General features: G+C 38.2%; 2 protein-coding genes and 1 long non-coding RNA gene across 7 annotated transcripts; 1 reads left to right on the top strand and 2 right to left on the bottom strand.

The window, feature by feature from the left end:
• Positions 1–48,973: 48,973 nt before the first annotated feature.
• On the bottom strand, positions 48,974–76,753 carry Paip2 (polyA-binding protein interacting protein 2). 2 transcript variants are annotated; one of them, XM_067124119.1, is made up of 5 exons: positions 76,600–76,753; positions 66,888–67,121; positions 55,957–56,108; positions 54,619–54,694; positions 48,974–51,706 (listed from the first exon to the last, which is right to left on the bottom strand). In XM_067124119.1, exons 2-5 carry the CDS (start codon positions 67,107–67,109, stop codon positions 51,596–51,598), a joined length of 561 nt encoding a protein of 186 aa, XP_066980220.1. In that variant the 5' UTR covers positions 67,110–67,121; positions 76,600–76,753; the 3' UTR covers positions 48,974–51,595. The 2 variants fall into 2 exon arrangements, with proteins under 2 accessions (XP_066980220.1, XP_066980221.1); XM_067124120.1 differs by having other exon boundaries at positions 66,969–67,121.
• Positions 76,754–81,074: 4,321 nt separating this feature from the next.
• Positions 81,075–129,300, top strand: LOC136850534 (uncharacterized). 3 transcript variants are annotated; one of them, XR_010856636.1, is made up of 5 exons: positions 81,075–81,423; positions 93,424–93,686; positions 97,802–97,932; positions 126,926–127,083; positions 127,494–129,300. It is a non-coding gene; the product is annotated as an uncharacterized lncRNA (long non-coding RNA). The 3 variants fall into 3 exon arrangements; XR_010856635.1 differs by lacking the exon at positions 81,075–81,423 and having other exon boundaries at positions 93,233–93,686; XR_010856637.1 differs by lacking the exons at positions 81,075–81,423; positions 126,926–127,083; positions 127,494–129,300 and adding an exon at positions 112,193–122,199 and having other exon boundaries at positions 93,233–93,686.
• sp3 (spermathreecae) lies at positions 116,943–274,034 on the bottom strand. 2 transcript variants are annotated; one of them, XM_067124118.1, is made up of 21 exons: positions 273,824–274,025; positions 259,794–259,874; positions 248,383–248,551; positions 242,823–242,967; positions 234,306–234,542; positions 230,293–230,409; positions 227,971–228,132; positions 223,087–223,159; positions 218,050–218,242; positions 217,634–217,799; positions 202,722–202,883; positions 197,342–197,412; positions 180,720–180,941; positions 153,653–153,711; positions 153,262–153,436; positions 147,362–147,433; positions 146,764–146,850; positions 146,360–146,514; positions 134,680–134,859; positions 127,453–127,574; positions 116,943–126,651 (listed from the first exon to the last, which is right to left on the bottom strand). In XM_067124118.1, the coding sequence occupies exons 1-21, from the start codon at positions 273,918–273,920 to the stop codon at positions 125,899–125,901; spliced, it is 3,498 nt and encodes a 1,165-aa protein (XP_066980219.1). In that variant the 5' UTR covers positions 273,921–274,025; the 3' UTR covers positions 116,943–125,898. The 2 variants fall into 2 exon arrangements, with proteins under 2 accessions (XP_066980219.1, XP_066980218.1); XM_067124117.1 differs by lacking the exon at positions 180,720–180,941 and having other exon boundaries at positions 273,824–274,034.
• Positions 274,035–275,490: the final 1,456 nt, after the last annotated feature.

Below are 275,490 nucleotides of genomic sequence, written 5' to 3'. Positions count from 1 at the left end.
CCACTAGACTTGTGTCATAGTTCGGTTGCTCTTGGTATGGAGTGTAAATATACTTCCATGACTAATAAGAACTAGAAATAAATAATAAAAGCAACTTAAACTTGACATTTCAGTCCAGATTCCAACAAGTATAAGTCTGAAGGTCAAACACTCTTGATTTGAGGCGAGTTTTTTCTTAATATTTGACGAGTTTTATTTTTAGCGATTGTTTCATTCCTTTTACTTTAAACGTACGAAGGCTAAAGGGGCTTAACTTTACTAATGTATTTAATGTAAAGGAAAGTAACGTCGGAAACTGCTGTTTGCTATCATTATGAAGAACGCATCAGAGTGCAGCTTTTGAAGTTTTGTTTTATAACTGTCCGTCTTCTTACAGAACTCTGATCTTGCCACGGTTTTTACCGGCGCTGTAAGACTCGAGATTATCATGTTCCTTGGAAACTTGTCTCTCCTCAGGAGATATTTTTGTTCTTTTATTCGGCCATCCCTTGAATGGTGTTCCAGGTATTCAGCGGCATACACAAATCGCAACTATTTTGTGACAGAGGTTTCATTTCTATTTTATCATTTCAAATCTTCGTATGAATATCTGGCACCGATATTCGATGAATTGATTACGCATGTTTTATCAACTGTTATCAGTGAGTCTGATCATCCTTTGGCTTTAGATCTTCCCAGGCCATACGATGCACCACGTGCCCTAGATGTGCAGTTAATTCTAATGAGACTTGTTGTCTAGTCTTTCATGAGACTCAGAACCGGACAGTTTCCTGAATGTTTTTTGTGCCAGCTGTGACCAAATGATGGAATGACCTTCTAGTCATCAAAAGTGGCCTTGGATGAGAAGTGTTTAAATGTTAGCATGTACCATTTAAATCTATATCATTCTGAATGCTCAAAAATCCATGTTGGGAATCTTTTCTCGAGCTGAATTGCATAAATTGTGTACTGTATAATTATGACCTGCCCCAGAACATTAAAAAAAAAAAAACAGGTAATTACTGAGTGAGTTGGGACCCTTGAAACAATTTGATGTACATGACAAAGATTATATTAAGTCTTAACAATATGTTTTTAAGGCAAGATAACTTATATTATACTACATTATTACTTCAGTTCATAAGTGTATTTTTTTTTTTTTTTTTGCAAAGGTCTGACGTGTAATTAATGTACAAAAACCAATCAAGTAGAGACAAAAACAGAACTAGCTGGTTTTGCCTCTCTATCTATTCTTCTGCAGCCCTACATTTTTTTTTTCAAAATGAACAGCATGACCCTAGAATGCAGATTTAGCAACAACAAAAAAAAGTAAAAATTGCGCCGAAGATAGAGTTTTCTGCACAGCATGTAATGCTGTATGAAACTCTCATCCACGGCCCATAAAACATTCAGCATCTATAGCGGTGCCAGGCTCACGATCATGGCTAACTTTAATCTTAAATAAAATAAAAACTACCGAGGAGGCTAGAGGGCTGCAATTTGGTATGTTTGATGACTGGAGGGTGGATGATCAACATGCCAATTCGCAGCCCTCTAGCCTCAGTAGTTTTTAAGATCTGAGGGCGGACAGAAAAGTGCGGACGGACAGACAAAGCTGGCACAAAAGTTTTCTTTTCAGAAAACTAAAACCACACGCTCATATGGAATACCTTCCACGATTTTGATTTCACAAAAAAAAAATCCCATTTTTACTTGAAGATTATGCGTAATAGAAACTTGAAATTTCAGTTTTTACATATGAGAACATGTTCGTTTAATCTATTTAAAAACTGCATAAAACTCAGGCCACCAACTCTGGTTACTACCTTGATAGTGTCAGTGAGGACGCCTGTACACCGCGAAAAGAAAAACGGAGTATATTTCTTTTTCGCTAATTAGACGTTAGAGAAGGGTTTCTTGGTAATATTTAGGACAACCTAGATTATTAGCAGTGTCTCTACTTTAAATAAACTCATCCTCTACGTACTTAAAGAAGAGTACAGCTAATTTATATCTCTAGAAAGGCCTGAGTAAAAATGTGCAGATTCTAAGTTATTTGCCTGTGTAAATCTTAAGGAAGGGACTCGTGACTAAAATAAGCCTCGTGGTCAAAACTTCCTTAGGAATGAGCAGAACTTCGTTCATAGGCCTATAACAAACCATATGAGGCGACCAAATTGACGGGAGGAGCCCCGTCTGAAAATAAAATCCATATTTTTGACAACAGTGGGGACCATTGGCACTCAGTTTCCAGTATTCAGCCCTTTAAATTAAATAAGTTCAGTATTGGAACTGGTTGGTGGTCATGGTGATTCTCAGGAATCTCTGGTGTCAGACAAGGAATCCATTAAGCTGCTGTTAACGGTCATTCTGGTAGATAATCGATTACTAATCATTACTGTTTGTACTAGTGACAAATCTCTCTCTCTCTCTCTCTCTCTCTCTCTCTCTCTCTCTCTCTCTCTCTCTCTCTCTATATATATATATATATATATATATATATATATATATATATATATGTGTGTGTGTGTGTGTGTGTGTGTGTGTGTGTTTATCACACCAGAATGACATTTTTATACACAAACATTAAACTACAAATGTCATTTAACATCTGATTCGCTCAACCTCGGAAAATACTTAAGGAGAATTATAATTGATATATATATATATATATATATATATATATATATATATATATATATATATATATATATATATATATATATATATATATATATACTGTATCTATAATGTATATTTGTCACCAGTACAGACAATAGGACATTATAATTACAGATACACAGATATGAAGCCACATATACCCCTTAATATAGAATTCAATTGACCTTGGGAACGACTTACCGTTCACGAAGAGAGAATTATACATTTTATATATATATATATATGTGTGTGTGTGCATCTCACCTGAAAAGAATCCGAACAAAGGCCTTTTGGCTTTGGTATGCAGGAGACAGGGACCAATAATTCATTCCGTTATCAAGAGAGATATAAGTTGGTATCAACTCCGCCGTATTTATTCCTGTCGAATTCAGGTTCTGTACTTAGAACAGATATCAATCGAACTCCAACATGATAGTTGATTGCTAGATTTGTAACGCGTGACTGTTTATGACAGACTTATCACTAATACACAAGAGAATTTCTAAATACGAATGTTACGGCACCAGTAACTCTTATTCTTTTAATTTTCCGAGGCAATTTTGAGAATGGAGATTACAGAGCTGCTACTTTGTACAGATGTCATTCCCCCCATTCCCCTTCCCTGGGCGTTACCACGTATTTTAATGTGGAGGGAGAGAGGGTGCTGTTGCTGAATGAGACTAAATCCTGAGAAGTGCTAAGATTTTACAGTACATTGATCTGCGCAAGGATTGGTCTAGTAGAATGATCGGAAGGTCCACGTGTAGCTGTCAGAAAATGACGCAAGCAAAGCAAAGTGCAAAGTTGTCGTTATTATTGCTGACAGAGAGTTTGATCACGCCGGACAGATAAGAAACCTCTGAGCAGCCGTATTTCTCAACCTTGAGCGATCTTGGCCGGGTTTTCGAGGTCATACATTTATCTCTGTGCCTCAGCACCAAAATTTTAACATAAGAGAGTTTGTTGTTGTATCTCCTACAGGAAAACTTTGTGAAATAAATTAGAGATTAAATTACTGGTATTCTAGAAGAACCCAGCAACTTCATGAAGAACAGTTAAGCAAAGATTGCTTTTTATTTTTCTTACGTCCCAAAGTCAGTAGTAATAACATTTGGGAAAACGTCGAAACATTCTCTGACAGAAATGATTCTGATGTATTCCTAATTGTCTACAGTAGCGTTTCATTCGCCTATAAAAATTAGGTTGACAAGAAGTAGAGAATTCAATAATAATGTCTTCTCCGGTATTTTAAATTTACAGTGTGGTATTTGCAAAGCATACCAAATGATATCAAAAAAGCTTTGATAAATGGTGTTCTTTTTCACATAGATTTTGTGTGTGTGCAGTATCTATACTAATTTCAGTGCGTAATTGCCAGGAATATGAGTTAAAATGAGACGTGCTCGTATAGAATCTACCACAGCGGCCTAGCCGTTGGCGTTCCCAGAGAGCCTCTTCAAACATGACTAATCCACGATACCGTCGAGTGACAATGTAATCTGATTGAATAAAACGATTTAAATCAAAGATGACTTTCGAACTGCAAGAAAACATAAAGATAAATGACGCACTTGCGGTTAGAGGCGATCGTTTCAAAGACAAAGGTGCTTCGCCTGAGAGCGTGTTTTGTTTCAGTATGCTTGCACGAGTAAGTTGTTTAACCACAGATTAAGGAGATACAAACAGGCAGATTGGAGATGGAGGCCCAGTAATTACCTTATCATGCCCCACCTTCCATCTTGAGTGGATTTTGGGTATTTTCCATCGCCAGTATCAGATTTTCTCTTTTTTATTTTATGATTCTTACTCTTCTCGAGCTCTTATCGGTCTAACCGGTCGACAGTCGCATGGGAACATTTATGATTTCATACAACTTCTGAAGGGTTGTAAATACTCCACATGATAACATATCGAGAGGTGCAGGTTTCTCAAAATAAACATGGAGAAATATTTCACTTGCTCTAATAGTTTTTGACAGCGAGTTTGCCTGGTTCTCTGTAAAAAAAAAAAAAAAAAGCTTAATACGAAATTACTTTGTGGCATTCAGTTCAGTTTACAAAGGAAAAATGTCGTAGATTTGAGTCAAAATAAAATCATGACACCATAATAGCCAAAAAAAAGCAGAGTTCATTCTTCGTTGATTTTATTCTTTAGCTACATATGTACACGCATGATATAGACGGGGTATAGATGTATATCATACATTAAAACAGCACTTCCTAACACTAAGCAATTAAGGGTTTTCAGAGAGCCAAGAGTCTTTTCAACTCTGATGCGGGTACATGCGCAATGCTGCTTCCGTGAAATTGTGAAGAACCGCCGTTATAGTCAGCCATGACTCACGAGGTCCGGGCAAAGTAAAAACCGTCGTTTTGTTATGATGCTTGCTTTGCAAGGCTAAAGGTCAGCCATCCAAAGGCAAGAGCTTTTCAACGCCAGTATTAAGTCTAGGGCTGTAAAACGGAGAAGTGACAGGTGCTGTAAATGTCAGTCAGCGAAAACAATAAACCATACCTGTCATCCTCAGGGAAAGTTATTATTATTATTATTATTATTATTATTATTATTATTATTATTATTATTATTATTATTATTATTATACGCCGAGCTTGCAACCCTAGATGAAAAGGCAGAATAAGATAAATAGCAAATTAAAATCAATAAGATAAGCGACATAAAAACAGTGAGACGAGATCCATATATCACCCGTCTCAACAAGAAAACTTGGAATTTCTGAAGTTCCATCAATTCAAGCTCATTTCACAATTTGTTCACTGGAGAAAATATAACCTCCAGAAAACTGTTCGGTATTGAACCTCAAATAGGATCAGCAAAACTGTTAAAATTAACTGCATGCCTCGTAGTGTTGGGTGCATGGTGTAATCTAGACAGAGATGAACGTAATAGATCCCATTTTTTAAACATGCCAGTCTGCAGTTGAAGGCCAAATAAGGGGAAAATACAAGTCTTGAAAGATTTTTTGTGCAGTTGAACAAGAAATGCTCCGGATAGCTTCTCAAAGATGAATATCCAGTCAAGAATAGCACCTAGTATTTCAATTAAGTTACTTTCAGTCGAAGAGATGCTGTCTACGACAAGGCGTGGGTGGGGAAGACCCAGTGTCCTAGACTTCTGAACCATCACACTCTGAGAATTGTTGGGGTTTTTACCACATCCTCTGTAACGTACACCACGTACTAATTTTAGCTAAATTTCTGATAAGAGATGCAGTAACCATGCGCCTATACTCGTGAGACGGCATCGAAGCAAAAGAAATGGCATCATCTGCATGAGGTACAAACTTGTTTAATTTTAACAGTTAATTTTGTGCATATAATACAGGAAGTAAGAGCCAGAATCACTACTCTGAAGAGCACCGGAGATTACATTGCTGTAGTTACTGTGGTAGCGATCAACAACTAGCCTTTGTCATATATTAGCTGGAATTCAATAACTGTAAGACTAGGATAAGGTCCACCAGTTTCCATTGCGGCACCAGCGTCATTCAAGCACTGAGGACAAATCGAATCAATTTTCCCATCAGAGACTATTTGATCAGTTAAAGGCAGTTTATTTTCATAGAATTTTGTCCCTTATCATAATTTTTTTTTTATAAAAACATTCTCTTACAGAGCTATTGATATAAAGATGAATAGGCTCTGAGGCAAACCAGTAACAACCACTCTCGCGCAGTTACTAGGTGGAAAAGAATTACCATTTTTTCCCCCTTCCTTCTGGCATTAATATTCTGGGGCGTTTGAGAACCAAGAGAGAAGAATGCATATCCTCTGACACAGTATAGTGCCAATACTCAGCCTTTTTTCCTTCCGCGTTGCGTCCTCGAAGTTCTCAGGCTTTCAGTATTCACTCTGGAAAATCCTCCTCCATTCTGTATACAGTGATATTATATATATCATATGACACAAATAACTAAAAAGACTAGTAAAGGTTTAATTGCTACTTGGGCTATGCTTCTAGATGCAGACCGCAATTCATGCGTGCGTTCTTTGTTTGCACGAATTCCTCGCCGAGTACACACTGCCTAACAACAGCTGTTTCGTTTCTTTGTTTCTTGTCCAGCCTGTCCCTTCGAACTATGACACCTCATTTTCAAATGTCCCCTCAAACTCGATTTCGAAGTTGATGCAACTACGTGCTACTTAGTTTTACTGAAATGAAAAGACCAGAACTGAGATGCATAAATACAAGGTCTAGAGTTGCATTAATCCATTCTGTGCGTGTTCGCGCGCGCGTTAGCCCGTTGGTCTACCAATTTCAGCTAGACTGTCGCCTTTGCCGTGATATCTAGGGACAGACTCATGTGAAGGAGAAAAAAATCTCACGAGCGTGGTGAGAGTTCGCTTTGTAGGTGGTTTTTTTTTTATCAGCGATCTTAAGGATTTCCCACCACGTATCGCTGCGGTGAGCGATATATCGGTGTCAGGAAGGTCGTTTGATAAGGCAGCGTGATTTTGTCATGATTGACTTTCTTCTCTTTTTTAGGTCATGTTGGAAATCTGTACTTGACAATAAGGGTTTGTTCCACTTCACTAGACTGCTTGTCCCACTTTTTTGTGCCAATGTTTTTATTTTAATCTAAATAAAAGTAAACTCCTTCTTCCCTTTTCCATTATGAGATATGAAGCGAGACTGTCGTTTGAAAAAAAAAATCACTAAATAGTTTTTTGACCCTAAGGGATGAATTGTAAATGAAACAGTGTTCGGATGGAGAGTAAAAATTATAATTTTAATGTTTAATATTTCTGTTGAGTCCTCTTTTTATTATTATTATTATTATTATTATTATTATTATTATTGTGAGAGTTCGGCGCAATCGAGTTTTCTGTACAGCTTATAATCAAGGCCACCGAAAATAGATCTATCTTTCGGTGGTCTCGGTATAATGCTGTATGAGCAGCGGCCTACGAATCTTTAACCACGGCCCGGTGGTGGCCTGTCCTATATCGTTACCAGGTGCACGGTGCTTAACCTTAAATAAAATAAAAACTACTGAGGCTAGAGGGCTGCAATATGGTATGTTTGATGATTGGAGGGTGGATGGTCAACATGCCAATTTGCAGCCCTCTAGCCTTGGTAGTTTTTAAGATCTGAAGGCGGACAGAAAAAGTAGCCATCTCAATAGTTTTCCTTTACAGATAACGAAAAAAGGGCCTATCTATACTAACGTTTTAGTTGGTACCAAAGTGTTCCCGTGGCTGATTATGTCGTATATATATTTATATATCCCCTTTCTGCTAATTTCACTCAGGCTTATATCTGCCTTCTTTCTCCTGCTGCTAAAATAATAATAATAATAATAATAATAATAATAATAATAATAATAATTGATAAGTATCAAGACCTGAAAATCGAAATAAGAAGGATATGGAATATGCCAGTGGAAATTGTACCCATAATCATAGGAACACTAGGCACGATCCCAAGATTCCCGAAAAGGAACCTGGGAAAACTAGATGCCGAAGTAGCTCCAGGACTCATGCAGAAGAGTGTGCTACTAGAAACAGCGCACATAGTGAGAAAAATGATGGACTTCTAAGGAGGCAGGATGCAACCCGGACGCCACCCCCGCCCACCCCGACACTATAAAAACCACCCAGTCGAATAGGAAGACTGTGATAGACCAAAAAAATTAATATAATAATAATAATAATAATAATAATAATAATAATAATAATAATAATAATTACGGACCATTTCAGAACTAATGAAGCTATTATGATAACACTACAGATATTTTTTACAGATATCAACTCTGAACGGAAATCAGACCAAACTTCGGAAGAGATTGTTGGGAGAAGCGCTACAGAGACATCATGGCTGGCGCTTTGGGATTTCCGTTTCTTCATCAAATGGTGGTCCTTGTGTTCCCACGTTCGAAGCTCTAACTTCGAGAAATGAAAGTAAGGAATTATAACTGAATCACGCCACCTTCGGCGACACTGCGTTACTACAAGCGCCAAGCAAAGATAGCTGATGCCAATTTGGTCCACCGCAGATGGTTCCTGCAGGTTCTTGGTTCCGAAGCGGCCACTCCACAAACACAGTTGCGGGCACACTACTCCAGTGGTTCTGTAAGTAAGATTCCCTCCCAGGTTTAAAAAATAATGGAAAAAAAGAGAAGGGGTGTTTTTATTCTTTTGGGGATAAGTTATTGAGATACTTGATACTACGTCTTGGATACTAGATCTTGAATGCGTTGTTGAATGCCAGAGAGTGCACAGCTTAGGTCCCGTTCAACAGTCAGCCTGTTTCTGAATTTGGTCTTGAGAGCAACGAGCGTGGAAAATGCAGCTTCACAAAGATACATGGATCCGAACATACTTGGTAGGACGAGTCCAACTAGAGTAGTAGACTATAGGAAACTAGAGCATTTTTTTTCATAATCTTCTGAATATTAGTTCCTCACTCTTGTTAAGAGAATAACGAATATAATTAGGGAATTTTTTGTTTTTCCCTAGGGCTCGCTGGCGCTCCCCACCCCGGGAAATTGGTGAAGTCCCTCCCAGGTTAAGAACCACTGCGCTACACATTCGTGTGAGATGCAGAGCTTTTGACTTGAAACAGTTTATACCCTTTCTCCTTCGCGTGAGGCCGACTAATTCCTTCAAGTTTCCTCTTCAAGGAATTATTGTAATGTTTCTCGGCTGTATGGTAAATTCTATTCGCAGCACGGCGAGACTCAACAAAAATAGTGGCATTTTCACGCTCCAGTCCTCTGCTGCTTCCCTTGTCCCAAAAGACTAGACGCAGAAAAGCGTATTTCGCGCCTTGTGTAACCTAACCACCGTACAGTCGCCCTTTGTCCAACCCTCTTTCGGGTGGTGTAAACAACCTAAATAGTGGAGAGATAAGGAGCACTTCATCGCGGCGATGAGGCAGCTATTTTTTTGAGATCCGACGCTAAAGAGTGACAGATCGGCGACAATTCACGATAACCCCTGGCGACGCATGAAGCCACAACTATCAAAGTGCTTGATAAGTGTTGAGCCCCAGCCAGGACACACCTCACTTCAGAGGCAAAATGAAAGTTTTTTTTTTTTTTTTTGCCATGTATTGTTTTGTTAGTACTATTTGCCCGTGATTATTTAAGTCCAAGTCACTAAGGGATTTTGTTATGCATTCTCTGAACTGCTGATCATTTCCTTTCATTTTTTATCTGTCCTGCGCGGGATTCACAAGTCATAGGAATCGTCTCAAAGAAAAGCCATTATTTACTAAATGTATCAGTTTCATTACAATGCCATTATTTGGTAAAACCCTTCATCTGACACTGAGCCGTGCAATAAAGATATGCACTGGGTTATGGCCGCCCCCCCCCCCACAAAATATTCCGTTTCCAGACTGTTGTTGACTTGGAGACAGGTGACGTCAAGGGAGACGATAGTCTCACCTAGGTGGCACGATGATAATTGGCTGAGCATGCGCAGTTCGAAACCCGTTATCTCGCCTGCTAGATAAAAAGGCGTTGCGGACCAGAAAGCTCTTCTATTGCCATCTCATGCAGTCAAGGGGAAAGGTACAAGCCATTCTTTGCACCTTGTCGTTTGTCTCCATCGCTGATTGTTCTGTTTATTCCTGCTTTTCACTAGTATTAGTTTAGCTAAGCGTCGCCGTTACGAGAAAGGAAACATGGAAGAAAGCCAAGTGTCTTCTTGGATGAAGCGGAGGTGGCTGCGCATCGCGTGCTTCTTCGGAATTCTGTGGATGTTGGCGGGCGTGTCCTTGATCGCCCTCTTCATCCTGCAGAAGAACCTGATGGCAGTCGTCCTGACGTCCTTGATATTCTGCGTCGTGGGCCAGCTGTCCTACTGGTACTGCCGCGTGAGGGTCCTTCAGGAGCACCGCCGTCAGGTAGAGGTCTTTTCCGTTGTTTGTCATTTCCCTTTACGTTAACGCACATTTCCAAATGTTTTTGCAGAGGGTTTGATGATGATGATGATGAGGATGATGATGACGAGGAAGGTGATTGCGGAGGGCAAAGTCTTGTTGTTGGACAGGAGGACTAAATGAGCCGCACTCTGGGGGGGGCGTGCCAACGAATGGCTGTTTGTGGCAGGACACTGAGAGACAGAGCCAGTTCAGCCAACGCCCCGTCAAAAAGAGAGACACACCTAAGGCGTAGCCTCTTTGAACCTGTCCTGTCAGCCGTCGACTGCCGAATCATCCTCCGCCTCCTCTATACAGTCACCAACCTGTCTAAAAATCAAAAACAAAAACAAAAAGTCATCACCTGCCTCAAATGACAAAGCCATCACCTGCTTTACTGAACCCCCTATAGTATAAGGTCTCATATCGTTCCTAGATTTTTCTTATATCAGTTTCCTTTTTTGTGTTTATTTTTTGTGTGTGTGTTTTTCAGTTCTTTTATTCTGGATTTGTGCATACACATTAACGAATCACAGCACATTTATGCATACACACATATATTATATATCTGCGTAAACATAACACCCACTTTTTACCAGACACGAATGTAATTGTAATAACCACATTGTCATCTTGACTTCGCGAACTCTTCTTCCTTTGGATACGCGTGTCACTGCAACTTTGCCTCGTTCTGGTTTCCCGGACGCGAGTTCGAGTCTTGGCGGGAGTCAGACTGTCTTCATTTGCATTTTAGGCCTCATAGTATCAAGCGTATCCAAAGTGAGAAGAAATCGAAAAGTTAAGAAGGCGTTTTGGTTATTTCAGTTACGCACACATATATATGATGTATATACATACACATGTATATATCTACTACACATACATATATGTAGATATATACATTGTACATACATATATATGTAAATATATACATATGATTATATACTGATTGAACATAATACAAAACATGATTATTGACCTAGCTCTCAAGTATCACACTGATTATTTATACATATATATGTATATACATATGTATAAATATATGTATATATTCATAAAGGCAATGCCACGAAGGAAAGAGAAACGACGGAGTGGTGCTAGGCCTTTCGACTTGTTGTCCTTTACTCAGCAGACAATAAGTCAAAAGGCCCAACACCACTCTGTAGTTTCTCTCTCCTTCGTGGCATTGCCTTTATTTATATATCCATCACGTTCCATATTTTCGTGATTCAGTTATACACAGCGCACATATATATGTGTATAACTGAACCACGAAAATATGGAACGTGATGAATATATAAACGAAGACAAAATCCACGAAGGATTGCAACACTCAATTGTTTCTCTTTCCTTCGTGGATTTTGTCATTATAGATATATATATATATATATATATATATATATATATATATATATATATATATATATATATATATATATATATATATATATATATATATGCTGCACTAATTTTCGTAGCTTAAGTAGTTCATTCATATTGAATGTCTATCATTACATATCATACCATATATATTTTTACCGTATAGATTATACAGTATATATAACAATGAGAATTAACTTGCAAAATAAAGTTCTTAAAAACCACTGTTGTTTCTGGTGAAAATATTTCCAGAAATAAAATAGAAAGTATTTTATAACTGCTGGAAATTTTGATTTATGAATCTGCGTAAAAGTGGCCAGAATGACTGATTCATTGAGAAATAGCTTGGCACAGTGAGAGAGGTGTATAGATTGCCATTAACAGTTTAGTGAGAGTTAATTTAATGGAAACTTTAGCCGGTGAGAGTGCTGTTCAGTAAATATCTAATTTCCTTTCGTCAGTAATCTTCAAAAGTGACGACACGCTTTATATTCACTTCGTCGTAACTTACATTGTCAGTCATGTTCGAATCGTTGGTCCATCATTTCTACATTAACTGTGCACGAATTCCTATATTCAGTTAAAATCGCTAAAAAAAAATTCTCCGCTTTAAAAGAACAAAAACTTTTGCCATATCTTATGCTTATGATAACTTTTTTTCTGTGAACCTAAAACCGTTTTGACTGTGTGTACAAACTTCTTTCCATAAACGTCGAGTGTTTTAGAAGTTCACGTTGGAAATGGTGATTATGAGAAGAAGTCAGTTCGGACCAAGTCTTGACGTTCTATTTTGGCGTTATTTCTAGTCAAGTGCTTGTTCAATTTGTTTTATCTGCCCTTGATCGTAGGTTTTTTATACTGTTGGAAATGGTGATTATGAGAAGAAATCAGTTCGGACCAAGTCTCGACGTTCTATTTTGGCGTTATTTCTAGTCAAGTGCTTGTTCAATATGTTTTATCTGCGCTTGATTGTAGGTTTTTTTGTACCTTTACATGACCGTGATATGAGCAAGTGTCCAACGTGGCGTGAAGTAGAAAAAATTAAGTGCAGTAAACTTATTGGCTGATTAGATTACGAACTTTAACACATGCACGTTGAGGGTAAAGTATCACAACGGATTACGGCGCTGACAGCGGATGATTTACAGGCTGAAGGGTTTCAAGCGGGTGATTTACAGCGAGTTGAGCGCTGCTTTTGTGAGCAATGATCTCACCCCGACTAAGGTTGAAGGCTGCGGGCGAGGGTCTCCGGTTGCCAGATTCGCTTTTTGCTGGCTGGGTGAAGCAGTTGTCACCCGAGGGAGAGTAGTAAAATTGGGTGTATTTTGTTATGTTTTCAGTTGTGTGCTTGCACTGATGTGTGGGCATGCAGATGAGTTGGCATGTATAAGGTTGGTTGGTTGTTTGTGAGAGAGGCACCATTAGATGAATGCAGCTATACGGGCCAGTTTCGTTTGAAAGTAATTTCGCATGCGTTGGAGAGAAACATGCAGTCAAGATTATATATATATATTTGTGGTATCATAGACGTTTGTCAAGATCGTGTTCGTATAAACCAACGCTGCCATATGTATGTATATATATATATATATATATATATATATATATATATATATATATATATATATATATATATATATATATATATATATATATATGTCTGTGTATGTGAATTTTTGTCACAAACTGTGAATTTTTTTATTTTTCATATTCATAGATTAAGCCACAAATGTCATTTAAATGTCAGTTCACTGTACCTCGGGAATAACTCACACCCAAGAGGAATTATAATTGATAGGTGCTTCGTCACCAATGGGATTCGGACTACCGCCGGGTTGGGAGACAAAGCACTTATCGATTATAATTCCCCTTGGCTGCGAGTTATTCCCGAGGTATGGTGAACTGGATATTAAATAACATCTCTGGCTTAATATTTGTGTGTGTGTATATATATATATATATATATATATATATATATATATATATATATATATATATATATATATATATATATATTTATATTTATATACTGTACGTGTGTGTGTGTGTGAATGTATGTTTTCATTCGGAATCTCTTCTCACAAGACCAGTGACAGTCACCTACTGACTCTTGTAGGATTCCTGAAAATAAAACTATAACTTTGTCGTCGCTCTGCGAGATGGGAAAAATCATCACACGGTTTTCACAGGGGGGTCGCACCCCCATCTACCCTTCTCTTCAAGTTGCAAACAACAGATATGTAAGGGAGGTATAAAGTCTTAACGGTTCGGAATGTGTCATGGGAGAGAAGAAATGCATCACGGATTTGTTTAAGAGGGAGAAAAGTTGGATATGTGGCATTTATCGAAATGGTGTCCAGTACTGGGTGGAGAGAAAGTGATTATTACTGGCGTGGCTGAGAGATGTGAAATGTGTTTGTTAGTCTAATGAATAAGCGGATGGAATGAAGAGAAAATGTACAATGGCAAGCCTTGCAGATTGTAAGTCATGGGTGGGGTACGAAGGGTAATAAGTGTATAATAGTTTATTCATCTAAAGTGAGGAAACTCAGTGACACGAAAGTAAAAGACTGGGTGTACAATATAGGAATGAGAATGTCAATGGATGTATCTGGGGTTACTAATGCAGGACAAGAGAGAATGGGTAGCGCTTGCTGAGGCGCGAAGTTAATAGACTACAATTGTGTTAGTTCAAGAAGTATGTGAATAAGATTGAATGTATCAAAAGAATGACTTGTGAATATAAACGTTAGAGCGAAGAGATATGTTTGGAGGAATTTAGAATCTGGTTGTGTTTAGCAACGAAGAAAGTGTGGTTGTGTTGGTCAATTTGAATGCAATAAGGAAATATGTCTGGCATTTTGCAGGTTTGGAGTGATTAGACTGAGTGAGGGAGTTGAATCGTGCGGGCATGTTCTGAAAGCAGCTTGTGTAATACGTAGGCTTCTTGATTTTGAACAATGCATAGTCGGCAGGTGGTAGACTGCATATGAAGAGGCAAGGGTTAACAGAAATCTGCGCATTACTCGTATGAAATGCAACTGGAAACCAAAGCTATGGTTAGTGTGAGAGGAAAACTTGCATGTGACTGTAAAAGTAATGTAGGTAAGGGAGTTTGACGAGAAAGAAGAGAGAATAACTAGAGTCTAAGAAAACATTAATAAGGATTATGCAAGAATCCTAGTGGAGTCATTGGACCAGCAATGGCTTCTTGAAGATGAGATGCAGAAACGGGAGAATCAAAGCAGTGAGAGTTTAGTGAAGGTAAAAACGAAGTTTGTTTGATGTGCAGTTGCAGAACACGAGGTTATGCATAGGGAAACAAAGGTACGAATAAGCTAATCAAAGAATCAGAGAAGGGTGAGTGAGTATTCTAGGGAACCAAGAAGTTGTACCGAAGGGGAGTCAATGCAGAGAATAGGGTTAATAAGCAGATTAATCTTAGAATAGAAGTAGAAATGGAGACAATGATGTCTAAAGAGAATTCAGTCCTGTGACAATTGAGTGTAAGGGAGATGTTGCCGTCTATTGGTGATATTGCAACAAGGTGAAGGGCCAGGGATTGCAAGGTAGGTCTGAATAAGGGAAATGGAATGGGTGACAAAATCATTGCTTCTTTGCATTACGGATAAGGTGGCAAAGGTCAAGATAACCTAGTATAGGCCTACCTCGGAAGGTGTGAGGTAGGATTTTTTTTTTTTTTTTTAAATAAGAACTGTCCAGAAGACTTTATTAGGAAATTCAGCGTGGGTGTAGGCAATAACAAAGGCATGTTGACAGTGTGCGTGTTAGGAAGTAATTGTTGGATGTTTGAAAATAAAAGGAGCGTTCTCTCCGGGATTTACGTGGATCTAGACAAAAGTTCTTTACGGAATGATAGAGTGGAAAATATTATCATTATTTTATGTCTGCCGTCGTTGTTGCTTTTTTCGTAACAAGCATAACTTCTTCTTCAGGAAAAAGCCAAGAGAGCTGGAAGCAACTTTTCAAGTTCCAACAGATAAAGATAACTTTGAAGGATATTGAAAAATACCACAGATAATGGGAAAAAACATATCTTTATTCCAGATAACAAAATGACGTCAGTCCATACACATTAAATCATAAATATAAAATACTTTATGTAACCAATGCAACATAGTAATTCACTATATGTACTATATATATATATATATATATATATATATATATGCTTCAAAAATCACAGTAGATGCACGTGACTTCAGTGTATAAGCGAATCCCACAGGAAAATGACAGGCAGAAGTTCAGTACCAAGCGCTTTCACGTTTATTAACGCATCGTCTGGGCACAAATGAGGCACAAATGCAAAGAAGGTTACAAAGCAAACAAAAAGAACAAGAATACCAGATGGTCAGTTGCCAAAGGGTAATAAACAGAAAGATAATCCGGGATCGAGCTGTCAAACAACAAGAGATACGGAAGTTTAGGCTTACAAAATCCGTATCTCTTGCTGTTTGGTCTATGGTTCCAGTTTGTGACAGCTCGATCCCGGATTATCTTTCTGTTTAATGCCCTTTGGCAAATGACCATCTGGCATTCTTGTTCTTTTTGTTTGCTTTGTAACCTTCTTTGTACCTGTGTCTCATTTGTGCCCAGACGATGCGTCAATAAATGTGAAAGCGCTTGGTACTGAACCTCTGCCTGTCATTTTCCTGTGGGATTCACTTATACACTATATAAATATATAAATTATATATATATATATATATATATATATATATATATATATATATATATATATATATATATATATATATATATATATATATATATATATATATATATACAGGATCAAAAGAGTGAACGACATGGCAGAAATTTTCCTAGAGTTTGAGTCTTAACTGGCTGGTTTACAGAACAAGAAATCTGGTTGTGCTAGTAATCTGAATGCAGATAAAAAATGGAGTTCCTGAAGTGACAGGGAAAAGATTTTATTGAAAAGTGTTCTTGGAGGTTTTGATTGTTGAATAATATGTTGATATTTTGTTACATCAGAGCACAGGAGTCTTAAGAGCCAGTTAATATATATGTTCCAGAAAGACTGTGAAACCAGGGATTTCACGAATTCCCAGACATTTTCAGGGAACTCGCGAAGTCACCAATTCACTCAGGAACATTTGATCCCCGAGGGGCTAGTACTAAACACGGCGAAACAGTGATTCATCTGCACTGTTTCGCCATGTTTAGTACTAGCCCCTTGAGAATCAAATGTCCCTAAGTGAGCTGGTCATTTCACGAATTCCCTGAAAATGTGACATTATACACTTTGGGAGGATGCGTGGCCGAAGTGTATTTGATTATCCGTTTGAAATGAAAGAGGAATGCTTCAAAAGGTGGTAACAAAAGCAATCAAGGTGAGGAGCTTGATAAGAGAGAAGTGAGAGAACCATATGAAAACACGAATGAAATATTGAGATTAAGGTAAAGTCACTGAAGTATACATGATTCCAAAGTAAGCTAAGTACAGGTGCACGCGAAGAAGCAACAAAATTAGCAAAGGGTGGGCCGAGAAATAAGAAGATTTGTGACGGTAAAAATGAGAATTCTGGAGGAGCCGTTGCATAATAAAGTAAACTGTAGTTTGCTGATATTAAAGGATAAGACAATAAAAAAGAGAGTGAGTTAGAGAAAGAAAGGAAGTTATGATCATTCAGGAGGCAGGTCGTTTTGGGAGAAATATTGTTTGAATGAAGTGAATGCGGAGAGAAATTTGAATGAGCAAGTAGACATAAGATGGGAGGGTAGGCCTACTGTCTCAGGAGTTGTTGAGTGTCGGGGATAGAGGTGAGGTACACCTGGATGACGCATGCGCGGAAGTGATTGTGCTTTCAGTTTGAGAAAGCTTCTAGAAATGAATTTGAGGAAGCAAAAAGGCAGCTAAAAGAGACAGACTGGAAATTCGCCATGAGTAGGCGAATAAGAAAGAGTACCGCTGTATAAGGAGAATGTTGATAACACTGAGTGTAATATCGTTACAGGGGCTTAACATTTATCAAGTACGCCTGGGGGGATGGTAACATTTACACTGAAAAAGCAAGATTTACAAGAAATTTACAGGGGCAGTCAGTCTGTGTGTTGAGAAACAGAAGAGGGTTTGAGAACCAAGCGTTTGTTACGGAAAAGTTGCCTGAGAATCGTTAGTAGTATGTGGCCTACATGAAAAAAAAAAAGGCTTACTGTAAAAATTATACAAATGTACAATGGGACTTGCTGAGGAATTGTGGTGTAGAAGGTAATTTGAGTGAGCAACTAGATACTAAGAAGAATACGAAGTTTTTCAGTGTCTACAAACGTGGGAGTGACTGGTTAGGTATAAAACTGGGCTTAAGAACATGGCTGTTTAATAATATTGGGGATTGGAAAACTGAAGAATTTAAAGAAAAGAAAGTAGATTTAAGTAAAATGTTGCGTGCAAGAAAATATAGGCAAAACTGAAATGTAGAGTAAATTATGTCTGTCAGTGATACAGTGTTAGGCGGTAGGAAAAAGAAGCTACAGGTACTGTAAAAATAATTTCTAAGTGTCTGGAAGATGGAAATTTAAAAGTTTGTTAGCAAGAATGAAGTAATAAGAGTTAAACAGGATAAGGAGGAAATGAGGTCCTAGTGGGGCAGACAGGAAGGGAGAAGGATCTCTGTTAAAGAAGAAGAGGTATATCTATGAAAGATAAAGCTGGAATGACTGTATGAATTAGTTGTTTAATCGACCCTCCTTTACAGCAGTGAAGTGTGGATGTTGAATGTGAACGAGGCGAAAAAATATATAAACCATTGAGATGAACTATTTGTACAATTTATGCTGGGAGAGAAGGGTTGAAATGGTGAGAATTATAGGACTATAGTATATAGGACATGCAGTAGAAAAATAGCCCAGATGTAAAATCATGTCAGAGCACTTTGAGGTGATTGGGTCACGTGGAGAGAATGGAGGAGATATTTTGATAAGAAGTGCGTATAATTTGGAAGTTTTCAAAGGTGAGAGAAAAAGAATTAGCTGGATGGGGTGGAATTGGTTGTATCTATTTCATTTCTCTTTATCTTTATCTGTGTAGGTGATACTTTGTAACACCTACACAGAAAGTAACAAAAGTATGTCAGCACTCCTTACACATCCTGTACCATTCACCTCTAGTGTTCGGCCTTGTTCCCGTTCTCCTTGGATGCCACACCCCTTTCCATTCGAAGACCTATTCCACCACATCCAGCTCGTTCTTCTTCTACCTCCTCCTTCCCAGTGGACTCTGAAAGTGCTACCCCATTCCCGTGCTTAAAAATACTAAAGTGATGAAAATTAAATGCATATTTTAAGCCTTCACATCTCATTCATTTACCTTATTTCATAAAGCTAAAACAAAAACAACAGCAGCAGAGTCGATAAATCGCTTGAAAATCTAGAATTATGCCAGACCAGACCTGCTCAGAGGATGCCAGAATGCCGCCCGGGGCGGATCGCCCTCCGCGCCCCCTCCCGCCCTTGGTTACGCCACTGCTTCTTCCTCCTCTGAAAACTTCTTAATTATACGCCCTTCTTATCAAAATACCTCCTCCATTCTCTCCACGTGACCCAGTCACCTCAAAGTGCTCTGATATGATTTTACATCTGGGTTTTTTCCTCCTGCGTAATCTATATACTATAGCTCTGTAATTCTCACCATTTCAACCCTTCTCTGTCAACATAAATTGTACAAATAGTTCAACTCAATCGTTTATATATATATATATATATATATATATATATATATATATATATATATATATATGTATATTACTAAAACCCAGGACCTCATTCAAACTGGATGGCATCTAATGGAGTGTTTATTCACTAAAAGTTACAAGCTTTTCCTTTGTAACTTTTCTGAACAAACGCTCCATTAGATACCATCCAGTTTGAATGAGGTCCTATAGTAATTCTACTAGTGCACAGAACAATTGTGTATGTGAAAGTTAAAGGATTAATATATATATATATATATATATATATATATATATATATATATATATATATATATATATATATACACACACACACACATATATACGCACTCGTGTGTGTAAGCAAAGTTCCACAAGGAAGAAATAGAACTCAACGTACATTCGTACCAGTGTCTTGTGTTCACACATCATCAACGGGACTGGCACACGGTAGAAGGGATCCACAGTATAAATGCTAAGGTAAAACTCAGCGCCGCACAAAGGAACTAGAAACAGCTAAACCTGAGAACATCAGGAAAAGCAAGGAAATTCCCCAAGCCAGACGGTTTGTGTTCCAAATGAAAAGCCTTGTATTCGTAGGACGAGCAAAACTTAGTTGTTTTTCAAGGAAAATTGTCAAGCACAATTTGTGCTGCCATTCGGACCCTACAAACTACACTTTAAAAATCTTTCGAGATCTGTAGATCCTAGGCTGATATTCATACCACAAATGGGTTTAGGTAAATGGTACTAGGTTCCAACAATTTAATCTATACAAGCGTCTGAGCGAAATTAGGAACATAAGCAATAAACTGAAATAACAGACAGGAATTTTTTTTTTCGAATAATCGCGTATTCAAAAAAAAAAAACTGTCTACCGAAGTATTGTCACTCTGTTTCTCGGAGTTGAACAAAAACCGAATCAAGTTTTTTTTTTTTTTTTGAGGAATTGAATAAAAAGCGATCAATTTTACCATCTGTCCGGTTATCAAGAAAGATTCATTCATCGATTTAAGGAAACACGTCGCGAATAACGAAAATTTTCTTTGAAAGTCCGAAGCGGAAGCAAGAGCGAATAATCCATATGAAAAACAGACCGAATCAACACTTCAATGCAAGCATGTGATAAGCTAGGATTATAGGATACTTATCTTTGATAATGAGATTTTTTCCCTGGTGGAAGGGCGTTGAACCTGCATTATCAGATAAGAAAAGCATTCACTGTTGCAAACGGCAATTGATTTTTTGCATACGACAACCGTCAATAAATAGATAAATAAATATGTAAATAAACAAAAGACTTGACGAGCGTTCATCAAGGGGAGAATCTGTCGCCATCAGATAATTTCTGGATAAGATAGCCACCCCTTCTTCTCTGCGCGACATTTTCTGTTTACATGAAAATATGACAAGGAAGAATGGAAGAGAAACCATAATTATTGGGAAAGGTGATAATAGCTTTCATGTTGCCTAAATAGAATGTTTTACCCTTATTTTCTACCGGGAATTACTAGTCTGCAATCACAGAAGTTCAGATAATTTCTGGATAAGATAGCCACCCCTTCTTCTCTGCGCGACATTTTCTGTTTACATGAAAATATGGCAAGGAAGAATGGAAGAGAAACCATAATTATTGAGAAAGGTGATAATAGCTTTCATGTTGCCTAAATAGAATGTTTTACCCTTATTTTCTACCGGGAATTACCAGTCTGCAATCACAGAAGTTAAGAACTCGCAGGGTCAGAAGAAGGGAAAGCAGTGAAACGAACAAGGCCGAGCCTTGACAATAGCCTACAGATTGCTATTCATCCCTCGTTGTCATGCGATATTAGCAATGATAACACCGTAAGGAACACAGGAGTTGAAGAAGCTGCGTTGGAACATTAGAACCATTCTGCAGAGTGCTATTAATTTTAAAATATGATAGAAGCGAAGCAAATGCAAAGAGAAATGTAGCAGATACGAAGTGAGAAGGCAATGCGCAAAAAGTACCAACTCTGCGGCAACAACAAGGAAGTCTACAGAGAAAGACTGTGATATGCTTTTGTTATCACCCTGGCAGAGCTCAAAAGTTTCAAGATGTTAACACGCACGATTATTTTCAAAAGCACTCAGTCGACATCTAGATAACACTTCTTACTTAGACACTATCTGAGGATCGTCACAAGAGTCAGGTTAAGAAATTAAAATTTTGTATATCTACAGTATGTTATCTTTCAGGGAAGAGTTAGATAAATAAGGAAAACATATCAGAAAATCCCGTTTGGTAAATAAAAATGAGGGCACCACGCTCGAGACAGTCAAGTGTTTTGAGTTAGACTCATTTTCTTTTTGTTTTTATGGAACTGGACACACTGATGTACCCAGACATCAGGCTGTGTGCGAGACAGATCACATGCACAGGTGCTGATGTGGTACTTCAGTGCTGTGGAGAAAAGAAATCAGAATTGCTGTTTCATGAAAACGTGAAGTTAAGTATTACTTTTGGTAATTATATACTTTGTTCGAAAACTCTGGTAAGATCTCTGGTAAATGCTTCGTCATACAAGCACACACTCAATATATATGTCTTGTAATTACCACAGTGGTCCCGTGGATGTATATAATAAGTCCTCGCGTGAAAATAAAAGGAAATGGTACCAAGACTTTCAACTTTTATTCCAAAGTCATCTTCACGGTACTAAACAGAGTTAAGAAAATAACATACAAGAAAACAACATGGGTTACATATAACAATAAAATGCGTCAACAAGCTGTTTAAGTATGTAAACAACATTCTCAAAAAGCAAAAAACATACTTAGTGGAAATATGTAGTTACTACAAATACCAGTACAAAACCATCTCTGTTTGTAAAAAACCTAACAGCTTGTTTTACTCTTGCATCCTTAAGAATAAAGCTTTTTAACAATCCGTCCATCTTAAAAAGACCTTCGCTCAAATTCATATCACCAAAAGAACTAGTGAGGCACCCTTCGACCAACAATCTGTCATGCAACGAGGAACTCTTAAAAACAACTCTAGTTGAATTCCAATCTACTGGGTGTTCAAAGTCTCTTGCGTGACAAAAAAATTACGCTTGAACTGGTAGCATAAATATGATGTACGGGTTGCAACCAGCTCACGTAAGAGACTGAACACCCAATAGATTGGAATTCAGCTAGAGTTGTTTTTAAGAGTTCCTCATTGCATGACAGATTGTTGGTCGAAGGATGCCTCACAAGTTCTTTCAGTAATATGGATTTGAGCGAAGGTCTTTTTAAGATGGACGAATTGTTAAAAAGCTTTATTCTTAAGGTTGCAAGAGTAAAACAAGCTGCTATAAGGTTTTTTTACAAACAGATGGTTTTCTGCTGGTATTCGTAGTAATTACATATTTCCACTAAGTTTGTTTTTTTTTTGTTTTTGTTTTTTGAAGAATGTTGTTTACATACTTAAACAGCTTGTTGACATATTTTATTGTTACCTATGACTCATATTGCTTTCTTGAATGTTATTTTCTTAACTCTGTTTAGTACCCTGAATATGACTTTCTAATAAAAGTTGAAAGTCTTGGTACCATTTCCTTTTATTTTCACGTGAGGGCTTATTATATCATTATATATATGTATGTGTGCGCTCGCGCGGGCTGGCACGCACTGAGAGAGAGTAAAATTGTGTATGTTAAAAATGAAGTGTGTTATGAAATCTAGGTAAGAGAATGACTGGTCGGATGCAGAAATAAATCTTTGTGATTGGAGCAATGCGAAATATCAAATAGAGGACGTGATAAATATAATCAGAGTTTTGAGAGAAGACAAAGAAAAGGACGTGAACGGAGTGTGGAGCGGCTAATGTCTGCGCATGATGGCGTTGATTGGGGATAGTGAAGAGAAGCTGTAGTGACTAGTGAAAGATGTTGGAAGTGTTTGTAACAGGAGAATGAGTGCGAGCGAAAGGAAGGTTATGAGGGGTCAGTGAAACCCACGAAAGATTTGCAAGAGAAGGATGTCAAGGATGACAAAGTTGGAATGTATGAAAGGGTTGTTGAGCAACTTCTTTTAGGGAAATTAAGACTGGGTGGTCCGTGTGAATAAAAGAAGAAAACGTTTAAGCTTTATAGGTGAATCGACTGTGTGGTGTATACAGTATAAGAATAACATAAATGGTGAAAAATTGTGGAGAGATGAAGATATTTATGATAGTTAACATAGTAGAAAACAAGATCACTGTGTTTTGAGGTGGTTTAGTCATGTGGAGAGAATGAAGGGCGATTATTTTAGAGGTAGGAAGATCTAGAAAGTGTTATACTGGTTATGGCAAAAGCACTGGAATGAAAATGCACAAATATATAGACTGTGATCATGACAAATATGAATGTACACCTTGTGTGAGTGAGTGCGACATGCTGCTCTGATATGAGCCCTCTGCATTAGTTGATGAAGTAGTTAACGATATAGAAGGTTCATCATTCCTGAACCAACAGTTAAAAGATTAACTGTGGCAATGGCTACCGCCGTGGCGCCTTGTTTTCAGCCGGAACTATCCCTTCAAAGCTGAAGTGGTTTTGATGACATCTGCTCGCCATTGTTGACCGGGAGAAATGAGTAAACTAGCTGACATGTTTATTGTTTATAACCAGCATATAAGAACTATATGCTGGCAAGAAATAACAAAAGCAGAGTAGACTTAACTATCATTTATTAGAGTGATTTTGGAAATTTAATGAATCGTGAGCAAACAAAATAGAAAAAAACTTTTGTTGAAAGTCCGTAATTTTGAGAATTATGAACGAGTAACACCCGCCTTCTAGATTTAGCTGGCCGTATGCCAAGCAGTCAATTAGCTTGTCTAAAGCGAAGCAAAACCTGCTTAGCCTCTATGTCAGGAGACGAATCCCAGTCATTCAAATATAGGAAAGACGGCAGACGCAGGATGGACACGGAGTTTAAGTAATAGACAATATATCTGGGGACATTATGTTTCTGTTTGAAAGTAAATGGAACTGTCTATCAGGTGCACAACGAAATAACAGGTAGGATCACAAGTTTAAGAGAGCAAGAGGAATTAATTTTTAAAACTTTCAAACTTTTATAACAACAAACCCTCTTACACTCTGTCATTTATGAATGTACATATTTATAAAAGAAAGTGGTTCAAAACTAACAAGAGTTATTGAACAACCAGTTCTATACAGCAAGAATTAATCGATTGATGCTGGAGGGAAGCACCCGACTCGCGGTAGCCAGGCTCCAGAGAAATGTCACAGCGTAAAATAGTCAACTGGAATCCTAATCCTTCAATAGAGGGACAGTACTTTTGTCGAGGCAGGCTCATATTAGGAATTGTATGTAAAGCTAATTTCATATTTCCTCTAAAAAAACAGAGTTCCTTGTTCAAAGAGTCATTATTATTATCATATTATATTTATTTTGGCCAGTTCACACGTTTTATATTCCTCTTTTTTTCCTGATTATTATTATTATTATTATTATTATTATTATTATTATTATTATTATTATTATTATTATTATTATTATTATTATTATTCAGGAGATGAACCATAGTCATCTGGGAAAGGCCCACCAAAGCGGCCACTGGCTTGAAATTTAAGCTTCCAACGAATATTAAGGTGTTCATTCGACGGAAGTAACAGAAGGTAATAGGGACTACAGAAAGAGAAGATTACTCATTCTTAGGATGCCAGAACTTTAAACCAGTTCCTTAGTAATAAGTTGTTGACAGATGAATTAAGTAAATATGTATGTGCTGAAGCGAACGAACAAAATTAACCGATGCTATACAAAGCTATTTGGTTTGGCTCAAGAATATTGGTGTTGTATCTCACTCCATCCTGTTATGACAACGAGAGAGACAAAACTCACGTGAGAAACAAAACTGGATGAATTTCAGGACATCGTTAAACTGGATTGAGATATTTTCGCTTTCGATACCAAAAGCACAGATAACTTCACATTGAAAAATAACGACGAACACAGTACACACACACATATATATATATATATATATATATATATATATATATATATTATGTATGTATACATGTATATACATATTTAATATAAATATTTATATATATACATATATATGCATACATATATATAGGCCTATATAGAAGCTAATCAGGCAACTTGAATACAGTACGTGACAGCCGAGTCGGGTAAAAATATTGAATTAGTAATATTGTATCAGTCTATGTAAATATAGTATTTTTCAAATGAACGAAGACGATAATTAAAAATCAACGAATACGTACATACACACACACACACACACACGCAGAACCGAAACCAGAGAGAGAGAGAGAGAGAGAGAGAGAGAGAGAGAGAGAGAGAGAGAGAGAGAGAGAGAGAGAGAGCAGTAATAAGAAAGAAGGCTCTGGTGCTGATGCATCAGCGGAAATCCCTCGAGAGAAGCAGATTGCAGGAATGGAACCTCTGCACCTGAATTAAGGCGGAAAATTGTAAGCGTCGGGAAAAACCATGAGCACGAAAATAAATTCAGCGCGAAAATAAGAGGAAGCAAAATACTGTCTGCAGTTTGGCGAGACAGAGAAAGATAGCAATTCATGGGAATGAATCGTGGCCTAATATTTTTAAAAGGGATGGGACACTAAAAGAAAAAACAGTTCATGAGGAATGTTTATTTATTTCTTTATTTTGTTGATAAATATTGATGTCTTTATTTTGGCGAAACGGAACTTATCTTGGCGTCGTTCAGTAACACCGTGCCGATAAATGTGTCCTGGATGCGTTTCTTTCGTTTATTATTTCATAATCCTTGAAATTCTGGATTTCCTTTCTCAGTTTGAGTGAGAGGTTCACATTCACCCATTAACTGAAGAAAAATTCGCATAAGTGTGGCGAAAGCATTAAGACGCTGCAGTCATGAGTCTAATTTATAAAATACGTTTATCATTATTTTCATTTTTATTTTAATTACTATACTCTTTCATTATTTCTTTATCTTTTTCTTTATATTACTTCTATTTTGATGAGCTTGAGCCATGACGATGATTTAAGGCGGTCAAAGTCGTACTTGACCGGAATGAGCATGGCTAATGTTAAGGAGTTTCTCCACAAAATGTCGATAATGCCACTGTTTTCCAGAAAGGTGTTTTGCTCAGAAATTCCACGTCTCTGAAATCATTTAAGGTTTCTAAACTGCGGACATGTAATTTGCATGACGTGTCATGTTCATTAAACTCTCATGCGTTCATGATTTCATTGCCTTGATGTTCTCTCTCTCTCTCTCTCTCTCTCTCTCTCTCTCTCTCTCTCTCTCTCTCTCTCTCTCTCTCTCTCTCTCTCTTCCCAAGTATCTTGAGTTGGGTTCCTTAATGTGACCTAGTTTTTAGTTCAAGATTAGCTTAAGGACAATGTTAATGTTGCTCATCATTTTTCTTAATTAATTAATTTCTTCTCACTGTCCCTAAAGAGTTATTTAGCATTTAATGTTTTCTCTCAAGCAGCAGTTTTAATCTACAATTTTAGACTGTAGGCTAAGTTGCTTAATGAGATGATACTGGACAGAATGCCCTTCATATCAATCGCCATTTTGAAGAATAAACTATGATAGCCATTCATTCATAGTCTTGAAATCAACATAACCTTGAGAATGGCAGTATCTTCTTTCCAGTATCGTCAGCTAAACTGAATGTTGCTGTTCAGTTTCTTTGAGCATAAGATTATGTTTTCCTTAGAAATCGCTGACCTTCTTCCTGAATTGCACTGAGAACCTCCTCTTCTCCTCAACAGGTGAGAACTGCCCTAATAGCAAGAGCCCTGGAAAATGCTGCCACAAGCTACAACCCAGAGAATGACAAGCCTCCAAGTTACGAGGAGGTCATGAAGGCTGACCCCCCTCCACCTCTGTACTACGAGGTCATAAGAGAATGTCTTGGTCGCACTCGACTCATCTCGGCATCTGTGCCTTCATCGCCTACGCCTTCGCTCAAATCCACTACTGGAACAAAGAAGACCTCGAAGAACAGCAAAGGGAACAGCGTTGCCCCCGTCCATCGATCAAACAGCGTAAGCTGTGCTCTTGAAAGAAACGACGGCTCTAATGCCTCTGTGTGTTTGCCCATCTCCAAAATCAAAATGTTTGTCAGTACAAACAACGACAGAAGCACAGAAAGAGACCAGACTAGATCTTCTGTTTCCAGGGGTCGAGTCGAATTCAACACTGTTGACCCTCTAAGTACCATCAGATTACCAATAACAAAAAATAGGCCTAAGCCTTTATGTTCAGTGGCTATCCACCGAGAAGTCAGTTAAAGTCTTCTCGAGAATCGTAACAGTTAAACGCGGTTGTCGCTCTTCGTTTGTCTTGCCGTCCCCGTGTAAATTAATAATTTCTCATTGTGATATTCCCACAGATCTCTGCATTAGTTCACACACTTGCAAACTTCGACCCTGTACCAAAGTGTGCAGTGTTGGCCAAAGTTGATGATGCAAAATAGTTCCATTAAGCTGAATGGCATCAAAACATCATATCTGAGGTGCATTACCAGCAATGAGAAACTTACGGTAATCTACACATTAGCAAGAAAAATAATTGAAAAAGAAAAAAAAATGTAATTGTTAACGTTCTGACAACATTTCTAGAAGTAAATGGCTAATGATGGTTCGCGAGAGCGTAGGGAGTAAAAGGTAGTACTGCCTAGGAAGCTTGTTTAATCAAAGGGATGTGATCCCTTATACAAATTAAGTCTTCTTAGTCTTAAAAGAAGGGAGAATTGCGAGGCATCAGACATCACTTATATTTAGAAGTATTCATTACATTAAAAAAATGATGTCTTCACAGTTCACCAAACAATTTGGCTCTTTTGAGCTGTAATGTATACTCTGGTTTTACAGAGTTGCCAAAGATAGCATTAAGGTATTAGTTTTGTATATATTTACTCGTTAATTGTTATGTATCATCGTCCTGATTCCTTCAATAAAGTGTTGAAAATTAACTTAATGTCTCTCTCTCCTTAACATATAATTCAATATCTACACCATAAAGGTATAGCAAGTCCTATATTGCAGATAAACAATGCACGCTGTAGTCGATGTTAAATGAGCTGTACAGTCCTCTAATAGAATGAAAAATGGCATAAGTTTTATCAGGTAGTTTTCGTTACTTGAGTGAAGTGTCTGAGCTAACTTCCTCTTGCTAGCCGTCGCGTTTAGTTGCGGTTCACTGCAACTTATAGTTCCAAGGCTTGGATCCACATAGGTTTTGTTCCATGACTTTTTTGCACACACTTTACATTCCTTTACTTGCACACACACACACATACACACACACACACACACACACACACACACACATATATATATATATATATATATATATATATATATATATATATATATATATATATATATATATATATATATATACGCAGACAGTAGATAGATAGATATAATTTCCATCACGGGAATAACAATGTGTTATGAAGTACAAATAGTATTTTGGTATGAGAAAAGTGAAACAACAAAATTTGAGATTTTTCACCTATATTTTAAGGCATTTTAACGATGAAATAGATAAATGATCAGGAATATAGGCAAGAAACTGAAATATCCTGACTCTATTAGACAATGCATCAAATTAGACATTTTAAAATGTTAAAAAAAAAAAATTGGTAACACAAAAATCCTGCTTGTACAGTACCCCAACGTAATGATCATTTCAGAGATATTCACACACGCTTTAGAATTGTGGAGACAATGTAGCTTTGAAGAAAAATGAAACAATGAAACGAACCTGTAAAGAATTTGCCCGAAAGGATGAGTTTACTAGATTCCATGTAATTCTTGTGATAACTTTTAATTGGTCAAACTGCAAAAAGCTTCAGAAGAGAGAACAGAACATCATAAAGATGTATGAGAAATGCACAGGTGAAAAGTAGAATTTTTGTACATGTTAGTGAAAGCAATCATGCAATCAACTGGGCAGTAGCGAAAAAGATAGTTCATTCTAATAATGCACTGAAAAGAAACACCATTGAGTCTAGTTTTATAAACGAAAAATTTCAGCAAGAAAATGTGCATTAGTCATGGCATGTATAAACTTGATCCGTTAATCTCACAAGAAATATGCAGAAAGTTTAATTATAAGGAAGGTACTTGGAAGACGGAGAAAAGGGAAACGAATTCCAGATTCCTGATTCATTTGGAAAGCAAGAAACTCGAGACAATAATTGCCTTACCGCTCTAGTAATGTGAATATGCAGATATGATGTATGGTTTTTGCAATAGTTCAGTTAACCAGTTTCTAGATTACAAGGTAGTGAACTCCACTGTTTTATATAAAAAAATTAAATTGGCGATTAGGCCAGTGCGTTAATAAAATACCTCCAAACCAAATGTATTCTTTAGATACTGAACAAAGGAGAAAACATGCATGCGTCATCGAAACCTCCCTTTCCGTCAATGGTATTCACCGGACACCAATAAAAAAAAAAAAATAGGTCTAATGGAACCTCCCTTCCATCAAAGATAGGCCTACTCATTACACACCAGTCAAAGATTTCAAAAGTATTATTAAAATATCTCCTTCTAGATCAGTAAAAAGCTTTCGTCTCCAACAAATGAAAAAAATTAATATATATATATATATATATATATATATATATATATATATAGATATAGATATAGAGAGAGATATATATATAGAGATATAGAGAGTATGCGCTGTTCGTCCTCAAAGGAGTTACGCTGTTACCCTCTCATGGTCCCCCCCAACCATGGCTCCATAAGACAGACCAACCAATTACAGAGAATTCTCTTATAGTTTGTCCAACCAATTCCAAAGAATACTCTTTCTATAGTTGGTTCAACCAATTCCAAAGACTTCTCTTATAGTTAGTCTTGGCCAAAATATTGCTTGTTGTCACAGTGACAGAATATAAACGACTCAGGTACTACTTCACAGCTCCAACAGTACAAGTCGTCCATCTTGTCAGTGTTCCCTATTCCCCTATCGAGTCCGCCGGTTGTACGCCGAAAATCGTGGTCGACTACGCATTTTCCACCTTAAGGTGTTTCCTCATTACACCAGTCAAGCTAAGTACTTAGTTTTAAGACCCAGTGAAAAGTTTTAAAATTTTACCGGCCGGACTTATATATTTGTCTAAATGGAAGCCAGCCTTGTAGGCCTCTTGCAAGGCCAAGAGTTAGAAGTAGAACGCTAGGCTACGCTGTAATTGCCCTGGTGTTTTTTCTTGTTTAACGTGAGAATCAGCATTATTAGGGCAATAATATTAGACAGCTCTGTCATTGAAACTTATCACGCAATGCCCTTTTTAACATTGACAGACAATTTGAAGTTACCGAAAGGTTAAGCTCTTGTTTAGGAAACATGGACGTGATCGTCGACTCGTACTTCCCAATCGTGCTTGACTTACGATCCTTGGTGTTTACCAAGGACCAGTATTTCCTTTGTAGTATTTTATAATCAAACAATGGTTTTTGTGATACTGAAAATTTCCCATTTATCCTTAATATCTTTAAACATACTCTTCAATGTTAAAATATGTTCTTGCGGATCTACTTCCAACGGGTATTACTCCGCTGGTGGTGACGTCACTGGTATTGGGAACATCGTCGTGACATTTGTATTTTTCCCAAGGAAATGCAAAAGTACTTTTCCGTAATGGTGGGCTATGCCAAACGATTTAAAATCGTAGTGATACTGATTATTTATATTTTCGGTACGATAATTACAACAGTAATTATTGATTTTATATATGTACGTACATAACGTAGCCTACATAACCATTACTTGGTGCTAGGGAATAGACCGGTAATCAAAGATTACGAAATGTGTAGAAATATACAGTATAGATATCCATCTAATTTTGTCCTAATTGAGTTGAGAGGCATTTGTGAGTAAGTCATTAGAGACAGTGTTATTCTTTCACTTGGGGGCCCTTATACGTCTTCAAAATAAGGCGCTTCATATATTTTATAATTGTCCTTCAGTGATTTCTCGTCAGTATCGTAGCTCCTGCAGAATAAGAGAGGCTTTAGTTCTTTTTTAAATTTGATTTCTTCTTGTGTGATCTTCACTTCAGGCGGTATTTTGTTGCATAGTCTTGGTGCGCAGTGTAGCCTACAAATGCTCTCTCGACTGACTTACAGTTTGTTCCAAGTTATATGCTTCACTTGCATGTCTGATTACAATATTCATTTCGGGTCTGAAGAAGCTTAAGCACTTTCTCAGATATGTTGGTTCACCATATTTTAGTGCTTTAAAGACTGTAAGAAGTATTTTATATTTTGTTCTAGCTTTTACTGGGAGTGTTGCGTTTACGTCCACCATTTTGGCAAATATAGAAATGGGAGGATCAACTTAAACTCATGTTTTCCCGGTGAGCGCCTTTATTCTCAACTCTATTTACAAGACTCGCCACAAGATGGCAGCGCATGAAACAATAACAATAGGGACCTTCAATATAAAAGGTATCAATAATATAAAACACCATTTCCAACAAAGTAAATGAGTATAATATCTTTAAACATACTCTTCAAGTAAAATAATTAATTTGAGTTTACATCTCAACATCCCCCCTTAAACTTAAATTAATTCGCCTCTAACAATGGCAAACTTTTTCTTAGACAAGGCTTTGTAAACATATCAGCAATATTTTAATCTGAAGGTACATAAACAAGATCTGCAATTTTACTTTCAATTTGAGATCTTATAAAATGATACTTGATATCAATATGCGTAGATCTTTGGTGGTGGACAGGATTCTTAGCTAATGCAATAGCTCTCTTATTGTCAACATTCAGAATAATAGTTTCACGATTACAATTTATTATATCAGCATGTAATTGTCCCAAAAAATTTCCTTCCTGCATAGCATGGGTTATAACTACATATTCAGCTTCACAAGTGGACAAAGATACTACCTTTTGTTTCTTTGTCTTCCATGGAATTAATGGTCCACCTTCACATAGTTTAAAACAATATCCTGTAATACTTCATTTATCCTCAAATGCACCCCAATCTGAATCACAGTAACCAGCTAAACATAATGGGTCATCTGACTTCTTAAAAGTTGAAAAATAATGCAAAGTACCCTTGAAATACTTCAAAACATGCCTTGTTAAAGTTAAATGTGCAATAGTAGGGTTAGACATATGTTGGGACAACTTAGTAACAACATAACTCAAATCAGGTCTAGTACCAGTCATACTGTAGATTAAGCTACCAACAATCTCCCTATACAATTTAGGGTTAGCTAATTCTTTGGAATCACTAGAAATTAACTTGTTTATGCTTAAATCACGAGGGATTGCTTTGGGGTTAGATTCATTCATTCTGAATTTCTCAAGAATTTTCTGCAGAATTTCCTTTGGTTCATAAAATAGTCCCCCCTGAATCAATAATAAATTCAGTTCCTAAAATATATGAGATTCTCCCAATATCTTTCATCTTAAACGTATTTTTGAGAGATTCCTTTAAGACATGAAGTACATTACCATTATTAGCAGCAGTTATCCAATCATTAACCCATATTAATATCATAGTTATGTCATTGCCTTCATACTTTGTATTAAAACATGCATCAGCAGCAGATTGCTTAAACTTACGACAAACAAGAAATCTGTGTAACAGATTATTCCAATTTCTTCCACATTGTTTTAGTCCATACAAAGATTTGTTCAGTTTGTAAACTAAATGTTCACCTTTTTCATTGGTTTCCCTGAACCCTTCTGGTTGTTCAAGATATATTTCACAGTCTGTATCAGCATTTTAATAGGCAGTTTTCACATCCATTTGGTGGACTTCCATATCTTTTTGCACTGCTACTTGCATCATCATCCTTGTTGTAGTATGGCGTGCGGTCGGTGAGAGTCTCTTCATAATCCACACCTTTCACTTGAGAATATCCTTTTGCCACATATCTTGCTTTAAACCTCTCCGTGTCATTTGGTTCATGCATCACTGCATACACCCATTTTCCTCCAACAACTGTCTGTCCTTCTGGAAGTTTTGTCAACTTTAAAGTGTCATTTTCTTCCAAGGATCTCATTTCTTCTTCCATAGCCTGCTTCCAATAATGCGATTCTGGAGATTCGAGAGCCTCTGTGTATGTAGTTGGAACGTTAGCAACACGGTAGCAATAATCAATGGAACATTGTAGTAATCTTTCTTGTAATCCATCTAACTCATAGTCTTCTAAATGCCTGGGCCTATTTTGTTGCCTCTGTGGATATCTTCTCTCCTCTTGTTCCTTTTTATCTTCTTTCTTCTTTTTATCTTGTTCATTCTCATCTTCATCTTGAAAGTTTCCTCTTTCTTCATCTTTATTCTTATGCTTGGACGTCTCATTGTCTTCATACGCTGGATAAGGATGTACATACTCTTCTACATATTCTTGCTGACATCATCTTTTGGAAATTCTTCACTAAACTTCACACATCTCACCCTCTTTACATCATCTTGCTCCGGGAAGTACACTAAATAGGCTGGACTCTCTGTATCATGGCCTACAAAAATTCCTCCTCTAGAACGTGCATCTAATTTCTTCTTGTCCTGCTCATAAGCATAACAGACACTTCCAAAGATATGCATGTCCTTTACATTTGGCTTTTGTCCCGTCATGACTTCAAATGGCGTCTTCTTCGTCCTTGGATTGTAGCACCTGTTCTGGATGTATGCCTTCATCTTCACAGCATAGGTCCATAATATCTTAGGTAACTTGCTTTCCAACAATAAACATCTCGACATATAGAAGATTGTTCTCCAGGAGCGTTCCACAGTACCATGCTGATGTGGAGAGTAAGGTGCTGAAAATTCTTGCCTGATACGGTTCTTCCTCGTGAGGGTTCGAGACTCTTCAGAAGTAAATTCTGTTCCATTATCTGTCCTCATTCGCTTCACTGAGCGGGTGGGTTCTGTTCTCAGCTAGCACTGTGCTGGCCGCGAGTTCGAATCTCTGACCGGCCAATGAAGAATAAGAGGAATTTATTGCTGGGGATAGAAATACATTTCTCGGTATAATGTGTTTCAGATTCCACAATAAGCTGTAGGTCCCGTGTCTAGGTAACCAGTTGGTTCTTAGCCACGTAAAATACATGTAATCCATCGGGTCAGCCTTAGGAGAGCTGTTAATCAGCTCAGTGGTCTGGTTAAACTAAGGTATACTTACTTTACTTCACAGACATGTCCTATTCGCACAAAAGCTTGCGCAATGCCGTAATTGTAGTAATTGCGAATTAATATTTTAATACCTTACTACTATTTTATGGATATGACCCATTGATCATATGGACATGTACTTGTATCCACAAAGGTCAGGAGATGTCCGGGCGAGTGGCGTTTTCCAACGAACTGCTTACTTTTCCTTAGACCCATTCTGATTCCAAATATCCTAAGATATGTCACTGCAGAAGAAGTTATTGAGTGGGCTATAGCAGAATTCCCAGTAGAGAAACGATGGATGGAAATCTTTCAGCACTTTGTCAACCATTATGTTCCATGAGCTAATGTGAAACTCATAGCAGAATTTGTCTTCCAGGGATAAATGCTCCCACTGAAAGAGTCTTTGCTCTGATTGGCAACATGTGGAAACCAGATAAATCGCAAATCAAAGTCAATAAATTGAAACATATGCTGGTTGTCGAATGCAATTTCAGTGATATGTTTTTAAGAAATACCCTGATGTCCTGAGAGCTATCTACTCATATCAGAAATATTAGTGTGTTATGATTATGAAATTATTATGTAATTATTACTAGTCACTTGATCCTTCATATTTCTGACATACGTTGGTTGTGCCAGTTTCTTTTCATTTTTGATTCATTTTAACATGTCAATTGTTAGTAGTCAGTTACTCACTGACAAGCAGTTTTTCCTTTTATGAACATTGAAAAAGTGGCATGGTTAATCTCAGACTCAGAGAGTATTAATAAATTACTCACAAAACACTTTTGGCACTCTTCTACCTTCACCTGTGATTCCAGATTAATGCAAAGTAAGGAAAGAGTGTCCTTCAGTCAATTTTCACGTACCGATTTTGGCTTCGGAAGCCCCCCCACAACCCCTCGGGTCCTAGGCTACCCCTAGAAAAATCTGGACTCTGTAAGGTAGCTAACTCTAGGTAGTTTTATTTTTATTAAACACTTGTTCCTTTTATCACTACTGGGCTATTGTCGTGCAGGACTTACACATTACCTGTGCCACAGTGAATTGTGCAGTCTGTTTTTTGCCTGCGGCAATGGCTCATAACTACCTGCCATGAGCCAGCCCTGAAGGAGTAAAGGAGAATTTGGTTGATGGCTGGACATGTGTGAAATAAGCCACATGCCTTTGGCAGCACGTTTAAATGATGAAAGAGCTCATTTTTAAGCTGTTTTTTTGAGTTATGGGTTTCAGTATGAGCATGGAAGAAGGAGACTACTGTACATTGTTCAGGCAGAACTGTGGCAATGTTTCCATCCTTCTCTGAGCAGAATCACATTTGGGCCAATACTCCAAAAGCAGTGGAGTCTAGGAAACTCCCACTTCTACTCCTCCGATGGAGACGAAGTCTCCCTCCTTGGGAGAGAAGTCACCGATACCTGACGTGAAGTGGATATAGCCACTGAATTTCCCTTCTGAATCAGGAAGATCTAGGGAGCAGCCTTCTGCTTTACATGAGACAGATACTTCAAATGAGAATCTTGCCTTTCCCATGCAGCAATCTTGTATTGAGGGGACCCGGATAGGGTCCACCTAATAGATATAGAGGGGAGAGATTGGACAGGGGATCACATTTCACAAGGAAGTAGCATATTTTCATTCATGAAAGTCTTTATAACTGTGTTGAAACAACCCAAAACTAGTAAACGTGTTAGACCACAGTCAACTTGCAGTCAACTACATGCCTGCTTTTTGAGCTAATAAAATAATGACTGTTGTAATAAGGTTTTTATTAAAGCCTATATGACATTAAATTCATATAGCCTAATAAATTAATGTGTAGGATTACCGTCAATCCATATAACCTTGGTTAAGTCTGACAATTTTCCCCACTACTAGTACAGTACTACAATGTACATAGTATCATGAGGCCTGCTGCAGTTTTAAGTGTTAACAGAGTGTTATAATGTTATTTAACAGTGTTATCAATAAGATCTCAAACCTCCTGGTATGCAGAACACTTAAAGGTAGTATTCTTCAATTTTACCAATATCAAATTCATACTATTATTAACCTTAGCTTAGCAAAGGTAGCTTAACTCTGGCATAACCTTCAGGAATGCTGATTTTTCTGTCTATCCCTCTCCACAGACTATGAAATACAGCTCAAGTCTTGGCAAGCTATGAAAGCCTAAGTTGTTCTTACAGTTTAGCCTAACTTAGGCTGTACAATGTAAATAAGCATGATGAATTATAGGTCAGTATGACTGTGACATGTTACAAAGCTTTATATATGTACCTCCTAGTAACAATTGCACTTGAAGCTGTACAAATAGCTTCTATATCATGGTTCAAATGCTTTGATCTGGTTCTGTACAGTATGTACAGTGTACTCTCCCCAAAATCACAACTGTATGAATATGAATTAATGCAGATTGTAAATAAACAGTTTCTCTTATAAGTCCTAGGAGTAGTCTTGTAGGTTCAAATATGCCTTAAAAATGTCTGCAGGTCAGTGTAGGATAGTCATGGCTGAATTTTATGCTAGGCTCTACCTAATTAAAGAGCTTCCAGTGCCTTTCAGAGCAATGTTTGCTGCAGTAGCCAAAACACCCATGTAGACCCTATTGGGAGCACTCTGCAACTTTCTGGAGTGTCACATTAAGGCTTGAAAGGAAGCATGAGCGGGCTCCAACATTTCACTACCTAGTGTAACCTCCCTATTGCTTTCTTCCCATATCAGTTGGGACCCTTTTTGAAGTCTGTTGTCACACAACTCACTGAATGAGCCCGCCAACAGAATTGCACAGTATACACTGTACTGTACTTGAAAAAGGGGAATCTGGAAAACTGTACTCCCCAGAGTTTCCTCCTCTTAGCCAAAGAAAGCTTAGTTTGAATCAGAGCCGCACAAACCTCCAGTCACTACTAAAGGACCCCTCTCCAACAACAGAAGAAAGGACAACGATAGCATCAGCACCCCTTTCAAAGCAAACAAGACACTCCTACCAGGGGAAAGAAAAATAAACTCTTGGACTGTGTATTACAAGGAAGGGAAGAGGTGGAACCCCATAGGACTTGCATGGTTGCAGCTTCTACAGCGTAACATGCAGTGGAAATCGTCCCCTTTTGGGGCAGTATAATTTTCAGTGAGCTAAGGTAGAGATGGTCTCCCCCTCCTCTAAAGCAGGTTTTTCCAAGAACCAGACTCCCTTTTAAAAGGGGGCCCATAGAGAAAGTTGGCTTTATTTGCCATCACTCTTCAGCTTCCCCCAAGAAGCATTCCTCTGAACAAAGGGTTATCTTTGACCCGTCAAATTTGAATAAACATAGTTTGCAAAAATTGTTATATGTATATACTTGTAACTGTTTTATGGGAGCTCAGGAGTGAAGAATTTTAACTGGTGGCCTACATAGATGATTGGTTAATCTGGAGAGTCACCAGAGAAGAGTGCTGACGAAACCTGAGAGTGGTAGTCGACAGACTCCAGTCAAAAGGTTTCTTAATAGGAACAAGTCCCACCTTGCATCCAGCAGTTTTTTTTTTAATGCTGTGACTTTGTTGGGGGCTACTCTTTGCAGCCAGCTGTCTCTTCCAAAACACTCAAACCGGAATAAGGAAGGATATAGAAGATTCCTTGCACAGGTCAGCTTTTCCAGATGACAGTTGGAACGAAGTCTGGGTCGGTCCACAGTTTTGGGTCCGTGGTAGATCTGATCCTGAGATTGTGACTGTAAGATTTAATGGAGTCTGGTACCCCTCAGGTTTGAGACCAAGAGTCTCATATATTGTTATATATTTCTTTGGACTAATTTTGTAGAATTTTCCACTTTTTGTAAAATTTATTGGACCTGATAAATAGGAAAAGATATCATAACTGGGCTTGGGCTTATATCCAAAGCTAAATAGTGGGAACTGTGGTAGGACCATCAACTACCCGATAATGTTCGGACCTGAGAGATATCAGATTGATATTTCAAGGGCAGAACTATTCTTCAGGGCTGGGTCACGGGTTCCAGGGGGTGTCTGGTTCTGGAGATAGGACTCAGCATTATATCCAGTTTGCCCGTAATATGATTAGGGTGGGGATGATTGTCTTCTTGTAACACTCTCGGTCCTAGCAAGTGGGTTTGGCTTACACTTGGGCCACTCTAATTATGTTGTGCCATCCCCTGTGGGGTAGGGTAGGGGGCGAACATTTGGGAGTTTGTTCTCACCTGTGCCATTGGTAGAAGAATAAACGCCATGAAAGGCAGATGATGTCTTGTTAAGGTTTTTGGGTTTAATTTTTTTATGTGCAGCATATGTTTTAATCTGTATGATAAGTAAAATCAAAGAGTCATGTATATACCCCTGGATCCTTTAATGGTACTGACTCGGCACAGTTGACGACCGCTGAAACCTCCTCTTGACATCTTTTGTCTAGAAAAAATAAAATAAATTCTTAGTGTAATTACTCTGGAACCTATGCTCCAGTACAGAGCAAACCAAAAAAAGTAAATAGTGTCTTGACCCAACCTCGACTCACTTCGACTCCCTATTTGGGTGTGGAAGTTGGCCAAGGTTTCTTACCTTGGAAACAGAATGGAAAATTTCAGCCCTAAAGTTAGAAATTACATATTAAACAGACATTCAACGGCAGAAATGTCGTTTAGACTGATAAAAGATGTGGCTTACATATACAATACAGAATTGAAAATGCTACAAGAAAGAACAGGGATGTCTATAAAAGGGGTTAAATTAGAACTGAAAGTGAGAGGAATTGAAGATCCTGCTAAGAAACTTACTGTACATATGCCTCGATAACAAGAACTAATAATGAAACAAAAATACATACAGATAGAAGTAACAAAATGCAGCAAAATAAATCTCAAGAAGGAATTAATGCTTTACAGAAAAAACTAAAATGATAAGGAATCAAGAAACAGGTACAAAGGATGTGGGTAACATTTTATCAAATTCATTTGAAATGTTAATGCAGATATGAACACAAGATGATACTACTACAGAAGTAACAGAGGAAAGTCGTGATGGACTGGAAATTAAAGGTAAAAAGAGACTTTTACACAAGTGACTTACCAAGCAATTATGTAGCTACAAGCTTCCTACCATGGCAGTCCAAAAATTCGGATACCGCGGTGGCGCTACCATCGCTAGTTTAGGTGACAGGGACCCGCCCACCATTGGGACCGACAGGTACAACTCAGCGGGAAACATCAATTCGTTTTCTGCTGGCTCCCGATCAACATCAGTGGTTTTGTGCAGTCCCTTTTCATCATCCTTTGGGTTTTTGTTCCAGTTTTGGTGAAGTATTCTTTTTTTGTGTGGCTTTGTTTTGTTAATTATTCTGTTACCTTTGGTTAACACAATTTCTAATAATTTAGTATGTCAGCTGTAGTTCTTCTAATGTTTGGTACTGCACCGAAGGTTGCAAAACTAGATTAGTTTTAAGTATGATTCTCATGCTAAGTGTCAAATGTAGGAGGCAGGAGTGTAGTAAAGATGTTACTCGCTCAGAGTGTCAGGATTGGGATGATCAACAGTGGAAGGTTTTTAAATCTCATTCAGAAAAGCTTGATAGAGATAGGAGAAGGAAGGCGGCTCTTAGAGCTGAAAATAGAGCTAGTTTAGAGGCTATTCCTTTGCCTTCTATGTCTCCCATCCTTAGCCCTCCTGCTGTCTTACCACATACTCCTTTACCAAGTTCCCATGGTTCTGATATCAACATCATTGCCAGTCTCGAATCTAGGTTCGATAGGAATTTTGAGTTTTTGGCCAACACGGTCATGGAATTAGGTATGTCTTTTAAAGCTTTTGTTGATAAAGCCTCAAGTGTTCCCAGTGCAAGTATAGACGAAGGTCCCCGTCCCATTCCCCTGCACTGGGAAGAAGACGTACTGAAGGTCAAAGGAAGGCTGGTAGGATTTCCCCACAGGCAGTCGTCCCCTCCGTCGAGCCTGTTGCCCAGTCCCAATCTGCAACAGAGCACCATTGGAAAGGCGCCTCTTTCAGTGCTTGTCATCTGAAGTCAGATTCAGACTGTTCTTCACCTGAGGGAAGGTGACGGCGGCGCCGCTCTTCTGCCTCTAGGCCTTTAAAGAGGCACTCTGCCATGGTAGACATCTCTGCTCCTCTTGTCAAGAGGTTTAAGGAGGTCAGTTTGAGTCCCGAACCCTCCTGCAGTTTCGCTGTTCCGCCTCCTTCAGCACTTCATCGTCAGTCGACTTGGGATAGTCTGGAGTCTCTCGGACCTGTAGATTTACCTGTTTTGTCACTTAAGTGCCTGTCTCCTCAGTCTAAGCACTCCCTTGTTCCTGAGCACTTGGCGCCAGCTGCGCCGCCTCAGGCTTCCACGCCAGCTGCTCCGTCTCAGGCTTTCATGCCAGCTGTGCCACCTCAGGCTTCCACGCCAGCTCATTCAGCGCCAACTGTTGACCGCTCGGCGCCAACATCTCGTCCACATTCATCAGCCCAAGAAGATTCTTCTTTGCCCCCAATTTGTCACCAACTAGACCAACTTGACTGGTCGGTGGGAGCACTAGCAAGGAAGATTAAGGACTGTTCAGTCCTGGCAGAGGACTTTGCTTCTGACTGGTTGAAACAAGGCAGTTAGGGATGGCTCAGCAGAATTAGCCTCACTGTATGCAATGGGCTCTCTGAAAAGTGAGAGCTGTGGTGCTCTTTCACTGCAAAAGGAGTTTCCATGATTCAGGAGTTGGTCCTCTTGTTTTCTCCTCTTGATAAGACCTACCTCTTCCCTCAAGACACCATTAAAGAGATGTTGTCGTCTTTACAGAAGAAATCAACTCATGATTTGCTGGCTCAATACACGAAGCGCCCTAAGGTGGCTCCTGTGGTAGTGCCTAAGTCTCTCTCTCCGTTGCAACCCCAGCCCTGTCGAGGAGGACAAGCCAGACCCCAGTCTAGACCACATTCCAATCTACGTCCCCCCCCTCGAGTTCTTCAAGAAGTCGTCTGTCAAACCGACTGCTAAGTGAGAACTGTCCTTTGCCCCGATAGGTGCCAGGTTGCACTGATTTTGGGAGGAATGGAGTCACAGAGGATCAGAACCCTGGGTAGTGCAAGTATTGAAGAGGCTACTCAATTCCTTTCAAAGAAAAACTGCCTTTATCCAAGTCACCAATCACCTTGATGGCTTACTCGGCAGGGTCCGAGAAGTTTTTGGCCCTTGCTCAAGAAGTCGAGTCCCTTCTCTGCAAGGGAGCAGTGGAGGAAGTAGTGGACCAGTCATCAGAGTGGTTCTGCAATGGGTTTTTCATAGTCCCCAAGTCATTGGGGGGCTGGGGACCCATACTGGATGTCAGCACCCTAAATTTGTTCATGGTGAAGATGATAAAGTTTCACATGGAAATGAACCGATCTGTCATGTCCTCTCTACATCAGGAGTGACTGGATGGCCACCCTGGACATGCAGGACGCCTATTTTCACGTTCCCATCCATCTGGACTAAGGGAAGTTCCTGAGGCTCATTTTTCGTGGAAAAGTTCTCCAGTTTCAGGGGCTGTGCTTCAGCCTTGCCACAGCCCCACAAGTCTTCACTTGAATCCTCGCTCATCTTGGCAAGTGGCTTCACCTTCTCGGGATCAATGTATCCCTCTATTTGGATGAATGGATTCTCTGCTCTCCATCGGAGGAACAATGCGTGAAGGACTTGAAAAGCACTCTCTGCCTAACACAGGAGTAAGACATTTTGATCAATTCTCAAAAATCTCAGATGACTCCGACTCAAAGAATTCTCTCTTTGGGAATGACTCTGGACTCTTGAGCTTTACAGGTTTTTCTCCACCCCACAAGAGTCGAGTCCTGTCTCCAAACTGTCTGAGAGTTTCTCAGTCTCACGACCTGCTCAGCTCTTCAATGGATGAGCCTCCTGGGCACCTTGGCCTCAGTGGAACAGTTCTTGAAGTTGGGCAGGCTTCACAGGCCTCTCCAATTTTACCTGAAGGCAAATTGGTGCAGGAAGACTCAGTCGGACTCAGTCGTCTTCCTGTCACTATGGAGATCAGGGAGAATCTTCGTTGGTGGTTGTCAGGGGAAAAGCTTCAGGAAGGAATTTCTCTCCTCCCTCTGAACCGCAATCTAGAATTCTATTCTGAGCTTCAGACGTAGGTTGGAGAGCTCTGCTACGGAGTCAGAAGGCCTCCGGGACCTGGACATTGGATCAGAAGTTGCTACACATAAGTGTCAAGGAATTAAAAGCTATTCACCTGGGTCTTCAGGCCTTCTCTCCGCTAGTCTCAGGCAAAATCGCAGCAATCTACGCTGACAACACTACAGCGCTTTGTAGGTCCGCAAGAAGGGAGGCACCCACTCCTTCACTCTCTGCGAGGCAGCGAAAGACCTCCTTCTCTGGGCGGAGCAGAATCAAGTCGAGCTTCTCCCTCGCTTCGTTGAAGGAAAAATGAATGTCCTGGCAGACAAGTTGAGCCGCGGTTACCAGGTACTGCCGAAAGAGTGGACCCTAGACTCCAAAGTCTGCTTAGATCTTTGGAAGCTTTGGGGCAAGCCTTCAATAGATCTCTTCGCAGTGTGGAGGAACCACCACCTTCCTCTCTTTTGCTCCCCAGTCCTGGACCCTCTTGCATAGGCAACGGACACCATGCTCTTGGACTGGACAGGTCTCGACATTTATGCCTTTCCTCCCCTCGGGTTGATCAGAGAGGTGCTGAACAAGTTCACGTCACATCAAAATGTCTCATTGACACTCTTCGCACCATTCTGGCTGAGAATGGAAGGGTTTCCGAACCTGCTGCAACTGCTTGTGGATTTTCCAAGGCTCCTTCCACAAAAACATTCGCTGCTGAGACAGCCCCACTTCCTCAGGTGCCATCAAGGATTGTCTGCTGTGGCCTTGATAGGATTCAGACTGTCAGGAGCCTTGTCAGAGCGAAAGGTTTCTCGCGAAGGGCTGCAGAAGCTATTGCTAGATGTCAACGACGAGCTTCTTTTAACAGGCTCTACCAGTCTAAGTGGACAGTTTTCAGAAGATGGTGCGGACAGAATAACATCTCTTCAGAAACCTTTGTGAGCCAGATAGCAGACTTCTTACTCCTCATGAGGACCTCAAGGAAGTTGTTGCCCTCTACGATTAAGGAATACAGATCAATGCTTAGCTCAGTGTTCAAGCATAGAGGCCTTAACCTGTCCGCGAATCAGGATCTTAGCGACCTCATCAGATCCTTCGAAACTTTCAAGTTAGAGAGGCCAGGTGCAGTCTCCTGAAACTTGGATGTCGTATTGAAGTGGCTCTCAAGCTCCTCCTTTAAACCACTATGTTCAACTTCTTTCAAGTCTCTCACCAAGAAGACTCTCTCTCTCTTGGTTTCCTCGCCAAGGATGAGGATGTTTGCCATCCCTGGCCCTGCTCATTCGTCATTAAAAGCTTGATGGACGTTCTCGGGCCAGAGGAAGAGGAGAGACTTTTTTTGTCCTGAAAGGGCCTCACGGCACTACCTCCTTAGGACTGAAAAGATCAGGGGACCCTCGAACAACCTCTGGTGCTCCGTGAGGAACCTTTCATGCCCGCTTTGAAAAAACGCTCTTTTTTCCTGAGAAGTCTGATTTCAGAAGCTCACTTTCCTTGCATTTCGGCACAGTGTGTCCTTGTCGTCTATTCTGCAGTCAACATTCTGGAGGTTTAAGTCAGTTTTTGTGTCGCACTACCTTAAGGATGTCGAAATAGTGTTCGAGGAGAACCTTAATAAGTTAGGGCCTTTATCCGTGGCTGGCATGGTGTTGGGGGAGGCTATCTGTCTCTCTACCGTCTCCTCGCCTTGCTGTAAGGTTGTTGAGTTTAAGGGAGACTTGGAGGTACTGTGTACCTGGAGTACCCGCCCATTTTTAATGGTTGGGGTTGTGGTTTTTAATTTTGGTGGTGGGTGACAGCGCTGTTTTTTATTCTGGTCTATGCCAGAGCAAGGGTACTGTTTTGTCTTTGCCATTCATTGGTGAACTTCCATGGCTGCAAAATACCCACTCAGTAGGGGCCATACTGCCATGCCCTCTATAGGTTAAGATGAGCGCCGACTGAGGCAGTAATCACCTGCAGCAGCTCTCGTACCAGGTAAGGTGCAACAAGCATTTCCAATGCTAGCAACCTTTCTAGTTTAAAATCATTATCTTTATTAATGTTTTGGATGGGAATACAGTATGTCCATGTAGCCTTCCACCTCTCAATGTGGAGTCAGTTATGTAATTACTTGGTAAGTCACTTATATAAAAATGACATTTTTATGATAAAATAAAGTTTTATACATACTTAGCAAGCAATTACATAATCGGAAACCTCCCTCCACCCCAAAGATGGACATCAGGGCTCAAACGAATTGATGTTTCCCGCTGAGTTGTACCTGTCAGTCCCGATAGTGGACGGGTCCCTGTCACCTACGCTAGCGATGGTAGCGCCAGCACGAAATTTGAATTTTTGGACTGCCGTGGTAGGAAGCTTGTAGCTATGCAATTGCTTGGTAGGTATATATAAAACTTTATCATAAAAATGTCATCTTTAGAGAGAACACCACCCAAAATGAAAAACCAGCCATTATCAGAGCAACGTCAGTTAAACCAAAGACAAAGGATATAAAGAAAGAACAAAAACAAGCCAAGAATATACTTTTATCTCCTAAAATAGTAGTAAAACCAATGGATGCAGACATCCAAAACACTGAAGAAGTAGAATAGAACCATACCATAGATAAAATTGATTATGTCAAGGGAGAGGAGATTACTCCATCACCAATAATTGGTACAAGCACAAATGAAACAAGAAATGGACATGAAAACACACGTGGATGTAATGATTGTTTTGTTGAATTGTGCAATGATAACAAAAATATAACAAAAGATGGTTTAGCAAACATCATAAGAAATTTTATGAAATATAGAAAAAAAGAAACCACGGATTTAATTACCCATGAGAAAGGTTGCAAGTGCGTTGAGCACTTAGTATATTATAAAGTAAAACAGATGAAAGCCATGAGTAAATTATTAGAAAAATCTTAGTTGATAATACATGAAAGATACTAAAACTCTACCACTATAACACAATATTTTCAATAGCTATATTATACAATGGAAAGTAAATGGTCTACAGACCAGATTACACCTGGGAGAAATACAAAGATTATTAAAAGAATACGAACCAGTGATATTATGTTTACAACATGTCAGCAAAACAATATCAGCAATAGGTAGATATGCCGTAGCATTTACATCTGGAGAGGAAGAAGGAAATTTAGGTACTGCCATGTATGTACATAGCAAAGTGTATTATGACAAAGTACCTGTAAACTTTACTGACCTGCAGATAACAAGTATTAGAATACGAATGAAAAATGAAAATTATGTAATTTATAATTTATACAACCAACCTAATAAAAATTACGACGTTGATAAACTTAATTATTTAACAATGCCAAAGAACCTACTTTAATAGTAGGCGATTTTAATGTCCTCAACCCAATGCGGGACTGTAATTGTACAAACTCAAATAGAGCAGGAAGTAAAATAGAAGAGTTCATAGATTCAAACATGTGCTGTATAAATAACAAAATCAGGGCATATTTTTCAAAAATGACATTTTTATGATAAAATGATGTTTCATTATACTTACCAAAACACTGTAAAAGCTTTTATCTCTTTAAAATCGACACGTCCGAGATATAAATTTTCAAACTTTGTTTGGAACGCTGATACAATTGGCGGGAGACCCAACCCCACCGGATGTCGGTGGGGGTAGCGTGGCAGGAGACATACCCATAAACCCAGGTCAGTTTCATTCTCGGTATACACAATTAGTGAAAACCTGAGATAACGTCTCCCCCTGCGGGGAGGAGGAGGCCTTTACGTTACAGTCATAGTACAATAGACAGCTTGGATTGAAATACAGTTGATGACTTGCACACCAGTGAGCATTTCCCAATATTAATTTCATTATTACAAAATAATCCCGCCCAAGCATATCCCTCAGTATAACATATCTAGCGAATTGGGAACTACTGTATATGAATTCCACACTAGGCATATCCCACTATTTGAGTATGTACAAGATCATAATGAAACAAATAGATTTCTTGTTGATTTCATTAAAAATTCTGCCGATAAAGCAGTACCAAAATCAAAATCTCGTCCAACAAAACACAAAGTCCCATGGTGGTCTGAGAAGCTAACAGAATTTAATAAAAATAAAACACCAAATTGGAGGATGGTTAGATCATTTGAATAGAAAGTTTAGGAAAATAAATAAAACATTACTGATATTAGAAGAAAATTGACAAAAACTGACTGTATTATTTTTAGAAATTGATACATTAAAACCTCTATATAACAAAATATCAGCAAAATTTAAAAGAGAAGTAATTCAAGGAAGAATCATTTCATAAAGGAAATATGTATCAGATCTCTCAAATAATACTCCGACACAAAAAATATGGGAAAAATTCAGGAAAATAAATGGTACCCATGCAGGATTCATTTATGTAACTTACTTGGTAAGTTACTTATATGAAAATGAGTTAGGACCCTCCTGTCCTGAGCTCTTTATATTCTGTTACTGTGCCAACAAGCACTACGAGTATTCTGGCCAATACCAACTATAAGAGATTTCTTTGTAATTGGGTGATTGGTTGGTCTGTTTTATGGGTACCATTTATTTTCTTGAATTTTTCCCATATTTTTTGTGTCGGAGTATTATTAGAGAGATCTGATACATATTTCCTTTATGAAATGATTCTTCCTTGAATTACTTCTCTTTTAAATTTTGCTGATATTTTGTTATATAGAGGTTTTAATGTATCAATTTCTAAAAATAATATAGTCAGTTTTCTTATGTCTAAAACCTGTTATGTACAGTAGTTCCTTGGCTTCCGGCAGGGATCTGTTCCAGTGCCTTGCCATAAGTTCGCACCTATGGCACCGTAACTTGATGTTGCATCAAGTTACAGAGCCGTAAGCACTGTTAACCTTATGCCTATTCTTGCCGTTAGTGCAGTTAACAGCACTTCTGGTGGTGTAACTTGATGTTGCATCAAGTTACAGTGCCGTAAACGCTGTTAACTTGATGCCTATTCTTGACGTTAGTGCAATCAACGGCGCCGTAACTTGATGCAACATTCAGCGTGTAAGATCAAATCCGTGGTGAACAGTCGGTGACGACTGTGTATGTACAGTATATATATATATATATATATATATATATATATATATATATATATATATATATATATATATATGTGTGTGTGTGTGTGTGTGTGTGTGTGTGTGTGTGTGTGTGTGTGTACACAGGTATACATATATATATACAGTAAATGTGTATAATAATTACTGTAGGTTATTTAGTTAAGAGCAATAAAATAGGGATGATTTAAAGAAGTCAGGTCCACGTACATTTTCTCCATTTACCCCAACTGAAACTAGGGGTATGGATTGGAAGATGGAATGGGGGACTGCATGTGAGAGCAATATCAATGTCTAGATACCTAGTATACTTTGAAACCCATCAAGATTCAAGCCTATCATTTATTTTCTGTCAGTAACTGTTACATGTCTAGTGGTGTTCTTAATTTTACTGTCCTTAATTTTCACCATTGATATCTAATACTCAAGTATTTTTACAGTCCTTAATTATCACCATTGATATCTAATACTTAAGTATTTCGAAAAAGTATGAAAAAGAATTTGCATTTTGAAATGTATACATAGTTATTTCAAAAAAGTATGAAAAAGAATTTGCATTTTGAAATGTATACATAGTATCTTCATGGCCCCTTTCAAAAGTTAAGTTTATGGTCTTTCTATCTTGCTTTCCTGTGCTTACTTTTGATTTATTCAGCACTAATGGATTTGAAATGTAGCATGACAATATAAACATTAGGTTCACTATATAAAACCACTGAAGATTGAAATAATGAGCATCAAACTCTAAAATATGATTTAAAAATTTATTTTGCTATCACACAGCAATACCAGTGAGATAAAAGGAAAACGTGAACTATGAAAGCTTACTGAACAAAAAAAAAAAAAATTCTGGTTCAAACAAATTGTCATTTATGTTCCCTACTTATTTGTAGGAGTTTGGAGTCATAAGAAAATGCTGGAGATACCAAAAATATCTTACCATGAAACAATATTGACAGTTAACAGAGGTATTAAGAGATATCCATCAAACCAGTGGCTTTAAGACTATAAAGGCTTTGGAGAAAAAAAACAATGGATTTTAAATATTCTATTCCAGATGATAATTTACAAAATGTCAGTACAGTATGAATGACAATATAATTATACAAGAGGTAAAATAGATTTTGATTTGAGAAAGATGCAGCAAACAGCAGCCAAGGCAACTTTTTTTTGGGAAAGATTTAATGAATTAGATTGTTAGCAATGCACGAAAGAAAAAACTTGCGCTGTGAAAAGAATGAAGACATGCACCTTGATGAAAAGGCAGCAATCATACAATACAATCACCATTACTTTTGCATCTTGCATCTTTTAACCAGTACTGTGAGGAGAGGGAGACCTTGAGAGATGGAGCATGTATAAGGTGTACAATCAAATCCTCATGAAGTCATCTCGAAAACAGAAACTAAAAGTATTACTGTCTTTCCAAGAAAGATTCAACATCTATACATAATACCAACCTATCTTTTGGTAAAGAAAGACATCAATACTTGGCAAGTTTTTTTTTATCCCAATTATGGTGGAACTAAGACTCATCCTCGTATAAAACCATAATACCTACAGGTATGATGAATTTCGGGAGCACCCTTTCTAGCTTCATTACATAATTATCAAGAAACCCATTTTTTTTTTTTTTTTTATTATACCCAGTGCCTATAATGTAGGCTAAGTCCAGTATTCAGTGTAAGTGAAAATGAAGCCATAACACTATTTACTACAAACAAGTGATCTCTAAAACATCAAGACTTCAGATACACCCAGAAAATTCCCAAAATTTAAAAACAATGATAGACTCTTTATGCTTTACACGAAAAATTATCAGGCACTAATATTAATAGCGTTAGTCCATATTCCAACAAAAATGGTAATCTGGCTTTATATCTGGAAGTTACAACAACTGTATCATGGATATGTGGTAACCATGAACAACAAACATTTGCTACCAAACAAGATTACCACATCTCTCAGGTTAACAACAGCTTATCACAAGAAGTGACAAAATTTTAAAGAGGCAGTTTTGCAAAGTGAAAGGGCACAGTCATTTTCACTTTTTCTACACTTGAAAGGTTAAATGATATCTTTTTATGTGTGCCACTCCTAAAAAACATCAGTATAATATTCCTGCCTTCAAAAGAAGACACATTCATGATTAAGATTAAAAAATGATTTAGATTAAAAAAGCTTTTGTTTTCACAAGTTAGTATATTTTCCGTTAAACAAATAAACCGTTACAAATGTTTGTGATTTTTAGTGTGGCTTCTTCAGTTAACCTTTGATCCAATATCCTCAGTTGAGAGGTGCCTCATACTCGGTTGGCAAGTAGAAGCCATACATTATTTCAACAGAGTACTTTACTCCAATTCACACGTACGCTGCTTTGAATGATGTGCTTAGTTTAATTATTAAAATCTAGACAGTTAAAAAACTTTAAAATAGAGCAAGACAGAACAGTCTTCTTTATACTATTAAATTCCTCTTTTCTCTAAAATAATACAGTACTTTACTGTATTGCAATTACTTCATCTCTGCTGAAACAGTTTTGGATTAAAGTCTGAATTTTATTTGAAAAAATAAATGACCTATTGAATTACCATAGTTCCTTAAATGTGTTCATAAATTTTAAATGAGCATAACAAAATTTTTACAAAAATCTAACTTCTCTCCCACTGAACTCCAAGAGAGTAGAATCAGTCACATAAATAGACAGAGGGATAGTGAAATGACTGTGAAATATCCACAACCTGTACATTTGAACTTTACACAACCACACAACTGACGAGTCCATTTATACAAGTGAATGTTCCAAGGGCAAGTAATGTAATATCACACATGCTCACAGTTCACAGTTTGAATGTGAATGGCAGCAAATAAAAAACTTAAGGGCTTTAAGATTCAATCATATATGTTTCCTGAGGTGATATCTTTTTGAATTCAAAAAGAATCTAGGAAACCTGATTATTCTAGCATTGCTATCTCTTTGACAAAAAATTAAAAAGCCTTAGTAGCAATTTGCACACTGGGTGAAATCTAATTATATGTTCATGGCAATAATTTACCAAAGCCCCAATTTGAATATCTATGAATATGAACTAAAAACAAACAAGCTACCTACATTAATTTTTTTTTTTCAATAATTTCCTCTATACCATTATTTTTTTTTTCAATAATTTCCTTTAAACCATCATTTTTTTTTTTCAATAATTTCCTCTAAACCACATGTACCAACAGTTAGTCCTATAAACTACCACCATGAACTTGGCAGATTTGCTACAGCAAAAGTTCCTTCCTAAGTTTTTAGAATTACCCTCAAAATTAGCTTGAAAACATCAGTTACTGTATTGCCTTTAAAATTCATATTTACATAAACTTTAAGTAAAATCATTTGCTTAATCATGCAAAGGTTCAGGATACAAACTACTCTAAGAAAATACCAAACCTTTCTTCAGATTCTCTATACAGTACTTGATAACTGCCAATCTACACCTATTAGGGTAGTTAACATTTAAGCAATCAATTTTAAACAAACTTCACTGAGGGTAATTCAGTACTACTGTCCCTAGGAACACTGATACTAAAGCAATTTATATATAACTTTAAAAATCTGCTTTACAGCAGTTTCCTGTTCAGAAAAGAAAAAAATATTTCACAATCGAACTCATGAACTTTCCTCTTCAGAATTCACTTTAGGGATAAGATCTGGTGGGTTTGATGATCCACTCGTGCTCTGTGCTGGAACAAATTCTGCAGCATATGGATTCAGTGTGCTCTGGAAATACAAAAAGTAGGATCATTTGTTAAATATTTACTGATGAACCTTTAGGCGTACTTCTTGAAGCTACAGATGTAGATATGTGTTTGTTGAATGGATAAACCATTGCCGTACACTTCGAGTTCTAAGCGAGTGACCGTAAACAGTTATAAAAAGAAAAATGAACCTCCTACCACACAAGGTGAGAAATCCCTCTCAAGTGCAGTAACAAATCTCTTTTATTCCCAATTCAGTATTCCATTTCAGTCCTCTTAGGGCACTGCTCTTAATATGATCTCTGCCCTTTGCATGCACTTTCTTCCTCTTTCCCACCTCAATTGTGTTTCTAAATGCTTCCTTACAGTTGATCTGCTTCCACTATGTGCTAATATTTGTCATTTTTATGCTCTTTCTGAGGAATTTTTGTCACTACTCTTACCTTGTATCACATGCTGTTTACTGCTTCCTCATTGCTACTTTCCTTACAATGTGCTTCCAAAGTACATTTTTGCTATTACTGTATACCTCAACACTTGGATGCAAAGAGCATACAAAACTTTAACGAACATATTCTTTCTATGCAATTAATGCTACATAAAGAAAAAGATGATTACTTACCATTTTTAGATATTACACCATCTGTGAACCTTTCAGTGTAGACTGTACATTATACAGCACCAATTTTAACTCATAATATTATAAACATTTTTCAGGAGGGACAGGATATCAAATAACAGAATTAGAGAAGTAACGGGGGTGCAACCGGTCGATGAGTATGTTAGATTCTCGCGCTGGAAGTGACTAGGCCCTGTGTATAGAAGACAGGGAATAGTATGAGATACACTGGGGTGGGTTGCCCTTGGTAGAAGAGGTAGAGGTAGGCCAAAGGAGACGTTGTCCTCACTGAGGCAGGAAGCAGGAGAAGAGTGTTGGGGAGATACTGAGGAGTTAGCCCAGGACAGAATGTGGGGGCGTGAGTTCGTCGAGGCCCTATGCATCCCCGTGGGTGCCACAGGAAATGATTGATTGACTGACTGATTTTTCAGGGCGTCTTAATTTAAAAATTAGAATTCTCCCCCATGTTTCTACACTAAATACTTCTATAGTATACAGAAGCTTCATCAACAGCACTTGAAAACCCACATACACTGCACCAGTTGCCTCCATCCTCTACACAGACTAGTGCTTCCTGGTTATTTTACCCCAACCTTTACTGCATCTCCTTCACATCTAACCAGCCCTTCTGGATCTTTCTATAGTCATCCTTCGTGACAGTTCTTTTCCTAACTAACCTTTTCACCAACCTACTTTCCTCCATGCTTTCCGCATGACTAAACCCTCTCCAAACACACCGTTACATCTTTCGAACCATTATAGTATTTTCACCACTTCTATGGCTCTTCATATTCATCCTCTTGTTCACTGTTGCATGACCATCTTTTGTCATGCAAGTGTATTTTACTATAGCAATCTCCCTTTTTTCATCACAAACCCTGTAACTTCGCTATTACAACTCCTACCCTCGTATTCAAACCCTGCTGGCTTTGTAACCCAAACCATAAATTTTGCATACTCATCTAACTCCTTCTACATCTACCTTTTATTTAAATTAATTTTTCATCTATCTAATATGTTATTCTCATCTCCTTATACAATTTCCTTGTGCAATCTACTACGTAGTACATTTTAAGGTCACATTCTAAATCTTTCCTTCAACTAAAATAATCTATTTTCAATATTTCAAAACATTTTTCTTATCATCCATTGACTTGGTGTTAAATAATTAGACAAACTTTTCCTCATCATTTCCTTAGAGACCATACATTTCCAACAATCTAGCGCCTATCAGAATACATTTCCACACGGTTTTCGTGACTTATTCACTCTTAAGAACTCCATACCTACCAAAATATGTCATTTCTGTCTCTTTCACCCTTTGCTCACAGATCACTAACCATAACTACCCTCTCACTGTTCAAGTTAAACATAGATTCAGGTTCCTCCAAAGATTCTCTTACACTTTCATTTATTCCCAGTCCTTGAAAGTGGTGATTTTTACGATAAAATCAATATTTTAGGTGCTTTCCCTCTTTCATTTGCATTATCTGCAACTACTTGGCAGGTAGTAGCAGATAAAGCAAATGACAGACGACAAGTTTCACCTCAAAAATAGTGATTTTTGTGATAAATTTTTTTTTTTTTTTTTTTTTCAGATACCCTCTTATCATTTGTTTTATCTGCAACTACGCACAAAGTAGTCGCAGACAGAGCAAATGAGAGAGGGCAAGTTTCACCTTAAAAATAAACATTTTCTATCGCAATTTTCCTCCTGCCACATTCAACCGTATACATTTAATCCTCTTTTGCCCGTCCTCACAGTCTTCCTGATATCTCGAGTGCTGCCTCTTCCCTAGCTTTGCATCTCTCAACCAACCCATACACATCCCCTCAGTCTTTTACGGTCCTGTAAACCTTGTCATTTCACTCCTGTCTCACTAAATGCCATAATATAATACAGTGTATACAGTACATTCCTCTTCTGCATCATGGGTGGATATCCACAACACCAGGACTAAAATACTGCACTTTCTTTTGGAATTTCTTGCACTGAAAGGTACAGGGTTAGGAGCTACAAACACAATGACTGTATCCATTTGTTATTGCAGTTCATGGACAGCTCTAAGCATGCCGTTATTTTTATTTCTATGCATCCTAGAGTGTCAAGCGTGAATGCTGCTGGTCGCTGGAGACTTGGAGAAACCTCCAGCCACCAGGGAGTCCACAACCATAAACTAGATGCTCCTTTGTCTTAGACCATGGAGCATTTGTATCCTTGACTACTGACTCTTCCTAGTGCAGTAATACTACTCCCCTTGCTACCCAACACAATAATCATTATTAATTGAAATTTTAGCATAAAAGAAACTCACTTTGGCTGCCATATCCTCAGACACTCCCATCTTTTGCATTTCTGACTCCAATTCTGCTGTTGCATTGTTTCTCCTCCTGTTCAGTGGTGAAAAGATAATTGACATCCAAGGATTCAGTCTCATGAAACAATGCATCATACCTATCAATTTTGTATTAAATCCCTTAGTGTGTTGTAAAATGAAAAAGAAATATTTACAGAAATGTTCAAATTAACACAAGATATTCAGTATGTCACAGTACATTCTGCCTCTCAAATGTATTATTTCTAGTTCTTCATAAATATTATATAAACTTTAACATCAGCATCAGCACATTTTAAAAACTGTATGGTTGGCTTCGAGTTTTTCTTCTTCTAGAAGGTCAAACAGAGTTATAAGCTACAACTTCAAATACCTTTGGTGACTGGAAGTTAAAATAAAAAAGGTTCAAAGGTTTTTCTTTAGCTATAAAAATTAGAAATGGCATGAGATAAGAACTCATGACTAAATTTTTCTTATAATGTCTACTACAAATGGTGTCAGTGATTCTCAACTTCACCAGCTTCTTGAAAAACATTTTGGTCATATTTCCAAAATATTACAAAATTATCTGATCGGTGTATATTATGAAGTAATGCCTAGATTGAAAATGAAAGCTTCACTATGTAAGTGTATACAGGCAGTCCTCAGTTATCGGCGGGATTCCATTTCTGAGAGTGTGATGATAACTGAAAATCACCATTAACCGAAAATTGGCAGTTTTCGGCACTTTTTCGGCGATTTTCGGGGGTTATTGGCACCGAAAAGCACTGATTTTCGGTTATCAGTGCCTCTGTTAGGTATGTATCAGCGCCAATACCTGATTATCGGCGCCGATAAGCGGAAATCGGCGATTTTTGGCGCCGAAAATTGCCGATTTTCGTCACTAGACAAGTGCCACAAAACCAGATCACTGTTAACCGAGCCTGCCGTTAACCGGGGACTGCCTGTATTTCTTTAGAACTCTGAAAAACTTTTCAAGTGCAGATAATTGGTATGTTGTAATAAATGTACAACAACAAGAAAATAATTAGCTGTACTATGTATACAAATTAAAAAAAAAAAGCATATACAATTTTTACAACATTGAAATACCTGTACAAACAGAAGTTTGCCAAAAAATACAAAAATTTCATGTGACAACAAAAATCTGGAAAAAGCATACAATACTGATTTTATCTAAAAAAAAAAAAAAAAATAGAAAGTGAAAGTTGAATAGAGCGATGGAAAAGGTTTTAGCACTAACGCAAATAGTAAACAATAAACACGGCCACATGTCTCTTAACCTTATTTCCAAACTCACTGGATGAGTACACTTACTTCTCTTCAAGGTAATCTGAGTAGTAAACAGTATCGCGCTGCTCTTCCTCCTCCAGCATGCGCCTGAGGAACTCTTCCTCATCTTCCCTTAAACATCCATTGTTGGTCACTGTTGTCTGCTGCATCATGACCTGAGCCACCTCAGTAATGACCTGTTAATGAGTACAAGAAGTGAACTACCATAAGCATAAAATGTCATCATCACCGAGTTTCCAGACTCAAAAATGCAAACTTTGGGTTAACTGGTTAAGGAAATGAGGGTTTGGAAAAACACCTAATTTGGAAATATTATTGAGTGTAAACTTTCTCAGGTGCCGATTCTCAGGCTCCTTCCACAGTAACTTGACCTTACTCCCAGTGAGGCATTAGCAATTCTCCAGACTTCTGGCATAACGTATCAGTGCTCGTTTGGGTGTAATCGTAAGTAAAATATTTCACAGCCAAGAATAAATTGTAAAGTGCTGTACAGTATATCAAAACAATGGATAAAATGATGAAAAGATTAGGTTAAGTTTGGTGCTTTTAGGTGTATAGTACAGAGCTACATAATCAGACAAGATCAAGAGATGAATGCACATGTACTTGCATAAGCTCGTGCTTCATGTACAGTAACCTACAAGTTTTTTATTATGTTTTATTATATTTCTTAATGTTTGTTTATTTCTTCACATTTTACCTTGTTTAACCATTAGCCCATTACTTTTAATAAGCCCTTTTGTGTACCACAGAATTGGTATAGAAGCTTTAGTCTTTCTTAAAAAATCTTAAACACAGAAAGAAATTGGCAATCAGCCAGTAGTTGTTCACTGACTACTGTATTCTTAAGAAGAACTCAGATGTTTTACCTAAATGTAATCTTTCCCGAAGATTACTTTCATACATTTCACCTTTCACTGAATTTTGGTAAAATTTATGCCTACAGTATTTTTCTAGAACTGTATTAGGTTTACACTTATTTTCCTAGTATATATTCTGTAGGTGGCAGGCTGCTGGAAAATGGTGGGGTAGTTAGTATACTTTCTTAAAAGTTAACCTTTGTGTGCTAACTAGAAGTAAGGAATAAGTTTGCTTAGAGTCAAGCTCTTATAGTCAAGCTCTAAGTTTTGCTACAATTGCTTGTCTGTTTAATTGTTTCTATACTCTGGCCTGCTCTCTAAACATTTCTGCTTCTGCATCTTTCTTTGTTCAACAATCAAGGGTGCTGGTTTGGGAATTTTGGTAATCTAGACACATCTTCATTCCATTCATCGTACTGCCAAACATTCTCATCAGTTTATCAGTGACTTGTTTGGTAGCTCCTTTAGGTAAATTGCATGTTACTCTTGATGGTTCAAAATGGTTTCTTCTTTTCTTCTTAAGGGATCTTCTTACTTCTTCAGCTGTCATATTCCAAACTGGTCCCTCTTGTCAAGACAACATCCTCCACTTCATGTTCATTTACTTCACTATTTCTTCAGTATAATGCCTTCATTGTCTCATCATTTCCCATGACATCTATCTAATCAACTTTAATTTCTATGTTTTCATGGTTTAAGCAGTCTGTCCCTTGACATTTTCCTACCTTTCCTCATCTACTCTGCTCTCCCTAACATTTTCTTTCTTCCCTCTCCATACTGTGCCGACATTATGATTCCACTCATCTCTTCCTATCTACACCTGCCATCTACTCCCAGCCTACCGTCCCTTCTCTCCGTACAAGTCTTATCCTCTGCCAGAGCTTGAGGACTCTGCTCCTCTTTTCAATTGCCAATTTCACAACTAAATGTGTAATAGTCTATGATGTGCTAAGCATATCCCATTTGGTACAACATGGCAATTTTTATTTCTGACGTTATCGGTACTTCTCGTAATATCAATGACTTTCAAGTTTTTCCCTCGTAAAAATGAAATTTCATATACAGTATTAGACATATAAATATAATTATTTTGTACACAAAATATTTATAATGAAATGAAAGATATGTTTACCATACAGTTTAAGTTGTTAATCATACAGTATTAGCTAAGCCATTAAACTATATACAATATACATATAGGGGTAGTAGATTAAATATTTAAAATTAATAAAAAAAGTCATAATTCAACCCTAGTACAGTCAACACCCGGTACTCGCAGGGGATGCGTACCACTAACCCCTGCAAATAGCTAAAATCCGTGAATATTTAAAGCCTTCTAAAAATGCTTATAACTGCCTATTTTGAAAGTTCAAAACACCAAAAAACCCTCTAAAATTGCTTATACCTGAACATTTTAAGTTTCATCACAAAAAGTGCATTTAGTCATGAAAATGATATGAAAATACAGTAATCTATGAATATTTCTCTATGAAAAATACCGCAAATAGGTGAATTTTCAGCAAATAACGTGTATACAGTATATCTTCCATAGAGAAATCCGCGAATCCAGAACCGCTAACTAATAGGTGGGGGTCGACTGTACATATACTATAATTTTCACTGACAGCAGTTACCATACTTTTAACCCAAACATTCTTATGTTATCAAGCAAACATACTGTTCCTAATATCAGCATCTTTGCAAAGGACTTTAACAAATATGTTTCACATGTTCCTAATACAGTAATACTGTACTTGACCTTACTAACACTTACATTTAATGTAAAATAATGACTAAAATAGAGCACACCGTAAATAGGTTCATTAAAATAGAGCACACCGTAAATAGGTTCATTATACACCTGCACCCATCAAAAACTTCCTACTATTTGCCTCACCCAACGGAGGAAGGAGTTATGGATCCCCTTTTAGAAACCCCCCTTGCAAAACTGTGCAAGATAACTCTCACATGAAGCCAACAAATCTTCAATCGCTGTGACAGTCAGACAGATATTAAACCTCAACTTCATTCAATTTGCATTAAATGTGGGAATATAAAAAGCAGGAACGACAAAAAATTTCATATTCTTTTCCCTTCACACTCAAAGCTATAGATATGGCACGACTTGAATGCGTTTGTTTCTCTTTAACACCCTTATTCATACATCTGCTACGCTTACATCACGCAAACATTCCAATGTTCAAGTCTGTCAATCGCGAAAAGGAACTCTTCCCATTTACTATGCAGTTTGGTTTGGCAGAGATCACGATTCCAGCACTAGCAAATGACCCATTTCCTCATACTAATCATTCCTTTCAGCTCTTCATGATTCTGATGCTTTCAGTAAGTCAAAAGAGTGAATTTTAAAATTGGTAGGTGCTTTGCAGTCAGCAAGGTCATCTTTTAAATCCCTACGCTTATTTTGAACTGCATCTATTGCTGCCATCATTGTAATTAATATCCTTGTATTATTTAGTTGGCAAGTCAATAAGAACTTTGTCACCATAATGACGATGTTACCAAAAATTTTTGGCATAAAAAATTAAGAAGCCATAACAGTGCAGAAAAGGAAATCGTTTCCTTTAATGTGCCTATGCCTTAATTATGAACCTAAAAATTGCTTATTTGGCAAATGATCAAGTCTTCCCTCCACCATTACTGCTGGAGTATTTCCCAATCCTGTTTGAATTACAGACAACATAAACAGATTTAAAACTGGAATGAAACCAAGCTCTGCAGTGCTTTCAGAATTCAAATATTGAGACAAGCGCAAGTACAGTACAGCTGAAGCGAATTACATAAAGATTTCCATGTGGCTCCACAACAACAAATTTAAGGCTGAAATAAAAGAGGAGAGTTATCAACTGGGGAATTACTTCAAAACTGGAAATAGAAAGAGCCAACTCTTACGATAACTTGCGGAAAAATGTCATCACACATCCCACTCTGACAACTTGCGCATTCACATTTTTCAGGTCTTTTTATTCATTTCAGTTAACTCGCACCGAAGAAAAGGGAGGCACACAGACAGAAATACTGCCACTGTCAGGACAAGAACACTAAAATTATTTAACATAAACATATCATAATCCAGATCATTCACACCACCACATTTCTCAGCAAAAATCTTAAGCGCAGATTTTTCAAACATGAAAATAGCCTTCTCAGTTAGATAAGCATTTTTGAGATATACTGTACTGGTTAACTGTTGTATATTATGTTAGTTGGAAAAGTTACATACTCCATCATATGCACTTTTACTTAAAAGGAAATAGAATGGACAATGATCTACAAGAAAAAGTTTCTTAAAAGTTTTGCATTTGGCGGACAGAAACTACTGAAGTAAGAAACCATTACTTCATTGAGGGGCCAACTGACACAGAATTTACCAAGATGATCTTTCAATTTCAGGAAATAAGAGACATCCTCTAGTTTTTGCATAGCCACTGCTTTTGTTCACCTTCCTCAGAATTAAGTTTTGCTCTAGAATTAATGCACTTTCACACGGCTGAACTGAATAAAAGAGGTATCTCCACTGATGGCAAAAGTTTACACAGTATGTACAAGACCAAATTTGTTCTTTCAAAACATCTTGTATTTGCACAATGGTATGACACACTTCCTTCTGAGTAACTGCTTAGGTGGTAAAGTGACTGAAATAGATAAGAGTTCTCCAACTGGGATGATGCTTCTCATTTGATGTACTTCAACCAGTGAATTACATTTATGGTTTATTATAAGAGTGGCCTAAATGATGTTTATAAATAAGTGGTGAAATGTGTAGGAACAGAGTTGAAGAAGCTGGACAAGTGGGTGGCAAGACAAAAGGAGTGGTTGAAAGTAGAAGACACAAAGTACTGTATCTGGGGCCTAAACAGCACTGCAAAAAGACTTTAGTACCACTAAGAGTGTGCTGAGCAAGGCAAACTGTGGGCGGTAATTCATACAGGACCAGGAAGCTAAAGGAAATGTGAAAGTTAGTGTGTCTTGGCACAGCAATCTGGACAAGAATTTATACCCCAGAAAAGAAGGTAAGATGAAACAGTGTGAGTTGCTGAAAGTTATCAGAGTACCCCATAAAAGCTGAGCAATACAAGGTGCTGATTTATAATGAAATAACACAAGAGAGGCAACAGGGTATTAAGATCTCCAACACACTGACAATTTGTTCTGGTCAACTTTAGTGAGAACCAAGTCCTCTAATAAAACAGAAGTACTGCATAAGAAGTTTGGATTAACAAGCACTTCTCAATATGGCACTATAGCTTCAATATGGGTTTCTCAAATTTCAAAACCATTTGGGATCAAGAAATAAATTTCCTCGGCCTTCCCTCGCCAAGATTTTTCTAATTTCAAATGCTAGAATCTTGTTATGCAGAACAGCACTGAGGGATTGGATGCTGAAGAGAAACTGTGTCCCACAATGGGTAGGAACTCCATGAGCACCAAGCAATGTTCCTCCTAATCAGTACGAATCTAGTACAGTATTCTACCCAATACGGCTCTGCAAAGCTCGTCCAGATCGCTATGGTGCTGGTCACCTATGGGTGAATATCTGGCAACCATTATATGATCGTTGGCAGAAACCTTCAGTGCTTTACAAGGAGACAGGAAGGAAATTCAAGGGTGTTGGACTGCAATCAAAGTTCTGGTATACACTCAAAGCTTAAAGGAAGTGAGGCAAAGAAATTTACAGGCAGTCTTCTCACAGTGCAACCTACCAGAACATTCCTGATCCTGATCCCTACTTTTCACTCAAGTGATCTGACAGTTCAGAAAGCCATTTCTCAGGCAGGGCAAAATGTAAGCACATACCAAGGCTTAAGTTTCACAAAAAGAGCTTCTGTGGGTGTTGACTGAAAAGGAGACAACAAATTTTTAAAACAATTTGTAGTTTTCCTGGCTATATAGGTACACAATCTTTTATTATCTGAAATCCTTGGGGCTATGTGTTTCGGTTTTTGGAATTTTTCGGATTTTGGAATGGAGTCAAGATATGATGAAATATCACTACTGCAGCAAAAATATGTGTTTTTCCTTTTTTTTGTGTTTTTTCATTACAGTCATTTATTCATTATAGTTTATTATTATTTATATTATCATACTGTTAAATGGATCTGAGATAAATAATGGGACAATTAAGACCAAAAGTTCACTAACACATTTTATCTTCAACAAAAACATTCCGTTAAATTCATAATTACGTAATGAAAATAAATTGTAATTCGACTTATGAATTTTACCTTTAAGTAAGACTATAAAATACATTTCATTATGTCAATCTTGAAGAGGGTTGTTCTTTATTTTCATTATCATCATCAGTTTGTAGTCGTACAATTGAGGATGGTCTGGACAACATCCGCAAGTGATGACGCATCGCTACGACAGACTGTGTAGGATTTTTCATACCACTGTATTAAAGTTAAAATTACTGTTAAATTCTGATTCTCATACAGAAATAATTATATATACTGTACAGTAAAGCAAATTACTGAGTAATTTTTGCCATCAGCAGTCCAATAATCACGATCATGGCAACGTTTAAACTTGGCGCCAGACACAATTTGGGATCGATTTGGGATCGAAATATGTCTATAAACAGAACAAAAGTAGGGGGCTGTCATTGGCTAACAGCTCTCCATGGCAACCACCAGCCAATCAGGTTTTAGCTGTATTCTGTCTGAGAAAGAACGTCTTGCTCACGTGAAACTGATGATGACAAGTGCGTGTGTTTTGAATACTGCACGCAGTTTTCAATAGTGTACAGTAAGTATTTTACTAATTACATGAAGAATAGAATGAATTCCTTCTCATTACTTTGAGTGCAAAATTGTTAATTCAGAGATTCTTCAGCAACAAAAGAACTTTTTTCGTTTTGCTTCAGGAAATATTTATTTACGCTGCATTGACATACCTTCAAAACAAAATTCATCTCTTCAATCTCTTGAGGAATCTTAATCCATTTCTGTTTACCTGCTGGTCACTATTTATAGTCCACGCGACTGACAAAAATTCTTTTTTGTTTTTTGTCTTCCAAAGATGTTTATTACCTGTACTATACTACACATTTTTTCAAACATTATGAACACACACACACACACAAAAAGTGTGTGCAAATGTGCTAATACCCACTGGTTAAGGAGACTCAAATTAGCAGTACCTTTTCCTGAGAGAGAGAGAGAGAGAGAGATTATTTAGGACTCCAAGGCTTGGCAGATGTACAATTATTTTATTGTCTTGGGATTTGCTAAGGTCAATTCTTGGGATTTAGTTAGAAAATTAGTTTGAGTCACTGACTCTGCTTTGCTTGATTTACAGTACAGTATTTCCTTACAAGTTTAGTTAACTCTGAGTCTGTTTAGCCCACATATCACAAAAAGAGAATATTTTATCACTGTTGATATTTCATCTCTAATCACCGTAAAAATATTTGAAATCTGAATTTGTAGGTATAAGCAACACATTGTGCTGTTTATACCTTGAAATCTTGGTGGCATCAGCATCACCCAAAGCAAAGGAGTATATGCGTATGTCCCCTACACACACATTGCATTCATCTTTTGGGTTTAAAAAAAAAAATTACAGTACAAATATAAATGAGAATAGTGGAAAAAGTGAAGGAGTGTGTGTAAATCTTTAATCTTTAGGCTTCTTTGCAAGCAATACCTCAGTTGTTTCTCTCTCTCTCTCTCTCTCTACAGTATTTCTTCTTCCTTTTTTTTTTTTGCTTTGTTACAGTAGAGTACTGTACATATCCTTTAATAAAATGTGAAAAAAAAACAAGCTCTAGCAAGTCAGACGTCTACCTAGCCCTATTCACCCATCCAACACTGCATTCCCCACCCCCCACCCTCCCAGCCAAGGAAACTGCTTCCTACCTCCACCCACATTCCAAAACATCCCTTTTTCTGAGTAAGTTCCCATAGCACCCAGCCATCTTAACCTCCCCCCCCAACAACCTTGGAAACATTTCCAGGCCCCTCCCACCCCCCAACACCCTTTCTGAGTCTGCTTTTGAGTGTAAACAGTTTACCAACATTTTCCTGAGGCCGCGCAGCATTCTCAACTATCGGGGAGCAGTTTTTTCACGTTTTTTAAAATTTATATATCGTATATCTTTGGGTCCTGGTTCCTCCTCCGGGTGTGTTGGATAATGTCAAGGTCCAGATAATCGAAGAATGATTTTACAACATAAATTTATGCAATCACAGCCTGTACATATGAACAAAACCTGAAATGTAACCTAAGGAATAATTATATACAAAAAATTGCCTGAACAGGTAATACTGAGTACTACTGATGTCATGAGAGGTGACCACCAGGAAAAAATCTCAACACTAAAACAAAGCAAAAGAATATTAGAAAATACTACAATAATCACTACCAAATGCAGCTGACACTAGCATTACAAAAGTAGTCAGGAAAAATGAATGAGATCCCAAATTGATTATCCTTAAGAGCTGTAATAGGCAAATTCAGAAAAATAATTTGCAACTCTTAAAAATTTACGACCCTCAATAATAAGCCGACTTCCTGCTAACATATACCTGATTAATATTTAACACTAAACACATCCACATTAGTTAGTAGAGACCGAGCTGTCACTAACTGAAAACAACTAACTAGCTACCTGAAGCTAGTTAACTGGCAACACCAAAACAAATCAAAACCATATCTCCTGAATAACACAATTAACCAATAACAATATAACTGACCACCCGCTGGCCCTCAGATATTTACTGACAACTTTTGACCCGCGGCCATTCACTCCCTTTGTTGAACACAGACTTAAGTCCAGAAAAATATTTCACTGTATGTGCTCTACCAAGAAATGACACAAGAAAAGGGAACAAACTGTTGTGAACTATCAAGAACAGAATATGTAAATTAAATTGGATCTTCATTTTTATCTACTGTGTAAATGAGAATCAGGCATTGTGACAGACCCTTTACTCACAATGAAGCATCATAAGCTTCATGTACCTTTCTTTAAATCTTCAGCTGAAAACACTTATGGGCACAGTCAACAGACCATAAACCCAAGTGGACTCCAAAGGGATATCAGCCCACAGAGGAATGACAATTGCACTAGGAAAACTATTCCACATTTTAGTTGTAGCCAAGATAAAACTCCTAGCAAACTGAGTATGTACTGCAGTATTAATCCTAATGCGAGAAAAGACTCACTGTTTGCAGCAGCAGCCTGCCTAGTGCTGTGAGCAAAAACACCTAGGTCAGGTAAGGAAGAGCGCTGAGAATGTTTGTCATAGCATTTTATGCAATGAACATAATGAACTCACTTTATGTCTATGCCACCATAATGGTCAAGGCCCTAGAGCAAAATTTTTACCTGAAGGCCAACTGAATACAACTTAGGCTCTGGAAAGCATGGAGGCACACCAAGGACTCACCACACTGCTCACAAAAACTTGAGCCAACAGTTCTGCCTTCCGTTTAGGGCAATGCACAGCATTTCCATCAGCCTCTACAAGGAGAGACATGCTTGAATCATCAACTCCAGAGTGATGACTTGAGGGTAGACCACCACTTATGGTCATCACCACTGGAGAGCAAGATCTTCAAACCATCATGATAAGCTCTTTCAGCTCTCTCACAGAACACCTGCGCTTGACTTCTAAGTTTAATTAAATTATGCCAAAAGTATGATCAACTGTTCCTCCATAAATGATAAACTTCTTGTCTATCATGGTAGGCAAGCATACATGCAGCATTAAACCATGGATTGTCTTTAAGATGAAACCTGAGGATTTTAGAAGGAATTCTCCTCTCAATAATAGTCTTAAGGTGATTATTTAAAATCTCAATAATATTTGGACTTTTATAAATATTGCTCAACACGAGCTCAGTAAGATCACAGTCAATACCATCCCAACTGGTCTAGGATTTCAAGTATAACTTCTTGAAAAGCTAACATCAGGGTCAACCAGATCCATCCACACATTAACCTTAATCAAACAATGATCAGATGAACCCACTGTCAAACCTACTCCACCAGAAAAAATCCCAATAACTCTGCAAATATAAGGTCAAGATGGTTGCCAGATTGGTGTGTGGGTTCAATTTATTAAATGCTCACACCCAAAAATAGCGGAGAAATCTAGAAACTTTAGGTGGTACACCTCCTGTGGTACACCTCCTGACAGAATATGCCCTTCAGACATCAGCAAATACTTTAACCCAAATGTTTCCTGTTGGACATCAGTCACCGGCAACAAGAAAAATGTTATCCTATTTGATAACAGAACTAAATTTCTTGCATATAATTTTGTTCCAATGTGGAATAAAAAGTGAGGAGAAATCTAGCCTAAAATTCTATGCATTTATATGAAAGTAATTTTCAGACTGCAGCATCCTTTCTTGTAAATTTTAATATAATATTATGGTAGAACAATTTTATTTTAACTGGTATGCTACCCAAAACAAAGCAAGCAACAAATAAAAACCATGGCTATTAAGAGTAAATCGATTAACAGGTTGTGGAATATAACAAGGAAAGGCCTTGAGCTTACACTAAAGAAAATTAAATAAAAACCCAACTGCTGATAATTTTAAATGTCACGGCAATTACCTGCACACAAAAATAACCACTGGACAGAAACTATACTCTGAGAAAAGTGGGATAAAAGAGTGAAGGTTATACATACACCATGTGAGGTAGGTCCCTGACCCTCCAGGAACTGCAAGATCATCTTGGTAAATTATTTATCAACTGATCAGTTCTCTACACTGAAGTAACAGGCTCCACCCAGCACATCAATGTGCTGCGAAAATGGGAAGAGGATTCAAAACTTTGGGTGAAATCTTTGTAAATAAAAAATCTCAAAGAAAAATACAAAAGTCTGGTAAGTAAAAGAGAAAACAGTTTGACGTAGTAGGTTAAAATTTACAATATGAAAGCCGGGGAGAAACCCAGACTTCTTTTTTCAAGCTCGTATCTTAATTCGTTTTGTTAACTTTTTCTTTGTGTGTAAAAATGCAGATAAAAGAGTTTGCTGACAGAAAAAGGCCACCACAAGAGTATCAGTATTTAGAGGCTGTTACTGATATCGATGAAAAAAAGAGAGGGCAACGCACAGCATATCCAAGTTCCTCTGGATGCAATGCCGTCTGGGGGACCTGGGGGGCAGATTCATGTTGAGAGTGTGTCGGCCTCACCTTATGGTCAAAAGCTTCGAGGTCCTCCTCGGCCATCCACATGAACTCTGAGAAGTCCGCTTCTGCGTTGGAATTCATGTTTTCACCTCCTGGATCACCGTTTGACTGACTTCTGCCAGGACTATTGTCAGGTAACCGCATGGACGGAATTGCCTGCAAACGAGAGAGAAGGGGTCTCTTTAAAATAAATAGTGCTGTACTGTACCAAATAACTATGCAAGAGCTGTAAAGTGAAAATAAACAAATGTCAAGTAAATTGTACATTGCCTAGACACTTCAACTTCACAACGTAAATCTACATTGATATTCTAGCTAACAGCAAGTAAAATATCTAACTGCTTCAAATTATTTCAATTATTATAGCAATATCTAAAAATGCTTCAGACTATTTCAGTTTCATACCACAACTTGCCATGTTTTTTAAAAATTCATAGTAGCTGATTAAAGGCAAAATTTATACACATTACTGCTGCATCTCGCTGCCAATGGAAGAAACTGATCTCACATCCTACATAAAATCCACTTAAATCAACTAAACAAACATCATGTAGAGTATCTATAAGACCTAACATAACACATCTAAAGTAAACTTACGGTATCTAAATAGAAAGTGCATCAATACTGACTCAAGGCATAAAAAATAACACAAGAACAATGATTCTGAAATATTCCTGATTCAAGATCTTCAATAGTACCTTAAGCTGGCTTATATAAAATTCAAAATCTCTTGGAAGCGTATTTGAGGTGATCTCATGATATCTAAAAGTACTTGGAAACTCCACCTGGAAGCCACAGGAATTTCAGATTTATTCTGGTAATTTTGGGGAAAACCATAAATTTCAACAGCAAATTAATATCTATAAAAAGTGTAGCACACTAGATTTAAGTGTGGGGGTGATAGATTCAGAGCAATATATATTCTTACTTTATATACTGGGATCAAAAGTATCTGATTAACCTTTAAAAATATACAAAAAGGTTTTTACTGATGGAAAGAACAAATAATATACCCTATACACTGAAGATCCCTTGAATAATGGCTGAGATATTTGAGTAAGATGATAAATTTTGTAAGCAATCCACTCACATTCTTTATATCCAGGTTCTGCAAATGCACAAACTTTGAGAACATTAAATATTAAACAACTTATCCTACATGCATAATTCTGAGGTCAAAGGAGGGAGATTAACTGTTGGCTGGATGGCCATTTCTGTGAACGTGCTTCAATGGACTTAGTGCTAGTTAGGAAGGACCTCGCTTTTCTGGTAATCTATATTTTACAATATAACTGCAAGCAGTACCTAGTGTTAGGATGCAGGATGTAAATGAGCAATTTGTTGAAAAAATTTTTGTTTTTAAATAACATCTGTTTCATATTAAATCCACCCTCTATTTACTCCACATCACAATTTAGGTGGGAGGAATGAGATGCTGATGAAACTCTCAGAATAACTGATCAGAAACCTGGGTGTGATGCCCTGCCTGCCTACATGGGTAGGGTAGAGGAGAATCCTTAGCCTTGGTAGACAACCCTTCCAAGAGACAGTTACTTTGAATACAAACCTTGTTCTCCAACCTTAGACTGTGCCATAGCCATTGTACCATGGCATTCCATGGTCTTGGGTTCGAGTTCTCTTGCTTGAGGGTCCAATCACGCATCTTTCCTCTTTTTTGTTCACTTTCCTGTTTTTACAAAAACTGTGTAGGATAGGCTGATGAGAAAGCAAAAGTTGCTTGGTGGATTACCTGGAAAGCACCTCCTTCTTTACCTAATCTTTTCCTTTTAGGCTTTTTATAATTCCTAAATCCATCCTCACTGCCCTCCCCAGTTGTTATGGCAAACCTGGTGGGTTTCTTATTTGACTTACAAGGTGTGCTAGCTTTCACCCTGTCGGGAGTTGCTTCCAGTGCTCTCTTCAATGACATATGATAAGGTACTTCTCTTCAATGACATATGATCAGGTTTACTTATACATACTTTCAATGAAACTTTTGTAGATAACATAAATACTGTAGTGATTGATTTTATTATGATTGTTCTCTTGATTTTTACTATGTTGCTGTTGTTATGAGACTATTTATTAGTTTTGCAACTAAATTTGTGTTGTTAATTTTTCTTCTTTTGGGGGACATTAAGCTGAACTGTGGGCCTACTATTCATTACTATAAGAAAAATTGCTTAGTACAGGCGGTCCCGGTTTACTGACGGGGTTCCGTTCTTTGAAAATCGTCGAAGTCGGAACATCGTCGAAAATCGTCAAAAATCATAAGAAAACCTTACTTTTAATGCTCTGGGTGCATTGAAAACGATGTAAACTGCATTATTATTGAGTTTTACATCAAAAAAACCTTCAAATTATGATTATTCTGCCATTTTGGGGCCATATTTCTTCCGTCGGATCATGGCGTTACGACGCGTCAGTAACCCCGAACATGCGTCGTAAAGCCAGGAAATAATTTCTGATGAATATATTTGAAAAGCGTCGTAACCTCGGATCGTCGTAAGCCGGAACCGTCGTAAACCGGGGACTGCCTGTACTGTAGTTTGCTCCAGTACTCTGGGCTTAGGGTCAGATTTTCTTGATCTCCAGAGTTGTGTCCGCAACTACGATTGAAGTTTTTATCCTTGTGCCTGTAACTACAATTTGTTTTTATCTGATACACTTGTAAATAGTATACACTTGTAAATAGTAACAAGGAAAAGGCTGAGTTTTTAACGTCAGGGTTTGATGGCCCTGACTTCGTCATCATAACATCCCACACGTGCAAGGTATGGCTGCATACGCTAAGTCCAGGCGACCTAATTATTGTCAGAAACAGTTGGAGTGTAGGTGCCCTGAAGTTCTTTGTTTTAAGATTTTCAGTAAAGTTCTAAGTTTACATATTTGCTGTTTACCACAATCCAAATATCAATGATTCTATATATGACTGTCTCTTGAAGAGGATTGGTATGGCTCAGTCACAGGATTCAGAAGCTTCATTTGTTATTTGTGGAGACTATAATGCAAAGCACAGTGAGTGGCTGAATTCAAATTCCACAGATCAACATGGCTGGTCTGCTTCTTGAGTTCTGTGTATCCTCTGATTTTCTCCAGGTAAATTAAGAACCCACACATATTTCTGGTAATAGATTAGACCTCATATTCACAGATGTTTCAGCTATTGTCAAGTCCAAGGTCTGTGAATATACATACACTTCTGATCATTGCACCATTGAGATGGACATATCTGTCAATCAGTATATTCCTAATGCCACCATTGGCAAAAAAGGTCTGGGTGAAATCTAGAGCCAATTGGGATCACATTATCGAAGTTTGTCAGGCACTTAATATTTCCGATGCTGTATTAGATCCTGATCCCAAGAAGAAGTTACATGAAATGCTGATGGCTATTTTAATAAGGAATGTCCCTAGAAAGACCATCAAATTCAGGAAAAATGACCAGCCATGGTCTGATGATACATGTAGACAAGCTTACCATGACAAACAGACCAAATTCAACACACGGAGATGAAGTCGTTCAAATGAAAATTACACTATTTTTTTGAGTCTCGCCATGTTGCAAATAGAACTTACCATACAGCTGAGAGAATTGACAATAATTCCTTGAAGAGGAAACTTGAAGGGATCACTCAGCCCCATCTGTGGTGGACCAAACTGGCATCGTCAAATTTTGGGTAAGACTCACCTTCCATTCCACCACTACTAACAGATGATGGAAGATTGGTTACTGGCCCAAGGGGAAAGGCTGAACTGCTTCATCGAGCTTTTGAAGCTAAGCAATCAGTTGAGGACGTCCATTTCCCTGATACTTGTCATCCTGAACATACTTACAAAATTTGCATTTAACTCCAGGGATCTAAGAAAATTCTTGATAATCTTGATAGCTGGGGTTGTCTCCCACGATTAGTAGATTCTATAGATTTTTATGTTGACATAGTATTTTTGCGAATGAGGGCAAGCTTAGTTATACAGTGCCTGTTCCCAAAGTGGCATATCTGCAGACTACAGTAACTACAGGCCACTTCCTATTCTCCCTGTGCTCTCCATAGTTGCTTAAAAACTTATTTTTAAGCTTCTATATAAGTATGTAATATATAAAGGATTGTTAACTGATGGTCAATATGTATATAGAAAGCAGTTAGGTACCTGCGATGCTCCTTTAGACTTATCATGCCATTTGGGAGAGAATCTTGATAAGGGTTTTGAGTGCAGAGTAATTCAAGATTTAGTAAATCATAAGGCACTTAATTTTATACACTTCTGAATCTTGGAGTGGGTGGATATGTTTTAGGATTATAGTACTTCATGATTTCCTTACAGGTAGGTAGCAGCTAGTTGCTGTTGATGGAATGTTTAGTGAACCAAGACCTATTGTGTCTGGAGTTCTGCAGGGTAGTGTTCTTGGTCCACTGTTATTTTTGGTGTATACAAGTGATATGGCTGTTGCCTGAAAAACATGATTGTTCAGTATGCCGATGATGCAACACTTGTGGGTAGGGTAAAGTCTCCACTTATGAGAAATGAAGCTACCCTATGTCTCAATTGGGACTTGGAACCAATCACGGATCAGTGAACGGTGTACTCAGTTGGGTATGAGGTTGGATGGGACTTTGCTGAATGAGTCTGGAGCTTTAACTATTCTAGGTGTAACTTTTGATTCACATCTTACTTTTGAGAAACATCTAATGAAAGTTTCAGCAAATGCCGCAAGAAAGTTAGGTACTGTTCGTAAGACCTCACATATTTATAACAATGATAAAATCAGTGCAACTTGTTTTAGGTCATTTGTGCTTCCTTTACTAGAATACTGTTCTCCAGTGTGGATGTCTACTTCTGCCTGAGAAATATCTCTTTTAGACAGAGATGTTCGTGGTGGTAGGTTTCTGTTTCCTAATACAGTTCAGTATTAGCGGTTGTGACTTGGAACATCAACGGATGGTCTCTCGTTTGTCACTTTTTCATAAGTTGTATTTTGATAGAAATCTTTCATATTCACAATTGATCCCTGATCCCCTTTTTCTGGCGAGAGCACCCAGATTCGCTGAACAGCAGCACCAATATGCAGTAAATGTGCTTCGCTGTCGAACTTTCAGTTCCAGAGGTCCTTTATTCTTCACACTGTTAGACTGTGGAACAGTCTCCCTGAGGATGTCATGCAATTGGAACTTCAAAAGTTTGAGCAAAGAGTGCTCATGCACAGTATGGTGCATGCCATGCAGTGGGAGAGCAGGTTTTTTGCTGCAGAAATGACATTTTTTTACACATCCTCTCCGAGGGTGTATAAAAGCCCTTCTGTCAAGGCAGAGGAGGAAGAAGCAGCTTGTCCGAGCGGTTCGAACAAAGTGAATTCTCTTGTCAGAAACAAGATTATTCACCTGATCGAGGACCATGGCAGTCCCGCTGGAACCCTGGGTTCCTTTTTTGGACCCCAGAAGGATTCAAGGCGCAAAGGATGATCCACAGGTGAGGCCGTGATCCCTTCCCCACGGTCGTTGCGCCGATGGATCAGGGCAATGACCTCTACAAAATTCCTCTGTATTTCGGGGGTGTCCAAATCCTGGGGGAGAGGACCCTCAAGTCCTTCCATGGTACAGTCCTTCTGATCTACTCTCCCAGCAGGAGGGAGAACCTTGGCAGACCCCTTGGATCCTTCCTGCACTATGCAGGCCAAACCTGAAGTGGAAAAAGTCTCCTCTCACTCCAGGGGAAAGTTTCCCCCGCAAAGGGCAAGGAGAGGCCCCCTAGAAGAGGTTGTCCTAAAAATTGCATTTCTTTCAGGGGTGTGGCTTAACTTTCCATGTGTACTGTAACTTCTTCCTGCCAACCCCAGGGCACACACGCTGGGGGAAAGCGGGCTTATGAGATTTATTACCTTCGTGAGTTTGCATTCCAAACACAAAGCAACCATACACAGAAAAAGAGAAAGATCCCTCTTTGACTTCGGGAAAATACAGCTCAACGGAAGTCAAGGCAGAGAGGAAGAAACTTCAGGTCTGCACCACACAATGGCCAAAAGGAAATTGGAATGTTTACATCCAGGCAGGCAGGACTCGTGCCTCCCAAACGGTAGTTACTGCCTAACCACCTTGTTTGAAAGTTTAGTGGCCGTTTCCAGCTGCACTCTAAGTAATTCCTAATGTAAAGGACTGATGGTTTGTATATCGTGTCGGAACAAATACCTGTATGGAACATTACTCACATGGGACCTAAAGTCCCCTCACAAACAGTCTTGGCCCTCATAATGTGTCATACTTGTTTTTTCTACATAATAAAATGACAAAAAAAAAAAAAAAAAAAAAAGCACCAAAGAAGAAGAAAAATCAAACTTAACAGACAGCCTAGCACAGAGTAAAGCACATCTGCACTTAGTGATGGCGATGAAAAAGTACTTGGTGATGGCAGCAAGTGAGGGGTATTCCTGACTTATCAGTTAGCCTAACTAATTTATTAACAAGTCTAACAACTGTCTCCAGCTGGCACTGAAGGGTACTCCTACATGCAAGGCGATACTTTGTATTTTCATGGGAACAACTACATAATACAAATTTGTGGGGATTTATGTAACTGTATAATTAGGTTACCAAATAATTTGTACAGCATAAGAAGTTATGGTACTAGGTAACCTTATATAACTGCAGTTGACCATGTAATTTGTGATTCTTTAAGTGAAGTTAAGTTGGGGATTGCCCTGGTCATGAAAAAAAACCGGTACAGGCAGTCCCCTAGTTATGACGGGTCTGGCTTACAATGTTCAGAGGTTATGACGCTTTTCAAATATATTCATCAGAAATTATTTCCCAGTTTATGACACATGTTCCGGGGTTATGACGCTTACGACACCAATCTGACAGAAGAAATATGGCTCCAACATGGCAGAATAATCAAAACTTGGTGGCTTTTTTTTATGAAAAACTCAATAGAAATGTAGTTTACATCGTTTTCAATACACCCAAAGCATTAAAAGTAAGGTTTTCTTAGGATTTTTGAAAATTTTTGACGATTTTTTGCCCTACGACACAGCGCAGGAATGGAACCCCGTCAGAAACCAGGGGCTGCCTGTACTGTACTTCAAGTTAGCATTATCATGGTCAGGTTAGAACTAGCTCAATTGGTTAGGATGTATTCCTCTAATTGTCCTTCTTACGCTTTAATTTTATAATTTTTGAGTGATTGTTACTCATCATATACATGAACTGTGGATTTATCCAGCAGCTCACAGTATTTAGTATTTTATCTTTTATCTTTCTGGTGCCATTCATGCATTTTTGGTTACCCCACCAATAAATACTGGTTTTCCTACGAGGTCTCCCATAATTGTCAGATATAAGTTACAGTGGGTTGGAAACAAAAATACAATATAGCTTGAACCAAAAATTATGGTAAAAATAGATAAAATAAAACAAACAGAACAATAAGTACGTAATTCACGTATCTGGCAAGGAACTGAAATACCACAAACAGTATTTAACAGTTTAAAACTGGTAAAATATGGTTTTTCTAGCCTAATAGTTCATGATTATAAAAGGTGATATACAGCCACCATCCTACTTACAAACATTCATGTTACAAGCATTCAGAGATATGAACAGACAGGGTCGTAAGTTAAAATTGTGTTCAGACGATACCCTTTGCCAACCGTAAGTTCAAATTTTGCTCTGCGTGACTACTTCTCTGCCTGGTAAGAATTTTTGCCGCACAATAAAGAAGAAACTGTTCCTTTAAACCCTTTTCTGACTATCCTGAGTATTCTCATGCATGACTACCATGTATTCTTCTGACAATCACGAGAATACTCATTCATAATCGTAAAATATTCCTACTTAATTCTATCTTCCCCATTAAACTTGTTCTTTGATGAATTCCCATTTTCTATATTTCCTCTCCCTATAGGAAATATTTAGTATGTATTTTAGTCAAAAGATGGCAGTGTGCCTTGATTGTTTTATGAACTTTCAATGTCAGATGTTGCTCCTGCAAAATTCTCTCAAAATTCATAACTCTCAAAGCATGGAAAAAATACTATATTTTGAATGTTACATGAATCTAAATTTTATTTTCTTCTTTTCACCTTTCCAACATCCCAAGTAATTCTTTTTAATACTGCATCATTTAAAAATAATGTGAAAATAGTATAATCTGCGACTCCTAAGTTAACTCAGGAATGTAAACATGACATACTTCAAAGCTTAATATCTTCCTAAGTTTTAATAATTTTTCAACAAAAATTATGCACCACATATTAAAAACCAGCTTACGAACAATTCAAGATACGAAAGGCCGTCCAGAACGTTACTCTTTCGTAAGTCGGGTAGTGACCGTACCTCTGGAGTCAGGTTAGGCAAGAGCCACCATCTCAGGCTGAATTACTACAATCATCGTTTTTCACGTTTTTTTTCTGTAAATAGAAAGAACCAGTTTCCCAGTATTGGCCCAGAATGTAAATATTTGTTAAACAGTCCGATCACACTTGCAACTGACAGAATGGAAATCTCTAGGGAAGAATGCCGACTATTTCCTATTCAAATAAAGCCCAGTGCAGAATTTCGATAGGCTGTTAAAGGGGCCTAGAACAGGCTAGGTTAATTAGTTATGTCCAGAGGAAGTTGTAAGGCCGTAAACAACCATTTGGCCACGGCAGAAATGGACATTTTGTCACAACCAACTCACGAATTCTAAGAAACCCCAAATTTAATTTAAAAAAAAAAAAAATCCTGGTGTTTAAAAAAAAGGTAAAGTTTTATAAGTTGCCAATAAGACTCCAGCCAGTCATTTTTGCATGAAAAACCCAAAATGCTAGGAAATGATAGGGCACTAAAAGAACCTAATAATACCAGCCTAAAGTCACCTAGGGGTGTTTACTGGTTACAATATTGCTGTATTAGCTATGGAGGGGGGGGGTTAAAATTTTACCTAAGGCTACAAGTTGTAATTTGATTAACTTTTTTATTTATCAATTGTGCATAGTGTTTATGGGGTTATACAATTTTGCCATATTAGCTATGGAGGGGGGGGTTAATATTCTACCTAAGGCTAAGATAATTTGATTAATTATTTATTTATCAATTGCACATAGTGTTTATGGGGTTCAAAAAACCGAGAATGAAGAGCTTTATAAAAATGTAGGTTACAATTTCACATCGTATATTGGCAACTTATAAACACCAAAAAAAAAAAAACCCTGTTTAAGATCACCGTAAGTATTTACCCTAAGCGACTTCCCCTGCGCGCAGCCAACCCAAAACCCAAATCAGTGCAGAGCGGGCCCAGGACCTGCGACTTTAGCAAAGAGCTTCGAAACGGCAGCCGAGCCAACGACCCACAGGAGTCTCGTCACTCCACGGTCCTTCTCCTCCTCCTCCTCCGCCTCGGAGGCAACAAACCAGAATGACGAGGTGACACCACCACATTACGTAAACAGCTGTTGTGGTGGCGGCGGCGGCGGCCTCTTCCTGGTCCACTCCGAAGGGGAAGCACTGAACACGAAAGTGAGAGGGAACACCACCACCTCTGACACACACCATCTTTCGCGACACACGAAGCCCGTCTCTTCGGCCCCACGGGTGCAACAACGTCCCCCAAAACAACCCCCGAGACCTGCGGGTCAACAACGAAACCCTCCATATCTCACTTGCTGTTGATCTGTCACACGAAGAACGACTTCTCACATCCAGACGTGGAGCTGTCAGTGCCTTCTGCTGTGCTGTGACTGCGAGTGACCCTGGGTAGTTGCTGTGACTGCTGTTGTTGTTGTTATTCTCTTTCTTCCAAGGAGGTCTGCGGCGCCACTGCCAAAGAGAGCCGACTTCCCCGGCCCGACTCGTTCGCGAGTGGTTGCGTAACGGGTCCGCCATTATTGAAAAGGGAATGTCACTATGTTTACAAATGTGATGTATCGCCCTCTGCCTTATATATATATATATATATATATATATATATATATATATATATATATATATATATATATATATATATATATATATATAGAGAGAGAGAGAGAGAGAGAGAGAGACAAATCATTTTCAAGCAAAAGAAAAATTCGGTTTTACAAACACCTTCTACAATTAAATGGGTATATAAAAGAATGAATGAAAGTATATATACACTTTAGGGCATAGAAATGTCATTAAATTTGGATTACATCTTTAGCTAAGGAACAGCTATCCAGTGTTAACAGGTACTTTCTTTGTGGTCTTATACTGTGTTCTCTTTACATTATTATTATATGTATATATATATATATATATATATATATATATATATATATATATATATATATATATATATATATATATATATATATATATATATGTGTGTAGACAAATTCTCTCTCTCTCTCTCTCTCTCTCTCTCTCTCTCTCTCTCTCTCTCTCTCTCTCTCTATATATATATATATATATATATATATATATATATATATATATATATATATATATATATATATATATATAGTATATAAAGATTAAGAAACCATGCTCTGATGGTTGGCAACGCTGCTTACAAGCATAAACAGGCTGAGAAAAGGTTATTGTAGTGGTGGCAGGCCATGATTGCCAGGTAGGGGTAGGCAGTTCTTTGACTTCTTGGGAGCTTTCACGACTGCTTTTTGCTTAAAAGCACAGTGTCACTTGACGTGTCATCACACGTCACTTTTTCATTGCTTTAAATTGGTTGCGACATATTACATCATCAGGTCACTGGTGTTTGGTACAAGGGGCATGGTGGGGAAGCAATCTTTTTTTTTTGTGTGTGTGTTATGAGCAGAAATGCACATGTCATTACATATTTTTATAGTGTTTTTGCTTTTGAATGGCCGATTAAATGTCATGATAAACAACACAACAATTTCCTTCTCCAACTGGCTACACTTGAACAGTGTCAGTGCACTATGTAACAAAGTGCTCATCTCTCCACTGTTCAGTTCTGTCTTAGTTCATGGTATTCATGCTTTGAATTGTTACTGTGTGATCATGTTTCATGATGCTTGCCGGTGTCTGCAGCATTACAGGTGCTGTTATGGCTGTGTGCCTTGTATGACCCTACCACCTCTTAAGAGGGGTAGGAAAGGTGCTGATCCTTCAAAAAAAGCTGGAAATCGTTGAGAGGATCGAGGCTGGTTGGTCAATGGTAAGTATAATGGAGGAGTGTGGCATTGCCTGGTCTACCCTGCACGATATCAATGATGTTAAGGAAAAGATGAAGAAATATGCTACAGACATCCAGACAAGGTAATGGTAGCACCCCATCATGAGGAATTTGAACAGTCAGCCTTGATCTGGTTTTGTAAGCAAAGGACTGCCGTTGTGACATTCACTGAGCTGAGCTGAAAGCTGCTGCAGTGAAGTTTACAGGTCTGTGTCGGGTTGCAGACTTTAAGGAGTCTGAAAGTTGGCTGTTTTGATTCAAGAGTCGACATGAGCTTTCCAACAAGAAAACTCATGGCAAAGTTTTGGTTGCTTCTGAAGAGAGAATAGAGGAATTTCAGCAGATGTTGAAAGAATCAATGAAAAAGAAAGGGCCCCCTTTTTTTAAGTCAAATCTACAATGCTGACAAAACCGGCCTATTCTATTACTCCTTGCCCACTAACATTTTGGCTGACAAGAAGGAAAAGAATTTATCTTGCCGAAAGCTTCTGAAGCAACGCGTGTCTGCTTTGCTATGGGCAAGTGCTTCTGGTGGTACTGTTACAAACCAGTGGTGGTTGGACATTCAAAGCAACCACGTGCCAAGCATGGGTTGATGGATAATCTCCCAGTGATTTGGTATCATCTTGGAAGCAAACCAAGCAAAGTTTGATTCACCTCCAAGATGATTTCCTATTGGTTCCGTAACCATTTTTATAAGGAAGTTGTTTGTCATCAGACACTGGGTAAAGGCTTTGCTTCTCATGGACAATACTCCTGTGCATCCTACCATTACCCAGTTAGTTGGTGACGAAGATCGTATTAGTTTCATTTCTTCCCCTCCTAGTATGAGTGAACTTGTTCAATCAATGGACCAAGGTAATATTGTTGCAATAAAACAGCTGTACTGGAGGAGGTGATGGTGGTGTTCAAGGACAAGGGGGAAAAGGAGTATGACTTGGATACGCAGGGGGAAACAGACTATGGAGAATCTTCAAAGGTACTCACTAAATTTCTACCATCTACAACTATGCAAGTGCTTGGAAGGACATCAGAGTACAGACCCTGGAGCGTGTCATTGAACCAAATCCAAAATGACAAGGCTTTGACATCGATGACTTTCATGAACAACTCACTAAGGGAGACACAGCATTCCCGAGGATGATACACAGGAGTGGTTGGACAATGTACTTGCTGCTGGTGGAATGGATCACAACCAGCACATTCATATAAACACACAAGGACTGTCTTCGAGATGCTTATCGAAATTATGGAGAATCCTATCACCTACTGTAACTCCTTCCCCAGGGAGTTGGAGTTTGCTGAATGTATTCAAGAAATGCGGCAGACAGTTATTGTAAAGCAGAATAATTGTTCTTATCGTCAGAGTAACGTTAACAGCTTCTTCTGACCTTTTGACTCACGTCTTACTTTTGACAGACGTTCATTTTTTATCTGAATTTTTAATTTTGTATGTTTTTCTATGGCATTATTAGTTGACTGCACTGTTTTTATTATTATTATTATTATTATTATTATTATTATTATTATTATTATTATTATTATTATTATTATTGTTATTATTCCCTGTGCTACTTCTTTCAGTGTTTTGATTAGCTATCATTCAATAAACATGTTAAATTTTGGTTGGGTCATTAAAACCCCTGAATTTAAATTTGCAGGTTTCGACCAAGATCAGTGCATTTTGGTTCAGAGGTGAACTTATCAGCACTGTGGACGTGAGTTTTCTGCCGTTTTTCAGTTGTAAAGTTTTAAGAACCTGTGGCCCTGATTTCCTCATTTTGTCCTGACATTCTGGTTTTTTGGGGCAGATTTTGGTAACTGAATTTTATTATCAATTCTGTTAACAAAGTACATCATTCTTCTACTGTGTATCATATATTTTTCAGATTTTCAATATTTTCCTAGTTTTTTCATGGATTTAACTTGTCTTTAGATTCTTCATAAACAGGTTAGGAGAATGTAGGCCACATTTCTGCTGTAGCTGTCACACATATTTCTACGACAGTATAATATTTAGAAGCAATACCAATACCAATTTCTGTTATTTCGTGGCGATTCTTTCTCATTTCAAAGCGCTGAATGTTCTGAGTCTAGGATTGTGATCACTGAAGTAATTACAATCATATATGAAGGCGACAAAATAAATATTGAATTGTCGTTGAGGGGGTGGGGTTTATAGAGCAAGAAATGGAAGTTGCAGGAGTAATAAACAAGACCAGGTTACACGGGATCATCGTCTCAGCTTGAGCTAAAAATATATTTGATAAAAAAAAATCAAGGGAAGAGGAGTTTGAAAAAATATATATAAAAATAAGAATTGTATTCTTTGCTGAAGCTTTGGTGACAGCAGAAAGTACAGAATGCAGACTATAACAGGTAAAAAGTGTGGATTATAGAAATCGATAAAGAAAAAAGTAACATTTTAATCTATTATACGAAAGAAAAACCAGAGCGCATACAAGGAATCAAAGCATTGCAAAATATAGAAATTAGGAACTAAACGATAAAGTCAATAATGCGGGGAGCAATTGCGAAAGGCATTGCAATTCCGTCCAGTATAAATAGTACCCTTAATAAAAAAAATGCTTAAAAAAGATAATCAGGAGCATACAAGAAAAGAAGGCAGATTGTGGCAAACATCTGCAAGTGGTACACCTGAATAAAAGACAGATAAATGAACTGACGAAGATGGAAGTAAAATCCAAATCTAGGCAGAGGATGATAAGTGGAAAGAAGAGATGGGAAGTAAGGTGAGTTTAGAAATATAAAAGAAATGAGGAATTAAAGTTGAGCTATTAATGTATACGACAATACTTTTGCATCCGCAATTTTTTTTTAGAGAAAAAACTGAGATGATGAAATTGAATATCGCAAATAGACTTGCAGAAAGAAGTGTTAGCTGTAATTTCTGTGAAAATGCAGAAGCTCTAATCGAATTTTCTTACTTTCTCAAGGGTACAAAGGAGAGAAACATTAAGTGGTTGAACTACAAGTTTACAACAGCCATGAAAAGAGGATACAAATTAAATAGTTGGATGTGTCTTAGTCTGTGAAAGCAGCAATTAAAATAAAAAGGTTGTCATACCAGATGTGGAGAAAAAGACAGAGGAAAATAAAAGAAGGAAACAGTGTATTCAAAACTGGAACAGCACCACGGAAACAACTGAGGCGCCATTACAAAGGCAAAGCCTCAACCGTGAACCTGAGCCTGAAGTTCCTGACGAGTAATATTACTTGTTGTTTGAAAGACAAAGTTATCGTGTGAAAGGTACTATTTGTTAAATACTATATTTGCTCTAAAACCACGGTAAGTTTTGTTACATTCACCTACAGCAAAATGAAGAATTGTGTACGTAGTTGACTTTTTCTTAGGCTAGTTACGTAATTTTCAAGACAAGTGTTAGAGGCCAAGTTCAGAACCTTCAGTGATTGTTCTTTTTCCAGTTTTTAGGTGAACAAATCGATAATTTGTTATGCTAGAACATCAAAATAGACGTGGACAGTTATTATTAACCTCATAACTCTAACCAACATGATTGGGGATCCTTTGGGAACACAGGGTTTTGGGTGGGGGAAGGAAAGTTGGGAGAAAGTCGGACCAGTGTTGTTATTATGGAATGGCTCCACGCAGGCGCAAGTCATTAGGGAGCCGTACGTTCAAGAAGGGATTGGCTGAGGAAACCCATTATAAAAGGAACTCTACTAACCTAACCGGTAAAATTTTACAAGTTGCCAATAAGACTCCAGCCAGCCATTTATGTACGAAGAACCATTTTGGGTTTTTGTGCAAAAATGACTAGGAAATGATAGGACACTAAAAGTAATTCTAAGCCGGCTATCCGCGGTGAGCTAGACTGTGGTAATTGGCGTTTTTCTATGTTATTTTACTTGCTTTACAAGAATTTAAAGTAATATTTTGTCGGCCGGCTGTAACTAAACTGTTAATTGACCTTTGAAGACTACATGACTTGAATTACCTAACGCGGGGTAGGTCTAAGCCGGCATTCCGCGCGCAAGCCCCCCTCACCTCCATAGCTAATACAGCAAAAATTGTAACCAGTAAACACCTCTAGGGTACATTATGTTGGTATTTTTAGGGGTGTTTCCTGGTTACAATTTTGTCGTATTAGCTATGGAGGGGTGGGGGGCTTGCCGCGGAATGCTGGCTTAGACCTACCTTGCGTTAGGCAATTCAAGTCGCGTAGTCTTCAAAGGTCAATGACAGCTAAGTTACAGCCCGCCGACAAAACATTACTTTAAATTCTTGTAAAGCAAGTAAAATAACATAGAAAAACGTCAATTGCCATAGTCTAGCTCACCGCGGACAGCCAGCCGGCTTAGAATTACCATATATCTTAACCTAGGGGTGGTAACTGGTTATAATTTTGCCCTATTAGCTATGGAGGGGGCAGGCCGGTATTCTTAGCTCATAAGTCATAATTAATTTTTTATTTATCATTTACACACAGTGGTTATGGGGTTCAGAGTAACGAGAATGAAGATCTCTTTTCAAAAATGTAGGCTACAGTGTCATAGTGTGTAATGGCAACTTATAAAATAATACCACCTGACCTAGCAGGCCATGTTACTTAGCTGGGGGCCTCTGCCCCCAGTGAAGGAAACTCCAGTTTTTACCGAAAGTTCCCCTATAACACTGCGCATGTGCGATATCATCCCAGGATGGCCAGCTACAATAACATATCAATTCTGAGGTTAATTACAGGTTAATTATAGTCGATGCCAATAAAAAAAAACTAAATTCTTGACAGGCAACCAAAATACTATAGAAAATGCCAATTTCCTAGGCAGTACCCCTTGCAGAGCTGTACTATTGTTCTACCATATAAATGAATGTATTTCCTCATTTCTCTCCTCACAAAACTATGCGCACACTCCTAGCCTAGATAGTGGGAGACATAATCAAGCCCATGGTAGCCGCTCTCACGTGGTGCACTGCCGGCATTACTAAATTGTGTTTGCAGCGTCCCTTTGACCTCTAGTGCACCCAACTTTTAATCTTTATTTCTTGGTGCAATTGCTGGGTTTTCTCCCAGTTCTAGTTTTTCATTCTTGTGCTACATCTTTTAGCAGCACATCTTTCTTCTAGTATCAACTGTATACTGTATCATATTTTTCAGATTTTCAATATTTTCCTAGTTTTTCACGCATTCAGCTTCTTGATAAACAAGCTTAGAGGAATGTACATTTCTGCTGTAGCTGTCACAGATATTTCTACTACAGGGACAAGAGGAAGTAAATAAATTCTCTGGTCCAGTGATCAGAGGGTCCATTACCTCATGAGGACAGGAGTGTCTGGAATGAATATGTCATCTTGGGGGCAAACTATAGGATACACTAAATGGACAAGGCAATGCAGTATTGGGGTCTGTCCAAGAAGGTACCACCAAAATGCTTGTCTAACTTAGTCCTCTGTGACTCGGACAGAGTAGGACCCAGAGTCCTTAATAAAATGGGAAGGTTCCTCTACTGAAGCAAAGGGAACAGCATATCAGCCTGACTTGTTATTGTTCAGTTGACTGAAGTAAAGCATACCCTGAGCCCATGGGTATGGGTATCAAGACCCAGAAATAAGTGCTAACTGAACAAATCCATCATCTCCCCGATGAGGCTTAGTTGTAGAACTAGGCTTGTCAGAAGCAACTGCTGATTAGTGACTGATCTTGAACACCAAAACAAAGTCCATGCAAATGTCCAAATGGGCTAAGACCATTATTGAGCATAGGGAACTGGCCATGGGTGCATTAAGCACCATGTTGAATGGTAACCAATCTGAACAGGCTGGAGATAGTACCAAGCTAAGGTAGACAGTCATGGACATTCTGAACCAGTTCTGAGGCGCTTTATTCTAGGCCCATGGGAAGTACAGGGTCCCCACCATCATCTTCTGGAGAAGCACAGTAAAGTGGGAGGGCTGACTTGAACTTTTTCCCGCAAGAAGTTTATGGTTAAAATTGAGTAATTGACCTTCATGCACAAGACCAGGACATCTGCCTTGTTCTTACAACTTACCTGATGATCCCATAACAAACATAGATATACAATGTTGCAAGAAGAAAAGGCAAAAAATCATAAAGCACACCCCCAGACCTGGCAAACTTTAAGGTTGGCCAGTTTAAGAAAACAACACATCAGCGAAAAGAGAAAGATATGCAAATGCAAAGATGCGAACAAAAAATTCTAAAAATTTTCTGTGCCTTCCACGGAAGTTGAAAGTGAATATCTTTCAAGTTACTGTTTCTCAAGGCCTATTGATCCTGGAGACGTTTAACAAAATGCTGTGTATGTGTTAGTGCTTGGCTCTCCCTTTACCACAAAAATATCATCCAACCAACCTCCAACCATTGCACCAGTGACCCTGGCACAAACAGTACCTGTTTTAAACTCTGTACTCTAGAACAATTGTATATACTTTATCCAGTACCAACTGAACCATTCCAGTGTTGATTCTGTAGAGATTCGGTGATTGCAGCCTTTTCCGAAGAGGAAGTTAATGTTGCATACATAACATGCAAAGACCTACCTGTGTCGCACACATAAACTCTGTACTCATGGACAACTGTCTATACTTTATCTGGTACCAGTCAAACTTCCAGTATTGATTTTGTTTTAGATTCTGTGATTGTAGCCTTCTCCGAAGAGGAAATTAATGTTGTACATAACATGCAAAGACCTGATACTGAATTCCATTTCACAGGAGCTTTCCACGAAAAACTTATCCTCTAACAAGAAAGTATCATATATCATTACGTAGCTAAGGAACTGCTTGGTACCCATCTGCCATGATGACTTTTATGCTTTGCCACCAAGGGGCCATGCTGACCTAAACCAGCCTACAATGTACAATATTGCAGCAAATGCCATGCAAATGGTAAAGTCACTCTCAGAGAAAACTGAGGATAAGAACACTATAAATGATGATCTTAACACTGGAGGCGATCAAAGGAATGCAGGGAACCCCCAAAAGACTATCAGCAGGCCACCAGAATCTTTAAAAATGGGCATCAGCTAATTCCTTGCCACCCACCGACAAGAGAGACGGGGAAGTGACATGAAGTCTGGTGGGGAACACCCTCCCTTCTACGGATGAAGCACCCACATCGCCCGTATACATGTCAGAGGGGGACAGATGAACCTCCAAACCTCCTTTCCTTCCCCAGTGCCTCAGGTGGAGGATAATATAAGTTCAGGCAAGAAACCAACTCCAGTATCTTCCAAATCAGACTCTCACCTGCAACTCTGTGGTTGATGATCGTGATGGGCTGACAGACACAAGCCAGCAGGAAAAGGGAGGAATCACCCGAGTGTCCAAAGGACTGAACCCCAATCCTCACAAAACCTGAGAAGAGATGTCATGTTGTTATTTGCTATGTTTGCTTCTCAGTGAAGCAAGGTGACATAGAGGAGTCGAGAGAGTTGAGTTTTTCATGGGCTCTGACCCTCTTATCTTCCATGACCTCTTATGCAAAATTAGACATTAAGTGGCTTACAGGACCATCTGCATATTTCAGTATCTTGATGTTCTTAAATGCAAGAATTTCTGTCCTAATATAAATTCTTAAGTTGTTCCTACACAATATGCAAACCGTAGGTCCTTTACAATAGGGATTACTTTCAGCGCAGCTGGAAATGGCCGTTTAACTTTAAACAAGGTGATGAAGTATGTAGTTAACTACCAACTATGGGTGGGAGTCCCGCCTACCCAGTCAGTATACACCCAGTTTGTTTTTGACTGTTGGCGAGGAAGGATATGCACTTTTCTCCTCTCTGCCTGCCACTTGACCTTGTTTACATTTTAGCGTATTGTTGATACTGTTTTGCTGATACATGATTATAACGTGCTATATATTCAAAGACAACTCCTTGTTTTACTCTTGAATTTATGCTTTCAGTATTCTGATATAGTGGTTCATACTGATATATGTAATCCCTATGACTTTATTAGCCAGTGATGTGTCAAACTGGTTTTATCGTTGCCAAAGCAATGAGCTTAAACTGGTTTTTTCACCGCACTTATGTTTTGCTCTATGACATGTTCTCTCAAGGAGAATTTTATTCCCTCACTGTACGAAGGAAGGTTTGTATGCTGAAATTTTCTTTGACATTTGTATTTTTTAGTGGTTTTCAGTTGTTGTAGAGCTTGAGTGCCTGGGAAGTAAGGGTTCTCTCGCTGGCAATACTTGCAGCATTTGCCCTGTATATTGCTGATTGCTCATTTTGATTCGTCTACAGGCGTGAAGCAACTGCTGTGATCAGGTTCCCACAGAATCTGTAGCTCAATTCGGTGACACAAAGAGAGAGAAAATCTGTGCTCAATTCAGTGAGAGAGAGAGAGAGAGAGAGAGAGAGAGAGAGTGTGTGTGTGTGTGTGCACTCAGTCCCCTTCACATTCCAGCATGGGAATGCTCTAAGTGTCCCGGGACAGCAATGGCATTGTGGTAGAAGTCGAAGAAGAGAATCGTTTCATCATTGTCATCTTTGCCTTCATTTACTTGGTGCTCTCACACATCTTTGGACTCAGGGACCATGTCGTGGGTCTCTCAGAGACCCTGCAACCCAGGAGCACCGGGTGCACAGGTCTCCTCAGATATGACACGTTGAAGAGGTAACCTGTGTCACCTATGCTAGTTCCAGAAGTTTTTTTCCCGGACTAGTTTGTACTGTACCTCCACCCGTGTTTCTTCGGACACTTGGGTAGAGAGAGCAACTGACGGTCGTTGTGTACGCGACTTGGGAGCTCGAGTGCGTGAACCTCCAAGAACTGTGTCACTCCAGGCACTTGGGCTTCTTCGAAACCTCGAGTTACCGTCACCAATACCGTGGAGTTACCTTCATGGACTGGTATGATCCTCCAGCTCAAGTTTCCTTGGACACTCGAGTAGAGAGAGCAACCAATGATCCATTCGCTCGTGACTCGGGAGCTCCAGGTGTGTGAGTCTCGAGCGGAACTCGCATCACCACTGGTACTCGGGTTTTCTTGAAACCCTGAGTTCCTTTAATAGTATCGTGGAGCTACCTCCACGGACTGATATAATCATTCTTCGGCTCGCAACACTTGGGTAGAAAAAGCAACCGATGATTGATCCGCTCGTGACTTGGGAGCTTTGGATGCCCGAGACTCAAGTGGGACTCGCGTCACCTCAGGTACTGGGGTTTTTTTGAAATCCGAAGCTACCCTTTACCAGTATACTGTATACCATGGAGCCACTCTGTGGACTGGTATGGAGCCTACCTCTGCTCGAGATTCCTTGAATTCTCAGGTAATAGAAGCAACTGTGCATGAAGATTCGTGATTCAGGAGCTTCAGGTGTGTGGTCTTCCAAGGAGACCTGCATCACCCCAGGTACTGTGCTTTGGTTTCTTAGAAACCCCGAGTCACCTTTACCAGCACAGTATTGTGGGTCACCCTCCACAGGCTGGTGTAGGCCCCTCTATCACTGACGAACCTCCACGACACTGATAAGGAGAGAGTGATTGCACAACATGCAAGTTCTGCCCCACCCCCTGCCAGTACTCTCCCAAGAACAGTACGTGACAAGCATCCCATAACGGTGCAGCTGACTTCTGAGTCCATGCACCTGGAGAAGCTATCAACAAGTTCCCCATACAGTCTTCTTTGCATATAAGAGTCCAAGGCCTCAAAGAAGACTGAAGCACATCTTGAATACATCCGGAGTTCATGCTCAAGAGTGCTCGGTTGCTCCCTGGGTCAGCCCTTGCCCGCGTTCGTGTGTACGAGCTGCTCACCTGGGGATAGCTTCTGCGCAAGTTTGCGTAAATAGCCCTCCTACCCATTCCTGTATAGGAACAGTGTCAGACTGATAATGGAATTCAATTCTTAAGTGGAACATGCCTTTCTCAAACATTTTCTGTCAAAACTTCAAAGGCATCATCGTATTGTAAGAGATGCTCCTATGGCCACATGACTTACTATCAGTGATTCAGTGCATGACAACTTAGGAGCCTTCTCGATCTCATTGACACAAGTTTCGGATCACATCATAGCTGGTCACCCAGAAAGCAGCTTATCTTTCCTGCGACACATCCTTAGATAACATATTGAAAATGATGACTTCTTGGAGTGACACACATCCTTAGATAACATATTGAAAATGATGACTTCTTGGAGTGACAGAGTGCTCGGTCTTCATCTGACTATAGAAGCCACTAAGATCCTAATTATTAATGTTTATGTCTTGGGAAATAACACAAATTTTGATCAATATTGCATGATCTTAGGTGAGTTACAGAGCATTATTCATAGTTCTGCTGCTTGTCGTATTTGTATAATTGGGGACTTTACTTCTCATCCCACAAGATAAAGAACTTACTTGCTTCTGTCAAAATCACTCTAGTCATTAGCGATGTTATGCTCCTTTCTCTCTTCTTATATGCATATGTTCAGAATAGATTGGAATCCATTACAACCTCATGGCTGGAACACCATCACATCTCAATGCCTTTGTGAATCAGGTGTGAACTGCAAAGTTTGCTACAATCTTGCAATGGCCTATGATCAGTACACATTCCCTTACAGATGTCATTCAATACCCCCATCCCTCCTCATCATGAACCCTCTAACTGAACGACTACCTCCTGTTAAGTCGGACTTTAAAAATCACCAGAAAGCTACGTCCTTTAGGATGGCCTCAGAAGCAAGGTTGCATTCAATAATTCAACCTGCTGATGTACTTTGCAACAACCCCCTGGCTGGAATGACCTGGTTAAAGATCTACAGTATACACATTCCAAAAAATGTTTCTACTGTGGAGGCAAAATGGTCGCTGAAGAGGACACTTTGCATGAGCACAGTTCATATTTGCACTTAAGCACTGTCGACCAAATAAAAAGCAGCTAAGAACAGTGTCATTGTCTAATTAATTAGGATCTGATGATTACAAGTACTGTATTCTCTTTTTTGCAATAACATTCAATCCCGTAATCCCAAGACCAAGAAACCATTGCAGAGAGTAGGGGAAGATGTTTGTGACGGGGCCATTGCAAGAATTGTCACAGCTATGCAGATGAATTTGCCATATACTGTACAATAAAACCATGTGGCTGCTTCTGAAATCACTTAAACATATTAAAGAACCACAGATATTTCTTGGAAATCATTGGCTGGAACTCGTTCATGTATTCCTGTATCTGGGTCACATCTTCATGAACAGTCTGAAAGATACAGGCAACACAGAACAGAGGTGACGTAAACTATGAGCAACTGGGACTGGCAACATGATGGTAGGGTGGTTTGCATTTTGTCACCGAGACACAAAACTGCTGCTTTTCCCATTGTATTGCTGTAGCATTCATGGGTGTTCCCTCTCAACAAACTGTGTACAGTATACAGTTTTGTATTTTACTTAACAGTATTGAAGTTCATCATCTGATGACATATCCCTCAGTTGGCAATTTAAGAGTAGTGCAGCAGATAAAATCATTTTTTCACTAAAATACTTCAGTTTGTGATACAAACATGAAATTTGGTACATATTTCTCCATAGGCCACTTTTTAAAATTTAATGGGTGCCCACTCAAAATTACAAAATGGCTGCCATTTTTCAAGATGGCCATTAGTCACAGTTTTAACATGTTACTCGTGTGTCTCTGGTCATGTTTTTATGCATTTGCTTTGGTTATGCATATTTTAGGCAGAGTCACCAAGCAAAAGTAAAATGTATTTCTATTAAAGATTTCATATAGCATATATAAAGAAAGATGGCATCCAATATGGCAGCCAAAAACCTTAAATAATCACATCTCAGGATCCAGTAATCTTGGAAAAATGTCTTCTTAGTCAATATAATAGTTTGCAAGTCTATACATAATTTAGGTGGCAGTTTTATCTTTAGTTTTAAAAGAGTGAATGTCAGCGCACAACCAGGGCATGGGGTTCAGTCTCAGCTAATCTTGTTTTGCTTACGCTGTACCTAGCTTTGCTTTAGTGTTGTTTAGTAGTGTCCCTCTATGAAACTGAGGCACAAATGAAAGAGGTTAGTGATGACTTTTTTCACCATGAGCAGACTCCACATGCCCAGCAGACATTCTTGGAAAGGGTCCAGAAATTATCTCAGGTCCTGCAAGACTTGGGAAACCCTTTCCAGGAAGACAGTGCAGATTTGTTTGCAATAGATTCCAAAGATGTACCTCATCCTAACTCAGCTGAGTTTGTTCATACTCACTTAGGGAAAGGAAAGTCCCAGTACAAGGAATTTGTGAAAGGCTTGGCTGGTAATCCAACCTCATTCTACGAGCCCATCAGGAAGAACAGGCTTGACGTCTTCTCTCAAAATAAGCCTGTTACAGAACCATCAAAATAGAACAGCTGAAAGAAGAATGTCAGCTTTTCTCCAAGCTATTCATTTCCTGTCAAAGCAGGGAATGCGGCCTGCAGGAATTCTTTAAGCACGAGGATTAGTTGTTCCCTGCATCTCTGAGTGAGGGTGGAAAGATTTACAGCTGTCAGAAGTCCCAACTCACCTCCATACTTGAGAAACACATCTCACTCCCAGACCAAAAGCCAGAGGCCAATGACATCATCATTGATGGCTCAGCTTTGGTCCATGCACTGCCACCCAAAAGATCTAAGACTTTTGCAGACTATGCAACCCTTGACTTTCTGCCAAGAATTAGTGCCTATACTAATGTGTACCAGTCAACACATATTGTCTTTGATGTGTATAGTTCATCAAGTATGAAAGCAGACACAAGGTCCAAAAGGGGAAATGGGGGAAAACGCAAGGTGACAGAAAAGAACACCATTCCTTCAAACTGGCAAAACTTCTTGAGGCACAATGACAACAAGTCAGAGATGTTTCACTTCCTAGTAGACAAGATTGCTCAGGTGTCTGCACCAAACCTGGTTATTGTGACCAAGGGAACCCAAGCGCTTAGCATTCACAAAGTGAGTCTACTTGCACTGGACAAATGTTCTCATGAGGAGGCAGACAGCCGCATCTTTGTCCATGCCAGATATGCTGCAGGACAGGGAAGCAAGTCTACCATGGTCAAAGCCAATGACACAGAGGTCCTTGTCATTGGCCTGAGTGTGTTCCCAGCTCTGCAAAGCATGGGTCTTCAGCAGCTGTGGCTCGCATTTGGCCAAGGACAGAGCCATCAATGGATTGGCATTCACAACCTGTACAACATTGTTGGGCAAAAGAAGGCCAAAGGCATGCTGTTCTTCCATGCATTTACAAGTTGGGATGCAGTCTCAGCTTTAGAAATAAATGAAAGAAAACAGCATGGCAGACATGGGGCATTTTTCCAGAGGCCTCTCCAATTTTTTCCAAACTCAGCAAGTACCTACCAACCAGTGAAGATGGTGATTTGAAGATGCTGGAGAAGGCTGTGGTCCTCATGTAGGACAGTTCTGTTGACAACTGTTGACAATGTGGATGAGGCCAGACTTGACTTTTTGCCAGAAAGCAGAGACCATATGAAGCCATCCCTCCAACCAGAGCAGCCCTGCTTCAACACACCAGACATTCAGCATATCAGGCAGGTTGTGTATGGGGTCAGGCAATTCTGCGCCAGCCAGAAGCACAGAGTCCAGCTGACTGGGGGTTGGGAAAAGACTGGCGAAGACTGGAAAGTCCTCTCGACCGCCAACTCCCCCATTGCAAAGAGTTGTGAACAGCTTGCAAAATGTGGCTGCAAGTCTGGTTGCCATGGCAGGTGCAAATGCTACAGGCTTGGGCTTACATGCACAGCTTTGTGTAGCTGTGAATGTGAGGTGTAATCATAATGTGAGGTGTAACTATAACGTTGAAAATGATGCTCCAGATACATCTGAATGAGAATCTCGTCACACTAAAGGGTTACACCATGCATCTTTAAAATCTTGTGTTCATTTCAGGCTTAAAAAAAGACATTGAGACAGTGCTCAAACATAAATAAGATACTTTGTTATCATACTCCAATATAGTCTTGTGCTTGTATAATTTACAGTAGCATTTTGGTGTCCCTTTCGAAGATCAATAAAAATACTAGAAACAGATTCTCTGGCCTCATAAATGTAGGCATAGATAAAAATTTCATGTCCCTATCTTTCTCTGTTGCAGAGTTATCAAGCAAAATGTACACCATCTTTATCACAATGGTAAATATAGTAGTAGGAGCTGTGGTGATATCTTCAGTTCACCCTTCTACCTAGGAAGACATTATTTGAATAATGATTGATGTATTTATTTCAGCAATGATTTACTCAAAGTGTCAGAAATCAAAACAGCTAGCGGCCATCTTGAAAAGTGGTAGCCATATTGAAATTTTGTGTGGACACCAAGATTTTTCAAAAGAGGTGGTTTAATTGAGTACTTGTGCCAAATTTCATGCTTGTATCACAAACTGAAGTATTTTTTACTTATCTGCTGCAGTGCAGCTTGGAAAAATGTACATAAATTTATAGGATAATAAAAGACATGAAAAAATGGAGCATTTGTACAATTTATGCCAGAATTCAAGTAGCCACAACAGAAAAGGAGTAATTTTATAGTATTATTGCATTTTTTTCTGTAGAGCACTGTAGTCTTTAAATGCATCTGTACACTAGTAACACATCCATGCCATGTAAATGTACACACCAACTATTCTGTGACTCCCCATATATCTTACTATATTGGTGCTGCTATCACATGTAGAAAAAAAAATTACTCTTGAATGCTCAAATGATACTGAAGAATGTGATCAAAATAATTAATGAATCAATTAACAAACACTAATGCACCTGAAGCATTCAGGAAAGGTTTTCTCCATGCACTTCCTGCGAGTGCAATAACCTGATGTCTATGATATTACTACAGTAATGATTGAATTTACTCAAGCTAGCTTAAATTTGCAACCTCATTTTTTATGAGTATACACCTATACATACAATGCTGAAGCACATACAGTATTTTGACCAATCCGTAAACCTGTTCCACATTCTGCACTAGTTTTAAACATCAGGCAAACTTTGTTCACCACTAGAAAATTATCAGTTTCTCTAATTACTCAAAATGGCTAAGATTCTTAAAATGTACTATGTAAAGCACATTGCTTATTGTGCTACAGATAATGATAAACTACGAATTCTTTTCAAAAGCATCACTAAACATATACATAACATGAGATTCTGGTAGAACTATAAAATCTGCAAACAAGTAGACTTCTTTTCATTGTTAATTTTCATTTTTTATATAAAGACAATCACCACCTGCCTGACAGTTGACTCACTAACTATTGTATATTCCACTCTACTGGAACTGTGGGCTATCTAAGCATACAAAACTAATTTCATCTTATATTTCAGAGAAGTTAATGATATGCATCATGAGACACAAATCAATCTGCATTCCTGGTGGTAGAAAGATTGCTTACGCAGAACCCTGGATATCTAACAGCTCTTTCTTGTTGATTGCCGCAACTTGCAGTATCGGATAATTGGTAATTAAAACATTCAAATTTCTACATTAGGAAGAAAATACAAGATAAACCACTGTTTTCTTCATCTGAAAAATAAGAGGCCCAACAAGGACATACAGAATAAAACACCTTGATAAACTTCAAAACACTGTACGTATAAAAGATCTGAGCTTCAGTTTTGTAAACAATTAAGGCTTGTATAAAATTATAGATTCCTCTCCCAAATTTAAATTGGGGAAATTAGTCAAATCACAAGAATGCATCAGAGTATAGCATAGATAGCTTATGCTTATTGAAAATATTTTTATTCCTTCACATAGTGATACCGTGCTCTGAAACTTCTGGTGAAAAATCCATGAGAGGACTATATACAAATCCATCTTACATAAAAAGGGTGAAAGTTTGAAATACATCTACTTGCTTTGGGAAAAATGTTGGTTCAAAATCTGCAATTTCTACTTCGATATCTTGGTTTTGCATCTAAATCTAAAGGATAGAGTGAAGTTTTGCTTGCTTTGTTAGATTTTGGATGTAAATCGATCTTTAAAACTTTGACACAGAAGTAGGAGAGCTTCTTGTTAATCAACAAGAGGAAGAAATTTGTATTGTTAAAAAGCATGACAGAAAATAATTACTGTATGCACTTATGAAATTTATTACAAAATGTGCACTTATTTTAAAACTTGATAGATCCAGTTAATATTTGAAAAAGCTTTAACATTTGCACATTACTGACACAAACTCAAACTTAAAACTCTTGACTTTTGTGCTATTTTTCACTGTAAAACCCGTTCAGTTTTATTTTTACTTAGGGAAGACAGGAAAGTTAGAGGGATGAAAAAACCCTGATGCAATCAGCATTCCACACAGGTATGTAAGGAATGGAAGTAAACTTCAAGTACTGTACCAAATATACTTGCAACACCAAAATTCTACTGAGCTCATTGCAAAGGATGACCATTTAGTTACCTAATTAATAGAAATAAGAATAACTTTCAGCATATGTCTTAGCATTGCCATATAAATTCAGGGATAAGGCAAGCACAGACAATCAAGAGAATATTTTCTAAATCATTAATATGCTTGACACAGTAACCTCAGATCAGCAAAAATTACTTTGATCAGTTCAGAGTGTGTGTATCTGTATAATGCAAAGGTTTACTGTTGGAATTAAACATAGTGAATGAGGACATATCCCAAACTGGAAAGTTAGTCAATAGTTACTATAAAAATACAACTGCTTCCCTATAAACACATTACTTTTAACATAGCCTATTTCAGTGTCATGCTGCATCCCAGACACATCATTCCACTGTAGAAAAAAAAAATTTGCTCTAGGTGGTTAGTACTTGCACACAAGGCCACTTGGGTCTCCAGTGGTTAATTGAGTCCCCTTTTTATGGGTTTGTCAACTAGTCAACAGCATGTAGAGACACAGGACATTTGGCACCATCCAGGGTTACATTCACACGACATCAGAGTTCATTCTCATCGCTCCTTGTTACTGTATTCTGTTTATTTCTCTTTCCCAATATGTTTGTTGTTTCTGTGATGGGGGGTCAAATAATTTCTTCTGTTTTATGTTTGTTTTTCATGTATTTTTGGTCTTACCAAAACATTTGGCTTACCAGTATCAGTCTTGTTTAGTTTTGTTGGTGAAGCACTATCTAGAGATCTTTTCAGAGTTTTATTACCAATTTCTTCTTTAACTATCTTCAGTCTCTTTGAGGTTTATAGAATCTTCACATAAATTTTTCTTTAAGATTTTTTTCAGAATTTTTAGTTTGTGTTTTAAAGTTTTTTCCTTGGAATTGTTAGTTGACTGCATTGCGTGCTTGTTCTCCATGTTACTTCTTCCAAATATACTGTAGCTGCTATTTTTACATTCATTTTTTTAGATTTTCATTGAAACCCCCTGCTTTCAGGTCTTATTTTGTTACTCCATGGTCATTTCCTCTTTTTTTCTTGGCAGTCACTTGTACATGGGGGTATGAACAAACTTTAGATGGTACATGTTAGTTTCGTCCCCAGTCATGAATCTGCGCAAATCAGCTATCAACTTTTCAACTAGAAGGAATGACCCCCAGGTTGTTGCAGTGTTATTCAAGGTTAGCTGTATGGTAGCAGACGCAGTCAGCAGACAAGACCTAATCCTACAGTTTGTGATAGTTCTGGCATGCTTCTTTTATGGATATTGTTGCGTGTCACACTTGAGAAACTTGTTCACATTTTTTGCCAGCATTAGCAGACCTAGAAGCCTAGAGGATCAGTGTGTTTATGCACTTCGGAACCTTTTCAGGTGTGGGAGACTTCAGTGTTTGCCTCTTTTGAAAGCCCATCCAGAATGTAAAGATACATATTGGGAGCCTATCTGAGACTGTTGGGATCACCTCTGGACCTGGTGATGTCCTGACAATCAGTTTTTATGTTCAAATATGATACAGTACTTTGTTTTTAGTGTGATAAAAAAATTTTACCTAGTCGATGCCTTTTTGTTTTGCCTTAGTCAACCAATTTGTTGCCAGAAGAGGACGTTGATCTTTACTCTCAGATTCAGTTTGGCCTTTTCTCAGAGGAGGTAATTCGGTTATCTGGAAGGCTTTATTCTAGCTATTCCTTAAGGAGCACTAATCAGATTCCTGTAGCCACCTGTTTATTTATCTTGCATGCTTCTTGTCCAATTTGAGAAGACATATTATTGGAAACTGAATTAGAGTTAAATTTCAAGCTTCAGCTATGCCCTTTAGGTGGGTAGTGCCAACAGTGCACCTCATGAAGTGCACTGTAGGCATTACTTAAGGTTCTTTGCAGCATTCTTTCAGCCCCTAGCTGCAACCCCTGTCATTCTTCAAACTGTACTCTGTTCATATCTTTCATCCATCTTTTTCCATCCTCCCTTAACAATTGTTTCTACTGCAACTGCGAGGTCTTCCTCCTGTTACACCATTAAACCTTTCTTTATTCTAAATTTCCCTTTCAATGCTGAATAACCTCATAGGTCCTAGTGCTCTGCCCTCGGTGTAAATTTTATATTCCAGTTCCACATAACTATGGTTCTTCTCGTTCCTTTTCCTCTTCCTCAACTTCTTTTGGCAAATTAAGGAAGACCAGTGGTCTTGTCAACCACCCAATACTATTTGGACCTGAAAGATATCAACATGCTAGTCATATACTGTAGATATTATTCGGGTTGAATCTTACTGTTAAAGTAAGCTTACATCTCCTCGCTGATAAGCGAGATGTAAGCTAACTTTAATAGTAGCTAAGTATCCAAATAATGTACAGTATTTTATTATGGAAATTTAGATTTTAGAGGTGGAATTAATCTTTGGAACAGCCCCGTGGATTTCAAGAGTGGGCTGGTTTCTGGGGATAGACTTTCATCTTGTCTACCAAGATGATTAGAATGGCAATGTTCCCAATCCCATCAAGTGAGCTGACCTACACTGAGCCACCCTAATCATGTTGGTGCCACCCCTCCAGGGTAGGGTAGGGAGTAGATATATGGGGGTCAACTCTAACTGCTGTCATTGGTGGTGGAATGAGTTTCAGGAATGACTAATGGTGTTTTTCCAAGGTTTACAGACAATCGTATATGTTTTTCTCTTTTTAGCAGTACTGTACAGTACCTGGCACAGGTAACTACTTCTAGTAATAATTTGACTATTATAATGGCCATTTCCTCAAAAGAAACACAGGACACCAGGGTGGAGTTAAAACTGGTGGAAATGGAACATTTGAAAAACTGATTTGTTGCGACAATTTACACAATTTGATACCTTTAAAGAATATGGACCAATGTAACTAATTAAGGTCAAAGTAACTGAAAAAAATGTTTTGAGCACCATTATTTCCATTTTCAGTAACTTATCTGGTAAGGAAGCCAGGGAGGCATGACTAATAGAAAGGATTTAAATTCCATTTCATTCTCAATCTTAAGCTGTAAGAATGTGTTTGATGAATAATGTGATTATATTCTTAAGCTAGTAAACAACTGCCAGTAGCTTCTTAAGTGAGAAACCATTTTTATCCATTACTAGATTATTAATTATCACAGTACGTATTACCTTCTAACCATCCTTAACATGGTACTTCTGAGTTATCAAACGGTTCCAATGTTAGTTCGTCAGACCAGACTTCCATAAATCAAACCAAATCAAAATTGCAGATGTAAACCAGAATCAGAGTTCTGTCTCCATCTGGGCTTTTTTGGCTGGCATTTTGAAGTTATGATGATTTTTTTTTTTTTTTTTTTTTTTTTTCAGCTCCAAGATCCAGTAGTTACTAGTTACTCGGGCAAGCATCCACTTTAGAGGATTCTCTTCTTAGCTGTTGCAACTTGGCTTCCTGTTGAGTGTTAAGTTTCCAAGGTCAACAACCATTGCTGTGCATACAGGTTAGTTCTCATACTGTTTAGCCTCTTACTGCCATACATTTATATTATTCCAGTTTTCAAACAACTCTTGATTCCCTGTTGCTTTTGGGCTTTTGGTTCCTTGCTTCTCTCCCAGAAGCTCCCTTTGTCTCTCAACAAGCTGTTAGTGCTGACCTGTATTCTCTACATATTGTGATTGGGTCATGTAGGCTATTCATCAAGATTTCATGTGTCATTTGAGTGTGATTAATTGAGAATAAGATGAAATTGCTTCAAGTGTGATGCTGTTACTGGTTCAGAGGTTACCATCATCTAAAAGTGCAGTCATGTCTTTCAGTTTATTGTTATCAGGTTCATATTTCAATAAAATCTGCCATTTATTAAAGATGGTAGTCTTTAGCGATGCTGTACTGTATAACCATTGACCAGGATGGTTCTGTTTATAATGCAGCTTTGGCTGCTTTATCATCATTCCCATTCATCTTGATGCCCATGTCGTGAGGGATCCAACATACCTCAGAATTGCTCAATGTTTGTGAAATGTAAATTTGATTTAATTAATTTGTTTTTGCAACATTGGGGATGTTGTGCCATGTAGGCTGGTCCTTATTGTATTCAGTAATCAATCAGTGATGATGATGATCAATTCAGTACCCCAGTCTTTAGAGTTTATTTCATTTCATTAAAAGTCATATTTGCTCTGTACAAGAGAATTTCTAGGACTGGTTTTGAAAGGCTTCCTTAGCAATTCTTTGGTCACTGAAAGTACACATTTCTGTGGTGGCAAATTTTTAGTAACCCCAGGTGTGAATTCATTTCACATATCTCTGCTATAAAAATAGAAACACTGTCTGGCAAAAAGAATGGATTTGCTTTATTTTATAACATGCAAATCATACAATTATTACAAAGGTTTGCAACCATTAGTAGAAATCGCTTAGTGTGGACTTAAGTCTTGTATGTTCTGTAAAGTGAGTGTTTAGGATGTTTAGGAGTACGAACAGATTTTTTTTTTTAAATACTGTAATACAAATGGGTAAAAGTTCAACCTTATAGGTAATACTGTACAAAGATGAGGCAATTAGAAACAAAGATGGTTCATGACTCACAACAAAAAGTGATTCACGTAACCACCAGGAATTGAGGGACCATGTTTCCATGCACTAACTTATCAGGGCATAATGCTCTTTTTTTTTCCTCTACAGTGGAATGAGATTTTTGTGATTTCATAAACTGCACAAAATGGGCAGTGTTAAAGTAATGGGTTTGAGCTAAAAAAAAACTTGCTGTTAAAAAAAGTTACATATTCATGTACACATCATAGAACTACTGTTTGACAAAGGTACCACAAAGGTTAGCTTCTAAGTCTATACTGTATACCTATAATACATATGTTAATGAGACTTGAATGGAATATAGGTTAGTTCTTTTCTACAAAAACTTTGTGAGGTTTGGGAAGCAGAACCAAGATAAAAACTAAAAATATCTTTGACACAAGAAATACACTCACTACATATGTACTGGTAATTAATGATTTAAAAAATATTGTTCTGGTAATTAATGATTTCAAAAATATTCCTGTAATATTTAAAAGTTAATTTCATAAAGGATTATACATAATCCAAAAGGTTTTCTTTATTGTAGAAATATTCTGAAAAAGAGAGAGAGAGAGAGAAAGAGAGAGAAATATGCTTGCTCATTTTTTCGCCAGTCAGGAAAATAATCTTACAAATATTTGAAAAACTTTAAAAAATCTAATGTTTGTAAATACAAATCCATTTTTATTATACTACACTGCCAAGAATGGTGTGACATTAGCTGAGAAATGTGTGATCAGTAGATGTTGTCTCGAGTCATTTTCTGTACGTCTCATACAAAAGTGAGCCATCTTACTTTGTCAGTTTTATTATTTGCTTAAGGAATCTGAAACAGTTGAGTGAAAAAATTAGAGGAAATGAGAGGAGAGCACTCCCTGTAAAGTAAGAGATGTATGTAGGCAACAAATAATTTCAAAATAATGCTCATTATGCCCACACCATAAATGACTACAAACCTCTAATATTACTTCAGGTCACTATTTAGGTGGAGCTCGGTGTACAGAGCCTAAGGTACCTCTGGCAAAAAGATGTAAATTTATTTAAACATTTGTTCTTTTATGTGTGGGCAACATGGTATTCTGTTATCAGGAAACCAGATACTTGTCAATTTGACAGTTAGTAAATGGTGATGCATATTCACATCAATCTGCAAGTTCATTCAGAAAACTCAGAAGTATCTGGCGAAACTGATTAGTTTTCCACCTCATCTTTGAGAAAATCTAACTGTTGAACACAGAGGATAATTATCTAGACTTAGCATCAAACACAGAAGATAACTAAGCCTGCGAGCCCTGGTTTTGGGAAGGGCGTAGGATTCTTCTGGTGAGTTATTCGTTGAGGACTAGAGATTCTAATCCTTTCGTTTTCTTAATAAGAAAACAAAAGGTTAAAAGGTTGAAGGGTACAATTATTCATGACTCACCAGTGAAGTGTTTTCTTGCTGTCAAGAAAACCACAGAAAAGTAAGGAGACTGTACTCACTTTCTGGATTGTGATCACAGCTTGCAGCTTGTGCAAATTCCTGTTACTGATGAAGATGCAAGGCTACAAGACAAAAGCAGTCCTTTGACAAGTTCTTCCAGTAATGCCTGTATAAGTTTTTGCATGGTTGCCAAAACTCAGTGAACTGGTAAGCCATATTCTTTCTCTGTTTTGATTTCAAAACTAAACAAAATTGTCTGGAATGCCAGTATATCATGAAGGTTCCTTATCTTTGGACAGTAAGATATTGCAAACTGCCTAGCAACTCTTCAAAATGAAGTGGGCAAGGAACAAGTCCGCTGTAGATATCCCTAGCGTTTACAAATTAAAGCTGAATTTCCAAAAGCAGTAAAATTTAAATTATTTGGGCTGAATCTTACCTACTAATAAAGTTAGTTTACATCTACACACTGATAGGCGAGTCAGCATTCAAGCAAAAGATCGAATGGCTGCCCGGATGACTGTCTAGTTCACCTGTTCTCCACCAGGTGTGTTTTGAATGTTTAAGCTCTTGTCAGAATTCTCCTCGCCACCATTGGGTATGTAGACACTTGTTGGTATTTTATGGCTTTTTGCTGCTATCACGGTACTGCACATTTACTTTTCCTGGGATGCCTTCATTGGAATCAAGGCTAAGAATGTCAAGTTCTGTAGGAATGATTACTGTGTTAGCAGAATGTTCATTTTTTAGGAGATACACACTGTTTACGCCTGCTTCAATGGTTTTAAGTTTGATCTTCAGAATGAATAGATGTGAGGAAGTAGGGATTTTTGAAGGACTTTTTACTTAAGTTTTTTATTATGGGAAGAGAAGGGAAGCAGTTAGATTGCGAAGCAATTTGTTAGGTCAGGTTATCACCCTGTCATTTCTCCCCCTTCTCCAGGTTCTTCTTCTGCAGTTATACATACTAAGTCTAGACTTTTCCTTTACTAATGCTTTTGTTAGTACTGAGGCTTTCTCTTTAGCTCTGCCTTCTGCTCCTCTTTCAGTTCAGGAAAAGCATATTGAGAATTTAGAATGTGAAGAGACGAACTAGAGCAGGACGTAAACCTTATTTTTGTCAATACAAGGTTTGTCTGAGTTGGTTAGGGAACTGCTCCGGGACCCCCCATTGTGTGATCATTTTTGCGTTCCCTCATAAGAGGTAAGGTGTCGGTGCCCTCGCCAGTCTGCAGCCCGAGCCTAGGACTGCCCTGCGACAGTTGCATTCTGAGGAAGAAGTCCGCTGCCAGGGAACTGGGTCGGTTCTCAGGGCAATGTGGTTCTGTGCTCTGTTAGCTGCCTCTCCGTTTTTCACATTCACAGTCTTGTACAATGCATTAGCCGAAAGATCGTTTTGGTAAACATTAATCTTTGCTATGTTTGCGACTTCTGCCATTGTTGGCACCTAGATGAAGTTGTTAGTACTGGTAGGACTAATTATATAGGTATAGACAGTTTTATAAGAAATAACATCTGTATCTAGTTTTACGTATTCTGATGCTGTGTCAACTCAGTTGATTCTTTAACCGTTCTCGTTATCTTTTACTCATTCTAAATCCTTGTCTGCTAGCCCATTCCTCTTTCTCATCGAAAAATGCACTTGTTCTTTCTTTGTCATGCCCTTTCGGCTGTCGGCAGATCTCTTACTTCTGCCTCTATTGATGTTTTTCTTTCTATATCTACCATGGTTACAGTATCTTCTGCTTTTTCCAAGCTAGATATTATTTTAACTACAAAGCTTTCTAAGGATGGGTCATGTGGAAATGCACTCAAGTTGACATACTTTCAGATGAGACGGGAGGATTGTTGTAACCCCCACCTCCCAACTTTCCTATTTTATTTTGGCGCCTAGTTTTCTTTCACTCAGCTGAGTCGCTTCAACTCCATTTTCCTAGCTATCAATGAAGCGTTTTCCTGTCTACCTTTCATCAAGTTGTGGATGTGATACAGGTGCTTGACTGCATCTCCTGTTGCCAAGAAGACAGCTGTCTCCTCCTGTTGCTGGAAGACAGCTGTCTCCTCCTATTGCTGGAAGACAGCTGTCTCCTCCTTTACCCCTGGCAGAAGAAGTGTTTGAATTGATCGGCGTTTGCTGGAGCATTGCACTTCGCTGTATCCTCATTTAGTTGAGGAAAGGGACCACATAGAGAATGGGTCTCGGTTGTCTTCCAGTATTTTGGCATCCTTAAAGTATTTGGAGAAAGAGAATCCAAGCTTTCTCCTTCGATTAGAGCAAGTTTCATAAGTTTTCTTGTACTCAGGCACACAAAGCTCCCTGTAGGTCTGCTGCTGGTTTTTTAGAAGGCTGCAGAGCATCGATTCTTGTGTTACAGGCGCTTAAATCATCTTCAGTAGAAGATTCGGTTTTCTTTCTCTTTCCTGTGAAGAGACGAACTCAAGACTGACAAGTGCTTTGGACATGCTGAATCAGAATCTCAGTGTAGATTGTTGAAGTTTTTATCTTTTATTGAACTTTGTACCACTTGACTTTTTCCTAACTCTATAAGGAACTGGAGATTGGCAACCATTGTTGGACACGTTGAGACTGAATGACTCTATGTGCCTGTTCCCATGCTTTTTGTTTTTGTGGACATGCAGGAGACATTTTTCTCATGCAAGTACATCCTCAGTCACCCAAGTTCCTTCAAGGTGTATTTACAGAAGAGATATTGCTGTTCAAGGTGCCTTGTTTGGGCTTGTGGACAGCTCCTCTATAAGTATTCACAGGGACTTTGTTGCCCGTAGGTGGATGGGGTCGATTTCTAGGAGCAAGAAATCTTTTCCTCTAATTCAACTGGTTCAAGTTGGCCAGCTCTTGACAGCATGCCAAAGGCCAAGGGTCTATTGCTTCACTTGGCTCATTCTCTGTGCAATATGATTTTCAGTCCACTTCCCTAACTCCTCCTCATTCTTATCTAGTGATGTGGGGATGATACTTGAATTTGCAGGCTTGTCTGTCAGAAGACAAATACTGTAGGCACTTGCTTCTTGAAGAATTTTATCCCTGAAGGAAGCTTCCTGAGTGGTAAGGGCTTTCTTTGATAAGAAGCATGGCCTCACTGGGATTTTGTCAGAAAAGTCAGGCTCAATTGGAGTACAGTCTCAACATAAGAGATTATGGCTTACAGCTAATGTTCACTAAACTTGTAAGTAATCCAGGACCATCATTGTCGCCAGGTTCTGTGGGAGGGATGCTGAACCAAGGTTTTGTTTCTTCCCCTCTGTTGTGTAACACGAAACAAAGAATTTTGTCTAGTGTCATTACACTTACATACAACACAGAATGGCCAACACTGAATCTGGCAAAGCTTACTAGATGTCAGGACAGTGGAAGACCATTGAAGATGCCTAGCAACGTTATCCCTGGTCAGGAACAAAGTCACAGTGGAAAGATTGCTTTTTTGAGTGAAGTGAACAACATGATATTGGTTTGATAATTCATTCTGTGGAAGGACATTGTTTTTGGCGATTGGGGGTTCAGAAGAACAAAACTACCTACAGAGTGGCCATTACATCTGCAAGTTCGAAAATTGCTGTGGGATTAGAGGAGCACTCAAATGTAGACTTATTAGCATGTAGATGAACAGGAACAACCAGTCAGTTACTACTCCTTTGAGGGCCCTTAGGCTTTAGCATTTGGTTGTTTCTTTAAGTTCGGCCTGATTCAGACTCGTAAGCCTTTCCCCTCTATCTACTATAAGGAAATATTGAGCAAATTTCATGTTCAAGAATTGCTCAGTGACTCCTGTAAAGCCCTAGTAGCCTCAGAGCAAATGATTTTCCAACTTTCTAACTCTCTTGGTAGATGTATCTCTTATTCTTCTGTTAAGGGGAAATTGACTCAGACTACAGAATTTCATGCACTTCCACTAATTTCTGCATCTCACACTTAACTGTTTGGAGATGCTTGACTGTCTCCTCCTAATAGGGGGTTTTCAAAGGTACCCTGGGTTCTATCCTTAATCAAGTGGAGAACAACTGTGGCCTTGTGTCAGAAGCTTAGAAGCAGCAATTTGTGTATTCTTAAGGGTGCCTTTCTAGAGGAATTTTCAGCACCTGGAACCTTGTAAACATCAAAGTTTCGCCGCTTTCTTGGATATAGTAAGACACTCTCGCTGTCTACTTTCAAGGTTATTGTTCCATACTTTTCTTGGTATTGTGTCATGTGTTATTGGATCTGGCTGCCGATCAGCATCTAAGGTTTTAAAATCAGTTGAGATGGGAGCTCCTTCAACTCAGTACTGTATCAATCTCCTCTTGATTTAGACGCAGGTCAAAAGTTTATCTACATATTCTTTTGAGCATCTGGAATGAGTTCCATTGAATTATTTAATATGAAAACTTCTTTTATTGAGTACTATCAGCAGTTAAAAAGAGTAAATTTATTGCAAGCACTCTCCTTAAGGCTGTTGTAAGGGAATACTATTTTACCTTTTGCATTGTAGCTGAGAATGAGATTAAGGCAAACTTTTCAGAGAACTGTAAGAATTCCATTTAACCTCTGGTGAGGAAGAAGAGGAAACAATTCTCTGTCATGGCAGGTTTATTAAAACTTACTTAGATAGTTAAGCCTGAAAGAGGCAGGTATCCTTTTATTTTCATTTTAGAACCTAGAACACATGTGTCAAAGGTTAAGCCTGGAGGAGGCAAAATTAACCTTTTGTTTTGTGGGTTTAGAAACCTAGAATGTCTTTGTCAAAGGTTAAGCATGGAGAAGGCAAAGTTAACATTTTGTTTTGTGGTTTTAGAAAATCTAGATGTCTTTGTCAAATGTTAAGCCTGGAAGAGACAAAGTTAACCTTTTGTTTTTTGGTTTTAGAAACCTAGAATGTCTTTGTCAAAGACATCTCTGTGACATATTTGATTGGGCTAGTGCATGAGAACTAGCTCCATACCATTTACTTTTATTGAAGGTAAATATTCACATTGTGAGAGCTGTCATACCTCATTTAGTTTGATGACAATTGTTGCATGACTAATTAGTTTCCAAAACTTTAAATTTGTTGCCATTTATATTTTTTATATTTTGGAGATTCACACCAAAAATATCTAAACTGTTAAGTGTTGCTCTACAGCCTGTACATATAATTTGGACCACATGGGCATTTCATCAAATATCCAAGGGCCAAACGAGTGCTCAATTGTTAGAGGTGCCAAAACTGCCAGTGAGTGTGTTGTTCCTTTTGACATGATCTGTTTTCATTTGTCATACAGTATCTTGATTATTATCTGGAGGCAGCTTCACATTGGTGTTCTCGACCTCGAGGCTACCTTCCTAGCTCTTCAGCAATTACAAGAGAGGGTGATGGGGCACTCCGTGGTGCTCATGTCAGACAACACCACGGTGGTGCCCTATGTAAACAAGCAAGGTGGGGGGGGGGGGCTGGTGTCACGCAAACTACACTCCCTGACAGTGCTCCTTCATCAATGGGCGATAGATTATTCAGTGGATATCTCTGCCAATATATCCAGGGCGGGAGGAATGTAGTGGCGGACAATCTGAGTTGTCGGAGTCAGGTCATAAGGACAGAGTGGTCTCCGTACCAGGACATTGCAAACAGGCTGTTTCATCTGTGGGGAAGACCCTTGATAGACCTGTTCGCAATGAGGTTCAACAGAAAACTAGAGGTCTTCTGTTCCATGGTTCCAGATCCATTTTGCCTAATCCATCAAGTTCTGAACAGGGTAATGACCTTTCAGAACCTCAGAATGACCCTAGTTGCTCCCATGTGGCCCCATGCAGAATGGTTCCCTGATCTCCTAACCCTGCTGTCAGGACCTCTGAGAGAAACTCCGCTGTGGCACAGTGACCTTCTGTGTCAATCCCACTTCCAGAGATTCCACCACTCAGTAGAGTCCCTATCTCTTCATGGCTGGAGACTATCAGTATCTACTGAAAGGCATAACAAAAGTGGGCAGTAACCTCTTCACATTAAACGGAAACCAGACAAGAAATAATGGATGGAAACTAGAACTGAAGAGATACAACACATCTCATTGTGGGAACTTCTTTACATACAAGGTATGTGACACATGGAATAAACTGCCACCAGAAGTTGTAAACAGCAACAGTGTGGAAGAGTTTAAATGAAAGCTAGACAAAATCATTAGAACACTGAATGAATAGTAAAACCTGCTCCTAGAGATAAGCGCGCACATGATGTCTCCTCGGATGAACTAACAAGTCTTCAAGACATCCTAATCCTTGTAACTCCTCTTGAGCAAGAGGCTTTTCTCACAGAGCAGCATCAGAGATCTCTGGCTGTCTCAGATCTTCCTCAGCCATGTACCAGGGCAAGTGGGCCGTTTACTGTGGCTGGTGTCATCAACGGGGTCTCTCTCCAATCAGAACTTCTTTTCAGCAGGTAGTAGACTTCGCAGTTTTACACATGAAGGATGTCGATCTTTCTTCTTCATGGGAGATCTCAATGCTTCTCAAGAGCTTTGAGCAGGCTTGTTCTCCAAAAGAGCTTAGACTGCCCAGTTGGGACCTGACTTTGGTACTGGGCATCCTCACCTGTGCCCCATTTGAGTCTCTACGTCGTGTGTCAGATAGGAACCTGATTCTCAAGATGGTTTTCCTGCTAGCCATGGCCTTCTTGAAGCTAGTTGGGGAACTCCATGGCCTATCTGATGAGGTCAAGCATACGAGGGGTTGGATGTCTGTAGCCTTCAAATTTTTCCCAGAATTCGTAGCTAAGACCCAAAGCCCCTCTTGTCATGATGACAGATTTGATTCCTTCTCAATTCTGTCTCTTAATGACTTTGTTGGTAACGATCCAGACAGATTGCTCCTTTGCCCTGTCAGAGCACTGCACTGCTACTTGAAAAGGACTCGCCATCTCTGACTGGGGTGCTGAAGACTTTTCCTTAGCACTGGCTGGAACAAGAAAGAAGTTTCCAAGAATATGATCTCCTTTTGGCTACGTGAGACTATCAGACAAGCCTATGGTTCGACTTCATGCTCCAATCCTAACACAGTGCATGCAAGAGCACATGATGTTAGGGGACTAGGCCCTTCTTTGGCATTTGAGAGAACTTGCCTGTTCAAAGGATTTTGAAGGCGGGCACATGGCTTCGCCAGACTACCTTCACTTCCTTCTATCTGTGGGACATTGTCCACAGGTTCTTGGACACTTTTCCCTTGGGTCTGGTGGTGGCTGCTTAAGAGGTTGTTTAACTCATCCAGTGCCCCTAGCGGGACAGTTTGTATCTTATCTAAGATGATGGTATGAAAGTGGGAATGAATGGGATGGCTGGTCTCTTTCAGTTTCCTTTCTTTTCTTCTCTATCCGGTGAGCGAAGAAATCATTCCATCATGTGCTGGATCAGGTCTGATGCAGGGGAGACTGCAGCCTTTTTGTTTTGAGTTTAGCATATTCCTACATGAATATAAAACTGGCAAAAGCAAGTCCCTCCTCTCTCTAGCTAGGGAAGAGAGGACTGATAGCAAACTATGGGTGGCTACGAAGGTTTATCTACAGATATAGTTCTTTAACTTCCTCTTACATTATCTCGCACATTGTACAGAATTCCAGAAGTCTGACTGTTAATTAATCACATTTTTATTATGTCAGAGGCTTTGGTTCCCTTCCATAGGCTTTTGTAAGCCAGGAAGAGTTACCAGGTGTGCTGAACCTCCAGTTGGTTCCAGACTTTCTTTCCTCCCTCCAAAAGTGAGTCTATCCATAAGTTAAGACCCAGGTTTGTTTGACATATGAACAAATGAAAAATTTTTTAATCAATTTGTATTTTTCATAGCTAACAAACCTGCAGTCTTAACTTATAGGGCCCACCTCTAGCCACCCCTCAGTGAAGTTTCCTGGGATGGAAGAAACTGATGTGTCATGCCTATCAGCCTACCTCATTGCCACCAATTCCTTTTTTGTTATTTTTACTAGTTTCCAGTGAGAGTATTTTTTCGATCATAATTTTGAAGAGTTTTTATAGCACTTCTGATGTTGCTGAAAAGTACAAATTTATGCAATGAAGTAGTATCTAATAATTTTAATACCAGATTCTATTACAGTACACATAATTCTGCTGTGAAAATACTGTAGAAGTCTTGTTAGGCAAGCAAAATTGGTATGTTTTGTTGGGTGATGTGGTTGTAAATCCCATGCCTGATGAAGATTTGGACCAATCAGTATATATTGCCCGAGTAACAACAAAGAAGCAGGCAATACATTTATCAAGGTTATTTAAACTTGCTGTGCAGATTTATAAACTAAAGAAGCCAAGCATGATACACTTGCCAGTTATTGGATCATATTGTCATTCATTCTCCAAAAGAATTGAACTCAGGTAATTTGTAAACCATTTTGGTAAGGAAGACACAAAGTGGTAAGCATAATGTTGTATGCCCCTTTAGTATGCAGTGTTTGAATCCACCAGAAACTTTGTCCTTTATATTATATATGTCTAAAACTCTAGTGAATGTTTTCTTTATGCAGCAAAGAGCTAAGCATAGTTATTCCTTACTTGTACTAAAAGACCTTTAAGGCTATGCTATATCAAAGTCAAACATCATTGATATGGTTAGCATAAGAGATGATGTACAGGAATATTTCACTTTCTATTTCCGGTATTTCCATGTTGCTCTCGAAGGTGCTTCACCTTCTTGACAATCAATCTGAGTCAGCAGCAGGTACAGTATATGAATTCTGTAGAGTCCTGTGTCACTTTGTTCTAAGAGAGTAATAATTAAGTTGATGCATTTCATTCAGCAATGCCTTGTCTAGTGTCAAGAAATATGTGAAACAGAATGCTGTACTTTTTGGCCAAATACTTCCACTATGTGCCCACTGTATATACTGTATAGAACCACTAAACACATCATAGTTGCTATTCATAGCTTGAGTGACAGTTAAGTTCCTGGTAATATTGATGATCATTTCTTAAGAACCAATTGTAAATGGGCTACGATCCTTTTCATGACTCTGTATCAGTGGACCTGAATGCTGATCTCGCCCCACAGGCATTCTGCCTCACTGGAACTCTTGAGTACAGTTCAAACGAGGCAAGCACAGATAGTACTCTGATAGGTATACAGTCCCTGCCAATAGGAATACACATCTAAAATGTTACTGCATGTTTTTGTGCAAAGGATAAGACCCATAATATTGTGCCTTTATATTAAGGTTTCCAAGTAGGCTAGACTTCTTGACTGTTAGCATATATTCTCGACCATATCCAGATTTATGCCTGCTTCCATCAGTGGCTTGTATTGCCTGTGAAAAATCTTATTTTAAAATGACCAAAATCTCAATCCTTTCCATTTGTGTCAAATACAAAAATACCAGACACATCAGTTCACTTTCAGATAAAAAACGAGATGGCTCAGCTAGCTTAGCCTATGTGCACACTGTACTCTTAGGGGTGAATGAAATGTAGTTTGCTTGTCTGCCAACTTATGATAATTCCAGTGATTCCCAAACCTTTGGAACTAATTATGATTACCATATATCTTTAACAATTTTCTTTTATTTTGCCTTCATTTGCTTTATTATTTAACTTTTTATTGCATTTTTCTAACAAATCACATTAAAAAGAATTTCAAGGAACTACTGGTTAGTTTGTGAAAACCACAGGTAATTTCTTCATTGGACTGGTGGTAGTGTGAAGGGTTCTAAAAGTACACTATTGTACTGTACTCTTTTTACTACTTTTGTCTACCAGTGCTGAGTGTTTCAGTCTCTTATTTCTTATTGTTATAATGATGATGTGATTATATTTTTCTTATAATGTCTAATGGCTAGTTGTTGTTTCAAATTAATTGACCAGTTGTTTTCATCTGCCCTTGGATATGCTCTAGTTCAACATATTCTTTCTGAAATTTATTTGTTTAGTGTTAATTTCTTGGGTAGCATTGTTCTAAATTTTAGCTTTACTCTTTATCCTTGGTAGATTTTGTCAGGGTTAATGAGTTCGTTAGCTGTTCATCTTTTTTCTAAACTTACTTCTGTCTATCAGTCAGCATCAGATGCAATCTTTCTGTAGATTTAATATGAATTGTTTTTCACTTTTGAGTTTTCATGGAAATATTGCTTTTCAATATATAGCATTGGTTTTATTTTTTACCGTAGCATAACTGCATTGTTACTGATACTGTACTTGAGTATGAAACACTGTTTTCAGAGAGCTTGTCCTATACAGTACTGTAAGTATGTTGTGATTGTTTTAACATTGTGTTTCTAAGTTTTACCATAACTTATGTTTCCAGTTGTTGAGAGCATAATTTTCTCTGTTGCTTTACATTGGTGATTTTTACTAGTAAAGTGCTTGTGAATTTCTTATGTGACAATTTGCTCACAGTTTTTTCCTTATAAGAGTATCCATCTCTCTTATTTTTGGTTGCTAAAAGTGCATTGTTTTATCAGGAAAGTTTCCAGTGCAATAAATTTTACTAGGAGGATGCATTTGACTGCCAAGCAAAGTTGGTTTTTTTTTTGGATGTTAAATGTTTTCTTTGGCTCCCTGTCTTCCTACAGTTCCTGCTTGATTAGTGATCATTATGACTGGGTGCCTGTGCTCCTGCTGCACCTTGCTGTTTGGCTGTCTTCAGTACCTTAGCCATTTGCTGGCTCCAGGTCCTCCTTCATCTCCCTCTTTGTCAGATATAAAACTGCACTGTTACAGAAGTACTTTATTTTTTATTTTCCCTGGCTTGTACTGCCAAGGAGTGACTATTTTCTATATTATGTTGTGCCTACTGTTCCAATTTCTTCCTGCTGGAGGGCAACCTATGCCAAGAGGCTTCTAGTGCAGTTGCTCTTTTCATCTAGTTGTCACTGCCAAGGTTCTGTCTGTGTTTTGTGCCTTCCTGGTGATTCTTCAGTAGTTTGTGGTTTTTTGGGAAAAAGTTCTTTTTGCATCTAATACCATTTGAGATTCCAATTACGTTAAATGTCGCTCACTGAAAATTTTTGCTTAACATTGTACCAAAAAGTTTAAATAAACTTCAAAATGACATTTAAAACCAGCATTGTACCATAAAACATAACTCACAGGAATAGAACAAAAACATTACTATGTCGATTATCAGTGTGTGATTTACCAAAGACAACCGTGAGAACCCCAAAATCAAAATGTGACAAGCTTTATTGCCTGCTCCTTTCACATTAGTGTCAGCACCCTTCTGCTTCCTGTTTCTTCCTGCCACCTTCCCAAGTAACTACATACCTTTTATATTTTATTGTTCTTCAATTAATTCTCATTTGCTCTTAGTGCCAGCCTTGTTCCTGTGGTTGGCAACAATTCTGCCTTGGCACTTGGTCATGGCAATTCTGATCCTGCTGATCACCATCTGAAATCTTCCTTGCACTGAGAAGTCTTTCATTACTTATCTTCAGCTGTGTGTATGTGTGTGCACCATTCCTCATCTTTCAACTTCCTCAGTAGTGGTTTTCCATTGAATTTTGATGTCGTATGCCATGTGTACACTCAGACATAAATTGACCCATTTGGACATGCAATTTGCCACCTGCCTGCTTGGAAGAGCTTCATACCGGCCTTGCCTGTTTTTTGTCTTTGGTGTGGTGATTAGGTTTATTGGAGAGGGAATATCCACAGATGTCATAACAATAATCCGTTATAGTAAGAGAAAAGTAGATGTGAATGTAATGGTGACCAGTCTTGAGAAGGGGAATCATCCTGAATGAAGAACCGAAGTCTCTCTTTCTGCCTCCTGCTGTAGTTTTTCATGCGTTTCCTGTTTCAGTCTGACTCCAGCCTCAAGTTCTTGGCATCAGCCATTGCCAGTAACAGCTGTACATTAGTACCAGCTTGTGCTTCTGTGCCACCCCACATCTACTGTCACCAGAAGCTCTGGCAACAGCCAAGAACTATCTCCAGCCAGCATTTGCACCAACAAATGCCAACATAGTGGCCATCATCGTCAGGAAGCACCAGTACCAGTAACCTCCAGCAATACCCAGGACCAGCACCAGACTTGAAAAACAGTTACAGCAAGAACACCAGTAACATATGAAGCAAGAGTACCAACAGCAGATGCATGGAAAGCCTCAGCAGTAAGTATATCATGATGAAGCATCTGCAGCAATAGCCAGCAATATGACAAAAGCAATAAAGAGGTATTCTTTTTTCTGAACCTGACAAAGTCAGTTGTAGCAAGAGCAGCAGCAACAACAGGTACTGGAGTGGCCGCTTCAGCAGCGTAAGAGTGCCTGCAAAAGTTACAACTGGAGCATAGCATGAATTTCAGCACATATCTTAGTCATGGACCTCCCTTAGTTTTACTAGTGGCACCACGTCTGCTTCCAGTTTGACATCTTCCAATTAATGGTCGGCTCCTGTTCTCACCCCAGTTATCTTTCGTACATACGGTTCATCTAGAATCCAGCTTCAGCTTCAGGATCATTTTGATCATCAACAATGAAGCAAGTTTCCCGAGGGAGAGGTATTGTACCAAGAAGAGGACCTGGTTGAACATTTCCTCTAATGCCAAGAAATCTTCAAACTCCTGCATTTAACCACACTTTCATGACCATCTCTCCAGTCATGATCTTCCAGTTAGGGTAGTGTGTTTCCTTGTGCAGTGCTTATGCATTCCTCTCCTTGCCTGTATCTCTACCACATACCTTCCATACTTATGCAGTATGGCTATGTACCAATGTTTAAAGTGCTTCGTGCTTGTCACTGATTCTGCCAACCCTCATCAGCCTTTGTTTACTCATGCCTAACTTGCTATCAAGATTGGGTTCATGACTTATGTCCAGTATTGTTTTAACCCCCATAAGCAACAGACCCTCCACATCATTCTTTTGGCAACAAGGGTTTTTCATCCTTTTTTTTTTTTTTTTTTTTTTTTTTTTTTAGTCACCAGGATTTGGCTCTGACTTAAGTGTTATTACTGTAGGATAATGTTGAATAAAATGTGCAAAAAGAATTAAGACTAATGTGAAATATCTCTAGAACATCTATCATTATGTACTGTTATTAAATTTTTTCTTGAGATAATGATATAAAACTAAAACAAAATGCAAGCATGGTCTATTACAGGAACAGCTGTTACTATGACACCACAGAAAATTATGGCAACCATACTAAAAACTAAAATGCGTTAATATCCAAGACATAGATCAGACCACAGAAGCCTTAATTTCAAAACAATTATGGGGGCCAAAAAACTACTCAATTAGCCATTTGGAATGGTGTAGTAATTAATAATAATACTAATAATAATAATAATAATTATTATTATTATTATATTAAGAATAATAATAATGATAATACCTGCATTAAAGAAGATAAAATGCACTTCACAAAAAGTATCTTGAAGGGGCATTACTCAAATGAGTGAAATTACGCATATGTGAAGATACCGGAAGGACAAGACTAGCCATTACGTACGGCACCATTTTCAAAGTTCAAATGAACACTTGGGATAACCACCGTGCTATCTGGATTTCCTCACCATAAGTATAAATACTATATAAGAATTTGAGCAAAAGGGAAGAAAGTTGCTCGATGTTAGGAAAAATACCCATGCTTGTTTAGAAGGGACTGACTCATAGTGACTATAGAAGAAAATTTGAGACCTTTATTCTTCTATTAATAATCCTTTCTCAGCTGACAGTGCACCATTACAGCAGTATAGTATAAGTACAAAACAATGTTTGTACACTGTTAAGACACATTTGACTGTTTTAAGGTGGAGACAAGAATATAAATACATCACTTTTATAAGTTAAAAGAGTGCAAAGTTCATCTTGAAGGCTTTTGGCATTCCTTTGCACCAGTATCATGGAAATTTGAAATTTCTATACTTTAAAATGAAAGAATTCACTGCATTTCATGGAAGTTTTCAACATCTGTACTTGCAAAAACAGAAATCATTCAACCCACTACAATACATTGTCACTATTTCTGAGCATATTGCAGTTTGCAAAAACTTATATGCAAATGTTTATGAAAGATGGGTAGATGAACAGTATTTGCTGGTTATAGTCCAGTTAATCTCGGGCATAAATGCCTTAAAACACACTCAACCAGGCCCAACATCCTTCATTTTTAATGTATTCCTGCACAATCACCATCAAAATGTCTCTTTGTATCATTAGTTCTTTGCAACTCTAGTGCACATTGCAAAAGCATTGAAGGGATGTGGCACAGGAACTCTCTAAGCATTATGGGGCATGTAAATACATGGGAAATGGGGGGGAACATCGTGGATGATTATTGATAAGGATATTGATGACAACAATGACTCATGTGATATCAGTGTGTTTCGAAAAACTAGGTTTGTGTTTCTTACACCACAAAAGCCACAGGGAATGAGGAAGTGCCATGGACCAATGCCACCTACAACAGAAATTATTTTGGAACACATCAATGCTAAGTGTATCTAGAAGCTAGTTCCATAAATTCTACACAATTGAAGCTGTTAATGTACATTATTATACAAGTACAAGGAAATCAGTAAAAATATATCGGTAAAATTTCAGTACAAACATTTGAAAGTAACTTGAACCAGAAAATGATTTTTAACATTGACATCAAACCAGTAAAGAAAATATATTGTTGTAATAAATATTACAATACCATAAGACTGCTGACAATTATATCCCCCACACTTCATGAACAAAGATCTATGCAAAAAACATTATTCCTGAAAAGCTCTTTGCAAGAAATTACTGTAATGCAATCTTGGCCAAACTATGAAATTTCTTTGTGCTCTAATCAAGGTTAGAAAACCTTTCTAAAATTAACTGACAGTCCAGTAATGTTTCCCTTTCAATATGGTCCTTTTCTTTTGGCCCCATATGCAGTGCTGTGAACATTCTGGCAAATTCTCTGTACATTCTGTTCTTACTTTACACACCTAAACATCCATTAGCCTGGGGATATACTAAATTGTGAAGTAAGTTGTGAGAAGGTAGTAAGAAAAGAAGTAGGAACAGCACATACGAAGTGGAAAGAGATTGCTACACTACTGTTGAACAAAAGTATTCCATTAGCAAATGGAGCAAAACTTTGTGGCAAGTGCTGAGGGGGCTAAACTACATGCAACAGAGGCATGGGCATGTACAATACAAAAGGAGATTTTGAACATTTGTAGCAAAAACATGCTAAAATTCAAGGCTGGGAAATATTGGGAAGATCGTATCCAAAGAAGAAAGTTGCTGAAAAACAGACTGAAATGTCAGGGCCTGAAATAATTTGGACACAAGAAGAAGATGAGAAGAACAATTAAGTCGGTATGGTACTATACTGTAGTAGATATTATGGAAAAGCCAAGACAAGGACCAACCAACAGTAAGGCCCAAAACCCACAAGGGAAGAGCATAGATGAAGACCTACCTCGGCCAGATGATTAAACACAGCAGTATAGATTAAACTCATTTCAAGTCTAACCCCATGAAAGGAAAATGACAAAAATATTAATGATGATGATAATTAAAATGTGATGAACTTTTCAGTTACAAGAGGAAATAAAAGTACCAAAGTAAGTGGGATAAGGCAAAGTGTACTGTTTCTGATGTCAGCATTAAATAGGTTTGACTGAAGAGATTATAAGCATAGGTGGCTTTCAATACATTTCCATGAAGTATAATGACAATGAAGTTAATTTATCACTGTAGTTTCTGCATAGGGTGACTCTCACTTGTATAACTAGTGCATCTCAATAAATGTCTTGTATTTCTCAGAATTTATCTCGGTGTAATCCAAGAGAGACCTTAAAAAGTTTTGCATATTTTCCAAGGTGAACAATTTACCCTCTGTGGGTGGAACCAGTCCATGGCCTACCAAAAATGTATTAAACGTTTGGATATTTTTCCTTACAGCTTTGAAAAAAAAATTTGCATGGACTCACAATACATACAGTATTTACATTTATACGATAATCTAGAGCTAAAGTTGCATTTGAAATATTAAATGCTGAGTGAATCATGGAAAAAATCAGCAATAACCACAAAATTTACCAATATGATGATCGTGGAAGACCTACAATAAATACTGTAACTTAAACAATCACTAAACACTATGGCTGACACTGCCCAAAATAAACATTTTCCCAATCAAAATTTTCAGTGATTCAGGATGGGGCATGGGGAAGGAAAAAAAAATATAATTCAGTGGAGAGTTAATGAAAATAAAATGTTATTTATAATGGTGCCAATCACAATTTACCAACAACGCATCATAAATAGCTGCAAAGTGCAAATGTAGGTACATGTGTTCCATCACAGGGAATACATGCCTGCATCTTACAGGCCAACAATTTAACTACTATATAGTCAACATTGAAGCATTTGAGGTTTCAATGCACAAAGCATGCTACCTGCAGAAGGCTGATAAAAGAAGTGATCCAGTACCAAATTACTGTACCGTCATACATACAAAATTTACCAAATCAATAAATGAGAAAAAACCACAAGCAAAAATATAGAGAGAGTACCGACTAAAAGGGATAAAAATCATAGAGGTTAATAAACAAAATATTCAAATAAGTTATCAGGAAGAACTGTATTTATTTTGGACATAAAATATACAAAAACAGTTTATCAGTAGTAAGGAAAACTAATGATGATAATAAAAATTACTAAACAGCAACTAGGTTAACAATACTATATAGCTCAAATGCTAACAAAAAGTTAAAAGTGGAAATTTTTATGGCAATTCTAATGATAATATAAATAATACAAACAATGCATTAATATCTTATGGGTGGTGCAGTTAAACTGAAGATTCACTCATTGTCTGCATAAAGCCTTGCACAAACTAGCTGCCAAAAGATGCTTAGGAAGAACCCAAAATCATTAAATATCAAAATAATCACCTAGATTCAGATACCTACTACATAAACCATACTACTTGGCTATAAAACAATGATCAAAGACTCTTGCAGCCCCTCCTTGAATTAGTAATTGTTCGTGGGTCAGACCTTAACCTTTCTGAAATTACCTTTGTTGTCTATAATAAATGAAATTCTGTGTAAGTTACTATATAACTACTGCTTACTACATAAATAATACTAACATTAGGTAGGTGAAAATATAATAAATTTTACTATATGAGATCAATCATTCACCTCTGAAGGAATGTGGCTTATAATTATTAAGAAGGAAATTGTAGTCAGTATTCCAAATCATATACTAAGCTGTATATATTCTCATGAGTACAATATCATTTATATAAATTCAAGGCCATCATTTGCAGTATGGCTGCAAAAACAGATGATTATATCTGTAATGCACTCTAATCAATGACCTTAGTAATGTCTTCAAACCAAAACGTCCTCCAGGTTAAGATCCTATACATAGGGATGGAGAAGTCTAGGCCCTCTATAAACATATTTCATTATCAATACTGTATGTTAATCCAGTCTCACTGCCTACTAGTGTAATGTCAACAACAAGACACCTCGAGCATAAATAATAATGCAATGGAAATAAAGTATGACAGATTTTCAAAAGCAGTTTCTCCAATAATATAGTGCTTTGTACATTCACACCATTGTCTGAAGAAACCATTGGGCTTGTTGCCAGTTTTGACCACAAAAACATGTCAATAATTTACAATGGTCATATTAGCCTTGGTGGTAATAAATTTCCCTAGGTTAGCATAAAACACTTATCACTCACGTACCCTAATTGGTATGAAATTTTGCTCCATGATCAACAAGAAGCCAAATGGCCTGTATAAACAAAACAAAAAAAAATACATTTTAATAATGCTAAAAAGTTTTTACTAAATAAAACACTGTCTCAGATAAATGAATATCTACTTTGATGGAAAAGAGGTTGAAGCATACAACAGCTCTCTTCAGATGACAATTTTGAATCAGTCATGCCATCAAACCCTCTGTAGGGTCTCCCAGCAATAAAGTGGTTATTTTGGGTCCCACTAGCTTAGTACAGTTATTTCCAATCTGAGAGCTGACAGATTGGCCAATTACATTGTAATGTGAAAGTGTTGTTTATAAGTAAACAGCATGGAAGAATATAAAGACAAAAAAGCCAAAGGTAGGTCTGAGCAAGATGGCCTAGCCTAAATTACTCAAGGCCAACATCAGAAATCGTTTGTCAATGTAGGCACTGACAATCTAAAAATTCTTTAAGGTATAACTTACATTGCAAGGATCATAGCCTAAGCACTTGACAGGATGCCAAAAATGTACAGCTCAACAAGATGCAGAAAACAAAGTCATGAAACATATGGATGCAAATGCACCTGTCTTCTGAGACCACCTCTTTCCAACCGAGTTGAGTAGTTGATGCAAAATGGGATCTTACTTTTAACTGAGGGGGGGATCTCTGTCCACCTGGCATAATAAATAATTTTTATTTATATACATACCGAGATAAGATCAAACACTTTTGAAGTAATGCATTTACCCAAGACAGTGTTGTTTAGTACAAATATACGTCAATTACATTAAAACAAAAGACACATGATTAATTAAGATGCTTCCTTTCCCTATGCTGCCTGGAAATGTTACTTCTGCCTTAAACAGACCCCATAAAAAACTTTTGTAAAGGCTGTAATATGTATTTTTTTAAAGTATTTTAATACTACAAAAGCACAATGCAAAAACCATCTGAAGCATACAGTTGTCTAGTCATCTGTGTACTGTTCAAGACTATATACAATACAGTATACTAACTTCTATATACTGTAATCATATGTTCCATAAATACAGACCTCTTAATTCACTAATACTAAACTGCCAGGTACAGGGCAGCATTAGCTGAAAATTTGAGTCATCCATTGGCAAATCAAGCCTGCAACTACAGTATGAATGTGGGAGGGTGAAGAACTGAACTAGAATAATAATAAAATGACACACTCAAAAATAAGCTGGTTCTAAATCACTCAATTTACATTGCACACAAAATAAATTACCATAACACATCACTGAAATATAAAAGCAATAAAGTAATGCTGAGAAAATGAGAATTACAATGGAAGTGCAAAAATACTGAATACTATCCCTATTTTAAAAGCAATGTTTAATAGAAGCTAAACAGCTGAATTGTAAATATGTGGTGAATAAATTTTGAGTGCCAGGGCTCCAAAATGATTCGCTGGATAATCTAAAAGGATTAATAAACTTGTGCTTAGAAAAGGGTGTGGATAAATGGGATCTACCTAACTTTTGGTGTAAAAAGCTGATATAAAACAAATACATAAAATATAATAAAATACAATTTCTATACAAAATTCCAATTTATCTTTGTTTTATATAATGTCTAGTGAAACAAATGATGAAAGTTACAAAAATCACTAGTGGGAATTACATTACAATGAACTATTGTATCATCTATTTCCACATGAGTGAACTGATTTGAATTTTGTTTACTCATATGGTTTATTATTTTAAATAAATGACAGCTATGCTATTACTATTCATAAATGCTGGTCCTGTAACATTTAAATACATTTTAGCTTGGCCAAAGGTACAATTAAAACCTACGTAGCAGCAAAGCCAGGCCAAGTATCCTGGCCATGTTTTTTCTGTCCTACTCCTCCACATGAATTTTAGTGAGAAACCATACCTACTGGTAATGTTACCAGTTTGTGTTTTGTATATGTCCCGGGGGTTGAGCTAAAACAGATTCCACAACCTAAAAAGTTTGAGAACCCTATGTAATCGAAGATGCATTGAATGGAAAATGCAGAAACAGAAAACATAAAATTTAAACAAAATGCACCAGTAAGACAAAATAAAAGTATTTCCAAGGAATAATACACGTTACCACTAAAAGACAAAACTTTTTGCCTCACATTCTACACCTGACCCAGGACAAAGATAGTGTTATAAATTCCTAAAATTAATATTACAGGGGCACTTGTAGTTCTGTCATATGTTTTGAATATAAAGAACTGATACCTTTCATAAGTGGGATAACGTAGTTAGAATGATTCTGTTTACGAAGGATACTGAAAAAATTATATTTAGACTTTGTAAATGCTGTACTGAATTTGCAGTTTTGATGCTGATGGAAGATCAAGGCCTGCCTCTCCACCTTAACATAATCTTCCTCTACTACTTTATTAATGAATACCTAGTTTGCCACCTTCTGTTAGGTGATCAAGAATATAACCCACTACCAAGTCAAGAGATTACCTATAGCTAAATAAATCTTAAGTACTAACAAGGGCAGATCCAGCTTTCTATTTGGACCATCCTCTAAAACTGAGAAACCAAATTCCTTGTATGTATTGTATTTCAATAACCAGATTAATAATTTTGTCAATCAGTGAAAGTCATTACATTTTCAATTATTTATAAATAATTAGCATATGTTGTTTCCTTAAGTGCAAAAGTTATTTACCTCATTCCAACACCTTTGCAGGTACATTTGTTTATCAAATAAACCAAAGAAATTTTAACAACTCAAGACCTGGGTCTCAAATAGTTTTAGTACTTTTTCCAGATAGACGCCAGTCCCCTTAAAAACCCATTGAGAAACAGTTTCAATTTGCACACGCGTACCTTTCTATCACATCCACACACCTGAACCTTTGTAACTAAAAAACATGCGTACCTTTCTATCACATCCACACACCTGAACCTTTGTAACTAAAAAACATAAGATAAAAAAATTACTGAATATCCTAACTCCACTAGGAAAAGAAGACAACTACAATGCACTATTTAGGACAAGGAGATTCCAGGCAGTACATACAAGAAACAATCAAACAAATACTGTCAATTAAGACACATGAGATATCAGAGAAAGTTAGGCTGCCTAACCTGTACTTAAAAAAAAAAATATATATGATTACAAGATCAGTTAGTAGAAACATTTAGATACCTGAAGGAAAACATAAAACCGACTACTGTACAGGTATCCATTCACCCTTAGTAACCAAACTAGATACAGTGTCAGGTAATTAGAACAAAAGTGGTCCCACACCAGCCACTCTGGGAACTTCTTGATATGCATGATAACCTCAAGGACAGAATTGAAATACCAGGATTTCATAAATCACCAAATTCCTAAGTTTGCCAACTGATGAATATCATACAATATTCAGTATTGTATAAATAATTAGCATACATTCGAACTGGGTCTTCAGATATTTACATTCAAACCTCATTTCAACATAATACAGTGCTGTATTTAAATTTGTTTTAAAAATGAAACAGATTTATGATTCCAGGACAATGAGATTTTTCTTATGTTTATATACAGACATAAATTTTCCAAGCGTCATTTCTTTCCATTAATCACAGCAGCAAATGACAGCTGGAAACCTGAGTATTAGATTTAAATACTTTTTAAATATTTTTTCTACACCAATTCTGTTACCTTTAAGAGCCCAAAAATGGCTAGGTCATCTGCAACACTGTCATAACTGGAATGGATGCTGCCTTCACCCTATGAAAAATGCTGCCAAACAAAAGTTTGTTAAGATTATACCTTATTAAGAGAATTTATCACTAAAGCTGGTATAAATACCCAAAGTTACTCATGGTTTTGACACATACCAAATGCTTACTAGATGTGGTACTTGCTTGGTTAAATTATCACTTGTTTAACTACACAACCCCTCAACTTAATACACTGTATAATTCATGTAATAACTGCTCATCCAACTGTATCAACCTATCTGGTTGAGAGTGCAATCATCAACATATACAGCCTTTGTTTTGCATATAGGCATACATGTACAAGGAAAATTGAATATGGACTTTAGAAGACCCAGGAGTCTTTCTGGTTACTCGCCTGGTGAGAAATCTACCTCTGGTGTACTGTCATCTTTGGTATCAACAAAAACATACAGCAGTATACGTTAGCTTGTAACTGATACTGGCTAGAACTGGGTGTGTCCCAGATCTGCAACTGGAATTCATGTGTCACCTGTCATGGCTTCTCTTTACATATCAGCAGGCATTACAAACACCTAAATAATATTTCAGTTAGTCTGAGGTACAAAAAACTGAAAATCTGTAACCTGGAGGACACACTGAACTCTATCTAGTATGTTGAGATAACTAGTCGTGCATGGTGCTTTTTTATGGTCAAACTGGTATTCAGCATGTCTAGATTTGTCCTCAGTTCACTGTATCATAGTGATCTGAAGGGATTTGTGGGTTTTCTGATGTTCCTCTGCATGGAGAGACATTCCTTTGTGTGAATCATCCTTACATTTCTCTAGGTTCTTGTGTTGTTTATATCTCCATGCTGGTCTCATTTATCTTCTACGGTCTTGGTGCTTCCTGTATTGATGAGAGATTCTCCACATGTCAAGGCTTCCATTTTAAGTTAGTACAAGTCAATGCTCTTGTCAGAGTGATAACGATAAAGAGTTCAGGTTACCAAGGTGTATCTATTCAATTAAATTTGAATACATTTGGAATTAGATGAAATATCATGTCTGAGGAATGTGAGCCATTTTCACAGCATGAACTTCCCTCTGTTACAGCAAACTGACAAGTCTTTGGAACCTGTGGCATGATATTTAATTAAATAGTTAGCCTGTACAAGAGCACCGAGTTTATAAGGAACCTGTTCTGTCACACAGGTGGTTGATGTATTGGGATGTTAGAGCTTGGCAGTGTTTTGGGAAACTGTACCTCTGTTACCATGGGCTGACATGAACCCCGTACTGCCTTAGTGGACCTGATGCATCCTAAAAGAGCTTTTCAGTTTTCAGTCCCCTTAGTGAAAACAAATCTCACTCTAGGTTAATTAATGCCATTAAGATTCTTTACATTCATAATGTAAAGTGCATCATAGCTGTCATGTGCACTAACAACTACATGAAACTCCGTCTTAGCAGGCAAAAGAGAGTGAAGGAAATGCAATAGCTCATCTTTTGCCCTATTATCGTGGCTGTGACATCCTTCCAAATCTCCTCCTCTAAAGGAAAAATAAAAAGACTGTAAAACATTACAATCATCATCATCTTGCATTCCCTACCTCCTAACAACCATGGTAGTGCAAGGAAACAGACTTCCCCATGCCACAAGGTAGCATAATTACACAATTTATTCAATTTTGGTCAATTGCTGATGAGCTTGGCAATATTTCCCTTTGGCTGCTGTCAATTAAGTGACTTTTTATGGTTTAAAGGTGGTTTTGGCGTCAAGACATGACCACTAAACAAAACCTGTTCCTACCACTGGAACTTGCATGGTTGATAAAATCAGTACGAGTATTCAAAGACGAAGATGTTCTTAATTCAGACACAAAATTCTGTCATATCTTTCTTTGCATGTTGCACTGAGAATTTATAACAGCCAACTGCAGTCTTGGCAACAAAGTATACTGAAAAATCACTATACAGTACTGTACTGACTATCTAAACAGGTAAAAAACTGAAGAGATGAAGGGAAATGAATTTCAGAACTAGCTTTCATGTCTGCATCACAGGAGAGCTGACACAGTAACGAAATTAGAGATGAGCAAAGCAGTTCTCCCTTGTGAGGAATACTCACCACGGATGAATATCAAACTCAGTTCTCAGCTAACACAGCCCAATACCTGGCAGTACCACGTCTAAAATAAGAGATTTGTACTTTATATGGGACTTACAGTATTTAATGATGTATGCTCTGAATTGACGCAAAAAAAAAAAAAAAAAAGAAATTCACTCAAGTTCTGTCAACTTAATGCACTATCAAAAAAAACACATGTAAATCTGTACAACAAGAAATTAACCAAGATAGAGGGTATCAAGTCTAAAAAGACAATAATTTTAGGAAACTTACATAACTTACTATTAAAATCTACAGTAATTATTATTTTTTCTTTAGATTTGATGCAGTATGTAAAGTGATTCAATTCTTTACATACAACCCAGACAGCCCCAATTTATATTCTCCTTGGAGGTGGATTAAAGTGTTGGAAGTGGGATCATCATTTACCTTCTGTCAAGATATTTAGGTTGTTGAAATAGGTTATTTTGTATTTCTTTTGTAACTGAAGCCCTGAATTATTTCTAGCACCATGAAAAGAGTAAGAGTAAAATTTCCCTACCATCTTGATTCCAACCAGTTATATGTGTAAGGATTTCATTTCTCTTTTAATGCAGACTTTCACCTCTTTAACACCCAAGGAATAAATCTCCTCAAGGAGTTAAAAATGTCCACTGACGCAGGCAATCAACTACCAAAAAGTCTGAAATAAAGTAACTTCTCTGAGAAGTCGGAATGAACCTCTATACTATAGTTTACCCTTTCTAAACAGTACAAAACCTCCTACTTGAAACTCACAGTAGTATTAGTAAATGCATTAAATATTTGTGTAAATATCTTAACTACTTAACAAAATCATTCTAGAATAACGAGAAGACCTACAACGAAAATATCAATTATAAAGACACACAAATGCTTGTCATTTCCTATCAGTTATCAAGTACAATATTGTTGCAACAATAATGACTATGTGCCATACCCTAATATAAGAATTACAACTACTTTTTAATCTTAATATGATTCCACCTCTAATTCATGCTTGCATTTGATTTTTATACAGTTATTTGGACTTGATGTTGAAGTGTTCTGTGGGCAAACATACATTCTTCGCAAAACGCTAACTAGAGGACTGTTCACTTCCTATGCATTACAAAGATGATGAACAAGACAAGATCATTCCACTGCACTACTTTACTTGAATGGTCTCATGTATGCTCTGTTCACAGTTTTTGGTGAAATTTTATAATGATCAAATACCTTAATCAAGCTATCTGACAAAATACCTTGATCAAACTATAGATCAAGCTATCTGACAACAAATAATGAGTAACCAAAAATCTGTCTCACTACTGACACACTGAGGAAAACTAGTAAAAGCAATAAAATTCCTTTGGCAAGGTTTTACCCTGTGAATCCTTCACAATATACCGGAGACAAAAACCTATAAAAATTGGATGCCAGCTTGAAAAGTTTTACTTGGATGAATGTAACACTATTTTCTATGGAGAAAGAATAAAGAATCTGTAATAGAAGAAAAACTAACATGAAATACAAAAACTGTAAAAACTTTGGGATCTTGGACAAAAATTCAAATAAAGAATGTATGTGTTCTAGTTGTGACTGGATGATCACGTGATCAAATATGAAAATTAACATCAAACTTTACTAAAACTGAAAAATCTAATTACATTCTTTGTAAGATAGTATAAATATGTACATCATGAAACATTTTTTGTGCATTTCATGCACTAAACTATACAATTTATTTCTACAGTATTTGTGTATAACACGGACAAAACCTTTGTTCTTTGTAGTTGTGAAACTACTAATAAATATGCAATAAATAAGTTTAAATAAATAGATGCTAAAAGAACAGTCTGTACTTTGGCATATATCCTAAAAATCACACAGATTTCTGTAGCTGTACAATTTGTCATTATCCCCACACTCGCTGTATATGGGACAGAATGTGATACAGCAAATAAATTCAAAATATAACTTTACACATATAAGAGGGAAAAATTATTGTCCCTTTAGATGTGAATGATTTTGGTTTTACAATTGGCCTCACGTTCTTTTAGAACTGGATCCTCTTCAAGCTGCCTTCTCTGATTACGTAGTCTCCTCGGATCTAAGTTGGCACCAATGCTCTGCATGCCTCTTGCTAGCCGGCCAGCATTGGGTGCAAGGCTCTGTACTCCCCGGGCTAAGACAGAAAACGGGGCAAGCACTGCTTCCTTATTCAAGGCTGACAAGGGGGACAGAGGATTTGACTGATCGCCACTCTGTCCAGTTCTTCCTGTTGGGATGGATGAACCCCCAATATGGCCTTCAGAATGACTGGAGGGAAGGTGCAACTGAAGATCAGTAGCTGAGGAAGCTCTTAACACACTACTCCCTGATCCATCTCTCTCATCACGAACATCAACCTCATCAGATGAGTGAGAGATCTTCCTCACCCTTTGCATCAAGAGTGATGGAGATAAACCTCCAAAGGTGGGGGTAAGTGATGGTGTCTTGGAATTCTCTGCAATTTCACTTACCAGTATTTCAGGAGTTGGGGAACGATGATTGCCAATTCCTCCAATGCATCCTCTTAAATTACTCCTAGAATTTAAAATAGCAGAGTCACTGTAGCAACGTGTAACAGGTGGTGAGGGATATCGAGGAGGAGTAAGAGATGGAGAGAGACTTGAGGCAAGAACTCCACATGAAGATAAGTAAGTTTCCACCCCATTCATTGGCAAAACAAGGTCAGTGTCATCTTGCACTGATACACGTGGCTTCTGAAAGAAAAAAAAAAATTAATTGATATGTTTTAATAAAATTGTTTACAGTTATTGTTCACATGAAGTGTTGTCAAATTTTATACTCAGTCAAGAAAATGAAAATACTATTATCACAGTACCATATTTAACCTACTATCTATACAAAAGAATTTACATATGTATAAAGTAAAAACAAAAACATGAATGTTAAAATGCTTGCACATAAGGTAATAGCAGAGTTACTAATGACAAGCATTTCCCATATGACAGCATAAGTCTTTTATAATTTCAGAAAAAATATGGGCCGCACAAGACTAATGAAACATCTATTCATTACAAGTGTTCCTCTTCATACAACAACTCTCTCCCCACCAAGATTCTGCAGTAGTACTAAGTACAGACACTCTGCCTTAAAACCAAGTTGGGTTCAAGATTGCTGCATCAATGCTGGTAAGAATATATGTTGGGAAACAGCAATGTATGCACTATATTGGCTAACATATGAGTATGTATGCTATTTTTATCAAATTTCTAAAACTGACTGCTCAGGTAATGATTTGTGCACTGGTTTTTGTTTTTCATTAACACAAGTGATTTTTAAGTACTTTTTACTATACTTCAAGGAAATTTTGACTATCATAAATGAGGAGGAATGCAAATCAAATAGGTAAAGAGTTTGGAACTGCATGTATTATTTTCCATCATGACCTTCAATAACCTAACCTAATTACATAATTAGTCAGCCATAGCTACGGATATGAAATAGTTTTATACTGTGTATAAATTACAAATCACCAATCCTTTTATATAATTACCTACCTGAAGGTAAAACTGTGAAATTTTTTGGTGATTCTGTACAGAAGTGGGACGTTTGAAACGTAAGCTAGACATTGGATTCAACTTTGCCAGACCAGATGTTACATTGCTGAAAGCCCGAGTTCCTGAAACAACAAACACGATATCCTAAGTGTATGAGGAGGAGAACAAAGCTCTGAAAAACAAGAAAACTTATAGTTCATGATTACTGTATCCCACTGATAGTTGAATAAGATTCCTGCAAGAATACTACTCTTTACACAATTCCTGCAAGAATACTACTCTTTACACAATCTGAATGCAAATAAATGGCTTAGACTCAAAAAAATATTTCTTCTGCTTTTCTCTTTATAATGTGAAAGGGACCCTTCTAGGATGGGCCAGGCAGTATGATACTGAATTACTCTCATGGTTTGGAACTTTTCATTTGCCTAAATCTATGACTAGTCAGGTGTACTCTCAGCACAGCCATTTCTTGCCTTATACATCGTGCAGTATGCACACTGTTCTTTCTCATTATACAGTAGTTCCCTTCAGAATTCTGTTTATGATATAGAAGTTTTACAATTATGGCTCCCAGTATCTATTGTCATGGAATAAGCACAAGGGCTTTGATTGTGCTGGCAAAAACCAAATGAACTTGCCTAGTAGCAGTGATTGCCCTGCATCTGACTCTTCACTCTCAATACATCTGCCTCCATTTCCATTTACTTTTCTGATATTTAGAGCCTGGTCTGTAACACTCTCCGTTGAATACTTCTTTGCGTCAAACTGACAAAATTCTCAAATTCTCCAAAACCAATTGCCAGTTAGTGTTTCCTTTCATCATCTTCAAATCTCTTACTATACCCTCACATTTTAAGATGGGGTCTGTATTTATTGAACATCAACACACTTAGCATGGGTCTTGAATCTCTTCTTTATGATGCCCTCCAGTCAAAAATTATTTTAATCAACTTTTAATATAATACATATACTTACACACTGGTTTCCTTAATTCCACTGGCTCAAATTGGTGTATATTCAGTTTGTGGGGTAAGTTTCAGATCCAAAGTTTAGCCATATTTTGTAACTACAATATTTCCATATGTACACATAAATTCTGGCAAAAACCAAATGAACTTGCCTAGTAGCAGTGATTGCCCTGCATCTGACTCTTCACTCTCAATACATCTGCCTCCATTTCCATTTACTTTTCTGATATTTAGAGCCTGGTCTGTAACACTCTCCGTTGAATACTTCTTTGCGTCAAACTGACAAAATTCTCAAATTCTCCAAAACCAATTGCCAGTTAGTGTTTCCTTTCATCATCTTCAAATCTCTTACTATACCCTCACATTTTAAGATGGGGTCTGTATTTACTGAACATCAACACACTTAGCATGGGTCTTGAATCTCTTCTTTATGATGCCCTCCAGTCAAAAATTATTTTAATCAACTTTTAATATAATACATATACTTACACACTGGTTTCCTTAATTCCACTGGCTCAAATTGGTGTATATTCAGTTTGTGGGGTAAGTTTCAGATCCAAAGTTTAGCCATATTTTGTAACTACAATATTTCCATATGTACACATAAATTCTGGCCATAATTTGCATAATAAAGGTCTTTGCCCAAAAGGGCATATTTGTCTGTTTTGATCATGAATTTTTATAGTTAGTGGTAAACCTTGCCCAATTTATCCTCACAACTCTGAACATGCAGTTACAATCATTATTTCACGTACAGTATCTCTACAAAGTGGATTGTGTTGTATCTTAACTCTAAGCATTCAAAAATTGTTTTCTGGCAATTCTTCCTCCTCTTGAGTATGAATGTACGTATTCACATAAAGTTTTGTTAATTTGATATTCATGCCAGTTATTTCTTTCATATTCTGAAAACCAAATGCCTGAATGCTTCCTTGTTACAACTAGTGACCTTCTTAAGACACAGCACTTTCATGGTCATCAGCCTAGGTCTTGACCATATCAGGTAGTCCAGTTCTGTGGGTGAAGAGGTAAGTTGAACTTCACCCTCATGGCTGCTCAACGAACTAATGGCGGCTGATTCAAAATCGAGCCAAACTACGGGAGTTCCCGGACCACAGGATGCCAGTTTTAAGAGGTTCGACTGTACTTTATAATAGAAAATTCAGTATGGAAGAATTAGATCATGCCCTTTCAAATCTTAACAAATCTGTTCTTGGTAGAGATAAAATTTGTTTTAAAATTGTGAAATATCAAGCACCATTAGCTTAGTCTTATATTTTTATGATTTTATAATCATTTGTGGCTCAAAAGTTTTTCTCAAAGAGTGGGATAATGCCATAATTATTCTCATCTCCAGGAAAATAATTCCCAAGTAATGAAACAGGTTGCAGACCAGTTACCTAACAAGTAGCTTATGCCAGTTGTTTGTGAAAATCTTGAAAATAAGATATTGGTGCGTATCCAGTTTGAATCACTGAACAATAGATCTACTATTAATTGGCCCACCTGTAAGATTACATCCAAAGAGGATTTGAATGCAAATAATTAACATTGGCTATTTTCTTTGATATACACAAAGCCTATGATACATTATGGAAATACTCAATATTAAAAAAAAATTCACAAAAAAATAAAATCTGTGGTCACCTGTCAGTTTTTATTTTTAAAAATTCTGACAGACTGTACAATTCAACTGCAAATGGAAGATGTCAGTTCAAAGATTTCCCTCTTGAAAACAGTTCCACTGGGAAGTGTTCTTAATGGCACCCCCCGACACTCTCTTAAGGGGTAACTTGATTAGTTTTCACACATATCTGCGAGGCATATAATTCCAAGGGTAATGTTATAAGATGACTTTGAAATTATATTAAAGTGTTTTAGGATGATAGGTTAATGTATATTTGGTGTAGGATGATAGTTTAAGGTACATTTAGTGTTTGAGCTATTGAAATAGGCAGTTATAAGTGTTTTTAGAGGGGGTCTTTCTTGTCTGAACAATTAAAATAGGCAGTTATAAGTATTTTTAGAGGGGGGGTGTCAAGTATTTCTGAATTTTAGCTATTTGCAGGTGGTTGTGGTCCCTATCGCCTGAGAATCCCGGGGGTTGCTGTAATGCTAAAGTTTCATAGTCACTATGGAGAGACTGCATTTCTCCAGGATGTACAGTAATCCCCCATTTTTTCGTGTGGATAGGTTCCAGAACCCACTGCGGAAATGCAAAATCCCCTCTAAAAACACTTATAACTGCCAAATACCCTGTACTTCGTAAACTAAAATGCTTATAACTATCTATTTTAAAAGTTCACTGCCTAATTAGTAGTTCAAACAAAAATATACCTTAAATTATTATACTAAAACAATTTACCATCAATTCAAACAAAATACGCCCCAAACCATCATCCCAAAACATCCTTAGTCATCTTAGATTAGTGCCATTTTACAACTGTTACTCTTATGTATACACCCCCTACATTGCTTACAACAATGATTTACTAATTTTAAAATATTAATATTAGTGTAAACACAGCAAAATATCTATAACATGCTTAATACAAATTAAATAAGTCTTTAATACAAATTAAAAAAATGTCTGACAAGAAAGTTTGACAACTAATCAAGTTACCCCTTGTATACATAAGCATAAGCAGTCCCCAGTTAACAGTGGGGGCTCTGTTCCCGGCTGAGCACCACCAACTGAAAATTGGCGATAATAGCACTAATAACTCGCTTAACGGTGCTGTTAACCGGGTATCGGTGCCGAAAATCCACTTAATAGCATTGCTAGAAAAGCGCCAGAAAACTGGATCGCTGTTAACCAATGCTGCTGGTAAGCAAGGACACTTATTGGAATTGTCCCGTTTCTTTGTATATTGGTAAAAGCAATTAAAATTATCACTAATTTGCTTATTTTCATAGAGCAACACTGTTTATTCACTAATTACTGTATTTTTTCATATTGTCTTCTTTGACTAAATACAGATGTTTATGGTAAAAAATGTATCTATTAAGCTCATTCCAGGTTGGGCCCCAGACCGAGCATTCTCTCTCTCTCTCAGGGTAATGTAAGATGATTTAAAATTATATTACTATAAAGTGTGTTTGGATGATAGCGCATACTGTATAATATTTAAAATATATTTGCTAATTATTTTTATTTTATTTTCCAGTAAAGGCAGACGGGAAAATAAAATTAAAATAATTAGCAAATATTTTAAATATTGTACAATATGCTCTATCATCCAAAAACATTTTACAGTAACATCATTTCAAATACATCTTTCATTGCCCTTAAGGGCCCAACCTGGAATGAGCTTAACAGATACATTATTACATTATAAGTACACTGTAAATTATTTTTATCATAAAAATCAGTATTTAGTCACGAACACAATATGAAAAAATACAGTAATTTGTGAATAAATAGTGTTGCTCTATGAAAAAAAGCAAATTAGTGATAATTTTAGAGATACAACCCATAGAAAAAAAAATCCACAAATTGGTGAAAGTTCCCACAGAAAAGTGAAAGGTGTTCCACAAAAATGTGATAAAATGAAGTGTGGAAAAGTAAAGTGCAAAAAAGCGGGGTAGCACTGTAAAGCTAAGAGTCTACTGTCATTGATGAGAGACTGTATTTTCTAAAGGTTTACTGCTAAAGGTTGAAAGTTTCTAGGGAGAGAATCTATTTCCCCAAGCTATAATGCGAAGGGTTCATAGTCACTGAGAAGAGATTATTTCCCCAATGTGTAATACTAAGATTTCATAGTCACTGAAGAGGGACTGTATTTCTCCAAGGTGTAATGCCAAGGGTTAAAAGTCACTGTGCATAAACTGTATTTCCTGAAGGTGTAATGCTAAGGGTTCAAAGTCACCATGGAGAGACTGTATTTCCCAAAATGTAATGCTAAGGGATCATAGTCACTGAGGAGGTATCTCTTCAAGGTGTATTGCTAAGGGTTCATAGTTATTGATAAGAGAATATTTCCCCTAGGTGTAATGGGTAATGGTAAAACTTCATATTCACTGAGGAGAGAGTCTATTTCTAAAAGGTGTAATGCTATATGTTCACAATCACTATGGAGAGACTTTATTTCCCCAAGGTGTACAGGCAGTCCCCGGTAACAGCGGGCTCGGTTAATGGCGATCTGGTTTTATGGTGCTTGTCTAGCGGCGAAAATCGCCGATTTCCGCTTATCAGCGCCAATAATTGGGTATTGGCACCGATACATACCTATCAGAGGCGTCAATAACCGAAAATCGGCACTTTTCAGCGCCAATAAACCCTGAAAAAGCACAGGAAATCACCGATTTTCGGTTATCATCACACCCCAGAACGGAACCCCCACCGATAACCGGGGACTGCCTGTAATACTAACAGTTCATAGTAATTAACAAGAGACTCCTCTAGGTGTAATGCTAAGGTTTCATAGTCATTGAGAAGACACTATTTACCCAAGGTATAATGCTAGGAGTCCATAGTCACTTTGGAGAGACTATTTCCCCAAGGTGTGATGCTAATGTTTCATAGTCACTTCGAAAAGACTGTTTTTCTCTAGCGTGTATTACTAAGGGTTCATACTAATTGACGAGAGACTATACTTCTCTAAGTTGTAATTTGGTGTAAGAGATCATACTCAGCAAGGTTAAAGGTTTGCAGTCACTGTGGAGAGACTGTATTTCCAAAAGGTGTAAAGCTAAGGTTTCATAGTCATTAAGGAGACTCTGCATTTCCCAAAGGCATAATGTTAAAGGTTCATAGTCACTGAAATGAGATTTCATTTCTCCGTCTAGTGCTAAGGGTTCATTGTCATTGATGAGAGACTATTTCCTCAAGGAGTAGTGCTCAGAGCTCATAGTCACTATAGAGAGACTGTACTTCCTCAAGGTATAAAGCTAAGGGTTCATAATCACCATAGAGAGACAGTATTTCCCCAAGGTGTAATGCTAAGGGTTCACAGTCATTGTGGGGAGACTGTATTTCTTTGTGTAATTTGAAGGGTTCATTGTCACTGAGAAGAGAGTATTTCACCAAGGTGAAGTGCAAAGAGTTCTTAATCACTGAGCAGAGAGAGTATTTCTCCAAGGTGTAATGTATTCCCCAAAGGTGCAATGCTAAGGGGTCATAATCATTGAGGACAGACTTTTTCTCACAGTCGTTGAGAAGAGATTATATTTCCTCAAGGTGTAACGCTAAGGAGCCATAGTCATTGAACAGAGACTGAGTTTCCCAAAGGTGTAATTCTAAAGGTGCATAGTCACCGAGGGGAAACTGCATTACCCCAAGGTGTAATGCTAAGGGTTCATGGTCACTGAGGAGAGAGTGCATTTCCCTAGGGTGTAATGTTAAGGGTTCATGGTAACCGAGGACTGTGTTTCCCCAAGGTGTAATTCTAAGGGTTCATAGTCATTAAGGAGAGACTGCATTTCCCCATGGTGTAACACTAAGGGTTTATGGTTACCAAGGAGAGACTGCATTTTCCCTAGGTGCAATGTTAAGGGTTCATGGTCAATGAAGAGAGACTGCATTTCTCCAAGGTGTAATTCTAAGGTATGCCATCCACTTCCATCCTCCATCAAAATTTCAAGTGCAAAACCTTCCACAATCCAAATTATGTCAGGGTCACCATTACAAAGTCTGCCTTGACAGAAGCAAGAAAGAAAAACTAAATTGTTACCATGAGAGGGAAAAAACCAAACCACAATCCGCTAAGTCAGCAACTGAGGTGCAAGGCCTCCATCACAAGTATAGCATCACCAAGGCACCTGATTATGGCCTCCCAGCTGCCACCCCCAAGCTCCTCAACGATGGCAAAGGATCAGGGATCTTGGGGGTTATTCTGGCAATCAAAAGTTAGTACTACTGTATTGGCTTTATTTGTCCCTCTTTAGAATTTTACTCTTTATAACTGAGGTGCTTCATCTTTTTCCTCCAAACTTGATAAGATCAAACCAAAGACATTTTTCTTAAGCAGTAATCCAGTCCTCACTGCTTTTAGGCCTCTACTTCTCACTGTTATCCTCTGGAAATCATTCAAGCTGCATGGTTAAGTGTCTTAAAATTTTTCTCTTTCACTACTAAGTTCTGAAGATCTCTTTTCTCCATTGTTTTTCTAAAACTAGCCCAACCCTTCTTTCCTCTTTCCTTTTCTTATTGGATTCAGAACTTACTAGATAAGAATATATGGTTGACCATTCCACTGGTTTTCGTATTAACAAAAGCTTAACATTTACTATTACAAAAATATCAAATAAATTTTACCAGCACTTTTGAGTGTGTCAGGAGAGCTCTTTGTAAGTGATGAGAGGGGATTGAGAAAATTGGCAAGTTGGCTGCGACCACGACTTCTCTTTTTCTCCAACTTCCCGGTTACAAGCTGGACTTCGCAACCAATCATCTGAACTGCCACCTCGAAAGTCTCAGCAATAGCCTTCACGGACTCTGAAGAAAGAAAAGTCATATAGTTCCAGTAAAGAAAAATGTACAGTACTGTACCTGCTAAAACTCTAGCATACAACAGAGGCTAAATATACAGTGCATACTTACTTCAGGTAACACACACTACAGTAAGTTACTGCAAAAAGATATCATAGTCTACTATAATAATGATAAATGCAAATCCTTTTCCTAAATCAGTGAGTTTGAGTTTTGAACACATTTATTATATGTAAGGGCAGATCATACTAACATATTATGTTCAACAATATCAAGGGGAGATCAATAGTGAAAATAGGTTTGATACTCCAATACCAATTCATAGAAAATGAAAAATAATAAAACAATGCTTAAATGCTTACAAAAGGGTTTCAGTTTCTGCATTTGGTAAATGGCTTTGCTCTTGGTTTGCTCCAATTTATTACAATACCTACAACTTCTTAAAAAATAATACATTTACAGACCAATTTCTGTGTCAAAGATGCTAATTTTGTTTTCGTGAAATGTCTGTCCATATGTCCAGAGGCCAAAGGTTTCGTTTTTCATTGGCCTCTCCTAATGCCAGAGGATGGTTATCTCTGATAGACAGTATGATCAAAACCTTGCACTTGACCTCTGAATGAAGTATATTATATATAAATTATAATTAATTTAAATAGTGTCAAATAGTGAATGAGCAAAACTACCATACAAAAAATAGTCACAAAGATTCAGTTCCATATCAGCAGACTACAGTACAAGTCAATGTTTGAGTAGGAACGTACATATTGTATATCAATATATTACAATATTATATATCAATACTGCAAGTATTTTCACGCTCCTCAAACAATCTTGACTTAACAGGAATATTATTAGCTAACACAGGTAAAACAGCAATGTTATTATAAAACTATCCGTAAAAGTACCATTAGTGTGGTAGTTTTGTAAATACATGTAGAAACAATGTGCAAAATCTTTTCAGAGTTTGAAAACTGAAATTTTTTCTTATTAAATATCTGTTGTGTGGATGCTGAATCTTTATTCTATTTGTACTCTGTTCTATTTGGGATGTCATGTTTGTGTGGTTTTTTAAAATGCCAAAGTGTTCCACAAAATGTTATTCTGTATTACTAATATTTCCTATTGTGGTGTTTAGTGTTCATTTGTCAGACTAAGAACAAATTGTTGCATAGGCTTACAACCATTACCATCAAAATCTTAAATTTACATGCACTCTGACACTGCTGAGAGAGAGAGAGAGAGAGAGAGAGAGAGAGAGAGAGAGAGAGAGAGAGAGAGAGAGAGAGAGAGAGAGAGAGAGAGAGAGCGCTATCAGCCCCGGTTAAACTGTTGCACTGACAGATTTACATTTGCAAAAGTCCTATAATACAGTTGTATAGAAAATAACGATAATATTAATAAAACTGTATGCAACTGTATCTCACGTGCTATTGTCATATTATCATCGTACTATAATTTGTGAACATAGTGATCATGAGCCATTTGCACTCTGGTAATGTTTACATTCTTAATATTAGCTGATTACATTTTACTGACATCATCACTGCCAGTAATTGCTAATGAAATGTATATAAAAAAATTTTTTTTGTATATTATCAAAGCTGAGTTTAAAAAATGCAACTTACTTTATTTATGAACATATTTAAATTAAACAGAGTACTGTAAAGGTGTGATTTTGCCTCTTCCAAATTGTTTTGTGCCCTGCACATTAGTATTCATTTCTTCAGCCACAGCTACAACCTTAAATTTACTGTTATATTTTAACACTTTCTTCTCCATTGCATGAAGGATGATCAAAATATACTTTATTTTTATTCATAGAAATCACCATTAAAAAATTTTTTTTTTTTAATTTTTCACAAAAATCACCACTGAAAAATTTTAAAAATGTTCAACAAGTCGACCACTATAACACAACTATTAATACAGTAAATGTGTGTTAAGTTACGGTAACTAACACCGGCAAACAGCTGTTTCTCGATTCACTTGTTTATGTCAGTACTTGCAGCTGTTTATGTCAGTGTCTTGCACACAATAGTAAGTGGTTGTTAAGTATTAAACAGTGATGAATTCTTAGACAAGCCTCAAGTTTTGGTAAGCCTGGTTGAATATAAATGTATGAAGATTTACATTTAACCTAATGAACTTTGCTTCTGAGCCTATTTATTAGTTAAAAGCTAACTTACATATACTGTAATATGCATTATCAGTAGTAACTTACATATACTGTAATATGCATTATCAGTGGTATCTACTGAGACTGAGTTACAGCACACATAGAAAGCCTAGCCTACAGTAATCTACCGAAAAAGAAACTCACACATTAAGCAAAGCCTCGAGTAATCTACAGAAAATGCAGCATGCACTATACATGATATGATGAAAATCATGTTTTGGTACAAAATTTAAGGATTGCATGATACACAAGATACAATGATACATGAGTATATATGCCAATTACGGTTCCTTTGATGCTGTATATTTTCATAGAATGTTTTTGTTGGAAATAAACTATACTTTTGTGTTTATGCAGCAAGCATCAGGTCTGAAATCCGAAAAAAATCCAAAAACCTAAACACAGCTAGGCCAACATACTAATGGTGACTGATTAAAAAAAGTGCCAGACCATGGGAACTACCAGACCATAGAGTGGCAGATTAAAGTAGTTGGACTGTACTTTATGTGGCAGTCTGTTCAAGCTTATCAGTTTGCTGGTACATTATGTCAATTTCAGAAAGTTCATTAAACATTAAAATAAATCAACTTGAAAAAACATAGAAAGTACATTTAAAACAAATGAATTGAAAAAAAGAATAATCAACATCCTACACCAGCTAAAGCCACAATACAGTACTTTAATGCACTGAGACAGCTGAATGCATATGGTGCACCAACCACAACAAAACCTTCAACTCAAAAGTGGTGCAACTTTTTGTTGAGTTTATTTTACTAATTTTGTTAGCCAAAACTGGTGTGCATCACTAAGGTCACGGCATCTTCAATGCCGGAAAATACAGTACGCAGGTAATCGTATTTTTATAATTTTTAAACACTGCAATCAATGAAACTTGAATCCCCTACCTAAAACTAACAAATTCCTACAGTTGTGGAAACCAAGTGAAAATATTTTCAACAAATCCTTCATGTTCCATTGTTATAAACCTATTGCTTTACAAAAACCCTTGTTCTCAGTTAATGCATAGAGACCCAAACTGAATCCCAATTCCAAAACAAACAAAGTGGTAATTAGATGGCATTACAAGCCCTCCTCGTTTCATCCAGGGTATTACTCACTTCATTGGTCTTCAAGCAAAATGTATATAAGGAACAGGTTTGTCAAAAAAAAAAAATAAGCCATATACTTTACAAATGCTAATAATGATGGTGTAATGTATTATCATCATAAATTCTCAGTTAAGTGAATGGTTTATGACTTGAAAGGGTGTTTGATAATAGGCAAATTCTGGTATATGAAAACAGACAAGGAGCCTATTTTAAGTACTGCATTATACAATGTAGGCAGTCCCTGCTTACTGCCAGCATCAGTTAATGGCGTTTTGGTGTTACAGTGCTTGGCTAGCAACGTCATTAACTGGATTTTCGGCACCGATCTCTGGTTAACAGTTAATGCCGTTAAGTGGCGGTTTCGGCGCCAATCTCCGGTTAACAGCTCCGTTAAGTAGGGTTTTCAGCGTTATTAAAACTGATTTTTGGTTAGTGACAATTTTTGGTTAGCGGTGCTCAGCTGGGGACAGACCCCCTGCCGTTAACCAGGAACTGCCTGTACCATTGTTTTTAAAAATTATTTTCATAATTTTCTTCACTAGTGAATATAAATATCATTTACTGTAATATCTGAATGATATATAACTTGAGTTAAACTAAGTGTGCCATGATTTCCTAACAGTATGCAAAGCTTCGCAGAAAGCCTAAGCTATGGTATTAGCAGTTAACTATGATAAGTCAACCACTGACTATTATTGCTTGTAACAGAAAACTAACCAGTTTGGTCAAATAATTACGACTTTTATTTAAAGTATAAAACAATACATTCACAGTTAACATTTATACAAGATTAACACCTCAAGGTGACTGGAAAGAAAGGCAAGGAAAAAGTAAGCAGGAAGGTGACCATGTGAATGCTGTGGGAAAGGTGTGACATGAACTCAGCACTACTGTGTGCAACTTATGAAGCTCAATTGTATAAGATAACAAATGGGATGAAGAAAAAGGTGAAACACCATACTGTGGTAGAAGGGACTGTAGACACTGGAGTGTGAAGCAGGTACTGAGAGGAAGTAAGAAAAAGCAGCAACAGCCTAGCTTTAGTGAAGACAGTACTGCACAATTTGTAAATAAAAGAATCACAGAGTAGGCAGAGCAAAAACTTTTGATATGTGTATAATGCCTACAAATCATAAGCAGCAGAGTCTTGGATACTACCAGAAAAATGGAGATTTGAAGTGTGACTACTACGAAATTGCTAAAAATCATGAATGAAGTGTGGTTGGTTGATCTTATTACAGATGGGATGTGCAGAACAGGTGTGCCAGCAGCTGCAAAGTAGATTATAATCCCAAAGGTTGAGATCGTTCGGACGTGGTTGGTATGGATGAAGAACAGTCAGTCAGAAAAGTGGCAGATATAGGATGGCCCAAGAAATCACTAGAAAATGGCAGATACGGAGACCAACGCCAATCAGTATTCAGGTGTAAATTTTTTTTTATACAAAATAAAGCAAAACACCTTTCACACCTAACCCCCTATGGAAAAACTGACTTTACTGGAGTTCAGCCTCACACCCCACCAACTACACCATTCACTGATTCGGTCCATGTCCAACTTGAGGCTGATGGCAGCTTTGCTTCTCAAAAGTGGAGACTGTACTACATCCAAAAGTGCTGCATCATCAGCATAATGACAATCTTGTTTTCCAGGCCAACATTCACGTCACTTGTATACATACACTTAAAATAACGATGGGCCAAGAACACTACCCTGTGGAACTCGATACACGACAGGTCTTGGTTTGCTAAAGATCCCATCAACAACAACTTGCTGCTGCCTACCTATAAGGAAATCTTGAAGTAATCCTAAAACATATCCACCCACTCCAAGATTCTGAAGTTTATAATTAAGTACCATGTGAGTTACAGAATCAAAAGCAGCAATAAAATCTATTTGAATTACTCTGCACTCAAAACCCTTTTCAAGGTTCTCTTGCAAATGGCATGTTAAGTCTAAAAGAGCATTGCAGGTACCTAACTGGTTCCTGTATGCATGTTGACTATCAGCTAACAATCTTTTAGATTCCACATACTTATATAGTAGCTTAAAAATAAGTTTTTCTGCAACTTTGGTTGAAACTTCATTCTAAATGGCATTTCTTTTCAGAACTGCCTTGTAGGTGCCATATCCCTTCCAAAAGTCATGGAGTATTAACTCACAATTCAGATCCGCTGCATCTACATCCTGACTAAGGTCCAGGGGTGTCATCTAAGGATCTTAAATGGGATGCTCTTATCCTTACAATACCTCTCATCTGCTGGTACAAAGTGGCTGAAGACCAATTTTTAAAAATAAAGTAAACAAAGCCTTAGGATCTGACAACCATATAACTTAGAGAGAGGCCTAGGGGTATGTTCTTCGGCACCTAAAGATTCTCTGCATGATACACCAACAGTGGCTTTAACTTTAAGTCACAACTGCCTTGCAGCATAAGGGGTCAAGTGGTCTTTTGTCACATTACAGCCTGGAACAACCAGGAATGTGAATGATTGGCCTGGCATATTCTTCTGGTAAAGACGAGTTTCCCCCACACTGAATATCTGTTCTGTAAGAAACTGCCATGTAACTTTTACAATCTGGCTGATTGTCTACATTCAATATGTACAGGTCCGAGATACTTACTGGGTTAAAGGTTATCTATGAACAACCAATACCAATGGTTGCTGAACATTAACGTTACCCCCCCCCTCCACAATAGTCTGAACTTGCCCAAAAAGGGAGAATTTGGGCATCCATTAAAACATTTCCTCATACAAAATAAAGACCTCAGATTTGTTGGTGGTGTTAAGGACTTTAAAGTCATAAGGGCCAGCTTCCCATAGGGTGCATAACATACGAAACACACAAAAAAACAATGGCAGGGAAAAAGAGCCATAAGAACTCCCTGAGTTTATTCCACTTAATGGTACATGATGGTGTTATTTCAGCTGAAGAGCCAATACTAGCCCCAAAAACAATTTGCAATCAAAACCAATTTACATCACACACATGCACACCACTGCCTTACACTAAAGGCTTCTCTGTTTTGCTTACAACTTGAAGTTGGGATGCCCTTCATAAACCAATGCTAGACACAGGGGGTTGAAGGTGTGAAATGAAAAGGTGTAAACCCATTCATGACATTTCAAAAATGTTAACATCCACTCTTAGGACAAAGCATAAAGCTAACTTATGCAATGTTTCTAAGCAAGAACTGTGCTTTCATATTTCAGCCAAAATTAAACACTAATCTGGAGTGCATAAAAAAATAGTGAGAGAAGACTATGGCCGAAAAGACAATCCTACAAAAGCTACAGTGTAAGAGAGACAAACAAAAATAGGAATAGTTCTCACTGGGCATGAGATGGAATGAAATCAAGCTAGGATGCATAGGCAAGGTAGCAGTCAGCAAGCAACAGGCCTTCAGTCTCTGCCTCATGAGTACACGATCAACATCAACCTTTTCCCTGACTAGGAAGGTAAACTGGCTTTCTTAGTAGTTATTTTATTATAATTACAAATAAACAGTGCAGCCATGTCACTAGGACAACACTGTTAACTAAAACAGGGCTGGCTTGGAGGGTTTGTTCTTGATGAATATATAAGATTTTATTCTAAGCATTGCAACTTCTCAAATTTAATCACAGGATGAACTGAAAATATTGAGGATTCAAACAAAATTTCTTTCCAGGATTTTGTCTGTTACTTGATGTAAGTTTGACCCTTAATAAAGATGTACATCTGCAGAAGTATGTAATTTTTAGTGCTATAGGAAATCTTTAAAATTATAAAACAAAAAAGACCCTTGCACAACAAATTTCCACTTCACAAACTGAATGTAGACAGTAAAATATAAAAATATGCTGCATTCCTGTCCATGTAGGCATTACACAAAATTAAGGTGCCAACATGGCAGCCATAGCTGCAATTACTATGACAAGGTCATATGCAGATATTCCCATTAGCGTTATACAATAAAAACCTTGATTATCCGGATCTTCACCTGCAGCTTGACATAACCAAGGACCAAAGCTATATACAGTAATATATATTTTTATTTAAAAATAACTTGAAAAACTGCTCTCTAATGGTTGACAATGCTGCATGGCGTAATGAAAATGTCGCTAACACTGCTTAAACTCATAAACAGACTGAGAAAGGGTTTGGGAGGTGGGGGAGGCCTGGAGAAATTTCCAATAAGGATGTGTACAGGAACTCACTCAGAGAAAGGGTTGTCTTGGAAGGTGGGTGGAGTAGGGAAGCAGTTTCCCTGGTTAGGAGTGGGTAGGAATGCAGTTTGGGATGGGTGGCAAGGGTTCTGCAGGCATCTGACTTTGCTAGAGCTTTTATTGTTTGATGTTTTTACATCTATGCTTTTTCCACATCTGATTAGAGGATATATACAGTACAGTACTGTAACAAAGCAAAAAGAAAGAAGAGATATAGTTTAGAGAGAGAGAGAGAGAGAGAGTTATCGATTACATTGAAGCTTATAACACACACACACACCCACACCTTCATTTTTTCATTTTTATTTTATGCTATTCTCATTTACATTTTCACTGTATTTTCTCATTTTTTATTTTTACAACTAAAAAATAAACGTAATTATGTGCATATAGTATGTATGTATGCACACACTCCTTTGCTTTGGTTAATGGCATGAGACAAGTTATAAATAGCATAACGTGTTGGCAACATCTACAAATTCACATTTTAAATATTTTTAATAATTAGAGATCAAATGTCAACAGTGATAAAATATTCTCATGTTATGAATGTGTGGTAGTCATGCTAAGAGTCAACTAAACTTGTAATGAAAGGGTACTGTACAGTAAATCAAGCAAAGCAAACAACAACAAGGTAACATGCAATCCTGCGCTAAGAAATACATGCAAACACACAAATGTGAAAGAGGTAGAGAGAGAGAGTTAGCTTTTGCAACTGTTATTGGCTTAAAAGTACAACGTCACTAACACATCATGAAACATCACTTTGTTAAATCACTTTTCATTGGCTGAAATGAATGTATCATCAGTTTAATAGGGTATGGAAGAAGGTGTGGGGTGGACAAACTCTCGTGCTTTTTATAAGCTTTCTCGCTATTGGCAGAAATGTATATTTTTTTGCTTTTTAATGGCTGACATACACAGCCTCATCTCATAAACATATTGTATGGTAACTGGCTACATCTGGAAAGTATCAGTGCACTCATTAACAAAGACTGTTTTCCTTCTTGGTATATACAGGTGTGCTTGATTAGTCGTTTGTCTGAACTGTTCACAAGTGGATTGCTTACGTGATGCTATTTCCCAAGCATGTGGCTTTTATTACAATGCCTGCAGCATTGCAGGTCCTGCTTGTTTTGTTTGCATTTTGTGTATGGCCCTACCTTTTCCTGAGAGGGCGAGGAAGGTGTAGACCTTTCAGCAGAAATTTAAAATTGTTGGGAGAATGGAGCTTGGTCTAGGTCAAGTAACATGGAGTACAGCATTGCCCAGTCAACCTTGCATCATATCAAGGCTTCCCTGGACAACCTGAAGAAGTATGAGAGTACTCAAGCCCACAAGGTCATGATAAAAGGCCGTTATGAGGACACTGAGAAATAGCCCTTGATGTGGTTTCGTCAACAGAGGGCTGCTGGCGTGAATGCAAGTGGTGCTGAGTTGAAGGCTGCAGCTATGAAGTTTGCAGGCTTGCGTACAGTTGTGCACTTAAGGCATCCAAAGGTTGGCTGCTTCGATTTAAGATTTGACATGGGCTTTCTAATGAGAAGACCCTGGTGAAGCTTTGGATGCTTCTGGGCAGGAAAAACGGGATTTCCCTTCATGATGTTGATGTACCCAGTTCATCCAGTGAGGAATCTTATGTCTATTTGCCACCTCTCAATGACAAGGACCCTCTGGACATCAAGAAGGCACAGGAAGATGCTGGTCATGACAACACAGTCGAGCTGGTGGAGGGGGAGCAGGTGGACTTTTAAACCTCCTTACAAGTTTTTAAAAAATCTGGCCATTGTAAGCACCAAGGGCAGTGCACACCAATAAGTATTTTTATATTTGTTAGATTTTTTTTTTGTGTACCTTGTATTTTGGGGAAAAGGATAAAAATTGTATGTGTAAACTATAGTATTGCCTGCTGCATATGAGAGAAAAAAGGGGTTTACTCTTTTTTGTGTACAATGGTTTTTGGGGAAAATTATAAATATTGATTGTGTGACCCATCAACTGTGTTGCAGAAGAGAGAAAAAAAGGGGTTTACTTTTTGTGTGTACAGTACAATGTATTTTACAGTGTTTGAGGCAAATGAAAAACACTGTGTAGCCTACCGTATTGCGTGTCACGTATGAGAGAAAAAGAAGGGGTTTGCTTTTTTAAGTGTATTTGTAAAGTTTATTCTGTTACAAACAGGAAAATAGGGTAAACAACTGCTTTTTGCATCAATTTTTCAGTTTAAACTGCGATAGTTGTGTTTATAAGGATATTTATTGTTTATGATTATGCAGTACTGACAAGGTAAGGTGTAGATTTTTACTTGCCCTCATCTGGATTTTACCCTTACCCTAAAGGCTCTTGGCTCTATAAATCCGGATAATCAAGAGAGTATTGTATTTTGCCTCTTAAAGCCATTATAATCAATAAATGATAGAACCTGTGGAACAACAGTCATGACAGTAACAAATTAAAACAAATCAAGCCCTATATTAGAATATGGTATTCACCACATCAAAAGGTCAGACATAAATAATTTTAACTTGTCTTAGACTGGCCACTGTCATTTGACCCATGGATAATTGATGAACAGCCCACATGATACAGTCCCTTCATGTACTGACTGTAGAGTAAACCTAACAGTTAGAGCATTTTTTGTATGAATGTCCAAAATACAACTGACAACAAATGTTTAGTTTTGGAAACACACCAGTTAAAAGAAATTTATCAAATTCACCATCATTTGCAATGAACCCTAAGAAAATTTTTAAAGAGCTGTAATCTAATAAACATAATCTAAACTTAATCATTACTAAAGATACAGTATATCCATCAAGCCAGCCATGTAAGAGCTAAATAACAGACCTATGGTTTGGTTCCAGTACTTAATAATACTGTAATGATTCCCTTCCTCTGCACTCAGAGACTGGTTCATGTGGGTTATTTATCAAATACTCATGTATCACTGGAGTACTGTACGACCAACTTGAAGACTAGATAATATCATTTCAGTGTGGCATTCTTTTTGGAATGAAAAACCCCACAATCTTATTGCTGTTTACCGGTTTTGATTTCTTATTGTCAGTTTCATTATTCCACATTGCTTGCCATTTCTTGAAGATGATAGGTTTTGCATGGAGTAACAAATCACTGACAACAGAAACAGGTTTACTTGATCTAGTCACAATAACTGTAGCTTTGGTGGTTTTATCAGCAACCTCCCTGTGCAGGAACCAAATATATTTCAACACCTATAATGGTTTCAAATAATTTGTGGAAAGAATACTTAATTTTTTTAACATGCAGATTTATAGGTTACTATTTTGGGGGGTTTTTAAAGCCCTTCTGGAGTCTAAAAATTACAAATTTCTTTAAGGGCATGTTTTTTCTAATCTTAACTGATGACCTTACTGCTTACAATTCTGCGAAGAAAACAGACAATTATTGGATAACAAAAAAATTTTTCCGCGATACACCAGCAAATCCTACATCAGATAAAGATTTTTATGTATCCATACAAACTGTGTCCAGTAGACCTTTAAATCTCATATGATCTATTGTATACTGCTTCTTTTCCCCTTACACAGGTGCATTAGATGCTAAAATTTTAGTGAAATGTCTTCCAATGTCACCATCCATAGACTAAAAGTGATCAAAATCTTATTCAGTGCTGCACAGGGGTCATCATTTAAAAATATCAATCTTGACAGCTTAAAGATGGAAAAAAAGTAAGAAAGCCTAGCCAATTTACTTTAGAGCAACTACTTAGAGTGCAGTTATAAGTCTGTTCTAAGTCACTGCTCTCTGAAGCCTCCCATCCAACAGATGGGTGCTAAGAGCCCAGGGAAATGGTTTAGCTGTAACCCACTCCCCACCAGTAAAAGAAACGTCATACACAATAAAAAAAAATATTAATCATCTGAAAATTGAAGATAATGCATATACACACTCAAATTCTGCCTTAACATTATTTCAAACCTATTTCAGAGATATTAAAGACATACAACATACAAAAACATACAAACCTATCATCTCTTCCTCTGATTTGATGGTAACAGCCATGTTATTGAAGAAACGAATGTTCATGGAACGGAACATCTGTAAGAAACCACTCTGTCCATCCACAAGGTAGTTAAAACGAATACACTGATGGGTTTTGGACTGCTTAAATACACCCTGACTGAAAGAGCATTTTGTCAGAAACATTGGTCGGGCTGTCATGCTACTACTGAAGCAAAACAGATCTAATATCTGTAACAATCTCTTAAGAATCTCCAATAGTATTGTCCTTACTTATAAACATGGCTAAACCTACGCATCATCTGATACATCATTAATCCTCACAGTTAAGAATTTAATTCAATTATAAAAGCATACTTTGCTTAGTTAATGAATCAGCATTACATGTGAAAGTACTCCTGAAACTTACCAACTGTATGGACCCATCTCAATTTTTTCCAGGTCAATTAAAGACACTCTTTCATAATGGAGAATCTGGTCTAATTCCTCATCATACCTGGTAAGAAAATATATTTTGACGACAGAATTGCTTGGCTACATTTAAGCAACATAATTTCTCACAAAAAATACAACATAAGTCTATACATGAAATTTAACAACGATAAAAATACACAATGAGCAAATGAGTTTCCCTCTTTGTCCCCTGAAATATCTGGTTTAGCAGCTTTATTAACAGGCATTTCTAAAGCTCAAACATTTATATATAAAAGAATTCACACACACATCAAGATACCTGTTCATATAATGATAAAGGTACAATTTTAAGATCTAAGCTACACTGTGTGGTGTCTATTTGAACAATACTACAATGACCTGACTACACCTAAAAACAATGTATAGGATAAGACACATGTACAGGATCAAATCAGGTAAAGTAAATGCTGGCAATCTCTTGGAATGTTTGACTATGAAGTCTTTATAGCAACACATCTTTTTATAGTGAATATCACAACTTAAGGATTCATTTACTATACTGTAATGAGCCAATACTAAGTACAAGTACTTACTGAGCAACATAATATGAATCCCTTGTCAAGACCAAGATGATATCCATGTCAGTTTGGTCTGGATCACCAGTTCTGAAAAAGCAGTAAATAATGTAAGGAAGATCAAAATTTACTGTCACATACCGGATTAGAATGTTAATGTGACAACTCACAGAATTCATGTAATTTGTACACCTTGAATATGATCTTCAACCACAAAAGTTTAATAAAAACTGATATTAAGATAAGAAACAAAACCAAATGGATTATTACTACTCTAAAAATTCTGCAGATAAAATTTTAAACATACTTAAAGAATAAATGTTTTGTCAGCATACGTTTTCCCTAAAGGTAGCCACATATCAGTAACGCAAGGGTCAACTGTTTAAATCAATCCAACTGCTACGTAAAACCCATGAAGCAGAAACAGTACTGAAATCCTTCCACAGGCAAGGATCAAGGGTACTGAAGCAATGCACGAAGGGCCAAGAACAAAGCTGATGCTATAGTGGAGAGACCAAAACTCAAGGAGAATAAATTCTGATGAGAAGAATGGATAGCTTAAATGAAACAAAAGCCCTTTTACATCAGGCAAATGCTGCCTATCCATATGGATACCCTTAAACTTTGCCTGAGGAAGGATTTCAATATTGTTTCTACTTTATATAGCACTTGGATTGACTTACTGACTCTTGTTATTTTTATGCGGCTATCTTTAGGGAAGACAAATGTATGCTGATAAAACTTCATTCCTTAAGTTTCTGTCAAACTTCCTGTGTGTGACTAGTGGTGAGTTGATAACAGGAAAGAAGATAAAGAGAAACTTAGAAGAACAAAAATATGGACAATGAGAAATGATGTAAGGAAAGATAAAAATGCTACAGCACAGTGTAGAATAAAAATAGAAGGTTGAACTCTGGAAGAAAGAATATAAAAGGTAGCAGATTTGTTAAATGCCATTTGGATATAGATACTGAAAAATACATGGTAGTACAAAGAAGCTGCACAGCAGCAACAGAAGAAAACTAAAGCCCTCCAGTTTTGTCTGATGACAACTACAGCCAAGTACAGTGCCTAACAAGCGATAGACGTAAACTCATATCTTCAAGGTCACTAATCCATTTCTCCAGAACCACAAAGGAAGCATTAGCAGACAAGAGCTGAAGGAGTGAGAGAAGCAACACTGGAATAAGAATTAATTAATTAATGGGATTCTTCTGACGTCACAACTCTGGAAGAAGACAGAACACATAGAGTAGACTTAGGGCCAGACTTAACCAACTGTCTACCAATTCTACTGACCCCTCACATCTCCCAATACTTAACAAAATTAAATAGTTTTCTCATCAAACACTCCTTACATTCTTCACAAGACAAAAATCACACTCATTACCCTTACCAAAAGGGGTTCTTGACATCAGACTCAAAAAAGATGACAAGGGAAAAAGAGTACATGAAGCCTTAAAACATTTCCTTTTAAGACTTGCTCTGCTAGCCAAGACCTGGCTTGTCATATGTCTGCTGCTTCAAGCTGCTGCCATAACTGGTCATGACCAATTAAATGACTGTGGTTGTGGCTCTATTCCTCCAAGCAGCTATGCTTCTTAATAATAAAGCAACTCAAATCTTTCGGAAGAAGCGGCTACAGAACCGAGTAATGGAGTGGCTCCAATCATTGGTCCTGAAGTGGGTCTGATCCTCAGTGCTAGAGCAGATCAGGTCTGTAAGGCTGGAACTGTTCCGAGTCCACAATAAAGGAACGGCTCCAATATATGGTACTGGAGAGGCATAGACCTTTACAACCTGAGCAGCTCAAATCCTTTGAACTGAAACGATTTGGATTGTTGTAGCTGGAACAACTTGCAACCTTAAGAGTAGGGAAACTCAGGACCCTAAGGGTGGAGAGACTTGGGTCCTATAGGCAGGGCAGCTCAGGTCATTATAGCAGGTCAAGTCCTTTGAAATTATTTATGTTGTAGCTGGAGCAACTTGGGCACTTAAGAGTGGGACAACTTATGACCCTAAGAATGGAGAGATTAGGGTCCTATTGGTAGAGCAGCTCAGGTCCTTCTAGCAGTGGAGCAGCAGCCTGAGAAACTCTGTTCAGAAGTACTGGTGCTCAAGTGACTTGGGTCACTGGTGCTGGAGCAGCTCCTTTTTGAAGATGGAGCCTTTCTATCATGGCTCAAGGTAAAGGAATAGCTCGACCTTGAAGCTAGGTCTTGTAATGAGGTCAGGAAAAATGCACATTTTTATGAGGGTGGTAATATCTATCAAAGACTTTTCAAAGATTTTTAAAATATACGTTGTCCTAAACTCTATAACCAATTATTGAATAATTCAGAACTAAACAATTTCTCTCTACTTCAGCAGCTCTGGCATGAACTTGTAGAAGCTCTGGGAGCAGCTTGGTTGTTTCAAGGCTGAAGCAACTTTGCTGTAGCAGTTCCAATCACGAAGTGGGTGTAAGTATAATGACACTTCAACTTAACGGACAGTTTGGGGGTCTGCCCCTCCCAGTAAGTAACAAAATCCGCAAAGTACTGTAACAAGATTGGTAAACAGCCAACATATTACTATACCCTACAGAAACTCGCTTAACTTCTAGTGAGCAGCAATTCCGTATAAATTAAATAATAGCCAATCCTAATTGGTATTTTTGATATTTCATTGTCTAAAATATTTACTATTTCAATTTCAGATACATATCAGCAAAAGAACTGCTTCTACAAATACAATACTGGGCAGTTCAACTTAACAAAAACAGAACAAATTGCTATAGTTAAACCTGTTTACTGGGTATGCTGACAAGATATGTAAAATATGCAATCATGCAATATATAAAAAAACCACAAACATCATTAATATGTTTTGAAACACTACACCCTTACTATGTGTCCCCCATCTCTCTCTTTCTCTCTGCTATAGTATTTTTATTGACAGTCTCTTAGTGAAACACAGTACAGTAATGCAGTGTGACATATTTAGTGCAGCACAGTATGTATTGTACCTAAAATACAGTAATGTAGTGTGACATACATATATTTTTCAGTTTATGTATGTTTGTACATACACATATGAATAGTGTTAAGGTAAATTATGCACTTTTGTGCATTTACTTGCCTTTCTCCCTCTCTCTCAGGGTAAACTATTTTAGAGAGAGAGAGGGGGGGGAGGGAAACACATGTTAAGTGGAAGTTTATCAAATTGAAATGTGTGCAGACCAGCTAAATGCAAATCATCATACATTCAACCAGACTAACCAAACTTACTGGCTTATCTAATAATTCATTAATATCTCTTATAATTAACAGCCACTTGCTCTTTCAATGACCACTGCTGAGCAAAGCACAGGCATAGACAGCAGCAAGTACTGATGTAAACGACTGAATGAAGAAACAGCTGTTTGCTGATGTTAGTTACCGTAACTAATGCACATTTATTTAGCATTGCATTACAGTCCTGACGTGAAAAACTTGTTCAATCTCAACGATGACTTTCACGGCAAAAATAACAAATTTTTATTCATCATTCACACAATGATGAAAAAGGTCTCAAGAAAATATATCAGTCAAGCTGTAGGTCATAACTGCGGCTGAAACAATGAATAAAGTGCAGGCAGCAAAATGTTTTGGGCAGGTGGAAGTGACATCTGAAACTGGCACAATCACAGTTTTGCTTCACTGGAAATTTTTTGTATAGATGAAGATAAGCTGCATTATTAATCTAGGCTTTCTTAATTTACAAAAAGAAAAGTATCTCTGAATTATGCTTCATTTGGCAACTAATAGTAATGATGTTGATAAAATTCAGTCAACTGATGATTTTGAGAATGTAAACACAACCACAAAGCAAATGGCGCATGATCTCAACGTTTTCATTTCATATGATAAGATGATAATAATACATAATATATGGATACTGTTAGAACTTCAGAGCACATTCTCAAACAGTGAAACAAAATCACTTTAATAAAATTCAAACATGGAGTGGGTCTATGGCTTATAACGAGAGTCTATGCATCCTCTAAGACCATAGAAAGTTAAAAGTTGTCCAAATATCAATCTAGTTACTGCATAACTCTACTGCTGATTCTGTTCCTTAACAAAGCAGCCGAGTGACTCCTTTGTGGTTTTCAGCAAAAACTTTTTCAGCTACTAGGGACTGGTCCCAGATATAGCTTGGATTTAATGCTGGTGAAAGATCATCCTGTCTTCTGTGATGATGGAATCTGTCTAAAGAAGTAAGTGCTGCAACACACAATGAAAAACCTGCAAACAGCACGAGTGACACCAGAAGGTGCTGAGAAACAAGAGAGACTGACTGAAAGACCTCATCTGAGTAGTGGCACTTCTTAGGGCTGGTTGCAAATACAGACATACCTTGGTTCACGAACTTAATTTGTTCAAGGATGCAGTTCATGGCCTGAATCAATTTTTCCCATTTAAAATAATGTAAATACAAAAAAGAATTCATTCAAACTTCATAAACACTGATTTTTCCATTTTTTATGTCTTTCTGGGACAAAGAATACAGACTTGAATTAAAAAAAACCTTATTTATATACAAATACAGTAGTGCACTGAGGTAACAGACTGTGGTATATCGTACTTGTGGATATATCGGTGCGAAATGGAAATATCAATTTGAGGGTTTTCGCCTCCGGATCAAGCGCCAAACTGTTCTTTCAAATCAGGCAATCTTAGTGAGTAAACCACTCGCTTACCAGCATCCCTTGAGTTATCATTACTGTTTCTTTATTAACCCATAAGATTGTTTTGATCAGTAAAAACTAATTTTAGGATAATCACAAATTCATCTCTTGATAGAAGCAAATACTGGTACCTTAATACTCTTCTGCACTTTTAACAGACATGGATTAAGTCAGGTGAATTTCTGCTATAGCTAGTAAGCACATTAGGTATTGATAAGAGAATGAAATGAAAGCAAAGAAATAAAAAAATGGTAATGGAGTGAAAAGTTTGAAAACTAATGCACAAGTTTGCTGACGCTATTGCTAGAACAGTCTGGGGAATAATATATCAAATAATATATCATCAGTAAGACAGACAAATGAAAAAAAAATAGTCAGTCTGACAATTGAGAATCTATGGAGGTAATCTTACATACACAGAACAATCGCTTACCACAAATAACTTTTTTGTGACTCATGAAACGGAGTTGTTGTGGAACAAACTGAAGACTACTGATCACCTGCTCTCCAGCTCCATGATTACTTTGCATAGGAAGCAATGATTTTAAATACTCAATAGCTCTTGACACTGTCTTTGACTTCAAGCTTTCTTTGTCACAGCACTTGCAAAACGTACCATCTAATGGTTCCCAGAAAACTAAGTAATGTATGTCAAACTTCCTACTTCTACAGAATTGATGGTATTTGTGCCTCATACTGCAGATCTTCATTCTACCATAAGATTACTGCTTTCCTGCTTGCTTATCAACAGCCTTCTGGTTTTATGACCAATTTGCGAGGAGAAATGTGTTCACCAAAATCACATTACACTACAATGAAGGATTAGCAATAAAAATATTTTTCACCGGATGCTGCAGACAGTTGCCTGAAAAGGAGGTCCGCATTTTCCCAGCAATTGTACTAATTACGATTTAGACCACTGCCAGAAGCTATGCTTTTTAACTGTCTTTCCTAAGTTCTACTCCAACATGGAAAAAATTTCTAAATATTGTTTCATCCTTCCTGAGGAAAAATGTCTAAATTTTGTTTGTTCCTTCCTGAATTTAGCACCACAGAAGTTCCAAGAACATCGATGTTTATTAAGCTGTATATCTTAATTACAATAAAAATAATACTTATGGGAAAATGAAGGAAAAATAACCAAAAAAAGTAAAATAAAAATAAAGTAATTAAATCATACATTCAACTCAGTAAAACTACAACTTACACAGGATCAGCATCAATGAGCCCCCACGCCCCTAAAATAGTTTCTGCATCTGGCACCAGAAGCTTTTTACAATCATCAATCACATGCTTGACATGTTCTGGAGTCATGGAGGATTCCTCTTCTTCACCAGCAAGCTCGGGATTAAAGGTGATCATATCTTCATTGATGGGATTACCTGTTGAAATAATTCACGACTGAGCCGAGTGGTTCAAGAGAGCTGTGAGAGGAACAAGAGCCATGAAAAAGTAAAGGAATAGATGTTACTGTACTGGACAGCACATTACCAAAAATCACTGTATCAGTTTTTTCAAGGAACATTTTCTTTCCTCTATTATACCTCTAAGAGATGAGTCAAATGCAAACAGGTGCTTGAGTAGATTCACCAACTAACCTAAGATATGATCAATTGAAGCCTGTCGATATGCATCTTTAAATCTGTTCATGTAGTACCTGAAAAAATAAAATGATGGATTACAGTATGCTGCTGCAATGCTTAGTAATGACATGCATACAGAACGTGACAAATACATGCACATGGTGATGTTCCATATAAAACTAAGAACCAAGCAAAACTAAGGCAATGCAGATAATGTAATTCCAGTTATAATGCACAGCATTTATCACTCCAATTAAGAAGCATATGCCAATATATCATACACAAGAAATCACTAATAACCAACCCAACATAACTGCAGGGCTGCAACAAGATACATATATTATTTTACACAATAAATGTTGTTTTAAACAGCATATGCAGAGCAAAAATTTGGCAGCCAAATTAGTTTGCATGTTACAAACTGGCAAAACTTTAGATATCATCTATAATGAGTGTTTGTTTGAGTAGCTGACCAGTGTTTGTGAGGTATGTCTGGGTAAGGGAAAAGTTCTGTTGGATGCCCTTATAATTGTTACAAGGGTAGAGATGAAAGGGGAGACGAACAATTATAAGGGCATAATGTCACTTACTCTGCAAGGGAAGGTATATGCTTTTGACAGAGAAAGTAAGACAAATGACAAAAGGATTAATAGAGGAAGAACAGTGGGGGTTTAGGGAAGGAAGCAGTTGTGCGTATCAAGTGTTTGTTATAAAGGAATTGTATATAAAGTTTGAAAGTAAAGGGGAAAAGCTGTATTTGGCATACATAGACCTAGAGAAAAACTATAGCAGAATTGAAAGAGAAGCAATGTAGAGTGTTTTGAAGATGTATGGTATAGGGAGTCCCCGGGTTATGGTTGTCTAAGTTTACGGTTTTCTGACTTTGCTGTACAGCACTTGGCTCACAGTGCCGTTAACCTGATTTTTCGGCACCATAAGAGGTTTTACGGCGCCATGACAGCACTGTACACGCTATTTATTCCCATTATAATTATGATGTTCCGGTTTACGGCGATTTTCAACTTACGGTGCGCCGCTGGGAACAGAACCCCTGCCGTGAACCAGAGACTGCCTGTACAATTTAAGATGATAAAAATAACTTATTATGACTGCAGTAAAGCACGGTATTCTGCCAATAACACATTTTTCTACACATCAATCATAAAACAGCCTTACTCTGTGCAAACAGATTTAGATACGTCAACCTGAAAATACTTGCAAGAAGTCCCACTGCGCATGCCCAGTTCATGCTCCACTGGCCTGGAAGAGGTGTCATTCCACCATGTCAACCTCCATCTCAAAGAGTACTGACAAGGGAGGAGGACAGTAGAAGTTTATGATTATTAATGGGTTTGCAAAAAGTGTTTTATATTAAAAAAAATCATCTGTTTTTGTGAACCCATTAATCATAAAATAGCTGAAGGTAAAACAGTAGAGCCAAAGAGGAGGAGAGAAGACTGGGGTGCAAGAAATTCAGCCTCTTACAGAGACAAGCAGTGGAGCAGTAATGGACCTATCAAAATCATGGAAGGTTCCATACATAAAGCATTTGCAGTGGAAGAGATAAGGACATAATCCCAAGGATGTGCAACCAGCAAGCACATTAGGCATTAAGGCATGTACTCCTGGATGATGTACTCTCTCATGATTGCCAAAATTGTGGGGGGTGATATCATGATGAGGATAACTGCACTGGACAATCAATCCAAACAATTATGCCAAGCGCTCTCTTTAAAGGGTGGCAGAGAGCTTTAGGTAGTAATTAAAGACCAAGATCATGAATTCTAAGATACCAACTGGTGAGACATCCACATAAACATGTGAAATAGCTTGCTGAAACCAAATAGAGAGAATTCTACAAAACAAGATGATTTGGCAACTTGCAGAAGAACACACATTTGGTCCTTTAGAGATACCATCCAGATGGCCCTCGCAAGGCACAGGGGGCTATCAACAGACAAGAAAGGCAAGACAAGAACTGTAAGAGTCCAAAAATGAGCCAAATCTAATAGAAAATTGAGCCTTGGCTATGATCTCTGGGGCATACAAAAGACTTCGCGTGACAGCATATAGAGCACACTGAAATGCTTAGTGAAGGCAAGAGCAGCTAGGAAAACCATTTGAGTTGGCCATCAGGGGCCAATAAGGCAGTCTAGTGAGGTTGCAAGCACCAAGGTCAAGTCCCAACTTGGAGATTTATTTTGGACACAATTAAGCAAAACGAGAGAGAGGAAGAATTTTTAACTGGCAACTGAAGGCATTGGGTTGAATGAGACCATGTGCTCTAAGGACATAAGAATACCTTTGTCACACCATGCAATGAACTATTCCCACTCTCCTTGTTAAAGGATAGTGGCAGATGACCTACCAGGGGTGATGATAGCAGGTGCAGCAACGTCTGAAAAGCTTCTCTCTCTATGACTACTCTTTATAACCTCCAAGTCTGATGGTGGTGACTGGATGATAAGAAAAAAAAAAAAAAAAAAAAAAAGAAGACTATGGAATTGGTGGAAATGGGGCTGTTTCAGCTCTCCTGTCCAAGTGGAAAGAACCTGAGAGTTGTCCACAATTAGGTCTAGTTGATACAGGAAACTTCACTAGAGCTTACTTTAGAACTCCAAGCAAAGGAAGACCATCCCAAGATTATAAACACCAGGATCAATGCCACCTTCCTTCAAGAAGCTAAATGTAGTTGGTGGGAGCAAATGAAGCTGCTCTCATGACTCCAGATGACCTTTCAGCACCTGCTGAGACTTGGCCATATGTCAAGAGTGACAAAGAAATCTGGATAGTCTCCTGGACACGACAAAAATTATTACCCAAAAGGTGGAGCAACTCTGTGGTGATGTCAGTCTGCAAGACCAGGTACACTAACTGTGTGGAAGGAGTGACATCTGACTTTTCCAAGTTTATCAGCAGGACCAAGGACAGTACAGTTCCAGAATCAGCACCTGCTTTCATAACTCCTCTCCTGATGATGTCAAACCAGCCAGTCATCCAGATATAGATGGCAACAGGCCCAGATGGTGAGCTCAGGTAGTTGATTGCCTCAGTTCTGGTGAAGACCTGAGAGCTTATATACTGACTAAAGCAAAGCTGTTTCCTCATCCACTAGAAACACGGTTCTTGGAAGAACTAGAATGGGCTTTCTTTGGCCTACCAGATGAAAGCAGGTAGTGGCTCAAGAAGAAACAAGGGTCAGAGAACCTGCAAGGGCTTCAACTAGAGGAAGCCAAGCTGGGGGCAGAGGAAGAGCGGGTGGTCATGCATGAAGGCCCTGGAGGATGATGAAAAGATGCAGAGGGCACTGGCTGGACTCAAGAGAGCCTCGCTTACTGGAGGGCACAAGAGAACAATAACTCTATTTGTGGCTAAGCTTAGGTGACTGAATGTGCTTGAGTGCAGAAGCCTAGTGATGATTTAAACTAACTTAACCAGGAAACTAAGATCTCTCTCAAAATGGTCTCTTGATATTCTTAGGCATGGGAGGCATTCCAGGGACAGTTGGGACAGGGTAGGTTGACCGCACTAGGGCAGCAAACTACACTGAAGCTGAAGAGTACAAGAAACTTACACTAAAAAGTTGAGTACATGGTAAAGTACAAGGGTGTGGTTGATCACATGGGAGCTGTCTTGTATACAAGGGCATCTGAGTACTCTGGGACAGTTGGGTATGTGAAGGTAGCAATCACAGAAGCAGGAGTTTGTACAGAAACAGATGTGTACATGGGAAGGACCACAAAAGACAGAGGTGGTGGATACACAACAAACTTCACTGAAGGAGGCAGTACTGTTGAAGTGGAGGATTTTGGAGCCACAGTTGTCTCACCCATGGAAGATTCAACTAAAATGCAGTCTCCTACAGCCAGCTCAGGAAAGGGGTGCTCGCTGAATGAACGATCAACAAAGGGGAAGGAGTGCGAGGATTCACAGGTGGTGATGAAAGAACAGTAAGAGAAGGTGGATAAGTAAGCAGCAGGTAGTGAAGAGACCAGAAGATTCTTCCCAGTGGATACAGAGATGGAGACATCTGTGGACAAAAAGATTTGTCAGACATAAAGACGGAGTGGTGAAATGAGAGATAGTCAATATCTCTTATGCTGAATGCTCCAGACAAGAGTTGGTGGCATCATGGTTGAAGAAGCCTCATCAGATGAGACTGGAGACTTGACCGTTACAACTGCAGTACATAGAAAGGAGGAAAAATAAGAAGACTCACCAATTATGGTGCTTGCTGCACATATATGCTCTTGCATCAAAGCCTAGGAACCACTGATCCAGAGTTCAGATCACAATAACTGAACAGCTTTGTTGAGGGAACATTGTTAGCTCCCATGTAAAGGGTACTGTAAATACAGGTTCTGGTCCCAAAACAACATATATGAACTACATGACTTATTATCCTTGGCCAAACAAGTCTGCAAAGGTAAGATTAAGGCAAACAAAATAATTTCCAAAATACTACAGTAACAACAGAAAACAGAATGCAAAAATGGCAAACAATCCCTGATAAGCAATAAGAATGGGCAAAATTTATTCTACAAAGCTCCCATGTTAACCCCAGGCAAAAATTGAATAAACTCAGCAAAATTACATACTGACTTTACTGGAATCACATAAGTGTGGGATTCATGAAAACTGAAACAGTGAATACTTACAGTGACACAGCTTTGGTGGGAATTCCACCAACCAAAAGGCAAAAAGACGCCAAATTAGCAATATGCACAAAACTATATGCACAACACATCTAAGTGAAACGAAACAAGTGAACAACTGAGTGAATAAAAAGTAATGAATGGCACATCATAACACAAGAAATGGTAATACTCCTGGGAAGCAGAGCAAAACAGTATACTGAAAATAGAGGGCAGAATGAACAGGGCATGCAGAGTAGGACTTCTCCTTGCAAGAACTTTCAAGTTTGTGTGACTACATCTGTTCACATGGGGCAAAGTTTTTTTTCTCTATGACTAATGGGTTCACAGGACCAAATGTAGTTGTAAGTGGGAACTTAACTGGTTTTGTCTCTTAATGTTACTCATTGTATATTTAAGGACGAAGTGGTGAGGGACATCCAAAAAAAAGAAGTAGATGTAGGAAAAATTCTGTGGGATTGGAAAATGAGTTGACTGTAGTGTGGGAATGGCTGACATTTGCAGATCATACAATCCTGACTGGGGATAATAAAGAGAAACTGAATGTCCAGAACAGTAAGCACTTGAGAATGCTTAATGGACAGTGGGAGAATGGAAGCTGGTGATTCATAAGTGTGTTACGGATGAATGTATTAGATGATGGTAAGATAAAAGAATAAGTGAAGCAAGAAAGGCAGCAGGATGTGTGCAAAACATAGGGATGAAACATGAAGTGGGGATGCTGAATATGAATGCAAGAAAAAAGCTGCAGCTTTACATCTGACCTGTTTGTGTAGTGTTTAGGGTGTAACAATTAAAAAGGTAGGAAATGTGTGCATACATACAAATGGCAAAAAGGTTAGCTTACATGAAAGGATGGATCAGTGTGTTTCAAGTTGATTCAGTCATGTGGACGAACTGGAGATGTCTTGTGATGAAGTGTGTAAAAATCCACACAGTTAAGAGGAAGCAGAGAAAGATATAGAAGTGGTGGATAGATGAAAAGAAAAAGGTACTGGGAAAGTAAACTATCAACATCAAGTAAGTAAGACTGTAATTGCAATGTGTGTAGAACAATTCAATGCATTACTGATGAATGTTTGGTGTAACTGTATAAGGTGACAACTTTGTGTCATTTACTGTAAAGTATGAAAGTTGCATTGAATATATATATATATATATATATATATATATATATATGCTGGTAGTCCCCAATTTACGGCGGGGTTTCCGTTCCCAGCGGCACACTGTCAAAAATTACCATAAACCAGAATATCATAATCATAATGGGAACAAATGGCACCTTATGCGCTGTAAAACCGGGTTATAGTGCCGTAAACAGGGTGGTGGCACCGATTAATCAGGTTAACGGTGCCATAAAGTCGGTACGTAGCAAGTTGAGACAGCCGTAATCCAGGGATTGCCTATATATGTATGTATGTATGTATGCACAGTAAACACCCCGTATTCGCAGGGGATGTGTTCCACACCCCCACTGCGAATAGCTAAAATCTGTGAATACTTGAAATCCCTCTAAAAACACTTAGAACTGCCTATTTTGATAGTTCAAACACAGAGAAACCCTCTAAAAATGCTTATACCCGAGTATTTTAATAGTTTTATCACAAAAAGTGCATTTAGTCATGAAAATTATATGAAAATACAGTAATTATTAAACATTTCTCAGTGAAAAATACTGCGAATGGGCGAAATTCCACGATTACAGTAATGTTATACAAGTTCCACAGAGAAACCTACGAATCATGAGACTGCGAATGCGGGGGTTGTTGTTGTTGTTGTTGTTGTTTACTGTATGTATGTATGTGTATATATATACAGGCAGTCCCCAGTTATTGGCAGGGTTCCGTTTCTTAGGGTGTGATGATAGCCGAAAATCGCCGCTAACCAAAAATTGGCGATTTTGGCGATTTTCGGGGGTTATCGGCGCCAAAAAGCACCGATTTTCGGTTATCGGCGCTTCTGTTAGGTATGTATCGGTGCCAATACTCAATTATCGGTGCCGATAAGCGGAAATTGGCAATTTTCAGCACCAAAAATCGCCGATTTCCGCTTATTGGCGCCCATAATTGGGTATTGGCGCCGATACATACCTAAGAGATGTGCCGATAACCGAAAATCGGTGCTTTTCAGTGCCGATAACCCAAGGAAATCACCAAAAAAGCGCCGATAATTGCCGATTTTCATTTAGCAGCAATTTTTGGTTATCATCACACCCTCGGAATCAGAACCCCGCCGATAACTGGGGACTGCCTGTATATAGGCAGTCCCCGGTTATCGGCGGTCCAGTTTTATGGTGCTTGTCTAGTGACGGCAACCAAATTTTCGACACTGATCTCCAGTTATCAGCACTGATTCCCACTTATTGGCAGCGCCGATCCCTGGTTATCGGCGCTATTATCGCCAATTTTCGGTTTATTGGCGATTTTCTGTTATCGTCTTGCTGTCGGGAACAGAACCCCGCGATAACAGGGGACTGCTGCATATATACACACACACACACAAATATATGTTATATATATATATATATATATATATATATATATATATATATATATATATATATATATATATATATATATATATATATATATATATATATATATATATATATATATATATATATATATATATATATATATATATATATATATATATATATATATATATATATATATATATATATATATATATATATATATATATATATATATATATATATATATATGTATATATATATATATATATATATATATATATATATATATATATATATATATATATATATATATATATATATATATATATATATATATGTATGTATGTATGTATATATATATATATATATATATATATATATATATATATATATATATATATATATATATATATATATATATATATATATATAAATTATTTATATGTATATAGACAAATATATATGTGTTGTATATATGCTATTTGGGCATATTTTCTCTTATGCAATTTCTATCGAAGTTAATGGCATTGTTCACAGATACTATCTTTTTATCAAAAGTTTGAATCAGTCTATAACTCTTCTTTTTCTCTTCAGGCAAGTTTCTCAGGAGCAAGGAAAAATTTATTCAAGATTCCTTCCATTTATTTATTATAGTTGACAGACTTTTTCCTCGCTTATCAGTGGTCTTCGGGACTAAATTACAAATTGATTACATGATGTCATTGCAGGTGTTGAATTGGTCAGCGGGCCTCATTCTCTTCCTGGTGGTCTGGGTGGCAGCATGGACATTCCTTGTGCTCCATAGGACCCATCCTATGCCGCAGCTTGGCAGCACACCAGTGACAACACCTACCTCACCAAGAAACATCATACTGTATTACAAACCTGCATATTACAGCCACTCAAGGATGAGGCCAAGGCCATGAAGAGGATAATTGCCAGCAATACGACACCTACGGATCCTGATGAGCATTTCCTTACGTGTCTACTGCTGCTGGAACCTAATCAGCACCCTTGTAATGCAAAATAGCACAGCCCCCTGTAGATCAGCAATTACCACATAGGTAGCAACACCACCACACTCTGCAGGTTTCTGCCAGCTTACCACAACCAAGGGGCAGTGTTGAAATCACAATCGTAAAACGAAACTAGAAGATTCATTAGAAAGCACAAAGATCGTGCATAGAGAAGCCCGGTTCCACAGATTGTGGGTATAAATTAACAATGGCCTGCATTAAAATTACAAAGGAACACGGACTTCATCCTCCCTTCTTCAAAGAAACCACAGGACATCTGTGTAAATCCAAAGGGGGACATGAGCGAGGGAACACCCATGGACACAACTACAGTAAACCCCCCGTATTCGCGTTCTCACGATTCGCGGACTCACGCATTCGCGGGTTTCTCTGTGGAACATATCTACCCATTATTTGCGGAAAATTCACCCATTCGCTGTATTTTTCACTGTGAAATATTCACTAATTACTGTATTTTCAGATAATTTTCAAGAATAAATGCACTTTTTGTGATAAAACTATTAAAATACTCAGGGATAAGCATTTTTACAGGGTTTTTCTTGTGTTTAAACTATCAAAATGGGCAGTTCTAAGTGTTTTTAGAGGGGTTTTATGTATTCGCGGATTTTAGCTATTCACGGGGGGGTGTGGTACCCATCCCCAGCGAATACGGGGGGTTCACTGTACCAACAAAGAGGTAAATCAAGACTATCAGTCAGAGACAGGAATCATGCCCTTGCCCTAGCCCTCTGCTGCAAGCCACGGCATAGGACATGTCCTATGGCGCGAGAGGGATCCCCATGCTGCTGACCAGACCACCGGCGAGAGAATGGGACCTGCTGACCAATAGAAATGAAGCACCCTATGATATTATGTTTAAAATTTAAAAGTCTGCATGTAGTAACAAAAACCTTTTGTGTCCATTTGAAATTTAGTCCTGGAGAAGGTCGTCAACAAGTGAAGAAACAGTCCGTCGAACAGAACTGTGAAAGGAAGGAATCTTGAAAAATTTTTCCTTATTACTGAGAAGCTTGCCTAGAGAGAAAAAGAAGTATAGACTGATTCAAAGTCTTGATAAAATGATATTAGTATGTGTGAACAATGCCAATAACTTCAATAGAAATTGCATGTATATATACAGTGTATATAAGTAAAAGCCCCAGACTTGGCACTAATCTGTTCCAGAAGAAGCGTCGAGATCCGAATAAATTTTTTCCATGAGAAATAACTGAAAAGGGGTTAATCCGTTCTCAACCACCTGTTATTACCCTAACCTTGTCTTTTTATACAAAACAATACACACAAATTACAATACATAAGTTCAGAGTTAAATTACATACCGTATTAGATACACTTTTTATATTTTTAATAAATGTACCTGTATACTGTATCAAAAAAACTGCCTACATCCAATGTGGCCATATTACCGATGGGAGACTGAGCACCGTAGGCCAGGATAGGTACTGTACTGTACTGTACTGGGTAGGCACAAAAATTGTTGCTAATAATAAAACATTGAAAAACAACACTAATTATTACAGTAAATTAATGAAATATTGAAAACAAGCCAAATTATGTCTGTTATCACAAACTTACAAAAAATTGCTTACAATGCGTCGGCAGTTTGCCTTTCAGTCATTTGCCATGAGTGGATGTAAACAAACCATAGCACCAGCCTGGTGGCCTGTCACAGTAACACAAACGTTGTTTAGGTACAGTAGTATTTATGGTAAATTTCACACAGAGTCTACTGGAATATTGTATGTGTATTACTCTCAAAATACAGTCATACAATCCTTTATCCGAAGTTCTAAAAACTGAACAGCACTAAAAAACGAACAAATTTTGTTGGGAGTTGAGCGTCAATTCATAAGGTTGGTGGTTTGGCGTGCTAACGGCTGACCTGACTCATTTGGGTGTGTGCTGTTACTCAAATTATTTTTCTTACAAAATCCCAAGATTAACAAAAATTCCCAAGATACTAGAATAACTGTACATCTGCCAAACCTTAGTCTCTCTCTCTCTCTCTCTCTCTCTCTCTCTCTCTCTCTCTCTCTCTCAGGAAAAGATACTGCTAATCTGAGTCTCCCTAACCAATGGGTATTAGCACATATGCACACACTGTGTGTGTTCATAATGTTTTAAAAATTACAGGTAATACATCTTTGGAAGGAAGAAAAAAAAAAAAAAAAAAAAAAAAAAAAAAAAATTGTTGTTGTCAGTCGCGTGGAGTGTAAAGGGTGTGACCAGCAGGTAAACAGAAATGGATTAACATTTCTTGACAGATTAAAGAGATGAATTTTGTTTTGAAGATATGTCAATGCAGCGTTAGTTTTAACATCATCTGCAGCAAAAAAAAAAAAAAAAAAAAATCTTTTGTTGCTGAAGAATCTATGAACCAACAAGTTTGCACTTGAGCAATGCGAAGGAATTCATTCTGTTCATCATGTAATCAGTAAAATACATACAATATTAAAAACTGCTTACTGTATTTCAAAGCACACACACTTACGTCATCATCAGCTTCACATGAGCAAAACATTCTTTCTCAGACAGAATACAACTAAAACCTGATTGGCTGGCTGGTTGCCATGGAGAGCTGTTAGCCAATGACAGCCCTCTACTGTTCTATTTATAGACATATTTCGATCACAAAATTATTGTGTACATGGCACTAAGTTTGAACGTTGCCATGATCATGATTATTTGACTGCTGATGGCAAAAATTACTCAATAATTTGCTTTATATAATAATTTCTTCATGAAAACAAGAATTTAACAATAATTTTAATATAGTGGTATGAAAAATCCCACACATCATTTACCAATCCTATTCCTGGACTGTCCTCAAATGTACGACTGCAAACTGATGACGATGTTAGTAACAATAAGGAACAACCCTCTCCAAGATCGATATGCTGAAATGTATTTTATAGTCTTACTTATCGTTAAAATTCGCAAGTTGAATTACTATTAATTTGATCATGCTTGGTACTACTGCTTGATCCAGCCCTGTTTTTCATAAGATCAGCATGCAACTTTGAGCCTTAGCGCCAGCCATAGCCTCCGAAACACTATCACCAGCAATCTGTTTTTCGTTTATCCATTATTAACAAAAATTTTTCTATTTCATCTATTATGGGAGGCCTCTGTTCTGTCAAACTCATAACCCTCTTAGCAACACTAGCACTTTTTATTGCCTCTTTGTGCTTTAAAAATGTACTTATGGTGGATCTCGGTAGCTTAAACTGAGACACTAAATCATTCACATGAATGCCTCTTTCATTAAAAGTAGTTAAATGAGAAAATGCAGTAAAAACATTGTGTAAATGAGAATACTGCAGCACACAATATAAATAAAATCGTCAAGGAGTGTGCGTCTCTCTCTCTCTCTCTCTCTCTCTCTCTCTCTCTCTCTCTCTCTCTCTCTCTCTCTCCTGTACCTCAGTACATATCCTTTAATAAAATATGAATTACTGTATCATAAACATACAAACACAAAACCAAATAAACTTCAGGACATTCACAACGCCATCCAGTCAGTGTGCGCATATGCATGTATGTGTTGCCATATTTTTTTTTTGCTTTGCTTTACTGACTGTACTGTATTTCATTACAAATTTAAGTATCTTGGTTCAACAGTAGCTGATGATGGAAATTTGGATGTAGAAATAATACACAGTGCAGGCTGGATGGACAAATTGGAGAAAAATGTCAGGTGTCATGTGTGACCGCGGAATCAACATAAAAGGTTAAAGTAAGAGTGTATAAGACAGTAGTGAGATCAGCTTTGATGTATAGAGCAGAAACATGGCTGGTAAAGAGAGTGCAAGAGAAGAAATTGGATGAAGTAGAGATCAAAATGCTCAGGTGGATGTGTGGTGTAACAAAATTGGACAGGATCAGAAATGAAGGAATAAGAGGAACTGCTAAGGTCGTAGAATTATCAAAGAATGCCCAGGAGAGAAGACTGCGGTGGCATGGCCATGTGAGGAGAAGGGATGAGACATATGTAGGGAGGAGAGTGATGCAGATGGAGGTGCCTGGTGGGAGAAGATGGTGACCGAAGTGAAGGTGGATGGATGTAGTCAGAGAAGACCTAAGAGACAAACAATTGTCAGAAGACGCTGTGTTTGACCTAGCCAGGTGTAGGAGAGCTGTGAGAAACATCGAAGCCCCATACAAGTGGGAAAAGATGCAGAGGAAGAAGATGATTTCATTATAAGTTTAGTTGACTCTAAGTATGATTGTCTCACATATCATAACAGTACACAAGAGAATGTTTTATCACAGTTGATATTTTACCTCTAATCACCATAAAAATATTCAAAATGCAAATTTCATATGTAGGTAAGCCAACACCAAACAGGCTGCAATAAGTTCATGGATGACATCGTATGAGTGTGTGCATATGCATGGACCCTACACTACATTTTTCCTGTATTTTCTCATTTTGTATTTTTACAAACCAACAGATAAACGCAAACATGTGCGTAGGGTCCATGTGTATGCACACAGACCCTACACACACGCAATCATGTGCGTACACATGGCTACGCACACGATCGCATGCATGTGCACATGACTGCATTTATCTTTTGGTTTGTAAAATACAAAGTGAGATAATACAGCAAAAATATAGTGTAAATGAGAATACTGTAACATAAAATGTAAATAAAATAGTGAAGGAGCATGTATGTTACTGTATTTAGGCTTCCATGTAAACATCTCTCTCTCTCTCTCTCTCTCTCTCTCTCTCTCTCTCTCTCTCTCTCTCTCTCTCTCTCTCTCTCTCTCTCTTTTGCTTTCCTTGATTCACTGATCTGCATTTCACTACAAGTTGAGTTGCCTCTAGTTATGATTATCAAACATATCATAACAGTACACAAGAGAGTATTCTATCACTGTTGATATTTCATCTGAATCACCATAAACATACTGAAAATGTGAGTTTCATACGTAGGCAAGACAACACCAAACAGGCTGTAGCAATTTCACCCACGCCACAGAATAAGGGCGTACGTGTTGCAATTTATTTTTTCTTTGCTTGATTTGCTGTGCCATATTTCATTACGTTTATTGTAAGTAAGACACACACACACACACACACTCTCTCTCTCTCTCTCTCTCTCTCTCTCTCTCTCTCTCTCTCTCTCTCTCTCTCTCTCTCTCTCTCTCTCTCTCTCTCTCTCATGACTGCAAATTTTATCTTTTGGTTTGAAAAAAAAAAAAAAAATAGAAAATACAGTAAAAAATATACGCGAGAATACTGCAGCATAAAATATAAATGAAAAAGTAAAGGATGTGTGTTACCGTGCTTAGACTTTGATGCAAACATACTTCAGTTGTTCTCTCTCAATCTATCTCTTGTAGCCTGTGCACCATTGTGTTTATCGTTTGGTTTGTAAAAATATAAAAATGAGGAAATACAATAAAAATATATATGAGAATACTGTAGCGTAAAATATAAATAAAACAGTGAAGGTATTTGTGTTGCTGTACTGAGACTTTGATGGAAACTTCTTGAGGCCTCCCCCACCCCCCAAAACCCTTTCTTGGTCAATCGGAGTGTAGCAGTGTTACCAACATTTTCTTGAGGCCACGCAGCATTGCCAAACATCAGAGGGCAGTTTTTCAAATCCTTTAAGATCAATATAAATCATATATCTTTGGGGCCTTGATCCCTGGTCTGGGTGTGTTGGATAATGTAGAGTTCCAAATGATGGTGATTACTGTAGTCTTTACTTACTGAAGGAATTTCATTTTCGGTAGATAATACCGCATTGGGCTGTGCTCGTAGGATGAATTTCATTCTTGGTGGATCACACTGTGCAGTACTAGGCTGTGCTTGTAGAGCGAATTTCATTTTCGGTACATTGTACTGGGCTAGGCTTTCAAACAAGATTACAGAACCAAACTTAATACTTATGAGGCAATTCATACCGATCTCTTATAATTAGCAATCATTTACAGTACGTACTATATTGCATGAGAACTGCTTACCCAAGAAGTGACATAAACATCGCGTATGACATAAACAAATGAATCGGCTGTTTTGCAGTTTTGAGGGATTTTATTTTAATATATAAAGTACTGTATGCTAGTTTACCTTTGTATACCTATTTTATATTTACGTACAAAAATGAAAATAATTCCAGTTGTACTCCGTTTCTTTTAGCAACTAAAAAACTGCTATACTACTTATTTTGGTTGTACACCTCAATCAGCTGATTTAGAGAATGTAGACATTAGCCTCGCCTACTTAAATGCATATGGAGAATGATCCGTCTTTTATATTACGACAACGACATAACATGAGGATACTACAGTATAAATTGATCCAATAAGTAATATGTCAGTTTTATCACCATTACCTGTACCTTAAATATAGTTATAATAACCTATTTGACTTATGCAAATGGGTACTATACGGCACTAGTTCATACATCCACATTTTGTATTTTGTGAATGGTAATTGAATATGGTAAAAACTGATAATACAGTTACTGTATAAAAATACATTAATGGTGATGAAACCATGGTAGGCTGTGGGTAAACACAGACAGTCTACCTACCTACCTAACTGTGCGTTATTTACGCAAGAGAGAAAAAGGAGTTGCATTTTTTTCAAAGTATATTTATGCATTATATTTGGTTACAAATATGGGGGGAAAAGGTAGATAATTGCCTTTTGCAGAAAGTTTTCAAGTTAAAGTGTGATTGTTGTTGTTTATAAGCATATTTAGTGTTTATGGTTACGTAGTGCTGTAGTGACAAAGTAAGATGAGGAAGGACACAGAGTGGTCCTTGAACACCCATGGATTCTTTTCTTGCCCTTATTTGGATTTCACCATATCCATCAAGGCCTTGGCTCTATTAATCTGAAAATTGAGGGACTGCTGTATATATTATATATATATATATATATATATATATATATATATATATATATATATATATATATATATATATATATATATATATATATATATTTTTTTAGTAATACTTCAATTATCTGGATCTTCATCATCCACCACTAAACATTATCTGCGAAAACCGGACCAGCAGCCAAAGATATATACTGTACTATTACTTTTCAAACATTGAAAAAAACCACTCTCCGATGGGTGGCAATGTTGCATGGCCTAAGGAAAATGTTGGTACCACTGCTTAACTCATGAAGATACTGAGACAGGGTTTGGGGGGTTGGGGAGGCATGGAGAGGTTTCCAAGGTGGGAGGATCAGACGGGTACGAAGACATCTGACTTCACTAGATCGTTTTTGTTTTATGTTTGCTATACTTTTCCCACATTTTATTAAAGGTTATGTACAGTACTGTATTGTAATAAAGTAAAAAATAAAAGGAGAGAGAAAGAGACAACAACATCTGAGGTATTGCTTATGCTGAAGCCAACAGCGCACACAAACCTTCACTTATTTTTGTTTTATGCTATTCTCATTTATATTTTTACTGTATTTTCTCATTTTTTATTTTTACAACCCAAAAGATAAATGCAACTGTGTGTATAGGGTATATACATATGCACACACTTCTCCGTTTTGGTCGGTGGCATCGAGACAAGTTATAATTAGCACAACATTTAGCCAACATCTACAAATTTGCATTTTAACACATTTTTAATTACAGATGAAATATCAACAGTGATAAAATATTCTCTTGTGCACTGTTATGATGTGTGACAATCATAGCCAACTAACTTGTAATGAAATGCTGTACAGTAAATCAAGCAAAACAAAAAGAAAAATGGCAACAAATGATACTGCACTCAGAAACACACGCGAACGCACACAAAAAGCGAAAAATGTGTGTAGCAACAGTGACATCAACACTGACGAAATGCCACGTGTAGATGTAAACCTACACCCACAAGCATACAAGTAAACCTTCCATGATGTTACGAGGTGAAATGAAAAAGCATTAACTCCAATAACAGAGAAAATTATCAACTACTTTTTAGTAGTGTCCTGACAATAAGTTTGCTTTGGGCAGTTGTCGCTGAGAAATTCCATATGCACTAAAGATGTAAAAACAGGGTGTTTTATACAAATAGAGTTTCCATGATAGGGCAAAATGGGTAAAACAAATGAAATATGCTGTACAGTATATACTCGTGTATCATTCGATCTCACATATCGTGTGACCCTTAAAATTTTGTCCCCTAAACGTTACTTCATTGTATATCTTGTGTATCATGCAAGTTGCATTTTCAATAGCCCAGATAATATTAGGCTAACCTCTTTTCCTCAGTAACCCCATCTTCTTGTTAAGTATAAATGAAAATAAAAAATGGGTAAAACATGGGCCGAAGAAACCTTAAATAAAATGAAAACTACTGAGGCTAGAGAGCTGCAATTTTATAAGTTTGATGATTGGAGGGTGGATGATCAACATACCAACTTGCAGCCCTCTAGCCTCAGTAGTTTTTAAGGTCTAGGGGTGGACAGAAAAAGTGCGGACGGACAGACAAATAGCTAGCTCAACAGATTTCTTTTACAGAAAACTAAAAACGGTCTTTACTTACTGAATGAATTTCATTTAACGTAGATAATACTGTACAGACGAATTTCATTTTCAGTGGATCATACCGTACTAAGATGTGCTTGTAGATGTAATTTCATTTTTGGCAGGTTGTACTAGATTTACTGACCTACGGATTATGTAACAATTCATAACCATCCCTTATAATTAATAACCACTTACTATATTGCACGATCACCACTTACCAAAGAACTGACATAAACAACATTGAGTAAAACACAAACAAATGAATTGGGAAACAGCTTCTTTGTGATTTTGATGGATTATATTGTAACAATAAAATCTGAATACCCATTTTACACATCTGTATAAAAAAATAATAATTCTAGTAATACTCCATGTCTTTTAGCAAGTAAAAAATAATTCTCCTGATTATTTCAGTAGCAGGCCTCAATCAGCTCAATCTGAGAATGTAAACATTAACCTGACCTGCTTAAATGCATATGGCTTCAGCTCAATTTTTTACACTACAATGATGATTCAACATGATAATAATACAGTATAAAAGGTTTCAGTAACTAAGGTATCAGTTTCATTACTGTTACCTTCATCTTAAATACAGCTGCAATAGCTTATTTGACTTATGCTAATGGATACTGTAAGTGTAATCAGCAGCCTAAATATGTATATATATAAAGTAACTTGAATGAACAAATCCTGTACATTTAAGAACAAATTCCAACTAAAATACAAAAAGATGGTTACTGCCATGTTAAACTATTGTTATCAAATGTGAATGTTTTCTATTTAAATTTAGTATATATATAGAAAAACAACACACATTTTTCAGCAAATCTTATTAATATAAGATCTCTGCAGTATTCTCTTCAGTGTTCCTGCGGACATTAAACAGAGCAGTGTCGTAACATGCACATCTGCTTGTATTTATCAGACATTCAAGTAAATAATCATCACAGTACTTCATCTCTGCAGCTCTTGAATTTTGCCTCAAAAATAATGTAAAACTGAAAACAGTCTTTGTCTTTCCCCCTAAATAACAGAGGGTTAACTGGCGAAACAAGGAAAGACACAAAACTGAAGTACAGGGGGAAGCTACATAGAATGAGAGTACAGGAAAGGTCCCTGGGAGCTGAGTCACATGACATGGTGTTAACATTAGAATCTGATGAAGAAGGACAAAAGTTTAAAATGTAAAAGAATGGTATGATGCAGAGAGGTCTGACCATGAACCATAGGCAAAACCAAGACTACGGGGAATGGAAAGGAGACAAAGAAAAAAAGCACAACTTGAGAGGTGGTATGTGGATGCTGCAGAAGAGATGTAATGGTAAATTCAATATTACTCACAAGGTGGAGGGGGATGCAGATTTATGATGTACAGTACGTGGAATATGATTAGAATTTATATATGCTAGGCTGCCCAAACTCCTACCCCTATAAAAATGCTATACTGTTGCACTAGTATAAAATAAATCTAGTGAAAACATGTTTCACTTGAAATATACCACACTTTGAAAAACAGAAATCATTTCATACGAGTTGGAATAGCACAGTGAGGGTGCTAGACATACTGGATGCTGAAACAAACAAGACTAATGCTTCCTCATCTAAACCTGTAAGCATAGGTTCATTGTTTACAAGGTGACTGACCCGTCATGCCCAAACTTTACCTGTACTGGCCTTCAACAAGCAAAATGTATCACTCAGGAAGCTAAACCCCCACCTCTCTCTTTCACTTACCTACCCATTAAAGTCAAACAGTATAGTACTGTATATGTAATGTATGCTCCAACATCAAAAAATACAACAACGAGCTTGACAATTCCATTCCCATCAAAACACTTATATTGCTAGGTTCCATACTGCCGTGCTCATTAGTTTTCAGTGCTAATTTGTAGTTTTTTACAATTTTTTTCCAGCACTGTTTATGTATTTTGCAAAAGAAAATAACTTAACAAAAAGTAAAGGAACATACGACAAAAAGAGAAAAGAAACAGAAAGGCATGCAATAGGATTTCTTTTGCCACTTTCACTAGAACATGTTACGAACAAATGAATTGAGAACATTCCCGTGTATAACCTACAATTTTACACAACAGTATTATGGACAATTACCACAAGGAAGAGAAAGAGAGGAAAGAGACTGACAGACAAGCTTTCAATACGACTCCTAGATACAATAACCTGGACATGTTAAGGAAAAGGAATTGAGACTATTTTCATCTATACACGATGACTTACAAAACATTAGTAATGACAGTTTATTAAGCATTACCTTTATAACAACACCATATAACATTAAATTAACCAGCACACAAACACTTTCGAGCTCCTTGGCCTGGCTGAGTCGAGGTTAATAAAACAGTATTTTTCTCTCTCCCCCTCTTGCTTCTTCACTCCGTTACTACTTAATCACCACTTTGCGGCATGGAAACATAAACTTTAGATAAATAAAAATACCATTTTAAGCTTCTCAGGGGCTTGTAATACCACAGATGGTGACTGGAAAAAGTGCAAATGTATGCATAATGCAGGTTTTGGAAAGTATGTACTGTAACAGAGGGATTATTGTTAAAGGCTGCGAAATATAAGTGATCAAAAGCAATTTTGTTTCCTGAAATACATATGAAGAGCAAGTGGGGAAGAGAGGGATGAAGAAGACCATGTTATGGTAGAAGGGCAGACACAGGAAGAGGCAATACACACCTGATTGTGAATCAAATACAGATACTAAGAAGGCAGTTGAAAAAAATTATCATTAGGAAGCAGAGTGCTAGACAACAGTGAATGAAAGTATCCCATATTTAAAATGCAGCAAAACTTAACAAGTGCAAGGTTGATCCTACTGTATGTAGGAGACTTGGGCAATTACCAAGTAAAAGGGGAACATTTTGAAGAAATATGACTGCAAAATGCTAAGATTCATGGCTGGAGTGTGTTGGGAACATCAAACTACAAATGACAGCTGTGGTGTTCAGAGGTTGCTCAGTCAAAATGGAAGTAGAGTAAATATGAATTAGTAGAAAGAAAATCAGCGCAATGGCCATGAACATCACTGAGAAGAGGTAATGACGGAGACCTGAACCGAGCAGAAATTCAGACAGAAAAATACACATGACAGAGGAGGGTGAACATAATTCATTTCAAGTCTAACCCAGTCAAGAGACATTCTGACACAGAAAAAGACAGCCTTTAATGTGCGTAGATCCTCTTTTAGCATTGTTGAAAGTCTCGTTCATTTAAGTCACGTGTGATCGAAAAAATTTAAAAGGCAGCTTGAAAAGTGGTTGAAGACAGGTGAATGGTCTCTGCAGATTTTCCTCCACTACTCTTACATAGATGGAAGAACACTGAGGAAAATGTAAATTGTCCATGACAGCCTCCAAGTCAACAATTTTTCTGGTGCAAATGATGACCTGTGTATTTCATGATGAGCTGGAGCGAGGGAGGAGTGGAATGTCAGAACAAGTGGCCACTTGAGAGCTGTGACAATATCAAGGACAAGGATGATGAGGGAATGCAAAAATGGGCAGAAATGAATCTTGCTGCAAACATATTTCCATTTGAGAAACTAAACAGAAATTGGGGAAGATTTGAAACTTAATGGAAGATATATCTTTCATAAGTCTTCAGGAGTTTGACATAATTGAAGTATATGGCTCTGATAAAGCAACTGTTTGTTATTTACTTGAAATATACCAGAAATATTCAGAGGCAATAACAATAATTTAGCAAGGGGGATTACTTGAGTATGTACGATTGCCTCCTCTATTTCACAAAACCAACTAACTAAAAACTGTAGCCTTACTACCAAACCCACTTCTGCAATTTCACAACATTCTCTCTACACAACATACAACATACAATATCCGTATGTGTTCCAGCCCACATCAAGGTTTACCAACTAGTGTTTTACACACTAACATTTATCGTCACTTTTGCTGTGTTACCCACTGCCTATTAATTATAAATGGAATAAATCACTTTATCTATGGAGAGCCTTGGCTGTTCTTGTTAAGTAAAAACTGATGACTATTTATGACAGTCACATCAAAATTCCAAAATCTATCTAAAGTATCTATTGCCTGAGTATGAACACAAATGAGACAAAATATTTGCTCTTCAATAAAGTATGAAGTTACGAATGTAAATTACTTTTATGATGTATTTGTCAATTTCAAAAGTAAACATTATAGACATGCAAATAATACAATGTAGAGTGACATTTCCATGAAAAATAAGGGAAAAGCAACTTAGAGAGCAGAAAAAAATGTAAGTGATGCATAACACAAAATGCTACAAGGAAATTAATATCAGAATCAGGAAAACCAGTGCTACAAGGAAATTAATAAAAGAAGTTTTAAAATACGGCAAGCATACTGAGTAACCAAAATCTCAATGCTGAGAATTTCAGAATTGCCTAGAGCAAACAAACATTTTATGAAAGTAAAAATAAACTAGCAGTTTCGCAAACTTTAAATTACAAATATTTCCAGTGTTGTAAAGCAAAGTTTAATGGGCAATACTGTACAGTAATTATTAATGTCCACAGGAATTACAGAGCTTCATTACTGGTTATCTTAAATAGCATTATCATACTAGAAAATAACAAGACTCAGATATTTCAAAACACAAATGTGGCATTAGTTAAGATCAGTTAAGGAACAATAAGGTTCTAGAGTAACACTGCCGGGTATAAGTTGTTAATCATTAAAATTTCGTATTTTCTTTATGCTCTAAAACCTAATCATATTGGAAGATTCAGTAACAAAAATCCTTCAAGGAAAATACCTACTAAGCTTTTTTATCAATTTAAGCAATGTCCTCAAAACTTCTAGACAAAAGACAGAGCTGCAACCAGAGACATACAGAACCACAGCAAACGCTGAGTGAGAAGTGAGAAAAGCCCGAGAAATAGAAAAGCAACCACATGCTGATGAAAATTCTACTTAGACATACACTATAAGATCTGTACAAGAGGAGCAAATTCACTTGAGGGTACACTAACAAGAAGGGAGATTAATAGAGAAACCCAGACAGTCACAGGCCCTACAGAGAAAACACATGATCAGGCTTCTTGTTATACTTTCCATCTAAGTAAATTCAAAACAAGAGAATAGAATTAAAACATTTTTTAACTGTTAGTCACCTTAATGAGTTAAACACCATTTTCACTGGCTAGAAGAAGAGTAAAGAACTATGTAAGTCTAAAGGAAAAACAGGAACATAATGACCTGTTTTCTTAAAATTTAAATGATTAATCTACAACTATGTTGAGTGCTGCACTGACACTTAAAAAACAGACATTAAAATAACATTTCCACCTAGTTATTAATGCATCTGGGACAGTCATCACCTTTAGTGGTAGTTAAATCATTCCTCTACTTTCCAGACTTATCATAAAAAGTGAGTGGTTGGGCACTTCCTCTAAATTTTGTTCATTTTAACAAAACCCCCAATAATTTACAACTGCTTGAGTAGCTACTGAAACAGAGGAGCCTTGGATGCCCCAATGAAAGGCACTGCTGCTCCTCATATAGATGGCTCCACGAATTTTGGTAACACACCACAGCAAACTAAGGACACACCTGGAAACTACACAATGCTGTTAATTAACATTACCCTTTAATTAACATTACTCCTTTGGGGTAGCACATTTTTAATCCCATTTAAAATTCAAGAACTTTGTTTCACAGGCAGCATTACCGACAGCTGCTTGCTTGCTTAACACATGGATATTAGCAGCTATGCTGTGGAGATCCCAGTTGTCTCCTTAGCTCAACGTGAGTACCAAAACTCATGAAACAAACTGCAAACAGCTCTCCAAATCACCGGGGCACTTAAGGTAAGAACAGGAAATTGGGTGATTTTTGCATTGGACTGATGACTGATATTAGAAGTCACAGGTTGTGTTATCAGGTATCATGAAATAAAACCAATAACATCAGGTGTATTTGCTTCATCAACAAGTCGTAGGTGCCAACACCTAACTGCTGTGTTCTTGAAGAAATAGAATACAGTATTGATAATGGGGATGAGGACGAGTATAAAGGGGCACTCTTCCCTTTCAAGTACAGATTGCCAAAGAAATGTGTATTTAGCATTTCTCTCAGGAATGTCTCATCTGAGTCAAACTCAGCTGTAGTCTGGACAATCGAGGGTTTCAGGAGGGAGAGAGTTACATTTCTGGATAGAATTCCCCTTTGGCATCAAGTACTGAAAACATTTCAGGTGTCACCCGGGGTTATTCTAGAGAATATGTACTCCTCCTCGGAATGCTTAAATGAAAAAGTCAGGAGTTTGAAACCAAAAGAAGGTATCTCTGGCTCCTTTCTCCACAAGATGGCCAACTGCTTGCGTGGCTCATTTGTAATGACACTTTGTAACTCTTGCCATGTTTGTAACTCACCTCTTGTGGCCCACCTTTGAGAAAAACCCACCAATCCTCATCAGTCTGAGTTACTAACATGGCGATAACTAATTAAGCTGGGAAAAGTCGCCCTCTTTGGATATGCATGCTGCTTACTGCTAACTTGGCATCCTTTACAATGTTTTATACAAGAAGACTTAGGTTGTGATATTTCAATCTAATGCTTCACTTTGTGAAGCCTCATCGTGCTGTCATGCAGGAATATGGTCATTATAATCATTTAAGACTCAAAATCTCTTCTATGTTAACATCATATACTGAGTGCCCAATGAATCACTCTGTAAAAGTTGATATTCCTAGGGCAGAAAAAAAAGACATGCCAAACACATGTTGTATTATACATTGTAAAGAATGCCAAGTTAGCAGTAAGCAGCATGCATATCCAAAGAGGGCAACTTTTCCCAGCTTAATTAGTTACTGCCATGTTAGTAACTCAGACTGATGAGGAGTGGTGGGTTTTTCTTAAAGGTGGGCCACAAGAGGAGTAACTGCCAGTAACAAGAGGTGAGTCACAAACATGGCAAGAGTTACTAAGTGTCAGCACCAATAAGCCACACAAGCAGTTGGCCATCTTGTGGAGAAAGGAGCCAAGGGCTATTGTAACAGCAGTGGAAGATCCTTGGGAAGATGCAGCAAAAATGCTGAAACTTGTTGAGGTACCAGAGATACAAAACTAAAAAAACAACATAAGAGGCAGTGTAATGCCTCACCAATCTACAATTTCAAGATTTTAGTCTCACTTTGGGAGTATCGTAATTATACCCATACCTCCCAACTGATGAAAAGTTGCTGATATTAAGTGGAACGAGAGGAGTTGTGAGTGACTATAAAGAAATCTGGAACGATTACCTAGGCCATAAGAAAAGTGTAGATTAATGAAGAAGTTAAAGTGACACACCCCACCAAAGCTACAAAGCTGAAAGAAGTGGGGTGGTAATGCCCCGAGAGCAACTAGTGCCACAGGTGTTTCAGCACCTGGTGCTGGTGAGAACACTAACAAAACCATTGGGGTAGAAGGGCTGTGGTCAGCAACTGGAGGAGGAGCTAAATCCCTTGGCAGATCCCTATAAGTATATACTTTCTCTGCTCCATCTGCCTTAAATGTAAATAATTTCCATATTTTTTATAATTTTGCATAGAACTTGGGAGCAGTGACACCCATAAGGGAGAACCACACAAGGCCAGTGACAGTTCAATTGCATCCTAAACAAATGTGTCCTAGTCAATTGCATCCTGGTCAGAGGCATCCCTCAGCATCTGCATATTGTATTACAGTACTGCATTCCAGCCATGTCCCAGTATATGTACTGCATATTTTATGTTAGATGCAATTACTTATTACTATACCTTTGTATCCTGAATATTTCCATACCAATATACTGTATGTATACAGTAGTTCATATTTATCAAAAAAAATTCTATTAAAAAAGTAATTGCAGTATGCTTTTTATTAATAAAAAATTAATTTATAAGTTCAGACTTGAAAGGTAAGCATGTCGTTAGCAAACCTTCATAAGAATTGCAGATTTTTCTAAGAACTGTAACATGCAATTAATGATTTCTTGGCTGGATAATAATCCCTCTTTGACAGCAATTTTCTTTGTGGCCAAAGTTTCCTCTTTCTTCAATGCGTCTATCAATTTCCAAACAGACAGGTGCTGACTAGTAATTGAATTCTGGACAGCACTACACCACCCCTCCAAACTATTGTTAGTTCTACGAATGTCATTCTTGTTAAATCGTGAACATTCCATGATGCAATGGAAAAGGTTGCTGCAGTCCTGTGTTCACTTCTGCCTGTTGCTTGACCAATGAATGCAAGTTAAAAGTATGCAATGAACTTGGAAGGTAAGTCATGGTCTTCACTCAGATTCAAAAAGCCTGCTGCCACACCATTTACTGAACACATCTAATCTTTAAACTGGATTTTTGATCCTCATTATATTGCCATTTTACACCAAGGTCTCAAATTTTCTTAAAGGAGGATTTTGACAAATGGATATGTTCCTGCAGTACTCTTTCTTGTTTTCAGTTCAAAATCAGTCAGCTAAGATTTGGGATTAAGTTGAGGGTGAGTCTGCATCAAAAGAGTGATCAGGATGTTATGTTTCCTTAGTCTTATTGGGTAGAACAAAAACAAGTGGAACACTGAATGCACTACAGTATCTTGGACATTGATGCAGTGCATTTGGTAAAAGATTTGTGGGCAAATTTTAAAAGTGCTACCTACTGCTCCAATTATGAAAACATGTCAAGTCAACGAAACCCTCTTCAGATGCAAAGATGAGCTGTTCAAATACAACCTTCCCAAAGGGGGAGGAGGTTCTTTGTTAGTTCAGCAGTTCTCTACACTGAATATCTGATTTTCTTGCAAGCTTTATGTTCCTATGAAAGGAATAAAATGTAAAAGTATATTTCACCAACATTCCAAAACATAATTATTGCACCTACTCCTGTGAATCATCCTGTGTTTGGTAATCATACCTAACACTATGTGGATGTTCTTGTGTACGTGGCTCAGTCTGATTGAGTAGATATTAGGCTTATTATATATAACAATGGATTTATTACTAGGTAATAGTTATATATAATGGGATGCAAATGACCAGGGCACAAAAATATCATAAGCAAATGCTCCAGATAAAGACTTGAGTTGCCCAGGATGCAAAAACAGTACCCTAAAACCCAAAAGGCCAACACTAAGGGGCCCTAAGACTCAGATGTTGATGAAATTCCCGTCATGAAACAAGATGGAATTCTTACTACTAAGTAAAAATCACTAAGCAAGAGCCGAGCCCTTCCATGTATGAAATGTACATTCAGGGATACATACTCTGGGCCCTGCATCAACTACACAGCAAATGGGGGTTCTTTACACTAGTTATGAAGCAAATGAAGTGTTTGTCTAGAGCAACACTGCATCTTTGTTATGGCATTATAAAAATATCAAATACCACAAATATCAAGGTAATAACTGTACGATTTTTACCATTGCCAATATCAACAGAACTATACTATTTTCATGTAAACATTTTTATGATAAGTGTAAGAATATGCTACCCCAAATATGGAAAGCACATAATGCAAATAAATTCTTACTGAAGGCTTGAAAATTCAGTAAACAATGGGAAGAAAAAAAATCAGGTTATAGGAACTGACACAAATAACAATACTGTACAGTATTATATAAGTGGAGTGAAAATGGTTAGATCTTCATGCAAATAAACTAACAGAAACTATCATCAAGTGTACTAAATCTCATTCTATATCCAGCAATAACCAGAGTTGACTCAATACAAGAATGAATCGTAATTAACCAAATCATCTGAAAAAATACCAATGCCTTATGAAATAATCAGTAACAATTACCAGAAGCTATTTAGGGAAAAACAAGTGCATTTATAGTAGTCAAAACCTGCAAAAAAAAGGGAACTTATAGAAATTAACCAAAGTAGAAAAAGCCCACTAATCATTATTTAATTAAATGTAAGAAAACTATACACAAATCATCTGCAAAGCATAAGGAATACTATTTACAGGAAAATAGCAAAAATTATGATTACTAATGATCACAAATACTGGTGTATTCTACAACAGACATAGGGAATGACTTAACTACCACCAGATGCATAGCTGGTCAGGTGGAGGTGTTGTTCTTTTTATTCTGTAAGTGCATCTGTGGAGCACTTAATGCAAAGGATTTAACAACTGTAAATTGATAGCACTGAGGTAAAATAAAGTCAAACTAACTAAAAGTGACTATGAATCTTTCTAACACAAAAAACCCAGAGGAAGTAACAAGAAATGCACAAATGCATGTTCACTGACTGTTGCCACATCTGTGTCAGCTGAAATCCATAGGTAATATTAATTCTGAGCATTCCAAAAAGCCAATCAGTTATTTATAAAGGTCCACTGTAAAATGTAATACAAAAATAAATCAAAGCACAACATGACTGATGTTGCGTTCCAGTTGTCCTGACCTGGACAATGAGTATAGGGCACTTGCTAAGTATTTCTCGTTGCCAGGCGCAATCTCAGCCATGTAAGTAGGAGGACCAATGGGCATTAAGGCACTTGCGACATTGAGCAAAGTTTCAATATAGTTTATCTCTTGCCACTGATCGTCAGAGAGTTGACATCCCAGAAGCATTGTGTCTATAGCTACTTGACGATAAGTGTCACGGAAATGGTTCCTATAGTATCTGTAATGACAGAAATACTGCAATCACCTTTTAAGACAAGCAAATCCCACCATCTATGCCATATTTGTGGGGAGGATTAAATATATTATCACTCCATTTAACCCTCAAGTTTACTTAGCACGCTGTACTTGTCCAAACCCATTAATGAAACTCTGATGGAAAATCATAACCCAGTAAAATTATATTGGAGAATTGTAAAAACAAATACCAGAACTTTAAAGAACTCTGTAATTCCTTCAAGCAAAAAACAATATGCCTTAAAAATCTGAACATGTAGTGTATAACTAAAAAAATATACACAAAACATGCAAAATGTAAAACTGATTACACAATCATCCACTTATGATACAAAACTGATTGCAAAAAGCTTTCCACCCAGGGAATCTGACAAAGAAAATTAAACAACCAAGCCTTCACATTCACTATCTTCTGTCATCAGCATCTCACATAAATAGAACAAAAACGATATTCAACTGTGACATTCTCTAACAGACTGATAATTCCTTCCCAAAGGTATTCAGCAACATGAATTCTAAAATCTCCCCATACCTGGAAAAATGATAAAATTTAATATAACTGCAAAATTAATTTAAAACTCGAACTAAAACGGCAGAATTATTTCTGAAATTTCTGCTTAAACAGCAAGGGTAACAGAAGCATTACCTAGCTTGCTAATGCACTGAATCAACATGGGTGGTATCTCAATACCCTTGCCATCACAACTAGGAACTGGCCTATCACATAAAAGGGTTGGTTTTAATTGCAATAATTCTGATGAATCACTTAAGAATCCTTGGAATTTTACCTTATTACAAAGCAGTGTTTTAATCCTTTTAAATTTTGCCAAATTCCTTCTTTAAATCAATAACCTGGTCGTCTATATACTGTACGAAGTTTTCATTTATTTGGATTAATCTTGTACAAAATTGCTGTTATTCTGCTATGGAGCCTGCCAGTAAATCTCATTTACAGTATCTGTCACTCTTCCATTTATATGGAAAGATAAACTCTCTTTGGTGGAATTCTTTCCATAAAAAAGAATTTATTACATCTAAGTTGCAAAGTTACTCCAATATTTATGAAGAAGTCTTGAGTTGGTGTTGAAATTAGGTGTTGGTCACCTAGAGGTATTTTACTCCTTGAGGTGTTCCTTGGTAAATCATTTCTTGTTGCAAGGCCACATTCTACTCAGGTTCTACTGGGCATGATCATACCAAAAGACTGTATGATGAGCTGATACAACAGCAACCTTTGTCTTGATAAAAACATCAGAATATCATCGAAAGCTTGATGAAATTCTTGCTCAATAAACAAAGTTTGAGTGGCTAACAAGAAACACAAAGAATGACTTCACATGAAGGATCAACACAGAATCAAATGCTACAAACCTCCCATCATCAAAGACCATGGTTTGGGCTACGTATGAGAATGTAACGTCCCACAAACTAGGAACCCCTGCATCCCATATTGGCCAAAGTCCTGTACCCACCTACAATTTAGCTCAACACTTCAGAGAAATAAACACATTACATGCTTGACTGATACAACCTTCATTCATTGGCAGAATCTCTTAAGATCAAGAATTCAGCCAGTAATGGTACTATTGTCTCTACAGATGATGAGTCCTTATTCACAAACACAGCCAACGAAACTACTGATGTAATCCAAGATCAACATCCTGGAAACTGCCCTTTATGAATTACTTTCTTTCTTTCTTTCTTTGAATCTTCAGCTGAAAACCCCTATGGACAGAGTCAACAAACTATAAACCCTAGAGAGCTCCAAACTGAAATCAGCCTGTAGAAAGGAACAAGTTATAGGATAAGGCAAAAAGTAAATAAATCCGAGGGAATAGAAAATAAAACCAATACACCTGAATTCAGGAGACATCAACAGAAAGCAAGATAGAATTTGCTTCTCACTTCAGCAATGGGGGTCAGAAGATTCAATGTCTGCACCAAGACAAACTATTCAATATTTTCATTTTAATCAAAGTAAAACTCCTAGCAAACTGAGTAGCATTACACCCAATAATACGAAATGACACACTTTTTCCAACAGCGCCTGCCTAGTGTTGCAAGCAAAAATAGCTAGGTCAGGTAGAGAAGAGTGCATAGGATGTTTGTCAATGTAGTACATTTTATTCATAATGAACTCACTTTATGCCTATGCCACAAGTCGACATGAGTTGGCAAAATTAACTTGACTGATGACATAGTTCTATCCTAAAGTTTGAGACGAGAGGCAGCACCTGAAGATCGTGCTACAGAATGGTACTCCAAACAAGGAAGAAGAAAACATTTCCACAACATACCAACTTTTAGTTACATCTAAAATCTTAAAATGACCCACTGACATTTAAAACACTATCAATCTATATGTGAATCAATATGCAAAGGCAAAAATTGTTCTGAATTGACTAACCATCATACTTTGATTTTGGAAGAATTAAGCTTCATGCCCTGAAGCATACTCCACTCACTCAAAGATTCTGCAGCCACAAACCCAAAGTGTGGAGAAGGAACAGCATCTGTAACGGTAGCATCATTGGCATATGCGGTCAACTTGTTTCTCCAGACCTTGCCACATGTTACTAGTATATTTAATAAACAGCACAGGGCAAGAACACTCCCTTCAAGAATACCAGAAATGATATTTCTAAAGCTACTATACTGGCAATCAACAGACCCTTTGGGTTCTGCATATTATAAATTCATTCCAAATATTAAGAAATGAACCACCAATTCCCCATTGTCTTAGCTTGTAGATACTTTGTAAGTGCTTTATGATTCCCATGGTCAAAGGCTGCACTAAAATCTAAACCTAGTATATGTGCCTCTCCACACTCATCAAGAGCACTTTCCAAGATGGTAGATACTGACAAGAGTGCATCACAAAAGCTAAATTACACAGATGCTTAGAGAAAAGTTTCTTAAAAACTTTACATACAGCAAGGGTAACTGAAATTGGTCTATATTCCAAGGGGAATGAGAACAGACTTAGTCCCTTAGGTAATGCAGCCTTCATATACACAGAAAACTTGCAAGTCCAACTAACTTCCTGAAAATAGTAGTAATCTTAGGGGCAATGAAATCAGCAGTCTTTTTAAAAAAGACTGCAAGGATCCCATTAGTGTCTATGCCGCCATAACTGTCAAGCCCAAGAATTGAGTTTTGACTTATCTAGATCTGAAGGCCATCAAACACAACTCAAGATCTAGAAAGCATGACTGAGGCATCACCAAGGACTTACCACACTTTGCTCACAACACTTTAGCTGACAGTTTTGGTTTCAGTTTAGGGTAACAAACAGTAGTTCCATCAACCTCTACCAGGGGAAGCATGCTAGAATTAACTCAACAGAGTGATGACTTAAGGGTAGGCCACCACTTATGGTCATCACCACTAGAGAGCAAGATCTGCCAAACTCGGGTGTGGGTTCAATTACTAACTGTTCACACCCAGAAATAGTGGAAAATCAAAGCAACAACACTATGATTATCTGTGGCAGTAACTGGCCTCAGCTATTCAGTGTGGCGAGAACTGTAATCTCCAACAAAAATGAAACAAGCAATGAAATCACCAGTCCTTTAGAAAAGATTGGAAAGATCCTGTTAGCATCAAGGTTGCTGTAGCTGTCAAGCCCAAGAATCAAAGTTTTGACTTCTCCAAGTCTGAAGGCCATCAAACCCAACTTAGGATCTAGAAAGCATGACTGAGACAACACCAAGGACTCACCACACTGTTTGCTCACAAAGACTTAAGTCCATAGTTCTGGTTTTTGTAGAGGGCAATAAACAGAAGTTCTGTCAGCTCTTACAAGGAGAGGCATGCTAAAATCAACTCAAAGAGTGATGACTTAAGAGTAGACTGCCATTTATAGTCATCACCCCTAGAGAGCATATCCTTCACACCCTTATTATAAGCTCTCACCTCTCGCAGAGACACCCTGAGCTCGACTTCTAAGCTGAATCAAATTATAACATAAAAAGTCCAATCAATTGTTCATCCATAAATGATAAGCTTCTTACTTTTCTTTATAGGCCAGCTTACACTCAGCATTAAACTGACTGATCTTTATGATAAAACTTGAGGATTTTAGAAGGAATTCTCACAACAATGGTGCTACAATGATCATTTAAAAGCTCAATAATTTCCAGACTTCTATTAGTATCAATCAAGCTCTATAAGATCACACTGATACCATCCAAATTGGCCTAGGATTTCAGGTATACTCTTCTTAAAAAGTTAACATCAGGAACAACCTGACCCATGTCCACATTAACCTTAATCAGACTATGATCAGATGAACTCTCCAGCAAGCATACTCTAAAAGATACAATCCCTGCAACATCTGTGAATATCCAGTTAAGCTGGTTGCCAAATAAGGTGTGTGGGTTCATTTATTAACTGTTCACACCCTGAAATAGTGGAAAATCAAAAGCAGCAACACCGTGATTATCTGTGGCAGTAACTGACCTCAACCATTCAGTGTGATGAACATTGTAATCACCATCAAAAATGAAACCAGCCTTGAGGTCAGCTTCCTGAACTACTATCATTCTGGTAAGAAAGCAGCCATAAATAGTCATTCAAATCTGGATTCATATTTCAAGAAAAACAATGATTTATCATTTTTCCTAAGACTTTAACAAGCTGTATTTCACGACATCCCTATTCACACAGTGGCATGAGATGCAGAGAGTGCCTCTCTTAATGCCATTCTGCAGGCCCTTGGAATGGCATTATGCTCAAGTAAAATGGGCTTCCTAAATCTTGGAATCAACAATTCTGAAATATGTCACAAATGAGACACAAGAGTTTCAAAACAAAAGAGAATACACAACATCCAAGTCATTTTTATTATCAGATAATCCACAGACACTGTTATATAGAATGTGCCATTTCTGTGAATGGTCCTGTGTATAATGATTGAGTTCAATACTGCTAGAAAGAAGCAACATCATGCATAATATGCATACAGGAATATTTTCACTCTTAAAAAACAATAACAGAAATAATACATACATGTAAAATCAACAATGAAAGGTATATGACCATAACAAATAAAATTATTACTTGAATTAGAATGATCAGCTGGGAAGAACTGGCACACCCAACAAGGGCAAATACATCCCCAAGTGTGCCAGACACTGGAGAAAGAACAGTAGCAAAGGTTTTGAAAGTGAAGTCACAAGAGTAAAGATAAAAAAGAAAATGAAAAGGATAATGTAACCTCTTGCTAACTCACCAGGCATCCTTGGCCCTCTACTAAGCCTGCCCAACGCACCATCTGAAAAACAAGAGGAAGAGGGAACTGACAGAAAAGTGTGCTCGAGTGTACCCCCAAGCATGGGAACTCCAGTCCAAGACAACAGAAGACTCCAGTACAAAGGCTATTGCACCATCCAGGATTGAAGAACAATGGTTTGTTTCAAAGTGGCCTTCCCCTAGGAGAGATGCCTACCATGCTAGAGAGTCTCTTCTACACACAAGAAAGTCAGATCCGAAAAGCGTAAGAAGTTTAGGGTGTTCGGTAAGCACAGAAAAAAGTCCGTGACCAGAGAAGGACCCAACAACAGGCTATGCTGGCCAGCCTAAGCAGGGGCCTTAATCTCTCCAGTGGCAGTATCTCAAATACCTTTTATCACCTGTAAGGTTACTAAAAAATTTGTTTACACATAAAAGAACAAACTTGGCTTCTGTGTAAACAAGGACAGTAAGTGGTCTTCCACATACAAGATGACTACCATTAAAGCTTTTGTAAGGAGAACTTTAACCCACTGTTCCTCATGGCAGGGCACCACCAAAAATTGGAACATATCTCCAAAATGTTATTATTATCGGATACTCAAATAAGCCAGTCAACAAGTTGATAGTGCATAGTGCATTGAACCAGTTGTATGAAAATAGTGCAAAGCCATAAACTGCTCCTGAAAATACAATCAAGTTACACTATAAAGAAAGGATACCCTCTAAATATCTAGAGGAGGAGAACACCACCAGAAACATTTTCACTGAAAATATACTGATCTAATCCAAGCTAAACATCCTTGGCGTGCCACCCTTGTATCCAAAAATACGGTGTCACAATGAAATTGCCATTAAGTGCCCTTTTTGCTAATTTCTAGATGGATGTATTAGAGGTGCATTGTCTTCTCTCAAACCTACAAACCTCACATCTAAACATGATATACTGATGATAGTTTAATACAAGCTATCATGTCTATGAAGTCAAACGTTTCAAGATTGTAGCTGCCTCAATTACACGGATTCTGCAGCTATGGCCAGCTACCCTTCTTTGATGTCCTCATCTCCCTGACTATCAATGGCTTAAAAACCTCCATTTACACAAAAAAGACAAAACTCAGCCTCTGCTTCAATGGGGTTGTCAGCTTAAAAAATTTGTTCACACAAAAAACACCAAACTTGGCTAAACTGTCTAAACATGGACAGTGAGTGGCCTTCCACATATAAGAGGACTACTGTTAAAGCTTTTTTAAGCCACTGTTCCTCATGGCAGGATACCCACCAAGAATTGGACCTTATCTCCCAAATGTTGATCAGTAATGGATACTCATTTATAAGCAGGTCAGCCTCATGTAATCAGATCAACAAGTTAATACACATTGCAGTGAACTGTGGTATAATAAGTGAGCAACCACAACCTACCCCTGGATGTACCATCAAGTAATATTACACAGGAAGGATGCACACTAAAGATCAGCTGGATAATTGCACCATGAAAAACACTGACACCAAAAATGATGAAATACCACTGTTAAAACACAACTGAACATCACTAAAGATTATCAAACTGCCAAAACAGGCCTGATTATCAAGCACAGCTCATCTCCACCACTGAGGGATACCCACAAGCAGACTAACTGGTACACCTATTGAAATGCCCCTTTTGTCAAAGTCCTGGCTCATACATGGGTATGTAAAACTACAATAAAGTAGCTAAGAGGATCTCCTGTCATGCATAAGAAGGGTAGAAGGGTCTATAAAGAGCCAAAGGCAAGAGGTGCACTGAATCAACATTGTAAGGGATAAATCAGTAGTCAATACAGAAATAATCAGAGCAGCCCCAGAACTGAGGCTCCCACAGCTGCTTGTGGCAATCCTAATTCAACAGGAGAAGCCCCAACACTGAGAGATGACACAAAAAGCTTTCCACATGTAAGCAACACCAGCACTGCTAACAAACTGAGAGTCTCCTCTTGACCAATTTAAATACTTGCTGCACAACTCCAGCAGCTGATTCATCACACCAGAAAAGTAACCAATACCATACCTGCCAAATGGCAAGGCTGCAACAACATAATCATCACAGCTAAACAATAAATCGGTTTACAAGAGAACCTCACAAGCCAACCAGAGAGCAAGATTTTATACTTAACCAATAAGTGGGCAGCTGGCAAGCATCATGCCCCCTATTGACCACCCTCAATATAAGGAGCCAAACTCGCCATTACAGATCACACCTCTGAACTCTCCTCTTTTGGCATGATAATGCTCAGCACAACCTGAACAGAATGTGGTCTAAAAATGCAAGGAACAACCTACCCAAGGAACACCTCTAGGAGTAAATAACCCACAGGTGACCCACACCTTACTGGCTAAAGACTTCCTCATAAAGATTGGAGTTGCTATGCAACCTAGATGTTAAAAAAACATTCCTCACTTCACAACATGCTTGGACTCACGACCAGCTCTCCTATCAGTCAGTATTATACGCAGTACAAGAACTATACTTATAAATTGCAGCTTCCATAAGCAATTGTAAGAATGCCTGTCTGTCAAGATGGTTGTTTTATTCTATATTTTGATAAAAGTTATTATCACTTCACAATATGTGATTAAAAATAATCATGTTTATCAATAAATACATTACAATACACATTTACTAAAGGTTTCAACCTACGATTATACTGTACACTGCCTAAGATCAAGTATGTGGCGTGTTCAGATGGTGTATTTCCTAAATTTTTGTATGCCATATCATATGAATAAAAGTAATTCTTTTGCCTTTGTATGGCGAGTTTTTTTCTTTTTCCTTTTTAAGCAGCAATTCTACTGTAGGCTCTTGCTGCCAAGCAGTCAATTCTCAGCCACTGAAATTTCCTCAACCTTCCCCCTCAGCCCCTCAGAAATCCCTCCTACCCAACATATGCCCTCCTATCTTCTCTCCCTCCAATGGTTAACTCAGAGAGGGTCAACGAATTTATGTGCTTAAATTTCTAGAATACAATAAGGTATACCTGTAGTGTACTGTAAAACTAGGCAGGCAGGTGAATTTCAATACAGTACAGTACTTACCAAAGGACAGTAAATTCTAAACTTGGATAAACTCTCTCTCTCTCTCTCTCTCCATGATTTCAAAATTCAAAAGTAATGTAGACAATACCTACAGTGCTGTAAAATAAATCACTCAATACACTTTCTCTCTCTCGCTCTCTCTTTGCCTTATACGTGTACTGTATATGTACTTCAGTGTACATAACTTCTGTACCAACCACAAGAAATCATTTTAACACCCAACATATATAGACACTGTAATCATAGAATTTTTAAAAGAATTTGACAGTAAATGTAGACAAATCTTACAGTACAGTATTATGTATATTAAACCAAGGATAAACATACTGTATACTTTGTCCTCCTTAAATTCTCACTCCCCACCCATGGGGACATTGATTAGCCAATCAGCACAGCATGGCATTCAACCCTTTGCAGACTGGTATCACCTAACGGAGCTTGGTGATCATACAGGCTATATACTTGGCCAAAATCTTTTGCTCGGCGCCCATCCAGATCAAAAGTACTCACCAAAATTATGGGCATGCACTTCTCTTCTGCAAACTGGGAGCAAGTAGGCACAGACCATAGAGTGAGAAGACAGATAAGTGAGGTGCAGCCATATACCAAACACTTACGGATATGTATGGGGCGAGCCAGTACAGGAAATATTTAAACAGAAGCTACTGAATGTTGTAACAGCCTTAGATCTTTCATCGACAAAATATCTCCAGATACCAATTTGTCAGAAATAAAAAAAATTCAATAACTATTTGGGTGCTATCAAAGTAAAAGAAAGCTATGCTGACTAAAAAACTTCCACCAAACTTCACATACTAAAGGGCCAAGCAATCCAAAATTTGACAAAAAACCCACTATCTAGTGAAAATCAGTTCTGTTGTGGCGAGTGATGGCCAATGCACTGGCAACATTCATAAAAAATGTCATGTCAATATTTGCAATTAAATATCTTTAATTGCTAAATTACTAATTAGGGTGATGCATCACATGTCCGGTGATGATCTCTGAGCGCAGATGTCACATCACTGTCTTTTGGTTCACTGCTGAAGTTTTTATACAGGGTGGGGCAAATCAAATGCCCGAGTTTTGATAGGCTATTAGGAAAAGTAAAACAATACTTCCAGAATTATTTGTTGTTTTATTTGAATCAGTATACAATGCTGTTTGTGTGATCACTTTTTGAAGATGGCATCAGGAAGATGGTGCCCATCTGTAGCGATGCACTGTTCCCGGCACGCCTCATCTCTCGGAGGGGTGATGTCGAGTGGCCCCCCCGCTCACCTGATTTGAGCATTTGCCACTTCTTCCTGTGGGGATATCTGAAGGAGAAAGTGTTCAGAAGTCGGCCACACAATTTGGAAGAATTGAAGATGCGAATTCGGGAGGAAATTGCTGCAATACCCCTTGAGATGTGCCGAAGAGCAGCCGAAAACTTCAGACATCGCCTTCAACAGTGCATCGCTACAGATGGCCACCATCTTCCTGATGCCATCTTCAAAAAGTGATCACACAAACGGCATTGTATACTGATTCAAATAAAACAACAAATAATTCTGTAAGTATTGTTTTACTTTTCCTAATAGCCTATCAAAACTCGGACATTAGATTTGCCCCACCCTGTATTACACTGTACTGGCATTCTTATATATCTGGCAGCCTTCTCCATCACTTCCAATGTTATAGGTGTACCTGCTACTTTAAAGTCTTACTCATAAGTAACTCACAAAATTTCACAGGCCCATGTCACTTGCTCCTGCAACATTAGTCAGTCTTCAAAGCTAATATCTCTAAATGTCGAGCTTCAATCCTTAAGGACACTTACTATTTATGCAATTTTAATTAACTTGGTGTTCACATGAGCTATTTAAAAGTTCTATAAAACATCAGATTGATTTTTTAAAATTTTAAGGCCAGTATTTTTTACACATTTTTCCACTAATATTTCATGCTTATTTTGTGATGAAAAGTAAAAAAAATTATCAAAAATACTTGAGCACATTTGTTATATGAAAACCCATTAATCATAGTCCCTTATCATGTAAAACAGATCCCAGTTACACTAACTTCAAGAGTTGAAAAAAGAAAGGTCCCACCAAGTATACCAATCCACAATCCGCCTGCAACATTTCCCCTTCTTCTATGTAGGTCTAATTGCCATAGACATATGCCTGTGCATCTAAAGTCTACACTTAGTTCTTTCCCAGTTTTTTAGTGAGCTTCTCCTCTTGCACCTTTTTGCTTTGACTGACACTGTCTCATCACCTTCCCAACATGTTGCTGTGAGCACATGCTGTTCTTTTCTGGTATTCCTTTTAAACAACTGTTGCCTTTGCTTAGTCCTTACCAGAGATTTTAATTACTTCTCCAATACATCTGGTAATGTGTCTAGTACCTCCAGTTCTTCCATATTTTTAGATTAACATTCTTTGCAAGGTTATTTGCGATACTGAATTATCAGAACCACAGGTGAGGGTGAGAGTCAGGGTAAGAGTCATGACGGCTGGGTGCATGGAAGTAGGATACAATAGTGTAGGATAAACCATACAAAGATTAAAAGGTGCTGGACGGTAGCTGAAGCCGAGAATGCTGCAACAGTCAAGGGCGCAGGAACAGACATGTAAGCCAGAGTGGTCAAATACAGTGCAAGGGGCTACTCACAGTAATGCTGCATAAAGATTACACAATTGCCAACCAAATATAAAAAAAAAAAATAAATAACACAAAATACCAGGCATCACATCCTGAAAATGAGAGGAAATAAAAATGCATTACAATGATATCCATGAGTGGCCCACCACCGAAAACAGCTGAAACACTTAGTGGTCCTGGTATGATCAACAGCCCATCTTGACAGAAGAAAAGCACACCATAGATTAAGCTCGAATTTTCAGTTGACACTCTTTTTACAGTAACAATTGTCTTGTGCTTCGCTTTTGTCATTCTATTCATTCCTAGTTTTATTTTCATTTTTTGATCATTAGAATTAATGGTTCTTATCTTATTATTATTTCCCACTAGTACTAACATTCAGGGAAGGATGCTATCTTCATTGAAGCTTACTGAACTACAAGTCAGGGAATATTCCTACGTATTTACACAACGAATTTTTTCTTTTACACACAAACTGCGACATCCATTCTGTTCATGGTATACTGGTTGCCTCATGATCCATCTCTTGTCACATTTATTGCTATATTAATGTTTTCATTTCTTGCGTTATACAAATTGAGTTTCATGTTTCTGTTGATCTTTCCTGCTTGTGCTTGCCTTTGGGGAAAAACGATCTTGTTTTTGTTCTGTTCACGGTTTCAGTTACCTTGAGCTTCATTTCCATTTTCATATCTATTGTTATTTTAACATTTTCACTTCTTGGACTATGCCAAATGTCTTTATTGTTATCACTCATCTTCCCCCACTCATGCTGTCCTTTTAGGAAACATGCTATCCATACTTTACACATTGAACTCAGATTTTCAGACATTCTTTTTTTTATATTCACAACGAGTTATTCTTTACGCCTATTAACTTTGTAATTTTTACTGTATGTTTCGTTCGCAATCACAGTTGTCTTGTACTCCATTTTCAATAAGCAAGGAGACTGTTACTGTAATTCTGCCTTGGAGTTTTCATTTCACAGGACTGAAAAGCCAATAGTTTTTCAGAGTTTGCTCCATGCTGCTCATCTGTCAAGATTCTGTTTTTCCCATGGTGGGCTTGACAGTTAATGCTTCTGGTCTCCTCATCTTTAGTAGCACAGCAGTAGTGAATCACATCTCCACGTCACCTTTCTTTCTATATGAAAGGTTTTTTTGTGTGAACTTCCTTCTAAGGCTTGTCATTGGCTCAAATACTCCCTCTCCTTACAATCTTCTTGTCACCGCTTGTGGGGAAAGTTCAGGTTCTTCATCCTCTGTTCCTTCCTTCCAGCACTGGGTGCTTGGTTTGAAGTGATGGTACCTTTTCTTCTTGCTTGACTGGACCAGAGTTTGATCCCATTCACTGAAGTTGATTAATTTCTCTCAGGAATTCTGAGTGCCATGTTGGTCATAAGTTCATGTTCACCATTCCTCCAGTTTGCCCACTGCTTTGCTCTAAGGGGTGGTAACTCTCCATTCTTCATTGATGTCCTTTTAAACCTATTCCTGTGTCCTTGACATCTACCAGTTCTCTCTGATGTTTCCTACTTTTCAACTCTTTGCATGCCCTTGCCTACCTATATTCTTGGGAACCCATGTCCTCAGTTGCTCTCATGTCCTCTACTTTGGATTCTTGATTGGATCTTTTAGCCTCTAGCACGGTTGGATCCCATGTTTCTTTTGATGACTGCTGGATTTGATGTTTGCAATTGTTCAATGTTCTCTGGTAGCCTCCACTGTGCCAGAGTCCAAGGAACTACCTCACTGGTTTGTAAATCTACAGTGGAGTGTTTGCTACCATGGCCCTTAAACCAAGGAGTTTAAGCAATCACATCAGGAAGAGGCTCTCTCCTTAGCTTCCTGTTGTCTCATAGCTAAGCCACCCATTCCCTGGCTCTGTTGTTTCTCAAGTTGCCTATGAGAGGAATGCCTCTTTTAGTCCTACTTGTGGCCTGGTTGTTCCTTGGGTCCTCTCCACACTTGTATAAGATGTACTAATGTCAGACAGGTGCAGTTTCTGCTGCATCTCAAAATGACTGCTGTCCTGCAAATCTGATACTGATGCCCTACCATCATCAAGACATGGAGATCCTCAACACATTTGTCTATCTCTCTTGCAGTCTATTGATCCATACTTTTCATGTTGCTTTGGTTAGTGCCCTTTTGATTAACAAAGCATCCAGACCATGACATTGGTTTTTATCTAGCAAGCCCAGATCTTGATACTTTCTCTTCATTCTTGTACACTGGAACATTCAGTGGTTTATAAGTCAACCATTCAGGCACTGCATGCTGACTTTCTCTCCCCACTTTTTGTCATGATAGATTTTCCAGATACATAATTACTGCAAGGTTTGCTCTCTCCCTCTTCATGAAGGCTTTGTTTGGTTGCCCCCACCTCCCACTGATTCATCACTCAACTGATGTCTATTTCATGGGTGGTTTTGCTCTCTTTCCATATTGAGATCTCACCATGGTTGAAGTAACTGGGGTAGGGGCTCAGGTTGTCAGTCTCTTCTCACTGATAATTTGCCTTCAGCCATGGCTATAGACCTGCACTTACTGGGCCATTTCTCTTCCTCAAGCATATCTTGGTTCTCTGCACTTGCTCTGCATTCCATTTGCCTGTGGTTGAGATGATTTTGGGAAGCGCAGGCTTCTAGGTCCCGTCTGATATGCTCCTTCTGGAGACATGGCTTAGGAAATCTTTTGGTTTACCTGTTCCCTTTGGGGAATCTGGTATTTCATGGTGCCTACTGGTCACTCCCTAATAACAGTTTCATCTCATGCCAGGGCACATTCTCACGACATTAGTTTATAAGGATCCAGCAGCATTCTACAAGATCATTATTAAGGGAAATTCTACGAAAGCCATTGCAGCAATTCCAATACTAGTTTAATCAGTATCAGAAGCACGGACGGTCCTCATATTGATGTACCACGTGAGGTCATCTGGTCCAGGAAGCTAGGTCACTGGGACTTGGTTTTTGAGCTGCAGTCATTCTTCAAAGGCTCCCTCACCTCTGTGGCCCCTTGTTGAGTCACTGTGTCAAGATTATGTCCTTCCACTTCTCTGCAGTCAAGTTCTCTGTCTGCAAGGTAGTGCCCTGATTCATCCCACATCTTCCTATCAACAATCACTCCCTTCAGAGGGATTCCTTCCCACAGACATCTGCAAAGTCACTTAGAGTGAGTGTGAAGACTCTGATCCTGTTTACAACAGTCTGTCTGTTGGGTTCCCTTAGTTCTATTCTGTGCAGCCAGGCTCAGTTGCTTGTGGTGTTGTTGCAGCACTTCAGTCTAGGATAGCCTAGTATCTTTGTGTACTTCCCGGTTCATGCAGTGTAGAAAAACTTGGAGGCTCTGGGTGTCCCTGAGGCATCAGTGATACTCACTCCTTCATTTATTGTTGGCCTATTGGGGGTTTCTGATTTTATTGTGCTTACTGTTTACAGATATCATTTCTTGCCTGAAAGAGATGTCTGGAGTAACCTCTTCCATTGATTTTATGAACTGTCAGGTCCCTTTTATCAGAGAATACCCTTGGGGAGAATGGCTCCCCCTTGTAGTGGCAACAGTTGACGTGGGTATGGCACTTTCCTCTGCCTTTGCTGTTTACACATGCTCCCCAAAATTCATGGTTGGTATGAGGTACTAGGCTTTTGTATTGCCATGATCTTTAGTTCCAACAAAACCAACTACTCTCTGTGAACATAAGTTGGCTCTTGTTCTACTCTTTGTGGTTGTTTGTCCTTCAACTCTTGCCGTTTTCGAGGGCTTACAAGAGTCATCAAATTAATTCTTGTTGATGGCCCTATCAGCCTGAACTGCCCCTTTTGGGCTACTACTGGACCCAAATTTCCTCAATGTTCTGTTGCCCTTGCTCCTACTAAGCACTTCAGGAGGCTTTATACCTCTTCAAACCAAGTGCCTCATCCCAACTGTTGGTGTTTGTGGGGATTTCAGTTGTCCCACAAATGTGTGACTGAGTAGGAGCTCCTATGTAATGCCTTTGGTGGCGTATGCCTTACCAGCCCTCTCACTCATATCCATCCAGTCTCTTGAGTTGCTGTAATCAGACTTTTTCAAGACCTCTCTTTCTTACTGGCTTCCAAGGTTTCTTGGTTGCTCATAGTTAGAGGTTTCTCAAGAAGCTCTTGGCCAGCTCAGGAGCAACACTCTCCTCTTCACTACTATTTAACCTAGTCATGAACTTTGTTTTCTTGACATACCAGCCTTTGGGGCTCTGTTGCTTGGTGTTTGTACTATCTTGCATTGCAGCCATGACTTGTGGAATCTATATGATTTCAAAGGTTGCCATTAGCAACGTCTGCCTTTTACGAGAAATGAACTTCTTGCATTTGGGTTTTCTATTCAGAAGTGGCTTCTTCTTTGTCTTCTCCCCTCCTAAACTGTAATACAAGCAGTCCCCAGTTATCGGCGGGGGTTCCGTTCCAACGTCGTGACGATAAGCGAAAATCAGCGCCGATGAGCGTCGAAAATTGCTAAGTTTTGGTTATCAGCACCAATACGTGATTATCGACCGGCGCATATTGGAGCCAAAAATCGTCAATTTTCGTTGCTAGACAAGTGCTGAAAAACCGGATCGCCGATGACCGGGGACTGCCTGTACTGGCTATTTTGATTAGTGGGCTTCATATAAGAAACTACATTTTTAAAACATCAGACATTTTTATATATACCCATTAATCATAATCTTCAGTGGACTCCTTTCCCCTAACTAAAGGTTCCAGATGGGAGGTGACACAATATTAAGAGATGTTGCTGGTGGGTGGTGGACTGATGGCTAAGTATGCACAGTGCAACCTTTCTTCTCTCACCTCAACACTTATTATTATTTTTGTTGCAGCAATGCACTTTTCCCCCCAAGATTAAATTAGAGATACGGTATTGGAGTTCAGTTTCTCTAATAAACATTAGGAATAAACAATACTAAATCCACTGGCCTTGTTCTAATTGTGAAATGAGTGTGATATCTCCCCTTTTCCTTTTTCATGTATTCTCATTACATAAGTGGATGTAATCTGTATGCATGACATAATTAAGCAGTACACATTGGAAAGCAATTAAAGCAGAATCTTATTTTTTATTGACTTTCTTAATGACTTAATGCTGATTCTGTACTACATGGCCCTTCCAAGAATGAAAAGCTCCCTTATTATGAAGCCTACATATGTATCATTATAGTCTCCCTAATAACACTTGAATGCATAATCACCCTAATTACACAACATAGAAAATGCATTTTAATCAAAACATTCTCTACACTGTCATTCAAATGCCACAATTCATTTTTGTTCCTTAAGCAGCAAGCAGGAACAGTCCAATTAAATGAAACAGCATACATAATCATAGATATAAAATTGTGAAGATAATAAAAAAGAAAATGACATGGAAAGCCAAATTTAATTACAACACCTACCTATTGGCAGAGTTCATCCCGTCCTTCATCATCCCTGCAAATCTTCTTTCTCCAGTTCTTGTGAAATCACCCTGAAAAAACAAATATTAAAACCACTTACTAAGTTGCTCCATATCTCTTACGAAGGCTAGCAGCAATTTTATTTCATACCTGAGAAGGCCCAATAACTGGAAATGTTACAATATTCTAATACAGGGCAAACACTGGTGTCACTATCAACAACTAAAATCAACAAAAGCAACATCACCACCCTATGGAATTCCAGACATGTCAGATCTACTCTCAATGAAACACCAACAGCAAGGAGTCACTTAACCCTTAGTGGGCGGATGCCCTCATGAGAGGATCTAAAACAAGTTTTGGGTGGTGGACGGATCCCCTCTGAGGAGTATTAACATTCACATGCCATACGATTTGGGTGTATAGAATGGGAAAGAGTTTCCATCTCTTCAATGGCCCACAAATGAATGGTGGTAACTTTAGAATTCAGCTCAGTTCAATTAGTGGGCCTCTCAGGGAGATCAGTATTGTTCCTGACTTGATGGGGGATGCCTTGCTCCTCTCTCTAAAATGAAGTCTTTTTATTTATTTGCTCATAAATATACCCAGGAACTGAGGTTGGTTTTAGTTCTTGTCTTTTATGACATGATACTAGTTATAATTGTAATTTTGCAGAGAAAAGTGCAAAGAAATATTAGAAAAACATGTATACTTCCAAAAAAGTTACTGCATTTACCGATCTCAGTAAATTTACATAAACATTTTACAACAAATATACTCAGAATTTGTTACTGATTTTAATTCTTATCTGTTATGATATTGTGTGAGTTGCAATTATAATTTTACAAAATAAAATAAAATAAAATTATAAGAAAAAACATGTACAGGTATAACTTGGTAAAATTTATGAGTCTTTTGTAAAAGAGACACACAGGGTTGCAAACAGTCGCTTCCAACTTCCCGTGGAAGGTAGGGAAAATTTTTTTACAATTTTTTTTCTTACACCATGTGCATTTGCACATCTTCCACTTTCCACTGATGTGTTTTTTCTCAAATTGCCCAACCTTAAAGTCTGCCCGGTCTGGGGGGTTGTATTATATATAATCAGCACATCCCTTAAGGGTTAAAAAAAAAGTCTTCAATATCTTTTAAGTTTACGTGAAGGAGCCTTAAGGATATCTGAAGTGTGAGATGGAGAATTATACAAGTTACAAACAGGTATAATATTACAATAAGGAAAATATAAGTTAATGTAAAAACCTTTAAATGTTCCAAATTTAAGAGAAAGACCCTAAACATCTTGAAAGCTAAAATATCACAATAGGGCCACTCAGACTTTATAACCACGAAGTGTGACATTCATTGATGAAAATGCCCCATGAGCTTTAAGAAGTATATATTTGTTTTACTGTTATTGACCGTTCCTCATTTCCAAACAAAGAATCAAAATAGGTCAAGACTGGATTCAGTCTGAATTTGGTCTTTTTTACTGTCTTTCTTTCAAAAGGTTTTAATGTTATTTACATTTCCTTATTTTTTACATGACTGGAAGAATCTGGCGGGAAAATGAAGGGTATCAAAAGGTAGAAGGTTGAGGATTTCTTATTTATAATACAAGAAATACTAAATAATTCTGGATGACTTCCCTCAATCCATGGAGGCACTAAAAGAAGAGGAGAAATGGTGCACCTGAATATCAACTTTACCCTCAGTGCTTTAGGGTCATCAAACCATTAAGATTAGACCCAGCACTGAGAGCAAGGTCTGGCAATGTTTCTCCTCACTTGGCAACATCAGGCACTCCAGTTTTATGGGTGGAGAGGTATGATGTCCAGCTCCACCTTCCAAAACCATCATCAGAGTAATGACACATTTTTCCCTCAGCTGACATCCTCTAAGCCCATCCAGTGACAGCAACAAGTCAAGGATGGGGGGAGTGTTTCCTGATCACATGGTTTCTCAGTGTACGCATGACAATTTTGCATTAAAAGTGTCACTCAACTCTTTTTTTCTAAATCATATTATGATGATTACCGAGATCTAAATAACACTTAAGCATTCAAATAAATTTTATTCAGTCATTTAAGAACATCGCTGACTTAACAGATAGCATGCTCTGATTATGTTACTGCCAAATTGCAAATTCACCCAATGATCTTTACTGTACTTATGCTCTTCTGTTGTCCAAATAATACTGATGACCTAAGTTTTGGAAAACTTGTAAGATAGCTATTAGTTTAGAAAACAGCATTCAAGAAGACATAAACTGACACAGATATACAGGAGGTACTTCTGGCAAACAGATAAAATGGGCTGATTGCATCTGCTACCTGCAAATTAAAAAAACTAGCAAATTAAAAAAAACTAAGAGAGTCACAGACTGGTTCTGGGAACCAAATCTGCACAATTTAATCACCTACTGCTATAATATCAACCTCACTGTTGAATGACTATGACCTCTCAGCATTGCTTCCACACGGCTTTAAATCTACTGGTCATCAAGAGACTGAAAAGAGGCATCCTTCCTGAAACAAGCTATTCCTCATCATCAAAATAGTACTCCAAAAAAATTATTCACCTTCTTAGTTGGAAAAGCTGTCTCCTGCATTACACTGTAGTTGCAAAATTCAAAAGATCAGAATTCAGTATTCATCAATAAAAGAGCACTGAACCAAATGGCAAAATCAACTGATGGCTCTTTCGATCAAAAAAGACAGCCAATGAGAGGAGAATCCAGTACCACCCATGGCCAGACAGTTGCCTGATGCCTCCACCGACAAATATGTTAGCCAGGAAAATGAAGAAAAGGCGTGGGTTATCACTAAACAATCCTTGAAATCCAAGGAAGGCAGACATCTGCAGGGGTCTAAATCACATCTAGGAAATGAAAGATCATGCCCAAGACAGGCACCAATGCCCAGCCAAGCAGACCACATGAAGTAAACCAGACACAAAGAGAAAGGAGCCAGGCCTTCCTCCTTCATATCCACAGCTGCTAGAAAGGTCACAGCAACAGCAACGGTAAAAAAACAGCGTAAGTCAGAAAGGGCAAGGCAACAGCAATGGTAAAATAACAGCATAAGTCTCAAAACTCCTCATTGGAAGCACCATGCTAGAAGTGAAAAATATGAAGGCCAGCCATCTGAGCATCTTTCTGCTAGTTTCTTCACTCTTCATCTTCATAAATGATGCAACGGTTATGAATTATGATGCAATGGTTAAAGCCGGGGACTAACTACTAAACAGGATGAATCTGAATAAGAGTTAAGAAAAACATGAGTTTCCTTATAGACATTGTATTTCTTCTGAAGCCCAAGGACTCTAACAAGTATGCTTCCTGGCTGAGTCAAGTATAACCACAACTCAAGAGGAAATCCCCAAGAAAAGTTCAGGGGTGCTGGCCCTAACCCAAGAACTCAGGAGCCAAGAATGTAAATAGATACTGCAGTGTACCTTCTATACACAACAGCCATGCCTGTAGACAGTGTTGCTGAAAGAACACTAAAGAAGCAATTCTTTCAACATCAATTCTGTGAAGATGGTTGATGAAGGAGCAAAGTTGGGAGGGGATACAGACAATAGTTTGTATTGGTTTTCTTTCCTTGTTGATTCTTTTCTGTGCCCGACTGAAAGTCACTGAGGTGAAAATGTTATCACTAGCAGCAGCATTGCCACTGGGTGTACCATGTCCTGATGCTAAATAAAGATAATCATCAAACTGGAAGTTGTAACCTGAAGGAGACTGGGGTCTGGTCAGTTGGGAACAGAATTCTCCCTGGAGTTAATGAAGCTGAGTATCACAAAGGAACAGGCAATAAATTTCCCATCATCACAAGAAGATTCCAAAATGTTCTGCAACCCTAAATAAGGTTCTACAAGGAAAAGACACCACTAACCAATTCATTATGGAAAAGAAAGCTGACAAAAGAGCCCCTGCTGAAGCCAAAGGTCACATGATTGCAGATTGGAACTCCTATCCAAAGTTCCTGTGACTGCAATGGTTATGACTTAGATGAAGGCATTGAAATAATCACTATTCTCAGAATTTTATAACCTGTCAATGCATTTCCTTCTGCACGATTAGTGAAGTGAAATGTTTTCAAGTAGGTTTCAATAGCTTAATTAAAAAAATATATCAATACAACAAAATAACTTAAAATATAAACGGCTCAATAAATTAATATTAATACTACACTGCAAATTCATTAAAATTGAATGTGTTAAAAGTAAAATAGGCCTGCTGTCTCTTAGCCTCCTTACTTGCCGAACATTTAACAGCTTATAATGATAAAAAAATATATATATATTAAAATACACTATGAATACTCGGTAATGAATTGTATCACTAAAAAGCAAAAGTTTATAAAGACTTAAAAAGATGAAAACCTCATTTTCCTTACTTCCGATCAATTCATTCAGCTTATGATACATGAACCTTACTGTTACGGAAAGTGTGAAAAGACGGATAAAACTGAATTCGTCCACCTTCTCTCATTTACAACTATGCAATATTCAGTAATTACTGTACACCATTTGGTTTGGTGTAATATCTGTTAATCAGTTTGGTTCAACTTGAGCTCTGCATTGTTGGTGAATGATTTATATTCACAACTTACAAATCATGTAACTTTATTTATCTTAAAGTTTGGAAATCAGTAATTACAGGCAGTCCCCGGTTAGTGGTGATCGAGTTTTTCAGCACTTGTCTAGTGACAAAAATAGCAGATTTTTGGCATCAATATGCACCAATTTCTGTTCATCAGCACCAATAATCGCATATTGGTGCTGATACATACCTAACAGAGGCGCAGATAACTGAAAATTGGCAATTTTTGGCGCTTGTCGGCGCCAAAAACTGCCGATTTTCACATATTGTTGTGCCATCGGAATGGAACCCCCACCGATAACTGGGGACTGCCTGTATTGTGAAAATAAAATATTGCATTCAAGTCGACAGTATTTTCGTTAATGCAAAATCCTTACAATTCGGAGAGATTCTGTTTCTCTTCATTACAATTCCCATTTCTATTCTTAATCATCTATTATGCAGTACATAAGATCATTGACAATAAGTTATGACGCATATTTTAAAAGTGAAATCATTGTTTAGTCTAGACCCACTTTCACTATGATTCATGAAACATGCTCAATCTGCTGGCTGTTATTATTATTATTATTATTATTATTATTATTATTATTACAGTACTATAGGCTAGGAGGCTATACAGTACTACTGCAATTCTTAACATATTAAAATTCTAGCACATTACAAGAACAGAGTATACTGTAAAAGGAAAATTAAGTTGATTGTATCCAAGCTCAAAATGTTTCGAATACACCAATTAAAGAAGAAAACATACTCAAAGTATTCAGAACCAACCTTCAGAGCAGATGTCCCTGCATACTGCTTGCTAATTGTGTCACCATTATTGGCCCACATGATCTGCAGGATTGAGCGACATGCTGGAGGGAGAGGGTGTTCTGGAGGTATCATACCAAGCTTCACAAACTGACTTTCAAGGACCGACTTTGCAATGGCTGTCTGAAATGAGAAAAGATACAATGACTTTATTATTTTTCTCTTCAAACCACAACATATCTTTAAGAACCACAGCTGATTGGCTAGAAAAATGATTTACTGTATATTCTACCTAAATGCACTGGCACCTCAACCTAATGTTGACTTTGGGGGTTTTGCTACTTCTGCAGTGAAATAACAATAACTTATCAAGTGTAGCACAAGCTACATGACACTCCAGTTTTGGTCCTGTAATGTTGCAATATTTCATTAAGTTTTGAGGAAGGTCTTGTAAGCTGTTAAGTTCAGTAATGAATGCAAGAATAAAGGTACGAATATGTGAAAAGATTACTGTGCACGCTGATTTTAGGTGTCTAGGTGCAATTGTCTACTGCTTTAACACTCAGTAGGTAGGTATTGGTTTGCACGCACTGTATTTTGGCATAACCCATTAAAATGCTAATCCAGTATACATTTCGTCCAAATCTGTGTGTGCATGGCTTATCAAAGATACATAAAAACAGTTATTTATTTGTTGAAAATTTACAAAATCCCTACACTACTCAAAACATGGCATATGCTACTAGATCTAAGACTGTCATATATCATTGGCTGAAATCTTGGGTAAATATGCAATACACTCTATTTACAGATACAGTATGTACAATTATATTAACCACATTTTATAAAGGGTTAGGAAAACTTTCATGAAAACTAGGAATAAAATAAGAATGGACATCACAAGAAAAATGTGTCAACAGATAGTCACACATACAGAGCATTCCCTGTCTAGTGGGCTAACAGATTATTCTTTTAAGTACTAAATACCAAATTTTAAAGTAATTTGTATTTTCCATAAGTATACAAACCATATCTTTCAAAAATGGAGTATTCCAGTGAATCTTGCGCTTCAAAAGCCTATCGGGTAGGCCCGGATATCACCGACCTCTCCTGGCCTAGCTCATCCATTGTGTTTCCAGCCGCACTTGCATAAGGTTGGTTTTGTGTGCATGTGGAGCGCTTTGTGTTGATGGGCTTTGTGTGTTTTTCACCTTGTAAGTGAAACTGAACTCTGTGCTTTTGTGAAACCTTTTACCATTGTGCTGATAATGCTAGTAGCCTGTGTACAGGCAGTCCCCGGTTATCGGCGGGGTTCCGTTTCTGAGGGTGTGATGATAACCGAAAATAGCAGCTTTCGGACCTTTTACGGGGCTTATCGGCACCGAAAAGCGCCGATTTTCGGTTATCGGCACCTCTATTAGGTATGGTTCGGCGCCCATACCCAATTATCAGCGCTGATAAGCGGAAATTGGTGATTTTCGGCAACAAAAATTGCCAATTTTCGTCGCTAGACAAGCCCCATAAAACCAGATCGCCGTTAACTGGGGACTGCCTGTATATTCCTGAGAGTTTTCAGGGAGTTGGTGTGCATGTTCACTGTTCACCTTGTGTGTGCCATGTTTGCCCCATTTGTGCCTCATGATGGCTACTGCAGAAGGGAAACATGAATTCCATTGTTGTTTGGGAAAAGAGAAATCTTGTAATAAGTTCAAGTTACCAGTGGCAACAGATACACTGTAGGGTCCCACGTGGACCCCACACACTATCATCTCACCTGGCTCGCTAATCTCCTCACAACAACATCTCTGCGCGCAAAACGTGCAGACGCAAGAAACACAGCATACGTCACGCATCTTTTACACACATACCTTCTTTCATATTACTGTCAGATCAAATGTATTATTGTCACCATAATCATTATAATGTCAGCATTTCAGCCATATGTACCATAGCTTCATACCTTGTATATCAATTTATATGTATACTGTATATCTGTCAACAATCACAAATGATTGTGTTGTGACCTCTGTTTTCGTTCGCCTGGTGTCAGGTGCTACATTTCTGCTCGCAAGAGTTACTGAACTGTCTGTTGTTGTATGAATAAATTAATAAGTTTGTAGACCTGACTCTCACTCACACCTTTGCTACATTGGTGACCATGGAGATGATCCATCCAGCCAACCCCAAAGATGCCAACCTCTCCAGCTAGGCCATCGCTACCACCACCATACATCTAGCTCCATTCACGCCCAATAACCCAGAAGCTTGGTTCTTCAGGGTGGAAACAATCCTCTGATCAAAGAAAATCACCTCCTCAATACACAAAGTCGACACCGTCCTCGAATTTCTGCCGGGCATCTTCAAGCAAATTGCAGGATGGCTCGCAGAACTTCAAACCCCCATCACCTACTGCTTGCTGAAGGACCAGCTGAAGCCATTCTTCAGCATGCCACCTGCCCTAGAGCCGAGAAATTCCTCAACTACGTGGGGGCATCCATAGGAGATGAGCGGCCATTGTACATCTACAAACCAGATGGCCAACCTGAGTCATACCTAGACCTTCTAAGAGAGGCACTCCTCAAAAGATTACCCTCCAAACAGTGGCAGCCATGCCCAATGCCTCCAACATACCAATCAAGGAATTCCTTAAGTTTGTCGATGCAGTGCTCATGGCCCTCAAGACGGCGGAGCCCACACAGCCACCAAAAGTAGCAGCAGCACTACGACAGGCCCAGCAGTCAACTGACACGGAATCCGACAATGACCCAGAGGGACCAGCTGCCCTCATCCACAAACGAAACAGCAATTCATCAAGGGAAAGACCAGACAGAAGAAAGACAAACCACCAAAGGGGATGCACTACTTCCACTGGAGATTTGGGAAGAAAGCCCGCAAATGTGACAAATACTGCCTGTTTTCAAAAAACATACAAGAGGGTCACATCTGTGACCCATCCAACTAAACATCAATGGTGAGCAGTCCAGTTGCCTCATAAGAGAAACTGCGCTTGCCCAGTGCTGTCATTCTTCCAGGTATTCATCTGTCAACAACCACAAATGATTGTGTGGTGACCTCTGTTTTTGTTCGCCTGGTGTCAGGCGCTACATTTCTGCTCGCAAGAGTTATTGACCTGTCTGTTTGTTGTCTGAATAAATTAATAAGTTTGCAGAATGCTGACTTCTTACTCACGCCTTCGCTACAACACATCCAGTGTGTATGTCCTGTCAAGGATAACAGAGCTCGAGAGACTATATGTGCATAGAATGTGAAGGGCTGCTGACTCCTCAGTGGTGTCTGTGATAAACAGCAAAGGAAACAGAAGGGAATTGCTTCGTTGTGGGATCTTACCCTGAGCCCTCTTCCTCTCCCTCTCTAGATTCCTCCTCCCCCTCCCTGCCTTCAGTAGCACAGCACCTGAGGCATTGAGGAAGTCTTCTCCTGCCCCTACCCAGGAAGAAAAGGTAGCTGAAGTGGTGAAAGAAGTGCTTGCCATCCTCCAAGATGGTCGAGAAGCCCACATGGTAGCCCACGTAACGATTCCCAGCTTCGTTACTTTCCTCGTGTCCAACCAGCCAGTGGGTGGGCAGACTTAGGAGACCTTCCCCTCGTTTCCCCTGCATCAACTAGTATAAGGTGAGAGAGCAACCTAGAGCACCCTGATGACTGATAAAGAGGGCTCTTTGGCAGCTACATGGTTGGAGAGGCTGTTGCTCCCTCCCCCCTTCCCCCCAACAAAGTACTTTCTCAAGGAGGGATCCTACTTAGTGCCCAGGATGTTGGACCCATCCCTCTGCAGGTTGGGCAACTATGCACCCATGGAGTGATAAACAACAGGTCCTGCACCTTGGCCATGCTGAGGTGAACCACCACAAACTCATGCTTGCAAGGGCTTTGTATGTGGTTTTCTCTTTTATTTTCTCTTAATTCGTTGCATTTCCGTTTCTTAATTCATTCTGACTTCTTATACTAATTCTGCTATAAAATTCACAACATTGCATACAAAATGTATCTGTTTAAGATACAGCTTACCCACCATTAAAGGTAGTTTGTATCTCCACAGCAATAGGCAAGGAGATACAAACTATGTACCTTGAACATTAGTTAAGTAACCAAACAAAAGACTTTATGAAAAAAATTTATATAATTTAATATACAAAAATATTTATTTAAAAAATGTATTTTTCTCCTTCCTACACACAATGAAAACCATTTCTTCAAGATCTACCAATAATTTATATAAAACAAATAACCAAAATTAATATTATTACAAAGAAAGAAAAACCCAACAATAAGAAAACTTGAGCTTCCTATCAAAAGCCTGCCATGGCTGAGTGCTTTGCATTCAACAGTAGATGATGTGCAAGTATTCGCTGATAAAACAGAATCATCAAATTCATCATTATAAAATAAATGACAACTCATCAGGTGATATTTTGCTATGAATGATCATGTTTTTCTCATATAAGCATTGGAGAGTTTTAGCCCACAAGCATTTTGCCATTAACAGTTTTATTATGCATATGGACAAATTCAAAGCAGGGGGTTAATTTCAACAGTGAAATTTCAATTGCCATCATCAATTTTCCCAATTCTGAGCCCCCAAAAATTATTCCTCTTATTCAGTGCTAGGTAAACACTAAATAAGAAGGTTAGGTCAAATAACTGATAAAACCCCACTTACTCTCATGCAATAGTAATGAACTACAGCTGCACAGATAGTCACCATAATTTTTTTTAAGTAAAGGCAATTGTTGGAGTTAAAAAATCTGTAGATTTAGAATAGGTGGAGAGGTGAAATTAGTGTTGCTGACAGGTAAAGGGTGCAATCATAAAGTGGTTTAAGCTTTGACGTAATGAAGGTACCAGCATTCCTGGCCAGATGCTTATCGAGCATGCATAAAAACCTTGTTAGGAAGCATAAACCCACAACACGCTATGCTTTAACCAGCATCTAATGACCCAGCGAATAACTCAAATCTGCGAATATTTAAAACCCCTCTAAAAATGCTTATAACTGCCTATTTTGATAGTTCAAAACAACAAAAAACCCTCTAAAAATTCTTATACCTGAATATTTTAATAGTTTTATCACAAAGAGTGCATTTATTTAGTCACAAAAATATGAAATTATAGTAATTTGGGAATATTTCTCTATGAAAAATACGTGAATAGGTGAATTTTCTGCGAACAATGTGTAAATATGTTCCAAAGAGAAATCCGCGAATAGGCGAAGCCGTGAATAGGCAGGGGTCAACTGTGCAGGTACCAGTACAGGCAGTCCCTGGTTATCGGCGGGGGTTCCATTCTGAGGGTGTGATGCTAACCAAAAATCAGCGATTTTCGGGGCTTTATCGACGATTTTCGTGGCTCAATTTTCGGTTATTGCCATCTCTGTTAGGTATGTATCAGTGCCAATACCCAATTATCAAAGCTGATAAGCAAAAATCTGCAATTTTCTGCGCCAAAAATTGCCAATTTTCATCGCTAGACAAGCGCTGTAAAACCAATCGCCGTTAACCGAACCCGCCATTAACCGGGGACTGCCTGTACAGTACTTCATTTTCAAAAACCACAGGGAATAAGTCACAACCATGTGCTCTGTTTCAGTTAAAGTCATGAATTACAGTAGCCATTCAGCACTAGCATAACACAAGTCACCACACTAGATTTCTATTGATTTGAGATGTTTTTTGGCAAGAATAGAGACCAAGGTGAGAGCGTGTTTTTTCTTTAGCTTGTGCCTTATGAGTGCAAAATCTGGTTCGTGCTGACTTTGTTAATCATTCATAGAAATATCAGACATAGGGCCACATATGATAGAGGATTAGAATTAGATTCCTCTCATTTCATTAAGATTTTGTACAATTTACCCCATAAAGGTCTAAACATTGGTGACCTGGATGTAATGTTGGCATACACGAAAGATGCTGGCATAAGCTGGAGCACTATTTTAGTGTTTGAGCCCACCTTAAAAGGAAGGTCAATGATGAACATACTTCAATGCGGAAGAAATGTAAATAGCGTAGACGCACATTCACTTCCTTTGTAGTAGTCAATGATATGAACAAGTTACGTTCCGGATAGGCATTCGTATCTTGAGTTGTTCATAAGTTGGTTTTTTAATACGTAGTGCATAATTTTTTTTTACGTTTACATTACCAAGCTAACTCGGGAGTCATAGATTATAATATTTTCCCTGTACAGTATTTTTAAATCATGCAGTATTACAGTATAATGAATTACTTTGGAAAGGTGAAAAGAAGAAAATGAAATTTAGATTCATGCAACATTCAAAATTTAGTATTTTTTTCATGCTTTGAAAGTTATGAACTTGGACAGAATTTTGCAGTGGCAGCGTCTGACACTGGAAGTTCACAAAGTAAACAATGCACACCACCATCTACAGTGTTGACAAAAATACATACTAAACATTTCCTATGGGGAGAGGAAGTATAGAAAATGGGAATTCATCAAAGAACAAGTTAAATCGGGAAGACAGAAATAAGTAGGAATATTTTACGAGCATAAGCGAGTATTCTCATGTGTAAGAATACATGGTAATCACGAAAATACTCAGGACAATCAGGGAAGAGGCTAAAGGAATAAGTTCCTCTTCCCCGTGTTCTTCTGTTCTCTGCAAAAATTCTTAATAGCAGAATAGGAACACACAGTAAAATTTGAACTTGTGACACTGCCTGTTAGTTTCTCTGAATGTTTGTAAGTAGGGTGGATACTGTACTTTATTTTGCTTCTGCCTTTGCATCACATTATACTTTGCTTGTGGTTGGTAAAATACAGATGAAGACTATAATGTAGTGCAAGTAATGCAGTAAAATGTTCATGGGGTTACATCCATTCATCTCACAATCATCTTGTAAACAATGAATGAATTTCATTCTTGGTCTGGTTTGCAAGTAAAAATTAACAAATTAATTTTCTATTTGTTACATTTTTTTGACAGAGCAATCTGATATTTAGTAACAGTAATACTGCAATGAAAATTTTAAAATTTGCTCAGACAAATTTTTGACATAGCAACTTCGTATTCAATGACAAATAATTAATGGTAAAAAAATTAAAATTCCAATACACTACAGTGATACCTCGGTACTTGTCTACTTTAGAACTTGTCAAATTTGGTACTCGACACATTTTGACTGGAAAAAATTGTCCCGGTATTCATCATTTTCTTGGTACTTGATGCTCAAGCTAAAACATGTTTGTGTTGAGACATGTGGCTTGCTGCCCCTTTCATTCAAAACAAAGGGTTCACACTTCAGTCATGGTGTTGCTTTGAGTCAGTGCACAACCCTCGTCAGTCAGCTCTAATTTATTTGCGCTCGTTTTCAAGTTTTTTCTGTATTCGTGTGCATAGCATCATGATACAGTAATAGGAAGACCAAAGGTAAATTAGTCAGAAGCACGTTCGGGGAAAAAATGAAATAGCTAAATATGAAAGCAGTATCCGTGAGTCCGATCTTGCTGCCGAGTATCGTATGCCCAAAACTACAATCTCCACTATCGTTACAAATGCAGCAATCAAAGCAGCAGATGTAGCAAAAGGAGTTACAGCTGTGACAAAAGCAGAGATCTCAAATATTTGCGGAGGTGGAAAAATTGCTTTCAATCTGAATTCATGAAAAACAATTAGCAGGTGATTGTGTTTCTGAGGACAAGATTTGCAAAAAAGCAAAAGTGTTACATGCCAGTATTTTACACTGAAGTTACCAAAATGCTCAAAGCCAGCCATGGCTGGTTTGATAACTTTAAAAAGAGAACTGACATTCATAATGTGGTGAGGCACTGAGAGGCAGCCAGTGCCAACAAAAATACAGCCAATGAATTTGTTCGTGAATTTGGGAACTACTTGAAGGCTGAGGGTTTTACTCCCCAAGTATTTAACTGCGATGAGACAAGGTTATTTTGGAAAAAAATGTCCAACAGGACCTACATAACTCGTGAGGAAAAGGCATTGCCAAGTCACGAACCAATGAAGGACAGGATAACTCAGTTGCTTTGTGGGAATGCTAGTAGGGACTTAAAGCTCAAGCCATTAGTAGTCTATCATGGTGAAAACCTGCAAGTTTTCAAAAAGAGCAACACTTAAAAAACAAGTAAATGAAGTTGTTGGCCCAACCACACAAAAAATATTTACTAGAGAGAAATTTGCCTCCGACAGCCATACTGCTTTTAGGCAATGCTCCTGCCCACCCTCCAGACTTGCAGGATGGCTTGATGGAAAAATTTAATTTTATAATCATTAAGTTCTCGCCCGCTGACACAACTCCACTGATCCAACCCATGGACCAGCAGGCATCAATAATGTACAAAAGCTCTACACAGAGGCACTCTTCCAGAGGTGCTTTGAGGTGACCACAGATACCCAGTTGACCCTCAGGGAATTCTGGACAAATCATTTTAATATCCTTCATTGCCTCACTCTTGTTGGTAAGCCCTGGAGTGAAGTTTCCTACAGGACCATGAATTCTGCACTGAAGAATTTACTGTATGGCCAAATGCTGTAACACAAAAGGACTTTGAAAGCTCTGAGGCTGAGCCTGGCCTGGCCCAGTTGTAGGGGATATTTTCTCCTGGTAAATCCTTGGGCCTGGAAGTCAGCAGTGAAAAAGTGGAGGAGTTAGTGGCAGAGCATAGAGAAGAGATGACCACTGAGGAGCTGCATGAGATTCAGAGGGAGCAGCAACAGGTGGTGGTTGAGGAACTATCACAAGGTGAGCTGGACAGAAAGGAGAATATCCCCACTTCATTAATAAAGGATATTTGTGTGAAACGAGTACAGTACCTGTACAAAGTTTTGTAGAACAAAATCACCCCAACAAAGTGCTAACAGGACAAAATGTGAATTTGTTAAATGATGAAACCATTTCCCGCTTCAGAGCCATGCTGAAAAGACGTGAAAAGAAATGTCAGTTGATAGGCTTTTAGTAAAAATTAAAACCTGAAGAGCATCACTTAAGGCTCAATAGCCGTAAGAGACAGAAAATTGAAAGAGGAAAAGCACCATAGCCACAGTGCCTGATGTTTTATTGGAAAGGAACTCTTTCCAAACAATCTTCTTCATCACCAACCCCCTAGCCACAGTCCGCCAAAGTCATCACTGCTTCCAAGTAGAGTACAGGTAAGGTGTGAAGTTACTTTATGCAGTATTTATTTGTATTTAATCTAATTATTATTTTTTCATTTATGATTAGGTATTTAGAGTTTTATGTAGTAAAATGTAAGCCCATCAATGCTTAAAGTATTTTATAAAGTATAGTTTTCAAGTTCTGGAACGAATTAATTCAGCTTACATTATTCCTTGTGCAAAAAATTCGTTTGATACTCGTCGTTTTCAGCACTCGCCTTCGGGAACCAACTGAGGTGTCACTGTATATATATAATAGTTCAATTACTCGTATTTTAAAGATAAGGTGGAAAAAAAATAGTTTTGTAATAAGATTTGAAACTGAATATTGCTGTGGTGGTCTTTAGGTAGCATTGCCATAGTACAATGCAGGTTAATAACTGTAGTATGTCCTGTTGTAGGCTTGGTTTAAGAACCCAGCAATACGCACAGGGAGTAAGCATGCAGTTACAAAAAGGCTCAATTCTTAGGGATTTAAAAGGTAAATTTCTGTAGTTTCACAATGGCCTTGTCCCAAGGTGTGCTGGATTGTAGTTTCTTTGTACCATCATAATTCATATCTGTATAGCAATGCAGGTCCTACTTTTTTTATGCAATTTTAGTCTATCTCCAAATCTTATTCAGCTGCCCACTGTTTGATTTACTTTTTCATTAGTATTTCATCAAATTCCTAATCAAGACAGCCCCCGCTAGATATCACTGTACCTAAATATTATTTAATCTCATTAATCCTTTCTCCATCTAATGGCATTTCACCAATTTGTGGACACTCTGTCCATATTTATGTTTTTCTTACATTTATTTTGAGTCTTGTCTCTCTAGGCATTTGATACATTCTATTGAGCAAGCTTAGTAAATCTTACGGTGTTTCGTTTATTTAAACAGCACCACACCATCTGCATATTCTAAGTTTATCAACTTTTTATCATTATTCCAATCTAAACCTTCTCTTCCATCTCTGACTACTTTTTTCATTATAAAGGCTATAAGAAGGACAAACAACAAAGGTGAAACAACATTCCCTTGCAGCACCAGACTACTGACTGCAAATTTATCTGAAGAGACCCCATCAACATTAACTAGGCATGTACTTCATTCACGGTTAATTTCAATTAGCTTTACATATTAACAGGAATGCCATAGTGATACAAAATCTTCCATAATATTGGTCTGTGGACACTGTCAAATGCCTTCTTATATCCATTAGAAGTCAGAAGGCAATTTTTAAATTCCATACAACGCTGCAAAATGTCTTAACACAAATACTTTATGAGTGCAACTCCTGCCATTCCTAAATCCAGCTTATTTATCTCTAAAGCTTTTTATCAATTTCTTTCTCCAGCCTACTGACAATCAGCATACTGAATGTTTTCATTACAACCGACTCAAGTGCAATGTCTTTATAGTTGCCAAATTCAGCCAAGTCACCTTTCTTTGGTATCTTTGCTATGACTTCCCAATCATCTGGCTTGCTTAATATTTCCATGTTCTACGAAACAGTCTAGTTAGGACATAATGTGTCATTTCAGTTCCTGCTAAAATCATCTCTGCATACAGTATATTCTGTCATAACCTGGTGTTTTCCATCTCTTAAGTTTCTTTGTCACTGATTACATCTCAAACTGTGAATTTATGAGTACATTCATGTCTTCTTAGAATGCTGGTTTGTCATCCCTTATTCACTCTGTCACCATACAGTTCCCTGAACAGTGGTACCTTAGTACTCGAATGGCTATCAAATTGAACAATTTTGTAGTCGAGCACTCTGAGCAACAAATCACTTAGCGGCCAACCATGTAACTGAATGCTTGACTTCATAAACATGACTGGCTAGAACACATGAGAGAAGAAATGTCCCATGTGCATTCCCTAGCTAAAACAAAATAAGGGAAAGTGGTCAATTTACTCATTATTGTTATTATTATTATTATTATTATTATTATTATTATTATTATTATTATTATTATATCATTATTAAGAAGATGAACCCTATACTGTACATATGGTACAAGCCCACAGCAGCCATTGACTTGAAATTGAGCTTCCAAAGAACATACTGTTCATCTGAAAGAAGTAACAAAAGGTAATGGGGAATACAAAAAAGAAATCACTTATTAAAAAGATAAAATAAATTAACAAATTCATAAATAAATACATAAAAATCTAAGTAAATTATTAAAATACAAGGAGAAGTGTATTAGGGTAGTAATGCATTCCATCTTTGCTTGAATTTTATGTTCCAATTGCACGACATCCTCAGGGAGACTGCTCCACAACCAAACGATGTGAGGTATAAAGGACCTCTGGAACCGAGAAGTTCAACAGCGAGGCATGTTTACTGCACACTGATTCTGCTGTTCAGCAAATCTGTTTGCTGTCCGCAGGAAAAGGGGATCAGGGATCAATTGTGAATGTGAAAGATATCTGTTAAAATACAACTTATGAAAAACTGACAAACGACAGCATCCATCGATGGTTCAAGTCATAACTGCTAATACTGCTAAGAAACAGAAACCTACCAACCAACCTCCACAAACCACTCTATCTAAGAGATAAATCTCTGGCAGAAGCAGACACCCACAATGGAGAACAGTATTGTAGTAAAGGAAGGACAAATGACCTAAAACAGGTTTCACTGATTTTATCACTATTATAAATATATGAGGCCTCACATACCACACCTAATTTTACTGTTTCTCAAAAGTAAAATGTGATTCAAAAGTTACACCAAGAATACTTAAAGCTTCAGACTCATTCAGCAGAGTTCCAACAACCTAAAGGAGAAGATGGGGTGAGAAATCTGTATGAGATATGCTAATCAACAGTGTTTTCGTTTTACTGGAGTTCAGCCTCATACCCCACTGACTGAACCATTCACTAATCAGCTCCATGTCACAACTTGAGACTAAGGGTTGCTTATTTCTCTTAAGTGGAGACTTGACTTTGCCCACAAGTGTTGCACCACTGGCATACTAAACAATTTTGTTTTCCCTGCCAACAACATCACTTGCTTACACTAAAAATAGCAGTGGACCAAGAACACTACCCTGTGGAACTCTCGGATACAATAGGTATTGCTCAGTGCACAACTATTCTAAAATTTCTCCAGTTTCTTTGTGTTTGTTTTTGGTGATTCTAGTGCAAGTAAGTCACCATACCAAGCAAGAAGAAAAACAACAGACAGAAAAATATGATAAAAAACAACTCACAGCAAGATCTGAAATTGGTATGCGTGCCACTGATCTGGTTAAGGAGTTTTGCGAGCCAAAATCTACAATTTCTACAATATTACAATGTAAAGACGTCATTAAAGGAGCTGATTTTGCTCAACAACTGAAACTTACAAAACAAGGATCACCAACAACTGATGCGTTTGAAAATTTCTAATTTGGATAAATGCGAAACAGTTAGTTGGTGATAGCATAACTGAGGCCATCACTTGTGAAAAGTAATAACAATTGCATGTTGATCTCTTGAAAAAAAAAAGCCTTGAGCAAGTCCTGATACAAGTAGTACCCAAGCATTCAAAGCCAGTCATAGGTAGTCTGAGAAATTTAACTGGCGAAGTGGCATACACAGTGTGGGTGAGGCATGGGGAGGCTGTTAGTTCTGGCAAAGATGCTGGTGAGAATTATTAGTTATGGACTATACAGATGCTGAGGGTTCTGTTCTACAAATATCCAGTTGTGATGAGACAGGCCTGTTCTGGAAAAATTTAATCTCTCACTGGTTGTAATATTCATTCCTTACTCCCACCAGGATCAAATTTGGAAGGACAAGTCTCAAACATTATTTAACTAAGGTTATCCTAATCATGGGGAGAGATGCCAACACCGCCAACGATCATCTCGACACATTCCATGAAAATTAATCATTTCCTTCAATTCATTTTTCCCTCAAGCCCTATAAGAGCATTCTTGCTCACGTCCTGATATTGTCAGTAAATCCCAGGGCAGTTCAAGTCCTGCAATCTTGTTACTGAAAAGCCACCACCATTTCATCTCTACTGATAGTTTTAACAAGCACCCGACAAAATTAGTAGTTTTCATCTCAAAGACCATCAACACCATGCTACAGTTACCTCCCCATGAAGAGTCACTAACCTGAGTTCTTTCAATTAATTTATCTAACACAACTAAGAATAAAAGTGATCTTCCCCATCTGTCAGCCAATCAGAAAGATAAACTTCCTACCTTTAGTCAACATTTAGTACAATTGCTGCTAATTATCTCCTTGTCTTTCTTCTCATAATTTCCTTAATTTTGTCTTCCAGCTCTGGTTAGTATGCTTCAGCCTCTTTAAAGAACCGCTAGCATTAATTAGAGTTACGCTTCTGATTGCAGGAAGATCACACATACACAAGAAATTTTACCCAAAGATACCTTCAGTAGATTATTTCCCTGTGTGGAACCTTAGGAATTCACATTAAACGATAGAAATCCAGCCACACTCCTCCTCTACAGATACTCTTCTGTGGGTGAACAGTGGTGATGTGGGCTCTGGCCCACTTTTCAAAAATGGAAGAATAAAAAGTGCAAATAGTCAACCTCTTCTTTACAAAAATAAATGTCAGTCATCAAATGATAAATATTATGTTCTTCCTTTTGTCTTTAGCCAAGAAATGATTTCCAAATAGGTGACGACACATGTAGTCACTCAAGGTCCATTTTAACAAATACTAGAATACATAAGCTCAACAAGAAACTTAAAAGTCTTGATCTTCAATTCATTTTCAAACACAAGAGCTTTATCAAGCCTAAAACTGGATGATTTTTACCTACCACCTTGGTTATTTGTCACAACATGCTGCTACTGTATACAAGTAGAACTTAACAATTAGACGCCTTTCAAAAGAGCAACTTGATTCTACAGCACTTCTTGGCAGGCTGTGATATCTACAAATATTCACTATAAAAGTAACACAAGAACAGACAAAAGACTGCTGTCTTCAGTAACAAATTGCTGTTTCCAAGGGTTTTGTGGCTCTCAGCATTCCTTCTGCAAAAGCCCAGTTTAACTACACAAAGCTAGTCAGGGATTTTAATTTCAGAATAAGCAAAATACCTTTTTCAAAGTTTTCTGCCAACTTAGTATAACATACTGAGTAAACTTCATGTGAAATAACCAGTGATTTTTTTTTTTAAATTTAGCCTGAAGTCTTGGCTAGTATACAATCACTGTAAGTGGTTATGTACACTAAGGTGTTGATGTCACTTTTAAACAAAAACTAACTTTGCCAGTAATTTTTTGGTGACTTTATTTCTAATCCAGTTTTCTTCTCTTTATTTTGATAAGAATTTTTATGCAAAACTGCATTATAGTATATTTTTAAAATAAATAAATTAAAAACATTTTACATATGCCTTAAGTGATAAGCATACAAGCAGATTTATAAATCACACAAGTGTTAGCTTTGTCTTACATGCCGTGACACTCACTTAGTGTGGTGGCAAGTGTAACATATATTTGTACATACATGTTGAACTGTCTCCTTTTTTATGCAGAATACTTCAAAAAATGTTTAAAATTTGGGTAGGTTCATGTGCTCTTTTGGAGGCTTTTAATGAAACAATAAAAAACTGCCTCACATTAAGTTTTCTGTATCTGATATTATCAAAGGCTCTTGGTTGCCGCACAATAGGTTGTTGATACCAGTAATATGCTGTGAAGCACAACAGAGAAATAAAGAAACAGCTTCCAATGATGAGTACTGTACACAATTCTTGCCTCCAGCTTCACACCATTAACAAAAATTCTCATTTACAGAAATTGTCTAAATATATCTCACCTGTACAACATTAGTACGATCAAGGCAGTCAATGCAATTGACACGAAAAATACCATTCTGACGACATATGGTCCCTTCTTTGTCAACCCAGCAGTAAAGCATCTTGGCTATAATATCATCTAAACCTTCAATTAGGAAAGACACATGTTCATAGCGCATTCCTCGGCTGAAAAGAAAAGAAAATAAAATTGGTAGTGCTTTATAAAAATCTGTAAGTGTAGTTACGTTTCAAAATACATAACATACCTAATAAGTGCAAAGGCAACAGTTCACACGCATTTTACGGATAACGGTGTATAACTACTGAAACTGGTAGCAATTCACCTTAAAATATTTTTAAAAAATAGTTTATCAACTCCTAATCTCTGTTGCACTGTTAAAACCTAAAACCCCTTTTTCATATCAGAGAGACTTACCAGTATTCATGAAAATCAAAAGTTACAAAAGTAAGGTTTTCAGAATCAAAGGTTAAGATATTGTTGAGGTAGGCATCGGCAATAACTTTCTCCTTCCCAGACTGCTCCACAAGGCTTATGCAGTACACATGGTTATGAAATGATATCTCTTCCTCAAAATGCTTGGCAAAAGCGAAGGCAGTTTCAGTTGCATCTGCAAAAAAGAAACGCAGTCAATACCTGGCACAAGAGTTAAAGTTAAAAGAAATATCTTTATAGTAAAATCTATTTTTAAATACCTACCTCTCCATTATAATAGCTATAAACTTCTCCTCAAACAGGAGGACAACAGGATGTAAACATAAAAATTTATCTACATAGTCATACTCTTTATTGACCTATCCCTTTCTGGGTAAATTGGTTCAGTTCTTTTTTGTCCATATGAAGTGGGAGGTTAGGTGGGCAATTCATCATAACAGAGTGTACAGAGGTAAATATTTGAAAAATAAATCTTATAAACATTTCTCTTTTTAAAATGAATCTTACCTCTCTATTGTGACAACCAGTTCCCACGCTGACACACTGAAAATGGAAGTGGGTAAGTTTATAAGGACCTAAAAACTAAATCCCTAGGACAACTTAATAAATGCCCTCTGGAATGAGGTGCTGCTAACTTCATGATAAGAATCCATCCACTGGTACTGCTACCAGTCAAGGACTAATTTATTGGGCAACAAGGCTCTCTGAAAATTGTTTGAGGTTCCTTGCAATAGACACCAATCTCAGTCCACTGATGGTGGAACAAAGGCCCTGCGCTTAAGCCTGCAGAGCACTGAAAGTAAAAGGATGAAGGCCTTTGGCTAAAATCTCCATTGTGCTGCATTTACAATCTTCTCCTGAGGGAAGTTTTACAGAAATTAGAGGAGGTTGCCATGGCTTTCATGTGAAACTTGACTGTCTATAGGAGTAAAAAGGTCTAGATGATGCAACATCCACTCCATAGACACCACTGGCTCCAGTCTGCTGAGCTCGTCTGCCACAATATTCATCCTCCTGAGTACAAACTGTGGAAGGAGAGAGATGTTCCTTCTTGTGGCCAGGTAAGTATCTTGTAATGAGAAACAAAGACTCCGACTTTGTGCCTTCCTGCCCTGAACTAGCTCTTCTAGAGCCACAAGAGCTGTCCATACTAGCAGCATCTCTTAGCTGATTTATGCAGGCTCCTACTCCTCATCAGCCTTCAGTTGATGCATCTGAATGTAACGCAAGGTCTGGGCTTGAGTTGAAGGGAGACTCCTTTAAAGAGACAAGGTCAGTGGTTTCAACACCTCAGATGTTCCTCCAATTCTCTGGGCACTTGGACCTAGAAGGATTCTGGATGCATTCCCCTGTCCCAATGCTGCTTGAAATGAATTAGGTGAGTCTCATCCTTAACCTGACTCCAGGCATCTGCTTCTCCAGGGAAACCATGTGACCTACAAGTGACAGCCAACTCTATTCTGGCAAGAGAGTGAAAGAAATTCATTCAAGATTAACAGAAATTGTCAACATGCTTCTTCTTTGGAAAAGTAATGAAATTCTAGGTAACCAGGATCATCAATAAATATGTAATACTTTGAGCTGGAGTCATGGATGACTTCAGAAAATTTATCATTATCTCCAGTGCATTGCCTATTTCAGTGGGAAATGTTTTGCCCTCAAGATACTCTCCAGGCTGGACGCAAGAACCAGCTGGTCATCTAAGCAGAGTAACATATGAATGCCCAGAAGGTGGGTCCATTTCCTAAACTGGGGCAGAACTTCAAGTGAAAACTTGAAGGAGCAGGGCTGAGACCAAAAATCATCACCCAAAACTGATAAACCTTTCCGTGGAATATAAAGCAAAGATAATTCCTTGAACTAGGATTAATCAGTATATATATGGAAGTCCACATCCATCATATCTACCAATATCATCCAATCTTTCTGCTGTATGGATGCATACAGGAGACCACTTTCCATCCTCCCGAGGCCTCTGGAACAAGAAACAAACCCAGGGAAAAGCTTGAGACTATCTCTACTGGCCCTTTCATCAACAGAGTCCACTTCTTACTTTAGGATCTGCAGCTTCTCCTCATGTACAGAAGAGGGAAGTCTACCAGAGCAACCGCTAAAGGAGGCTGGGACACAAAAGGAAGTTCACAGCATTCCCTAAACGTGATCACCAGCCAGGGATCCACCTCCAGATCCTGTCAAACAAAATAAAAGTGTCTCAGCTTTCATTTTACTGGGGCCTGAGAGCTTGCATCCTCACTTCTTAGTAATAGGTAGGATTTTTCTAGGAAGTTTAACATCCTTCTTGGATGCCTGAAAGGACTGGTTTGAGGGAATGGAAGCCTTATGTCCCAGCCTAAACAAATTCTTAGGACCTTGAGCCAAGAGAAGAAGAGGTTACTGTTGTGGTTGCTGATGCCTTACCATATGAGAGTGACGTGGCAAAGGCCTGGTTTCTAAGTTCTCTACTTCCAGCAAGATAATGCCTAAAGCCAAATAATCCAATAAAGCATATATCTGATGTTGCACAATTATATCTGCCCTCTCAGCTATTGAAACTAGAGGGGTAGGAAAGAGCAAAGCTGTTCCCTCCACTTAGTTACGGAACTGTTAACAGGGTGAAGAGACTCTTCGAGGGCATTGGATACAGCTTTGTCCATACACTCCAAAAATTCTGAGGTCAGTAATCCAACTGTTGCTTCTCAATAGGAAGAGCCAAAAATTTCTCTGACAACCACATCAGTAGTTGCAATAGCCATTTTGGTAACAGAAATGATTTCTATTACACTGAAAGTTGACGGTGTAAAATTTCAACTCCAGAAAAGATTGCCTTTTCCTTGGTGGGAATGAGAGAAAAAATAAATCCTTAAGAGGAGAGGGAGACAGATCCATTAATTGCTTTGCCTCGTACGATGCGGTTTTCCTTCTCCTCATAAACAAGCGAATAATGGGCAAGGAGGAATTACAAGAAAATTTCTTCTAGAACAATTTTGCATCAGAGTCCAATCTATTAAGCACCCACTTGGCTAGCTTAAGAGATGTCATAGGTTCAGCCCTTGGCTCCAACTTGGCTGTACTAAGCCAATTAAATAACACTCTGTCCGCCAGTCCTCTAATTGTGACATCAAAAACAAAACTGACAACAACAAGTGCACGAACCAAGGTTCACCCTGAAAGGGAGGAGTCAATAGATATTGTAACTAGATTACCTAGATAAAATTTTTTGTTTATACTCTGTCGTCCTCCCACTGGCACTGAACTTTATAGCTACTGAAATGGAGAGCTAAGATTCATTTCAAACACATAAAATCATAATGCTGTTTAAAACAAACTTGGCACAGACAATGTTTTTTGGAAAATTGAAAAGCTAAGCAATAGTCATCCACCACCTAAGCCAAAATAGAATAGCCTAACTGGTCTTTATAGTCTACTTAAGCCCATATGTGAGTAAAATTCTCTTATTTTATTTACACTGAAATGTAATACAGTACTCAGAACAATTTACATAAATATACTTCACCAATTTCACACTTTCTGCTTAACTTAACAACAGCCATATTGTAAAATAAACTTAAGTTGCCATTATTACCTTCAATTAAAAATACAGCGGACACCCGGTAATCGCAGGGGATACTTACCATTAACACCGGCAAATAGCTCAAATCCGCGGATACTTAAAACCCCTCTATAAACGTTTACAACTGCCTATTTTAATAGTTCAATACACCAAAAAACCCTCAAAAAATGCTTATACCTGAATGTTTTAAGTTTTATCACAAAAAAAACATTTAGTCATGAAAATGATATGAAAATACAGTAATTTGTGAATATTTCTCTGTGAAAAATACTGCGAATAGGCGAATTTTCTGCGAATAATGTGTATATATGTTCCACAGAAAAATCCGTGAATAGGTGAAGCTGCGAATGGGGGGGGGTCCACTGTATTGCTTTAATGTCTGAAATCTGGTAACACAGTTAATAAAAAGATTCAACTATACTTCAATTAAGGCTTTTATGAAAACAATAAAAAGATGGTTTAGGGTTTAAAATACCTGACTATTTTAAAATATATTTGTGCATCTACTCATAATTATATGTTCTCTATCACATACATTTGGATATTACTGTTTTCTTTAAACAGTAAAATATTGTCTGATAAAATTTACAAAAATACTGGCAACAATATTTACATTAACCCTACCAGGACTGAATGTGTGTAGACTTTCCATGAAAATGAAGTTTCATTATTGGTATATATGTGGTTCTTAAACATGATCACTCCATAGTTAAATACATAAGATGATTTTATCCCAAATCTTGAAAAGTTATATATGCACTGCCATCAGAAATGGAGTTTTACATAAGGCATAGTTCAGCCCAGGAGAGCCATCATCAAAACAAGGCTTACGATTAAGTGCATGTTATAGAAAAGTCAGGCACCACTACCCAATCTCTCTCATCTATCTCCTTTGATGTCTTCATCACTAATCTCACTAATTTCAATGTCAGATGATACATACAGCACTTGTATAGTCATCTATACTAGTTACTTGAATGCTCACTACCACTAACTATGGATGATATATGAAAAAACTGCACATACAAACTATGGGGAAAAACTTCAATGAATGTTATATGAATGACAACTAAGAACCGATTTCAAACTCAAAATACTGGAGCTCCACTCTGAAAAGAATTATGGTGCATTGGATCCCCCTCCTCCAAAGTCACTCTCTGTAAGTATACTCCTGCTTTTAACTACCTCCGAGGGATATAAAAGCAATTTGATTTTTGAAAAACCTCACCAAATAGCTTACTATATTTATGATGATTCAGAAATGTCACCGTCGCAAAAGGATTGCACCAAGTTTCATGCTCCTAACTACACATCTCATGTAAACAATGTTTTGAAAGTAGATAAGGAAAAAATCTACAATATACAGTATACTAAATATACTAAGCCAGTACTACAGTACATCATAAATTTAATACAGTATTATTAAAAAAAAAACATATCAAACCAACCTTTATCTAGTCTAGGAGGGGGTCGATATTTGTAACCTGGTTGACTCCAGAAGACAGGAACAGAACCACGTACCTGGGAAAAAAATCACTTGGTATTTTACATATAGAATTAAAACAGTACTTTCACTTGTAATAAGAAAAACTAATATATATATACAGGCATTCCCCAGTTATCAGTGATCCAGTATTATGGGGCTTGTCTAGGGACGAAAATCAGCGATTTTCAGCTCTGAAAATTGCTGATTTATGCTTATCGGCGCCGATAATTGGGTGTTGGTGCCGATAACTGAAAATCGGCAATTAACAGCACCAATAAGTATTGAAAATTGCCAAAAAAAGTGCCAAAAATCGCTGATTTCGGTTATCATCTCGCCGTCAGTACAGAACCCCTGCCAATAACCGGGGACTGCCTCTATATATATATATATAACTTTAAAACTTACACAATTGTTCTGTGTACTAATATAAATGCTAACAGAACCTCATTAAAACTGGATGGTATCTAACGGAGATATTTATTCAGGAAAAGTTACAAGCTTTCTAGGACTAACATTTCTAATTGTTAAGTATCCGTAGAAAGACTGGACACATAGTCCACCTGTATTTGTGTGTGTGTGTGGGGGAATGGATTAAAGCCCTTGTTTTTCCCATTACGTATGCTGGCTCCTGTAATCCTTTGATTACCCTCCTTCTGTGTGGCCCCGCCTCGTGACCTTGGCCATTCTCTAACTGCAGCTTCTTCCAGGTGTGCTTGTCCATGTGGCCTACTGTGTTTTTGCATTTCTTTTCTATTATAGAGTATACAATTTTTCTTGATAGGCAGTCTTCAAATCCATTTCCAATACTGCCTGCCATAACATTGTGCATGTTATGAGGGCATTCTCTATAATCAGTCTGGCCGTTTTGTTAGTGCCTGTACAAAAAATTCATATTTTCTCAGTCTATTTTGTGGTCTTTTTCCCAACAGTGCTTGACAACTGCCAACGTCTGACTGTAATACCTTATGATCTGCATATGTTGTTTTCCTTGTTCTTTGTAGGATTTGCTGCTTTCGCTGAAGTAATGCTCTTTACAATCTACACACGCTGTCATGTATACCCTCCTCTTACCTCTTCTCCCTCTACCAACTTTTTATTCCTAATTACTTTATTCCTAATGGTGTCTTTGTAACTGCCTATCAATTTGAAATTATCTCCTAGCATCCTGTTGATGGGTGTAATAGTATAGTTGTCCAGGACTGTAATTATTTTCTTCCCTTTCGAATGTTCCTTTTCTATCCCTTCCCTCTCCCCAAAATAGTTTTTTCTTGCCTTAAAGTGTGCCCATTCCCGACAATACTTAGGGTATCTTTATCTCCTAACCCTCCCTCAGGTATTCCAGCTCTTCCTCTAAGAATCTGGGACTGCAAATCCTATAAGCCCTGATGGCCAACCCTGTCATTACTCCCATTTTAATTTCTTACCTATGACTGGAGAACATATGTATGTATGAATTGATGTGTCTTCTTTCTGTGTACCAGGACACCTGAATTCCTCTTGGGAATCATGGATAGCATCTTTAAGCTGATGGTCAGTAGCAACTGAGTCCTCAAACGAGTTTCTCTCTTGGGGTCATCCTTGATAATGGTCATGAGTTCCTCCCGGAATTCTGAAACTACTGCAAGCGGAATTTTCCTGTCAGGGAAGCCTGCATGAACTGATGAGCCAAAGCAGTCGTACCACCACTACCTGGCAGTATAGAAAGTACAGCAAGCTGAACTCCCTATTAAGGAAGCCTGTATGAGCTGATGAGCCAAGGTAGTTGTGTTATCACTGCCTGGCAGTAAATAAAGTACAGCAAGAGGAATTTTCCCATCAGGGAAGTCTGCATGAACTAATTGAGCCTACGCAGTCACATCACCACTGCTTAGCAGTACAGTATAGAAAGTACAGCAAGCTGAATTCCCTTTTAGGGAAGCCTGCATGAACTGATGAGCCAAGCAGTTGTACCATGACTGCCTGGCAGTATACAAAGCACAGCAAGCAGAATTTTCCTATCAGGGAGGCCTGCATGAACTGATTGCTTTGAAGACTTACAGCAACTAGCAAAAATAGGTTTTACCTACATGAAAACCTGTTATATATATACCTGTATACATATATATATATATATATATATATATATATATATATATATATATATATATATATATATATATATATATATATATATATATATATATATATATATATATATATACACTAGCTTATTTCCCATACTTGTAAAATAGTACCCCTTATCTCTATCAGCACTCTACCCAAACTAAATATATAAAGGAATTTTCCTTTTTTACAAGACAACAATTTTAGGGAAAACTAAATGATGTAATGTGATACACAAGGAATAACAAAACCTAAACTTAAAACTTAATTCCAAAGAATCCAGTCACCATTGGTTCCTTGTTCTGATGCAAACACTGTACATAAATATATTTGCCTTAAATGTAGTACAGGGACCTATGTGAGGTGTACAAAAAGACTGTTAAGAGAGAGTATGGATACTCAAAGAGGAGTAAGTTTCAGAATGGGGAGTAGGTTGTCCAATCCTAAACAATCTAATATATGCAACCATTAGAAGATTTGTAAAACACATATATATGCAATCATTAGATCTGTAAAACACATATATATGCCAAAGATTTCCAGGTCATTGGACAAGCACAAAATGAAAATGAACTGCATATTTTATAATCTATAAGGAATAAAAGCTAGTTCCAATGTTCAATTCGCGTAATGGTCCTTTAAACGCCATCTTCCTTTTCTTTCTTTGTCCCATTTACACTCCATCTTACTTTTCTTTCCTTGTCATCGCCTATGGTTTTCTGTATGCATGAATGTCAATATATTAATGCACCGAAGTTTCTTTGGCGCAGTCGAGTTTTCTGTATAGCGTATAATCAAGGCCACAGAAAACAGATCTATCTTTTGGTGGTCTAAGTACAATGCTGTATGAACCACAGCCCAATGAACATTAACCATGGCGCAGTGGTGGTCTGTCCTATATTGTTGCCAGATGCACAATTATTTCTAACTTTAACCTTAAATAAAATAAAAACTGCGGAGGGTAGAGGGCTGCAATTTGTTACGTTTGATGATTGGAAGGTGGATTATCAACATACTAATTTGCAGCCCTCTAGCCTTAGTAATTTTTAAGATCTGTGGGCAGACAGAAAAAGTGCCAACGGACAGACAAATAGCTATCTCAACAGTTTTCCTTTACAGAATCCTTTACAGAAAAACTAACAAGTGGAACAGGCTCATTGAAAACTGCAACCCCACTTTGGGGTTAAGGTCAGAAGAACCAGAATGTCATACAGTATCTAAAATAATAATCCAATTGTAATGTTCAATACGCAATTACTTTACTTATTTCATTGCTTGCATCATATCACTCTAATAAATGTGAAAGATAATCTTAAACATGCTGAGCCCACTACAGTATATGAAATACATAATATCTAGAAAACATAAAATGTCTAGAAAATTTATAAACATCTCATAATAAGCAATCTATTTTCTCCTCTATACATTTAGTAGTGAGATGTCAGCAACCCCTAGATAAGACTACAATGACAACTCAACTCAATGGACCTCACCTTATCAGATTTTGTTACATATTGGATACATCTGAGTCCATTAAAAATGAAAATATTTTGTACTTAATGGAAATAATCTGGCAAGTATGCTAGATTTATCAAACAAATGCAAACAGCTGACATTTTCCTGTTTATATCTGTCACCCACAGGTAAGTCACTCCGTCTGTTATACGCCTTGTAACGAACCTGTGCTTTACGTCAATGTGATCTTTTTAGGTCTATTTTTACATGTAAAGTTTGTCTAGTCATTTTTTCTTGTGTATTAAAAGTTTCACTCATTCTTCTGTGCTCAGAAATTCTGAGACGTTTAGTTAAATAAAGTGTAACTATGCATGAATGCACTGTACCTGTCAGATTAAGCAATCACACCACTGCAAATCATTTTATAGTAAATCAGTTGTATAAAAACAGTTCCTGACATGAATTTTTTTCTTTAAAGTAAGTGGGCCATGCTTCTTTTTTTTTAAGTTAGCATGTGCTCTGTTTTTATAAGTAAGCGAAACTGCACATATACTGAGCCTGAAAAATAACCTACTTATAATACTACATTACTGTATGAAATACAATATTGTACTGCATTAAATAAATGTCAATAAAAATCTGTACAGTAAGTGCACAATTTTGTAACTTATGGTATAAAAGATGTTTAGGGTCTTTATTTTTGATATTCTAGATTTTTCTGTATTTTACATATTTTGTAAACATCAATATGTAGGTACAACTACTGCAACTGGCTATATTTTTGTTATGTTATACTGTACAGTGTTGTGTATATTTTAAGAAGCAATTTGTTTGCTGATAGATTTCTGAAAATGAGTGATAAGTAAACTAATATTTTAAATTGAGTGATAACTTCGAAATAATAATTAGAATAGGCTACTAATTACTATATATGGAACTGCTTTGCACTATAAGATATGTGAGTTGGCTATGGGGTATTATGCAGGCTGCGTGGAAATCTTCATTACTTAAAGAATTTAGTTAGTTATCAGGAAGGCAGATCCCTAAAATATCTGTTAAGTTTAAGTGCAACTGTATTTAGTATCCATTTTACTTCTTCTACTTCAAATCCATGAAATCTGACTTACTTTTCCTATGTTTCCTTTACGAGCCAAGACCTATCACTTCCTTTCGTTATTAGGGGTTATGTAAAGTGGGGCTTTTGATTACCCTTCTTGATGGTCTTCACCAAAAAATGCATAAAAATATTAGAAAGAAGAAACTTGAATAAAAGTCAATGTATAAATACCTGTATAAATGCAACTCGATGATGAGAATAAGAAATAATCTGTTCAGTTTCTACATAATTGGCAACCTTTCCGTCTTCATCCACTCCCCGCCTTTTATACCTTGTGCCACAGCGAAACCGACTTCTTCTAGATATTAAGGTCAAAACATAATGGTCTAACTTCTGCAAGTAAAAACATTAAAACATTAAACTTTACAAGGTATTTGTGTTATAATAAGCTTTATAATTAATAATAATATTACACTATCTGAAAGGTAATCTACAGTATACATCAAGAGGTAAGCCAAAGAAGGGGGAGTAAACATTTGTACCAATTCCAGCTTTTTTTTAAATCTAGTATTTCAGCAAATTATCTTACAATATCAAGGGCTTTTTCCATAGTACTTCATGCACCACAAGCCATAGTGGTTTTTAAATGCTTTCCAGGTGTTACAATGTATTCTGGATAATATTAGAAAGCACCATTGGGCATCCTCATCATTTTGGATGCAATGAACTATGTGAAGGCCTCAAAAATAAACAATGAAAAAGGATTAATTTGGGAACACCACTTTGTACCAGTCAGCTAATGTCTGGTCTCACACATCTTTGCAAAACGAAATAAACTTCTCCTTCACTGCTTGGCTGGCTTCACCTGGACTAATCACATCATCCACGCATCATCTCTGCTCCCCTTTCTTAACCCTAGTACTGGGACTGATGGATTATTAATAAACTCAAGTCCACTTAGTCCATTTACTTGACTCTCTTTTGCCTCCTAAGCCCAATTTCCTTTTACGTATGCTGATTGGTAGAAGCATTACAGCGACCTGTTACAGAGAATTTTGTTCCAGTAATGCCAATCTCAGCCATTAAATGAATCATAAAATTGCTTTTGCCTCCTCAAGTTAATGCATAAGCCTTCTCTACAGTGGGTTTTTCCTAAGCCATTCTCTTATGTAGGGCAAACTTTATCCCTCTGTATATCAACTCTTGAACTGTTACTCAAAGGGTAAAGGCAAAACCCAAGAGAAAATATATAATACTATACTATAGCAAGGGAGAATTATGCTGAAATTATACCTCAAACTTCTTTTTTAAAACAATGTATAAACTTCTTTTCTGGGCGCTATATAAATACAGTAGTTTAATGAGGCCAATTAGCCCTGACGATAAGTATCAAAATGAGTAATTTACTCCTATAAGCAAGACTTAACAATTTACATGCAATCTTTCTTATTCACTTGAAGATATGGTTTTGCATGCACAGTACTGCCTTGGTAAAACGAGATATCTGGAGGTCTACCGTTAAAAAGGATAAAATATTGCATTGTTAATATTAAGATGAAAGAACACTAATCAACAGCATGTGAAAACTGGTGCAGTATATATAAGTACAGTAGCTCACCGAGATAACGGACGAAAGTGTTCAAGCCTACGCCGATATAAAAGAAGCTCTGATATATCGTTGTATATAAACGTGAATGGACGTTTTTGCTATAAAGTATATTTATGCCCTGTACCCCTTAAACTAAAATGCTTATAACTGCCTATTTTAACAGTTCACTCCCTAATTTAATAGTTCAAACAAAAATATACCTTAAATTATCATGATAAAACAATTTAATATCATTTAAAACAAAAATACGCCCCAAACCATCATCCCAAAACATCCAAAGTCATCTTACATTACCCTCTTACAACTGTTCCTTTTATGTATATATATCCCTAAAATGCTTATAACAATGATTTACTCATTTTAAAATCTTAATACTAATGTAAACACAGCAAAATATCTATATAAAGTAATACAAATTAAATAAACCTGTTACAGAAGTGTGACAACTAACCAAGTTACCCCTATATACGTAAGTATAGTAATTTTCTCTCAGTGCTGAAGTCGTTCCGTTTTCATTTTTGCTATAAAGGGGATATTTATATAAAAAAAACAGTATCTGTAAAGTAAGATAAAAGCCCTATTATTAACATAAACTGCAAGACAATAAAAGCTTTAGCATAATTTTTAAGAGTTGAAAGCAATGTAAATCAATAAAGAAAGTTACAATAACAAATTCTTGCCAGCTGTACAATATACATGGGAAATATTTGAGTACAATAATAAATAAAAAAACAGTTTGGTGCTCAATCTGGAGGCAAAAATCCTCAAATCAATATTTCCATTTCGCACCAATACATCCATAAGTACGATATACCATGGTCCGTTATCTCGGTGCACTACTATGTAAAAGATGTTAGGGAATGACAGAGAAAGAGTCCCTAAAAGTTTATAGTCCTATTCCATGAGAAATTTCCAATAAAGTTAATTGAAATCACATGACTTACTGTTCTGTCAGAACTTTCCTCAGGAGAAGATACAGAAACACCAGAATCTAAAGGTACAGCATTTATTTGTACAAAACCTTGAATAACAGGCACTATCCAAACATCAAAACCAGGAACCTATAAACAAAAAGGGAAGAGTAATTAACTTTTTTTATTGGATCGTTAGCTATGACATAATCTTGCCAGCATCATTTACATATAAAGCATACAATCCCATAATCCCATTCAATACCAACCATTAATGTTTTAATACCACATTAAAAACAATTTTAATTTTTTCAATAATCATGATATCATGGCATTCAATATGAAAATACACCAAAAATTCTTTACAAGAACCTGACATTAATAGTATAAAAAATATAAAAAAAAAAAATTTCAAATAAATCCATTAATCATAAATAGTGGCATTCATAGTCCAAATGTCCTTATAAATATGTCTTTTTATGTTTTGTTGACAAGAAACAGTAGCTCATCATTGTTTTCCCCTAGAATGAATGTGACACCATGGTTTATCACAAACCCATGAATCAAATGGAACCCAAATCACAATTTAGGTGAGAGTTTGAAGTTGACAGTCCCAGCCTTTACATGAGCCCAAGTTAATCTCATGGGGCATTGTTGGCAGCCAAATACCTGAGATTAAAGCCACAGAGGTATACTAACCATTCAGGCAAGACATATATACAATTTCATAATCAAATTTATTATTTGGATACTTATCAGATGTTAAAGTAAGCTTACATCTTTGTGCCAGTCAAGTGCATGCAGCATTCACAAAAGAAAACTTGGCTGACCCAAAGGAATGTACAGTTCACCTGTAATCCACCAGGTGCAGCAGGTGGGTTTCAAGTGTGGTTTCAAATATTTTAGCTCGGTTAGAATTCTTATTAACAATCCACTCAGGTATGGAGAGGTTGGGCAAGTCCTATTTTAACAGTAGGAAAGTATCTCACATTGAGTGAAGGATGGTGGGTTATTGCAAACTTAGAATTTATCAAATGAAACCCAAAACATTCTTGCCAGATCTGCAATGCTTCCTGGAATTTACTGCTGCCAGAAGGTAGACCCCTCACATAGTTTAAGACTCTTGTGTATGGTATGGTCAGAATAGCCTTATGGGGAATCTTCAGAAGCAGTGTTAATGAACCTGTGCCTGGGTCTGACAAACCCAACAAATGAAAGTTCAAAGCTAATAGGAACATCTCTAGATATACCGGTACACTGCTGTACATACATGTACAGTACCTTCACGTTCCCAAAGCTCAAAACCATGATTTTAATATGGGAAGAACAGAACAGGTTGCTCTATCATTCAGTTCAGGAAAAGACTGTACCCACTGCAGCTAGTGGACTAAGGACTTTACAGTTCTCAAATGAAATCTTCACATCTCTCAGGCAATCTCTCAAATCTTGATAACTATGTCCTCTGAAGATAAATTCTTCAAAAACCTAAATGATTTATTGTACGTACCACTTATACATCATGAATGCTGACCTTCAGCAAGGGTAAAATATTGAGGTTGACCTACTTGTGAGGTAACTAATTAAAACGGTGAACAAAAAAAAAGACACAGCACTCTTAGACAGGTGAGTGTTTAGTCTCCTAACTCCACAAAATAAATAATTAGTATCACCTTTATTCTATTTGCCCTTACAGTGTATTACAGTGCCTCGCCCTCATTACCCACTAATGAGGTCAAGTTTGGTTTCGTGACAACCCTGGGAAGGGATTTTATCTTAAAATTGTTCTTAGCTCTAAACAACTGCAGGAACAAAATAGCATCTCGACTGTAAAACCAACATTTCATGACATAGGTAAGTGCTTTAAAGAGGCCATTTCCACAGGTTCAAATGGCTCTGTAGGCAAATTTTTAAAGCCACATCAAGGTTCAAAGCAAGAGACTGATACACCTTTGTAGGTGTCTCAGTCTCAAAAGACCTAAAGACTTCTTCAAGTTGCTCTATAAAAACCTCGCAGCCATAAGCAATGGTTGATAGTCTCCACAGGTTTAGCTGAAGCATGTGGAGGTTCCTGTAGAAATTCATGGCATGTGGTTGTCTGAGAAGATCTCTATTGAAAAGAAGCATTCAAAGGAGATCGACAGCTAGAGAAAGTAGGTCCAGAAACCAATCCCTCTACAGCCATCATGGAACTACTAGAGTCATCCTGGGGTTCCAGGCTTCTCTTAACTTGTTGAGTACCATCCTTATTATCACAACAGAAATAAAGGTATGAGCATCCTGCAGAAACACATCTACCACCCAAGCCTGAGGGGTCCTGGAAGGGAGAGCTTCAGACTGACAACATCCTGTTCTGAGCCATCACAAAAGGTACTCCACTCCTAGTCCCCAAGGTTTCCAGAGACTGACATACTTGAGTAATCGGAGACCATTCTGCCAGAAGAGTCTGATCCCTTTTGATGAGTCAATCCGCTAAAACACTGATCCTACCTGGTACAAACTGGAAAACAGCAAACTCTCTCTTGCTCCTGCCCAAAGAAGGCCCTCTACTACTAGGAGCACTAAGGAGGATTTCATTCAACCCTGTTATCTGATGTAAGCCAAGGAGGTTGCGTTGTCCAAGCACACAGCTACTTGCTCTCTTACTAGATGTCTGCACTGCTTTAAGCTCCTCCAGACAGATAAGAGTTCGAGATTGGACTTCTTTTCTTCCGACCATAATTCAAGCATCTCTACATCCCCAAGGACATCCTGTACATTGTGAGAAGTGCCCCATCCACTTATGTCTTAAGCAAGCTGACACCGGAGGATGTTTGGGCTGGGTACAACATGGTGATAATGTGCTGTTGGTCACAGGGATGACAGATAAGGAAATCATCTTGAGTATGATCAACTCAAAGACATAAGAAATAAAGACAAACATCTTCCAAGACGAACGAGAGGAAGATCAATTCAACAGTTCTGATGGCATGCAGTATCATGTGATACACAAGGCCTTCCAGGCTAAGATAGGAGCATCTGTTAAACATGCCACCATATGAACTAATTCATAAATTGGCTAAAAGAACCTCTGTCTCACCTGCCTGTTCCTCCCTCCTATCATCTACGAAAACCCTTGAACCTCCTAAAGCTGGAGACTGATGCTGATGACTGTGGGCCCTTGGAGAATGGGAGCCTGAGCTCTTATGAGATAACTTACAATAAGAGGTTTTAGGGGTTGCCAATTCAAAACCCAGATGCCTGCAGCAGGACCACCTACTGCTATGGATCCCTCGGCTCAGTAGCCTCTTTTACCAAACAACTTTTGTACTTATGTAAATACAGTGGCAAAATGGAGGTAAGTGACAAGTACAAAACTTTTTTTTCTACACTGGAATGTTTTAGAAGGGGGCTGAGTTCTAGGGGTGGCATATTTAGACATTAATTTTTATAAGCAGATAGTTTGCTTATCACATTAGCCTGATGGTAGTGATATTTACATATTAAAATAATTTATAGTTAACCCGCAAATCATTTTAAGAACCAGTAAGGTAAAAGAACTGGTTGTGCTTTACCTGTAAAGCAGCTGTAATATGCCTTCCATTTTTTTAAAATGTTGAAAGATGTGGCTGAACTGTATAATTATGCCTAGACATTTTAATAAGCATACACTATGGCTGTACATCAGTAAAATGGCAGTCCTATTTACTGACAAAAACAGCTTTTAGTACCTCACCAAAATTTGTTAACTGAGAAGGTGGGTGGCCTGATAATTAAGTTTCTGATCTTCTGGCACAGTCTCAGTCTCAAGATTGGACTTCTACTATATCTATAGTTATCAAATGAATACTGAGACTTTTCTTTCATGCTAATAAACATATTTTACATGATTTTAAGTTAATTACATCAATGACTAATACAATAATGAGACCATTTCAAGGAATTATCTTACGATGTATAAGGGAAGGACTGCCAAAAACTTATGAATTGCTGCTCATGCTTAGGCCTAATAAGCTTAATACCAAGTTCTTCAAAAAATCTGTAACAGCTAAAGAGATCAAAAACCTTACCTCCTTATCAATAAGATCTGACATCATATGTTTATTCCAGAAAAAACTGTCATGTGCTCTACGCCACAGAGGCAGACTGGCATCATAAGACTTGTCACTCTGCTTCTGCAAGGAACTTGTTAAATCCACTTCACAAGAATAATAAAAAGAGTCGGAGTCGTTGAACATTTTGTTGAGCTCATCTAGAACTCTGCGTTCATACCTTTCACGGTCTCGGCCATCCCTCCGTGCTCGTCCCTACGATTAAGAAGAAACAATTTCAAATGTTATAAACATAATACAGTATAACAATCATTTCGAATTAATCACTGCATATAAAGAAACACTTACCATTTCCAATGACAGTAAAGAAGTAATGCCACAATATGCTACAAACTATTCAAACTGTATACAGTACTGTCTTCCACAGTTTGTATTCATTACAGGTAGTCCCCGGTTATCGGCGGGTTCCGTTTCTGAGGGTGTGGTGATAACCGAAAATCGCTGCTAACTGAAAATCGGCAATTTTGGGGCTTTTTTGGCGATTTTCAGGGGTTATCAGTGCTGAAAAGCGCCGATTTTCAGTTATCGGCGCCTCTGTTAGGTATGTATTGGCGCCAACAACCAATTATCGGCGCCGATAAACGGAAATCGGCGATTTTCGGCGCCGAAAATTGCCGATTTTCGTCGCTAGACAAGCCCCATAAAACCAGATCACTGTTAACCAAGCCCACTGTTAACCGGGGACTGCCTGTACTTAAAATGCAAAAGCTGGCTAGTAAAAGCTAAGGATAAGTTTATGCTTCAGATTTACTGAAGGAACTTCTTTCAGCTATGTTTTGCTTAACTGACTGGAATATCTTTGCTGTTATTTGTGGCTGCTGGGTCATCACCACAGTCACATTTGGCTGCCTTACATAAGCTATTGTTCATATCACTAGTGTAAGCAAATCTTGGGCTAAACCATAGCCTCTGTATCAAGGTCTTTCATAGTGTTTAGTTTAGTTTCCTTGTTTCTGAAAGCTCAAGCCCAATTTTCTGGCATTATGTATTACTTTAGCGTTTATTAAGGTAATCATTTATGCTACTTCTTGGACACAAATTTGACCCCAACAAACATTACAGGCACATTAATAACTAAAAAAATCTGTTTGTGTATGACAGTAAGTGAATGTCACCATATCAAAGAATGTTCTCATTAGTGTACCTCATTTGCAGTTCTGGAACTTAGTGTAAATACTTATACTTGAGTGATCAGACATTTTAATTCAAGACACATGAAATTTATGAATTTTGAACATCAATAAAAACTAATCACAGTGAACAAAAATTCAAAATCTTCAGTGAACATCCTAATAGTCCTTAGTTACCTGAAGCATGACCAATTTATAATTCAAAAAATTTCTTGTTCAGATTAATATCTGATGTTCTCACCAGTTCTGCAAATTTGATATTCAACTGAAAATTGGTGGACAAGTGGAAAAATTATAAATTTGTTTGCAATATTAATAGTTTATTGAGACAAAGGCCCACATCCATTTCTTTTTAACTTTGTCATATTTGTGACTTCCTAACCTTGAATATACATCAGTAGTATGATAACTTCATTCAAATACACAGAGGACAATAAGACATTTTCTGTAAATTTCATTTGATAAAAAATATGAATATAATAATAATAATAATAATAATAATAATAATAATAATAATAATAATAATAATAATAATAATAAAATAGAAAAACACCAACTGGGAAGGAGATTCTCATATAAACATTTGTCATCCAAGATCATTTCTCCTTCAGCAGGATTTAATATGTTAAATAAAATTTTTCCATTTTTCTGAAGACTGCTTTTCCTGTGGCAGGAAGGTTAGGTGATAGTTCATTGTGGGGCATTGATGCATTCAATGAGTTTTCATTTCGCTACTGAAATTATACATAGAGTTTTGTATAATGGGCACATGTACAATTTTACATTCACTACATCTTAATGAAGGCTGAAACATGACTGAATTACATCGGCTGACAACATGGTTGTATAAACTCTGCTAAAACAGTAATTATCTTCATTAATAATAATAATAATAATAATAATAATAATAATAATAATAATTACAAAGAAATTCAACATTAAAAATAATGTCCAAAACACAGGCTTGAAAATAAAAAAACAAGGTTTTTATAACAAACCCAGCTAATAAAATAATTCTTAATAATATTCCATGTGAAATAACTAATAACTGACTTGAAATGCTGAACAAAGATATGTTAGTATGCATGTGCGGCTCACAGTCCACTGTCCCCTAACTAATACCTCTCATTCTTTTGTGTCAACCCCCCGTCTGGATGAGTAAGGGATGGAGGGATTAATGGGCTTGTGTAAAAACTTGTTTTATTTTTGTCAAGATATAGTTATACAAAACCCCTTAATCCTACTTGGCCTGAGATGGAATTTAGGAGCAAACACAAAGCAGAAGTCACTCAAGGAGACCCAAAGACCTTAATGCAATAAAACACCACTTGGAAACCCAAGTAGCATCTTTACGCCATGGACACAATGGAAGACACAACTCTAATATTCCATGTGAAATGAACTAAATACAACTTCAAGACTACTTCCATGTGAGCTTGATGAAAAATGCTTAAGAACAAAAGAAATGAATGACTAACATCTCTTGATCCGTACTGAACCTTTGAGGCATTGGTCTTGAGCTGTGGCAAGGCCTCCACTGTCCCCAGAATTTCTTGAACCATCAAAAGACAGGTACTCTTGAAGCCATCATCTCTTTACTAAGTATGATTAACCCAACACTAAAAAATAAAAAAAAAAAGACAGATGAGGTTTGAGCAGTCTGGGATGTACCTTCGTGACTGGGAGAAGCAGAGAAAGGCATCCCACACCACTAACAAGCTGAACATATGGTATGTCTTTTGGGAGTAAAGTAATGAGTTTGTTTTCATTACCTGATAAAGGCTGAAAGAATCAATGTCAGAGACAATAAAACATTTAGTATACTGAACAGGTTTGTTTTATTGTCTGTCCCTCTCTCTCTCTCCTTATCCGGAGAGAGGGGGACTTGCATCCAATCAAGATTAACCACATAAAAATGATGGACTGGGCCCTGTGGAAACAGCATTCCACAGACTACCAGCATAGTATCTTGACTCTCTGCTATGCTAAGATACAGGAGAAAAGATAATGGAGATCACTTGATCACATACACTCTCTCTTGCTCTACCTAATGTCCTAGATGAGCTGCAACCTGTCCCCTCAGGACCCAGGGAAAGTGTCTACAGACTTGTGGGCAATGTCTGAAAGATAAAACGAGGTGAATGTAGTCTGACGAGACCACACCCCTGCTCGCAAGACCTGTTGAATTGACAGTTCTCCCGAAATGCTACAGTCGAGGTGATGCCCCTGACTTCATGAGCTCTAGTCCAGACTGTCCCCCAGCCTTCCTCGCCACACACCTGTTGATTGTCTCATGCAGCCAGAAAGAGACTGTGTTCTTGAACACCACTCTCTTGGCTGAGCCAGTACTAACAAAGAGGTGTCAACACTCAGGCCTACAATGTTAGTTCTAACTAAGAGCTCTCTCTAGGTCTCTCTCTCTCTCTCTCTCTCTCTCTCTCTCTCTCTCTGTCTCCATTTTCTCTCTCTCTACTCTCTCTCAGAGTTAACTCTCTCTCTCTCTCTCTCTCTCTCTCTCTCTCTCTCTCTCTCTCTCTCTCTCTCTCTCTCTCTCTCTCTCTCTCTCTCTCTCTGCATGTGGCCATTTTAGGGCTACCAGAGTTAACCTCAGATTTAGGGTGATCAGCACCCTGTTGATCACCTGAAAAATTGAGAAAAATGGAGGAAAAGTTTAAGCCACTAAACTGTCAAACAGGTGCTGAAGGGAGTCCATCACAGCACATGGGTCCAGCACTAGGGAAAAGAATATGAGAAGCTTTCTGTTGTGCTGGGTGGAAAACAGGTCTATGCTTGGAGCTCCCCAAAGCTTGAAAAGTCTATCCACCATACAGGGGTGTAGGGACTATCTGTTCCTTTCACCTGACTGTGGTGACTGAGTTCGTCTGCTACTATGTTCCAAGTACCCAGAATGTAACCAGCAGACAGCTCCACCAAGTGAGCCACTGCCCATTCATGCACCTGCACTGCCAACCAACATCAAGGGAGGGACACCTTTCCCTTGCTTGTTGACGTTTGCCACTACCATGGTCTTGTTGCTCATCAACACTATGGAGTGTCCCATCACTCAATACTGAAATTCCTTAAGAGCCAGGGATGCTGCCTTCAATTCCAGGATATTGATGTGGAGGTGCCATGCCTGTTGCTCTGGTCCCACACACCTGACATCAACTCCTCCAGGTGTGCCTCACCCCTCGTTGGATGCATCTGAAAACAGAACATCTCCAGAGGAGGAGCGCCAAGTGGCACTCCTACTGTTAGGCTCCTGCCATCTAACCACCAGTTTAAATCCTGTCTCACTTCAGCTGAGAGAGGACTTGGAAAGAAAAGAAAGTCTCTCATAACTTCAACCTCCATCTAAGGGAACAGAGGTGAAGCCAATCACAAGGAACCAGCTTCTTGAAAGACAACAGGTGACCTAGAATGACTTGTCACTGCCAACCAGGTTGTTCCTGACTGACTGATTAATGTCTGGTTACTAAAACTGGCCTCGCAATGTCTAGGTTATTGACGTCCTAATGAAAAGTAAAAAGGAATTAAAAAAAAACAAAAAATTAAAATGAGTTTCACATCTAGAAATATATAATCTGTAAAGAAATATATGCTATACAAAAAAACATACTGCATTAGTATATGACCTAAATTTTGTTGAGGAGGCCCACTTCTCTGATCAAGATACATAACTGATCTATACTACAATAATCCTTGAGAACCATGGCACAGGTGAAATGTCCATCTCTGTCATGTCCCCAAGAGAGGAGCCTACTTCTTAGATCCTCAAGACTCGGACATTCGACTAGCAAATGTCCCACAGTCAAGGGGACAATACAATCATTGCAAATGGATGGTTTTCACCTGACATCGAGAACCCTTGAGTGAGTCTTGTATGTCCACTCCTTAGCTTGCACAGCAGTGTTTCTAGTCTCCTTGGCATAAGGGGATATGACCAAGGAGACACTGATGATGTAATATTTCTAATTTTTTGGTTGGTTTCAATATTTTCTCCAAAGAGACTTCCAAAGATTTTTCATTTTCTGACCAACAAGAGGATATACGAGGTAGTAGGCCTCTCCTGGGCTCTGGAGAGAGGACTGCTGACTTAGCCAGTTTATCAGCTTGCTCATTCCCAAGAACCCAACATGGGAAGGTACCCAACAAAAATTTACTTCTTTACCTCACCTTTTCACTAGCAACAGCCATTCCAATATCTCTAAAATCAATGAGTGTGAAGAGTCAAAAGATTCTAAAGACTGAATAACACTTCTTGAGCCACAATATACAGCAAAACTATTTCCACTTAAAGAGTTAGAATTTTCTTTAAAGCCTTTAAAACAGCATGCAGTTCTGCTGTGTAAATAGGTGCAACACATGATCATCTCCAGCTTCTTTCTACATCAGGAAAGACCATTCCTAAGCTGATGCCAGCATCTGACTTTGAGCCATCTGTGAAAAATGCAACAGAGTTAACATGTTGGGATGAAAGATCTACATATATTGCTTGCATCGCTTCATTGGACATTTAGGCTCTTAAAGAATTAAAATATCAACAGTAATTTTCCTCTATACGGTTCCAAGGGGGCTAACCAAATATCTAGCTGGTAAAATTTCTGTCCTCTGGATGTTTAATTGATGGGTTATACATTTTACTCTAAATAAAAGCAAACAGCTGGGGTTGCATGAGGTGATTTTCATAAAAATGCCAAGACAGGAACTTCTATGCTACCTCCCTTAGCTTGGTGATGTGACAGTCTGGGGAAAAAACTCTCACTGCTGCAATGTCCATCAGCATGCCCAGGTACTTTACCATCAGCTTGAGTATGAGATCTGACTTCTTGAAATTTATCACCACACCCAGGTTGTGACGAAATCTGAGGAGACAATCTCTGTCCCACAGCAGCTGTGGCAATGAGCTCACCAGGTCTAGCCAATCGTCAAGTTACCTCAAAAGACATATCATGTGACTTGAACACCTGGGGGGAGGACAAAAGCCCGAAACAGTGCCCTGAACTGAAAGACCGTCCCTCTGAGGTAAAGCAGAGGTACTTCCAAGAAGACCAATGGATAGGTATTTGAAAATACACATCCTTTAGGTCCACTAGAACCATGAAGTCACCCTCTCTGATAGAAACTACCACTAAGTGAACAATTTCCATCTGGAAACAGGTCTGGAAAACAGACAAGTTCAATGGAGAGAGAGGTCGATGGCTGGTCTTCAACCATTGCCTTCTCTACCAAGTACTGACAGTAGTTAAACCCTGGAGACTGACTGATCATGACTTCTATTGCACCCTTCAGCAGCTCTGTATTCACCCCTTCCAATAAGTTGAGATCCTTCTGTGAGCCAGGAACGTATGTATGGAACCGGACTGAACTGAAAGTGAAAGGTGGTTGATACTTGAAGGACAGTAGATAACCTTCCCGCAAGACATCCACTACCCAGGTCTCTGCTCCATGTCACTGCTGTTGCCCAATGGCTCGATAGGCAGCCCCCACCATCGTCTGCATGCGGGAAGAATGCCGTCCCTAGCACCCTTCTCCCTTTTTGTCCTTGCCTCCCTTCCTAGGATGGAGGGGGGGAGGGGGAGTTGAAAGGGATGAGACTGTACACCTTTCACTATGGAGGTAGAAGAAGGCTGGGTTCCTTTATGAGGGGCAGAGGACTCTCTCTGTTCCAACAAAGAAGGGCCAGCCTGACCCAAAGGTCCTGCTGTAGTGTTATGTGAAGACCAAGAAATCTTACACACTGCGTGGTGGACTAGCTTGCAATTGTTCTTGACCCTAAGCCTAACCACTGCGATCTCTATCTCACTCCAAGGGGAGAGAGATAGGTGGATCTCAGCACCAGTCTGTCCCTGAGAGCCAAAGCCGACTGCAGTCCTACAAAACAAGAGGTGAAACAACACAGTGTCTTGCCTCTTAAATACCAGGTTCAACCACAGGTTGGCTGTCTGGAGGGCAGGAGGGTGGAGGCCCTAAATACAAACACATCTCTTGAAAGAGGCATCCCCTATGGGCGTACTACTAATCATCGAGGATGAGATCCTGGCCACTATAAATGTGACCAGAGATCAACCCAAGAGGGTTTCTGGAGTGCTGACATGGCAATCAACTCCAGAGTAGCTGCCTCCTTCTGTGAGAGAGAGATTCCCCTCTGTGCTGAGACGGTTGAGCACTAAACTGGGACAATAGACGAATTAAATCCGGGTTGACCTGCTTAGTTGCCAATGGATTCTCAGAAAACAGAGAATATTTCCTCTGGCAAGCAAGAGGTAAAGGAAGTAACTTGCTAGACTGGCTGGACTGGAGAATTTTCATGCCCAGAAACAAGAGAATTCACCTGATCCAAAACCCAACTAGGCCATGAAAGGCTGTTCGAGGCCTTGGGTTCCTTCTGCTGTCCCCATAAGGACTTGATGGCTGAGGATCTATCTTTGGGAGAAGAAATACAGAAAACATGAATTCATCAAAGAATGAACAAAGTCTGGAAGGTAGTAAGACGGAGTATTTTACAAGTATGAATGAGTATTCTTGTTTTTGTAAGAAGAATACATGGTAGTTAATCATGAGAATACTCGGGATAACAGGGAAGGGGTTAATGACCACAAATTGCCTCTGCAACTTAGGGGTGTCCAAGTCCTGGGGCATAGGACCCTTGGATCCCTCCAGTTCCTGGTCTTCCCAAGTTGCTCACTCTGCAGTTTAGGGATGCTCGCCAGAGCCCCCAGGAAATCTCTCAACCACTCAGGAGTATGACTTGTCTGGCCTGCAGACCAACCTAGGAACGTACTCCTCCACGGTAGGGCTGGGACTGGATCTAGAACAGTTCTGGTCCTGAACCCTGAGCCTTTCCACCTCCCAGTAAACCTCAGAGAGGTGGAGGGGACAGGCGGGAGACTGCAGGCACCCTTGCCTAGCCTGGCAGAGACCAAAACCTTGCCAGGCGAATGGGGCAGTTGGTAGCCATCAACCCGCAGTAACTACATCCACAGAGGTTGAGGAGAGCGATCCCACCCATGCAAAAGTTGGTGGGGGCCGTCTGAAAGTTAAACAGCCTTTCTAGCTCGCATTCACAAGCTAAATCCCTACATAAAGAATGAAGGTTTACATTTGTGCAGGAACAAATAAGCACAGAAACTATTTCTGAATACATGAATGTGAAAAAACAAAAACAAAAATGAAATGGCTTGCACACCAGGATAGCTGAAAAAGAACTCTGTATAGATCCTGGAAGCACAGCATACATTATTTGGTGTAAAATGAACTGTTGGCTCTTCCAAGTCAGTTTGGCTGTTAGTATTACAAGTTCGTACTACTGTATATTCAATAAAAAAAGGCTATTATATCTTACCTGTCCTGTTGCTGTTACTGCAGCATTAACAGTAGCACTTTTGATGGTGGAAGTTACACTTCGTATCGTTCCAAAAGTTTTAGAAAGAGCTACCTTCTGCTGCAAATCACCAAAAGGCAGCCCCAATTTACGTTCACCGGTACCACTGTGGAGGAAAAAGACATTTGGAAAAATTACACGTTTTCATTGTGATCTGTTTTTTCATAGACATAAAAACCATTACCTTTTAGGAAGATGCATCTTTCAGTATTTGCTGGAGATTCTTTTCGACTTGTTAACAAGTTAGTTAACTGACAGTTGCAATGGGATGAGTGGGAGAATACCCTTACTTGCCTGCCTTTACCAAACGCTTTTTTACTTTGGCCTTTGTCATTTGTTCCTGAGGAAATACAAACAATTGCCTCTTATGTAGGAGACTCATTCAATAGGTGGGAGGTTGTTTCTGTCAACATACTGGATGTTGAGAAACACCCAGAAAGTTAGTGATCCTGGCTGTGAGAGCAAGTAAGGGAGGCAATTACTCCTGTAACCCCTTACCTGGTCTGGCATTGGGATGACAGAATAGTAGGGCCATGGGCCCAAGAGACGGTGAAGATCCACATGCTACCACCCATAAAAGCTACAAAAGTTGGGAGGCAGTTATAAAAAATATAGCTTCAGATCAAAATATAACTCTGCCATGGCCTGCCACCATGTTAAAAGTACGTGGAGGGGGTCACAAAGACAGGGTGCTCAAGAAGTCACTTATATAACATCTGGTCCAGCATATAATCTGGCCAAGCGGCTGCTCCGCAGAGGGAGCAAGAAGGAAAAGTGAATGGTCAGTCACTTTAGCATTTGACCACAACCTCATGCTCTCAGAGCACCTTAGGAGAGATCCTTTTCTATCCAAAAGGGGTGCTTACCCAACCTACTCAAAAGCCACCACAGGTCTCAGAGAAAAAGTGTCTGGGAACTTGTGAGTGAAGGACAAGATGGTCTCATGCTGCAGACACCTGCCCCCATCACCCATGTACTGAAAATTCACTTCAAATTGCCAAGAACATATCCATGCCCTCATCACAAAGCCACAAAGAAGAGAGGTTTCTAACCTTCTGTTTGCTGGTACTAGCAAGAGGCATAAACACTCATTACATAAGAGGTTGAGGTTTACTTATCAGGTGACAGAGGCATAGACCCCTCTTGTCCATACTACCCGATCCCAAAGTAAAAACAAAAACTTGTGTCTCTTGTCAGACTAAATTTCTGAGTTTTGCCACAAACCCAAGAACTCATGGTTACAAGAGCAATTCCAAATCTCTGAGTACTGGATGAGATGAGAAGGCTGTGATTCCTACCATTACACTTCATAGCAATGACTAAGGTTTCAGTCTGAGGCCTGTCTCAAGAGGTGATACAGAGCCCAAGCAGGCTATGAAGGATGAGAGTTATGTCTTTCCCTAAAAGCTGAAGCCTCTCAAGAGAGTGGTTTTTAAGGAAATTGAAGGTAGATGCTACTGCTCTTACATCATGAAACTTTACCTTTAGGAGTGGCAAGAAAGAAGGGTCTAGTTTAGTGTGTGCTTCCTTGACCAGGTTCTTAAACAGCCAGGCCATGGCATTCTTTGACCTGTTTCTAGGACTACAAACAAGGTTTTTAACATAGTCTCTGAGATCCCTAGTCCTTTGCACATATAGAGACAGCACTCTGACTGGACACAGGAAGGATTCTTCCCCTTCTGGCACAAAGGACAACAGACTGGGGACGTCAAAAAAATGATGAAGACCCTGAAGAGGGGCAAAAGAGAAGGAACCACTCCTTGCAAAGTAAAATCCACATTGTAAGAGAAAGAATGAGGTTCACTAACTCTTGTCACTGAGGCTAAGACCTGTAAAAAGTTTTAATTGTCAAATCTTTTAGGAAAGCTAAATTTATGGGTTCAAATGATCATATACTCAAATACTTCAGCATTACATCAAGTTCCAACCCAGGGGGTTTAAACAGAGATTTAGGAATCTCTACTTGAAAGAAATGGATCTGTTCCCTAATGTCCAGTTTAGAAGAGATATCCAGACCAGAATGACTTAATATGGATGCTAACATGGAACAATATACATTAACAGAAGGAGGAGACAAACCTTTATTGTAGCATAAATGAATTAAGAACTTAATTAGGCTATTTGCTGCGGTACAGATGCAGGAAACCCTCCTGAAATAGCACCAGGCTCTATATGCTGACAACTGTCCCTGGTGCAGTGCATTAGTCAATTGCCTTCTGGAATTAATGATGATTCTTGTGCAATTGGAAAAATCCCCTTGTGCTCAAGAGACAGCTGAGTGTCTCCATGCAGTTAGCTAAAGCACGGGAAGGTTTTGGTGAAACCTCATGCATTCAGGCTATTTAAGAAGGTCCATCCTTAGTGGGAGCAGTCTCAGGCAGTCTATCACGTGAGACAGAAGATCTAGAGAACCACTCCCTGTGTAGCCACCATAGAGTCACCAAAGCCATGCATGAATTCATGTGTGACTTGGTTAGTGTTAAAAGTGCTGCTGTGATACCCAGGATTAACCAGGTGCTTTTCCAGTTGGTTGCTGTACCCTTCATTTTCTTTTATATTTCATAATTCACTAATTTTTCTTCATCTTATGAGTAATGCTCAGTGTTTGGTGAGTTTGCTATCCTCTAACACCCTGCTCCAATTGGTTTGATATCTTTTGCTTCAGCTGCTTCTTCCTTTGCATACCTGACTGGTATCAAATGCTGTCCTGTACCCGTCTCTGATTGCCCCTTGACTGCTTCTGTGTACTAAACTGCTTCTGAGTACCCAAATACCCAAAGTACTTGTCACCTGTTGTTTCTCCTTGCTTGCAAGATATTCCATTGCTAAGTGGGCCTATCTCCAAGGTTTCTGTGAGACCCTCATTGCCCAAGAGTATCCCTGGGCCATGCCAAGAGGCCTTTACATTTTCTGATCATGTTGGTGGAGTTCAAGATTCTTGAGTGTAAAAGTCTGCCTGATATTTTGAGCAAGACTAAGACTCATGTTGTCCCACTCCAGCCAAAGTGGGCCTAACCAAGTCCAATCTGATCTCCTCCTCTCACTATCACTACCCTTCAAGCTCATCTTGTTCATCCACCATATCTCTCCTTACTGCTTCAGATTGTTTGTTGCGTTGATGCCCTACTAAGGCCCCTGTCACTGATTCTCCAAATGATTCTTCTTCAGTTCATGCCATGGTGCCCAGCCCTTTTACAGGTTATGTGAGAAAAGAATGACTGGAGAAAGAATAGCACCACCATCTGTGTCCTCATCCCTATCTCCCATTTACCCCAACCTGGCCCTCTGGTATCCTTCCAACCCTTACAACTTCATCGCCTCAGCCCACCACCTCCACAGTTCATGAGCTTCAAACATCACTTCTTATTCCATTACCAATAGAAGTCAGTGATTATGACTCGGACCAAAACGTCTGGAATTAACAAACCCACACAAGGATCTAACTATGCTTAACACATTACTGTATCTTCAAGCAAATATTACAAATAATTTATTGTCCACAACATGAATGGTATGATACCTTCATTGACATGCTCATATTTAATGTACTGTTCTGTACTGTTGTTTAATTTATTTAATAAAGTCTTAAAGTTAAGATGATTTACATATAACTAATTAATGTACAGGGTAGAGTGTATTTAACATGCTTTTGGATTCTTATTACATATATTTAATGCACTGTTGTGCTGAATGCAATGTAAGGTATATATTTGCATTTCTGTATGTACATATGCATCACATGAGGAAACAACATGCACTTATAGTAGCACCCTCCTCAGTCTCTGTCTCTGTCTCTCTCTCTCTCTCTCTCATACATTATCTTTTATAAAGCAATTAAAAATAAACTCAATGCAGTTTGTGCTCACATATCTTGTGAGCATAAATGGGCAGAGGTACACACACATTATTTGATAAACAACTCATTTTGCAAATGGTATCTCTGAAACTGAACAATGCATAAATCAATATATGAAACTGTATAATAATTAAGGGATTTTGACGAAGGAAAAATCTATTTCTGGAGAGGGACAACCCGATTTTTCAATTTCTAGGTAATTCCGTGTAGATACTAAATGTGTAAAGTTACTACCCCAGAGCGATCCATCAGAAATGTAAAAGGAGATACATCAGGAGTTAAAACCCATGATGAACTACATCACTTCAATGATATTTACTATGGGAGGGACTCTGATCTCTCTCCCCTCTCTCCTCAAAAATTCTGTTTTATAAAAAATTAACAGAGTTGTCATTACTAAAGAGATAAAAATTTAAAAATAAACACTATATTTTTTAGCTTAAAATTAACATGACAATTTGTATACTAAACTAAATTTTACATATCTTGTGAGTGTCATAAATGGATAACACAGCCAGGTGAGAAGTCAAGGCAAGCCTGACTGAAATGACCGTAAAGGGATAACTGAGGCAGTGGAGGATTATTTGATAAACAACTCATTTTGCAAATGGTATTTCTGAAACTGAACAATGCATAAATCAATACCTGGTAAGATGAAACTGTAATAATAATTAATGGAATACCACCTATGATCATGCTTTTAAGTCAGGGTTACTTTATAAAGTAAAGGATTGTGTCTACACTATGAGCTATTGTGCTATGAGTTGGCTCCAAGGTGCTGTATGGTTCCGGGGTACTTTATCATGTAGGCTATAAGTCACCCGTCATTACTTAGCAGATTTCATTACTTACCAGCAATGACTGAACCCCTGGCTGTCTACCGAGGGGGCTTTTAATAGTTATCTATTATTTAACATGGGCAGTATAGATGTTTCAATTTAATATCAGTTGTCTTATCCTAAACATGTCTAATGTTTACAGTTCTCTCCTCTCAACTTCTAGTTCTCTACGACTTACCATTAGAAGATGCTATCTTTATAACACTAGTGGTCCCATAATTAAAACATATTCCTGTCTTATCAGCTTTTATTTCACTTTTTAACACTTATAGTCCTCTCCCATTGCATGCAGTTAGTTTTTATTTATCGTGAGTTATGCTGCTTGTCACAAACAAATGAAAACTTGCAATACTGTATTTTCAATTTGCTTGCAAGGTTGCAGTCTTCATTAACAAAAGCACACATCATAATGACACTATAAACAAAATGTTTGCAACTTTTACAAACTTTGCTCCATGACATTTTATTATCTTAACATGTCCCAGCAAATGACAGGTATAATGGCAGACCCAGTTACAAAACCCATGATGACCAATAAAGAATGGTTTTTTTGGTGGGGACCTACAGCCACCTACTTGATGACAAGTTGCTTTTTAACATTTCAATCCTTTGCCCTGAACTGTAATAGAGTCCAGATCTGATACAAAATAAAAACGTTACATTTAAATACCCAGGTGAATGAGTCCTATAAAAGGATCTGTTTTCATTTTTAAAAGTATGCTTTTTTTCTATGACAATACTGGAACACAAGACAAAATTTCCCAATCTAACACAGTCAAGAGGGTAAAAGGTGGCAATGCTAGATCTAAAACCTCCTGACACCTACCTTCCCGGATGGTTGGCATGCTTTCGACACTGCTGAAGGTGCAGCTCAGTATCAGGTGCTGTGGCCAAGGGCAGGAATGCAACACGAGTTATGCACCAGACCTGCTGGCCTTCTCCTAACATACCCACATCGCGAACACCTGTCACTAGCACCAATCTTGGAGTTAGATCTGTAAAAAATAAGGTACTGATTCATTCAAGACTACAGCACAAAAATAAAATAGCTGCTACCTGGTGAATCATATTCCTATACAATAATTTAAATTAAATTAAGAGGCCTGCACTGAAATCAGAGAAATATATCTAAGGAAAGCCCAATTTTTAATAATATGATCACTTTCCTCATTAAGGAAGGTAAGAGAGCCCACGATACTCTTCTTAACAATGCAGACATACTACTTTCAAAATAGTCACTTTCATATGGCATCCTCTAAGCACTTTACTCAGGTCTGACATGATATGTATTCAATTATGACATTCATTATTTCATCATTATCCAGGGATATCAGTGCACATTACACCTCTGAGTAAATGATTTCTTTTACATGGTGATTCTATCTAAGGTTCATATGATTAAGTAATTTAACCCGATCACTGAGCAAAATTATTTGGTAGTCACACAGCTAGCCTGAAGGACTTTACTTTAGTAGCGATAAATTTTACATTTTATGTACAGTATTTAATGAAATCTAATCTTTACTTGACAACCACATAAGATTTTTGTAAACAGTACTGTACTCCTAATCCACAATTTTCTATTACCGTACAGTACAGAATAGCAAATTCAGATACTTCATAAGCATTACAAAATATGCAAATTCAACATTTTAACAATTAACCGTATCAGTTTCTACAACGATGAAATACAAACCTTAGAAAAACTAGATAAAGTAAATTAAAATATCCTGATGTGTTGCAGAATTCCAGTTGTTGGAAGAGGGCTTTTAGAGCACTCTCCTTCACCATCACACCAGCTAGTCAAAGAAATCTTGGCAGCCTCTTACACAGGGTAAAAGCAAAGACTGCCATAAACAACGCAGAATTGGGTGCATTCAATTACCCTTCCACTTTCATGGGTCATTACTAAAATTGGGTGCATTCACTCACCCTTCCACTTTCATGGGTCATTACTAAAATTGGGTGCATTCACTTACCCTTCCACTTTCATGGCTCATAACCAAACGTCCGGATAAAGAGCAGTGGAATATAGGTTATGTGGTATGTGGGTTTCGACACAAAACTAAACATCCGACCATGTAACTAGAAGGATGAATGAAATACAGTGATACTGTAGTTAAACTGTCAAAATATGTATATACATACATGCCACTTTTAGAAACGTATAAATTTGAACTAATATGCAAGATACTCTATGAACCCCACTGACAGAACAAAATAAACCTATCCAATACTGACGAGACGCTCAGGACCCGTATCAAACCTCAGTTCAGTTGCTGAACATACTGTCCTGTAGTGTACTGTGATATTTTTTAATGCGCAATGACAATAGGTAAATGTATCATGAAGCAACTTCTGGACAAAAAGGCATCACTGAACACAGTCACACTGTACTATACAGTCATTAGCAAATCTGTGGACCTGTGCAAGATAACAAGAACTTACCTTGCACAGATGTAGATTTCTAAAAAAAAAAAAAAAAATTACTTTACGTGGTTCCACACACATAATTCCTGCATTATATTACAAAAACCTCATGTGGCAATAATTAGAAATACTAGACACATTAATCTGCTGTGATGAGAGAGAGAGAGAGAGAGAGAGAGAGAGAGAGAGAGAGAGAGAGAGAGAGAGAGAGAGAGAGAGAGAGAGAGAGAGAGAGAGAGAGTATATCTAGTCAACACCAGTTATAAAAGTAAAGAATAAAACTAAGCTGATGAATTTGGTGTGATGAGAGAGAGAGAGAGAGAGAGAGAGAGAGAGAGAGAGAGAGAGAGAGAGAGAGAGAGAGAGAGAGAGTCAATGTACATCTATCCAACAGCAGTTATAACAGTAAAGAATACAACTAAGCTGATGAATTTGGTGTGAGAGAGAGAGAGAGAGAGAGAGAGAGAGAGAGATACAACTAACCTGATGAAACTGATGATAAAAGATATAAACAGCTTGTACTTGGACTGTAAAAAAAAATCATGAAACATGTGGGAATATGAGTAAAATACGAAAGAAAAGAGAAGAAAATTATGACATGGAAAAACGAACTCACTATAAGATAGTCAGATTCTGTACTAAAAGTCGACCATTAATCCCTATATGTGACTTTTTATCATGATTATATGTTGGGGGAGTAAGCGAGCACGAAGCAGAAGTAGAAATAATCCACATTAACATATCTGAAGCTTTAGAAGTACAAAAAAAATCCATTAGTCATATCTCCCATAACTGAGAAGTAGGTTAATCTCTTCTTTCTCACATTATTCTCCCAGATTTCCTTTCCTAGTACTGAATCCCATTACTCAATTTTAATTGTAAATTTTCATCAAAATGACAATTCTTGTTTTATTTCTCATACGATTTTGGCTTAGTTAAGTCCTAACATGTTTCTCTTCCTTTTTGTAAAAGCAAAGGAAAACTTATTTTGCATGCTTTAATTTTTTTTCCTATGTATGACTTTCTTCAACTCTCAGGCTAAATGATTCAAATGTTAACCCTACAGAAATGATGGTTAACGAAGAAAAAGTGACTACAGCACCACTATAATCAAATTCATACACTGCTACAGCAAACAACAAATAAAAACAAGAGTACACAGAGTCCTCGATAAAACCCAGAGTGGCTCAGTTCATGAGGTCACTCTGCTCTCTCCTTAATGGTACTGCATTATGGCAGCGAATTTCAAGCAGCTCGGTGACAGTAAAGAGAAATGCAAATCAATATACTGTACTGTACCACTCAAGAGAATACGAATGCTAACAATGGACTTTTTATTTTACCATAATGTTTTGTGTACTTGTGTGCACTATCCAAAAGAAAATATCACATAACTTTCAATTTCTTTACGTCTGCTTTAGTAATTCAATACAGTACATTGATTGAGACCACCCTTTTTCTTTTTTACATACAACAAATGGACCCCCAAATTAATAATCTTTTATAACCGCTGCCTATTATCATCATTATCATTAGTTAATCTGGATACTTGTTAATGACTGAGAACCCAGAGAATAAGAAAGAGGAACAGAAACGAAAATTGAACTATTTAAAGAAGCAGATTCACTAATTGTAAATTATCATGTACAGAACTGTAAATAGCATACATGTCGAAGAAATGGTGCAAAATGGGACTTAAAAGAACATGCAATCCCTGAATGTCTGGCTTCATCATCAACATCTAAACAAGCAACATTAGAAACTGCCATATTTGTAAATTACTAAGAAATACGAGACAAAATTTGTTTTACCACCTTCAATCACCTCACTGAAGCAATAAAAACTCACTTACAAATGAATAAATTTTCAATTTTCAACATGTATAATCAACCAAGTTCCATTTAGTACACACACTATCCAACCTTTCCATCAACATATTGTCCCCCAACTGAACTATAAGGGACTTCAGTATGCACAATTCACTATGAGGCACGAACTGTCACAATGCAGATTATCAGTGCCAACTGTCACGATGCAGATTATATGGTGATAGAGCAAATAATTTCCCTATGTCCCACTACTTTTGTTTTGGTTAATATCAGTTCCCCTCAAGTCACATGAATTTTTAGTATTACTGATACAGTACTTATACCTGTGATAAATCCTTAAGTGATTGCTTTCTAATAAAAAAAAAAAAATCTGAAGATCGCACAGTAATGCCCGGAATTTTACTACTTACACACCAGCAGTTAAAAAACAAATTCCAATACCTTCATTGGAAACCACCAAACCAAGGTGATCAGATACCCTATGAGAACTAATAAAAAGCTCTAGAAACATATTTTACCACCTAAATAAAAGCTTTCATACAATAAGAAACAATGTTTAACAGAAAATGCACTGCAGAATAATGGTATCTACTGGAACAAAGTTGGATATACAAGTAATCCCTCGATTATTCAGATCTTCATTATCCGAAACTCAACATTATCCGACAGCACTGACCAGGGACAAAGATATATACAGTAATATAATTTTTTAAAATTTGTAAAAACTTCTCTCTGATGTTGGCAATGCTGTGTGGCCTAAGGAAAACATTGGCAAACACTGCTTCTACTCATGACTGCGAAAGGGTTTTGGGGGTGTGGGAGGCCTGGAGAAGTTTCCAAGGTGGGGAGAGGTGTCAGATGGCTGGGCACCAAGGGAGAAAAGCAGCAGTAAGGCTGTTCAACAAGAACTCACACAGAGAAAGGGTTCTTGTGGAATGTGGGTGGAGCAGTGAAGGAGTTTCCCTGGCTGGGAGGGGGGAGGGAATGTAGTGTGGGATGGGTGGAGTGGGGTAGGAAGGTGTTTCACATCATTTGAGCTTTAGATTTGGTTTTGTTTCTGCTTTCTGAATACCGCACAGTAACTTGTAATGAAATACATCAAGCATAAAAGAGAAAAAAAGATACAGTTTAGGAGAGAGAGAGAGAGAGAGAGAGAGAGAGAGAGAGAGAGAGAAAAGGGGGTTGATTTTCATTTTTTACTGTACGATGTATTTTACAGTGTTTGGAGAATATGAAAAACATTGTTTGTGTAACCTACCATATTGCGTGTAACATATGAGAGAAAACAAAGTGTATTTATAGAGCATGATATTTTGTTACAAATATGGGAAAATAAAGTATATAACTGCTTTTTGCATCAAGTTTTCAGTTTAAAGTGTGATGGTTATTGTTCATAAGTGGAATTAGTGTTTGCAGTTATGAAGCATTGACAAGGTGGGAGGAGGAAGGGTAAGGGGTAGCCCTTGAAACACCCGTCAATTTTTTTACTTGCCCTTATTGTATTTCCCCCTTATCTGACAAGGCCTTGGCTCTGTTAATCCAGATAATCAAGGGATTACTGTGCTTGTATAATTTTACAATAAAATTTTAAAAATCTGGAGAGGGTGAAGCTCAGAAGGGGTAGGATGTAATTCTTGTCTCCATAAATTTACAGCTTCCAACAAATAAATTTTTGTACTGCACTGTTAATGACTATGCTATATCATCACTGATTATTTCTTGCACTCCCTTCAGTTGAGCCCCATATTACATCTGCCACCATGGGTCTTATTACTTTTGGAAAGTCCTAGTTTAAAGGGTTTTAATTACTAGAGACAAGTTTGTTTTATTTTATTAGGATTTTTGGTAGTATCATAGTGTTACGGTTTGCATTGGTTCATTTACTATGTGGATTAACATGAAATTTTTATGATAAAGTTTTATATATACGGTACTTACCAAGTAATTGCATACCTATAGTTTCTAACTAGAACGGCAGGTAAAATTTGAAAACTTGTGGTAGCGATTCTTTTGTTTTGGTGTAGGTAACTAGTCCCACCCACTTTTGGGAAAGAGAGGAACAACTTGGCAAAGAACCTCAATTTGTTTGTGCCTTTATGTCCATGCGAAGGGAGGAGGGTGGGCTCCCATTCTGTATTTAACTTTATCATAAATATGTCATTTTTATATAAGTAACTTATCTGGCAATTTTTTCTCTATTCTCAAACTCATTAGTACATGTACTAATGGTTTGGGGTAGTAGTTATTCATGCACCCCCTCCTATCAATGTGGGAATCAGCTGTGTAATTACCAAGTACAGTAATTACACAGCTGATTCCCACATTAATAGGAGGTGGGATCCATGGATAACTACTACCCCAAAACATTACAGTAGTACATGTAATGGATTTGAGAATAGAGAAAAAATTGCCAGCAGCGATACAATGCTTGTTGTTTCCTTACCTGGTAAGAAAACTGCTACAGGAAGATACTGCCTCTGGTTGGCACTAATCTTACCCCATAGCAGTGCGGTGGTACAGCCATGGGGCGCCTGCTACGTAAGTGGGAGCTTTAAGCGAAGGACCTTTCTGATCGCTAATAAAGCATAAAAATTTGCTCCTGCCCTGGGCGCAGCACTGTCACAAAAAACAACCAGACCAAAACCAACACTATTACCTACACCATAAAAATTAAAAAATACCACCACCCCTCCACTAAAAACTGGTGGGTATCCAGGTACATAGTACCCCCAGGCTCCCCAATGACTCAACATCCTATGTTAAGGCAAAGAGATTGAGGATGGAAGGGATACTTCCTACATTTCCTGCCCCAACACCATACCAGCCGCTGATAACGGGCTTAGGGTACTGAAATGATTAAAAATTGTTTCCACTTCCTTTAAGCCATGGGATGCAAACACTAACTTGCATTTCCAATATGTAGCTTCAAGAATGGAAGAGAGAGACAGATTGTGCTTAAAAGCTAACAACGTAGCTACAGCTCTAATATCATGAGCTCTGACTTTAAAAATGGTAAACAGTTCTTCTCCAATTTGAGAATGAGCTTAACAAATGAGGTCCCTAAAAACAAAGATGGGGCATTATTCATAAGGGGTAGAGAGGGGTCTTTGACCAAACACCGCAAGTTACTGACAAGTCCCCGTATCTTCTCAGTCCTGTGTAGGTAATATTTTAAAGCCCTCACAGGACAAAGCACTCTCTCTTCATCTTCCAAACCTGCACTAGGCTCTTAATGTTAAAAGAACAAGGCCAGGGTTTTGATGGAGTCTCAGTCTTTGCAAGAAATCCCAGGGTATAAGAGCAGACTGCATCGCCTTGAGCGAATCCGATTCTTTTGTCAATTGCATGTATTTCACTGACCCTCTTAGCAGTTGCTAGGGCAACCAGGAAGAGGGTCTTCTTAGTAAGATTTCTAAGGGACACGGAGTTAAGCGGTTCGAAAACAGGGCTAGATAACCATTTAAGAACCACATCTAGGTTCCATGATACTAGTTCTGTACAGTGAACCCACCGTATTCGCAGGGGATGCGTCCCACACCCCCGCAAATAGGTCAAATCCGCAAATGCTTAAAACCCCTCTAAAAACACTTAGAACTGCCCATTTTGATAGCTTAAACCAAGAAAAACCCTGTAAAAATGCTTATACCTGAGTATTTTAATAGTTTTATCACAAAAAGTGCATTTATTCATGAAAATTATATGAAAATACAGAAATTAGTGAATATTTCTCATTGAAAAATACTGCGAATGGGCGAATTTTCCGCGAAAAATGGCTAGATATGTTCCACAGAGAACCCTGCGAATGCGTGAGTCCACAAACCATGAGAACGCGAATATTGGGGGGGTTTACTGTATTCCTTTGCTTACTAGTGTCAAAATATCTGATAAGATATAACCTGGTTAGCAGAAAGGTCCAGGCCTCTATGCCAGAAAACTGAACTAAGCACGGACCTGTAACCTTTAATTGTGGTGGTCCTCAAGAATAATGGAAAATCTGCAAGTTCTGTTAAAGATGTCTTAGAAGATGAGATGCCATTAATTCTGTACCAAGTGCGGAAGACAGACCACTTGTTTTGGTGGACACTGGCAAATGACTGCCGTCTACACTTCACAATGGAATCTGCAGCCACCCTTGAAAATCCCTTAGCTCTGAGCAATTTCTTGACAGTCTGTAACCTGTCAGAGCTAGATTTAACAACCCTCGATGAAACCGTCTGAAACAGAGTTGTGTGAGCAGGTTGCGTTCTGGTGGTAGAAGCCTGGGAGAGTCTACCAGAAGTTCCATGAGATCCAGGAACCACTCTCTTAGAGGCCAAAATGGGGCTATTAGCATCATCGATGCATTCTGGTGGGATCGGAACTTGTTCAGGACATCTCTGATCACCCTGAATGGAGGGAGGGCATACAGATCTTTGTTGAATCAGTCCTGCAACATGGCATCTGTTGCCCATGACAAGGGACTGGTGAACAAAATTGCGGTAGACGATGGTTCTTGGAAGTCACGAAGAGATCCAGCATCGGTTTCCCCCCCCAAGCTTCCACAGGTCTAGGCAAACAAGTGGATCTAGAGTCCACTCTGTGGGAGTGACTTGATTGCGTCTGCTCAGCTGGTCTGCCAGGACGTTCAGTCTGCCTTGGATGAATCTGGTTATGATTTTCGTATGGTTCCAACTTGCCCAGAGGAGAGGATCCCTCGCTATTTCACAGAGGGAGAAAGAATGCATTCCCCTTTGTTTGCTGATGTAATACAGGGTTGTAGTATTGTCCAAATGGAGTGCCACTGTCGTGCTGAACACCTCTGAGTTAAAGGCTTGCAACCACAAGTGGATCGCCTTTAACTCCTTCACATTTATGTGAAACTTCTCTTGCTCTGGTGACTATGACCCGGTGACCTCCTTGCCTCCCAGGAGAGCCCCCCATCCTATATCTGGTACGTCTGGATAACAGCTTAGGTCGGGGTTCTGAATGAGAAGGGACTTCCCTTCAGCAACCTGTCTTCGGACCTCCACCAAAGCAGGTGCTTCTTGATCTCATGAGTTACCGGAAAAGTGACCGAGTCTGGGTGACTTTTCCTGTCCCAGCTGGCTCTGAGGAAAAACTGAAGAACCCTCATGTGTAATCTTCCTAGGGATGCAAACTGTTCTATGGATGCCAGAGTTCCAAGGTGACTCATCCATTTGTTGGCAGAGCAGGTTTGGAGAGTGAGAAACTCGTCTACCAACCGCAGAAAGCATTCCAGCCTCTTGGGGACAGAAAAGTCTAATTCTTGAAAAAACTGTCAAAACCGTGAAACTCTGGTCTTTTAAGAAATAGCCTATCACTGATTAATTACCAAAAGGCTACAAAAAATAAATATACTTCACCAATTTTGTCTCAACCAAAAAACCAGCAAAGAAATGAATTTCCAAATTTAGATGAGAGCTAACAACCTTTGTCGTCTGCCGGCAGAAACAAATTGAGGTTCTTTGCCAAGTTGTTCCCCTCTTTCCCAAAAGTGGGCGGGACTAGTTCCTACACCAAAACAAAAGAATCTCTACCGTGAGTTTTCAAATTTTAGCTGCCGTACTAGTTAGAAACTGTAGCTATGTAATCACTTGGTAAGTTACTTATATAGAATGTGATGCTTTTCTAGCAAAGAAATACTAGAATGGGTAATTTCCTTATTTTCAGAGTTTTCTCCTTTTAAAGTCTTCTAAAAGGAGAGGACTACATTCATATCTACTGCTTTTCTGACCAACTGTTACTCATCCCATCTCATCACATGTCCAAACCTTCTCTCTCTTTTAAGATGTCTTTTTTTTCTAGCCCCTTGGTGTTTCATCTCTCCACTAACTCCTAATTCATAAAAACATCTTCCCAGCATACTCTGGCCATGAATTTTAACATTCTACCCTGCAACTTCTTCAAAATCTCCTCCGTATTCCTTGCCAGTGGCCATTTTCTGCGGCACAGTAGTACAGGAATTATGTATTGGTTGCAAGTCTTTGTTTTCTCTCTAATACTGTAATGGGACATTTTCATTTACCAGTAGTCTAGCTCTCTCTCCATTTTACCCATCCTACAGTTACTCTCCTTCTTGCCGCCCTCTCAACTGCTGTATAAACCTTTTAGAGATTCTGATGATGATTATAGTCATCCTCCATTTTTCAACCTCAGATTCTGATGACGACTGTCGTCATCGTTGTTGAAAGATTTTTTTTAATTAATCCACCATAAATTGTATAAAAGCATCATTATTGATGCTTGTTATTTTCCTTGAAGCCAGTGTATATTATCATTAATGGCATTTCTTCAAGAAAAAGGACATAAGCCATTATTCAGCTTAGAGAAGTCCTGCCAATCAAATGTAGTTTACATTTTTTAATGCCCTTTGTGTTATCATATATATGGCTCAAATAGTAATGAATTTCACATACTGTAATTGAAAATGCAATTTATTACTACTTTTACAATGAGTAAACAGAAATTGGATACCTTTCTTTCCCAATTTACTGTGATTTTTTCCAAGTAACGAAACTTTTTAATCACAGATAACTTTCACTCGTGATATTAATGTTCTTATTTCCTGCCATTTTTAAACATATCATGATAAAGATCAATTCTGTAGCTTTAAAGACCACTAAATGCATGAGGTATAATGTGACATGAAGCAATAAAAAAAATTAATGCTAAGCATTCAGTGAAGGATGAGTGTTCTGGTGTAGACAGATTCTGAATCACCCCCAGAATCCTTTAATAGTCCTGTCCTCCTAAGGTATCTGAAATGTTCTATCTCTTTTAAGATCTGTCCACCTACTAAAACAGCATTCTTAACTCTCCCTCTCTCCTTAATTTCCTCTTGTAATACAATTTGAGCATTAAAAATTTCTGATGCCATGAATATTCTGTAACCATGAGGAACTCTAGAGACAACAGCCATTACATCAATACGCAATACACATCACACCTTACCCATGACCACCACATGGTCACTTACCTAACTGTTCTTCTTCCTTTGTTGTCTTTCCAGTCACTAAGCTTTGTTTTGCTTTTTAAGTCCTCTCCACTCCATCCACTTTTTCACCTTATAAACATTTCCACAACATCCCAGGTTCTCTTGTTAAAAATAGGTCATGTGCACATGGAAGTCTTAAGGACCCCACTTTCTGCAGTTCTTTTAAACTTCTTTCAAGACTAGGATAAACAGCATGGACTCGTAACTGATCCCTGATGGACACCAACACTTATCTCAAATTCTCCTGATACACCTGCCAGCCTTCACTTTAAATATAGTGTTATGGTAGAGTAACTTCACTGGCTTACTAAGTCTTCCTGGTCCAACTTTAATAGTCCCTACTTCAAAACTTCAATACCTTTGCACTGCCATTCCAATACTATTTTTTTTTATTAATTAAAATTTAACAAAATAGGTAAAGTCCTGTTACACTGATGAAATACACTATTACTGCACTTTTTTATGCAACATACTCAAATACTGGCATTTGTTTTATTGATGGTAAAAACAAAAATTTAAAAATGTTGACAGTACCCGACTTTACTTCACTAACTACTCATTTTCACCAAAAATTTCTGTGTATCTGTTTGTATAGTAGGTCTACACAAGGTTCTTTTATCATTACAATTTCATTCATGTACAGTGCAGCAATTTGCTTTCAAGTTGGCATGTCAAATTTTTTAATAACTTAAAATGGAAAAAAAATGAAAGGGTACAAAATAAGTTCCTTGGCCAAAAAACTGATGTACTTTTATGATCCCCATTGTTCCTGTACAAATATCAAACTCACATCCAAACAAACAATGATTGTTCTCACATCTGCAAATCCCTTAACTTTACCTATCTTAGCTAACAAAACCCAACATCCCTCACTAAGGTGAGAAATCCCACTTGCACCAACAAATTTAGTTTTTTTATACACTGACAGAATGAGAAATTTGACACTGATAGAATAGCATAATACAAGAGGTTCATGTCACATACCTGGATGAATCTGGAGTTTTCCCAGAAAGAGATGGATGATGCCCAGACATGTTGGGTTTTCTGCTGAAGCAAGATCCCAACCTGAAACATACATAAGAAATAATTCAGTAAAAAAAGAGTATATGGAATCTTTATAATGTAAAGCGCTGTATCAAACAATGACTTACCCTTGAATGCAGGGTATACAAGTGTTCAACACTTGTTATACCTCATAAACATTCTGGCACAATAACCCCTCAGCTTACCACAATCCCACTTGCCAACTCTTCTTAAATTGAGTGAAAAATGTACTGTATACCTGTAGTACAGTTTAGGCTAAGTTAGACATCATGTGGAATTAATGTTAGATACGGGATATCTTGAATGTAGGCTAAACTATACGTCTTTGTAACTAGACTACTTTGTTACTTGTCCGGAGGCCTGAATCCTAAAGTGTCTTGATAAGTACAATGGTGGTGCTGCGGTGCTCCATGTTATAGACTGAAAATCCCTTTCAAGGAGACAAATCTGTCAATCTTCCCTAATTATAGACACAGTACATGCTTACTCCCTGCCTTTAACGTTCAAAACTAAATTAGTCCCATGCTTTGTGAACTAAGTAAGAATTCTCAATCCCAAGATCTCTCAAAGCTACACTGAAACTGCATTAACTCAGAACTCAAAAATATTTTATTTTTTAAAATCCACATACTGTAGTCAGAATATCTAAAGATGGGCATGTAAATTTTCCAAGAACCAGATTCTTGGATTCTTCCATAGCACTGGAGTTTTCTGCCAGTTGCTAAGCACCAATAATTCTCAGGATTTACAGTTTCTGTAGTCTGCCTCTGCCTCACTCTGTTGCTGTTATGTGTAGATGTTTTAGTCAGTCTCTCTCTCTCTCTCTCTCTCTGCTCTCTCTCTCTCTCTCTCTCTCTCTCTCTCTCTCTCTCTCTCTCTCTCGGACTTTATCATTAGGATATTAATGTACGCAAGCAGTGTATTATGACACATACAACAATATGTAGCTGTCTGGGAATAGAACTGAAATCTTTTACCATACCCAAGCAGGTTGAAAGTGTTGAGGCATATCAATTAACTCAAAATAACCTGCATCATGGCGCCAAGAGTCAATCGAGCATGTTGTATGATATCAAGTATGCCAGAGAGACAATTCTAGTGTGTGCCCAAGCATAAGAGGAACCTGATGGTTTGAAAAGTAAATTTTAAAAGTTATTTGTATTTTTCCTAAGTTTACACGAGAGCCTTTTATATAGGAGTAACCATCAGTGCAAGCTAGAATCAGTAATGAAAACTTGTAACAAGGTAGTTAACTGGTAGAGATGGGAGTGAATAGGGAAGTACCCCTCACTCATCTTCTGTCAATACTAACAACCTTTTATATGAGAGAATTAGCCACTCCCTGTTGCCCTGCAAGCAGATGTCAAGTTTCCTGTAATCTCCTAGATGCCTGTAACCTCCTAGATGTCTGTAACCTTCTACCAGTCTGATGAAATGGTTGACCATAGTAGAAGGACCCTGGGCCTGAGTACCCTGCCTTGTGGGAGGGTGCTCATGTAAGGAAAATATTTCAGAGAACCATGACATCTCCCATGAGAGATTTTGCATCAGATGGCAACTTAATGGGTTAAAAAATGACAAATTCTTAATTAATTTGTATTTTTCCTAAAATACAAACCTGAGGTCTTTACATATGGATAACTTTCAGCGAAGCTGGAAAGTCCGGCCATTAAACTTTTGCAAGGCGGTTATGGTAAAAGTTACTTATGGTAGGGGTGGAAGTACCGCCCACCCAACCAGTATGCATTCAATCTCTTCAGTTTACCTTTCGGCCCAGGTAAAAGAATGAGGGGTGGTAAGAAGTGGACCTTTTATGTGAAGACCTGATGTTTATATGTTAGGAAAAATACAATTTAATTAAAAGTTTGTCATTTGTTCCTACATGAATACAAACCTGAGGTCTTTACATATGGAGACTCACTATTGGAGGGAGGATTCCAAATACACGCAGTCCCCAGTTATCAGCGATCCGGTTTTTCAGGGCTTGTCTAGATACGAAAATTGGCAATTTTCGGCGCCAATATGCGCTGATTTCCGCTTATTGCCGCCAATAATCACATACTGGCGCCAACACATACCTAATAGAGGCGCTGACAACCGGAAATTGGCAATTTTTGTAGCTTATCAGCGCCGAATTGTTGGCAATTTTCACTTATCGTCATGCTGTTGGAATGGAACCACCGCTGATAACCGGGTGCTGCCTGTAATTCTCTGAACTGACTGGTAAGCTTGGCTCACCTGGTACCCTCTTCCTCGTCATGAAAGAGCAAAGGAAGGGTACCATACCTTTGATCTGTACATGTGTGATGTTCAGCTGACAGACTTCTGGGCATTTTGAATCTAAGGGAAGTATGAAAACCATTGATTCGAAAGGTATGAACGAACCCACAATGTTGAAGACTATATAGCTAAAATTAACCAACTTGGCTTGTCCACTGCCAGTCCTTCTCTCTCCTTGCTACAGAGAAGGTAGGAAATGCATCTATTAATCCAAACAAAACTGGATTATAGATTGAATACTCAGTCATGCAGGTCACCTGCATGCACACCAGTCCAGCTCGTGATGGCTTGTTCACTCTTCCTCTGTCCACTGCAAGAGGGCGGCAAACAGGAGGAAGGTATGAAGCCAGTCCCTCCCACACCTCCCTGTAGCTGCACACCTTAGGTGAGATGCAACCCATCTTTAAGAGCTGGGTAAACTACATTATTTATTGAGCAACCACCAAGGATCCAAGGAAAAGGAGTCCAAGGACCCATGGGCAATAACCCAAGGTATAAGGATAAGAATGTGAACTGCACAATTACATTCTACCCTAGTACCAGATCAACTGGTTCTTCCTGAATGCCATAGATCTATGGGCAACTGTGGCCCTTAGAGATGTTGCCTCAAACGCACTGATGACCACCAGGAAATAGCAGGGTACGTTTGGAAGTTCATTCCCCCAGGGAAATGATCCTTTGCCTATGGACAATACTCCAAGGTAAGAGGATATGAATGTGAGTTTCACATATACATTCTATCCCATTACTCGAACTGCATGTCCTTTCTGAATGTGACAGACATATAGATGACTTTGCCTTTTAGAGATCTACCCAGAAATGTACTGATGTCCAGTAGGAAGTTTCAGTTCTTTACCTAGAGAAAGGATCCCTTTGTCGTTGTTTCTCAGGCAGCTTGAAGCTAACGAACTAGTCATCAGCTTTGGGTTGAAAGACTAGATTATGCCACAGGACCGTTGAGGGAAAACAATCAATCTAACTGATCACCATCAAATATGCAGAATAAGCAGATCAGAGCAGAGCCAACAACAGGAAATCAAGAGAAGAAAGAGTATGATCAATCTTCTTTCGAGGTTGAGCGAGAACCTTAAGTCAAGATCAACTGTCCCATCCCTTGACTTCATCTAATAAGAGCCATCTTGCTTTTGATTCCATGCTGGCCATCGTAACTAAAGTACGTCTGTCTGTCCGAGTACTACCACTGTCGCAGACCTGACATGTAAGGACACTAGGACCTTTAGGAACCATGTTAGTATTGTGGTGTTGTTGTTATCATACTGAGGACTGTAAGCAGCAATTGCTGCCTACATCTCCCACTCCTCATAGGAGTAACATAACAGCACAAAGACCAAGGGAGGGGGCTCCAGACATCCTTCCTTGACTGAAAATAAGGTTTTAGAACTTAGTCTCCTAATCAGTTGATAGATATATCTGTTCAGACAAGAAACTAAGGTATCTATCAATATGTGTCTGATATCATTCCTTTCCCCTTTAGCTAGAGAGAGGAAAGATATGCCACTGAAAGATACATTTGCGTACAAAACACAATGTTATAACCGTTGGAATACTTCAGTCACGTGTATACTATAGGTCCAACATCTGATAGGTCTTATCTTCTTACCTATCTCAGTAGAGAAGAAGGCAACTAGAAAAGAAAGAGATCGGTGTCTCGATCAATTCCACTGTCCTTATCAGAAAGATCTCATCGATACTGTTAGTGAAAGTGGTTTAGCATAGCTAAGAACAATTGTTCAAAATACCATGAACATAAAAATTATTCTTGTATACACGTTATTGGTATTAAAACCAATCTGGTAGTAGAAACTGATAAGGGAAAGAAGGCATGCTCAATCATTTCACATTGCCAAAGAAGTGGAACTCCTATGCCCATGCATGGACATAGACTCCAGTAACAGAACTTGTCTGACATACATCCCTCATCCTGGAATGTGTCTGACTGACATCTGTGTTGAGCATTCTACTGCAGCCCCATTCATCAGCACTGTATACAGAGAAGACAGGATAACCCCAGGGGATGCCCTATGATAAGAGTTCTACACAGATACATGCTAAGTACTCTACTGTCAACTTGTGCACTGCCAACGGACTTTGCACCATCGACAGAGGAGATGTCCTAGTACTGTCAAAGGAATGTGCATCGCCGAAAGAGGAGACGTCCTATGAGGAGATCCCCTATGATGACGTAAGTTCAGTAAGCTACTCAAAAGAGGAGTTGCCCTATGATGATAGGACATCCTTCCCCCTTTAACTTGACTAAGGAACCACCATGGTGCCATTACTGAGCAACATTACTTAAAGCTTAAAGGCTGATATTAAAGCTTGGAGGAACAAGAAGAACTAGGGTATTGAGTTGCAAAGCAGTCTGGTCAGACTAGGATAGATAAGGGTAGGCTAAGATGGGAATTGTATCCAACCTAACCTAACCCAATCCCAAACTCTTGAAGAACATGAAAATCATCTCCTTGCAGAAGTCACAAAACCAAAGAACATACTCCAGGATTTTGAAGGGCAGGTTTGATAAAGATAGGTTCAAACCAGGTAGGCTAAGCTAAGAACTTGACTACTTAGACTAGGCTAAGTAAGTCACCAAACCTAACCCCTATAAGTTCTTGAGGAACAGGAGAAATTTCCTCATTTGTCCTTAGCCAAGAACTCACCTGCATCGAGTCAGTTCCAGCATATGATGTGTGTATTCTTTAAAAAACCATCCGTAGGTAGAGAAGAAAGGAAAAAGAAGAGAGACCAGTCATCTCACTCATTCCCTCTTCCACACTATCATCTTAGGCAAGATACAAACTGTCTCTGCCAGGAGCACCAGAAGAGCTACACAATTTGTTGAGCAGCCACCACTGGACCTAAGGAAAGTATCCGAGGACCTGTGGGCAAAGTCCTTCAGGTAGAAGGAAGTGAAAGCAGTCTGATGAAGCCATGAACCAGCATTCAAAATCCTATGAACAGACAAGTTCTTCTTAAATGTCAGAGAGGAATAATTCCTCTGATGTCATGTAGACAAGGCCAAGGACTCAACTACTAATCCCACTAAGTTCTTGAGGAACAGGAGATATTTCCTCATCTGTCCTCAGCCAAGAAAGTCGAGGGGTATTCCCAATCCTTTCTTGAGCTTAGAAGAGCTTCAACAGCAGTAGGAGCAATCACAGGTGGGGATTTAATCTTCAGAATTATTATATGAATATTACTGAACTCGCAAATAAGATCAATAACCATTTTATAAGAAGAAAGAAAATCTATCTTCAAATCCTCTATTTCCTATAGTGAAGGAAAACACCGTAGGAAAAGGGAAAGAGTGAGCGAAAGAGAGAGGTCCCGATAGGAAACATAAGACCTCTTCTCACACGAAGGGCTCCCCTCATTCCTGGCTCTTGACGAGTCACAGCCTCAGAATCATAAAGAGTTAAGTCTGCAGACATGTTAAGATTCATGTTCTTGGAGGGACTTGATAGTCACGACCATGGACGAGGGCAAACGGTTGTTGCCGACAACTGTGGCTGTGACTCGCATGGCCATGGACAGAAGGCACACAGCTGTGGCTGTGACTTGGACGACTGTGGACATGATTCAGGGGGCCATGGGCGTGAGTTGGATGTCCAATGAAGTTATTTCAATGCTCTCCACTTGGACAGAGCGAGCGAGGCAGTGAACCGACGGGAAATGGTGCTTCAATGTGGCATGGTCATAGGCCATCCCATTCTCTCAACCTTTCACCCCCTTGTGTGACGGCCAAATGGTCGCGCTGTCACGTCTGAACATATGAGACAACCGACTGGGATGAACCACTGCACATACGTTCATGTCTTCATGGACTCGGATGTGCAACGGGACACAGTCGTAAAAGCATAGATGAAGATCAGAGGGGCTTCTGGAAGAGCATGGGAAGACAGTGATTAATGTCACAAACATTTGAACATCCAGTCGATGCACTTGGGTGGAAACAAGTACATGGCTGTGCAGAATCCCTCACGTTCATCAAAGGAAAGTGCATCATTACTTTGGCTGGATGTCCTTGAACATGGGAAGACGAACGTGGAACCTGGTCATGTCTGTGGATATCTGGAACTACGGTGACCAAGTCATGGACATGTGAGCGTCGAGGCGACAAAGCCTATGCTGGAAACACGTCCCCAAACATCCAAAATTTCTCATGTCCAATGAAGGAAAGTGCATCAACTCTATGACTGGAACATCTGCTAAAATCTCCATGGCTGCTCCTATCCTGAACCATCTGGTGAGAACCACAGGTTCAGAGTTCCAAAGAAAATCGAGTGTCCTGACTTGGTAGTTATGTACAGACGAACGCCGGTTTCTCTCTCTACCAGAGTGTCCGTAGAAACACACGCGGAGGAAATGCTAGTAAGGGGAATATTCCCGGAACTAGTATCGGTGACACAGGTTACCTCTTCAACTTGCCTTATACGAGGAAACTGTGTACCTGGTGCTCTGTATAGCAGGGTCTCAGACAGAGACCCACAACACGAAGAAACCCTAGTCTGTAGACGAGGGAGAGCACCGAAAGGAGAGGGTGAAGATGACGATGGCGAAAGGATTCTCTTTGATTTCTACTGTAACGGGGAGGCCTCACCACAGTACACGTACGTGTGAAGCAACAGCCAAGAAAACCCAAAAAGTCCCCACCTCCTGGGATAGCGGAAGACGGGTCGTGCTTCTCTTGAAAGCCGAGCCATCCGATTGAAGCTGTCGGACGAATCAGTTGATGATGTCATAAGAACTAGCCATGACGTCACAATCCTATCCGTGATGTCACAGGAGTAGACGACTCTTACCAAAGCAGAAATTACCACGTGTAAGAGTGGGTATAATCATATACTAATAAAATTATGTTAAAATAAGTTTATTTCATATATGACAAAAGGGCAACCGAAGTGAAGGGTATCGGAAGACGAAACATTGGAAGGGAGATGAGAAGCCACAAAGGCAGATGAAGGTTACATCGGAGAAGCAGTCCATCTACGATTGGTACCCCTGAATGACAACGTAAACTGTGCATCTGAGCCTGGAAAAAAAGACCAAAATGGTGTTGCCCCCACTGACCCAGGAGGGGAACAACCCCTAGAAGTCACCACATAGATGCGGCTCACAGGCTCTGAAACGAACATACTGCCATCAGATCTGGCTTGGTTCCAAACTTCCACCACATAACTAACGAGTTGGACGAGGTACACCAATACGTGAAGTGGCAACACTGGAAGAGCAAAGAGAATGTAAAGGGGCTCCCAGGATTTGAGCGGAGAATGCCGCTGTCCAACTTCAAGACGAACAGCAGGGCTGACAACTGTCGCGCAAGAAGATGGGGAAGTCCAGAGGCAAAACAGTTCTGAACTGTCGGGCCTGAAAAGAAACAAAGAGGAAGAATGGCTGAATGGCAGGACAGAGAAGAAACGCACGTCTTGTCGACAGTGCGGCCAAAAGTAAAGTGAAGAGACTGAATGCATACCAGTTGGGTGGGTGGTACTTCCACCCCTACCGTAGGTAACTGTTATCATAACCGCCTTGCAAAAGTTTAACAGCTGGACTTTCCAGCTTCGCTGAAAGTTATCCATATGTAAAGACCGAGGGTTTGTATTCGTGTAGGAACAACTAAGCTTTACCATGTCCTGCCACCTCCCTTGTTAAAAGAGGGAAGACTGAGAGACACTTCCTAGCCAAAAGGGCTAGGACAGGATGCCTGAAGTGTAGTCACCTGTAACTTTTCCAACTCCAGTGTATACACCAGCCAAGATGCTACACATGAAGTGGGGTAAGAATGAAGGGGAAGCCCATTCACTCAGCCCCCAGTCATATGCTAGGCTTTCAGCAATCACATAAGATGGTGTGCTTATCTGATACATATCCACTACAAGTCCTGAGGATACGGTATCCACAGGCCTGTGGGTGACATCACTCAGGTAGAAAGAGGTAAAGGTAGTCTGATTACTCCAAAGCTTACCCTCAATATCCAAAAAATCACAATATTTAGAAGTAATTTGTATTTTTCCTAACTATACAAACCTGAGGTCCTTTACATTAGGAATTAATTACGGTGAAGCTGGACACGGCCGTTAAACTCTTGAACAAGGTGGTTAGGCAGTAACTGCCGTCAGGTAGGTGGGGAATACCTGCCTGCCCAGATGTAAATATCCCAGTTTGCCTTTTGGCCCAGGTTCAGATTGAGGGGTGGCATGAGGCGGGCATAAAATGTAATGTAAAGGACCTCAGGTTTGTATACAGGCAGTCCCCAGTTATCGGTGGGGTTCCGTTTCTGAGGGTGTGATGATAACCGGAAATCACCGCTAAACGAAAATCGGTGCTTTTTCGGCGATTTTCAGGGGTTATCGGCGCCAAACAGCGCCGATTTTCGGTTATTGGCACCTCTGTTAGGTATGTATCGGCACCAATACCTAATTATGGGCACCAATAAGCGGAAATCGGTGATTTTGGGCTGCGAAAATTGCCGATTTTCGTCGCTAGACAAGCGCCATAAAACCGGATTGCTGTTAACCGAGCCCGCCACTAACCTGGGACTGCCTGTAGTTAGGAAAAATACAATTTACTTTTAAAAATTGTGATTTGTTACGACACGATATACAAACCATCGGTCCTTTACATTAGGAAGATTCACTGGTTGGAGGGAGGAATCTGACTGGGGTTCTGCACACCTGGGCTACTCATCCTGGTCGAAAGAGCCAGGAGGAATACTGTGCCTCTGACATATTGATCAGAGTGTAGAAACTGCAAGATCAAATGTCAGATACCTACCTCCCTGCAACTCTCCATAGTGCAGGCAGCAAAAACCAACACTCAGCACAAGTAGAAAGGAAGTAGTCATGCCCTTGTACATGGAGGGTGGGAGCCCAAGAAGGAGAGCAAACTTGTTACGTCCACATCAATATAGGGGAATGAAGATATTACGTCCCAATCTAATATCACCAAACATACAAGGGAACGCCTTCAGCACCTAAATAAAGGGCTACTGGAAGAGAAGCATTACCACACAGTTACGCCCTCTAAATACGCCCTTGGCCGTCAAACCCAAGACACAGATGCAGGGGAACGACAGCCTATGCAAGGCTATCACAAATCGTGAGTTTGTATATTAATAAATATCAAACACACGTAATATATACACAAAAATACACAAAAATCCCACCGGGATGATAAAGCGCTTAACAACAGCCAAGTAATGAGATCTGAAAACATGTCTGCAATGCATGATGGCCAAAAGCAAACTGAAATGTTTACATCTGCCCAGGCGAGTATTCCCCGCCTACCTGACGGTAGTTATTGCCTAACCACCTTGTTCAAGAGTTTAACGGCCGTGTCCAGCTTCGCCGTAAGCGATTCCTAATGTAAAGGACTGATGGTTTGTGTACTGTATATCGTGTCGAAACAATTATCATATGGTTGCATGCTCCAGAAGGGGGAGGGGGAAAGGGAGGATGGAAGAGGGAAGGGGAGGGGGAGGACACAGCTAAATTAACACTTGATCGTGTGCTCTGGAAGGAGGAGGGGAAGCGGGAGGGGAAGGGGAGGTGGGAGGGGATGGAAGAGGAAGGGGAAGGGGAGGTAGTGGGGAAAGGGAGGGAAGGGGAGGGGGAGGACACAGCTAAATTGACACTTGATCATGTGATGTGCTTCAGAAAGGGGAGGGGAGGGGGAAGGGGAGGAGAGGGCACAGCTAAACTAAAACTTGATCATATGCACCAGGAGGAGGAGGACACAGCTAACTTAACACTTGATCATGTGCTTTGGAAGGGGGAAGGGGATGGGTGGGGGAAGGGGATGGGAGAGGAAGGAAGAGGAAAGGAGAGGGGGAGGGAAGAGGAAAGGAGAGGGGGATGGAAGAGGCAAGAGGGAGGGGTTACACAGAAGACAGATTCTACCGAGTCAAAGTTGTGAAAAATCTGGAGTTTCACGCAAATCCTGAGATACCGGGAGAGGTCAATGTAGGGTCTTTAGAAGTCGCTGCTGACCTACTGATCATGTAAGGTTGTACTGTCACTGGGACTGAGTAACCATGCAAAATTCCAAGTCCAACAGACAAAGGGAACAGGTCGACAATCGAGTTACAAGATCTGATGACAGATAGACTGACAGATGCATATGTGTATTAGAAATCTCTTCTTATGTGGGACAAAGAATTATTAAGTATTTTTCAGGTGTGAGAAAACGCAACTGGTATTTTTCAGGTGAAAGAAAATGCAACTGATCATAAAATTATGCCCTTCTTGTTCTAATGCCCTACACTACTTTTCCACTCACAGAAACCAATGCCTTGTCAGAATTCTGTGAAAATAAATCAATCAGTCATTGACTATGTCTCTGTCTACACTCGCATCCTAAAGGTTCAACCATGAATGTTTCTGAAGAGACAAAAGGATTACCTGGTCAAAGTCCTCATGTCCCAGTGGGTTAGGAAGGAGTACTAGTCTAAGCTTGCTCAGTGAAACCCATTCTGGCCTAAAACAAGGCAAACTGTTTTAGGATGGTATTGCATTGCATCTTCCCTTAAGCTTTTGAACTTCTAACTGATCAACATCCTCAGGGAGACTGTTCCACAGTCCAACGGTGTGAGGAACATAAGATCTCTGGTACTAAGAGGTTTGACAGCGTGGCATATTTACTGCATATTAGTGCTGCTCTTCAGTGAATCTGGTCACTCTCCGCCAGAGAGGAGTATCTGGAATCAATTGTGCAAGTAAAAGTTGTCTATGATAAACTGATAAACTGACAAACAAGAGACCATCTGTTGATGGTCCAAGTCATCACTGCTTATGTTAGGATACAGAAACCCATGAACCACTCTACCTACGAGAGATAAATCTTTGGCAGAAGTAGACATCCACACCAGAGAACAATATTCTAGTAAAGCAAGGGCAAATGACCTAAAAAAGGTTGGACTAATTTTACCATTGTTAAAAATATATGAGGTCATATGTATAATACCTAACTTCCGTGTGGCTGTTGTTGACACTTTAATTAGATGTTTTTTAAAATTTAGATGTGAGTCAAAAGTTACACCCTACTTCAGACACATTCAGCAGTGTCCCATCCACTTGAAGAGGGCGATAGGGTGGAAAATCAGTAAGAGCTCAACTAATCAACAGGGTTTTCATTTAACTAGAGTTCAGCCTCACACCCCACTGACTACTGTACACCATTCACTAATCTGCTCCATGCCACCATTGTGACTACAGGCAGCCTCATTTCTCATCCCACCGACTACAACATTTACTAATCCGCTCCATGCCATGATTAAGACTACAAGCCGCCTCATTTCTCATAAGAGGAGATTTTGCTACACTCACAGTAGCAGGGGTAGCGAGAGCAAAACCCTCCTTTTTCACTGCTGTCAGGTGGTCCAAAAGCAATGCAGAAAATGAGTTACCAGGAAAGCTGAGGGAAGGCCAAACCTCCCACAGGTATTCCATAAGTAATGAATGCTTACTTGGAAATGTCAGAGAGATTAGTAGTAGTCGAAGGCAAATGGGGTACTCAGGTCAGGGCCTTACCAGGGGAGACACAGACCTGAGCACCTGAATCATCTGAGGAGAGCTTCATGTTACTCTAGGCGTAACATGGAGGAGAAACTCGGTAGGAGATACTCCTACCATGAGTAACTCCCTCCACATCCCCAGAGACGGAGCAGTACTTACAGAAGGTAGGGGAACACGTATAGCAAGAGACTGGAGGAAGAAAAAGGTTTGTTCGGCAGTGTCACAGGGGTGTTTCAGCCTCTTCCCCAACGAGGAGGGAAAACACTTCCTGTCCTTCTTCTGTCTCCTACCATACTCCTCCCACAGAGAAGAAGCCCAACCATCAAACTTACTGCAGTAAAGAAATATGGGAGCATAATTTTCCCCTGCAAAGGCAACAATACCCACATGGGTCAACACTTATGGGGACATAAAGAAGCCTCAAGGCCACCCAGGTCCCTCAAAGTCTGATCTTTTTATCTCCATGCAGTACAGAAAAACAAGCTCCAAAAATATAGCTAACAGACAATAAGCACAAATATTCATCCCAAACAAACATCAAGTACAAATATTCATGTAAATCCAACATCAAACACAAATATTCATCCACCACAAATAGTTCAATGACAGTAGAAAGATAGCAGAGTGAATGACCACTCTGCAAGACTACCAAAGGATACTCCTTTATAAAAAGCAATGGTTCGTATTTCCATCTGAATAAGTTATTACTATATGAAGTGAATATTTATATACTTGCAAAAATTACATAACAGGGGTGTTTGCTGCCAATACATATTCACTTTATTTCTGTTCCACAGTCTAAACATCCTACCACCTAAATAAGAGTTTTGCCGGTGTCCATGTGGGCTGTTTGTGATTTTTTTTATTGATCAGCAGTTCACAACTGTTCAGCAGTTCACACTGTAGGACAGGGCTGTTCATATAAAAATGTCAGGTAATGCAAAAGTAACATCTTGTCCTGTTTATTGCACTTAATTGATTGTTGTGATGAACCAGTCACTAACCTACATCTTTGTTCATATACAGGGGTTATATGACAGAAAGAAAGGTATTTTATTTTAACATCACAAACTGATATTGGAGCCTTGTAATAAATCATATTAAAATCTATTGCACAGTTACTATTGCCAAGATATCTGCCACCTTTTGTTCATGTTTTAACATTAATTTCCATGAGGCCAGTACTAAGCTTGGCACTCAGGGGAGTGTCCATGGAATAAAAGTGAAAAGGTCAATTTACGGAAATAAAAGTGATATGAGGTCATTTTAACCCATTTGAACAAGTGGGGGCAGAACTAAGTAGTAACTCCGCAGGTGGGGATTTCCTCGAATATTAACTTTTTCTGCAGTATTCTGGTTGCTAATTAGGGATTTATTTTCAATTTTTGTCGCACGTCTGTAATTAACCTGTTATTAAGCACAGAACTTCACCCAAAAGCTAGGGGACCCGATGGGAAAGCGGGACTGGGATGGGGTAAATGGTAACTATGGGACGAGATTCACTCGAGACAAATGAGGGGAGAGATCGCTTGCTACCCGTGAGTCAGACATACGATCCCTAAGCTATTCGCAGATAACGGGGTATTATTTTATAAGTTGCCAATACACAAAAAATTGTTGGCTAACCTACATTTTTGAAAAGAGCTCTTCATCAAATTACGACTTATAAGGTTAAGACAATACCGTCCCCAACCCCCTCCATAGCTAATAAGGCAATATTTTAACCAGTAAACACCCCGAGGTTACGTGGTATTTCATACTGGCAACTTATAAAATTTTGCCAATAGCAGAAGTGGGCTACTCAGGCTGAAGACGAGAGCGGTAAAATCTGCTGCTTAAATAACAGGCAGATGCGAGGAAGCTCTCTGATGTGAGGAAGCTCTCTACATCTTCCGGCAGCCCTGACAGTTTGACATTCTGGTGTATGCATAATCTAAGCCTAACTGGCCGAGATGTCCGCTTCGATTCCCCCTATTCTGACAAAGTACAACACAGCAACTTAGGAAATCATCTGGATGGTTCAAGCCAAACCCAGCCTTCAGCTGGGGCCAGAAGAAGACGTCAGTGCCCTTTCCCAGACCACACAAAACGAGACGAACGACGACTGGGCCACCACTCTGACACTCGACCAAACAAACGTAAACAAAATCTTCCACTCACATGTTTTAGCTTCGAACTGGCCGGTTTTTCTATCACACCACAAGGAATCCGTTCCTTTATTGAAAATGTAATGAGAGTCTGTTTGCAACACTTCCATAACTGTCAGCTTCGTAGCGACAGGGCGAAAAATAACGCTATTTGACACAGTACACACATCGATTAAGCTCAGCCATGGTGACAAGTGACACTTGCCCTGCCCTACTAGCCGTTCATAGAGATGGAAGAAGTGGAAGAATATTTTTACATTTCATTCATATCACAGTTAGTGTGACATTTATCGTGATCTCATCCTATCATTAATTATGTTACTTTCATTTTAAATAGAAACAGTTGTAAAAAATGACTTCTAGAAAAAATAGTAAATATTCTTTCCGTTATTAATCTTCAAACGTAAATACTGACATTATGATAAACCTAAACACAGATCTTATTGTGAATTATTCATTTGACATTCTCGGTAGTAATATAGCAAAACTTCGTCTCACAATACAGGTAATATTATATTAGTTCATTTCTTTAACTGGATATTTTTACTTTCAAATGTCCAGTGCTCATACGGAAATACAGTATATACACTCAAACTTATGTTATGTGTATTCGCCTGCACTCAAAAGATTAAAAGTGAGTGAAATGACTTTCATTAAAACAAGAATAAATCTCCCAAATTGTCTGAAATAAAATAAATGTGAAATATTTGAATTTATCAACAACATGGCTTCTTGTATGAACAAAAAATCAGAATAATAATTTTATTTTACCATCACTTTGGATTTTGATGTCGAATATAAAGTAAAATGACTTTCAATGACAATAAAAAAGACTATAAAATATAAAAACACTGAATGATATAAATGATTGACTTATGGATAGATAACATCTTCAGCTTCGTCTTCTTCCCCCTGGTTATTTTTGGAGGTGCTCCTAACAGCCCTTGTCAGATCCATCTGGGGCTGGCCCCTTTTACAGTTCACTGTTTTCTTGAATAATGTGCTATTCTGTAAAATACATGTTTTCGAAAAGGGTATCTTTATATCTTCTCAGGTTTTCCAAAGCTTCCACTTTTTGTTCATTAAAGGGTCAATTACTTTTCCAATATCTGTTCCATCTTGGCTCCACTGGTCCATAAATCACTAATTTCATCCATACTGCTAGCATACCAAGTTTCCAATAGCGCTTTGCCACGGAAGGTTTTCTTATAATTTTGTTTGACATTCTCCGTCTCGATGTACGTCAAAACACACATTTTATTTGCAATCATTGCTTTAGTAGGTAACCATTAAATTTCAATAACAGACTGGTTTCCCACAGGAAGGAATATATTAAATATAACACGCTTTTTATTCACTGTATACATGTGTTTTCAAGATCGGTTGTATTCTTCTATCTTGCATCCTTGGCAAATTTTGTTTCGTGAGACTCATATACTTTAGCAGAGTTTACATTTTTCTAACTGACTTTGTCTTTCAGTCAAAGATCTTTCCTATACTTTTGGCACACAAATCCTGTACAACTGTCATGCTTATGTCCAGATTTCTGTTACTTATATATCATTTGTCATCAGTACAAATCTTGCATTCCTTTGTTCTTCCCTCTGTGAGCTGGGTATTTTGTTGAAGTATTTCGTCCCTTTTGATTTTATAATTTAGCTTTGTTACTTCTGTGAGTCG

This window comes from Macrobrachium rosenbergii, chromosome 22 (genome assembly GCF_040412425.1).
Source record: "Macrobrachium rosenbergii isolate ZJJX-2024 chromosome 22, ASM4041242v1, whole genome shotgun sequence".
NCBI lineage: Eukaryota > Metazoa > Arthropoda > Malacostraca > Decapoda > Palaemonidae > Macrobrachium > Macrobrachium rosenbergii.
The sequence above is the reverse complement of the archived record's forward strand: the minus strand, read 5'-3'. Positions and strand labels throughout refer to the sequence as shown.

Bases quoted from the DNA above. Each gene is read 5' to 3' on its own strand.
- sp3 (XM_067124118.1), bottom strand. From the start codon at position 273,920: ATGGAAGTGTTGCAAACAGACTCTCATTACATTTTCAATAAAGGAACG. The intron at 234,543-242,822 runs GTAAGATATAAT...TCTTAATCGTAG, and splicing joins CAGTAACAGCAACAGGACAG to GGACGAGCACGGAGGGATGG. The intron at 217,800-218,049 runs GTAAGTCTCTCT...TTTTCTTTTCAG, and splicing joins TTTGATTTTCATGAATACTG to CCGAGGAATGCGCTATGAAC.
- Paip2 (XM_067124119.1), bottom strand. From the start codon at position 67,109: ATGCGGTTACCTGACAATAGTCCTGGCAGAAGTCAGTCAAACGGTGAT. The intron at 56,109-66,887 runs GTGCGTTGCCCT...ACTCATTAACAG, and splicing joins CAGAGGAACTTGGATATGCT to GTCATTACTGAGGTGGCTCA. The intron at 54,695-55,956 runs GTAAGTGTACTC...ACCACTGAACAG, and splicing joins TCAGATTACCTTGAAGAGAA to GAGGAGAAACAATGCAACAG.